The sequence below is a fragment of the Rattus rattus genome, chromosome 1 (genome assembly GCF_011064425.1).
Source record: "Rattus rattus isolate New Zealand chromosome 1, Rrattus_CSIRO_v1, whole genome shotgun sequence".
Classification (NCBI taxonomy): Eukaryota; Metazoa; Chordata; class Mammalia; order Rodentia; family Muridae; genus Rattus; species Rattus rattus.
Window position 1 is genome coordinate 246466154 of NC_046154.1, and position 285520 is coordinate 246751673.

At 51.4% G+C, this 285520-nt stretch overlaps 3 protein-coding genes and 2 pseudogenes across 5 annotated transcripts in view; 2 read left to right on the forward strand and 3 right to left on the reverse strand.

Annotated features, from left to right (window-relative positions):
- The window catches only part of Gpr20 (G protein-coupled receptor 20), a 10106-nt gene extending 7891 nt beyond the window's left edge, over positions 1–2215 (reverse strand). Inside the window, exon 1 of the mRNA XM_032916524.1 lies at positions 2095–2215. Coding sequence (XP_032772415.1) covers positions 2095–2109 — 15 coding nt within the window. The 5' untranslated portion in view covers positions 2110–2215. The remainder of the gene's footprint in view (positions 1–2094) is intronic.
- A 16747-nt stretch (positions 2216–18962) lies between these two features.
- On the forward strand, positions 18963–50552 carry Ptp4a3 (protein tyrosine phosphatase 4A3). 3 transcript variants are annotated; one of them, XM_032916535.1, is made up of 6 exons: positions 18963–19027; positions 44456–45361; positions 47073–47165; positions 48675–48805; positions 49344–49418; positions 50110–50552. In XM_032916535.1, exons 2-6 carry the CDS (start codon positions 45257–45259, stop codon positions 50225–50227), a joined length of 522 nt encoding a protein of 173 aa, XP_032772426.1. In that variant the 5' UTR covers positions 18963–19027; positions 44456–45256; the 3' UTR covers positions 50228–50552. The 3 variants fall into 3 exon arrangements, with proteins under 3 accessions (XP_032772426.1, XP_032772437.1, XP_032772431.1); XM_032916546.1 differs by lacking the exon at positions 18963–19027 and adding an exon at positions 41758–41775; XM_032916540.1 differs by lacking the exon at positions 18963–19027 and adding an exon at positions 43168–43404.
- On the forward strand, positions 23140–23302 carry LOC116890314 (annotated as a pseudogene).
- A 1723-nt stretch (positions 50553–52275) lies between the features above and the next one.
- On the reverse strand, positions 52276–127047 carry LOC116912486 (maestro heat-like repeat family member 5). Its single transcript, XM_032916560.1, has 30 exons — positions 126795–127047; positions 110357–110532; positions 109368–109513; positions 108458–108586; positions 92984–93143; positions 91796–91848; positions 85810–85917; positions 85395–85511; positions 84379–84498; positions 83411–83557; positions 82668–82790; positions 81901–81980; positions 80550–80685; positions 78675–78770; positions 77633–77737; positions 76960–77095; positions 76527–76699; positions 74208–74357; positions 73263–73417; positions 65731–65890; positions 64552–64733; positions 57892–58053; positions 57401–57515; positions 56557–56700; positions 54500–54676; positions 53816–53971; positions 53191–53313; positions 52939–53041; positions 52737–52811; positions 52276–52498 (listed from the first exon to the last, which is right to left on the reverse strand). The coding sequence occupies exons 1-30, from the start codon at positions 126965–126967 to the stop codon at positions 52398–52400; spliced, it is 3981 nt and encodes a 1326-aa protein (XP_032772451.1). The 5' UTR covers positions 126968–127047; the 3' UTR covers positions 52276–52397.
- A 66824-nt stretch (positions 127048–193871) lies between these two features.
- Positions 193872–194724, reverse strand: LOC116889914 (annotated as a pseudogene).
- Positions 194725–285520: the final 90796 nt, after the last annotated feature.

Here is a 285520-nt window from a genome sequence, read left to right on the forward strand (position 1 = left end):
TGGTTGTGAGGGTCCTAGAGAGGCTCATTCTGATGCTCGGTATCACACAATAGGGGCAGAAGTACTAGGTTTGACCTCCGCACTGTCCAGTCTCTGAGTGCACAACAGCCCAAGCCTGTTGCCTGCCCTGTGATGGTTCTCCTCCACTGTGCAGAGCACTGGCTCAGCTGCCTATTGTCCCCTGCAGACTGCAGACAGAGCTGGGAGTTCTGCAGGCGTTAGATCCGTCTCAGGCCCCAGCCCTGGAGTCTTAAGGAATTTAGGCTGAGGTGGTCCCTCCTCATGGAACTCACATCTGGAGTGGAAGCAGGACCAGGAGACCCATCGTAGGGGAAGGCTGACAGACACATTCAAAGCTCCAAGGTAGTCATTGTGTGGCCCAGTACTCTGTGGAAAGCCAGCACAACCTAGGTACACGGTGGTCTTGTCTTTGACTAGTCCTATGGAAGGAGTCAGACATCTTTGGACCTACTTCACCTCCTCAGGGGGCAGGGCTGGAACACTCACCTTCCCTAGTTCATGCTCTGTGCAGCAGTTCCATGGCCAAGCCGTGTCATGTTCACCTGCCTCCCTCTTTTTATTTAGTATCTGGCTGGACTGGAACTAGGGAGGGTGTGGCCTAGGTGGCCAAGGTACTGTGTCAGGACAGCTGTGGAGATCGTACATGAATGATTCTGAAAGACCCCCCCCCTGGAATTGGGCGTAGAGGGACACACCTGCAATCTCAGAATTTGGGAGGAGGAAGTAGGGGGATCACTGTGAGTTTGAGGTCTGTGCAACACAGTGAGCCTGGGCTACAATGACACCAACCAATCAACCAACTAAACCAAACCAAGAACTACAAACAACTCCCTTACCTCCCAAACCCACTGGAGCTGGGTCTGACGCACACGCTCTCTAAAGCTAGCACTTGAAAGCTGACACAGGAAGGAGGATCACTGCAACTTGGAGGTCAGACTAAGCTATGAAGCTTTCCATAGGTTCTAAAGCTAATAAAGAGTTTCCAGGAAGCCTGGGATATAGACTGAGACCCTGTCTCAAAACAGCAAACAGGAAAGACCCCTCTGGCCTTCTGGGGTTACTGATAGCCAGTCCCATCTCACATGACCTAGTGCAGGACTGAAGAAATCCCCTGAAGGCTCCCAGTAAGAAGCACAGATCCCGTCCTTCTCACTGTGCTGGAAAGAAAGTCCTGCTCAGCCATCACACAGCCAGGCAGCCCCTGAGGGAAGGGAAGCCCCTGGCAGCCTGTTGCTGAGGGCAGCACACAGAGGTAGGCAGTGGCAGGGTAACCCCTGCAGGCTATGCATTTCCCTCCACCAGCCTGTCTCAGTCCTGCCTGAGGCTACCCAGCTGCTCCAAGTCTGCCCCGCCAGTCACAGCCACTCTGGCCACCAGCCAGTTCCCAGCCAGCCAGCCCCCTCGGGACCCTGCTGTACTGCCTTTTCACAGGGCAGCAACATCAGGGAAGCTCGTCCCGGAAGCATTGCCTCAGAGGTCCTGTTGTGGGCTGAGCAGAAAATCCAGCATTGGGCTTCAGTTTCCCCACTCCTAAAGAGGTAGAGAAAGGACCCGGGCTAGAGCAGAGGCCTTGAGCCAAGGGTGGGCAGAAATGGTCCCTTGTAGAGAAAGAAGATGCTGCTCCGAGCCTTGTCTCCATCTGGTGCTAGTGGCTAGGGACCCAGAGCTCATCAAATGCTGCTTGGATCACGATTTCCTAGCCCAGTCTGAGGGACCATCCCTCTGCCTTCCTTGACAGGAGAGGAAACCGAGTTAGGTCTCAGCAGCAGATGCGTGGCAAGTGTGTGGTCGATTTCATGAATGAAACCCAGAGTGGGCAAGGTGGGCAAGGGTCACTGGGAGAATAGAAAGCAACCCCATGGGGCAGGGAGGGTGCCCCTTCTGCCCCTCCTCCTCCGAACTCACTCTTCCCATCTCTGCGACTGTCTCTGTGGCAGAGGGCTGTGAACTGGGCTTGCTTCCTGGCACTGTTTCTCTCTCCTTCTCTTCTTCCTAAGTCAACCGACTGGGTAATAAAGGTGCCCTCATCTGTGCATGGGGGTGCAGGAGGTGGCAGTGCCTGGGGGAACTCACCGGCTCTTGCCACATCTTCCTCTGCGATGAACCTGGGCTGTGAAGCTCTAGGTCTGCGACCAACAGACAGTGCCTTCCCAGGGCCTGACGTCAGGCTAGCCAGCTGCTTTTGGACACAGGCAGAGGGGTGGGAGGGATGGGGCGGAGCAGTCTCCCTCCCCACCCCTGCTGGCCTGGCGGCCTGGAGGAGCTGGGGCCAGAGGGAGCCTGGGGTGGGGGTGGGGATGGGGGTGGGGGTGGGGGTCAGAGATACCACACCTCCCCTAGACAGAGGGGTGAGCCACAGCTGTTCAGACCAGGAAGAGTGGAGGGGGGCAGGCTTGGCTTCTGGCCCAATGCTGTGGATTGTCTTAGAGCAGCTTGGCCAGTTTCTGAGAGAAGGAAGATCTGCTGGGTGGGTCCCCCAGCAGCCAGGGGCTCAGGGCATCCAGGCAGGTGCAGTCGGCTGGCAGAAGATGGTCTCTGGGCAGGGCAAGGACTGGATCTCTCTGGGGCTGAGGCTGTTCAGGGCTGTTTGCTCTGCCAGGAGTTCCCTCTAGCCCTCTGCTCCTCATGTCTAACACCCACTTCAATCATGCCGCAGCGTTTCCCTGAGCACCCACGTAGCAGCCATTCTGACATTGCTGATCTAGGAGGAGCTGTGTGCAGGAGAAGGCCCTGGGCCCTCAGAGCTCACACCGGGTGTGATAAAGGGTACAGGAAGAAGTGGGTGCCTAGTGGCAGATCCAGCCAGCCCAGAGGAGAAGTGGGTAGAAGGAGCTGTCACAGGAGGGGGCTGCCTGGATGGGCAGAGGAGGGGAAGCCACCTGGGTAGGGGCAGCTGCATAGTCTGCAGAGCAGAGACCTGGATAGCCCGATGAAGTTGGATGGGAGTGGTCTCTTTCACCCAGAGTCTCAGCAGCCCTTAGGGGCTCCAGTGGTGGGATTGATCCGATGGGAACAGAAGGTTCTAGAAGAGGTGTGTAATCCCTCAGGCTTAGTCCACACCCATCTTAATATCTGTAGAATCTTGTGGTATCTGTTCCACATGGGCAAACTGAGCCTCAGAAGTGCGGAGCCAATGGCTTGCCAGACCACCTCCCTTAGGTCAGCACTGACTTCTGGTCCTGGAGGGAAGGTTTCAGGCTTCTGTTAGGCTGCAGGGCTGTGAGGTAGGGACTCAAAGTCACTTCTGTGGGCAAGGCTGTGATTGGCAGGCAAGAAAAGGGCTAGCAGTTGGAAGAGCTCACATTTCCCAAGCTGGCCAGAGGTGGGTCCAGAAAAGCCATGATCCTTGCTTAGGGATCAGTACCCACCTGTTCCTTCCACACCCAGCCAGTGGCTGAGACTTTCAGTGCCCGGGATGCCTGGCTATAGCCTGGGTGTATGGTTCCTATTCCTGCCCTGTCTCCACGTTGGAACAACACAGGAAGGGGTGTGCTGGCCTTTCCTCCTCAATGCCTTTCCACCTCCAGGAAGCACCTGGGTGGGTCCTGTCCTATCACTTGGCAGGGTATACAAACCCGAGGAAAAGGGTGGCGCTGAGGCTCAGGGGCCAGGGCAGCCCTGAGGCAGAGGTCTGCAGCCTCGGTGGGGCTCTTGGCTGCTGCTGTGCTTACTGGACTTTGAGGCATGGGAAGGTGCACAGGTCATAGGTGACAGGCAAGGTGCATGGGTGGGTGCAGGAGAGGCTAGGGAGGGAGCCGGCTGAGGCATGATGCAACCCCAGGACATTGCTGGGTATCTGGGGCAAAGCAACCATTGCAAGAAGGGGAGAAGACACCTAGCTATCTTTGCCTCCTGGGTGCTGAGCGGGCTTCGAAAGAACTGAGAAGGCTTTAAGGGGTCCCGCCATGATTCGGAGCAAGGTGATCTGAGAGAGAAACTCGAGCTCTCAAGCCTTTGTTTTGGTGGGCTGATACCGACAGGGGACGTTGAGAGACTCTGCTCAACTGCTGGGTCATGTCTTGCCATCTAGAAACATAATCTAGGGGTTCATCATTCAGCAAGAAGTGCAAAATGAAGCTGGGGTGGTGGTGGCACACCCTTTTAACCCCAGCACTCGGGAGGCAGAGGCAGATAGATCTTTGGATTCAAGGCTAGTCTGGTCTACTGAGTTCCAGGGCAGCTAGGGCTATACAGAGAAACCATGTCTCATTAAACAAACAAACAAACAAACAAACAAACAAAGAAAAGAAGAAAGAAAGGAAGAAAGGAAGGAAGAAAGTAAGAAGGAGAGAAAGAAAGAAAGAAAGAAAGAAAGAAAGAAAGAAGGAAAGAAAGAAAGAAAAGAAAGAAAAGAAAGAAAGAGGCAGACAAATGCAGAACGGGGCACCCACAGCGGTATCTGTCAGGCCTGGGCCAGGTGCTAGGCCTTATTCAACATTTAAGCCTTATAAGGAGCTGCTGGATTCTACTCTCAGGGAGGACAAATCAGAGAGGTAAAGTCACCTGTCCAAGGGTACAGAGTTAGAAACAGGGGAACCAGACCTGGAGCTCCCTTCTGTCAAGCTGCCAGTCACAGGTGGAGCCGAAGCCCAGCTTTCTCCATGCAGGCTTCAGAAACAGCTCCAGGCCTGGTCCTGGGCAAAGTGTGGGCTTCTGTTTCTTCCAGCACACTGGGCCTGGGGACTGCATACTACCCTGCGTCGGCTGGACTTCAGCTCCCTTGGTAGAACTGAACCCGGGGTCAAGAGTTGGCCAAACCCCCTGCAGAGCCTGGACTGGCTTTCTATTTCAGACCTGTCTGGCCTCCAACGGCCCCCTGGGATCATGACAGCTGAGTCTGCATGGGACTGCACAGTGGGTCCCAGGAGTGCAGCCGGAGCTGCTCTCTGACCTCTTTGTCCTGCTGTATGTGTGGAGCAGAGAGGCTGCGTGTTGCCCTGGCTCCTTCCTTCAGGGGCAGTAGGGGCTGAGCGGGAGCGGGAGGAGGGATGCTGTTGGGAAAGATGTTCACTTATGGAAGGCTGCTGACAGATCCCTGGGGTTGACAGCAAGACTCAGAGTGGAGTGACTGGGAGGAGGTACCAGTTGATGAGCAGCCAGTCAAGGTGAGCCTGGTAGGGGTTTAGGTCAGAATCCATGTGCTGCCCCTCCCCCCATCGGGATCCTGAATCCAAATTGTGCTTCAGTAAAGAGGTGTGACATCAGCCTGACAGCTTGCCAGCCTCTAACCAGCTCAGGGTGCTCAGGGTCCCTATTTTATTTTGTGTTATGGCCATAGCTTGCTGAGGATCATGGTATATTTGACAAAGGGGCTCCATAGGCCTTGTAGACTTCTACAATGGGCACTATACACATCTTACTGTCCTCCTGGACTTCACACCAGACTCTAAGTTTCAAAGAGAACCAATATTTGTCTTTTTTTGATTGTCTCTCAATTATTTTTAAATTGTGTGTGTGATGCAATGTGTGGTATGTGGTGTGTGTATATGTGTGTGTGTGTGTGTAAGTGGCATGTATGTGGTGTTTATGTAACTGTGGTGTGTATGTGGTGTGAGTATGTGTGTGTGTGTGTGTGGTATACATGTGAGTGTAGTATGTGTGTGTGGTATGGGTATGTGAGTGTTATGTGTGTGTGTGTGTGTGTTTGTGTGGTGTGTATGTGTGCTATGTGGTGTGTGTGTGGTGTGTGTATGTAGTATGTGTATGTGGTGTTTGTATCCCTATGTGTGATGTGTGTGTGTACATGTGTGTGTGTATGTGTGTATGTGTGGGTGTGGTGTGTGTATGCATGACTCTCTCTGATTTTGAGGAAGTATGCATATAAATGCAGTGATTCTCAGAGGATCTACAGAGGGAGGTTTTGGAGGTCCTGGAACTGGAGTTGCATGTGGCGGCGAACTGTCTGGTATGAATGCTGGGCACTGACCTTGGGCCCCCTGAAGAACAGTAGATGCTCTTCACTGCTGAACCACCTCTCCCATGCACATGAGTACAGCAAGTCCTGGAGAAGCAGTTTTCCAGAGGAGGTGATCTGTCTTCTTTCTCCAGACCATGACACAAAGCCTTGCTATGAGTTGTCCCACACTAATGCTCAAAACTGAGGGTGCCCAGATCTCTTTGGATGTGTCTTGGAGTCTGGCCATATCAGCAGCCTTGGCTCTATTTAGTCTCCCCACAGCTACCAGCCATGGATGGACCATCTCTGTCTCTAGGCTTCGTGGGCAGTAGCCTCAGAAGGGCTAACCTGGGTGTCATCAGGGGTCCTTAGTCTTTTTCTAGGTGAGCCAGTCTCTTTTTTCTTCCCTCTTTCCCTTTCCCTTCTCTTCCATGATGCTCAGATGGAAGGGAGGTCTGAGAGCCAGGGTTCAAGTCCAGGCTACAGAGCCTCAGCTGGCTCACTGGGAAAGAGATTAAGGTCCCTCTCTGCCCTGCTGACCTCCAGGGATAATGTAGAGAGAGTCATGGCTCAACCTGTGACAGGTGCTCTTACATGACCAGGGTCATGACTCAGGCTGTGATTGGGATCAAGGCTCCGTGTAAAATCAGAGAGAAGTGTTTGAACAGAGTCAAGACTCAGAGCATAATCAGGATCAGGGCTCAGAATTCTGTCCAGACAAAAGGAGATCAGTGTGACTAAAACCAAGGCTTGGTGTATGAGCATGATCAAGGCTCAGTGTGCAAATACGAGTGAGGCTCAGTATGTGACAGGCTTAGGGTTCAGGGTATAAACGAGACTAGGGCTCAGTGTGTGACCAGAAGTCGAGCTCAGTAGGTAATAAAAGTCAGATCTTAAGCTGTGACCAGAAGCATGGCTCAGACTTTAGCTGGCTACAGTTGTCCATCTATAATCCTGGGGCTTGAAGGGCTGAAGCAGGAGGATTGTTGCAAGTTTGAAGCCTCCCTGGTCTACGCAGATTTCCAGGCCAGCTAGGAATGACCCAGTAAGACCTTGTCTCAAAAAGGAGTGGGGGGTATAGGAATGGCTCTGTAGGTAAAAGTGACCACCATCAAGCCTGAGTATCTAAGTTCAAGTCCTGGGACACACAATTCCTAAAAGTTTTCTTCTTACTTCTATATGTGCACTGTGGTTGTGTGCACCTATGTGCCTGAGCTGGGAACTGGCCAGCCAACCACAAACACAGCAGGATACCAAAGCCAGTCACAGTCCTGTGACTTGCTCAAAGACACCATAGGGGTTAGGAATACATTTACCACAGTAAAAGAAGCCCCTAGGATGATTGAAACAAGGAGAGGATATGAGGGGTTCAGGGACGGGCCTGGCTTAACCCACCAGGCACCCAGGCTCCCGTTGTGTGAAACTAACGATCAGCTTTGGGAGACCTGCCACGCTGTCCTCAGCCACCCGTCCTCCTCCAGGACTCTGAAGAGATGCTGTCACCTTACATTATGGTTTTGTTCAAAGCTGGAGATGAACAGTTACCCTCTGTGACAAGATACAGCATGTTCTGTTCTTTCTAAAGAACAGTCTGAGAATCAATATCTGTCTCTATCTCTCTGTCTGTCTCTGTCTCTGTCTCTCTCTGTCTCTGTCTGTCTCTCTGTCTCTGTGTGTGTGTGTTTGAGTGTGTGTTTTATTTCTTGAGAAAAAGTTTTTGTGTAGCCTTGCCTGCCCTGGAACTTGCTTGTAGATCAAGCTGGACTCAAACTCAAAGATCTGCCTGCTTCTGCCACCTGAGTGGGAGGATTAAAGGCTTTGATGGAAACTTTAATTCCCATTATGTGATGAGGGAATGAGGGCCCCCCAAACTCAGGGCAGTTAGCACCCCTGGCTGGCCCTGGCTAGCCTCACTAATCAATTAGTATCTTGTTTTCATCCAGTTTGCAGAGTTCTCTTCACGCCCTTCAGGTGGCTGTGGGTAGACCAGTACAGCAGGGGAATAGCCCCAGGATTGGGCCCAGAGTCCTGGCTTCTTGTATTCTCCTAACCTAGAGGCATCGGAGTACAAAGAAGGCTTAGTAGATCCCTCACTTACTATGGTTCCTGAAGGAGCTGGGCTCTCAGTTTGGAGTTTTGTACTGGACCTGCTCGAGTGATGCTTCTGGTCAGGGTCATCTGGGGAACCACTGACATATTACCTCTTCCTGCTTGGTGGGACACCTGAAGCCTGCAGGACCTACACCTTATACTTGAGAGCTGCAAGACCAAGGGTCTGGACTGGAAGCCAGGACCTACATCCTACATGCGGCCCCTTTCTCACAGCACACAAAGCACGGCAGATGCCGGGGTGCTGGGATCGAGGAAACCATCCTTGTTAAGGCCTTTGAGTTTGATGGTGATAGTCCCTGTCTGGAGGACTCTGGTCTGATGGAGGAGACAAGAAGAAGGCGACTGGGTTATAGGCACGTGTGGGAAAGCCAGAAGCAGGTTACTTAGCCTTATTCCCCCCTGCACGATGAAGTTAGTAGCACGGGGTGCTGTGCAAGCGGTGTCCCAGAGGCTGGATGCACCTCGAGTCCACACAGGCACAGGGTCCCCATGCTGTATATCTGCAGTTGGAGGGCCACCACATTCTCTCAGGCACCTCGGTCCAGCACAGGTCCCTGGGTCCTAAGTAGAGTTGCTTAGTGTTTTCGGAGAAGCTCCAGGGTGACTCGGACACGCAGATGGAGGTCAGGGAAGGGCAATTTCCGAGCCATACACAGTGATGCTGACCAGAGCGGACCTGGGTTAACTGCCCTTCCCTCCCAGACGCCTGTTTGCAGGAACTGTCAGCATCCTCCAAGTATACAGCATCATTCATTCGCTCACTCATCCATCAGCAACTGTCCTTACGGTTTCTCGATTCTTGTGGATAATTCTTTTTCCTACTGTAAACTTTCCAGGGCTTCAACCCTGACCAGATCTCTTGTCTGTGCCTCATCTGTAGAGCAGGTTTGTTTACAGTCTGCTGACGACTCTCCTCCTGCTACCTTCGGTGTTTACATGGGCACTGCGCTCTCCCAGGAAATCCAAGGACAGGAAGGAGGTGAACAAGGCAGGCCTCCTGAGGTTAGGATCTTGGGGTTTGTCCAGATCTATCTCTGGCTCACAAAGAAGGCCTGGGGTTGGGGTAGGAGCCATTGATGTAGCCCAGGCAGGCTTCTTGGAGGAGGGGGCATGGAACTGGTTATCTGCGAAGATTGATGTGTGAGTCAGTGGGCATGGGGCATCAGGTGCTTCCCAGGTCTGGACGGAAAGCAGACATGCAATGGTTTGACTCTATTGGGTAAATGACATCCCCACTCCAGGCTGTGTGGCCTTGGGCGCACTCCCTCCCTCCCTGTGCCTCTGCTTCATCTTCTCTCTAGGAGTACCTTCGATGCGATGTGTTGTGTTGTCCCCACAGGGCTCGGCTGCAAGAGAAAATATGCTAAAACAGGGATGCATGGTAGCCTTAGGCAGTCTTGGGGGAGAAGGCAAAAGTTCCAATAATCCCTTAGAACTCTGTCTGAAGCAGGCTCTAGCTGGGCTGAGGACATCTCAAGCCAAGCTGTGTCCCTGTTGTGCTTCAAACTGGCTCTGAGAAACATTGTGTAGCATTTGGGCCTGTGTGAGGAGTGTCTGAGATGCTGTATGGCCTGCATGGGGTCCTCTATGCTATGTCACTGCAGCTGGAGGGATAGCTCATTTCCTCAAGCACCTCGGTCCAGCACAGGAACCTGGGGAAAATTGTGCCCAAAGACTTTTGATGCTTGAATCTCCAGGAGAGCAGTCCAATCTGGCTTCCAGCAGGGGAATCTTTGCTTTTGGCCACCAAGTCTCTGTGGCAGAGCTTGGTGACATCTCAGGACATCTGGTGCCAAATTCTGGAATCTGATTTCATCTGCTTCCTCTGAGTCTGAGGACATAGTGGTCTAACCTGAGCTCACTGGGTCCTTGGCTTCTGCTCTGCCCTAGTCCTTCTAACAGTGTCATCCAGGGCAGAAGGTAGGGGGACTTGGATGGCCTTGGGAGCCTGGAGGTTGGTTTTGCACAGAGGCTTCCTGTTTTGCCAGGAGAGAGGAAAGATGGGACAGAACACATGTCAGGCCCTGAGTCTGGGACACAGTGGACACTCAGCTCTAACTTCAGATCCATGGCTAACACACCCCTCCCCAGCCCCTGAAGGTTTCCCCACACTTCGGAGAAAGCCAAGCAAGGCATGTCAGTGTTAGGTTTCAAATCTGGGACAAAGGGCTGAGGTACCTCTTTAACATATCACAGCAGACCTGGCTGACAGGTTCTCTCAGCATCCCGCCGTCCCCGTGTGTTACAAGGTATGGCTGGCAAATCCTACCCCCTAGGCTAAACTTCTCCAGCCCAGAGACTGAGGTGGCCTTCCCCTAGTTGCCCTTCTCTATATAATCCAGCCATTTTGGTTACCTGACCCTTTTTGGTCTACTCTTTACTCTTTTGGCTCCCCCCCCCTCTGCCCTCTTCTCACATGGCCTATCCCATGGTCATGTTCACTCTGGACTCTCCCAGATGTCCTTCCCTCTGATTATGGTCTCCCTTCTCTCTACATTAAGTTAAAACTTCTCCATCGTAATGAGGAGTAGTCATGTCTTTTCTTTTTTATTTCTTTTTTTTATTCAGTCAGGTGGCACGTGAAACCCCATGCCATCTAGGTATCTTGCTAGGGTGCCAACTATGTGGTCCCAACCAACTCTGCCAGCACCCCCCCCCTCTTCATGGCTCTGTACCTTATAGGTGCTATTTCTGTGCCAGCCCTTCCCACCTTCAGTGGTCTGAAGCCTCCTGTGAGTCCTAGGCTAATGTCACCCAGACCTGTGAGTCTGTCACTCTTGGGGACATAGTCCATGGCCCATCAACTCTTGAGAACCATCCTTAGATGGGTGATCAGGCATGTGTGTACCCCAGCTCTGGCGGTGATCCCTTCTCTAAACCAATGGCTGCATGGGTATTCTTGGTGAACAGTGTTTTATGGTTCAGCCTTGTAAGCTAGCAGACCAAGGGGGAGGTCAGTTTGAACCCTCTGATTGATAGGACAGGGCAATCCTAGTTATTAGAAGGCTAAGACAGCAAGACACATGTTTGAAGCTGTGAGATCCTGTCTCAAAAAACTAACCAACCATGACAGACCCAAATCTCATGACATGGATTGCTACTCTCTGGGCTATGTTTTCTGGAAACAAGGACACAGGTTCCCCTAAAAAGGCTCGATGGAAGGAAGTCAGCTGCTCTGTCCGGGGGACAGTGGTGTGACATCAGTGGGGTCCCTTCAGCCTCTACAGCTCTGGAGAGCCATGTGACCCTCTGGTCCTAAGTGCTTACAGGTGCAGAAGGCTGGTGGCTTGAGTCTCCACATTGAGCATCTGGCCTCTCTGAGCTCCTGTCCCCGAGTTCCCCCTGCTGGAGACTCAGGAAATGGGAACAAGGCATAGGTCCCACGCTTCAGCACAGGGAGAGAGAGGCATCTTCAGGTTCCAGAGGTCAGAGATTGAGTTTTGTCTTCTTCTGGATTCTTGTGCCCCTGTCCCAGGGATGAAGCTTCAGTCGTCCTTAGCTTGGACCTCCATGTCTTGAAGTTCCCTGATCTCACTGTCTGCACCCCGGCCCCGCCCCGCCCCGGCCCCGCCCCGCCCCCGAGGCTGACCGCTGTTTTCTCACAGGCCTCCTCCAGGGGGCGCCCATATCCAGTGGGTACTGCTACTAGATAGACTCCTTTGTGGGTACTACAGGCTTCCCAAATCCTGGGTCAATGGACTGTCTGTCCATCTGCCCTCTGGGGAGTCTCGTGTGGATGCCTGAGACATTCTGTGCCACCCCAATCCCCACAGCTTCCAGCTCTACTCCCCAGTCTGTCTGAATGTGGCCCGGATGTCGTATCAGTTTCCTTCGTCTCCTCTACCTTCTGAGGGACCAGGAAAGGGGGTAGAGGGTGGGGTGCAGGACCAAGATCTTGAGGGAACCACGACAGAGGACCATGGCCCAGTCACCAGTCCCTCCTCGTTCCCCCTCCCCTGTATCTTGTTCCTCTTGACTTTTACAGAGGCCTTAATCTAACTTGGTGAGAACAGAAGAGCAACCTAATGCCAAGTTCTGTTTCCCATTTCAACCAAATCACAAACTCCCTGTTATTCTCCACAGAGGACTAGAAACCCCAAGGCAGAAACAGGGCTATTCTGTTCTGGAGTAGATTGGTCTTTGTCCGGCAGCCTAGTCATGGTCTGAAAAGCCCTTAATTAACACGCAGGGTCCTACCACTGCTGAGGCCAAAGGGGGAGAGGTGGCTAGAGGTGCAGGGCCTTGTCCCCTCCCCTCCAGCCATATGGAGGTGCTGCGGGCTGATGCAGGCCTGCTTCAGGTTGCCTTCCACTCACCATCGAGCAAGGGAAAGTCTATTTATGACACTTCCTGGGCCCATAGGTTCAGCCCAGGGCTGGCTGTGCCTGAGGTTGGGGCACACCGGGGACCACCAACTAAGAAGTCGCAGGGATCTCTTTTTTTGTACGTATTTTGTTGTTGTTTTGGTTGAGGTTTTCCCTCCTGGTTTTTATTAGCGGTTACTAATTCACAGAGTGGCGTGTTTCCTCCTGTCATTTACATCTAAGTATCTAAGCCATTTTGATTGTATCTTGTCTTCCTATCACCCACGTCTGCCCCTCTGGATGGGTTCGCTTAACGAGATGGTCTCCACTTTCCTGCAAAAGGGCATATTTGTTCTTTGTCATGGCTGGATAAAGGCCCGCTGTGTATAAACGCCACAGTTCTTTATCCATTCAGCCAAGACTCAGTTATTAACGCCGACGGACAGTAAACAAGGAGGAGCAGGTGCTTCTGTGGTGTGCTAGCTCAGATTCCTCTGTGTATACACCATAGATATGGCATTGGTAGGAGAGAAAGACATAGCTCAGGGAGGCGGGTGGCCTGACCGAAGTCACATGGCTGGGACCTAACACATGGGGAGTTTCCATGTGTGCATTGACATGTAGTGGTGTGCTCTTAGAAGGTTGAAGGCCATAAGGCTTCTGGACCAAGATGGAGAGGTGAGTGAACAAGGTGGAAGGCTAGGGTACCCCATCTTAGCCCCGGATCCATGAGTCTTTAAGGATCTCCTCTGCGGACCCCGTTGACCCCCTCAATTAGCTGGTGGAGTATACTCCAGCTCCCATTGGGGACAGACCTGACCCCACTGACCCTCAGAACCCGGTGCAATTGTCAATTTCCTGTAAGCATCTATCTCCTTCATATTGACTCTAGCACCCATGAGGGCCCAGTGTCCCTCCTAATGGCCACCTGGGGACAGCATGGGTGGGTGGTGCTGACACATAGTATTCTGGTTTCAGTGGCTGGACAGATGGTGGGCAATACTTGAGAACGTGCTGTGCCTGTGGTACATAGAAGGGGAAGAACAGGGTCTCTGGCTGACATCTGGGGTCCTGACACCTAGGACTCCGGATGGGGTCCTGGACTCTGTGGGTGGGGTACAGGGATGTGGCTGGCCAGCTCCTTCATACTTGCCAGTGGCTAAGACTGCCCTGGGAGATTCTAGTGATACAGGAAAAATGGGGGTCCCCTCAGGGTTCTTAGTCCCATTCATAAAATAATGTAGGACAGAAGCTTAAGGACAATTTTATTAGAGTTAAAACGAAACAGTCATTCGGTGGTGGTCACGCCTTTAATCCCAGCACTTGGGAGGTGGTGACAGGAGGATCTATGTGGGTTCCAGGCCGGCCTGGTCTTCAGGGTGAGTTCTAGGACAGCCAGGGCTAAAACTAGGATAAAACTCTGTCTTGAAAAACCAACAAACCAACCAAACAGAAATCTCTCAACAGCAGCTGCAACAACAAAACCCAAACAGGACAAGCAAACTGTGAATCTTGGCAGCTGCTCAGAGCAGGGAAATGGAGGCAAAAGCTATGCAGAGCCCCATGGAGGCTGCCACACAGTGGACAAGCAGCCGCATGGAAGGGAGGGAGAAGAGAGCCCATGATGTTGGGGAAGCTTGGAGTACTGTGAAAGCGGGCTTAGAGAGGAGATAGCAGGACTGGAGAGGGCTGGAGAGATGGCTCAGTGGTTAAGAACACTGACTGTTCTTCCAGAGGTCCTGAGTTCAAATCCCAGCAACCATGGTGGCTCATAGCCATCTGTAATGAGATCTGATGCCCTCTTCTGGTGTGTCTGAAGACAGGAATATATATATATATATATTTGATGAATAAATAAATCTTTAGAAAAAGAAGGAAAGGAGAAGCTATGAATTGTGGCAGACTTACAAAGCCACATCAAGTTATTCTGCGCATCTCTTTAGCACTGTCCAGTGAGCCTGTCCCCTCCCCCGGGGGTAGTCCCTTGGCCAGGTTATTGTATTGATCCCGCCCAGCTGAAATGTTAGGAGGTCTCAACTCAGACCAGAGATTCTACTCTGCTGACCAGGAAGTTTGCATATTGGCCTTTTATTTCTACTTTACTCCTCAGACCTTCCTGGGCTCTCCCCTTGTCTCTCTTTACTGCCTGCTCCAGGCTGGACCCCGGACTCCAGAGAGCTCAGGATCCTTTCTGAGACTGCAGAGACTCTCTGACACTTTGGCCATGCAGTATTCACGACTCTTGGGTAAACGTCTCACTGTTCAGCCTCAGAGGACTGGATCCCTACTAGCCTGGAGCTCGGCAGAGGTTAATAGGCTGGGTCTCAGTGTATACCTAAAGTGGTATGTCCTATGGCCAAAGTGGCCTGTGACTGTACCTCTCTTCACCTTGCCTTCCTGTCCTGAGTGGGTGGTGGTAGGGACCTTGTGTTACCACATTGCCTCTCATTGTCCTCAAAGCCAGCCCAGGAGGCAGGTTGCAAGTGACCTTGAGGAAAGACTGTACCATCGGTTCTCAACCTGTGGGTCATGATCCACTCATGGGGGTTGAATGACCTGTTCACAGGTGTGGCCTAAGACCACTGGAAAACACAAATCTCTACATTCTGATTCAAACAGTAGCACAATTACAGTTATGGAGTAGCAACGAAAATACTTTTAAGGTTGGGTGTCAACACAGCATGAAGAGCTGTATTAAAGGGTCACAGTACTAGGAAGGCTGAGAACCACTGCTCTGCATCCTTTCAGGGATCATGAAGCCACAAGATTCTGAGTCAGAATCATGAAACTGCTCCCTCGGAGGGCAGGGATTGAAGGGCAGTAAAGCCAGAGCCAGAATGGTTGATGTGGTCAACTCTTACCAGATCGACCACAAGGGGGCGCTAACGTGTCACGTCTCACACTAACACTGGGACGAGGCATCATAGAGGGCAGCTTGGTGTCTGGGCATCTTCATGGGCAGGAGCTCTCCTCAGAGGGTACTTACAGGTGTTGGGGTCACCAAATACAGTGGCAGGTGCCAGAAGAGGCCAAGGGAGCAGGAGATTGGATGTGGGGACACACCTGTACCTTCCCCTCAAGGAGGCTCAATTGTTCCTATAGGATGCCCCACTTTTTTTTTTTTTTCTGGATGCTCTGACCACAGGGGACTCTTCTGGGGACTCCCTGCTCTCTGCCTGCTGAGTGTCAGCCTCCTTTCTGGGAGGACAGTCTTGCATTCAGACACCCTTTTTTGCTTATCTGCTGTGTCTAGTGACTGGCAGGCCTCTGCTCTAGACAAGACACCTAGAATGGTCCACTCTGAGGCCTAGGCCCCATATGTTGTTCTAGATGCTCCTAATTGCTGCACCTGAGCTATCTGAGTGGGCTGTCTGGCTCCCACCTATACCCTGAACTGGGCAGCCTGGCACAATGCTCAACAAACGTGTCTGGAGCCGGCAGGCTCTAAGCTTGCAAAGGGAGTTCCTTCTGCCACTCTGCACGAGAGGATGCAAGCAAGCTCTGTTGTCTCCCATCCCTTACCATCTCCTCTCATAGCTTCAGAAGCTCCACTTGGACAGTAGTTACCAGCACCCCACCCAGTCTTGGGAAGGAAAGCATCTTGCCGTGTTGCTAACACTTGCTCGGTCTCAGACTGCATGGGCTCCATGTTTCCTTTCCATGCCAGTGTGACCAACAGAAACCACCGTTTCCTGGTGCTAGCTCATCCATGGGCATCCCAGCTTCTTGCCCAGTCTCCTTGCCTAGTCTTGCCTAGTGTACCTTGACTTACAGGGTACATTGGTCCCTGTATGGTGTGGATGCTCACGAAGCCCTAGAGGGAATTTCCCAGAGGGCTTTGGGACTGCATCTTGGAGGCTGGTCCTCAGACTAGCCAGCCACAGATGATCCACTGCCTCTCTGGTTGGCTATCTCCTTATCGGGATGGGATCCCAAGCCAGAACCAATCTGTTTGGCTACAGACCTCCAGCTAACAACAGAGTTTGGCTGTTTCAGGCTGTTCGGATGTTGTTTAATTGCCGTCATGAATAATCACTGCACAGACAACTGCATCAACACAGGGGTACAGTTACACAACAGGGGGCCCAGGGATGAGCCAGACCAGCATGGTCTCTACAGTTCTTCCTTCACGCTGCCCCAAAGCCTTGCTTCCCTCCCACCATCTCTGTTTCTTGTCAGGGACACTGCTGCCCGCTTGAGACCCCTCCCTAGCAGAGCCTGTGATGAGGCAGTTGGCTTCAGATGAGTTATTATGGCAGAGGAGGGCTCCTAAGTGAGGAAGCCAATACACAGGTGTACTCCTGAGGGTTCCCTGGTTATAAAACTCCAGGGCACATTTTTCCAGAGACAACAGAAGACTGGGGATAGATACCCTAGGGCAGCAGGATAAGAAGCTGGGGTATGTTTCTACTGCTGACTTCCCTGCTGGTGAGAGCTGGCCTGGGGCCATTCCTCTTGTATTTCAGGACTCCCTGCTACAAGAGGTGAGAGGCTCTGTCAGTGAGGGGAAGGCAGTGTTCTTTAGAACGGCCACACCCACTGAGGCTAAGAGGATGGACACGGATAGCTCAGAGCAGGCGTGACAGTGGCTCCTCGTTCTATCTGAACTCCCTCTGACTTTCTTTTTACACAAGCTCTTTGTCTTTTTCGCTCATGTCTGTCCTCAGGAAGGATCCTCGTCATGGATTTACGTTTAAAAAGTGTGTCTTGGGTTGGCAAAACCAAGCAAGTATGGCTAGTGCTGTCTTGTTCGGTCTTCTCCGTGGCCCTAGGGTTCTAATGGTTACCACCACTCTCTCTACAGATGGGAAGACAAGTCAGAGGTTACGTCATGCAGCCCAAGGAGGGGGCTCAAAGGTCACTTCTGTGGCATTGGCCTTGCAACCCCTCCAACCTCCCCCCAACCGGATCCTGTGTCTAGCTCAGCATTTTCCCCGTCGGGGCCCCTCCTTTCTAGCCTTGCTGACGTGGGGCCAGGCCTGATGGCCGGAGGTAGTAGCTTCCTGGAAATCCACTTAGCGTTGACCTCATTCCCTGTCCTCTGAGCTAATCTGCTGATCCTGTTGTCCCTGAAGGCAGGTAGCTCTCGTGCTCCTGATCCAGATAGGTCTAGTGTAGAAGGGAGGATGCTTTCAGGAGGGCTGTGCCTATATTTGCAGCTCTTAGGAGGATGGCTCTGACTCAGCCTCTGCCTTCCTGCAGACCAGCCCCCATCTCACCATCCTCTGTCTAGATTAAGACAGCCTGAGGTTCCCTTTGCCACAGAAACCTCGGGCTCTCCCCTGCTGCCTCCTTCCCCTGCACCTTCTCTCCACTTTGTGTCCCCCGAACTTCTGTCAGGGACTCTATGAAACAGATCTACAGAGTTCCTCCCATGGAAAGAGGCGAACTTCTGGGACTTTGGATTTGATCAAGTGCATGGTTCGACATCTACAAGTGTCTGAAGCACTGGATGGAAACCATCAGGTTGGTGTCTTCTCTTGGCCATTGGCTGCTGGGGCCTGGGTGAGATGGAAATTCTAGGCTTCCAGAGCCTGAGCAGAGGGCAAACCCATGGTTCCCAGTGGAAATGGTGGAATAAAACTCCAGAGGCTTTGGGTAGGCGAGGAAGGAAAGAGTAGAGAAGAAGTAAGGAGGAGGGCACTGTCTAGGTGAGGGGACGTCAATCTGTTTTAAAAATCAACTCACATAGACACACAGCCCTATGATGAGATGGGCTGGGAGCCGCTGAAACAGGTGTGGAATTTACTGACAAGCTGGGAGCATGGCCTTTCTCCTAGGACCTCAGATTGGGGTGTACCCCATTTGCCTTGACCTGTCTGTGGATCTTTGGTGAAATACCCTGAGGTGTGAAGGCAACTGACCTATGGGGGAAGTGCTTTTGGAGAGTGTGAGGTGATAGCAGCTAAGGAGCCAGTTAGGTGGCCTGGGGACAAGGTGACGTCTCTGGCCTTTGACAGCTTCATGGGGTCCTTGCTGGATGTTGCACAGAGAACCCTCACTTTAGCTTTCTGGTGTCTCTCCTGCCACTGAGTGGATGAATGAACGTCTTTGGAAGAGGGAAGACACCAATCTGGATGTTTAATTTGCTAGATTGATGGTGGCTTGGGCACAGGGGCACAGGGGCACAGGGGCACAGGCTTGGTGGGTGTGGCACTTTGAAGGGTTCATCTTGAAGGTTCTGCAGGGTGGGCAGGGCATTCACCAGAGGTAGAAGACAATCAGCCCAAGAGAGCTAGTCTACGAGTCGGTTCACCCAGGAGCCCTTCTTCCAGAATCCGCTTAGCTCAAAATCAACCACAGGTCCCCAGGCTAAATGGTTATTGCTTGCTGGCCCATGAGCCACCCAACTTTTCCTTAGGCAAGGGACTTTAGGAGACCTATGGAGAAGTAGAGGACTCTAGAAGCTCCGATGAGCCTCTGGCCTGGGGTACCTAGTTATGGGGCACAAGAAGTAGACCACTTCGATCTCTAATATTAGAGTCCTCTAAGCCCTCGCGCGCGCGTGTGCGACAGTGTGCACCGGTGCGTTCCCATTGGGTCGTGCCCCCACGTGACCCGGTGCGCGCCCCGAGACGGCGACGCGGAGGCCGCGCCCCTGCGCGCGCACGTCCTGACGGCGCCGAGGCCGCGCCCTGTGCGCGCGCGTGCCGAGCCCTCCGCGTCGTGCCGGCGCCGGCGCCCGGACCGCCAGGTCAGTCTCCACCGCGCCGCTCGGGCGGGGCGCGCAGGGGGCCGTCGGCGGGGGCGCTGCCTCGGGCCGCGCAGGCGGGAACGCGCGCCGGTCTGTGTGTTTGCTCCCGGCGGGGGCCGCGCCCCGCTGCAGCCCCTGCGTGAACCCGGCCGGTGGCTGCCACGTGCAGGGCCGGAGCTGCAGGGAGGCCAGGCGTGGGGACTCAGCCAGCTGTTTTCTCGGTGTGGCGACCAGATCTGATGGGTGAAAGGGGTGACTCCCATTTCTAGGGGTGCGGAAGATTCCTTCAACATCTGCCCTGTTTTCATCTTCCCCAAGATCCCTATCTAGGATTTGGTTCGCCTCAATTCCCTTCTCTGCAGAGCTTGGGGCATAGAACCCCATAGCCTTCCTTGCCTCCCGCATGAATGTCAGTGGGTCACCTTTGAAGGCTGGGCACTAAGTCTTGGGCCCCCAGGGAACGGATTCCTGGCTTAGGCATCCTGGGTTAGGCCAGATGGGACAACACCTCACAGTCCACGGGTCCTGCTATAGCCTGTCCACATGCAGCCGGCATAAGCAGGCGACTCCTAATGGGTCTCTGGTCTCCTGGTAGGGAGCTGCAGGCATAGTTGCACTGGATGTCATACTTAGCCCCAAGGCAGGCAGAGTGACCATCCCTCTGACCCTATCAGTGAGGGGCAGAGTGGATTCTGACCAGTTGTCACAGTGTGCGGTGTCCCATGGGTAAGTGATGTACCCCTCTACTTAGCTGCATGTTCTGGAGGAAACTGCCCAGAATCTTGGTATTGAGGACTCCTTGGGTAGTGCCTATGGACTCAAATCCTCCCAAAAGGTTATTAACCCCATTTCCAGATTACACTGGCACTGAAGACGTGGAGTCAGGTCTAGCCCCTAAGGTCTAGCCTTGTGCTACTTGCAGTGAGGAGAGGGTAGACGACACATGGAGTCTGTGGCCTGCTCTGAGACAGGCTGTGGGTTCCTACCCTTCTTGCACTCTTACTGTGCACTTAAGGATGGAATGCCATGGAAATGTTCCCAAATGTCCCCTTGAGAAGGAGCTAGCCAGCCCCAGATATCTATCAGATCTCTTGGCCAGGCCTCCTGGTATTTGACATGGAGGTGCTGGTGACAGGAGTAGGACCTTGGTGGCCAATGGATAGCACAGGGTAAGCAGCCTGGACATTGGTCATTGTGGATGCCGAGGCAGGAGCCCGCCCGGACCTCTTTCCCTACCATTGTTTCCTGCTGGCATAGAGCTTGGCTGAGGGTGGCCAGCCTCTGTAGTTGGTCAGGCAGAAGGGGAGCTGAAGGAGGACCTCTTCCTCAGACCCGCAGGCAGCTCAGATGGTGGCGGCCAGAAAAATGACTGGAGGACCTCCGGCTGGGGAAGCCGCTCTCACTGACTCAGGCCCTTGGCTAGTTCCTGGGGTGTAAGTGCTGCCAACTTGAGCGCCCGACCTCACTGCTGTAGCGTTAGGATACAGTGCACGGAGCTGGCCTCAGGGGCGGCATAAGTCTCTGATGCCCAGTGGTGACCGTGATGTTCCAGAAGGCACCTCTCTAGGAGGGGGAAGTGGTACCCCATTATATCTGTCCAGGGGCAGAGGCAGTAGCTCTTGGGACCAGAGATGACAGAGCACTGACCCCGATAGCTTTGATGGGATGGTGTGCAATGGTTCTCATGGCAGGCCGTGTGCAGCTCCTGTCTGCGCTGTCCTCCTACAAGAGGTTTCCCAGCACACTCACCTCCATCTTAACCACTCTTACTGTCTCTGCTCCTTCAGGCCTGTGTATATTCCCTGCCCACAGTGGCTTCTTCAGCATCCACATATGTGGCTGTGTGAGGCTGGGCTCAGCCCACCAGAGCTGGCTTCTTTTTTTGTTTTTTCTATACAGGGTTTTTCTCTGTAGCCATGGATGCCCTGGAACTCACTCTGTAGACCAGGCTGGCCTCAAACTCAGAGATCCACCTGTCTAGACATGCGCCCCCACTGTCCTAGTTTCTGATTAATCTAGTCTTGAAGTTTTGTCTCCTGTAAAATTGGGGTGTGGCGTATTTGCTGGGAAGATGGGTATTAAGGATCAATCAATAGGGGACATACATGGCCTTGTTATTCAGGTGCCACCCAGTAGGGGCTCTGGGATCAAGAGGTCTTGCATCTGGGGCACAGCTGTGGTGTGCTGTAGATTGGGCTGGTCTTAGCTTGGCAGTGTATATTTAAAGAGTCTGCCCGGTATCCTCTGGACAAGCTGCAGGGTGTGGAGCACAGAGGGGACTGCTGAGGGCTCTGGGGCCACCAACACTGAAGCTCCAAGCCAGTGTTATATTACAGTGAGTAAGGTAATGACGCATGGATGAGGGGTTAAGGGAGAGGATAGGGTTGTGGGGTTCTGAAGTCTCCATAGGAGTTCACCTGGTTGAGGTCGTGTGTTTCCTATCAAGTACTCCAGAATCTCGCCATAATCATTTTGAGCTGGGCCAAAGCAGTTGGGCCAGACAGACCAGACAAGAAGCAGGCTGCTAGTTTAGTGAGGAAGCTGGCAGCCCTGAGGGGTCTCTGCTGTCGTCATAATGACAGAACTGTGACTCAGGAGCTTTGCTGGCCACCTGGTGTCCCTGTAGCTTGGAGCTCAGCCTGGGAACATTAGCACCAAGGTCTTTTTTTCTAGAACCCTTGAAAGGGACACTAGGGTGACATCGTGTACACAGTTGTTTTCCCTGGGACATTCTTCTTTCTACCCTTCTCTGAAGTTCAGGGCACTGTGCCCCCCCCCCATGCCCACCCTGCTTGTCTCCCACAAGAGGCCCCATGCCTCCCAGATGTCTGTCCCAGATGTGGAGTCTGCTAGAAGAGGCAGAATGATGCTGGGTGGTCTTTCCTGCAGACCACACACCATCCTGCTTCATTGCTGTGGATCTTTTCTGTTCGGCTCAGAGTGAGCTGACTGCCTTGATGTGGAAACTCTGTCTCCTGCATGGCCAGGTGCTGGGAAGCTGCCAGTAAAGGTGGGGGCTCTTTAGTGGTGACCACAGGACCTTTGGACATCTTCCTCCTTGTTTTCACCTAGATTGTGGGGTTATCTTCCCGTCCTACATCTGTGCTGGACCTAAAGGTACAGGAATGTGCCTGGGGCACCCTACTGGTTGAGGACAGCTTTGGCCTAGGGCTAGATAGGCCCAGGCCTACCCTTGTGTGACTATACTGCTTTCTGGGGTGGGTTAGTGGAAGGGTATGGGCTCTCATTGTCTGAGTGGGGACCTCAGGAGCCCGCAGCTCCAAGGTTACCGGGTGTGTACAGTTGAATTCCCAGTGGCCAGTCTGGTTCTCCTTGCCGCATCCCTAGCAGTGTGTGGGTGCCCACAGTGTGGCTGTCCCTGGTGTGCTGGCACACTTATGAGGAGGGTAAAGGTCGTGAGTGCTGGAGAGTGGTCAGCAGGGTTGGGTCACAGGTGGCGGGGCAAGTGGCCCCAGTTTGGCTGGACCAGTTTGGGCATAAACTTCAGTGTCTCTTCGGTTTCATGCTACGGCAACTGTGCAGATGATTGGTTGAGCTACTAAACCAGGGCCCTACTCTTGTCTTGAGACGACTGAGCAGCTGGGGAGTGGGGTGTTTACTGGCTGAGGCTGGTGCCCAGCAGTGGGCTGCCCCTGAGCTCCGCCTTTCCTACTCTAGTGACTATTGTGTACAGTGTAGTTCCTGTTACTTGCCCAGAGACAGTTTTGGGCCACTGTCACCTGGGGAGGCAGACATGATAGCCTGCTTTATGAAGAGGTTCTGAGATTATGTTAGCCAGAATGTGTGGAATGTCTACAGGGTATCTGACTTGTCTTCACACCGTCCTTGGTGGAGTCTCTCAGAGAAGGACCCATCCCCCACAGAGCCTTCTATGAGAGACTCCACAAGGACAGCTCAGCAAGGCTGTCAAACGGCTCTTGGCAGTGATGGCTTTTGGAAGCCACGACCTGGATCTTTGGAGGGATAGGGCTGGAGGTGTTGGTGTAGGTGAAGTGAACCTCAGGGTGGGCGTTTAGAGAGAGGGATCCTTGTGGGGGTGACCTGTCCAGTCTTTCTAGACCACCATTTACCCTTCAAAAGGAAGTGACCAGGTTTTTGCACAATGGCAGTATCATAGCCAATGAGGTCTATCCAAGGCGTGATTATTGCTAATCGAAAACTGAAGGCAGTGACCTTGGGAGGTTCTAGAGCTGGACATTGCTGTCCTCTGCTACTGGGGCCAGAAGGAATCTAGGAAAGGATATTCCAGAAATCAGCCTGGAGTTAGGCATGGCTCCTCCTGCTGTCCTGTCCTTTGTCCCGACTCTGCTTGGTTCTCACCCTTGTTGCTTGCTGCCCCTGCCCCTGTGTGGTCCATGCAGACTTCATAGAGAGGGAGGAGGTCTGCCTGAATAGGTTGCACTGGAGCTCCTGGACAGGGCCAGGTTGAGGCACAGGCAGAGGCTACTGGGTCTTGGCTGAGTGGGCCAGTGATCAGGGTCTGGAAGGTGCAAACCCAGGTTTCCTAGTGGGTGGCTTCAGGTAAGGGTCAGTTTAATGGTCTCTGTACTTGCCCTGGAGATCCAAGGCTGGCCCAGACCCATGACTGTGGATCGGGAAGCATCCCTGGTTGATCATATGGTTTGAGATGCATACCCCAGGAGCCTAACTAACATCCTCCTATGGGCTGGGGAAGCACCAGGCGTGGGGTTGGTTTCCCTGGGCCTCAGAGTGCTGTTTTCTTCTGGAGTCAGCAAGAGCTGTAGAGTACCCTACCAGCACTGAGGGGCTGGAGCAGTATATGGGCAGCAGATTAGGTCATTGGGAGCGAGGCATCTGGAGGAAGGTTCAAATGAGTAAAAGACTGATATGAAAAAAAATTAAAAGAAAAAGGGCTGGAGAGATGGCTCAGTGGTTAAGAGCACTGACTGCTCTTCCGGAGGTCCTGAGTTCAATTCCCAACAACCACATGGTGGTTCACAACCATCTGTAATGAGATCCGATGCTCTCTTCTAGTTTGTACTTGTATACAACAAATAAATCTTTAAAAAAAAACTAAAAAAAGACTGATATGTACCACAGGTCTGATCTAGGAAATCGGAATAAAGGTATTATGGGTCTGGCCGGCCAGCCTGCCACAGTCTCCTTGCCTTCAGGTCTGAGGGGCATGAGAGATGGCCACTTACTGGCTAGAACACTCCCTTTAGCCCTCAGTTTCCCCGCTGTAGTGTCTTGGAGAGCTTCTTATCTTCTGTATTTCTTTTCCCTCTTTGGATCTGTGGGATCCCGTGGAAGCCTGTTCCCTAGGCCTCGGGTTCACCAGACACACCCAAAGCTGGGGCTGGCCCAGAAGAGGAGGTAGGTCAACTGCAGTAGGCAGGCCTGTCCCGTCCCCTTCCCATGGGACCAGGGCTCCCACTGCACTCCGACCGAGCCTTCCTGTGACTCAGGATTCCCGGAAGAAGTTCAGCTGTGTTTGGAGGATACCCTGTCCCAACCAGGATAATGCCCTCCTGCCCCGTCCATCATGGCTTCTGCATTGGCTCAGAGTCACTTGCTGGTCCCTGCTGCCTGTGCCCCAGAGAGGAGGCCTCTTCTTCCTGGCAGCCTCTCTGGCAATGCCCACTGGCTCTAAAACTCTGCGAAGGCAAGCAGTTCCCTCTAATCTCCCAGTTAGGGCAGCCATGAGGCCCCTCCTCCAGGGTCAGCTTTCCTCTGGCTGGCTGCCTAGAAGCCCAACCTATGCTGGGAATTGCATTGCAGGGCTTAGAGGTGCCCAGGACTCCCACTGGTCCCTGCACAGTGATCTCCCTGCTCCTTGCACTGGACTTAGGGAACATAGACATGGTCCTGGATATACCGACCTTGGATGGACCCGCAGTAGACCGGAGGTATAGCATGCAAAGCTGGTGACTGATTCCTGGCTACCTGAGCTGAGCTGCAGCACCTGAACTGCGTGTTAGCAGGCACGCCCCGGACACTGATTTCTCTTGGGCCTGTGACCTGTGGAGGTGCTGCCTGCTGCTGCCTCAATTTCCCTTTCTGTCAGGTGGTCTCGGGGATGGTGTGGACCTGCAGTGGCTTCAGAGCTCACATAGACAGGCGCAACAGTTAAACCCCATTCACTGGTCAGCTTATAGATTTGGCTATGTCTGTTGTAAATGTCCTAAGGAAGAGCTTCCTTGCCTGCTGGCCTTCCCCTTTATGCTCAGCTCTACAAGAACAGGATGCCAACATCACACTTGGACTTTCCCATGGCCTTGACTGTGGGCCTCTGGTCCCTGGGTCTTGAAGGGTTGTTTATTGCCTGTCTCCCTACCCCCATTTATAATACAAGTTCTGGACAGCTAGGGACGTGCGTTTGGGCACTATGTGAAATCTTCTGGTCCCCGTCTGTTTGCCCCAATCCCACGTCATCCCATTGCCACTGTCCTGGCTGCTGTGTGGGGGATGAGGACACAGGCTCTTGGCTTTGTTCTGCCTCCCCAGGCTCCCTGGAAGCGGGCCTGGTCTCCATTAGCTTCGCGGAGTAGAAAAGTAGAGAGAGGGTCTCACACACACAAGAGATAATAATCGCCTTCCTGGAGCGTGTGACTCTGCACCCTGGGGTGGTGCTGCAGACAGGTGGGCTTCTAGGAGGTGGTGGTCAATGGTCTGGAGAGAGGGGCTAGTGGGATGCAGCCCACATCACCCGGGCAAGGCCTTCGCTGAGCCCTTTGGGGTTGGCGGTAGGCACTGGTCCAGGGTACCTCCTTCATTCCCAAGGTAACCTAGGGGTGGCTGCCCTTTACCACCCCATCTCCCCCATTTCTCAGGCAGGAAGCTGTTGTCTGTGGCTGGCTTCCTGCAGGTGGCACCTCCCGGCGGTCGGTGGCAGTGCACAGTGGAAGACAGACTGTTGTTATGCCCTTGCAGAGTGGCCTGACCCAGCTCTCCAGGTCCCTTTGTTTGTGATGAGCCAGAGAAGGCAGCCCCCAGGTGTGTGGGGGAGGAACCCAGCACAGCTGTGGCTTCCAGTTCCCTCAGTGACAGAGAGGTGATTAGCTCATAGGAGGCACTGCTGCTGACTGACGCTGACGCCTGCTGTTGTTTGACTGTGAGGGCCTCAGTTTCCTCCCCTGTCAGGAGGTGTGAAGTCTCTGTTTAGGGACTTTGGGAGTCCTCTGCTAATTCGAGGCAGGCCTCTCCGCTCCCCTGACCGCTTGTCTCCTCCCACTAGCTGTAGTTCCCATGACTGGCCAGTGCAGGAAGCCATCTGGAGGGCTTATTTACCCTCCCTTAGCCTCCCTGGCAGGAAGTCACCGGAAGGGCTGTCCCTAGGGGCCCCTTCAGGCCTGTGAGGACAGCCAGCGGCTTGGGGGTCTGTGCTATGGAGTCCCCAAGTGGAGCAAGGGGGCAGGGAGCCAGGAGAACAGAGCTAGGCAGGGCTGTGAGCTGGGTATGTGGCTGGAGCCATCTGTCCATCTGTCCACGCTCCATCCACCCCTCCCTCACCCAGGGGAGGCCCAGTAGCCCTGATCATAGGACTCAGGCAAAGCCTCTGGGGCTCCATCCCAGGGTGGTCTGCGTGATGTGTGTGGGATCTTGGGAGCAGGAGGGGACGCACATTTCGTAGACCACCAGGTGGAGGCTGGCTGGGGGAGGAGTGATCTAGGGGCAGGAAGCTGAAGAAGGTGCAGGAAGAGGATGTGGCCTTGGGAGGGTGGGGGCCCCTGGGAGTGCGAAGTTTTTCTCAGACGCAGGGCCGGGGGCAGAGGAGAGAGAAGCAGACAGATCACGAGACACAAATGGTATCAGTGGTTTGGGCCCTTCAGACCCCTCTCTGCCCCCTTTGCAGGCCTCTGGCCCGTTCCTCAGAAGTCTTCTCAAAACTCCATATCAGCTCACTAGACTGGCTGGGTAGGCCTAGGGATGGGCTTCTTCTGCCTTACATGCCGAGCATGTCCAGTTGCCCAGGCATTTGTGGCAGCTCCACTGTCCATTGGACCTAAGTGTGATTGACAGGGCCTGGGGACTGTTCCCACGGACACTGCCAGCTGGGCCTGCCCTGCCCCAGGAGGGACCTCGAACCCTGTGGGACCTGTGGCCTGGGTTCTTGGCAGCCTTGTGTCTGTCCTGGCTTCTTGTCTGCCTTGGGGAGTTGGGTGGGCCCTGGGGTCACACAGCTCTGTTCCAGCCAGCTATGGGTAGGTCAAGGTATAGCCTTCTCCTCCTCTTCAGTTTCCCCTCCCCCTCCTCCCTCCCATTTCTGGAAGCTGTGGCTTATGGTACGACTCTGTGCAAACCCCTAGACGTGCTGGGGTTTCCCAGACAAGTATCCTCCAAGTCTGTGCTGTGCTGAAGGAAGTGAACATGAAAACACCAGACTAGGCCAGTCTGGGTGGGAACAGAGGCCATCCCTGGGCACAGTGGTGGCCACTGATTGTCCCAGGAGGGCCCCTGGCAGGTCCAAAGCGTTTGCTGTGTACACTGAGGACATGCTGTCCTGTGATCCAGCTTCATGCAGCCCTGGACTGAGAGTGCTCCACCTCGGCGGCTGGGCCAGGATTGAAAGATGATTGGCTGTCTCTGCCAGAGTGGGGCCAGCCTTAGCTCAGTTCAATAATCTTGCCTTCCCACGAGACACTGAGTGAATCTGAGATAGTGTGGAAGTCCCAGTGGAATGGGCCGAAGTATTTACACCACAGCCAACCCCAAGGGTGGCCAAGGAGCATGGGCATCAAGCGTGGTGGGCCAGGTGTTGGCCTCTGGACCAAGAGTCCGGAGCCCAGGGTAAGGCTGAGTGCACTGTCATGCCCTGGCCTGGCTGGGGCAGGCCACCTTAGATGTGATGCTTTCCTAGGCCCAGTACACCCCACCAAAACCACAGCGTAGGGGATCCTCCCTCTGCTCCCCCTTGTACTGGCAAGAAGAGGGCATTTGGAAGGACAGGATCATTTGGGATCCTAGGACTTGAACTTCTTAGTCTTGAACACAAGACTGGGAACCAACACCCAGAGAATCCACAGGATGTGCCACATAAGCCTTATGAGTGTGGGAGTAGAAGGGTCCTGGTCCTCAAAGATTCTAGAGACAACAATGGAGACCATCAGGCCATATAGGCCAGGGTGGTCTGGAGAGAGTGTGTGTGGTTCCTGGCCAACAGCTAGCTCAGCAGGCCTGTGACCAGTGTCTCCTAGAGAGTCCGGAGGCATCATTCAGGAAGTCTTAGCCAGGCTGGGGCTACATCCTTAAGGATCCTGGAGGGCCTCCAGAGGGAGGCAGCTAGGATAGACATTCACAAGAAGCCCACCTGCCCTGTGCCCTTGACCATGTAGGAATATGCTATGTTCAGAAGTGCCGGTCAGTGTTCCTCCCCCACCAATACCAACCCCCACTGAGCATGGGCTAGACTGGACAGTCACTGCGCAATAAGAGAAAATGCTAGGAACCCTCTTCTCTAAGGTTTAGGAGCTAACACGAGCCGTAGGCTGCCCCAGCTGTTGTGTACAGCCCATGTAGGGAAGAACAGGTCTCTAGTAGTTAGGGAAGGGTGAGTTGAGCGCCTGCGAATCCTGCTGCTACCCAAGTCAGGGCTTGCAGGCTTGTGTTGGTACCCTCGATCCCCCAGCTGCATGCAGACCCTTGGTAACTTGTTCCTGGTAACATAGCTTCCTTGCTTTGTGTCCCCTTATGTAGGTGATTCTGGTTCTTTTTTGTCATGTGCTGCTTCCTCAGGTTGGGAGGGGGCATGGGTGCTCTTGGTGAGGGCATCCTGGGATGCCCTCCTAGGGCGAGTCCCAAGTGGTAACTAACTTTAGATTGTCCCTATCTTTGGTCCAGGCTCTGGGGTAGGGAGGCTTGGTGGGAAGGGTCGAGCCTGCCAGCTGTTCTTCTCTTCGTCATTGGCCACGTGGTCCTGGCCAGGCTCGGTGTCCTGGCTATGTAGTCCTCACCCTGCTCAGATCCCACTGCGCACTTCCTGCATTTGCATACCCGTTGAAACACCCACCGGGTGCAATGTTCAGAATCCATAGACAAGGGCATCCCCTCAGTGGGGAGACAGACAGATCCTGGGTCGGGCAGTGCTGATGGACGGCTCTTAGCCCAGAAGTCCACTGACCTGAGGTCCGGTGATGATGAGGAGACATGGAGAAGCAGAGAGGACCGTTGAGCAGTGCAGAGGCCCAGAGACAGCGCTGCACTGTGCCTAGTGGTTTGCAGACACAGCTGGGGAGGCAGGTGCAGAGGAAGATCAGGGGACTGTCACAGGGTCTGGGGCGCTTCTTCTGGTGTGAGGACAGCTGGAGGACTGAGCAGAGAAGGTTATGCTCTCCTTGTGTGTTGGGGAAGATGGAGGACCTAGGATACACAGCTGGGGCCTCCGGGCTCCAGATGGCCCTGCTCCAGGGGGCCTGGCCCTCAGGCAGGTGGCTCACTAGACCCCCCTCCTTCCAGAGCCGTCCTCTGCCTGGGGCTGTGGGACTGCCTGTGTCCGGGACAGGACTGGATGAAGACCAGAGAACTGCTGGTGCCCATGGTGACTCTGAGTGCTCAGTGCTGACCCAGCTGTCTTTCATTGTAGATGCTCCCTACTTACCTCACAGTGGCCCCTTTGTGGCAGGGTCTTCCTGTGGACACCTACCCTTCACCCTTCCATCAACAATGGCACGTCCCTCATTGTCCTGTGTATCTGACAATCCCACAATAAGCCAACCCTGGGGATGTCTACCCCACTATACAGTTGGGCAAACTCCGTGAAGACCAAGGTAAATAGACAGTGACTATCCCTTCCCGTAGGCCAGTGGTGACTGGCCAAGTCTCCTTTCTCTTTCCCTGCTAACCCAGTGTTCAGGGTCCTTCAGCGAGAGACACTCAGCTGCCCAAATCTCCCAGGAGCCTGCTACTGGTTCTGTTCAAATGAGATCAGTAAACAGCCCCAGGGCTCTCTCTCTCTCTCTCTCTCTCTCTCTCTCTCTCTCTCTCTCTCTCTCTCTCACCCTTGTCAGAGTGTGCTGCAGTTTTTCAAATGCTTAGACAAACATTACCTGTCCTCAGGGGAGTGATCTGGGCTCTCCTGAGGTCCATATGGCCCATGGGGCCCTCCCTTCTCTCCTCCTCTCCCCTTTACCTTGCACCTCTTCAGTACCTACGGCCTGCACCCCTCTTAGCACACTGCCAACATTCCACCAGACCTAGGAAGGGGCTGATCAGGTGCCCCAGGTATAGGCTGAATTCTGTTATCCTGCCCACTTCTCTGCCTGGATTTAGCTCTCGGCTTCCTGGTCCCTCTCAGGGTATCACAGTGCTCTTGGACCCCAGCATCTCACAGCATCCACTTCCCCTACTCCTGTGATGCTCAACACTGTCCCCAACCTGGGCTCAGAATGATCTCAATATCCCTCAGCTGAGGACTAGATAAAACATGGCGTGTTCCTACAGTGGAATATTATTCAGCTATTAAGAGGAAGTGAAGCACCGGCTTGCTCTAAGAGAGATCTTTGAAGAGATGCTTGGGTGGGAAAGGACATCACAATCCTTCCACGAGACATTATCCTTCTATACCAAAAATTCCAGACAGGGCTAGAGGAAGAGTTGAATGCTTGTGGCTGCTCTGTGTGCTGAGGGGAGGTACCCAGAGCTTCACATGAAGCTTACATTTTTAGTTGTTTCTTTATTCAATCACTGGTTGATTAATAGATTGATTGATTAAACTCGCAAGAGTTGGTTTACTTCCTCCTCCAATATGGGTTCCAGGGATTGAGCTCAGGTATTCATACTTGTGTGGCAAGCACTCTCTTGGTTGAACCATCTTCCTGGCCATCATCACCACCACTATCACCACCACCACCACCACCACCACCACCACCACTACCACCACCACCACCACCACCATCACCACCATCACTACCACCACCATCATCATCAGTAGCAACGTAGCAGCAGCATCCTGTGTTATGAATTGTGTTGATTTGAAACTTACCATGTAGCCCAGATTTGCCTTGTACTCATGAAAATCTTCCCACCTCAGCTTCCCAGCAGCCGAGATTATAGCGTTACTACGAGTGGCAAATTGAACCTGCAGGGAGGCTATACCCTTTAAAATGGTTAGCGTGAGTCAGGTTTGGTGCACTCCTGGAATCCCAGAACTTGTGAGCTGGAGGCAGGAGGAATTCAAGGTCAGCCTCAGCTACATAGGGGATTGGAGGCCAACCCATACTAGCGAAGACTTTGCCTCAAAAAAAAAAAAAATGGTGGATTTCACCTTACTAGATTTTCTAGGAGAGGAGACATTGAAGCAGCCTTGCCCAGGGCTTTGGTGACATGTGTTCCCGGGTTTGTGAAAGGACAGAGATGCTCCTGGCTTTGCCTAGTGTGTTAGGATTGGTTACACGGAGTTGGAGCTAGCAACTGAGGTGCTGGGCCTAGGCTGCTGCCCTCCTTCCCCCTGAGGAGCTTTGAGTGATCTCCGTGGGGACCCTGGGACCATGAGGGGAACCTGTTCTTTGTCCTCATAGCCAGTACTTGCTTCTGTGTCTGCCCTGTGGGCCCCCAGAGCCTAGTCATGACAAGAGCAGCTAGGGCCCTTACCCCCAACTCCTGGTCCCCCAGGTGCCTATAGTGTTGCTTCTACAAGTCCGTGCCTGGCTCTGTCCTGGATCTCTGGGAGTCTCTGAGTCTGGCCGACTCGTGAATGGCCCAGCCACAGTAGTGCCAAATAGAACAAAGGTCCCAGCTTACCCGGAGAGCCATTCTCTGGACACTGGGTCCCTCCTACCCTGTGGTCTGCTGTGTCCCGGGCTGGGAATCCCCTGTGCATGGCTTTCTATCTGCCTCAAGCCTGGTGTTGGTGCCTCCTGTCCACCCCTGCTGGGACCCATGGGAGACAACAGGGCAGCCCAGAGAATGTCTGGTGCTTCATGAAGTGCCTGTAGGTCCCTCCCAGCAAACCCAGCCTGTGCTTGGTGCCAGATGCTGGGAGGAATTTCACTTTAATCCTGGGAGTAGGGCAGGTGCTTATGCAGGCCATGTGGCCTGTCTGGGCCCAGGGTTCCCGTCCACCTCCCAACACGCTAAATGACCCACTCTTGTGTGTATGGGAAGTTGACCCTGTTGCCTTGGGCAGGGTGACCAGGCATTTGGACGGGCAGCTGTGAGCCACGGCTGGTGCCTTCTTGTTGCATGTCAAATCTGGGGCATGGAGTGATCTAGTCTGAGGTCGCTGCTGTGGGCCTCTGTATCATTCCACCTTATTTAAAATTGGTGTTAGACACATCTGGAAGGCCTATTGGCTGTCTCTCCCATGTCTCCATGTCTAGAATGGGGTCTCTAGGACATCTTGTAGGAAAGAAGTTACTTAGACTGTCTTCCATCAAACCCAGGAGTACCACGCTGAGTGTGGGTCCTAAGCCCTAGTGGGAACCCGCCCCAAAGTCAAAGCTACAGGGACAGTTCGCAGGGCTTTGGGAAAGGGACATGTCTCTTAGATCCTGGACACTGAGGACAGCTCCAGGCTTCCAGAGCACCCATCTCATCAATGAGCAGACAGAGCACAGAGCAGTAGACGATGCCTGCCACCCAATGTCATACAGCTCACACAAGGGAACCAGCCAGCCAGAGGTCCAAGCTGGTGATTCTCTGTGAAGGCATGGGTTCTACAGCCAGAAGTCAGAGGCTGCTGAGCAAGGGTATGGGGCAGCCACCAGAGAAAGTCCCTTTGTCTGCCACCCCACGGATCTTGCTTGCTTTGTGCTTGAGCTGAGGCTTTAAGGGGTCGGGGAGTCAAAGATGAATGTCAAGTCTTTCTGAGCTGCCTCAGTTTCCTCAAGTGTCTTATGATGTCACAGGGGCTGGCCTGGCCTATGGGAGGGAAGTGATTTGGAGATAAATAAAGCCCAGCAGAGGCTTTGCCAGCGCATGGCCTCCAGGAGTGTGACGTGTGTGTGTGTGTGTGTGTGTGTGTGTGTGTGTGTGTGTGTGTTGATGCATGAGCCTGGTGGCACCAGTCACAGCAGTTGGGCACAGCCAGCAGAGCCCCATGGTCACTTCCTTGTCTCAGGGAGGAGGCCCGCTGCCTTGCCATCCATGTGCCTAGCTTAGGCTTGGCCTGTGAACTAGGGGGTGATGTTCTGAGGTCGTGTGGACAGGGAGGCCTCAGCAGTCTCTTGGCACGTCAAGGATCTATGGCGACCCAGTGTTTTCCACCTGTGTCCTAGGGTTCTCACTTAGCTGGACCCCTGCTGTACCTCACACACTACTTCTTGGGAGGGGGTATCAGGGCTGCGTCTTACCACCAGGCCAGCCCAGAAATAGCTGTGACCCCTGTGGGCAGCCTGGCAATGCTGGAGCATAGCGGCCTACGTGCACCAGGCCAAGTCATCTCACCGTGAAGGCCAGCTATTTTGGACATGGCCTCTTGAGGCCAGGTCAGAGCTCTTTCCCGCGGCTCCTTGGGCCCCTCTGACGTGCATCTGAGGGCCTTGGCATGAAGCCCTGGCTCCCTACGTGATCTCCAGCCCCCACCCCCATCCCACCCCTGCCTGTCTGGCCCCAGAGTTCTGGACTCTGGGCAGGGCTGAGGAGGAATCCCAGGAGGCAGACTCTGGGTGAGGGATGAACTGTCTGAGTCTGCCATGCATTAGTGGGCTTGGTTACTGTAAGGAGAAAACAAACAGGAAGTAATCTCCGGGCTGGTTCTGTGCATGCCTCAGTTTCCTCATCCAGAAAATGGGGTGACGAGTGCCTTCCAGGACTGTCCTGAGGTTTGGGTGTGGTGTATATGACCACCACCCAACACAGAGAGGCTTTGGGGTTCCCTCATCTCATAGGTATGGATAGTGGACCCATAGGGGAGCCATCATGGAGTGGATACAGCTTCTGAGTTGACCGCTGGTTCATCCTGCTTTCAACTGTGAACCAGCTGAGTTGTTGAGTTGCGCACTGAGATGCTTGAGTTTCCGTTGGGCCTCAGCCTCTTACCCTGTGGCCTGGATGTGCGTATTTGTTGCCTGTCAGAGACTTCTGCTATGCTTCCTGCAGAAGCGACCACATACACCCAGGATTCTCTGAGGCCCTGCCATCCTGGAGGACCACAGCTTCCCGGGTATCCTACCCATTGGTCCTGCTATAGAGGCCCAGGCTAGCCTAGCTTCCCACTCACTTCCCAGGTTGGGTGGGAGTGGAGATTGGATCACCCAAGAGCAGAGCTCTCCATCTGTGAGGATGCTGTGTAGGTTTTCAGTGTTGGGGTGGGGCACGAGGAAAGGGCCACATGGCCGGGGGCTGTTGGCCGCATGCTGATGGCCCTGGGGTTTTGACTCCTGGAGACGAGTCTCAAAAGGAAACTGTAGCTGGTTCCTCAAGCAGAGGGGCTGTGGCGCCTTGCAGGCGGGTGCAGAATTGGTGCACCTTGTACCTTCTTGTATCTGGGCCTTTTGGCCAATGTGACGGCTCTGTTCACACTACGGAGTACAGGTTTATGTCTCACCTGGAGGTGGGCCCAGTTCCCCGGGTACCTTGGCTGTGCAGGCAGCCTCAGTGCCTGGTGGACACCAGGCAGAGGCGGTGTTGAGCACCTCACAGTGCAGATTCCACGTCTCCTTGGGACCTCTGATACCTGGACAGACTTATCTGGTAGCTAACAAGGGTAACACGTTCATCTTAGGCCTAGGGACGCACTCAGCTCTCTGAGGCACCAGCCTGCAGTTCTTGTCCCCTCCTAGGGGCTGTGCCTGTTGAAATCCACTGGACGGTTCCTTGTATGACATGGAAGGCAGGGGTCACCTGTAGGACAGATCTCCTCTGGGCCTTTGTTCTTGGTGGGGTCTTTTTGTGAGATTGGAGTCCTACCTCCCTCAGGGGCCATTAGCACCAAATGAGTCCAAGAAACTCTGTGCCCTCTGGGATGCCATCCCCACTCGTTGGCCCTAGGCTTTAGGGTCCTTGCAGCTTGGCTGGCACTGTGGCAGGGGTTGGTACCAGCCTGGATGATGCTAAGGAGGGGAAAGTCAAAACAGAGGAATGAGTCTTATGCTGGGACTGCAGGTCAATCCTTACTCCTCTAACTGGGACCCTGGACCTGCAGAATTCTGTCCCAGCATCTGGTGCGCCAGAATCAGAGACTTATGGTAGCCAGTGTCCATTGGTTGAACTCCGGGCTTCCCAGACAGGGTGGCACTGGGGTTCTAGGACTGTAGAGCTGGGGTGGGTTCCCACCTGCCTACACAGTCTGCCACATGTGGATATGGGTAATCCTCATGTGTGAGTGGACTGCAAGTCTATATACACGATGGCACCATGGAAACCTCTGAGTCCAGTGTTCCATGCAGAACTGAGCTGGGCCTCCTCAGGGAGGGGTGCAGGCCTTCAGGGGGCTCTACCAGTGGACGTGGACTGCAGCGAGGGTGACATTACTTATCGGTGTGAGGCTCTTGGCCATGCAGGGGTGGGCAGAGTGGAAGAGGGGCTGTCAGTTGAGGGTTGGACGACTTGGTAGGCTCTGTACACCCCTAGAGACTCTAATAGGCCCATCTACTGCAGGATACTGAGTTCTCTTTCCTGGCACAGATGTCTGATTGATCACCCCCCTCCCTCCCCAGAAATTCATCTCTGTATGTCCCGTGTGTGCGGGTCCTTGAGTGACACCTGTGTGGAGGCATGTGTGTATGTGTGTCCATGTGTGGAGGTGTGTGTACAGCATTTCTTTGCATTACCGTTTTTGGAACACCATGCTGGTTGAGGAGTGACAAGTGACTGGTCCTGAGAGCCAGGAGCAGCCTGTTTACTCCCTGTTTACGGAGTTTCCGCTTCCTGGGGAATGAATGGGAGTAGAGGTTACTGCTGGGCAGGAGGAAGCAGGGGCGAGACCCTGGGCTGGGCCTTGGTGGGCTGGCTGTGCTGGTCTGGTCCACTCTCCCCTCCTTCTTCCTACTAGAACAGGAGTTCTCGACCTATGTGTTGAGAACCCCTTTCGGGATCAAAGGGCCCTGTCTCAGGGGTCACCTAAGGCCGTCAAAAAACACAGCTATTTACATTATGATTCGTATCAGTAGCAGAATTACAGTTGTGAACTAGTAATGAAAATAATTTTATGGTTGGGGTCACCACAACCTGAGGAGCTGTTAAAGGGTTGAGGCGTTAGGAGGCTGAGAGGAAGCGTGAGTCCCAGCAGGCACTGATGGGACGTAGGGCTCAAGGCCAAACCTAGACTGCTGCCTGCTGGGGATATCTGGCCAGTGGTTTGGGGGCTCCTTTCTTGGAGGGTGGGGTGAGTTGAGGCTCTTCTGGCCTGCATTAACCTCTCTGGGGTTATGATGACCCAACACCCACCCTCCCTGGAGGACTGCCTGTCCCCTGTCCCCTGCTCAGCAGGGAGAACTGTATCAGGCTGTGTGACCCTGGTCTCTGTGTCGATACCCTGGGCTCAATCCTGGGGCTGCTATCGGGGCTCCTTCCTCCACCTCTGACATGGAGGAAGGTGAATAAAATCAGCTGCAAGGGAAGGGTAAGCTCTGAGGACCCAGGTGGTGTCACTAGCCCTGAGTGGGAGGGTCATTGTTTGGGGACAGCGGGCAAGAGGAGCTCATCCCAGAGGGAAGGGTGTCATAGCACTTTCTAAGGGAAGTGGGGAAGGGTGTCTGTCACCTTTGTGGCCAGAGTGGTGTCTTTTTCTGACAAGACCCAAGCTCTGTCTTCCTCTTAGCTCTCTGTCCACCCTGAGGTTCCTGGCCCTTCCTACTGTGGTACCCCTGCTTCAGTGTAGGCCGATCCATGCATCTCCTGTTACTTCCATACCAGCCGTGTCATCAGAGGCACCCTCCCAAATCTGCCGCACAGAAGGACCAGTGAGGTCCAGAGCCTCCCCATCACCTCAGTTAGCCGTATGCTAACACATGGCAGCCTGGCTTGACAAATCCGTTATCACCTTCAGCCTAATGGCTCCTGTGAAGCTCTGGTGAGTCACTTCTCATGCTGGACATAGCTGTATACAAAGTGAGGGTCCCCTGGGCTCTGAGGGGTGGCTGGAGGTGCCATGGCTGGTTGGAGTGGAGTGGACCTCCTGCCATTTCCTTTGGTTGCCCATTGGGTGTAAAGCTTCCGAGGCTATGCAAGTCACACAATGGGAAACGGGAAGGAGGCCTGGGCTAGAACGAGGCAAGCAGGATGCAGGCAGCCCTGCTCCTCTCCCTATCTGTCTGACCACACCATACAGGGAGTCTCAGTCTTGGGTCTCAGCTGGGGTTTGTATGTACATCTGGGGAAACACACGGGCCAGACTGTGAGCTGCCAGCCAGGTAGACACTGGTGTTGGTGCTGATGGAGAGTATGGTTCGTTCCTGCCCTGGGAACTGAGTCTGCCTGAATGCTGCTGTCCCAGTTTCTCTTTTCCATGGTGACATTGTCCAGCCCTTGTTTCCCTGTGCTGTAACTCCCTCCCTAGTATCTCATGCTCTCTGAAACCTCTATCTCTGTGATCTCTGGGAGTCCATTATGTCATTTGCTTCCCAGCCCTAATCCGGTGCAACAACGAGGCATGAAGGGACCCTAGAAGTGCATGGGAGGTAAACGTGACATATGGGACCTGGGAGCTTGGGATGCAGAGTGATCAGTGGCTTCCTGGAGGATGAGGCTCTGGCCTTGGGGGGTGTCGGAGGCATTCTGTGGGAGAGAACAGGGTACCTGGAGGTGTGAATCCTATTTCCCTTCATTTCTTCCACCAAAGGACAGTGCATTCGGTAGGGTACAGGAGCCATGGAAGGTGTGTGAGCTGTGGCAGGTGGGAGACACCATTCAGTCTGCACTTTGAGCCAAACTTTGAGGCCAGTCATGGTGGCTTGACAGATGGACAGGCGTTCAATCCTGGTGCTAATCTGTGCTGGGATGTGAGATGTCAAGCTGCCCTTCCACATGCACACAAGTGACCGTTACCCACTTAACACTTTCCTGGATGTGAAGGGGTCCCTGATGCAGTGGAGATCCCTCAAGCCCCTACTGTTGGCAGGATCAGAAATCATGGGTGTGGTCCTTTGAGGCAGCTGGGTCTCCAGGCAGAGTCCTAAGCCTTCTACAGGTGCTTGGATGTTGTGAGAGAGGGGCCAGATGACAAGGGTGAGAAGTTCTGAGACCTGGGCCCAAACAAAGGGCGGGGTTGAAGGCATATGGCTTTGGGGGACGTCCAGACCCAAGTGGTCCTCTCCTTACTGAATACAGGAGAAGAGGCAGTGCCGTGCTCTGGGTATGAATGCAGCTTGGAGCCTGCTTGTTTCTGGTGACTGTAAGGGAGTTGAGTTTCTGCCTTCATCCTGATTTCTAAGTGAGGAAACCGAGGCACAAAGTTCTTGCTACTCTGTAGGCGAGCTCTCCTTCATGACAGGAACAGGAAGAAAAGATCCAGGAGCTATGGCTGTGGGGCGGTTCGTCGGGGGCATTGGTGGGAAGAACTGAAGAGAGGAAGGTAGGCTGAGCTAGCTGGTTCAGGGTGCCTCAGCCACCAGCAGACAGCCCAGTGAGAGACAGCATTGGGAAAGCACGGCCCAACTCTGCCTGTGGTAGCCTGGAAAACGGAGGTACCCTGAGTTAGGAGTGATGCCTGCCCACAGCACTGGCAGCTCAGCTGTTCTCTCCCATCTTCCCCGTCTCCATCCCGCTCAGCCCTGTGACTGGCATCAGGAGGTACTCAGCCTGTTTACCTCGAGAGTGAGTGAGTGAGTGAGTGAGTGAGTGAGTGAGTGAGTGAGTGAACGCCCAGATTCCCTTCCTCCTAGGAAGGAGTCCTAAGGTCTAGGTTAGTGTAGGGGAAGCCACAGGCTGTGGAAGGCAGGGCTGGGCTCTTGGGAGGTGAAGTACAGTGTAAGAGGAGGAAAGGGGTGCCCTGTCAGCCACAACTGAGGGAAATTCTGGAGTCAGGTCCACCTGATGCCCTTAGAGAGTACGGAGCTTAGGCTGGAGAGATGGCTCAGCTGTTAAGAGCACTGGTTGCTCTTCCAGAGGTCCTGAGTTCAATTCCCAGCAACCACATGGTGGTTCACGACCATCTGTAATGAGATCTGGTCCCCTCTTCTGATGTGCAGGCATACATGCAGGGAGAGTGCCGTGTATATAATATATAAATAAATCTTAAAAAAACCCAAAAGACACGGAACTCAGAGTGGACCTTCAGGGATCAGAGGTCCCAAGTTTTGAGACCTGGTGGACTTCATGCACAATTACTTGGGCCCATTCTGTGCTGCCAGTTGGCAGAAGTGACAGTTACAGTGTTTGGTCTGCACTGGTGCAGGTGGAGCTGATGCCAGGCATGAGGGTGCCCTCAGAGAGCAGGAGCCTGGGTCAGCAGATCACCACTATGCTCCACAGGGCACTGCTCAGGCTGAGCCTTGGTGGGAACAGCAGGTGCCTGCCTCCTGGAAACCCAGGTCTGTTTCCAGGTCACAGCGCATGGCATGCAGGATGCTGGCACCACCTTGGAAGGTGGCTTCCCTCTCTAGCAGTGTGTCCATTTATAGAGGTGGCCTTAAGCTCAGCAGAGGCTAGCACTGGTCCTAGGTGGCAGAGGGCATCAGAGCAAATGTCAATGCAGGTGCCAGGAGTATGTCCCCTCCTTCTTGGGTCACCTTCTCCAGGAATCCTTCCCTGCCTACCCTGTCCTCTAAACTGTCTGCCACCTGGGGCTCTCCTGTGGTCCCTATCCTGTGCATAGTTCCAGATAGTGCTTGAGGGACTAAGTTGGGGAAGCCCCTCAAGGCAAAAGGCAAAGGGGCAGCTGACATAGTGGCTCACAATTGGAAGGCATGGAGCTGCTGTTAGGGTGGCATGGGTGTCCCCTCCTCTGAGGTTCTCCCAGACCTCGAGGGCTGAGGTCTCGTGATAGGTTCTGGATGGCTCCCCAATCTGGATCTCTGCCTAGAACGCCGGGTCATTTGTTCCTTCCATAAACAAGCGGGAGCTTCTTGGTGCCAGGCCTGGGTAGGAGGTGGGGTATGGGCGGAGCTGACTGCTAGGTTCCTCCTCCCTTTAGGGATGCCTTGCCTGGGCTGGGGCACATGGCCAAGGGGGTTAGGGATGGCATGGGGTTAGGGAGCCTGTTTTGTGAGGGGTTGTACCCTTGGAACTATGGGGCACAGGGGTGTAAGAGCTTTGCATGGGTTCCTAGGGACTAATGTGGGTGGAGCCTGCTAGGGTCTCCCCTCCTGACTCCAAAGATGGGTGCTCTGGGAGGGCTCCAAGAAGGCCCTGGATGTGTTATATATAGACTTCTCCGAAAGGCTTGGGGCCCTGCCAGCTCTAGCAGGTGCCCCCAGGCTTAGCTAGAGGCCCCAGCATGCAGGGGGGGGGGTGTCACTTGGAGCCCCGGTTGCAGCCCTGGCTGGTGCAGTATCTCAGAAATTGCTGGGCCTGTCGCTAACAAACCCTTTTTTAGACAACTGGTAGGCTATCAGACATGGTTTGATGTGCTTTTTCCTAGCTACCTGGGACTGGGATCAGCAGGGTCTCTGGGGGTGGGCAAATCTCTAAACATGGTCTAGCCTCCTGGCTGTGTGACTTGGGTGATCTTCTTAACATCTCTGAGTTGCTGGATGCCAGTGCCTTGTAGAGGGTTCAGTGTTTACTGTCAGGATGGGAACTAGTGGAACAGCTGAGGCCGTGGGATTGGTCAGCATCAATGCAGTTACCGTGCTGGGTTTATAGGGTGGTATATTCTGGGGCTCTCAGGTGGCTGCCTGGCTTTCTGGGGATGAGTCAGGATGGGGCTGCAGTGGGATGCTCCAGCCTGGACACCATCAGCCCTACTTAATCTGTGCCGGGCGGGAATGGGGGACAGTAGGCTCTGCTGTGTAGGGCTGGCTAATGAGACTTCTCTTGGGAGAATTAGGAGCATGCCCTTTCCTGGCTTCGGCCCAGCCTTTCAGGGACCATTCCTCTCCCCAGCACCAACTACTGATTGCAGGGCCAGGCCTCTGTCTGGGAGCCGGGCTTGGGCCAGGGTTCCCAGCAAGGCAAAGTCTCTGGGGATTCTGTGAGCCGGAACTCAACAAGCCCAGCTCCAGAAGGCTCCCAGGGCGATGCAGCCACTGGGGCAGGTGTGGACTGACATCTGTCTCCATTCTGGAGCTGGAGAGCACAGGGTTCCTGCCTGGGATGCCCCAGGGCAAAGCCAGGATTCTGCCTGGTCAGTGGAGCCCAGGAGAAGACCCTGCTAAGGGGATGCCCTGGAAGGCTTCAGGAGAGCTGGGTGGGTATCAGTTGCCTTGGAGATGAGCCAGTATCTAGGAGGCTCTCATCTCTTGTATGACTCGAGCGTGCGAAGGTTCAGTGCCTCAGTTTCTTCAGCTGTAGTCTGGTAGTGGTGGCTCTTAAGGTGAAGTGAGGGTTAGTGCTGCTGAGCACACAGTAGCTGCTCAGTGAATGCCTCTGAAGCTGGAGAGCTGGAAGGGTTCCTCCAGGCCGGTGGCTCCTCTGAAGAGGGAGGTCTCCGGCCTAGCAGGATGCAGAGGGGATGGCAGGCGGGTCCGCGGTGGTCCTCTCCCTTCCTCCTTCCTCTTCCTCTACTGGCCGCGCCTTTGTTTGCGTGCTATCTTTAGGCAGCAGGTGCGGGAGCCGCTGTGAGTCGGGTCGCCCGCCGGTCACCGCCCCCCCACGTGACGCCGGGCGCTATAAATAGCTGGGCGGCGGGCGGCGGGCATCCGCCGGAGCCGGCGCCGCTGCGGAGGGCGCGCGCGGGTCCCGGCCCGGCCGGCCGGCGCATGGAGGCGGCCGCACGCCTGCGGGCGCGGGTGAGCCGGGCTGCGGGCGGCGGGGACCCGGCCTCGAGGACGCTCCCGAACCTTAACCCTACTGGGATGGGCCCTGCACGGGATGGCGGCTCCCTGGCGTGCTGGGTGGGAAGCCCCGCTGAGGTCCGGGAGCTGTGTGAGCTCCCCACGCCCTACCACGGGTCCTTGGGGGTCCCTAGCCCATCCAAGGAGCAGTCTTACCTGTCTTGACAGCACAGAGCCCTGAACCCTGTGACCCCTGACTCCCGAGTGTCACACAGGGTCCCATTTAGGTCCCTTCTGAAGCTAGATGCACTCCCACCCCATCACTCGAGGGTGGGGCCTCTGTGAACCTCCGTGTCTTCTTTTTTTTTTTCTGGGGTTCAAGTGTTCTCTGATTACTAGACTCGATGTTGAGAAAACCCGTGTGGCTGGACGGCCGGCGCTGGCCAGGGTCCAGAGAAGTTCCTTCCACGCCCCTCTGGCCCATGTTTTCATCTGGCAAACAGGGACAAAAATGGGTCTTGAAAAACATGCGGGTTCTGGGAGCAGCTGAGGGCTCAGGATACTGCTAGAGGAGACTGGGCAGGGATGGAGAAGGGTCAGTTGGAGAAAGGGCCCGGGCCATAGTAGGACCATAAGCACGATGGGTGGGGAGGATGTGGTGGCTTGACTGAGTGCCTGGACCCACAAGGGGATCTCAGCTTCTGCTCACAACTAGAGCTGCTGGGATAGGGGTGTAGGTAGCCTGTGACCCACAAGCCTTGGGTCAGTCCTTCTAGAATGCAGTAGGGACCTCTAAGGTAGAGGCTCACACCCCGTTCTCTGCAACTCTTGTTTTGCTCTCCGAGCTTCTCAACCCTGTAGAAGTGATGTGTGGAGCCGGGCGTGGTGGCGCATGCCTCTTTAGTCCTAGCACTCGGTAGGCAGAGCCAGGAAAATCTCTGTGAGTTTGAGATCAGCCTGGTCTACAGGGTGCGTTTCAGGCAGCAGGACAGGGACAGAGAAAGACTGTCTCCAAAGCGGGTGAAGGGAGTGATGTGTCAAAGGAGGGGCTCCCTTTGGGGGGGCAGCCACCGTGTGGTTGAGCCTGGGTAGACTCAGGCTTGCTGTGGGCATGCCTTTTTGCCCACACTTAGGGGTGTGGCCCAGGCTGCAGTGAACTGTGCAGGTATGATAAGAGGCAGTCCAGCCTGGTGACACCTACACCTGGACCCCTGCCTCCATCCTCTCAGCCCTGGGGGAGCATTAGAGGTGGTCCAGGCTTCCTTTACCCAGATGTTACAGCCCCACCTCCACCCCTACAGTAGCTGCTAGGTGCATTCAGCTTCCTTGGCTTCCTGGGGCCTTCTTTTCTTCTCTACACACAAGGGCATTGCAGTGTGCACACATGGGACGCCCCTCCCAGGAGGCCCCGGGTGTTTGTGTCATAGCATGAGAGAAGGCTTTCCTTGCTTACACCGGGCTAGTCGTGGCTCTGCATGCACAGGGGTTGAGAACCTGGCCCATTAAAGCAGGCACAGGACTCCTTTTTGCCCTCCTCCAAGGTGCCCCTCCATCTTGGCCCTTCCAGAGGGCGGCAAGGACTGTCTGTGAGCCATAGCACTGACTTGGAGTGGAGTGCTGAGCTGTTCTCAGGGGTAGAAGGTGGTAAGTGAGGACTCTGCGCTATCTGGTACAGCGGAGCCTTGAACAATGGAACCTTTGCCCGAAGCTCGGGACCAGACTCCTGTGCTGGGCTGAGGTTCTGCGGGCCTGGTTTGCTTGGTGGGCAGCTGGAGAAGTGGGTGCTGGGGCACAGGCAGAGAGGTAAGAGGTCTGGGCATAACTCTTCCAGATGGGATCCAGGAGGGACCTTCCTTTCGGAAAGATGAATGCTGGGTGGGGGATGGGCTGCGTCCAGGGGCTCAGGCTCTACTAACTACCGGGTCATAGCCCAAGGGACTGTGGCGCCATCTTGTCCAACCCTCATTGTGTAGATGGGAACCAGGTCCAGAGAGGCCAGTGACATGCCTAAGGTCTCCCAGGCCCTCCAGGGGGTGGCAGGGAGCTGGCGGTTCCTCTGGTTCCTTGCTGCCAGTATATTTGCGGAGGGGAAGGTGGGGTGAGCGGGTTGAGGCTGATGTCCTCCAATAGTGTCCTTCCCCTGGGTCCTGTCAATGGTGTGACTCCCTTCCTGGCCACCTGTGCTGTCACCTCCTTGGCATGAGCCTGGCAGCTGGCTCCTTGGCCTGTGGTCTCTTGCAAGGAGAACGTCTTGTTTACCTCCAGTGCCTGGCAAGTCCCAGTAAGTCGTTGCCGTGGGTAGAGATTGCAGGAAGCCTGAGGGGCAGCGACTAAGGCCACTCACCCCCATTCCTCTGGCCGTACCCACTGTCCCCGTGACCTGCCCTTACAGAACGACCTGAGCTTTACATTGTGCTGTGGCCAGCAGTCCCAAGAGAAGGACCACAGCCCTCACGGGTTGTGAGATGGGGGACCAGGCTCCCTGGCCCGACCTCTGTTGCTGTAGCTGTACTCTGCTTGTGGGGTTCACATGCTCCTGGGGCGAGGCCTGATACCTTCTTCACCCTATCTTGTGGCTGTGTGTGACTCTCCTGTCACCACAGGGGCCTGGGGTAGCCTTGGCAGGAGCTGTCTGTTCTTTTGTGTCTTATGTGTAGAATCTAAGGAACCCATTTCTTCCCCGCCCCTCCCGTAGATTGTGCCTTCTGAAGACCAGGGTGCGATTGATGGAGGAGCCCCAGGAGGGCAGCTCTGACTACTGCCGTTCCCAACATCGTGGGTGCTGCCGCTGAGGAGGCCCGTGCACCTCTGGCCCTCACCATTGCCCTTGCTTCCCAATGGCCTCTGCTGCCAGGCCGGAGGCCAGCACTGCTGCCTGAGCCCGCTGCCCCTCTCCAGGACTCGCCGTTCCCTGATGGGGTAACGTGACAGACCGGACCAGAGGCTGCCTGCCCACCACGGCAGAGTTGGTTGAGTTCAAGTTCATTTTTCCTTTGGTCCTGAGTGCTGGGGCCCAACTCTGACCAAAGGGGACACTCACTTCTCTATCCACCGATGCAGAGAGGGTGTCTCCAGCGACAGCCCCATCGAGGACACTGCTCTGCGGCCAGAGTCACCAACCCCAAGTTCTCGTTGCTCGGTTTTTTTGGTTGTTGTTATTTTTATTTTTGCATCCTCCTAACTACTCCACTCTGAGGGACAGGACCTTGGAGCTGCCCATCTTGCTGCGGGGTGGGGGAGGGGGTGTGTTTGTTTCTTTTTCTTTTCTTTCTTTTTTTTTAGAATTGGGGTTTTTTGGAATCATCCACCACCAGGCAGCTTCCTCTCCCTCTCCCAAGTTATTTGCACAATATTTGTGCGGGGTGTAGGGGCGAGGTTTTAAGAAGTCTTTTCTTTTCGGACAAGCACGGGGATCTCACTGGACTTGGTGTGGGGGCCTGGGGGACCCCCCGTGCAGCCCTTGCTGGCTAGTCCTCTCTGGGTCCCCGGAGGAGGCATGGCCCGCATGAACCGGCCTGCACCTGTGGAGGTGAGCTACCGACACATGCGTTTCCTCATCACCCACAACCCCAGCAATGCCACCCTCAGCACGTTCATCGAGGTGAGTGGGACCTCAGGGCTGGGTGGGCGTCCTGCATGGCTCAGGGTGTGATGGGTACTGATGACCAGCTGGCTTTCCTGGAGGGCTGGCAGCGTTCAGGCTTGGGAGAGTGGACATTGTCTAGGCCGCGGTTGTCCAGACCCTGGGCGACCTCAGCCTCTGCAGAAATCGAGCAAATAAAGAGGCTGACGGGGTTGGGGATTTAGCTCAGTGGTAGAGCGCTTGCCTAGCAATCACAAGGCCCTGAGTTCGGTCCCCAGTTCTGGGGGGGGGAGAGGCCGAGGAGGGAAGGAGACAGGCAGGTGGAAGAGGGGCTGGGAGAGCACCCCATGGTCATTTCAGCCCCTAAGCTCAGGTGTTAGGAAGCCTTAGGGAAAGGAGAGTGACCGTCGCAGTCCGCAGAGGTCAGGCATGGAAGCCCACAGGTGTCTGCTGTCTGTAGTCACCCTCACTTCACCCCTAGATGTGACCGAGTATTTTTTATCCAGCCTGTGGGGGGTTGGGGGGAGGAGTTGTGGCTGTCAGCATGGCCTCCTTGCTGCAGGTCTGGAGCTGCATGCTCTCAGTTCTCTTCTTCTCTGTGGCATGAGCTAAGCCCCATGGGCTTCTGGGTAGACTGCGCAGAGGAGGGCAATGGACACCCTAAGTCAGGGAACTGGGGCCCAGGACACATAGCTGGGTGCTACCCCAGGGAAGACTGCCCCTCTTGCAGTTGAGAACCTTTGTGACAGCAAATGAGGAGCTAGAAAACAGACAGACAGACAGACAGACAGAAAGAAAACAAACCACTGTGAGTGACCAGGTATGTGACCTGCGCTCAGTATGTGACCAAAGTCAAGGCTTCCTATATGACCAGGGCCAGGGCCATATAGTGTATAAGCATCATCAGGGCTCCGGATGTGAGCAGGGTTGGGTCTAAGCCCTGAGCTGGTGGTGGCTTTCTCCCTGACGGACTGCAGCATCCGCATGGTCTCCAAGCTGAACACTCCCTCATTTTTCTTGCACTCTCAGAATAGTTGGGGCTTGGCCTTGCTGCGGCTGTGTTGTTCCCATCACATGGCTGGCCAGGCCGTCATCCCTCACCACTCCCAAAATATCCACTGGGAGCAGGTAGGTGGGGGTTGGCCCTGCTTGTGGCTGTGGGTATAAATACCCCATGTTGGCTGTGAGCTGAGTGAACTTTTCTCTGGAGGAACGGGGCTTCCCCAATGGCATTTGAGTGGTGCCACCCAGCTGGCGCTAAGGTTCCAACTCCTGAGGTCTGCTTGCTGGAGACTCAGAAGGGCCTTGGTGGAGTCCAGCCATGAAGCCACCCTGCTGGGAAACTTTATCTGGAGACCCAGGCTTTGCTGTTAATACCCTTTGTCCTAGTTGCTGCAGAGGTGTGAGGGATGGGGGAGGGGAGGGGTTTGAATCAGAGCGGGTGAGCTGTGCTTTAGTAAACACAGACGTTCCCCTTCCCTTCTTCAGGTGGGGCAGGGACAGCTGACCTTGGAAGTACCAGCAGGCTACCCTGCTAGTCTCTAAGTATCCTAGGCCACCTGTTGATTTATGAAACCTGCTCATCTCAGGGGAAGCAGTATGAGGGGACATAGCTCTCTTTAGGAGTTCCAGAGGGGGTAGGCCTGTGGGGACTCAGCATGGGCAGAGCCCTGGTCTAGAGCCAGTTCTGGATTCTGAACTGCCCCATCTACCCCTCTTTCTACCCCAGGACCTGAAGAAGTATGGGGCTACCACTGTGGTGCGTGTGTGCGAAGTGACCTATGACAAGACCCCTCTGGAGAAGGACGGCATCACTGTTGTGGTGAGGGACATGTGGTTTGGGGCACTGTGGCTGCCCTAAACAAGGTCTGGGCAGGAGACCTGGGACTCTTCCCTGTGAAGCTGGGGCCTCTCCTGCCACCTGACAGATCCTGAGCTATGTATCTGTGCCTGTGCTGGTGTGCGGGACAGATGACTGTGAGGAAGTCATCACCCCTGCACCCATCTTCCCTGACCAGCCCTGAGGGGGAGGTCACACACACTTGGTGCTATTGGTTCTTCGAAGCACTTGGCTCGTCTGTGTTGGAGCCTGTGGGCCCTACCAGGTGCTCCAAGTCCATTGGCAGCCTGTATGTAGCCTCTGTGTGGCTCCTTTTTGGAGCCGTCGAGGCTCGAAGTCAGACATTCTCTTAGACCCCAGCAGAGAGGCGGGAGAGCTCGCCTGGGGGAATGGCATTCCCCTAAAGGTGCTGATCCTCTCACCTGCTGGGTGTATTTGGCACTGTGGGTTGAGGCTTGAGCCCTGACAGACAGCCCTGGAGACCTACAGTACATAGAGCTCTGTTGTACAGGTGAGGTGGGGCTCAGCATGTGCTTGCCTGGCTATGCCTTGCTATGGCTCCCAGGGGCCTCTCTTCAGCCTCTCATGGCCTGCCATGTGGGAGCCCATCTCCTGGCAGCAGTGGGTCCCGGGAGATGCTGTGCAGAGGCCATGGTCCTAGCTGCTGTTTCCTTAGCTTCCTTACCCTGGGGGCTCAGCTAAGGGGAGGAGGAGCAACTTTGTGGAACTGGTCATAGTGCTGGGAGGCCAGAGGAGAGACAGCCATAGGGGCCGCCTCTAGCCTATTGCAGTTTCCTGGAACAAGGCCTCTCTTCCCAGTGCAGAGCTCGGATGAGCCAGGCCTTACGCAGCAGACCCTGGCTGACTGTGCAGAGGCCCTGGCGCCCAGCCCACAGCACCATAGTGACTCTAGTTCACCCCACTGTGGGGACCCTGTGTCAATGGGGTCTCAAATCCACTGCCTATCAGTTTGTAAAGGAAGAAGACCTTGGGCTCTCTCAGGCCTGGGGGAGGGGAGGGAATCCTGTTGAGCCTTCCCTCCTGTGAGGTCCTGCAAGCCAAGGGCCTCCCACACTGTGGTTGTTTAGGGGAATGTGAGCACGAGGCAAAGGTATATCAGCATCTCTCAGTGCAAGGTTGCCCCAGCGGACCTCCTTCCTCTGTCACAGGAGGGATTTGGGTTAGACTCAGGATGGCCACTTAAACTGGAGGCCTCTAGGAGCTTCTGTTTGGAGGCAGAGACCCCAAGGACTGTTTCCCAACATCTAGCTCCTGAAGACCCATGTTGGTTGACCCATGTTGGTTCACCTGTTCGTACCAATAGGTTCAAGATGGTCCCTTCTCCATCTTCCCCACACCAAGCCCCAGCATACCCTGGGCTGGAGCCTTCTCCTTGTGGGCTAGCCTCTGCCTCCCACATGGAAGTCTTAAGGGACAAGGGAAGGAAAACTAACATCCCTAGGGCAAGTCCTCAGGCCTCTTCCTCTGCAGGACTGGCCCTTTGATGATGGGGCGCCCCCTCCTGGCAAGGTGGTAGAGGACTGGCTGAGCCTGCTGAAGGCCAAGTTCTACAATGACCCCGGCAGCTGCGTAGCTGTGCACTGTGTGGCGGGCCTGGGAAGGTGAGTGACAGGTGGGGCTCATGTTGCTGTTGGAGGCTCCGCTTACACCCCTGTAGTCTAACTTTATTGCTTCGTGCATTTGGATGTGGGCTACATCCGCTATACCTAAGGCCCGGGGAGGGCTTCCTGCTCTGATCCAGTCACTGCACCTCATGCAGAAAAAGAGCTGCCACAAAGACATGCTGGTCATCTAGGCCTGACCCCAGCTTGGGAGAGAACAGCTGCTCACACTAGATGGAAATGAACCAGGCAGGAGAGCGTCCCCGGACACTCGGATTGCAGGAGGGCTGGAGGGCGGACTCATTCAGTATGCACATAGTTCTTTTTCTAGGTGCTTAGGCACAGAGAGGTTGTCTGCATCCCTCAGGCTGAACAGGAGGGGCCAGACCTGTCTGGAGTCCGTGCTCTCCAAGGGCAACTGAGGGAATTGGGGGTCAGTTATGCCCTCATGCCCCTTGTCTTTGTCAGGTAGCACGAGGCAGGGGGGTGAGAAAGGGTGCGGAGTCTCAGGGAACTTCAGCTCTGCTTGTTCCCACAGGGCTCCAGTGCTCGTGGCTCTCGCTCTCATCGAGAGTGGGATGAAGTACGAGGATGCCATCCAGTTCATTCGACAGTGAGTAGCCAGTGTGTGGGCGGAGCTTTAGCGCGTGTGGGCGGGGCTTAGGGAATGGGGCGGGTCTTGATAGCTGGGCGGGGCTGAGGCTGTCCCTGTGGCCTTTCCTTGCCCCTCGCCTCTCACTTCTGTAGCCGTTCCTGTGAAGTCCCCTTCTCTACTCTCCCTGGATGCTTCCAGGCCGATATCTCCTTGTGGTATGGTAGCCTTCCTGGAGGACCCCCATCTTCCTGATCTTTCTGGGCAAAGACTGCACAGCTGACACTGTACCCCTAGCCTGTGGCATGTGTGGGACCTATCTATGTGTAGGCACCTCTGTGCTGCCTGAAATAGGCACAGCCATCTCTTGTCTCCCTGGGGCAGTCCCATAATGGCTGTAGTAGTACGGCCTACTGGCTTGCAGGGGTCCGTAGGGGAGCCTGGGCTATGCAGACTGGTGTGCAACCTGAAGAACAGCACTAAACACAGACTCACAGTTCTCTTGTACAGCACTGAGGAGGTGCTGGCTGGCTAGGGAGAGATGCGCTCCCCAGCCTTCACGAAGCCCAGGCCTCCCTGTTTTCCCTGGAGCACCAGCTTAGTCTACTTCCTGTGGGCCTGTCCAGTCAAGGCCTCCAGGGTCTGGAGCTCCCAGGGGCAAGCAAGGGGTCCAAGCCAGACTTCATGACCCAGTGTTTGTCCTTGTCTGCAGGAAGCGCCGTGGGGCCATCAACAGCAAGCAGCTCACCTACCTGGAGAAGTACCGGCCTAAGCAGAGACTGAGATTCAAAGACCCACACACGCACAAGACCAGATGCTGCGTCATGTAGTGCAGGTTCTGGCTCTGTACGCCCTGTACTCCTGTACCTCATTACATCAGTGTCTAAGGAGTCCAACGGCTGTGTGCGTTCCTGCTCTGTCCCCATGTGTGCCCACGGCTGTCTTTCTGAGGCTGTCCCTGGACCTTCTGCCAGTCCTGTCCAACCCCTCCACCCCCTGCCCGGGCCTCTTCCCCCTGGCCTGTGTATTGCAGGTGGGCTTTTTTTAACCACTGGGCCGAGAGCCTCAGCGGCGGCGCGCTCACCCTCACCTTTCTCCAGCACCTTTGTTACCAGGTGCTCTGGACTCTCAAGGCAATAAATCAGGAGCTGTGGATGTGTGTGAAGAGTGATGCAGAGCCGGGAATGGGGTGTGGGTCCTGGGAGGCCATGGTCTCCATCTCTTCCGTCCTAGTGCTGCTGCTGCTGCTGCTGCTGTGCGCCTCCATGGCGCCCTCTGGTGTCCATACAGTGCTCTGCACCCTGCCTTGTTTAAGCTCTTGACACATCAGCACCGAGCCACAGCTTAGACTGGTGACAGTTGAGGTTGAACATGAGGAGGTGAGACTGAATCACCTCTTCAGGTTAGAGCAGGGGTCACTTGCAATGTTCAGTGACCTCCATTCCCCACCTTCATGCGACCAGTGGTTTGGGGTACAGGTAGATCTGAGTGTGGGTGGGCTTGGGTGACGTGGGTCTGCTTAGGACACCCTCATCCTGCTCATAAGTTCTGAGCAGTGGGCTGGCTGGCCCTTCCCTTAGCCGAGTAAAGGGTGGCACGAGGGACAGTGTCAGTGTGGATGTACCGTCTGTCTTACGGCATGGTGGTGACCTTGTGTGTGCTGGAAACTCACTACCCCTGTGGCGTATCTGCACAGAATCACTGTTTTTTTTCTTTCAGTCTGCCATGCAGGCTTGCTTTTTTTTTTTTTTTTTTTTGTTTTTTTTCGGAGCTGGGGACCGAACCCAGGGCCTTGCGCTTCCCTAGGCAAGCGCTCTACCACTGAGCTAAATCCCCAATCCCCCTTTTTTTAAATCTTTAAAAATCTTTTTATTATCTAGTTGATGTATGAGTGCTCTGCTGCATGCACACCCGCATGCCAGAAGAGGGCATCAGATCCCCTTATAGATGGTCTTGAGCCATCATGTGGTTGCTGGGAATTAAACTCAGGACCCCTAGAGGAGCAGCCCGTGTTCCTAACCGCTGAGCCATCTCACCAGCCCCTGCTGCCCAAGTTTTAAGCCCAATGTCACTGTCCCAAGAAGAACACAGTTTAGGGACTTGGACAGACACACAGTGTTGGGGATGCACCCAGCTGAGGGCATGGGGACGTCTACCTAGCAGAGACTTTGTAAGGCCTGGGGGATGTAGTGTGGAGGCTCTTGGGTGGCAGGCACAGAGCCCAGAATGGGAGAGCTAGCTAGAGGGGCCCTTGGTGACGCTGGTGGGGGGCGGGTTCTGAGAATGCCAGGCTGTGAAGAGGTTCTCTAATCTCTGGGCCCACAGAGTCTGCCTGCCATTTCTTAAATAGGGACCGAGGCTGAGGAGGAGGCTCTGCCTGAGAAGGGATATGCCTGTGGGGCTCTCGGGGAGTTAGGTCCACTCTTCTGGATTCTTGTAAATTTAAGAGGCCTCCCAGTGGGCTTTTTTTTGGGGCTGGCAGGTGGGCCCTGCTGGAGAAAGATGCTGCCCTGGGTCGAGAGGCCTGCTCTAAGGCCTCTATAAGGGGATCTGATGCCCTCTTGTGGCCGTTCACTTCCACCGTACAGAGCTCTCATCTCGGGACTGTGGAGACTTTCAGGCCTCTCTCCTTGAGAGGAGGGAGGATGGCCTGCTCAGCTGTGGGCACTATGGCCCAGGCTCCGGTCATGTGGAGTTGATCCTACCCGTGAGCTGTCATTAGCAGAGTCTACCACAGAGCTTCCAGGTTGCCTCTGCCCTGCCTCTCCTCGCCTGTCACCGTCTCATGGAGTCCTGCTAGTATCTTCTCAGGGCTTGGCTTGGCCACTGCAGAGGGCTCGCGGGTGGTAGGCAGGAAGCTGGCAGCCATTCTGATCTTGCTTTTTGTTTTTATTTTGAATCTAGATTTTTCTTTCCAGTGAAAAAATGTACAACCAAGCTCTTAGGACAGGGTAGGGGCAGGGCTGTTCTGGGGGTAGAGGTGGGGAGGATGACTCAAAGTCACTGGTTGGGTCTGGCTGACACCTTCCAAAAGAACAAGAGCTGTCTGGTGGCAAATTCCCGGATGCCGGGTTCTGGGTCTTTTTTGAGGTCTTTAAAAGCTTCAGGAGAGAAAGGACAAGTCAGAGGTGACCCCGGCTTGAGAGTAACCCTCCACTGCCAACTCCAGTTCCATCTAGGCAGGAGGCTAAGAGGCCTCTTTCCATCAGCATGGAGTGCTTTGGTGGGATGGGAGGTTCAGGAGGCCCCGGTCCCTTTCTGTGCCACCCACCATCTGCGACAGGAATGCTGCAGGAAGCTGGGAGGTATGGAGACAGGCCTAAGGTGTGGGCCACTTACTGGAGGACAACAGCTTGATGTCCTTGTCACTTAACATCTGTGACACGGCCTGGGGTTGGTAGCAGGTGGTGTACCCTGTGCAGGATGGAGGGAGAGGCATGGCTGTTGGATGGAGGCTACTCAGCCCCAGGCCTTCGTCCCCACCCCAGTGGGGGGTGGATGAGATGAAATGAGGACCCCACGCCTGGCCCATGCTGCCCACCTATAAAAAGAGCTGCCCAGGTCTTGATGTGGCGGTGATGGCTGTGCAGGTAGTTGATGGCTTGGGACAGGTGAATGCTGAACTCCTCCTGGCTGTGGGTCATCTGGCCAGAGGAGAGCTCGCCTGTCACTGCCATGGGCCTCAGTGACTGTGGACCTTCACCCTGCCAGCCTCACTTCTCTGGGAAGGAGAGTCCATGGGGGTGCAGCTATCTCGGGCCCCCACTACTGACCCTGCACCCTGGTCCCTCACCAGGCAGGTCCAGAGGAAGTGGCGGGCGCTGAGGCCGCTCTCCCAGGCCAGAGTGCAGAACAGGGTGTGCCTTGGCTGCCAACGGAGCAACACAGCACAGCGGTAGAACGTGAACTTGGCCTGCTGCGGAGACAGCCATAGGAGGGGTCACCCACCACTCGTGCGTGACTGAGCCCCCGGGGTTTCCACTCCCCAAGACCACGGCTGCGATTAGCAGCTCAGCAGCTTTCTGTGCTGCTGTCTGGGAAGCTGCTCCCACCCTAGGGTCACAGTGCCCTGTGGAAGACAGGAAGATACCTAGCTCTGTCTGAGCTTTTTGGGGAGCTGGTTGCTACTGTCCCCTCCCCCAGTGTCAGGGACTCCAGAGAGTGGAGCACGGTAAGGCCGGCTGTATTCATGCATCAGCAGGCACACTGTTTGCCCGTACCCCCACCACGCTCTGTTGTAGCTGGTAGATCCACAGATCTGGCTGGCTGAATATGCAGTGCGTGCGAGGGGACCGTGATCTGGAGAGCTCTGCGGGTGGCTTGACCCCCTGCCACTACCCTCTATTCCATCCTCAGGCAACCAGACCTGGTTGCTCTGTCCCTCTGCCAAGATGAAAGGCTTACAGGTTGGCACTGACCGTGACAACAGCTGGACACTGGTCCTTCAGGTGCAGGAGCAAAGGCACCATACTCTGGCATACTTGGGTCCGCAGGCCCCTGAGATTTCTGTCTGCCACCGTTGCCACCAGATCCCCAAACAGTGCCATAGCTGCTGCTCGAACTTTGTCCTGTTCCTATGACACAGGAACTTAGGTTCTAGTACTTCCCAGCTTGGAGCCCCCTTGTTTCCTCAGACTCCTTCAGTAAGGCTCAGAGACCCTGGATAAGGTTGGTTCTCTTCCCTTGGACTCCGAGGAGTATCAGGCTTTCCCTCAGACAAGGCCTCAGGCCATCCTCGAATGGAATCACCCTGTCCCCTGTTGCCCACTGTCACCCTGACCATGAAGGTAGCTGGGTGACTTACTCCCCACATCCTAGTGGAGGGTGCAGTTATTTTGGGCACCTGTCTGAGTGGTCTGTAGTAGGCCAGGACCCGGAGGGGTTGGACAAGCACACTTGGCACTCTTCAGCCATGAAGAGGGCTGAGCACTGCCTGGTGGACACCTGGCTACATGTGGTGCACCTGTGGGCTCACAGCTTGGCAGCTGCCTTAGGGTTCAGCGTCCAGGTGCACTGAGAAGGCAGAAGGCGTTGTGAGGCCCAAGGGAGGTGTGGGGAGGGCCCAGGGAATTAAGCCCAGCCACGCCTGGCTCTATTCTCACGTCATCAAAGAAGTAGCGGGTGTTGATAGCGATGCTGAGAGTCTGTGCACCTGCGCCCTGCATGCCCAGGCGGTGCAGAATGTCCGATACCATGCCCATAATGCCTACCACCACTGCCTCGCTCTTTTGGAAGAAGCCATTGAGGAAGGCTGGCAGCTGACGCTGGAGCAGGCTTTCCTGTGGGGAAAGTCGTGGGTAGTGGGTGGAAGGCACAGGTCTGTCCCCTTCATCTAGCTTCACCTGGGGTACCTGACCTGAGCCTCCGCCCCTGTCTTTCCCTTGAGTCTGAGGTCTAGTCTGTTTGGATGGGGTTGGTGAAAAGATGGGTAGGTGGAAGGATGGATGGATGGGTTGGGTAGGTGTATGGGTAGATGGAGGAGTCCATACATGGAAAGATGTATTTGTGTGTGTGTGTATGTGTGTATATATGCATGTGTATACATGTTTGTATGTGCATATATATATATGTGTATGTATGTATGTGTATATGTATGTGTGTATGTATATATGTATGTATGTGTATATGCATGTATGTGTATATGCATGTATGTGTATATGCATGTATGTGTATATGCATGTATGCATATATGCATGTATGTATGCACGTATATGTATATGTGTATGCATGCATGTATGTGTATATGTATGTATGTGTGTATGCGTATATGTATGTGTATATGTATGTATGTGTGTATGTATGTGTGTATGTATGTGTGTGTGTGTATGTGTATATTTGTATATGTGTGTATGTATATGTATGTATATGTGTATGTATGTGCGCATGTATGTATGTGTATGTATGCATGTGTGTATATGTATGTATGTGTGTATGTATGTGTATATGTGTGTATGTGTGTATGCATGTATATATGTATATATGTATGTGTGTATGCGTGTATGTATGTATGTGTGTGTATGTATGTGTATATATATGTATATGTGTGTATGTATGTATGGAAGAGCACATGTGTAGGTGGGTGGGTTAACAGGTTGGTGAGTTGGTGTTGGTGAGGCTACACTGCCTCCACCCCACCCCATTATTAAGCACCCTCTTTGCTATATGCAGTGCAAGGGCTTTGCTGACTGTGGTCACCCTAATGGTTGGACTTGCCTTAACCATGTGCAGACCTCTACATCTAATGGAACTGGAGTGGAACAGGCTGATGGTCAAGGATGTTTTGGGGCCTCATTAGGATTTTAGTTCTGTGGCATTCTCATGATCACATTTTCTCTGAAGGCCCCACAGCAGCGACAGAAGGGGCTGCATACCTGTCACTCCCTAGGGTAGATGAGTGGACACTTCTCTACTCGTAAGGACACTTTCACCTATCTCAGTATCTTTATTAGATGGAGTTCACTGACTAGCTCATAGGGTCGTGGCCTTAAGAGGGTGCTGCCACTGCTTGTGATGGCTAATGGCAGTGGTTTGAGGGCTGACCATGGCCAGGGCGATGATCATGGCTACCAATGGTCTCATGACCTGCCTACCACACCAAGCAGGTTCAATTTCCATCCCATTCCACAGATGTGAATGCTGAGTGCTAAACAGGCCTTCTCACTAGAGTCTGGGAGGGGGGTTATCCAGGGCCTCAGGTCTTGCTCACTACACGGTACCTGCAGTGAGGGAGGTGTCAGAAACCCCAGAGCCTGAACTTGAGGGGAGTGCAGAACGAGGGAAGGGCAGGTCCCCCAAAGGTACCATTGCAATCTTTCTTGCCCCAAGCTGTCTGTAGGGAGTATGGTTCGCTATGGTGAGCGCATAGGGCTCGAAACTTGAAGGATAAGGGACACATGGCTCTCAAGGGGGTCACTCTGCAGGGTGAAAGGTGCTGTCTGTCTGGCTCCTCGTGGGCCTCTGGAGTTGTGCGGGAGAGTCTGTCCCTTCTTATGAGAAGGAGACCTGTCCCTGGAGAACAGGAGTGCCCTCTTAAAAATATGTCCACTTCTGAAGAGGAGGAAGCTAAGACCCAGGGAGGGAGAGTCAGTGTCCCAAGTGACAGAGCTAAGGTCCCAACCCACCCTTCCTGCCTGGGGCTGCATGTCCCTCTGGCTCTCACCTTCTCCGGGTGGAAGAGTATGTTTCCAAGGCCCTGCAGGCTGGCCACACGGATCTCAGAGCTGGGGTCCTGGAGGCTTTGAGCCAGTACAGTCAGGGCAGCCTGTTTAGAAAGCACCTCCAACAGGGCAGGACTATAGAGGAACTGGGGGCCCCGGAGAGCAAAGTGGCTCAGGCTTGGCACCTTCTCTTGGTTAGCCTATGTCTTTGTTGGGGGCTCTGAGGCTTAGGCCTGTGTAGGGCTTGGGGAAGGATGGTTGGCTAGTCTCCCCAGGGTACCAGGGTTAAAAACCATCTGAAACTTTTCAATGGTCAAACCCTTCTAGGTACGGCTGGTGAAACTGAGGCCTAGAGAGGTTATTTAGCTAGTCTGGAGCCAACTTACACCCTTGGTAGGCTCATGGAACATGAAAACACGGCCCCAGGAAGAGCACCTCATAAATCCTTCTGGTGGAGGGGGAGGAGGCACAAGACCCCTTGCTTGGCTTAGACCCAGGTAGCTGGTACCAGATATAGAAGTGACCTCTCCTTTGCCAGGTTCTAGGGTGGGAGTGGGTGGGGCCCGAGTTATATGTGAGCAGGATGGTGCCACACTTGAATATGGTCCCATGAGTCCATGCCCAAGGCTCATTAACTCTGCTTGGGTCATTGTGGACAGGGAAGGGTGGAGAGACAGGCCCCGGGCTATAGGCTGAGAAGTCTCAGAAGCCCCTGCAGACCTGGAAGGGGTCGGTCTGGGAAGCTATCCCCACAGGATGAGTGAGGTGAGCCATCTTGTCTGGGGGTCAGGCAGGTAGAGGGTGGGACATAGACTACATGGAACCCTTGTTCCCGCCCTGCCTTACCTCAATGAGGAGCAGGATGGCCGTCTTCCTTTCTCGCTCCTGCTGGCTCTGCAGGTTGGGTAGCAAGTAGCCAAGAACTGCCTTGATCTGTGTGCAGTGGTTCTGCACCATGGCCCTGGGGGCAGGGCCTGGTTTGTGGGTACCGCCCACGAGTGTACCTTCTACCACCTCCCAGGCTGGCCAGGTTGTGTCTGTGTTCCTCTCCCATGTGCCAGGCCTGGGCTATGCATGGGGAAGGCAGAGGAGGAGCAGCTAGACCTTGCTCCTGAGGTCCCAGGGCAGGGCGGATCTTGGGGAAAGAGTCTGCACCTGCACTCTCTTTGAGTGTGGCGAGTGCCTCTTGTGTTTCAGGGTGCTGTAAGCACACACGCAGATCCAAGGGATGCTGCCTTTGGGCTGCCCTCGGTGGCCTCAGATGATCCAGAAAGCTCAGTGGTATGGATCGCTGTGGTCCGTATGCCCAGCCTTCCCTTCCCTTGCCCCACTAGTACCTGGCAAGGAGGCCCACGGCCTGTGGATAGGTGTGGATGGAGGTGAAGTATTCCCACGCACTCTGCAGTTCCAGGTGAGCAAAGTCATGCCAGTGTCCTGTGGTGGACAGCAGGCTCTTCAGCGCCTCCAGTGACGTGCTGCAGCCAAGCAGAGAGGCCAGGCTCTACCCAGAGCTGCAAATGCCACCTGAGCCTTCCCCTGCCCAGGGTGAGGAGGGCTGTGCTGGCACAAGGGCAGAGCTGAACACAATTGTCACTAGGACCTGCTTATGAAAGAAAGCATTTAATTAGGGGGTTTGCCATTTCAGAGAGTTAGTGGAGTTCATGGCTGGGAACGTGAACATGGCAGCAGCCAGCAGGCATGGTGCTGGAGCAGTAGCTGAGAGCTTACATCTATGAGAGAGAGAGAGAGAGAGAGAGAGAGAGAGAGAGAGAGAGAGAGAGAGAGAGAGAGAGAGACAGAGACAGAGAGACAGAGAGAGACAGAGACAGAGAGAGACAGAGAGAGAGACAGAGAGAGAGACAGAGAGAGAGAGAACATGCTACTGGAAAGAGCTTGAGATAATGAAACCTCAAAACCCAACCACAATGACACAACTCCTCCAACAAGGTCACACCTCCTAAGCTTTCCCAAACAGTTCTACAACTGGGGACCAAGCATTTAAAATGACTAAGTGCTCTGGGGCCATTCTCATGCAGTCTGCCACAGTGGGAGACTTGGGGGACATGCTTTTTGGAACTGGTAGTCTGAGGCTCCTCTGACCAGTCGCAGGGAACCTGTGAGGGGCCTCAGTGTCTAGTGTTTACCTAACACAAGCAGAAAGTGGGAGAATGCAAGTCCCATGAAGCCCAGGGTGGCCTGGCTCCTTGACTGTCATTCTCATTCTTCTCCCCTAATGGCACAAACACCCGTGACCACAACCAGCAGACCCAGAGAGGGGAAACAAGGGGAGAACGGGGCTGCATGGGTGATGGAGACCTCATACAAGGCCGAGTGAGCATGAAGAGAGACAGACGAATTCTTGGGGGACAGGCTGCAGGAGCAGCTTGTTTAATTGGGAGGTAACAAAGGCTTTTTAAACCTTTGGGGTGTGTAGGGCTCTTGGGATGGGTGTACAGCATTGGTCAGGGGCCGGAGGGCCTAGGATGCCTCATTTGCATAAGGAAGAATTCCATGTGCTTATAAGAGGGGAGGTTTAACCGGGAAGCGACTCCTTCTGGTGTAAGCAAACACGGGGGTGGGGGTGGGGGCACAGGGCTAAGTGTGCAGGACATGCAAGCCAGAGGCAGGGGAGGGAGTCATTATACTTCCTACTGCTCTCGAGACAAGATTTCAGGGGTTGGACAAAACTTGACCCCACTCATACTCCAGACCAGCTCCTTCCGGTTCCATGGTTCCGTGGCCCCACACTTGACCGTTCGCCCTTGACCTGGTTGTTGGGAGTTCATGAAGCTAATGTGTGGGCTTTCTGTGCCTCAGGGCTGTCTAGGAGATCAGCACCATTTCAGGGTAGATTTGCAAAACCGAGTGTCAGAGGCTAAAATTCCATTCTGAAAGACCCTGATGGTGACAACTTAAGGGCCACCTGGCTGAACTCTCTTCCCCGGCTGGCATTAAAAAGCAGTATCTTCTATATCACAGTCACAGCTACAAAGGGGTGACCGATTTCAGAAGGGGGTGGGAGGGTATGTGCTTCATTTTGTGACACTCTGGAATCTTCTGGTCTTGGGGCATCTTGGGCCCATGTGACAGCTTATTCTTTACGGATGATTTGTCCCCATGGCCACAGCATGACTTCAGAAAGATGACCATCAGGCGCTGTTGGGAATCTCTGCCTGGAGATTTCCAGGAGAAAAAATCACAGTCTCCAGAGATCTACAGCTCTCGCTCCCCTGTCCAGAACTCCACATCGACAGGGTGCCATCTCAAGTTCTTGCATCCTTGGAAGCAGCAGAGAGAGCCCCTGGAGGAGACACCCGAGCCATAGGGCGGTGCCCCTGACCATCCAGAAGGTCACACTATCTCTCGTCAGACTCCCTACCGTCCAACATCCCAGTGGTGCCCGGACACAGTGCCACTCTCTACACCTGCTGAGGCTCCTCAGACAGAGGAGACAATGCCTCTGTGCTTCTCGAGAGCTGGCCAGACACCAGCATACACAGCCACAGGCCTCAATGCCTTTCATTTTATTGTTTTTGTTTGCTAAATAATAAATAAATAATATATAGGGTGTGTGTGTGTGCCTGCATGTGAGTCTGTGTGAACGTGGTTATGAGTAGGCTACAATGTGTATGTGGTCAGAGACAACCACAGGGTGCCAGTCCTCACCTCTCACCTTGAGACAGGTTCGTTGCTGTGTCTGTGGACTCACAGGAATCCTCGTGTTTCAGTCTCTCATCTCGCTGTCAGATTTACCGTTTGTGCTAGTGTGTCCAGTAGCAGGATTCAAACTGAGGTCCTTAGGCTTGCCCAATGAGACATTTTTCCCCTAGCCCTTTATCTATTTTCTTTTTAAACTGAGGTAAAGTGCAGTTCTCATTAGCTCAGCGTTATATTAATTTTAATTAAGCATGAGTCAGTGGCAGCGAGCTGCACTGCTATAATAACCTTTACTACCTCCCATCTTCCCAGATGCAGATTCCCACTAAACCCTGACTCCTGCCCCACCCCCGCCACAACCCGAGCCACCGCCGCTTCTGCCTTCCGCTCCTCTAGGGACTTCGCAAGAGTGGAATTCCTTTAACTCTCCCTTTGAGCTTGCGCTGCAGCTGCTGGGATCACAGCGCTGTGCCACCTTGCTCAGCTGCTTTCTGTGTGATGGCTGGCTCATGTCCTTCAGGCTCGTCCACGACGTCCCATGTGTCAGAATTTCCTTTAGTTTGGAGTGTTGTCTGTGATGGGCCATCTTGATTAGATTTATAAGCATCTTAGAAAATTAGAACACGCCTCTAGGTTCTGTGGTTCCTTCTGGTACCCCACCCCTCTCTGCCTCTTGTCCACCAAGAAGTGGGAAACAGCCCCAGTCACACGTTCCTGCTGCCATGATAGTTCAGCTGTGGGCCAAAGTGAAGAGTTCCTTCTTTAAGTTGCTTTCTATGTATTTGAACATAGAAGCGAGAAAGTAACTAATATATTATCCATTGTCTGCATGGGTCACATTCTGTCCGTCTGTCCATCCCCAACTTGGCACATTTCCAGTTCTGGCCACTGTGAGTAGCGTCTGTCAGTAAGCTTCTTAGACTCTCCTGAGGCTCTGCTTTGGATGTTTCTTGTCAGGTGGGGTTGCTGGGCCATGTGGACATTCTCCAGGTATTTCCCTCCTGGAGATACGTTCTCTGTATGTCCCAGGCTGGCCTTCTGACATGACAAGCACATGCCACCACACCTCATGCTACAGTTGGCTTTTCTGAGGTCCACACAGCTGCTCCATCTCACATCTCACTGCCACTGTGCAAGGTTTCGTTCCTCCATGTCGTTACCAAACACCGTGGAAATTTCTTCCTCCTCCATTTTCCTTTTTTTCCCATTTAAATACAAGATCTTGCAATGTAGCTCAGGCTAGCCTCAAGTTCAATGAGGCTAGCCTCGAACTCAGGACCCTCCTGGTTCAGGTGTGGAGTCCAGTGCTGAGATAAGTGTGCCCACACACCTGCCCGCTTCTCTTCTACCACTAGTCTTTGTCCCTCGGCTCAGCAGGGCAAAGGTCAACATCCAGGCTAGGATGAGAGTGAGTTGGAAATAGAGAAAGGACTCCTCTCATGAGTTGGGGTGGAAGTAAGTGGGAAGTCCTCTGAGAGGCAGGGGACAGACACAGCCGAGGTGGTAGAAGTCTCCAGAGCGTGAGTATTTGTGAGCCAGGGTGGACCCACACCTGCCAAAGGCATGCTCTACCCAAAGCCTCACTCTTGAGTATAGGGCCCAGCTCAGCTGAACAGAGCATCAGGAGCCTCCAGTGTCAAGTCTTACCTCCCCTGCCACCCAGTGTTCTGGGTCATTCACCCTGAGGAGCATCTACAGCCACTGATATACTCACCAGTGGCTTCATAGGCCCTCTCTCAGTGCCCCCTTTTTTCTCTTCACAGTGCCAGTCAACCTGGCACAAGGTGTCAGGCCCTACACTGTGGTATATCTCACTGATGCCACCTACCCTTTGAGACTGAAAGAATGCCAACAAACTTCCTACTGTCACCCTGCTCATGTGCCTGCTGGGTGGCCTGCCTATGACTGGGCTCCTTTGGTTGGTCCCTGCCAGGCTGCTTTCCTCTGGGGAGAGAGGCTCAAGTCTTGTTCGGCTTGGGGTAGATATGGGAGCCATACTAGTCAATCAGGGCCTTGAATGCTCCCACTGGTTCAGGAATGGGTATAGGTCTAAATCTGGGTGAATCAGAGCTCAGGCACTCTACCCAGGTATGTTTCAGGGCCTTTGGCTGCTTGGACTACCATTTAGGACCTGTGTGCAGTGTGGCCAGTGAGAACAGGGAGCCGAGGTAGAGAAGGATGCTCCTTGGGCTTTCCATTCACAGGGAAAGCCACCCATGAGCCAAGGAGGGTGGGACCTTCCTGAGGTGTAGAAGTAGACATTCCTGCCTTCTAGAACCTTCCGTCCATAGGGTGGAGACAACAAGCCAGCAAAGGAGCAGGGATATCAGTTGCTAGATGTTGAGGGCTGGGTGCATGGTGGGGTAGGGGCTGAGGCAGGCGCTGCTGTTCATAGGGGTGACTGTGGAGGTCTTGACAGGTGACTCTGAGGTGAGCAGAGTTCTGAGGGCAGCAGGTGTTGGGGGAAGAGAAGCGGGGAGAAGCAGAAGGGAGGAAGCAGCCATCTTTGCAATTCTCCCCGGCTTGCTCTGGGAGGAGAATGTTTTCTTAGCTTATTAGGGAAGATTCATGTATTTTGCATGGTTGATGTGAATAAAAAAGAGATTTTGTACATATTGGAATTCAGAGGCACTGTGAGAAGTGACATTTTTTTTTCCTTCCGTGACATGCCTCAGGGAGAGCTGTTAAAACTGACAAATTGCACGAAGCACATCGTCACAGAGACAAATGAAAAGAGTGAGCCCCAGTGGGTTTTAAAGACTTGCATATTGGATTTTGGGAAATAGGACCAGGCGCCAAGGGGAAGCCCAAGGGAAGCCTACCGTGGCAGGATGGAGTGTCCTTGAAATCCTGCCCACGTGGGGTGAGGAGTGGGCCATTATGCCTATGACATTACATAGAGACAAATCACAGCCCACTCGGGCAGCCACAGCATTGGCTATGGCGAGGGACGGACGGATGGTCATCTGTGGTCCAGCTCACTGCCTCTTGGCTAGAGAGGTGTCAGAGCCACTCTGAGCCTCTGCTGGTCCATGTGTATGCTGTGGGGAGGGAGGGCTATGTCTTGGACCCATCACTAGGAGCACATAGATCAAGGCCAGGTGCCCTGCTGGGCGGTGGTGGTGCACACCTTTAATTCCAGCGCTCAGGAGGCAGAGGCAGGTGGATCGCTGCATTCAAGGCCAGTTTGGTTTACAGAGAAAGTTCTAGAATAGTCAGGGCTACACAGAGACACTCTGCCTTGAAAGGAAAAAAAAACAAAAACAAAAAGAAGGAAAGAAAGAAAAAGGAAAAGAATGTTCTCTGTGCCATAACTGGGTAGCCCTTGCTTAATATGTGTCTATGTGGCCCGGTACCCTCCTAGGGGGACAAAGAAAGCAGACACACACCTGTCTTTGGGACAGTTTGTGCTGGCTGCTATCCTGGACATGGGTGGAATTTGGGATCATGACTATTATGAGATAATTGTCTGTACTGGCTGGTTTTGTGTGTCAACACGACACAAGCCAGATTCATCATAGAGAAAGGAGCCTCAGCTGAGGGAATGCCTCTTTGAGATCCAGCTGTAAGGCATTGTCTCAATTAGTGATCAATGAGGGGAGAGCCCAGCCCATAGTGGGTGGTTCCACTCCTGAGTAGGTGGGCCTGGGTTCTATAAGAAAGCAGGCTGGGCAAACCATGTGAAGCAAACCAGTAAGAAACATCCTTACTTCTTACTTTTGTGCATCAGCTCCAAACTCTAGGTTTCAACCCTGCTTGAGAGGCAGAGGCAGAGGCAGAGGCAGAGGCAGGAGGCAGAGGCGCAGAGGCAGGGGCGGAGGCAGAGGCAGAGGCAGAGGCAGAGGCAGAGGCAGAGGAAGAGGCAGAGGCAGAGGCAGAGGCAGAGGCAGAGGCAGAGGCAGAGGCAGAGGCAGAGGCAGAGGCAGAGGCAGAGGCAGGTGGATTTCTAAGAGTTTGGGGCCAGCCTGGTCTAAAGATTGAGTTCTAGGACAGCCAGGGTTACACAGAAAAACTCTGTCTTGAAAAAAATGTATTTAGACACAGGCAGAGGACAGTTTATGGGATGGTGGAAACTGAGATTAAAGTCTACAGCTTTGAGCTACAGACTACCAACATATCCCAGGGACAGAAAGCTAAGCGAGTAATAAAGAGCGGGCCTGCAGAGCCTCTGACTTTTGACTTCTGACTCCTGATCTGAATCATGATATTCTGCTAAGTTCCTCTGTGTGTGAGTGCACACACTTGTTTCTTGGGCAGGAAGCTAACTTTGTCCTGGGTAGTCATTCCTACTGGTGAGTGTTAAAGCCCGGGTTAGCTGCCTATGAGACCTTGGGGCTCACCTTTGAGGGCTTAGCACTGCTGCCTCCTGGATCTTCTGCCCTTGCTCAGGCTCTGTGGGTTGGCTCAGCTCCAGGATATAGTGCATTTGGGCCAGATGGGCCAGGAACAGCTGGGGAAAGACATCCCGCACGGCTTTCTTGAACTCTCGAGCAAACTGTAGTTCGTGAATTGTGTTCATGGCCTGTTGGAGTTGGGTGAGTATGGATCTGAAGTGCTGGGATTCTGGCCCAGGATGCTTGGTCAAAACCCACACTCTATCACATCCCTCCCTCCCCATTCAGAGGGCCCAAGGACCAAGTCTAAGTGTCCAGGCAGTGCCCCTTAACCTGTGCCAGCTTATGCCACTTGTGTAGTCTCCATTAGAGGCTCTGGACCAAGGCTCGGGCACTAGCAGAGCACTAGGCTCTGCTGATGTGGTGCTCCCCATTAGTGCTCCCCAAATGGTGCTCCCCAGCCTGTGCTCTTTAGCTGATGTTCTATAGCCAGATGTGCTCCCCCAACCCATGATTCCTCAACCTGTGCATCAGCCTGAGCATTTCCTGCATTCTCAGTCTACAGGTCGCTGTCTGTCTGGGGAGGATTTGGGTGTGGGGAGGCAGCTGTGTGCTTTGGGCTATCACTTAGGTACTTTTGGGACCCAGGCTCTGAGAAAATTCTACACGGAGTTTGACACAGCTATTGCCTTGCAAGAGCCTAGCCGAAGAAGACAGGTGTAGACATGGCCACCTTAGCAAGCGGATGTCCTGGCTAGGGTGTGAAAGTGAGGTGTGGGCTAATGGAAAAAACTGGAGAGGGGAGCCTACAGGGACAGTGTTGCTGTCAACAGTATGGCTCCTCTAGAGTCTCTGATGCCTATATAGGGGTCATGGCTTTGAGCCCCAAACTCTAGGCTTCTGTTTGTGCATTGTCAAAGGTCCCTTCCAAGGCTACCTCATTCAGTCTTCTTAGCAGTCCTATGGGCAGACTGAGGACTGTTAAGGGCTCAGCGTTCTGAGCCAAGTCATTGGGGACTGAACCTGGGGGACAAGGTCTGTGAGGTCAGTCTAGGAGCTGGGTTGCCCTATGCCCTTCTCCTCCAGATAGAGAGTGGATTGGGTATCCGTCCCCTTCCCTGAAGTCTGGCGCACTGATCTGGGTGCTCACACAGTTGCCTGCCAGGGATGGGGTCAGAGACTCACAGCCAGTGAACGCAAGTAGGGCTTCTCCTTGGGATATGAACGGCCGTTACCGACACTAGGGGGCAGAGGCCTCTTCTGCAGCCAAGCCAGCAGCACAGTCAGAATCAGGTAGCTTGCAGGCTGTTCTGCTCCTAGGGCCCTCCACAGGCGAAAGGCTTGGCTGTGGATAGAGGGGGTAACTGTAAGTGTGGCACCGTGGCCCAAGCCCGCTTGACTTGGGTAGTGGGCTCTTTGTCTAGGGCCCCAGTGAAGGGCAGCGTGACCCTGGTTTACTTCGCAGGGGGATAGATGCTTGTTCAGATCATGGCCCTGTCCGCATGTGGGCACTGGCCCTGCAGCCATCTGAGGCTCAGGGCAGGGGGGGCAGGTAAGGGCTGTCCCGAAAGGATGTTCTCTGCTTTGCCCTGGTGTTCTCCAGGCTGGAATGCTGGGTGAAAGGGACTTTGTGGGGCAAGACCAGGAAGTTGAGTTGGTCTCATAAATGTCAAGGAAGACCCAAGGGGGTTACCCTTAAGGCCCTGTGGCAATAACCCCAGTCCCCGCTGACACTTGCTAGGTAGGCAGCTACAGTGTGGCCACAGGACGGCTGCATCAAAGAGGCTAGAGTGAGTGAGTCCTCCCTGAGCCTGAGACCCTGCAAGGTAAGAGTTTCTGCTCACTGGGCCTTCGTCCGCCCCCTGCCCCTCGTGTGTTAGGCACTAGCCTTTGAAGGTAACTTCTTTCAGACATACATGGAGACATAATTCTGTGAGACATACATGCAGAATTACAAAAATCCTTGATGTCTCAGGAGTAGCAGCCTAGTGGGCAACATGGATATGTTGGACACTAAGTGCGGAGGGCAGAATGAAGTGGAGGTGGAGAAACCCAGGAGCCAACGGGATGAGCATAGGCTGGATGCGAGCCTGATCACCGACAGCTATCCAAGATGGAGAAGGTCCCAGCAGTGTGATGCTGCTATGGGCAGTTTTATCTCAGGTACAGTGAGAAAGCTACAGGGAAGTGGGCCTGGGAGGGATGGGAGCAGCAAATAAAGGAGAAGGGAGACAGCCAGAACCCACAGACTGACAGAATTGAACAGACACTTCTCAAAAGGAGCAAAACAGGGCCATAGAAGAAGCTGGTAGAAAGACGTGGACTCTAGTGGGAACTAGTGTGTTATCCATTACAGAGCGTGATCCAAGGCGTGACCAGCATAAGCCTTGAGGAGGATGTGTAGAAGCTGAACTCCATACACCACTCTTGGTGGAGTGGAAAAAGGCAGAACTGCTTTGGGAAGTCGTGGCTGTTCTTGGTAGGATTAGGTGGGATGTTGTGGGAAGTCATGGCTGTTCTTGGTAGGATTAGGTGGGATGTTGTGGGAAGTCATGGCTGTTCTTAGTGGGGAGTGGGGGGGTGTTAGGTTGGATATGGCCATACGGCCTTGAACTTTCACCAAGTGCACATGCCCCTGCCTCCCTCAAACCAGAGACAGGATCAAACATATGTAGTTGTCCCATGGTATCAGCAGGAGGCTGGTTTCAGAGTTACCCTTGGGTATGAAGAATCTGTGGATGCCCTATCTGGGCATGGTGACCTATGTCACCGTGTCATTCCAGAACTTGAGAGAATGTCTTTCAAGAATGTGGCTCAGACACAATGACATGCACACACGCACACATGCACGCACACATGCACAGTTCACACAGCAGAGCACTGCCCAGCCAGAAGAACAAAATATGACACATGCTTTAGTATAGAGGAACTTGGAAGGGGTAATACCGAGGGCAGAGTCTAGGCATTGACACAGGGCCATACCAGTTCGTGAGGGGACTTTGAAGGCTCTTTTCTTGTCGGGAAAGAGTCAAGATAGCAAAGTCAATCCCGAACACATTAGCAGTTATAGTACATGCAAACAGAACATGTACTCCAACCAAAGACGATGATTGGCTATGACAAGCTTGATAAAATTCTGTCCGCAGGAGACGGGTCTGGGTGCTGGAGAGATGGCGCCACAGTTAAGAGCCCTTGCTCTTGCAGAGGACCTGGTTTGTGTTCCTAGCACCTACATGGTTCACAACCACCCATTAACTCCCGCTTCGGTGATGGAATGCCCTCTTCTGGACTCCCAGGCACACACACACACACACACACACACACACACACACACACACACACACGTTAAACAAAAATGTAGAAATACAGAAAGTCAAAGCTGCAATAACAACAAAGGGAACTGGTGTGTCTAGACGAGGACTAGAACGGTCTAAGTACTGGGTGGTGTGGACCGCACCAGTGTGCATGCGTGTGAGCGTGTGTATCTGTGTCTGTGTACACACCATTGAGTGCCCAAGGAAGGCCACAAGAAGGTGTCCGATCTCTTGGAGTTGGGGTTAGATGGTTGTAAGCCACACAGTACTGGTGCTGGGTGCCAAATTGTGGTCCTTCAAAAGAACAGTAAGTGCCCAGAAGCACGGAGACATCCCTCGGGGCCCCTCAAGCAGTGAAGTTAAGTAAAAACAGCTAAAGAGGAGAAAGGCAGACTGCACACTTCACTTGACGTGTTTTACGGAAATGCAAGGGGCGGAGCGTAGAGAAGACGTTCTTGGAAAGTCAGAGGGGAGGCTGCTCTGTAGAGGCGAGGTCAATTGCCACCGAGGGGCCACAACTAGAACTCTGTGCGTTGGCTTTGGAATGGAGACATAGAACCCTTTGAGGTCAGGAAGTGTTAGACTTGTGAGGAGACTGAGCAAGGAGAGGAGTGAGTTAGTGATTCTGGGACCACACTGTGTCCTATAGGAATCCTTCCAGATGGGCTGGAGAGAGCGACGCCATAGCCAACAAGAGATCCTTGGAAGAAGGCAGTGCATGGAGCATGAGTTGGTGTCTGCTCACGAAAGGGTGTGGCAGGTACAGGGAAGTAGTTACCTCCTGGGAGATGTTCCTAATGTTGCAGGCAAGAAGGGATTGTGTCCGGCTTTTGGGAAATATTCCTACATATTATAGCAGGGACAGCCAATGGAAAAGCAGGAAAGACACTTGGAGAGTCCCACTGTGTAAGTGAAGAAGGGAGGTGGTTAAGAACTTGTCAGGCAAGCATGAGGACCAGGATTTTGATACCCAGAAACCACGGAGATGCCAGGTAGGTGTGGTGATCCATCTGTAATTCCAGCCTCAGAAGCCTGAGACAGAGCATCCCAGAGTAATCGGCTAATGAGATGAGCTGTGTCAGTGAGCTCCCGGCTTGATTGAGAGACTCTGTTTCAATGAATATGGTGGAAAATCGATTGAAGGTGATCCCTGACCTCAACCTTGGTCATAGAATTTACACCCATCCACGTGCATACACACATTTGTATACACGTACACATAGAAAAATGAGGAAAATGGGAAGACGTTAAGTCAAGCTCAACCATGGAATTAACAGGGAACCTTGTGAGATGACCAGCGCCCACCAAGTCTGCTAAAACTTGGATGACTGACTACAACTCGGGTGCTGAACATCACTGGGGCCACAGAGCAGGAGAGATGCTAGGAGGAGAGCATCCTGTTCCTGGAGCGTGACTCGGCAAGAGCACGCTGGGAAATGCCCTGCACCCTCCACGGAGATGGGACATAGCACAGCTGTCTCTTCCACACACACACACACACACACACAGAGAGAGAGAGAGAGAGAGAGAGAGAGAGAGAGAGAGAGAGAGAGAGAGAGAGAGATGCTCTTGAGTATGTTAAGACACAGATGCACTGTTCATCAAGGTCTCTAGTGGGAAATAATTTAACCGACAGTGGAGCGGAAGCTTGGCATTCACATTAGTGCCACAGATCACTGCAGAGAGACACCATAAAGTTGGAACATGAAGCTAGGGGGAAACAAAGCCAGGCAAGAAGAAAGACATCGGAAGAGTCCAGATTCTACGGCTGTTCACACTTTTAGCACATACTACACCATTGGGATGGGTGTGCTTTTTAGAGCAGGCTTTTCCTGTCTCTTCTGTGGGTCTGGAACTTGCTCTTAGATCTGGCTGTCATCGAACTTGGAGGAGGAAACTCCTGTCTTACCACTCCTAGCGTCCCCCCCCACCCCAGGCAAGGTGGCAATTTGTTTTTGTTTGTTTCTGAGGATTTCTGTACAAAGACTCTCCTTAAAGTTGCAGTCTGCCTATCTCAGCCTCTTGAGTGTTGAGAGTCGAGGTGTCTGTCAGCATATGCAGCAAGGGCACGCAGCTGGTTTTTTAAAGAAAGGTTGTCCATGCTAGGCATCTAATAGGTGATCTCTCCATAGCGTTATGTGCATAGGGAAGAGAAAATCAAAGCAGTAAGTAAACAGATCTCTGCCCTTTAAAAATAGAGAGGGGCCCTTTCTGCTTCAGGACTCTAGTTGGGAGGAGGATGCTCTTCTGGGAATCTGAACCATGAAGCCTATTTTGATGTCCAAACGTCTACCACCAATGTAGCCCCCAAACTGCCTGGCAGTTACAGCAGGAACTTTTATGTTTAAACCCATCACAAAAAACAAAACAAAACAAACAAACAAACAAAATAACAACAACAACAACAACAAAACATCACGAATGACTATGCCTAGGTGACTGGGAAAAGCTAATGTAAATCCAGATAAACTTGGCCATGAGACTCCATTGGTGCTCAGCATACAGATTCTGTAAATGTTATCCTGGAGACATGTGGGGTGGTGAGTTGTGAAAGGTACCCTGATTTCTGGTCAAGACAGGTCGAATCCTTAACAGGGACAGCAGGCGCATTCCCAACATCTCAGATCAGGGTCTTACTAGCTGCAGCCCTCTCCCCCCCCAAACCCCTGTAGAGAGGTTTGAGACAGACCAAGTCACTTAGAGCAATGTTCCAAGCCCCTCCTCCACAGGTTACATGGGCTCAAGACAGATCAGTCCTAGAGACAAGACCACGCCCCCGATTATGTAGATGAGGTGACCCACCCCCCCCCAAAAAAAACTGTATTTAAGATCGTGTTCAGAATTAAAGGTGTGCAAGAATCACTCTGCTGTCTGAGAGCTTCTGTCTTAAGAGTTGTAACACCGCCGCTTGGGGAAAGAGATCTGCTCTTCCAAAATCACCCCCAGAAGCCCTCCTGCACCCCTCGCCAGCTTAGTCCCTCTCCTGCTTGCTAAGCCCCGCCTGAAACGGAGGTGGAACAACACCTGCCCGAGTTCTCTTCCTTTCTCCTGGACCCGCAAACCTAGCCGGACCAGAGATCTCCGTGGAAAACCTCCGGCACAGAGGCCCACAAGGACAGGGCCCGGAACTGAGGAAGGAAGACATAACTTTCGGTAGCGAATGGAACCGTAAATTTCTAGGCATTGGTAAAGGTGCTGCTCATCAAGATTGGCACTTTTCTAGATTCTTCAAAAGACAGCACAGAGCCTGGTGGGAGCAATGCAACTGTGGCCTCATCACTGGGAGTGGAGAGAAAAAAAACCCTCACTAGCCCTAATGGTCAAGCTCCACCTCTCACCTCATGGGTCTGTGACAGAGGCAGATAAGAGACACTTCTGGAGAGTGAACACAGGGTAAGGGAAAGCTCAGATGGGATCAAAATCACCTTCCGTAAGATGAATCCACTTGAAGTCTTAAAATACACCAGAGAGAGAGAGAGAACTCTGGGAGGTCAGAACACCGGCCACAGGGGAGAGAGTTAAACAGCACACCATCTTCAAATAGCATTGGGAATAAAAAGGGAAAAGGAGAAGACAATGGGGGAGGAAGAGAGATGGAAGAAAAATAAAGAAAAGGGAGGAAGGATGAAAGGGAGAAGGCAGAAGAGGGGATGAGACCTGGTGGAGAAAGGGAAGGAGGGAAGAGGAAAGAGGGAAGAAGGAGACATCCCTGTCAAAGAAGAGAAAAGGAGACAAAAGAATTGGAGGACATATGGTGCTGGTGCCTACTACCAAGTCCAGTCTTGTAGATGGCTTAACCCTTGCCATACTGACAGAAGGTGGAGCAATTGAACTCGAAATCCCATGAGATACTCCAACAGCTCCAACAGTAGGAACAAAATGAACAGGGTGGTGATTTGAAAAAGAAAGCCCTCCATAGGCTCATAGATCTAAGTGCTTAGTTATTAGTGAGTGGCACTACTTGAGAAGGATCAGGAGGCGTGGCCTTGTTGGAGGAAGTGTGTCACTGGGGGTGGGCTTTGAGGTTTCAAAAGCCCAAGTCAGGCAGGCCCAGTGTCAATCTCTTTTTGACATATGGATCAGAATGTAGTTCTCAGTTATGTCTCCAGCACTACAGTTACCTGCCACTATGCTCCATGATGATAATTGACTAAACCCCTGTAACTGTAGGTAAGACACCAATTGACTATTTTATAAGAGTTGCCTTGGTCATGGTGTCTCTTCGCAGCAATAGAACAGTGACTTGGACAAACAACTCTAGAGTTACTGCGAAAACCAGAAGGTAGGAGCCAGGAAAGTGAAGATGCCCCGAGGGCGCCAGTACCACAGGAGAATCTTGGACTCACCCACTCCACAGGGAGCAAGTGCTTAGAGACTTGACCACTTGAATATGCTCAAGAAAGGATAGATTGTCAGTACGATCTGTAAAGAACTGACTGAACTCAGGAAGGAATGGCAGGAATAAAACACTGAGTTCAAGGTCAACCTGGCAAGGCCTGTCTCAAAACAGACACATACATACATACATACATACATACATACATACAGAGACTTTCAAGCATGGGAGATGGCTCAGTAGTTTAAAGAGCCTGTTTTGCAAGTGTACAGACCAGAAGCTACACGTATACCAGGTGGGCGTGGCAGCCCATTGGTGAGTCCAGCACTTGGAAGGCAGGGATGGGCTACCCAGAGCAAGCTGGCCACCCTAGCCATGTGTCAGTGAGCTCTGGTTTCAGCTGTAAGACTCTGCTTCCGTGTAAGAGAGAGAGAGAGACTAAGGAAGACTGTGTGTCAACTTCTGGTCTCCACGTGCACACGCACATCTGATACATACATGTGTATTACACACGTAAAAAGGCTGGAAATGAGAACAAAGCTAAAGGGTATTCAAGCAAGGGAAGCATCAAACAAACATTTAATAAGGCATGTCAGCGTGTCAGCGTGTCAGCCGTGTCAGGATAAGGCTGGAGAGTGAGTGGAAGAGGACAGTGGGTCTAGGGGAAGGCCAGGGGGGAGAAACCTGGTCTATCCTCACTGGTCCATTGGCCTGAGAGAAAAGTCAGGACCACCTGAGAGGGCTAAGGTGGCTCTTAGAAGAGTAGGGAAGAAGAAAATGAAGAACAGAGCAAGGCAGAGGGGGCCACGCTGATGGATGGTGAGGCTCTGTGGTTGTGGGGGTCCTGGTAGGAGCACTCAGGAATTAGGGAGCACTTGGATTGGGTTGTGGAGGCTGGGGCAGATGTTTCATGTGGAATGCCAAAGGGGTCATGACTAAGTGAACAGAGGTGCTGGCTCCTGCCTACACCAAGCATTCTGGGCTTCCCGTGGGCCGTGATGGGCGGACAGGAGGTAGAAGCTGCTGCCCTGAGTAATGGGGTCAGTGAGGAGGATACAGCTAGGTACCTGTCCAGGGGCGTGGAAAAGTCTAGGAAGGCAGCCACCAGTTCTGGGATGTGGTTCCGGGCCAGTAGTGTGATGACACGCAGGGCACTGTCCTTGGCTTGGGGCATTTGGATGGCACAGAGGTGTTGGTGGATGGCCTGGCCCATTTTACCAACCTGCTCAGGGGTAGGGAGTAGTGGGAGGTGTCTGATGGGGACCCCACCTACTCTGCACACCTGCCTGAAGCAGACTGAGGCATCTGGAAAAGTTGGACCACTTGCCTCCCACTGGACTCATCCTTCTCATCCCCTAGGACTCATGACTCTCTCTCTCTGCACCTACTGGACCATTCTATTCATCTCCATCTGTATCCTGTTACCCCACCAGACCACAAGCTCTAGAAGCTCAGGTCTGTTTTTCCCTGTCACCTCATTTCTCTATGGTTCAAAGCTGCACTTAACTAATGTACATTTACCTCATGATTCTGCTGTTGCCATCAGGGCCACCAGGACTCTGTGAATCACCCCTGTATCTACTCATCCATCCATCCATCCATCCATCCATCCATCCATCCATCCATCCATCCACCCATCCAACCACCCACTCACCTACCCAACCATCCATCCATCCATCCTTCCATCCATCCATCCATCCATTCACCCATCCACCCACCAATCCATCTACCACCCATCCATCTACCTACCTACCCGCACACCCACCTTCCCATCTATCCATTTTTCTACCCACTCATCTACTCATCCATCCATCTATCCACCTATCCATCTATCCATCATCCATCCATTCACTCACCCACCCATTCACCATCCATCCACTCACCCACCCATCCTGCAATGGGATCCAAGTCTTTATCATGGTCCAGAGAAAAGCACCTACATGCTGCCTACTGCCTAGTCTCCAACTCTGCCCCTCTCCTCCCTGGCCCTGGGTGGGGCCCCAACCCCTCACAGTTGCCAGGCTGTCCCCATGCTCCTGGATGACAAGGAGAAGCAAATCAGCAGCCGCCTGCACCCAGGAAGAACTGGTAGAGCCCAAGCCATCAATGGCTGTCCAGATGAGGTCAGTCAGCTCTGCCATTTCCAGATGATTTGTGATCGCCTGTGAGGGTAGGGAGCCTGTTACCTTGTCACTTCAAACCTTGTGCCTGCCCCAGTCCCTTTACCCTTTTCCTTTGTAATCTCTGGGCATCCACACCTCTTAGCTCTCTATGTGGGCCCAGTATACAACCTCTTCCATCCCTCCCTGCCCCAACCAATGTGTAGGGACAAGAAGGGAGAATATGAGGCCCAGCACTGGGCAGGCACAGGGCTCTTTTCCCCAGTCAGTGTTGGCTTGTTCTTGGATAATTTGTTTCATCCTTTCCTCTTCCCTTCTCGATTCCAATTCATCCATAAAGTATCCTGAGTTCAGGGTGGTGCTGCCCATGATTAGGCCCCACTCCTCCTTATTAGGGTTTTACTCAATGAGAATTAAACTTCAGAGCTGCGGAGGATCTTCCAGATCACCCTGTCTGACCTCTAGCCTTAGATGCCATGGAATAGGGAGAGAATGTGCGGGCCAGGCTGGTGTCGCCAGTCACATTCTCCAGGGTCAGTCTAGTGGTGAGTCTCATGTCTGAATGGAGCTCATGAGCCACTCAGGAAGATGGAAAGGACACTTGAGGAAATAAATGCAAGGTGATTGGTAGGGTTAAGTCCTCCTCCCTATTGCTCTGGAGAATAGAGCTGAGCTAGGTCAATACACAGACAGAACCTTCTACAAAGAATTGGACTACGGCTGTCCAATATAACCACTCATAGCAGTTTAGATCCAGGATAGACTTAAATCTATTAACATTTAAGTTGTTCTCTGGGAGCCCTAGATTCATTTCAGGAGCTCAGTAGCTACATGTGGCCAGGGGCTTCTCTGGTCAGTACAGATGCAGACCACGTTCAACCTTACAAAAAGTTCAAGTGGGAACGGTGGTGAGATCTGCAGAATCCAGAGTGCTGAAGACACCGGAAAGGCAAAGACCCCTGTGATGTTGAGCTTTAATCAAGGCTGTGAGTGGATGTGAGTCAGTGTGGTGGTGATTGTGGTGATGGCGAAGGTGATGTTTAAGGGTGATTGTGACAGTAGTGGGGGTGGTGATGGTGGAGGCAATGGTAATACAATGGCGGTGATGGTGATGACTGACAGTTGGGATACTGATGACAGTGATGGTAGGATTGATGCTAATGGCAGTGGAGGTGATGGTGAGGACACCGGTATTAGTGGTAACAATGGTAGTGGTGATAGCGAATGTCGGTGGTGATGGTGGAGGTATTGGTGGTGGTGGTGGTGATGGTACTGATGGTGGTGGTGGTGGTGATGGGTAGTAGGGATTGTGATGGGAGATGATAAGGATATCGATGGAGGTATGAGTGATGTCAGTGGTGGCCATGATGGTGATGGTGATAAGTTATGGCAAAGCTGATGACAATGACACTGACGATGACGATGACTTCATCGTGCGATTAGCAGGTCCTCCCATCCATGCTGCAGCCCTGCTCTCATCCACACTATCTCTGTCTTTACCCCAGGGGTAGGCAGGGCAGAATGCCTTTCTCCAGGCCCTGAACACTATGCTTCCCGGTCAGTGGCTCATCTCCCCTCTGGCACTTGCTGGACTGGCAGCCAGTGGAACCCATCCCCCCTTGCCTTGCCTCTGCCTCCAGCCCAGGTTCTCTGGTGCAAACTAGGACTAAGTGAGCTTTTTTTTCTTCATGATAGGCAGGTCCACTGAGGTGCTGTCCTCAGGGGTCAGAGATTATGTACTAAACTTCTAAGGAACCTCAGTACTTGGACAGCACTCTAGAGATGCTGAGTTCCAGAGTCCATGGGGTCAGATCAAGTCTTGCTTGGGTACCTCACAGACTTCCTGAACTCACAGGTCTTATGCTGCTTTAGCATGGGCCATCCAGCTAAGGCCAGCCTCTAGATCATAGCCTCAGGATGTGGCTTCTGAGGACAACACAATTCAAACTCAGGTTTGAAAGGGATAGGAGAACTGTAAATGAGAAAATACTCTAGAGAAGGTTGGAAGACCTCGAGAAAGGGATTTGAGGAAATCCACAAAGGATCCCTGACAAGGTATACATGTTCCAGTGAGTGCTGGTGTCCCTCCAACCTGCCCGGCTCTCCCTCAACAGCTTTGGGAAGGATGTGTTTATCACTGCTCACAGATGTGGGTGGCAGTCTGCTCTGGCTATGCACCCGCCCAGGTGAAAAGACTTTAAAGACTTTGACCTGGAGGGCCTGGTTGCTGCTCATGTAGAAGACGCTGTCATCTTTGGATGCCATCCCCTGGGGGATTGGAGGACAACCCTTCTGGTCCCCACTGCTCCATCGGACAGCTCCATCTGCATCAGGCCCGAACAGCTCCCGAGGGCTTTCCCTCTCTACTTCTGGTATTTCTTGGGCTGTTTAGGGTAGGCAGGGATGTGAACAGGGTAGAGTGGGCTGGAGTTACGGGGCAGGGCAGGAGTCCAGCTGGGTCCATTAGTAACTGGTTTCAGGCCTGGGTATTTTGGGGGTTGTGTTAGCAGAAGGTTGGACGGAGTCAAGGCTGGGCTGCGGGTGGACTTGGGGAGAGGTGGAGTTCAGGGATGCTGGTGTGAGTTCACCATACCAGGCTGAGGTGGGGAGGGGCCGGGTGTGCTGTGCTGCTGAGAACACTCACCTTTCTGGTGCATCAGAAGCTGATAGAGATGGCCCAAAGCTTCTAGGCTGACACACTGGATGGTACTATCAGAGTCCTGGCACAGGATCCCCAGCATGGCCACCAGCTGCCCAACCCTTATGAAGTTCTCCTTGGTCTAGGGAGAGAGCATGGCATTGATTGGGGCCTGTCTACAGCATCCCACTGGCTACTCATGCATCCCAGAATGGCCTCCATTGGAGGATCTCTTGTATTGTGTGGTAGGGGTTGGGGTTATGCAAAAATATAAGGACTTGACTCCAAACTATACCTCAAAACAAATGCAGAAAATGTCCAGATGAGTGGTGTGGCCTAGAACAGGTCCTTAGTGTCTTAGGACAGTGAACCTGTAGGAGACTATCTAAATTGTCATTGTCATTCTGATTTCAGCTTTGAACCCAATAAAACTACTAACAAAATAAGTAGCCACTCTGTGGACCACAGTTACATAAGAGAGAGAGAGAGAGAGAGAGAGAGAGAGAGAGAGAGAGAGAGAGAGAGAGAGAGAAAGGATTTATTGCAGGGCAATGGTGGCAAATGTCTTTAATCCCAGCACTTGGGAGGCAGAGGCAGGCGGACCTCTGAGTTTGAGACCAGCCTGGTCTACGGAGTGAGTTGAGGCGGGGAGGTGGGGAGCTGGGGAGGTGGTGCTTACACTTAGGCACTGTTTATGGTTCAGGAATTTGAAGAGTGCTGTGCATCTGTACACAGCCCGTTGTCGCTCATGAGTCTTCTCCGATGTCAGCCAGATATACAGGTGCTGCAGGGTGGGCGCGGTCAGGTGCTTTGCCAGACCTCCAGCAATGGCCATCCCTGCCCACCCCTCAGAGCAAAGCTCTTTGGTTTTTTACCAAGTCCAGATTCAGCATCTCCTGTTCCCTTGTCAATCTGTCCCTACAGCCACCCCTCAGGACTACCTTCTTCCTGGGTAGCAGACACACTCCTTCCCCAATAAGCACTCAGCCTGCTGGATGCCAGGCGGTCCTTTCTAGAACCTTCTGCCATGCACACAAACAGGGATGCACTTGCCTCTGGTAGAGGGTAGACATTGGTTTAGACAGCCGCATGGCTGAGAGGCTGGGTGGTCAGCTGATCGAGACACAGGGTATCTGGAGATTGTGGCCCAGGAATGGGTGCAGAAACATCATGACTTACACTGGTAAAAGCCATTGCTACCTGGGCACATTCCTAGGTGGTACCTAGAGTTGCTCTGGAGCTCCCTTGCCTGTGTTCTCCAGTGGTCCAGGTTACCTCTACTCTGACCTGCTGAGCTTGCTCCTGCCTCTCCCTGGCCCCAGGCTACTCCTGTGGGTCCTTCTCGGGGATGGCTATGGTCTTCACTTAGGGCTCTTTAGTGAGCTTCCATTGGTCCTGACCTCTGGCCTGTCTTCTGGGCCCAGGCCCTCCTCCTAGGCTTTTACTATCTTCTGAGTGGTTTCCCCTTAGTGGGCAGATGAGGTGGTTTGTGGGATCCATGTCCTCGAGGGACATTGAGGCATGGGTACAGGTGGTAGGGGAAGCCATTTCCTCAGCAGGGCAGGTTAACTGATTCTTCCCTGTCCTTTCCAGATACTCTAAACCTCTAGACATGTGAAGCCTACTGGCCAGATCTTGCTTTCTGTGGAATGTCCTCTTTGGGACTCTCAGACCAGAGCTGTGTACTCCTGCCCTGTCCCTCAGCTGCCAGAAACTCTCACCGACAGCAGGAAGTGCAGCTCATTGACTGTGGGGTTCTGCACCATGAGACACTGCAGCATGTGGTCCAGTGCCTCCATGGTCTGGCTGTACAGTCCCTGTGGAAGAGAGGAGGTCAGCCAGGTCCTGTGGGGACGAGGCCCAAAAACTGCTGCAGTGTCCAGTGGCACCCACTCTCTGCATGTGTTCAGGGTGGACTCCCACGGCTGACAAGGGGGCTTGCCACACAGGATCGATACTGGCTAGAAAGGCCTTGGGAACCCACCCATGGCAGCAGGACAATTCAGTCACAGCATGGCTGGCTCCATAGACATGTAGACATGTGACCAGGGCTGTCCTGTCCCAGAACCCCATGGTAAAAGGGATGTTATTACTGAAAGGAATTTTTCATCCCTAAGCTCTTAGCAAATTTTAATTTCATTGTCTACTTAGCATTATTATACTGCAGTACATGTCTGGAAACCAGAGGACAGCTTTTAGCAGTTCTCTCTTACTGTGGATTCTGGGATTAAACTCAGGTCATGGATGTTGAGTGGCAAGCATTTTTATATGAGTACCAGTGAGTAGTCATCTCACTGGTCCTCTTAAAAGTTTTTAAAAAGGGCCTGGATAAACACCTTTCCCTGGTCCTGCAAAAGATATGGTTGATGTGACATCTGGGGTTCTTATAAGGAGCCTCAAAAGTGTTTACCAATGGTATTTTCAGGGAGGAGGGGGGCGGTCACAGAAATGCACAGTCAGACTCTCATGAGGCCATTAGGAACTCTGGCCATCTGCTGACCTGGAGATATGGCTCTGTTTCTTAGGACAACTATCCTCCCCAGGGGTGACAGGTGGCAAGTCCCGAGTGATAGGACACGAGACAGAATGAGTGATGTCAGACGGGAAACTGGATCAATGCCCCCAGCTCCCAGTGTGGACACCCAGACCTTGGTAATGTTTTTTGCAGAGTCAAGGAGTCTTCCAGTCACCAGTTGCTTTGTAAGATGTTGGGACAAACACTACAACTCCCTCTGTCCCAAAGGGCCCATCTGTCCAGACACAGTCTGAACACACAGCTTCATGGATGTATAATACAAACAGGGCCCTTGGGCAGGGTTCAGATCTTGTCATCCTCACTGCTGATTTTTTTCTTCTAAGCTGTGTACCCCTTGCCCCCAAGTCACTTCAGGAAGGTGGGAAGGGTACACAGACAGCCTGGTGCCTTTGCTCCACAAAGTGGAGCTCCCTTCGCAAAGCTGTCCTGTCCTTTGCTACTGACACACCAGGCTGGGACTATGCCTGACAATCTCATGCGCCCTCTGGTGGTAGCCATGAGACATGACAGGTATCTTTTCTGCAAGGCCTGCTAATATTAAAGAGGTGGGCCAGGTGAGTCCTGAAAAGTAGTGACCCAGGCAGGCTCGTAGGTGTGGTGAAACAAAGCCCACCTTAGGGAAGGTGACTCCCTAAGCCACCTTAGCGGGGAAGGAAAATTTCCTGCAATATCAGGGAACCCATCCCTTTGAGAGAGCCATCTCCCCTCTTCTGTGAATTCCTTGGGTTGGCATGGGGCTTGGAGAGAGGGAAGCAAACACAGTGGTGACTTTGCCTATTCTACATGGATCTTGAGCCAGCAAGGGACTAACTGTGCACAGCATTACACACGGAGTTCCTGAGCAGGCACACACCAGGTAAGCCTTAGTAATCTTGGCCCAAATGATGATCATACACCATGTCCTGGGCAGGCAAATGGAGACCCAGAGCCTTTAGGCAACTGCCCAGGGCCTCCACCCCATCCTGCGGAGTGGCCAGCCCTTGTTCTCCATCCAGCCACACACACAGCCCACTGCGCCTGACGTTCTGCTAGAGCCCCTGAGCTTAAGTGCAGGCTGCACCTGGATGTTGGGTTGTTCCAAGAGGAGGCAGGCTTGCTTCTCCAGGGCATCCAGCTGTGGCAGGGCAAGGATGCTTCGGAAGCAGATGGAGAGGAGGCGGGACTTCCTTTCCACATCTATGGGTGGCCTCAGCGCACTGTTGGGAGGGAAAAGGATCCTGGGATTGCCAAGGCAGAGGTTTAGGAGTCTCCTATCCTCTGTTCCTCACAATGCAGCCTTTTGCCGCTCCCACTTCTGCTTTTTAAGACTATTTATTTTTGTTTTACGTACATTGGTGTGTTGACTGCATGTACGAACATGTGAGGGTGTCCGATCCCCTGGAACAGGAGTTACAGACAGTTGTGAGCCGCCATGTGGGTGCTGGAAATTGAGCCCGGGACCTCTGGAAGAGCAGCTAGTGCTCTTAACTGCCGAGTCCTCTCTCCAGCCCCAGCCCTTTGCTTCTTACTGGGATTTGTGCATGCGTTGGCTTCTACTCATCTATCAACTCAAGCACATGCTAGCTAAGGGCCTTCGGAGGTGCTGTTCCTGCAGCCATGTACCTGTAGGACTCACCGACTCATCTGTGAAGGGCTTTGCTTAACAGTCCCCTTTCTGTCAGCCTCAGGCCATGCCCTGGACTCTAGCGGAGCACCAAGCTTATAGGAACAGGCTATGAAGCAATCCTCTACCAACTGTCAATCAGCTTCCTTGACCCGGTGCTGGGGCTCCTACCATGACGATGTTACATTCTACCCGTCCTGCTTCCTCGCCTCAGTCTCTTCCAGCACCTTTCTCAGTTCCGTGTGCTGTGTGAATTCTATCTCAGGGGCATGTTTGGAGAACAGAGGTGTTTGCTGCTGGCTTCCAGCTCTGTCTCCAGAGACCATGCAGGGCCTAGCACCTAGAGATCACCAGTGGCTCTACAGCAGGTAAATAGGAAGTGAAGGCTAGCAGAGGTGAAGCCCCTGGGAAATGCAGACGAGAGTGGATAGCCACCCAATTCCACCTGCCAAAGGCCATGTGGATTGCCTGCTACGGTCTAACCTCCTCCCTGATCTGTGGGTGGAGAGATAAACCAGGTCCTGCATCCCTGGCTTTCTACACCCAGCTTTGCTCCTTTTCCCTGGGGCTTGGCTGGGTCTAGCTGCTTGTCCTCCTCGGGTCTTCCCTACTTGCCTATCTGGGAGAGGGAGTTAACTCTGTGGAGAGGTTGTGCTCAGACTAAATGTTCCAGACCCCTCACTGGCCCCTGTGACCTGCAGCGACTTAGCTGCTCTTTCTTGCAGGGCCTCGATGTCTGACTTCCCTCCACCTTTTCCTGCTAGCAGCCTGGGCAGAGAGTTGGCAGTCGTCCCAGACTGTAACCTACCAGAGGCTGGAGACAATGCGGATGACCTGCTGGCGGATGCTGGTGAGCAGTGTGTCTTGGGGCTCTTTCTCCATCAGTGTCTGTAAGTCCACAGGAGAAGGTGCTAGCGAGCTGACCTCACCTCGGACCCCAAGTCTTAGTCCCACTCCATGCAACCTGGGCGATGCTGCGGCTTAACCCACACTGCAGTGAGATCTGGCCCGCCCTTATAGAGCCAGTGTGGCCTCTGGCACGAGACTGGCCAGGTCTGAGCCTTGGATACTGAGTCCTAACTGCCCGCCCCTGGACTAGCTCCAGGCCGCTCTGCCTCTTGTTTCTTTATAAATCATCCCACTTGCTGCTGGGTCTCAGGCAGGGGACAGGAACCTGTTTTGATCAATGACCCTTTGCTCCCGGCACTACCGCCCAGCTTCTTGCGCATTTCTCATTATCCCAAAGAATCTACCTGGGAACCCAGAATCTGAAGTGATTGGTCTTGGACGTGGGCCAAGAAATTATGCAGAATGCAATGTGTCGGGCTTCCTGAGTCCCAGTGGCATTGCCTGTAATGTGGGCATAGTTGGTCTGCTCAGGGTCCCGGCAAGACCCAGCTAACTCAGGGCATGTGGAGTATTTCCAGATGGGGCTGGGACTGCCCTTGCCCTTTCCCAGGTCTGAGGGAGGAGGTTTCCTGTACCTAGGAAAGCCGATGGTCTGAAAGAGGAAGCTCTACCTAGGAGGGGCTGCCCTGAGGGAAAGGCAGCCGGTGCTCAGGGCCTGGCACGTACCATCAGACACTCGAGGAGCTCACTCGTCTGGGAGAACTCGTAGCTGTGGGCCCCCTCACTTCGGCTGATGGCCCCCAGCAGCATGGAGATGCTCGTAAGGAAGCTTTGTTTCAGGGTCTCATCCTGTGTAGGTCAAGCCCCAGGGCACAGATCAGGCTGAGAGCCCAGGAGCCTGTGGGAGAGAGCAAGAAGCGAGGCCAAAGCCACCATCTTCAGGCACCCTTGGGTCAGGGGCCATGGCAGGGATCACTGGGCTGGGGGCTGGTGGGTAGGGTTTTCTTTAGGAAGGAGCGCATGCTCTTGGTTTAAATGTGTGAATTCTATGAGCCTGGTCAAAATGTGAGGGGCCTGGGAGGGTTTCTGGGGTGTGGTGACTACAGCCTTAATGGGTAAGACTTATCGCTGGCCATTACAACAACCCAGGTCATGGTACTCCTTAGAGAAAGGTATCGCTCTGGCCTCTTAGGATCCAGCCCTCCCCAAGTGAAAAATCCAACATTTGCTTTGTAAGAAGTGGGGGATGGGGTCCTCATTAGACCAGAGAAATTTTCAGGGATAATGAAGGCACCAGGGCAATGCACACACAGCACAGGAGGCTTGGCGGGAGGGCAGGAGAGTTGGGCACAGGCCAAAGACGGCCCTGGGCTTCTCTGACTGCAACTGGGGCAGGGCAGAGCTGGAGTCCTGGCTGTGTCCTGGGGAAGGTGCAGGACTGGGGTGATGGTGAGCGAGGTAACCTGTACCCAGGAGCTAAAGCGGAAGTAGAAGATCATCCTGGATAAGATGTTGTCCACCCATGGCAGGATGTGGCTCTTGGCCCAGGCCGCCATCTGGCCGTAGGAGAGGAGCATGGTGCTGCTGGCCCACTTCCACCGAAGGTCCTTGTTGGTCTGGCTGTGGGGCTGGGAAGGAGTGGACTTGGTGTCGGGTCTTGCCCACAGTCTACTTGGGGAGTGGTGAGAGGGGGTACCCTGATCTCAGCAAGGAGGGGGAGGGGAGTGTCTAGAGGGTCTTTGCTCACCAAATGAGAACTGTGGAAGTGGAATTGGATTTTTAGGGAGATGGGTCCTGGGGATACCAGGACATCAATTGCTCTACTGGAACTGGAAGAGTGGGGGCCTCTCCTGTGATAGCCCTTTCCCTATAGCCCAGCACCCGAATGGGCACACACACACTTATGGGTTAAAGATCATGCTTCTATTCAGACAGACAGTAATGGGCAAAGTGGAATTTCCTGCTTGGGTGCGGCCCAGAGTCACCTCTCCTCTCAGATGTCACCACCATACTAGCACGGTGGTGTTATATAACAGTGACAAGTACCCATGGAGAGTCAGAGGCATGCACTTCAATTCTGCCATTTGCCAGACGTGAAGACCCAGCAGAGCCTTCTCTGGCTTGCAGGGTTAACCATAACAGACCTGCAAGATCACAGAGAGCTCCCCAACCCAGGAATCCCCATGGAAAGGCTCCCAGGCACTGTCTTCTGGGGGAGTCATGTAGGGTGCAGTAAGGTGGCACAGAGTGGAGCCCCCTCCAATGGTCACAAGCAGTTCTCGGGTCACGTGTCTCACCTTTTGGGGTAGATCTTTGCCTCAGTGACAACCATAATCCTGCAGGGGTTGCTATACTTCCCTTCATGCAGTGTGGGATTTGATGTTCACTCCTACTCCCCCAACCCCAGCCTACAACCCCAGGAACCCTGAGTTGATACCTTCAGGGAAAGGTTCTGTAGGCTCCACTTGAGCGGTGTGCTCCGCCCGAACTGTTCTAGGATGGCCCAGGCATCGTCCAAGTGGCGTTCGGCAACCAGCCCCACTGTGAGAGCAATGCCCTGTGGGTAGAGTCCCCGGAGTCTGTGACCTGAAGCCAGTAATTCCCCAGTCCACCAGCAGGGGCAGGAACTCACCCACAATCTAGGACTTGCAGCCCAGAGCCCAGAGCCCAGACACCCAGGAGGTGTCTCTGGTGGAATTGGGGAGGCAAAGAGGCAGAAAGGGAGCTTTTGGGGTTGGTTGTCTCTCGTGCCAGCTCGGCTCTGAGCAGATGTCCTTGGGAGCAGCAGTGAAGATGTCTGAGGTGCAGGAGATGCGATTAGGGCTTAGTTTGTGACTGAGTCAGAGTTCACGCTGTGATCAGCCTTCAGGACATGATCAAGATCAGGGCTTAGTGTAAGGCAAGGATCAGGCCTCAGTGTGTGTTCATGGTCAGGTCTCAGATTGGGAGCAGCACCAGGGCTCAGTGTGGGACCAGGATCAGGGCTCAGATTCTGACTGGAGAACCACTGTTTGAGAGTTATAAGGATGCAGTGTGAGACCAGATTCAGGAGGTCTCCGTGTCAGGAGCAAGGTAGAGAGGCTCAGTGTGTAACCTTCGGGGCTCACTATGGGAGCAGGATTAACAGTCAGTGTGCCCGCTCGATGATCAGGGTTCATTGTGAAACCAGGTAGGGGGCTCACTCTGTGACTAGAAACAAGGCTGAGTATGGACAGGATCAAGGCTCAGTGTGAGATAGGACCACGGTTCAGGATGTGATGAGGATCAGAGCTCTGTGTGATGGAAACCAGCAATCAGTAGGTGACCAGCACAACTCAGTTTATGACCAGTTAGTGTGTGACCGACCGTGACCAAAGCTGTGGTTTGGGTTATGCAGTTAGAGGGTCAGAGGAAACTGGGCCTTTACCTCCCCACCCCCTGCCCTCTTCCCTCCCCCCCCGTTTGGGAACTCACCTCCCTTTGCTTGTCCCACTGGTGAGATGTTTCCAAGAGGGCTTTGAGATGCATCCTCACGGTGGTGCTGTTCTCCTCAGCTTGAAGGATTAGCCCGTAGTAGACAAACAGGAAGGCCTGGTAGGGTTCAACATCCTGTCCTGAGCAGGACCCACCTGACCTGAGCTCTTATGATCAACTTCCCCGGAGTTCCCTGGGTTCCCTCACCCTGAGACCACCCTTCCTATCTTGGCTAAGGATGGTCTCAACCCCAGCCTGTAGTGAGGAAGGGAGGCACTTCTAGTCCAGGCTGAGCCTAGTTCCTTCTCTCTTTAGATGCACCAGTTTTGTTCAAGGGCCCTGCTTGTCCTGGGGCACAACCCATGGGCCTACGTGGTGAACAGGCTGGGGCCCTTGGGAACCGTGAGGGGCCTACCTTCTCTGGGGCATGCTCTTTCTGTGTCTTTCCAGCCTTGGTGATAGCCCACAGCAATTCCTTGGACCATACATCTGTATTCAGGAATGGCACTGACTTTCTGGTCATCTGTGAGCAGGTGAGGCGAGCAGGGCTGGAGGCATTTTCCTAGAGCCTCAAAGCCCTGGCTTCACTATCCCCTGCTCCTCCCTCCTCTATGTTTGTAGCACTTGTGCTTGTTGGGTGGATCTCAGAGATGGGGAGTGCATTTCTCAAGCTGTGTTCAGGATATCTGAAAGCCTGGAGGCTGCAGTGTGGCAGAGTTCAGTCTGTTTCCTAGTGTGCTTCCAGTGCCTGGCGTGGTGCCAGCCGGTGGTAGGCACTTGACTGTTTCTTAACAAAACACGGGATTCTGTAAGGTTCCAGCTTAGCTCGGTAAGATGGCTGAAATGATGTCTAAGAGTCCTTCATTTCCAACGTTCCCAGATGCCGTAAGTTAACGACGAACCTGAGGTTTTTGTTCCCAACATTCTTCTGGTGTTAGGGACACCCCTTCACACCCAACTCTTGGAAATTATTGATAAATGCTCAAAGAAGTTTGCTTAAAACATATAAGCTAAGTTGAAAGATACAGTTGAGAGGGCGATGCCCCCTGGCTTCTCTTTTGGAGTGGTAATGTAGATTCTGTGGCATTGCATGTTGGAAGTATGCCATTTTCTTTTTGATTTTTACAGGTTACAATTAAGGGATCGCCTTGAGATTGTCCTGAAAGAGGCCAGACTTTGGACTTTTCAACAGTGTTGAGACTGTGAAAAGCTATGAAGACGTTTGGAGTTGGGTTAAATGCCTTTTGTTCTGATGTGGTTACAAGCCCGTAGGGACCAGGAATGGAATGTGGTCACTTGAAGGATAATGGCCCCCATAGGCTCATATATTTGAATGCTTGGTTCCTAGTTGGCGGAACTATTTAGGAAGGATTAAGAGGTATTGTAGGAGGTGTGTCCCCGGGGGGTGAGCTTTGATGTTTCAGAAACCTACAACATTTCCAGTTTACTCTCTCTCTGTCTCCTGCTTACAGACTAGATGTAAGCTCTCACTGACTGCCCCAACACCATGCCTGCCTGCCTGCTCCCATGATCCTTACCGAGATAGTCCTGGACCTTCTGATGCTGTGAGCCAGCTCTAATTACATGCTTTCTTTTATAAGTTGCCTTGGTCACAGTGTCTTTTCACAGCAATAGAAGAATAACTATGACAATCCATTTTAAATTGCAAAGGGGAACATATTGATGAAGGAGGCATAAGCTCAACTTGGTTGCTATTGATGAAGTGGAAATTAGAGGCCGAGGCAATGGCTCAGGGGCTAAGGTAGTTTACTGGGCAAGCTTGGGGATCTGAGTCTGAAACCTTAGCACCCACCTTGAAAAACCCCAACCCAGCCCAGCCCAGCCCAGCCCAGCCCAGCCCAGCCCAACCCAACCAACCTAACCCAACCCAACCAGCCCAGCCCAGCCCAACCCACCCCAACCCAAGCCAACCCAAGCCAACCCAGCCCACCCCAACCAACCCAAGCCAACCAAGCCAAGTCAAGCCAACTCAACCCAACCCAACCCAGCCCAGCCCAACCCAACCCAATCAAATCCCATCCCCAATCCCCAACCCAGCTCAACTCAACCCAACCCAACCCAACCCAACCCAGCCCAGCCCAGCCCAGCCCAACTCACCCCAACCCAGCCCAGCCCAACCCAACCCAGCCCAGCCCAGCCCAGCCAAGCCCAGCCCAACCCAACCAACCCAACCCAACCCAACCCAACCCAAGCAACAACAAACAAATCAAGCACTGTTGGATGTGTCTGTAATCCTAGCAATGTGATTATCCTATAATGAATATTTAAAAAAGAAATGGAAATTAATATTTAACTTGGGCCAAGACTGTGTAAAGATTAGATTCATAATATTATTTTCACCAACTGAGGACCACAGACCATTAAGTTGGAATGGAGCTGGGAGGTTTCTATTGCTGCTGCCATAGGGTCTTTGCTTCTGTGTGTGTGTGTGTGTGTGTGTGTGTGTGTGTGTGTGTGTGAATGTGGAGACGCTGGTGGGAACAGGCTTATTATGTGCCACCAGTCTTATCACACCTGACACACAATTATGGTGTGGTATGTACTCCTTGATTATGATAAATGACTCCGTTGCTGGCTTATGCAGCCACACCTTTGATCATTACTTGAGTATATTTCCTGCATATATATACATATACATATACATATATATACATATACATATATATATATATATATATATATATATATATATATTTCTCACTCTACAACAGTGTCAGCAGGCAGTAGCCCCATACAGCTTGTGAGTACCGACTCTTACTTTCATCACGGCCCTGTTTGCACGGCACTGAAAATGCCCAACAGATCTGTAACGGAAAAGAAGTGCTCTTTGGTAGCAGGGTGATTGAATTGACAGCTTTTCGTATGTGTATGTGTGAACATTTTGGCAGCACCAATTAAAAAACAATATTGACACAAATTAAATCCCCAAATACAATTGTTTAAGCAACTAAACTTTTAGGGATTTATCCTAAAGAAGTCCTAAATGAGAGACACTGAGAACCCAAGGGGGAGCGTCTTGTAAGGCAGATGACCGTCCTAGAGTGCCCCCTGTAGGTAGGATTGTTTATGTCATCCCCTAGTCTTACTCTTCTATCCCGGAGATGGATATTGCTCCCATTAGATGGCAGAACCTGCAAAAAGCTTGCTTGTCCTGGCTGGGCCCTGCTCTTGGTCCTTTCCCTTTCCCTGCTTTCTAGGATACAGAACAGATGCCAGTTTGATCCCAGGTTGTGACTCCTGGGATGCCTCCAGGTTACCCAGAAATAGTAGATTGTGTGTGTGTGTGTGTGTGTGTGTGTGTGTAGGGGGTCCTGTCTTCTCACCCAGTCCCTTTTGTCCCTTCAGTGTGATGAGTACCACAGCCTCTTGTCTGCAATGTGAATGCCAAAACTCTGAAAATTAAACATTTTCCTCCCGATATTTCTGTAGTCTCCTCTGTGTGTGGCCCAGTCTGACCCAAGCTGGTGTGGCATGGATTGCAGGGCTTATGCATACCTGTCTTTGCAGCACGGGCAGTGTCAGTGTTTCTGTCTGTGCATGTGCTCTACACTCTGTTCAGAGCATCCAGGGACTATACAGGGCAGGCACCATTTCATTTAGAAAAATCAGAATATTTGAAACTTTGAAGCCTATCTATTCCTAATTGATTTATATATATATATATACATATATATACATATTACATATTATATATATGTAATATATGTATACGTTACATATATGTATATAAATCATATCCGTGTGTATAACACATATATGTATATAACATATATACAACACACACACACACACACACACACACACACACACACACACACACGGGCTGCAGAGATGGCTCAGTGGTTAAGAGCACTGGCTGCCCTTCTAGAGGAACTAGTCTTAGTTCCCAGCACCCACATGGTAGTTCACAACCATGTATAACTCCAGCTCTGGGAGATCCATTGCCCCTTCTGCAGGCACTGCATACACATGTTGCCCAGACATACATGAAGGCAGAACACATATACACACCTTGTCAGTTCTTTCCTTCATGTGGGTCCTGGGATTGAACTCAGGTCATCAGGGTTGGTGTAAGCACCTTTACTCATGGAGCTGTGTTACCGTTTAAAACCTTCAGGCATCGTTAACTTGCAGTGAAGTGCACAGCACAGAGTGCAAGAGATCTGAACACACATTAGAACTGTGGGCTTCATTACCTTCTAGCTCCTGGAATCTGCACAGAGCTCCCGAGACTTGACACCAGCATGACCCTTTCTGATTATAAATTAGTGTTGGCTTTTCTGGAATTGCCTGTATTTAGAGTCCTTCAGTGTGTGCTTTTTTTTTTTTTAAGCTAAGTGAGTATTTCTGAGATCCATCCAACCTGCTGCCTGCATCCAACTTCATTTTATTTTTTTTTAATTTGGAATTTGATTGTTTTTAATTGGTTTGTGTTCGTGAGGCTTCCCCTTGTCTGGCTTCCTAAGGTGGACATCCGGTTGTAGGTTCAGATCTCTCACTGGAGACATTGCTCTGCCAGCCCTACATGAGCTACTCCCTTGGTAGCTGGCAGTACCAATGTCCAGTTTGAGGCTAGAGCAAGGATGGCTGCTGTGCGCTTTCTGTAGGGGCGTGCAGGGTCCACAGAACAACTCCACAGGATTCCTCAGGGCCACAGAACTCCATCGGAGTCCTCCAGGTAGAACTGGGCATTTTCTTTGCTGGAAGCAAAACTCAGGAAAAATCCCGACTTGCCAGATGCTGCCCTGAATAGACAGACCAGACCTTACCTGCTCTTAGTCACTGTCAGCTGACTGGTGACACCTAGTGCCTTAAGATGAAGTGTGATCCAGTCACCTCTCCCCACCCAGGTTTAGAGGTGGATTTCAGACCTGCTTCCTTGTGTCCATTTCCTAGGCAGCTAATGAATAAATTCGTTACTCTTGCAAGCCTGCAGTTCAGTGACTGGCCTGCTTGCTGTGCAGCTGGCAAAATGGGCTTTGCTCCGAACAGGAAGATTCTGTTGCCATTCTCAAGGACTATTGAGGCTGTCTGCTTCTTCTTGTCTCAGTTCTGATAGTCTTCCGTTTTGCAAGGAATCCTTTATTACGGAAAGTGTTTGTGCAGTTGTTAATTAGTCTGTGCTGAAAGAGACATTCCGCCCTTAATCAGTATGGTGATATTTTGTGAGGAACTTGTTTTCCTTTCTTTGTGTTTGCTATGTAGACCAAGCTGGCCTCATACTTAGGGCACTTCTCTTGCACTGAGTGCATTTTTCCTTCTTTCTATTTATCTTGCATTTAGTTTTTTCTCCCTTGGTAGCTTTTAACAATGAAGTTTTAGATCCTCACTAATATTTTAAAAAAGCCTTTTGTACCTCAGGATGTTCAAATATGTTTTCATTAACACATAAAAATATTTTTCTAATTTTCCTTCAGATGTCTTTCTCCTACATTTTACTGAGAAGCGAGTTATTTAATCCCCAAGCATTTGGAATGTTTTCAGATATATTTTTAACACTGACCTCTAGTTTAGCTTTTGGTCATAGAAGTCTTCTGTTTGGTTTTAGTCCTTCTAAATTTATTGGGTGTTGATACACAATGTGTAACAGAGAGAGAGGCAAGTCCTACTTATTGTAGCGAGGATCCCCAATCAGATGACTGTGGCTAGTGATATTTCTGGTCCTCCAGTCCTCAGTGACGTATTTCTTGCAATTCTGTTTCATCTCTCCAACCCCACTCCTGCTTCTCTGCCTGCTGCCTGTCACAATGCTGACCACCAACACTGAGCAGCAGGGCCCCCTTGGGTTCTACACTGGACAAGACCTTCACAACCACCTCTCCCCCATTTCACAGATGAACAAACTAAGCAACAGAGAGGCAAAGGAAGTCAGCCCAGGCCACAGTTGTGAGTAGTTGACATTGGACTGTAAGCCAGTACAAGCCTCTCACTTGGGAGAGGGTCAGAGATGGGCCTGTTGTGGGACTGCTTCTGGGCTTGCCACACCTTCAGTTCACCCAAGCCTGTCTCCCTTCTTCCCAGGTCTTAACTCTGGCCCCTGTGCTTTTTCTAGTCCCCGAAGTTGAGTGGCATGTACTTGTCTGTGTTGAGCATCTACTCTGTACCAAGTGTCTAGAGACCAAGATCAAATCCTGGCTCTCCCAGTGACCGTGGTCAAGCTACCTCCTGCCCTTATGCTTGGTGCTTATCTGTAAGTGGAGCTTCTCTGTCTAACTTCCTGCCGTCCCTATTTCCTCTTCCTCTGACCAATCCCTTCATTTTCTCCACCTTTCCTGTTTCCCTCTTCCTCGAAGGCCACGACAGGGGCTCCCGAGGAAGTTTGCTGTCTCTCATTTGTTGATACCCCTCAGAAATTCTGGGGTGATGGGCTCCCTCTGTACCTGAGAAAGCAGATCTTTCCAGCTCTCTCTGTCTTCTTTCTTGAGAAACTTCTCTGTGGGAAAAGAGGGTAGGCTACAGGCCAGGTCTAGCACACCCACCCCAGACACCATCTGCTCCTGCCCGGTGGGATCCACAGGGATATGGTAGGGCAGCCTCCAGTAGGAACATGAGATGGAATGGCGGTGAGGGTCTAGAGACTGGACCCTTGGTACTGCCTGCGTCCAGTGGTTAGGCTGCTTGCCTTCTTTGGACCTTGCTTTCCATTGGTAAATGGAGGGTTTCTTTGAAGCCTGGCCTTTTGGGATATGCTGTGGTCCCTTCAGGTATAGAAAAGTCAGACTGGGAAGGGATACTTGGTGGGGCTGAAGGCCTTTTAGGAAGATTGGGAATTCTACCATGATGGGAGGGCTTGCTTTGGGGATCCCTCTGCATTGGAAGGGCCCCCTACCCTGCCTGTTAATTTGGAAAAGGGGAAGCTGAGCTAAGTCAGATCCTGCCTGGTCTCAGGCTTGAGCACAAACTTTCCAGAATATCTTTGGAGCCTCCCTTCTTCTTCCTGCCTGACCTTGTTGGCTGTTGACCTGCAGCTCCCAAAGCCTGACTAGATGTGGCCATACTGCCTGCCTCCAATTGGAAACCCTTTAGAGTGGCCTTCCGGCTAGCTGGTCCTGTCACAACCAGCACCTTCCTGATTGGGCAAGATCTAAAGGATAGCACATGCACGTGAAAAGAGTGAATGAATGAAGCAAGCAGAAAGCCCAGGGTACGAGGTAAGGCAACCTCCATGACTCTGGCAATCAAAGTTACTTCTTTGAGCTGGGATTCTCATCTGCCTTGTGTGTCCAAGGGAAAGCAACTCGACAGTCAGTAGAGAGAGGTGTCAGGGCAGAGTGACAATCTCACAGGGTCTGGGCCGACTCCTGAACCAACAACAATGTGACTCTATCAGACTGTATCACAGAGGTCCTTTCCCCTTCATGGGAAGGTCTGTAGAATGGCCAGGGCTACTGAGGGCTTGTGGGGCATGGAGCTCAGAACTGCTGAGGGCTGGTTGGACTGTGGGAGCGTAGGGCTTCAGCCTGTATGACCCATGTGTAACTATAGCCACGGGTAGAGGGTGGTCCCAGAGGCCCTTCACGGTCTCCTTCCATTGCCCGTCCCTTGATCCACCCTATGGCAGCACATACCTTGAAAGAACAGGATGCCCATTACATATAGCAGGCTGCGGTGTGGGAAGACACCCGTCAGAAGCTCCGTCTCCAAGTGCTTGGCTACTGCCGGCCATGAATGCCGACAGAGGGCCAGTAACACATTGCTGGCTGCATCTTGATATATATCATCCAGTTCCTGAGCAGGGGAAGAAAGGTGGTGGTCAAGGGGGTGGGACATATGGACCAGGGCGAGCGTGGGAAGTACCAAGCCGGGCAGCTCCACGTGTATTGCCTTTACCAAGCCATCTTTTGGATAGAAGACAGGCTAAGGGAACCTGAGATGGGCTGTCTCCTGATGCTGGGCTTTCTAGAGCCCACAACACGAGTGCTGTCTTTGTTCCCTAGCCTTTACTCCCACTCTGCTCCTGCCTGGAGCTCCAATCCCTCTTGCTCTAATCAAACCCATGTTTATTTGTAAGTCTGCTTTCAGGACATTCATAGGGCCTCTGGCTAATGTCACCTTTCCCATGGAGCCCAGACAGCTTAGGATGTCAATCACCCCTCCCCTCCCATTCTTTGTCACCATGAATGAGTTTTGAGTAGAGGCCACATTTCCACCTTAAGACCTCAGTCTGGACAGCCAGTGTTTGTAAAACTCCACAGAAGAGTCCAGCCAGGCCCCTATCTACGTGCACGAGGGCCATTCCCAGGCAGCTAGGAGCCACAGCTCAGCTGTGCCTGCAGCTCAGTTAGGTGCCATACAATGCTCTTCTCAGCAAGTGTGCTGTGTTTTGCCAAACCTGCTCCCACCCACTCAGGGTGCTGTTGGGTGGGGTTGGAGAGAGGTGGATCCAGCAGGATATAGCTGCCTGCTCGAATCTGATGGTTTGGCAGCATCAGCCGGGGTAGATGTCTGAGGCCCCTCCCCCTCCTGCTTTCCCTTGTGATGCAGGAAATTGTCCTGTGAAATCAATATACCAATTACAGCTTATTATAGACACAGTTGTGAGGGCCTCTCGTTAACAGACTGGATTGAATCTGATTTTGCGACTTAAAAAAAAACAAACAAAACCCCCCTAAGACCCCCCTAAAACATCACAGAAGTCCCTCATCTAAAACTATATTTAGGAGATTAAAAAGAGGGAGCAACAGTAATCATGTTCTGAAAGCCAGGAACTGAAGGACAAGGGAACTGAAAACCTAGGGCTATGCCAGCAGCAGGGAGCACTGAGATCTGGCCCCTCTCATCACCATCCCCTGCATCTGGAGGGACTGGTGGCCTGGGTATGATGGTGGCAGTGAAAGGGCTGGGAGGACAAGCCATGCCGGGCAGAGCTCTGGATATGACAGGGAGGAAACCATACAACCTTCTACCCAGTAAAACTGAGAAACAACTGACTGGAGAAAGGGAGAGGCTGGACATAGAGGACAACACCAGGTAAAACTCTTTATGGACAATACAGTACTCACTGTGGAAAGTGCAAGGACCTGAAAGCAGGGCATATAGAAAGCAGGACATGTTTGCAATCCTCCTGCTGGGGAGGCAGCAAGGGTGCATCCCTACAATTGGCTGGTGAGGTGCCAGCCTTATGTACTCAGTGAGCTCCAAGTCCCAGTGAGGGACAATGTCTCAAGAAACAATGTCCTCCTGAGGAACGTCACTTGAGGGACCTGTGGCCTCCATGTGCACGGGTGCATGAGCACCATGAATATGTACTCGTGCTAAACAAATCGTGAAAATCGATTGATGCCACCAGAACAAGAAGAGGTGCCCTCCCTGAATGCTAGTAACAGTGCATGCTGTGAGAACACACATCTTTTGTTTTATCCCTGGTTCCTTCCTCCTCGTGCATGGTAGAGCACAAAATCTAGAATTATCTTATCTATTATCTTATCTAATTATCTATGTCCTAGCTTGCTTTCTGTTGCTATGATAAACACCATGACCAAAGCACTTGGGGAGGAAAGGGTTAATTTCACCTTGTAGGTTACAACCTGCCACATAGGATAGGCAGGAGCTTGAAGCAGAAACTGGAAGAATACTGCTTATTGGCTCTCTCCTAGTTCACAGTCAGCTATCTTATTTACATAGCTCAGGCCCAGCTGCCTAGGGAATGGTACTGCCCCAAGTGAGCTAGGCCCTCCTACATTAATTAGCAGTTGTGAAAATGCCCCACAGACAATCAGTCTGATAGAAGCAGCTCCTCGGTTGAGGTTCTCTGGATTCCCAGGTTAACAGCAGGGATGAACCATCACATTCCTCAAGGCAGGCTGCAGACACCCTTGTCTTTCTCTTCCGTTTTGTCTTGGGGCAGATCATAGAGACCTTCAGACCTGCCTTGTCCCATAGTGGGTCATCTGACCTATTTCAGGGAGTTCCTGCCCTATGCCTTGGAGGGAGGAATGTTGCAAACAGCAGCAGGAAGCCCCTGAGCCCTTGAATGCTCCCCCAGACAGGTCATTTCCAGGAAATAGCCTGCACAGGTCAGGGTTCACACATTCCTTGACAGCTCAACCCAGAGAAGTCTCTGGGAATTGGGAGTACCTGGAGAGCGCAGGAATGCTTCCTTCCTTCCCCACACCTCTTTCTATGCACAAGCTTTACAGCCTTCCCCTGAGTTCCCTTAGCTGCTTGAGATAATTAAGTGAAGACTGGGAGGTGGTTGTGGGAATCCAGGTCTGTGGTTGTTGTTTAGGGGAACAGGTATGACAGCTGGGGCTGTGACAGTGTCTAAAGGGGGCAGGTGGCCTGGGGATTGAGCCCAGCCTTCAGAGATGGAGGCCACCAACAGGTAGAGAGTGTCAGAGCCTCCTTGGTTTGGGGGATGCCCTGCTGGTGGCTACAGCCTCAGAGCTGTTGGATGTTGGAGCCAAGCACACACCTCCTCCAAGGTCACAGGCTCCTGCAGCACCTGAGGTGGGAAAGTGAAGATAAGATGTTGGTTTCCCCTAACACCTAGAAGGGGAATGAAAGAGAACGGCTCTGTGAACAAAATCGAGGTCTCCTGAAAATTAGAATTCTGAAGGGGTGACACGTTAGAAGCTGCTGCCTGTGTGTGACTGTGAATGAGAAGTGTCACAGTAACAGGGGTGGGGTGGATTTTATTCCAAAGAGGAAGAGAGAGGAGCAGCAGGACTCCCGAAAGAGGTGACAGAGAAAGACAAGCTGTGCAGGGAACAGAAATAAAACTAAGCCCCAGCCCTGGCTCCCCCGCACCCCTAGACTGAGGTGGGATGGGGTAAAGGCAAAGCCTCATTTACATGTGTTATAAAATTTGAAAAATAAAGATCCGGAGGGGTGCTGGAGGCTGGGGAGATGGCTATGACAGTTAAGACACATCCTGCTCTCTCGGAGGACCCAAGCTCAGTTCCCAGAATTCATGTTGGCAGCTCACAGTCACCTACAGCTTTAGCTTTGCTTTAGGGACCCAAAACCCCTTTCTGGCCTCTTTGGGCACTTGCATACACAGAGAGAGAGAGAGAGAGAGAGAGAGAGAGAGAGAGAGAGAGAGAGAGAGAGAGAGAAGAGAGAGAGAGAGAGAGAGAGAGAGAGAGAGAGACACACACAAGTCTTTAAAATTACTAGTGTGCAGATCTGTACATGTGGGCACACGTGTGTGCATGTGGGGCTCAGGGGACAGTTGTTTTGGGGAGCTGGCTTTTTATCTCACCTCTATGTAGGTGTCAGGAATACAACTCTAGGTTTGCACTGAGCCATCTCAGCAGTTCAAGTTTGTTTATTTTACTTAAAAAGAAAGCTTTTGTATTTTTCACACCCCCCCTTGTCTAGTATTTACAAATTGTTCTTTCCTGTTCAGATTTTCATCTCTTGTTCCTTCCCCTCTTCCTCACCCTCTTTGTTCTTTTTTTGTTGTCTTTTATTTAAGCCCTCTTCTTCCTTTTCCCCTTTCCTGTCCCCTTTTTGCATTTTATGTGAGTACACTGCTGCTGCCTTCAGACACACCAGAAGAGGGCATCAGATCCCATTACAGATGGTTGTGAGTCACCATGTGGTTGCTGGGAATTGAACTCAGGACCTCTGGAAGAGCAACCAGTGCTCTTAACCGCTGAGCCATCTCTCCAGCCCTATTTCGTTCTTTTTTTTTTCTTTCTTTTCTTTTTTCTTGGAGCTGGGGACTGAACCCAGGACCTTGCGCTTGCTAGGCAAGTGCTCTACCACTGAGCTAAATCCCCAACCCTTTCGTTCTTTATATATATAATAATATATTATATATATTTTATTGCTTACCTTAACCATTGTACCTTGACAGCTTACAATATCTCCATAACTTCTGCCATTTTCTTTTCTGCAGTTATCAGTGATGTAGCAGTTAGCTTTAATTGATCTTAATTATGTTTCTTTTTCTGCTCTGGTTTGGTGTTGCTGTTGTCATAGTAGCTTGTTTTCTCTTCTCCGAGTGATGCTTGGGATTTAACCCAAAGAGAAAGGCTGGGAAGACTCCAGAATAAAGTCGCAAGAGGCAAATAGCCCAGTAGATGAGCAAACCACACAGCTCAGGAACATGAGAAACACAAAAAAGTAAGGCATTGTCACTTTACTGCTACAAAAGGCCATGACTCTTCCACTACTAAATCAAAGATATGGGGAGGGTTGACATGTCAGTGTATTAACAAAAAGATACGATGTGACAGTAAAATATATTGAAACAAGTAGATAAAGAAGTAGGAAGCCATGGAAGAACATGGGCAGGAGAGCCAGCAACACTGAGGAGTTCAGTAAGAAAGCTGAATGTTGGAAAACAACCAATAAAACAAGTCAAACAGAAATGCTGGAAATGAAACGCTCAGTATATCAGAGAACGCTGGAAACAAAGGATCACCAATATGGGAGGAATTTAACATGAGGTTGAGATTTTTTTTTCTTTTGAGACAGGGTTTCTCTGTGTAACGGAGCCCTGACTGTCCTGGAATTCACCCTATAGACCAGGCTGGCCTTAAACTCACAAGATCTGGCAGTCTCTGCCTCCTAGTGCTGTAATTAAAGGCATGTGCCCGTCGAAGACATCTTATATTCAGAGACCAATTAAAGAATAAATAAACATGGTCATAAGTTGTAGGAATTCTGAGGGCTAACTACAAAACCAAATATGAGAACCAATGAGTAGGAAAAGGGGCTAGAAATATAGTGGAAAACCCCCCAAAGGAAGGGAAAGAGAGGGCATCTAAGAAACAGGAGCAATTTAGAACCCCAAACAGACATGCCTAGGCAAGAGTCACTCGGTGCAGTCACAGTTAAAAAGCCAGGACTACAGAACAAAGACACAGGGCTGAATATTCAAGAAGAAAATGCGGACTTAAAGTTCAGCTGATCAGAGTGATACCAGACTTCTCAGGGAAGATGCTTCAAACCCTCTTTGAGCTCAGAAGCCATATTTACCAACCTTCTCTTAAAAATTAATGGAGGAATAAAGACTACAGAAATGGAGAAAGAAAGCTGCAGAGTTTTCTCCCAAACAAGTTCCATTGATAGTTTACAGAACATTGATAGTTTACACTCTAGATGTGAGTTGCTGAAGAAATTAAAAAGAAAATCCTAAAAAATCAAAGGAAAATGAAAACAGCTTCCGAGGAATGCAACAAAGTGGCTCTAAAATGAGAGTTCACGGGCAAGTGCTTATATTAATAGCAGCAGCAGCAGCAGCAGCAGCAGCAGCAGCAGCAGCAGCAGCAGCAGCAGCAGCAGCAGCAGCAGCAGCAGCAGCAGCAGCAACAACCACTACTACCAGAAAGAGAAAAAACACAAATAAAAAGGGCAACAATGTATCTCAAACTCTTAGAGAACAAGAGTAAGCTACCAGATGGGATGGATGTGATAAAGAGGAGGAGGAAGCAAGTGACACAGGGACTAGAGAGACAACAGAAAGCCGCTGTGAACTGAGGAGCTGGTTTTCTAAAAAGATACACTATTGCAAACTCTTTGTAGGGAGCACCTGGAATGTTAAACGCGCAGTGTTGTTCCTTCAAGGGAAAGCATGGAAAAGGTTGTAGTCAGCTCAGACGTCTGGGGTAGATATGCTTTCTAGCCTGGTGACCTTTGTACAATCTGTGTGGCAGGAGACTTTCTGGCACCAGCCCCTCCCCCCAGACCCATCTCGTCGGCTTGCATTTGTGAGTTAATCTGTAGACCCTGTCTTTTTCCGCAAGGTGTCAGAGGTACTTTAACAAAGACTTTCAATGTAGTCAGATCTGTCTTGGATTTAGCTTACTTTGTTCCTCAAAGAGATTTAGGTAGCTTTGTTGATCATGTGGGATTTTAGTTGATCAGCACAAAAATAGCTGTTTTTTTTTTTAAATTAACCAGATTGTGCTGTGTTTTAATAACCCCAAAATAAACCACTTGGGGGTCAGACTCCCGAAGTTTGAACAAACACCAGATACTGAGTCCCGCTGAGCTGAAGCCTCCCACAGCTTATTACTCTGCTGCCATGAAGGTTGCAAATACACCTGCAACTCTTATCGAAACAAACCAAGAGCTGGAGAGATGAAACAATTAAAAAGTTGGAGATGAGGTGGGGGCAGCGGGACATTATCACCAATACCAGTGAAACTCAGACAATCGTTAGGGACTACTTTAGAAGACATGGATAAATTCCTAGAAACACATGGCCTGACCAAATTAAATCACGTTGCCAGAAACAACTCCAACAGGTGTAGAATGAGTAGTACAGACGAGACAGTAGTGAGGAGCCTCCCAATGAAGGAATCTCAGATCTGGGTGGGCCTTTAAAGAATTAGCATCAGGACTCCTCAGATCATCCCATACCAAGGAAAGGGAGAATACCAACCTCATTCTACAAAGCCAGTGTTATCCTGAGGTCCAAGTTGGTTACCTTTCACATTGCTGGGACACATGAGGAAGATGACTAACTCAGTGGAAGGTTAGCTCTGGTTCAGTTTGAGAGGGAATGGTCCTCATGGTGGGGAAAGCATGACAGAACTTGTGGGTGGATTCCTTACATCTTGGTGTTAGAAAGCAGAGAGAACTTGAGATAGTGTAGGTCAAGTCTGTAATTTTCAAGGCCTGCTTTTCAGTGGCCCCTTTTCTATAACAAAGCCCCACCTGGTTAAGGTCTCACAACTTCCTAAAACAGAACCATCGTAGAGGGGCCAAGTGTTCAAACACATGAACCAGTGAGGGACATATCACACTTAAACCAAAACAATAGCTAAATCATATAAAGGTATGAACACACACACACACACACACACACACACACACACACACACACACGGAGAAAGAGAAAGAGAGAGGCAGAGACAAAGATACACAGAGGGAGACAGAGACAGAGACAAAGACACACACACACACACACACAGAGAGAGAGAGAGAGAGAGAGAGAAGAGACAGAGAGACAAAATTCCCAAATGAACATAGAAAAATTTTCAATAAAATACTATCAGACACAAATTCAAGAACACATTAATACCATTGTGGTGGTTTGAATGAGAATGGCCTCCGTATTTTTATATATTTGAATGCTTGGTTCTTAGTGGGCTGTTGGTATATTGGCTGGTTTTGTGTGTCAACTTGACACAAGGAGTTATCACTGAGAAAGGAGCCTCAGTTAAGGAAAATGCCTCTATGAGACCCAGCTGTAAGGCAATTTCTCAACTGGTAATCAAGGTGGGAGGGCCCAGCCCATTGTGGGTGGGGCCATCCCTGGGCTGGTGGTCCTGGGTTCTAAGAGAGCATGCTGAGCAAGCCAGGGGAAGCAAGACAGTAAGTAACATCCCTCCATGGCCTCTGCATCAGCTCCTGCCTCCAAGTTCCTGCCTTGTGTGAGTTCCTGTCCTGACTTCCTTTGGTGATGAACAGCAATGTGAAAGTGTAAGCTGAGTAAACCTTTTCCTCCCCAATTTGCTTCTTGGTCATGATGTTTGTGCAGGAATAGAAACCCTGACTAAGACAGTTAGGAAGGATGAGAAGTGTGCCTTTGTTGGATGAGGTTTGTTCTTGTTGGTAAGGGTGTTTTGTTGGTGATGGGCTTTGAGATTTCAAAAGTCAACAGCTCTCTCTCTCTCTCTCTCTCTCTCTCTCTCTCTCTCTCTCCCTGCCACAATGCTCCCTGCCATGATGACAATGGACTGACCCTCAGAAACTGTAAGCCCCTCAATTAAATGCTTTCTTTTATAAGAATTTTCTTGGCCATGGTGTTTCTTCACAGCAACAGTGACTAAGACAGAAGTTGGAACCAGGGAGTAGAGTATTACTGACAGACCTGACCATGCTGTTGTTTGGAGGAAAATGGAAGATTTTGGGACTTTGGACTGGAAAAGTGGATGAACGTATTAAGTGGAGCTTACAGGGCTATAGCAGGAACATGGGAGACAGTGATATTTTGGCAAAGAATGAGGCTGCTTTTCGCCCTTGTCTTTAATGGAAGAGTTCTGGGGTTAATTCCACTGGCAGAGGAGATTTCAAGGCGTTAGCATTGACTGCATCCTGTGTGTCCTGTATGGTTATTAGTGCCCACTTTCAGGCAGATCTACAATGAAAAAGAGCAAACAGGGTAACGAGAAATAGAAAAAGTACAACTTGAGGAGAAAAGGGGCTAAGGAAAGGTAATGACATACTGGGCTGAAGGAGATAAAAAGTATAAAGGAAAGTCTGATGCTACATGGAATAAAAAGAGTGCTAACCTCAGGGCAAGGTCCCACCTAGCTGACCTTTCAGTTTGTGAGAAGGAATTAAAGGAAAGCTTAAGTAGCAAATGAAACCACCATAGAAGGAAAGCTGATACAATGTAACTCGAGGCTCTCAGGTTCCAGCCCCAGCAAGCAGGAGAACTCTGTAACTTTGGCCATGTGGTTCTGGTTTTAGTGTGAAGAATATGGGAAAGGGGCTGTGGAATTTTCCTCTCCAGTTATGGAAAGGAGGGGAAGCCAGGCGTGTGTCAGGGAAGTCTTTGCATGGACACCTGCAGAGGCCATTGTGTGAAGCTTTGAAGGCGAAGCCTGGGTTGTGTTGGAGACCTCAAGATGTTGGAGATGCCAGAACTATGGGGATACTTGCCAAGGAGAGCTGCTGACTGGGCCTGGAACCTGCCCAATAGAGAGAACTGTGTTGCAGGCAACAAAGGTCGAATGGATTGGAGTTCTGAAGAGCCCTTTGACATTGGGCATGGAGATGCAGAGTGGCATTTGCCCAGCTGGGTTTTGGATTTGCTTTGGCCCAGGATCTCCTCACTACGCTCCCTTTTCTCCCGTTTTGGAACTTAATATAGATTCTGTGACATTATATGCTTGAAGTATGTGATCTGCTTTAAAGAGAGTTCTAAGTTAAGAGATTCCCTTGGGTCTCAGAAGAGACTTTGGACTTTAAACAGTGTTGAGACTGTAGTAGATGACGGTGACTTTTGAAGCTGGTCTGAACGAATTTTGCATTATGATGTGACTATAAGCTTACGAGGGCCTGGGAATGGAGTGTGGTGGTTTGGATGAGATTAGCTCCCATAGGTTCATATATTTGCATGCTCGTTCCCAGCTGGGAAGGATTAGGAGAGGTGTCTTTGTTGGAAGAGGTACATTGCAGGGAATGGGCTCTGAGGTTTCAAAAGCCCATTCCAGGATCTCTCTCTCTCTCTCTCTCTCTCTCTCTCTCTCTCTCTCTCTCTCTCTCTCTCTCTCTCTCTCTGCCTCCTGTCTATGGATCAGGATGCAAAGCACTCAGTGCTTCTCCAGAACCATGCCTGCCTTTCTGTCACCATGTTTTCTGTCACGATGGTAACAGACTAGTCCTCTGAATCTGTAAGTAACCCCCCAAATAAATGCTTTCTTTTATAGCAGTTGCCTTGGTCATGGCATCTCTTCACAGAGATAGAACAGTAACCAGAAAAATCATACACCAAAATCAAGTTGGCTTCATTTCAGGGATAGTCTAATATATGGAAATTAATAAAGTGTCTATAGGATAGAAATAGAATGAGGGATGGAAATCACATGACCGTATTATGATCATATGAATAGACGCCGAAAAGGCAACTGATAACATTCACATCTCATAATAAAAACTCTGAAGAAGCCAGGACTAAAAGGACTGTACCTCAACACAACACAGGCCATACATTCAAATACCTCAACACAACACAGGCCATACATTCAAATCTACAGTGAGCGCTCGATAAATGAAGGCAGCTGAGGGCATGTCCCCTGAGATCAAGAAGGAGACAAACATGTCTACTCTTTACCCTTGTATCCGGTATAGAGTTTGAATTTCTCGTGAACGTACAAAGATACAGAAACAAATGACATGAGAAGAACTCAAATTACTTCCGTCCCATTTGCAGATGACGTGATTCTTTCTATACCAGTGCTTCTCAACCTTTCTGATACAGCGACCCTTTAATACGGTTCCTCGTGCTACGGTGACCCCCCCAACCATAAAACTGTTTCACTGCTATTTCATAACTGTGATTTTCCTACTGTTATGGATTGTAATGTAAACATCTGATATGTGATCTCTGTGAGAAAGGGTTGTTCGACCCCCAACAGGGTTGTGACTCACAGGTTGGGAACCACTGCTCTACTAAAACCCCAAAAGGCACCACTAGAGAACTCTTAGATCTGGCAAACACTTAGCAAAGTAGCAGGATACCAAAATGAACATGCGAAACTCAGCGATTTTCTACATCTCAGTAATGCCCTTATATTGATAATACACATGCTAAGAAAGAAAGCAAGAAAATAAATCCGATTTACAATAGCCTTGAAAGCAGCAATGGAGACATAAACGCAACAAAGGAAGCGAGAGACTTGTAGCATCAACACTTTAAAACACTGCCCGAGGGATTTAAAGCAAGCACCAGAAGACAGATCTTTCACTGTTAATGGATTGACGGGATAAATAATATGAAACTGGCTACCTTACCAGAAGCAGTCTATAGATTCAATATGGCCCCATCGAAATGTAATGATGTTCTTCATAGAAAGAGAAAAAAAATTAAATTAATATGGAATCTCAGAAGATGCTGGATACCAAAGAACCCTAAGCAGTGAGAGTCATGGCAGAGGTATTCACACTACACCATGGGGCCACAGTAACAGAGCCAGCGTGGTGCTGACGCATAACCAGACAAACCAACCAATGGGATAGAGTAGAGACTCCCGAAATGAACACACTATAGCCTCTTGATTTACAGCAAATGTGCCAAAAATATTTATGTTGCAGAGAAGAATGGCTTTTAACAAATGGTGTTGGAAAAAAAATCAGATCATCCCACGTGGAAGTCTTAAACTAGATCACTATCTCTCACACCGAATAAAATTCAATTTATGATGGATCAAAGACTTTCACGTAAGACTTGACAACTTGAAACTGACAGAAGGAAAAAATAGAGGAAATACTTCAAGATATAGGCGTTGACACACAAACACAGCTCTTATCTCAAAGGGGATAGAAGATAGTTTATTTTGGAGCCGAGTATGAGTGACCGTAGTCTAGAACACAGATTTAGTCTTCTCTAAATTCCATGTCCCAGGCAGGTGGCATTTCTTATGGACTTTTCATAGTGACAGAACAAAAGAAAGCCATGGTGGAGGTATTTTCCAAATAGAGCAGGGAGAAGGGCTAACGCCAGATGGGCCTCTACTTTAGGCCTTAGCTGCTGATAACATCTTATCCCTTTGGTTGGTGGGAAACTAGGGTTTTGATACATTAATGCATTCTAAAGGGTTTTTTTTTAATCTGCTAGAATATTATGTCTCTTAGTGATGGAGTATTTGTTCTCATGCAGAGGAGGGCAAGGAATGGCTGTTTTAGTAGGCTAAAGATAGCCCACGATAAACTGCAATTAAGCTCTGGGTTTGCACCGTTCTGCCCTCTCCACATGGCTGAAGTCAGTTAATCAGCCTTTGCGGACACAGATTCCTTCCAGGAATTCTCGTTCACATAGGCACAGGCCAGGACTTTCTGAAAGGGACTCTAATAGCTCAGGAAACAATTGCAAGAATTGACAAATGGGATTGCATGAAATTAAGAAGCTTTGGCACAGCAAAGGAAACAATTATCAGGGTGAAAGGTCAGCCCGCAGGATGGGGTGGAAATCGTTGGTAGCTATTCATCTGACAGGGGATTAATATCGGGAGCATTTAAGGAGCTAAGAAAATTAAACACCAAAAGACAATCATCCAATAATGAATGGAGCAGGCAGTTCTCAAAAGAAGCAGTACAAACGGTCAATAAGCGTCTGAAAAAAAGTTCAACATCCTTAGTCCTCTGGGAAAGCCAAGTCAGAACTACATCGAGATTCCCTATCATCCTACAGAGAATGGCTGTGTTATAGTTTGCTTTCATGCTGCTGTGGTGAAACACTCATCGACTGAAATCAATTTAGCGTAGAAACGGGTTTATTTGGCTTGTGGGGGAAGTCAGGGCAGGAACTCGAGCAGGAACTGAAGCAGGAACACTTGGTTTAAGCCTAGCTATCTTTCTGCCTAGGGATGGTACTGCCCATAGTGGGCTGGGCCTTCCTACATCAATTAGCAGTAAAGATACACACTCAGGCTAATCTGGAGGAATTTTCTTTTCCCAGTTGAATCTAGCTCATGACAAGTTAACAATAAAACCTACGTAGCACAGGGTGCCATCGAGAAGATAAACAAGTCCTGGTGAGGATGGTGGTAGGGGGTGAGATTTATGTATGGCCGTTCCTCGAAGAACTAAAAGAAGATGTGTCACATGATCCACCTTTACCACTCCTGGGTCTTAAGTCAACCTACCACAGAGACACGTGCATATCCATGTTTACATGGCCCTGTTTGCAACAGTCAATACATTAATGTATGGACTTAGCCTCGTTCTCTATCAGAAGATGAATGGATAAAGAAGACGCAGTAGAAACACACAGTGGAGTTTTATTCAGACATACAAAGGATGTATGTCTGATTCCACTTCTGCAGGAAAATAGATGTAACAGGAGATCAAGTGAAATAAGCCAGATGGGGAGAGATGGATGTCCTTGTCTTGTCTTATACCTGGAATCTAGATTAAACAATACGTTAAAAAAATGAAAATGGACGGGAGGGGAAGATGATTAGCGGTAGTTGTGCGGGAAGGAAGAACAAGACTGGATAAAAGCAGCATGCACGATGCACGTGTTTTTAGGTGTCGCAGCAAAACCCGTTCTTCTGTACAGTGAGTCGATCCTAATAAAACCAGAACTGTTTTCTCCCAAAAGTTCCAGATGCAGCACTTACAACGCTTGCTGGAAGATTTGGAATGTTGTGAACTTTTAGTCCAGAGAGATGGGATAGGAGGCGAGAAGCTTGGAGAGAGAGAGTTCTGTGTATCAGCATTGGCGCAGAGCAGAGGGACGCTGTCAGCAGCACAGGGCGCTCAGCGGTTTTCCGGAATCAGAGGATTCTGCTGCCAGACCGAGGGCACGTGGCCATGACCGTGGCGCCGTGATTAGACTCAGGGTGGAAGTCTGGAGCATGCAGGGCAAAGCCATGTTGGGCTCTTGGAGGGAAAAAAGGGACATATGATGAATCTGGGCTCAGATGGCTTTGATTTTAAGTTACACCGAAGGCACAAAGACTAGGGGGCAGTGATCTTATTTTAGTCCACGTTGCAAGAGAATGGAGAGTTTCCTAGAAGCTGAGAACTCAAAATTGGACCTTTCAAACGTTCTTGGTGAAGACGCCTCCAGGGAATGTGTGTGTCCTGGACTTTGGACTGTCCGAAGACGATCTCTGCTCTGACAGTGTGAGCCACTGCCACAAGCCCTGTGGTGCAGAGGTGGGGACACATCTGGACGTGTTCAGAGGCGGAAAATGCGGAGCAGCCCTGGCCCCCTTGCCACATCCACATTCAGCTTGCCAAACCCCAGACTCATGTCAGAAAGCCTCAGGCGGGTCCCTGTCCACTCCAGGGAGATGATGCCCCGGGATGACCGGTAGCACTCACCTGTAGGTGTGGTCCCTGTCCTGGGGCATTGCTGAAATAAGCCTGCAGCTGCACCAGCGTGTGCAGCTCTGTTGTTGGCTTGCTGGTTTTCTTTCAGTTTCTTGAGACAAGACCTTACTCTGTAGCTCAGGCTGGCCTGGAACACACTGTGTGGTCCAGGTTGGCCTCAGATTCATGGTGGTTCTCCTGCCTCAGCTTATGTGCTGGTATGACAGACATTCACTGTTAAGAATTGGCTTCTAAAGGGGTTGGGGATTTAGCTCAGTGGTAGAGCGTTTGCCTAGCAAGCTCAAGGCCCTGGGTTCAGTCCTCAGCTCCAGAAAAAAAAAAAAAAAAGAATTGGCTTCTGCTGTGTAGTTCCTTAACGAATCCAGCATACTTCACAATGATGGGGAAAAAAACTTGAAAAAAGGAATTAGGTGGACACAGTCTTTGCTCTCTTTTTCCTCTGCAGTCTACATCAAGGCTGTTCAGACTCCCCTGAAAACCAGGCAGCTCATCAAGTCCGCTCTCTACCCTGTGGACTGGCAAAGTCCTCTAACTATGGGAGCCCCCATCCTCTTTCTGGCATAAGACCCTCTTGGTGGGGTGGGCACACCTCTCCCTGTAATAATAACCACCTGGTAAGCTGGCTGATGTCAGGGCTGTACAAAATACCCAGCAAGCCAAAGTTCTTCCCATCCTGATGGGTGTGAGCATTGTATAGCAGTTAGATTTTAACTCCGCAACCACGGGCCCTGTCCCACCCATGTCATCATTTGGTGGCCTGGGGACCATATCCATCTAGTTACCTGCCATACTCAGAGTTTCTTAGAACCTCTGGCTGCCTCCTGCCCTTGTGTTGGATGGCTTCCCCTGGATGGCATTGTGCTGGGCCACCATTAGGAAGTGGCAGTGAGTATGTTGTTACAAACCTTCTCCTTGTGACATGAACCTTCTGTGTGATATGGACAGAGAAATCAGCCTGTCTCACTTGTAGAAGGCTGTAGCTTGGACTGTGGTACATCTTGGTGACATCACTCTTTTTTTGAAAACCATTCGTGCTGTGTATACAGAGTAGTTCAACACGGGGCTCCCCAGGGTCAGTGGATCTGGAGAAAACCACCTGTCTCAGGCCCCTGGAATGCCCTACAGAATGTTAGGGAACCATTGATATTTCTGGTTCATGCCTAGTTTGGTGGGCTGGGGCAGCTGAGTCCCGAGGTTTTATTTTCATCAAGCAGGGACCCAAGAGGCAGGAGCTGAAGCTGGGTTGGGGTCTGAGGAGTGGGGGAAGCTGGCAAGACTTCTTCCAGATGCTGGTGTGTGGGCATCGGGGAGGAGATGGCCAGGAGGAGACATCCTGAGAAAGGGTAGGGCTGAAGCCAGATGGTTGATTTTGTATATGGGTCTAGCAAGGTCTCACATGAGATGGTTCTGTTGAAGAGGCCATTTCAAGGCCAAGGACATACAGAAAACAGGCGGATGGGAGAGCTCTGAGATACCATATGCACATGGCTTGAACCCCCAGGCGATTGGCTGACTGAAGGGCTTTTGGAAGCCCTCAAGGAACCAGCCTGTGTGCTGGGAGTGGGGCGGTGGCCTACCGTGGACTTGGTCATGTGCTCCAGGGCCAGCTGCATGAAGCACTTTTGCCAGGTCTCCTCCAGGACATTGAGGGTTCCAATGACCGTCACCAGGACCTCGAACAGCCGCAGTCTGTGTCGGCAGGAGATCTGTGGAGGACAGAGGCTAGGTTGAAACCGTGGTGTCTGACAGTGACGGGAGAATATGAAAGGAGGCTGGAGGGAGGCACACATTCACTTGGCAATTCTTAGGGGACACCTGCCACGTGCTAAGCTTGAACCTGGCCCACAGACTCGAGGAGGAAGAAGAGCTCGTCTGTCCTGAGGGAACTGCTGTGGACTTAAAAACTCCCCCTTCAAAGTGAGGTCCTCTCTTCATCAACACTTGGGCAGGTTTTCCTCATCCGTGCACTCATGCATTCAAGCATTCATAAATGAATGCTTCCATCTCCATGTGTACCCAGTACCCACAGTTCCTTCCTTCCCTCCCTGTATCAACCCACCTCTCCATCAGTCACTGTAGCCATCTGCCCACCAATCTCCCCACCCAACCCTATATCCACTATATCCACCCATCCGCCCATCAATCCATCATCCACCCATTTGCCCAACTCCCACCCACCCACGTGTTCACCCACCAGTTTCTACCATTTACTGGTTCTGTGACCTTAGGCAAATCTTCCTCCTCCCCAAGCCACACATAGTTCCTCATCTGTGAGAGTCAAAGCCTCTACCTCATGAGCGTGCTCCGAGCGTGGTGAGATTAAGTGGGCACATTTCCCTCCCTCCCGCCTTAGCCTACTGGCATGGAAGGACATTGAAATTTTGCCAGAATGATGGAACTTCCCTATGTAAGATTCAGGGTTTGAGTCTCGAGTGGAATCCAGTGCTCCCCTATCCTCCCCATGCCCCAGGGGCCTAGCAACACCACCTCTGGGTTGTCTTTGAAGTAGTCATGGATGGTTTCCATCACCAGGTTGGGGCACCTCTGAGCCATCCTCTTTATCTTCTTGGTGAGGTACTTGGTTTGGAGAAGGTCTGAGGTGCCTATGTCTCGGAGCATCTTGAAGCAGATGGCTAAAGATGACAAGAAGGATGTGAGGGTGACAGGCCTTTGGGAGGTCATGTTGTGGCAGAGGGTTGGGTGGGGAAGGAGGGGCAGGCATATAGCGAGAGTGAGAGTTGGACTCACTGGGTGAGAGTCGTCTGGTAGTCTTGCTTTCTAAGTGGTCCTTCATGGGGCTTAAGGTGGGACACATTCTCATCCGCATATTCTAAGGTGGGACACATTCTCATCCGCATATTCTTCTTCTCTTATTGATATTTCCCTCTGTCCACCCACCCACCCATCAATTCCTCCTGATTCCTATATATCCAGCGATCTATCTCTTCATCTCATGCCTGTTCATTTCATATTTATTTAACCATCCATTTACCCAGGTACTCCAAAATCCACCCACTCCTACACCCAGCTAACTACTACCTATTAATACATATTTCGATCCATTCAGCCATTATATCCACCCATATCATCATAAATCCACTCAAAAATCATCTCTATCCTTCCATACACAAATTCCTTGATTTTTTTCAACTGTCTATCTAGTCACCTGATACCCTTTGGCACTGGAATGAAGAAGAAGAAAGCTCCAGAAGGGAGGCTCATGTCTACGCTGAAGTTCTGAGGTGTAAATGCTGTGGTTGGAGAGGAGGTGTGGCCAAGAGGAGGAGATGGCATTTTTAAGATTTATTTTGTTGGTGCTTCAGGAGGCAAGAACAAGCCAGGGGGCTCACAGATGGCTGTGCGTGTCCGCAGCCTTTGTGATACACCGAGTCCTAGAGAGGAGCTCCTTCTACCCATCCTCAGGACCACTTCCGGTGGAAGGACTGGGTGGGACCTGTTGCCCAGGCTACCCTCACCTGAGTTGTAGGCTTCCTCCATAAATAGCTCGTGTTCCAGGGAAGTTTGGTTGCTTTTGGATCTGCACAGCAGGAAGGTGGTAGGGTGGGACTCTTGGCCCCAGGAGGCATAGTCTGGCCGTTCCTGGGTACACGTCGATGACTCCTTCGTAGAAACAGAAACGTGGGAGAAGATTCTGAAATGGAGCAAGTTCTGCGTGTGAACATCGTGTGCACTCATCTACACGTGGTCATGTGCAGGGCGTGGTTTACTCTGGATCGGGCTCTGCCATGTCCCTCCATGTGTCTGTCCTTCTGTTTAGTGGTCTGGTGAGCCTGAAATATGTGTGTGTGTGTGTGTGTGTGTGTGTGTGTGTGTGTGTGTGTGTGTGTGTGTGTGTGCTTACCTTGAGGCTCTAGGACACCGTTGAATTAAGTCAAAGCTTCTTAGACCGGGTCTGAACCCACACAGGGTCATGTAACTAACTGCGTGTTGGAGCCTCAAAATTTTGATAACAGTAAAGTATTTCTGAAGGCGCAACAGCACCAAAACCAAACTCAAAATCAAACACACTGTGAATTGGGGATATTTCTGAAAGTGTTTGCCTGAGCGGCATCGTGTGAGCTCACCATAGCCTACATCCTGAACACACCACCCACACATTCTGCCCTGCACACAGCATCATGGAAAATGAACTTTGAATAGTTTCCTGCCAGCATTACCCAGCATGGAAGCATCAAATTGGCGTAACTTTGGATTATATTGTGTTAGACAAACAAGCACATCCATCTCATTAGTAACTAATTTGCTTTCATCTTTAATAAATGGTAAGATCCTACCTACCAAATAATTGATTAAGAGAAAATGCTTTGTGGTTTTATGATCAGCCAGTGTTTGACTTGCATGCCTGTTGTATATACCTGTCTTAGGGAATGTTTGGCTTGTATGCCTGTTATATACACTTATATCCCTGGGGTCTTGTAAAAGTTTCTCAGGCAAAAGATTCCTTATGAGTAGAGAAGTTTAAGGTCTGGAGTAGGCAGCCTGGTCCAGCAGGGAGACAGACAGACAGACAGACACACTAACAGTCCAGAAGGGCTCAGGGTTGCTCATTCCAGTGCGCCCTCTCTCTCTCTCTCTCTCTCTCTCTCTCTCTCATCAACTTGCTTGGATAACCAAAGTTTCAGAGCATCGTAGGTAATATTCTGCCTACCCAGGTATCCCCTGAGGGGGTCTCCGTGTACATGGGCAGATCTGCAGGAGCAGTAGTGGTAAGAACACAGATGATACAGGGCTTTATGCTTTGGAAAAGTGTGCAAAGTATCTCCCTAGACTGGCAGTTACCATAAAGGGCTTGAAGAAAAGGCCCTTTGGCTTTGGATGTTGCCCAAGTCTAGTTCCTCTGTGCCTCTATATTGGCTTCTGTTCCCTGCTTCACGACTGCCATCTGCTAGTTCATACGTAATTCTCAGTTCCACACGTTTCCTACGCGGGGGGCCTGTTCTAGGGTAGGTGAGGAGGATAACCATGCCTGCAGACTAAACATGATCACGAGGCATATTATAAAAGAGCCATCATGAGTGTTTTAAAAGACAGCCGTCACGATTATACCAGAAGGTAGCAGTCGCTAATGTTTTATTTATTCATTGTTTCACATGAGACACTTGTCATACCGTGTCTCTGATCCCTGCCACCGATGCATCCATGATGGAGCCACCAGGACCAGATTTCCTTCTTGCCTTATGAAATCAGAAATTGGCAGAAGATGACCGTGGTCATCAGTAGACAACATCAATACAGGACAATGATCCCAGAGAAATGTAAGTCTCCAGGGCGAGCATCAGGTTGTGAAACCTGGTTGCTGAGATACAACCCAGTTCCCAGTGGAGGCCAGGAAAGCCTGTGGTGTTGGTGAGCTGCTGACGTGGAGGTGGCAGTGTGGGGAGATCTCGGTGGTCAGTGTCCCCTTCAACCCCATCTTCATCTGACTTTGGTGTGTGAAGGATTAGGAGCAGAGGAAACAAGCTTCAGAGCTGACTCAGGGCTAGGAAGCATTCATTCCTTTCCTATCTCCATAATGAAGTCTTTAAGGACTCACATCGAATACAGGGAAAAATCTACCCAAGCAAGGATGCTCTTGCTCTCCCTGTCAAAGCTCTAAAACGCAAGGCTCAGAGAGACCAGCTATTTTAACAGTCCATATTCCAGGCAGAGCTGAAGAATCTTCATGGGTGCAGGAACAGCATCATATGAGCAAGGCGTAGTTCATGGTTACTGGCAGTCACTGGAAATTTGCCAGAAATGCAACATAGCAAGAAACAATCCACAAAGAGAAGATAATTAATGGACCATAATCAATATGGAAGGTCACGTACACCCAACGTTAGGGAGGCTGAGGTGAGAGGACGTCTCAGCAAGATTGGTCTACATAGCAAATTCTGGACTAGCCAGGACTACGGTGGGCAATCCTGTCACAAACAAACAGATGCATACCAATGCAGGAGTCACAAAAATCAGTGGATGGACAAGGTCGCCGAAACAGTTATGTTCAACATGGTAGAATGATAAGGCTGCCAAGGAAAGAAAGGGGAGAAATAGAAAGGGTAGGAATCATGCTTCAAATGGAGACTCCAGCGCGAGGCCCCAACAGCAGACTGCACACCTCGGAAGGAGAAACTGGCAAAGAGCAAAGATCTGGGAATGAAAACACAAGCAGACTAGGCAAGGCGGGGCAGAGTTTTCAAGCTGTGGGGGCGACTCGCAGTCTCTAATACTTTCTGAGTCTGATAAAGACTACAGATCAGGACACTCAGTGAGCCTCGAGCAAAGAGACACACAGAACACACCAAATGACACGGGGGGGTGGTCTGCCACCTGAAAAACCCACCAGGCAGCAGTGTCCCTGTTAGAACGACACAAAACACAAGACCAGAAAGAGGTGGGGATGGGGTGAGGACCTCAGCCGTCTGGAAGACTCTATCCAAGAAAATATCTTTGAAACCTTCAGGTGAGATATGGCATTTTTTTTAATAATGCGTCCCTCCACCCATGAATCCATCCCCAGAGACCCAGACCACAGACAGTGTTAGAGGAGCTCCCCTCAACCCCCCACCCAGAGGTAGGAGACTGACAGATCCATGTATGGAAATAGCAGAATAAAGAACACCAGAGAGGCTAAATATGCAACTGATTCGAAAAGGTCTCTCTGCTTGTTTAAAATATTTACTGTGAAACAATGCATTGTGGGCTTGTAGCACACGCAGAATTAAAAGATATAACATCGGTGTGAGATCGGGGAGAGTCTTAATGATGTGTTGACAGCTCTGGCACGGTAAGTGGTGGGGTGCAGCTCAAAGGCCGTATTGCGCACTATAAATACCTAAGCGATGACAAAGGAGGGCATCAACACAAAGTCAGAACTGCAAAACGACAATAACAGACACAGGTCAGGAACACCAAGTTACGTCAGCAGTCACACGGAATGCGAGTGATTCAAACGCTGCCATCTAGCAGCAAAGACTGCCAAAACGTGGGAGGAAAGACCGGAGTCTGTGTTTCCTGCACGGACTGTATCCGTGCTGCGAGTGGCAGGCCTCCGCTGTAATCCATATTCACAAGGCTGAGGCAGGGGAATTATGAATTCATGGTTAGCCTGGGCTACATAGTGAGATCCTGTCTTAAAAACAAAACGACAGACAGGTGCCAGAGAGACGGCTCAGACGTTAAGAGCACTTGTTCCTGCAGAAGAGCTAGGCTGCATTCCTAGAACTGACATGTTTCAGGGGTACCGTCTTCTGAACTCTGTGGGGACCAGGCATCCATGCAGTGCACAGACAAAACACTCATACACATAAAATAAACAAATTTCCAGGGACTAGGGATCCCATCTGTAAAAATAAAACAGCATATTAAACTTAAGGGAAGAAAACAGCAAGAACCAGAGGGTTGGCGAGGTGGCTGAGCACTGAGGACATTTTAATCAGGCTGGATGACTTGAGATCAATCCCCAAGACCCACAGGGTGGAAGGAGAGAGTTAATCAGAAATCAGATACAAACAAAATAAAGAAATAGTAGCAAGCCCAGGTGGGGAGGATCTGGAAAGATTTAGGGGAGGGGAAAGATTATTACCAAAATATGCTGTACGAACAAAATTTTCAAAATAAAAATGAACTCCTTCCTCCCAAACAAACAGAAAACTGACAAAGCCCGGTACTGGTTCTTTGAAAAGTCAAATTCATTGACAAGTCCCTTGTGGGATTATTGGAGCAAAAAAAAATCAAAAAGGAGAAGATGCAAATGATCAGTTTTAAATAGAGTGGTGCCTAACTATACACCTTATAGGTGTTTGTAGGGCGATAAAGGAATAGAATGCATAACTTTACTCAAGCCAGGACGACAACAGATTGGACAGACGCGTAAGGCCAGAAAACGCCAACACTTATTCTAGAGGCAAATAACAAGCTCATGTATGATAAAAATTATTTTATATTGAAACATCCTACAGTGAACACTTCAGGCCCACCAGCTCCTTACTTTTGACAGAGCACTTGGAGAAATAATACTGACATTTATCTGGAAAACAGAAGAAATAACACAGTCCAACTCATCCTGTGAGATACCCAAGCCTGCTCTTTCCATGTCTTCTTCCTGACAGGGTCGCACTGTTCAGTCCTGGCAGCCCTGGGACCTGGAATTCACAAGATCCAGCTGCTCTGCTTCTTCTTTTTTTTTTTTTTAAAGATTTATTCATTTATTATATATAAGTACACTGTAGCTGTCTTCAGACACACCAGAAGAGGGCATCAGTTCCCATTACAGATGGTTGTGAGCCACCATGTGGTTGCTGGGAATTGAACTCAGGACCTCTGGAAGAGTAGTCGGGTGCTCTTAACCGCTGAGCCATCTCTCCAGCCCCTGCCTCTGCTTCTTATGTTCTGGGATTAAAGTTGTGCATCACAACACCTGATCATTGGTGGACTTGCAAAAAAGGAAAGCACAGGCTCATACACTTCCTCTAGGGACACAAACTCTCTTAAAAACAGGGAATTCCTCACCTGTCATCTCCAGGTAGGGCTCCTCTTGAAAATGTAAGGAAATCAACATAACTTCCCAGATCCACAGACTAAAGAACAAAGTCACAATCAACAGACACAGAGACCGTGTTTGAAAAATGCAACAACGAAATCACAATAGAAATGGAATTAGAGGCACTCTCTCAAATGGCCCTCAAGAACATAACCCGCCCCTAGCTCCTAACCCTTCCCCCAGATCCTCTCACATTTAACCATGAAAGACATACTCTGTTCCTTCCCAATCAAGGATGAGGCAAGGGCATCTTCATGACATCCATTAAACTGTGGGGATGGTACTGCCCACAGTGGGCAGGGTCAATTAACAAGATAATTTCCCAACAAAGACATTTCTTCGGAGGCTGGAATTACAGGCAGGCTGCCATGACTACCCAGCATACCCATGGGTTTCTGAAGATCCAAATCCCAGTCCTCATGGTTTCTAGACAAGTGCTCCAACCATCGAGCAACTTCCCCAGACCAGGGCAACTGAGTTTTGACAAATATGCCAAAGCAATTCCAACAAGACAGGCAGGCCGGATATGCCAGCATATTGCACACAGTGAAACACTCGGACACACACTCACAAAGCAACCCCGACATATATTTTAAACACATGCGTAAATAACCTAAAACAGCATGGAGTTAACAGGGAGGGTCCCAGACAGATCAAGAACTCTGAGCCAAACCCATACACAGACAACTGAACCAAACAGGCAAAACAGTTCATGGGACAGCCACCTGTAGAGAGAAGCAGATGACAGAGCAGCGGCTGGACGAAGCCATATTGTCTTTCTGAAAAACAGACCCCCCCCAAAAAAAAACCCAAAACAAACCAAAGACATGGTAGGGGAAGCTCAGGGCATCTCAAAAATAATATTGGAAGACCAAATACATCAAAAGCTGTGGGCACGTGAAAGCAGGAAGTCCCTGCAACGCTGGGGTGGGGATATTACAATCTCAGCACTTGGGGGAAAAGTTTGGGTGAAGCTGAAGGCACAGTGGGCATGTAACTTAGGCATCCCAGCTGTGTGTCTTCACTCCTGTGAAGAATTCCTGCACCAACGTTTAATAGTGTCTGACTTATAACAGCTGAAACCGCAAAGCGTGCAAATGCTCTTTCTAAAAACACCATAGTGCACCCCCCCCCAGAAACCCGGTAAAAACAGACCAATAATGACACGGACATCAGAAATACAGTATGACACGTGAAAGAAGCCAGACACCAAGGCTACACTCCATGTTGTTTTTGACATCACGGAAAAGGTAACCTTGGTTGGTGCCCCTGGGCTGAGTGTGGCCGAGAGCTTACTCACTACAAGGCTGTGGGGGAAAATGTTTGGGGACTGAATTTCTTTTTTGTGGTCTAGGACATAATCAAACTGGTAAATTCTATTATATGTAAGACTATACAGGAAATCGGCAAAAACAAACAAAACCCAGAGAGCAAAAGGGAGCCCATCCTGTTGGATCTTATTTCATCCTGCTTCCTGCTCATTCCACTCTAGTCCAGTGAGTTCTGGCTGTTTCTAAACCCCCAGGCAAGCTGCAACCTCAGGACATTTGCACTAGCTGCTCCCTTCTATCTGGAGGTCACCCTACTCCCTATCTCTGCTTTTCTGGTTCCTCGTTTTTAAAATTTAAATGACTTTGTGTATATACATACATGTACACACACACACACACACACACACACACACACACACACACACACAATGTGTGCCTTCAGAGGCCAGAAAAAGGCATCAGATTTCCTGGCTCTGGAGTTACAGAAGATATGAGTCCCCTGACATGGGTGGTTGAGAGTCAGACTTTTTAAGAGCAGAGTATACACTCTTAAATGCTGAACCATCTCTCTAGCTCCTAGCTGCTCATTTCTTTCAAGTCTTACTTAGGTGTCATCTTGACAAACTTATCTGAAACTTCAGCCTGACCCTCACTCTACATAATTTTCTACCACTTCTCAGCTTGTAAGCTATACCTGACAGTATTCTACCAATTCTCATCTTCAAGGCAACCCCAGCCCCTCTGAATCTTTCGATGGAGCCCTGGAATAGCCTTCAGAGTATTAACCCAGCTAGCATGCATGCTGTCTGAGAGTACTCCAGTAGACGGCTTGTGTGCCTCCTACTTTTCCATCTGGATCTAGCAGGATATTCTTGTGTGAGATTGTTTCCTAGATCCTGGGGACAGGTTTGGGGAAAAACTGTTCTAAAGTTGGGCAAGGAGGGAACAGCAGGCACCTGACCAGAGGGGAGGCCTTGGCTGTGGAGCAGGCTGCTCCCCTGCTATGAATAGGCTTCACTCCTTGCTCTAGGGCTCAGGTGAAAAGCTTCACTACATCATGTATCCTTGGAGGTTGAACCTTCCAAATGATTGAGGTTAAGATGGGTCCTGAGGATGGGGCCCAAGCACAGGGTTGGTGTCTTCACAGGAGGATATTCCATGTGAATGCTCAGCTGGAGGGTGGCTGTCAGTGAGCCAGGAACTGGCTCTCTTCAGAAGTCATCTGAAACTGTAGGGGACAAGTATGGTGGGTGAAGCCCAGTCCTTGGTACACTGTACAAAGTTGACTGTGTCCTCATAAAGCTGGCATCTGGGAGCTGGGCCCCGTGCATAGAGCAAAGTTTGTCAGCAACTATTACTCTCAACTCCTCTCATGGGGATCACATTGCAGTGAGGTGAGACACAGGGGGAAGTGACCACCTAAGGGGGCTCTGGACATTGTAGGCAAGAGCAAGAGATAGGGGACCATGTGCCAGAGGAAGAAGTCAACTTAAAACAGCAGACCCAGAAGGCTAGGCTGAGGCTGTGGCCTGTGGGTAAAGCTACCCAGTAGGTGCCTCATTTGTGTGCATATGCAGATTACTTATGCGTGTATGCATGTATATATATTTACACATATGTGTGTATATACCCATGTATGTGTATATATACATATGTGTACTTGCATGCATGTGCATATATGTGTGTGTATATATATATATGTATATATATGGTACATATATTTGTATGTATATGTGTGTGGGTATGCATGTACATGTGTGTGTGTGTGTGTGTGTGTGTGTGTGTGTGTGTGTGTGAACAGCAGTGTCTCCTCTAGGTCAAGTCTGTAAAAACACAAGCTATTGTGCCTTTCCCACTCTGCCCTGAAGAAGCTGACACAGAAGTAGGCAGCAGCCCATCCCTGTCTGTCCAGCTGTCCATTTGCTGGCTCATACTATGTGGTGACCCTTGCCCATCTTCATCTCTGGGCCTCATGAGAAGTTTCTGTTCTCTCCTCTCCTGGTAAGGGTAGAGCTTGTGGTCGAGCTCCATCACGCCTCCCATCACACTGAGGGTAGCAATAGCATGGAACCCACCCCAAGTTCCCTTAGTCTGCTCTTGGAGATGATACCGCTAGACACTGGCCAGCATGGCTGTCCTAGGATGTACCCTCTGGGATGTGTTTTGCTGCCCTGGAAAGGGAAAAAGCCAGGTGCCTGTGGGCTGGGTGGCCTCTGGCTCTCCCATGTCTTCCAGGGCTGAACTGACCTGGGGTTGCGGGACATGGCTGATGAGGTCCTATCAATTGAGGTGCGGCTGTGTGACCTGTCAGAATGCTGCCCATCCATGTTGAGATTCAGAGCAGGACACCCACAGATCCCAGTTACTAGCACTGTCCTGGGCACTGTCCCTTCTCTGGTGCCTTGACTGGCCCTGACCTCACCCTGAGGTCATAATGGCTCCAGTGTCCAGAGCACCCTCTAGAGACAGTGTTATGGTGCCAGCACTCTCTGAGGATTGTAGGCTGGGGATGCGTGCTCAGGTCTGCACATGCATTGAGGATATGTGTTCCCAGTAAGGCTTCATGTCTGTCTCTTGGTCCCTCAAGCCCCCGACATTCTGTTACTTGTGGATGAGTGGACCATCTATTACAGGAGTCCAAGACCCTGTGGTGATAGCAGGGCCTAGATGGGGGCTGTGACTCTGACTGCTCTTTAAGGGCTCCAGATGAAGACATGAGATGCTATGCTGTCCTGTCTGGGTGCTAGAGCATCTTGGTTCTGGTGCCAAATGGTGGCCACCATCCCAGTCTAACAATAGTCTGTGAGAGATGGTGACAATGCCAGTCCTGGCTGATGATGCTGGATGTCATAGTGCCTGGCCTTGGACATTCCTGGCAGGAAGCCAGGCCTCAAGGCCGGGCAGTGCAGCTGTCAGTTGGGGATGTTAGGCTGAGGACCTGGGGAGTAGTGAGGGAAAGCCTGTGTAGACACCAGGAAGGTTTGCGGTCTGCTCTTGTGGAACTGTGAAGACAAGTCTCAGGGCTGGGGCACCTGAGGAAGATGGAGGGAAGAGCCAGGTGTGACCCATCAGGTGTCGGGCTCACCACAGAGCTGAATCCCACCCTGACATCATGTGAGATTGTATGGAGGACATCTGCAAAGGCCACTAGTCTGGGGAAGTCTGGAGGCTGGGGCCTGGCTCGTCACAGCTGAGGCTCTGGAGACGGAGGGCTGCTTGGCTCCAGTCTGCTATAAGCAGCTTTGACGCTGAGCTGCAGTCCCCATGACGGCTCCAGCTCGGTTTCCCTGCCTTGGAGGAAAGGCGGGGGCTGGTAACCAAGTGAACGAGGCCAAAGGGTACTGTCTGCAGCCAGAAGGAAAAGAGACCCTTAGCTGACTTAGAGTTGGTTCGCACCTTGACCTTGTCAGTCCGGACTTCCTGATGCTCATGGAGCCCTCAGGCCACGCGATCTGAGGGCAGCGTTGGACAGGTTCGTTTAGGGGGAGCTGACACCTCCTTACCTATCCCATGAGGCAGGTCACAACATAGCTGGTACTGTGGCTTCTGTGAATGTGTGTGGGGCTCCTAGGACCCTGAAAACCATTTTTTTCCTAGAGCCTTTCACCAACAGTGTGTGGGAGCCAGCCCAGTGGGCTCTGAGTGATTCCTGAATTTTTAGGAATTCTGTGTGTTGCTTGTTAAATAAAGCCGCAGGAAGCTTAAACAGATTACCTCAAGTCTCCATACGTATTCCTTCCTGGGTTTGCAGCTATGTTACTGTCCTTACGCTAAGACCAGTTCTTAGCTGTGTACTATACCTGTGTGGGTAGGAATGATGACTTTGCATGAGCCACAAGCTTCCATGGTATTCATGAGAACCTGAATTCAGCAGTGATCCTGGCTATGCCGAGCTTGTATTGGTCAGCTTGTGAGCACCACCAAACATCTGCCAGACATAGGTGCCCTGTCAAGTGGGGGTCATCCCTTCCTCATGCCACCCAGAGGTCAGATGTGCCCACTGTCCTGGTCTGGGATGAAATTCAGAGGGAGCCAGACACTGGTCACACAGCTGTCGGTGTTAGAAGCAGGATGCAAACTCAGGCCTTTAAACAAGTCCAGTGTGGGGACGAGGCCTCCCGGCTATCTGTCATCCTCTTCCTAGGGTACTAGCCTCTCAATCTTGCCTCAATGTGTCACCTGTCCTCCTCCATGCAGCCAGTAGGTGGCGCTGTGGTCACAGACAGGATTGTGATCAGAGGGCTATGGCTGGGGGGAGGATGAGGAGGGGATGTGAAGGCTGGACTCCACTGAGCTGCCACCCTGTCCTGGAGCCTCCGTAGTGAGCTGTTTCCTTATAGCACCCTCTCCATCTTAGGGCCAGCAGTGGGGTGTTATGGGCTGGGAGTCCAGCATCTTATCTCCTCAGGAAGTCACGGGTAGTTTTCTCTTGGATTTCAATATCAAACCTTTGCATACTGGCTCTCCTAGCAGAGGGGCCTGACCCACTTCAGGGGAGCCCCTGACTTCTCTCAGGTCCATCCTCTGCCTTCCCCAGCCCTCAGTGTTTCAGTGATGCAGGTTATTTTTTTCTTTTTCTTTTTCTTGCAACTTGGGAACCCTGGAATTTGAGCCCCTTTCCTAAGGAAACGCAGTGCACCTTCCTAGCTCTTCCTGGCCTCTGAGAAGCCAGACTTGGTTTCTGAGTTCTAGAGCTGCAGATCCTTGAACTGTGCTGGGCCCAGTGGGTGAAGGACGGAGGAGCGGCCAGACATGGGTCTGTTCCCTTCTTCTCAGCAGCACAGCGCAGTCCCTTTGACCAACTCACACCCTCTGGAGACATCCACCTCGGGCTGGGAATGAACTGCAAGACCTTTTTGAGAAAATCTAGGGGACAGGGGGTTTGACATTGGTCTCCCTGGATGTGAAACCAAAAGCACAGGGGAAGAAGATGGAGACAGATGGAGAAGGCAGTGTCCAAGCGAAAAACTTCAGCAAAACACAGGAAACAGTAAAACGAAAGGCAGCCTTCCCCCACCCTCCACACATGCCCCCGCCAGGGGAAGGTGTTGGCAATCATCTCTCTAATGTATGATAAGGTGTTACGGCCAAACAGAGAAAGAAGATGCTCACGTCATCAACAGAGAAACCCCAATGAAAGCAGGGCAGGGCTAGGGTGACATTCTCCAGAGTGGACAGACACCTGACCAGCAGGTGCATCAGAGCCTCCCAGGGCAAGCTGCCAGTTCTTACCTGTCAGGACAGACTACCAAAAGGCAAGACTCAGGGAAGTGGGGGAGGGGACCGCTGCTGCCTCGTGGGTGAAGTGTGACAGGGTACAGCCAGTAAAGAAAACAGTATGGAGGTTCCTCAGAAAATTAAACATAGCAGTGCCATATGATCTAGTAATCGCCCTCCTGGGCACGCATCCAAAACCATCGAGATTAGGATCTCAGGACGTGTCTGTCACTCCTGGTTTGCAGCCACCACCGCAAGGCCAGGGTGTGGGAGCGGCCTGTGTCCATTATGGCTGACTGGATAGGGGCACATGACAAGGCACCCAGGGGATACCATCCAGCCTTTAACAAGAAGGAAAGCTGATGTCTTGCATGTGCCCCACTCCCCACACACCGAAGACACTGTGTTAAGTGAAAAAAGCCACCATGACCGGCAATATGGCCAGTCTCATTCCTACCACAGGGTTGACTCCTAGTCACGGGGAGCGGTAGCTGGCAGGGCTGGGGAAGGATGAGGGGCACTGGTCCAAGACTTTGGGAGATGGACAGGGTGGCACATTGATGTAGCACTGAGGTGTAAGCTTATGTGCATGGGACACAGAACTAAATAAAGCTCTATTGAGGTGGAGTGTCATGGGTGGCCAGGAAACAGCATTCCCTAAGAGTCAGGGAAGTCAGGGGAGCAATAGCCTGGCTGTGGCTGTTTGGGGACTGGGAGGGACTTCAGTCCTTTCACTATGACTGAATGGAATTGAAAGGGGGTGGTCTTGGTACGAGTCACTTAGAGCAAGACAAGCGCCTTACCAGGATGAATGAGGCCACAGAAGTCAAGGGAGGGACTAATTCACACAGGTGACTTCCCTTGATGGCTCTGTGGGCTCAGAGATACAGAGAAGACCAGAAGGGCTCCTTGGAAGGGGACAGAGAGTGGTACCTGAAAGACAAGAGGGTGTTTGCCCTGCAGAGGAGAGCAATGCGGGAGATAGCAGGAGATGTGAAAATGCAGATGTGGGTGGTGGTGGTAGGGGATGATGGATAGGCTACTCTTCCATGAAGCTGCCCCATTCTTCCACTGCAGCATTGCTGTATCAGTCAGCGTGGCTGTGTAACAAATAGCACCCCCAACAGTGAACTTGCAACAGTGATGGTTGGAGGTTGGGTCTTCTCTCTTCCAGGCCCCAAATCCAACTACAAGCATGGACATTCACTTCTTCTCTTGGCTCCTGGTCCTCCCTATAGCCTAGAGGCATGTATGGAAGGGAGTGATACCTTCCAGCCTCTTTCAGGGCTTATGACTAGCTCCTGGACCATGAGTGCTAGGGTGGTACCACAGGGAGGCTATGCCACAGTGCTCAGTTCTCCTGACTTCAGGGAGCCCTGCTACTCACAGCAGTTCCTGCTGGAGATTCTTACCTTTTCAGCCCCACATCCTTGATTCCTCTGCTGGAGCCATGGGAGTGGGGGTGGGGGAAGAGCACAAGTCCACAGAGCTTCCTGAAGCAGGAGCATTGTTTGGCTCAAGTCTGGGCTCTACTAGAGTTGTTGAAGCTAGGGGCTGATGATGGAGCTCCTGGGCTCTGGAAACACTCCTGCAGTGCCCCTGGCAGGGTAGTGTGGCTGAGGGGAATCAAGTTCTCACGAGCCCTGTGGGCATGGACTGGCATGTGAATACCACACTGATCCGAGACGAGACAGGATATGAAGGTACCTTCCGACTCTCATGAACCCTGCCCCATCCCCCTTCCAGATGGGGCCCCTTTAAACGCAAGGTTCTGTCTTCCAGAAGGACCCTCTCAGTCTCCTGGGCAGCCACGTAAACAGAAGTGGGACCCTAGCTTCTGACATGGCTTCCCCTTGTTCTGGGGACCTCAGCCCCACTGGTCTGGCCCCGCCCCCTGTCACCACTCCAGGTGAGACACATGGGGAAGATGTCTGATGAGAATGTATTGGGGGTGGGTTCTGAGAATGTGGGAACAAGGAGCAGCACTCCAGCTGTCTTCTAGAAAGTGGGGGTGGGGCTCAGGCAGTGGAGGACATCAGTCTTCTCCTCCGAGTTCCTTCCTGCACCCATCCTTTGCCCTGAGAGCCCTCCTTGGGGAGAGCAGACAGGGCCTTCTTTGTTCTGGCCACACCTCCTTAAAACCCTCTAAGTCCCTAGCCCTCCACCCCAGTGGGGACACTACCCTCTCTGTTCACTGTTTTCCTATCATCCTGCTGACTTCTCCCTTTCCCGCGGCTCAGGCCTCTGGATTCGTCTACTTCGAGCTCGGTTAAGGTCTGGTCAGCATGGTGACTACAGCTCCCCTATATCCATTATAGAATTCTTCTCTGTTCTGCTCCCTTGAGGAAGCTCCTGTCCTACTTGGGGGAAACACACCCTCTGTTTTTAGCCATCTCCCTGCTTTGTCTTGCTTCCCACCTGGCCAGGAATCTCTTTCTCCTGTCCTTGCTTGGCACCTCCCACCCCCCAGTGCCACCCCTCCATTGTCTGTGTCCTTTGGGCTGGAAGAACCAGGTCTTCACCTTCCTTTCTTAGCAGCTGCCTGAAGGGCGCCTCCATCAGGCCAGGGCGCTGACTACTCTCTTGGTTACCTGGTCTCTCTCCTAGCAACAACCAGGTGCCTTCTCTCTGTGCCCCAGCTGCTGGCTGTGAACCTCCCTCCCCATGACATTGAAACCGTCACAGGACTCAGGTACTTGCCCCCACACACTGGGCCCTGACTCTGTCCACCTTACCCACTTCCGGCCAAGGCCAGCTGCCCACCCTTCTCTCTGATGCAGCCACACCCAAGCCACCCTCTGCCTCAGCCATTACCACAGAGGTGGGAGGCTCTCTCAACTTCACTTCCCTTGTAGCAACTGCCCAATTTCTCTGCTCCTCATTTATAACAAAGCTCTGCCGGAAGGTTACTTATCCTTGCTGCCTCCAAATCTTTCTCTCCCATTTTGCTCTTGGACCTGCTCTAATCGGGCTTAATTTCTGTATTTCCCTGAAGCAACTCAGGTCAAGGTCACTGATGTCCTCCGTGATGCTAAATCCGAGGCCAGTTCTCAGGCCTCATTTGATGTGACCCACTGGTAGCACGTGACTCAGCCCTATCTGCTTCCAGAGTCTCCCACACTCCTCCTATATCGCTGCCTTCTCTTTGGTCTCTTCACTGGCTTCTCTCTCTGACCTGGCAAGGACAGATGGCCCCAGGCTTTGCTCTGGATCTCTTCTCCCCTCCCCTCCCCTCCCTCCCTCCCCCTCTCCTCTCCTCTTCTCTCCTCTCCTGCACTCCCCTCCCCCCTCTATTTCTCTCTACCTCCTCCCTTCCTCCTCCCCTCCCTCCTCAGGTGATTGTGTCCACTCTTTTGGCTCTAAATCCCATTTCTCCAAGTCTGTCTCCAGCCAGCTGTGCTCTCCATGGGCCCATCTGAAGGCTACAACCCAACCCGTTCCAAATCAAACTCTCCATTCTCAGGCCTTGGTTGCTTCTCTTTTAGCTTTGCCTTTCTCTAGCAAGTGGTAGCCCGCATTTTCCCTCCTCCACAGAGCTCCCACTCCACGTCTCCACACTAACTTTAAGACATCTTCAGAAGCAGGGCTCTTCTCCCTGCTGTCCTGGCCCCAGCGGCTTCACCCGGACCAGAGGCAGCTGCTATGTTACTAGTGTCCCTGCTGCTCTCCCTACTGTACCTCTATAAGTATACTCACCTGGTACAATGGTGGCCTGATAAAACCACCCTGTCCATGCCCAGGGCTGTGATGGAGTCACTGTCTCCTCTCCCGGGACCCACTGCAGTCCTCACTTCTCCAAAACTTGTCTCTACCAGCCCCTCAGAGAACTTCCTGTGCTCCCTTCTGTGGCTGCACCCCGCCCTGGTACTGAGCAGTATGACAGGACTTCCAAGGCAGCCAGGGAGGCAGGATAGGCTGCGGGGGATAGGGGCAGGGATGTCATTGGCCCTCTGAGCTGTAGACTGAGGGTGTGGCCCTGCAGGTCCTGCCTGTGCATCTCAAACCATCTGCAGACCTGTCTCTCCCCACTGGGCTAGGTGGGTCACCTCCAGTTCATCTCTCCTGGCATAACACCCCGCATCCTGCCCAAGGTTCTGACTCAAGAAGGCATTTGTTTATCTACGAAGGTGGAAGAACGGGCTCTGCTGTCTGGCCCATGGCTACAAACAGTACCTAGCCCAGAGCCCGACTGCGCACAGCAGGAGCTCAGTAAGTGCACTATGTGAGAAAGATAACAGAGGCTCCTGGGCATGCGTGTGGCACTCTGTGGGTTTACTGTAGCCCTCCCGCATGACTTTCCTCTCCTTAGGCCTTTGCCTGTAGCAAAAATGGGATGTTGACCCCCATTGCATTGTGGGAACCCACATATTTTCCAGTCTGAGACTGAGACTGGCCTCCGTCCTGTCCTGGGGACCAGCATCTGGGGACCAGCATCTGCGGTCCTGCCAGGTTCCTGTAACCCCATATCTCCACCTGAGAGCTCCACTCTCCTTACCCTTACTTCCTCCTCACGGTAACCGAGCTGAAGACCCACACCACCAGGCCCACAGTCTGATGTATCCACAGTAGTTAGCGTGGCTTTTGTTCAGTGACTCAGACGTGTCCTGACCCAACTGCTGCTTGCCGCCACCTGCTGGGTGAATCCTACTATCCTGGGCTTCCTGGCTAACTAGCCTCCTCCCCATCTTGAACTTTCCGCCCAGCGGTCTGACTTTTCCATACTTTTAGGACCTTGCAGGCCTCCACAGTCTGCTCTCAGGAAAGTGGATAGCTTTCCCTTTGGAGGGAGAGGTGACAAGGAGGCAGGAGAGGGGTCAGGGATGGAGGCAGGCCCCCTTTCGGTGTTGAGATAGAGCCCAGTTCTCACTCCCCAGTGGCCCTCACCTGGTTCTTTTGGCCGAGTGGCCTCTCCTTCCATGTCCCCCAGCCTCCTCACTCCGGGGACAAGCGTGGGACACCCCCTGCTGACTGTCGCGCCCGCCGCAGGTCCGGCTGCGCCCCCTGCGCCGCGCTTCCCTGACATTTACGGCGGCGACGCGCAGCTCTGGGAGGCGCATTTCCGTGGCATCGGGCGCGCCTACCGCGCTTTGGGCAAAGAGGACGACTTCGCTATCCGCGTGCTCACCGAGGACTTCACGCTGCCTTTCCCGTTCTCCTGGCCGCCAGGCCCGGACCCAGCCACTGGGCCGCTCTTCTACGACCCGCGGGACCGCGCGGGCTTCGACTTCCTGCTGCGCGGCCCCGGCGCACCGCCCCCCGCGCTACTGCGACCCCTGCACGCCACGGCGCAGGCAGCCGAGCGCAAGCGGCGCCTGGAGCGCCTGGCGCTGAGCTACGCGGGCGCTGGTCGGCCACCCGGCTTGGTGCTGCTGGCGCCCGCCGCCGCCTTCCCTTCTGAAGCTGGCCGTCCTTCTTGGCGCACCCTCGCCCGCGACAGCGAATAAAGCCTCTGCCTCTCTGGTCCCCGCGTCGGGCCTCTTCCTGCACCGTGCGCCAGGGAAGCCGGGGAGGGGGCACGGGACACCATGCCTGCACGATCTCAACTGCCTAGTGAGTCTGAGAGTCAGGTAGAAAAGGTGACCCTGGCAGGCTGTTAGAATGAGATGATCCCGGGGAAAGGTGGGAGGTCAGGTCTCCACCTCCCAGCTGTCTGTCTTGCTCAGCACCAGGATGGGAAGTTACTGGACCTCACTTGGTGTGGACTGCCTGGCCTCCAAGGAGTAGCTGGATGCTGACCATCCTTGTGCCTCAGCGTCTCTGGTTTCTATGGCAGCCGCTAAGGATGCACAGGGGTAGAGTGTAAGCAGCGGGGAACGCATGTGAGAGGCAGTGTCAGGAAGGAGTTCTGACAGTCTCCAGCCTGCCTTCCTCTCTGTCCCCTCCCAGAAGAATGGTGTCTACTTCTCCCTTGAAAATCTGAGAAAATTTCATTTGAGGCAGACGTCTGTGTCGACAGTAGGTGGGCAGCAAGGAGGGACTGCCTGGCTCTGGTGACTTCTCTACATCGTGTGATATCAAGCAGTAAGGCCGACTGGCCTTTAGTGAAAGGACGGGGCTCTGTCCTGCTTGGGGGTTTTGGGCTCCTGGCGTAGAGAGGCTGGTGGGCTGGAGGCCCGTTCCCACACAAGAGCCTCTGGACTCAGAGATGTTGCTTCTGTTTTTGTTTGTTTCTTCTAATACAGGAGTTATTTATAATTTCCTAGTGCTGGGAGAAAAAAAAATCCAAGTCTTGGCAGAACAACTTAGATGGAATGTTCACTTTAGGGGATGTGTTGGAGAAGCAGGGACAGGAGGAGGAAGAAAAAGCGGGAGGAGGAGGAGGAGGAAGAGGAGGGAGAAGAGAAGAAGAGCATGAGGTGGGCACAGCACAGCACCAAAGACAACTTAGTGCTACAGAAGAGGGGATCTCTTCCTCCTCCCCCACTGCACTGGCTGGGAACTCTGACTTCTGCTTAGGGCTTCTTCCCACCTTCAAGATCTTCTCTTCAACTGTACAGAGATGCCCAACAGCATCGTCATGACGATGTTTGATTCCTAATGAGACAGCATCCATCTTGACTGTGTGCTAGCGTTTGTCTGTCCGTACGGTCTATTAGCTGTTTAGGCTCCTTAAAAAGCAGCCCTTAGATATTTAGTTATCCCCCCAAACACAGGCAGGGTGTCAAGGAAGCCAGCCGAGCCAAGAAGGGGGATGGAGGTGAGGCAGAGCGCTCTGCGGGCAACTGGAGGCCAGCCTCCTCAGGCCCTGCAAAACCCCAAACAAACAACCCCTCTCCCCACTCCCCAGCCATTTTGGGGCATTCCTCAAAGCCACTCTCCCAGGGACAGGAAGCTCACTGCCTCTTCATTGGGAGAAGTCCTCCAGGACACTAAGTCCCCTAGGTCAGCTTGCCCTGAGGGGATGGACCATGAGCCTCCTCTCTCAGCAGTGATGGGCTCATTTTATGATTACAGCATAATAATGAAAAATTGTGGGGGGGCGCGGTTTGGGCCTTTTGTGTTTTTAACCTCACCTTTCTAGAAATTTCCAAGTAGTTTTCAAAGGCATGTGGTTGGTTGAGAGCTCAGAGGCAGACCTCCATAGTCCAATGTGGGACTATAGGGCACCAAGACTCCCGAATGAGTTATCAAATAGGAAGTTAAACATCGCAAGGAGATGGCATGAGAAATAGCATAGCAGTACAAACTCTATTTCAAGCAGCGTGTGAAAGCCTCTTGGAGGGGGTGGCACTTGAGCTAAGAAAGGGAAAGGAAGAGCCTGCCTTGTAGGTAGGGAAGGAAGCTGAAGGCAGAGATCTTGTAGGCAAAGGCTAGGCAATTCCAGGGAGAGGCAGCAAGGGTCAAAGGGTGCAACAGGAGTTCTGCCAGGCTAAGGAGACCAAGCTCAAGTGAGCTTGAACCACAGGAGGGGTTGAGTGATCAGGTTATTGGAATAACCGGTAACACAAGCTTCAGGGAAGGTTTGCTTCCTGGGCTCAGGGCTGTCAGGGAAGCCCTGCTCCCCCAGCTTGCTGGTCGTGCCCTCAAATTGGCCTTCCCACCACATTTGCTAGCTCAACTGACACTGTGTACTCTCGCCATCTCCCTGGCCACAGGACACTGGCTTCTGAGAGCTGTTTAGAAGCTGCAGGAACTCAAATGTGGCCCCAGGGCGAATGCGTTCCCATGTTCCAGGCAGTGTCCCACACCAGTTGACATTAGTCTGCACCAACCAAGTGAGTTCCTTTATCAAGAAGGTAGGGAAATATTGGGCATGCCTCTCAGTCATGCTCCCAAGGACAGGATGCCAGGCACTTAATCACTGCCTCTCTAGAGGCCTATCTACAATGAGAGAGGTCAGAAAGGGTGATGGGAGCTGAGCCACAGCCAAGAAGTTCAAGGGTGTGGCCCCATGGCCAGCTTCTGCTAAATCTCCACCTTCCCCTCCGCTCCCAGGGAACATTCTGTCCCAGGGTCCCTACCATTTGTGGAAAGCCTGGCCAGATGTCTGCATGCATCAAGTTACCTTGAGTCTGAAAAGGCAGATTCTGCTTCTAGGAGCTCGTGGATGAGGGCATGGTGGTAGGAAGGCCTACCTGACCTCATCCTCCTCAGCCTCCTTACACAGTTGGGGGCAGTCCCAGAGCTGTTTATGCTATGGCCCCTGGCATAACTTTCCTTGTGCTTCATCTTTGGAACTCTTGGTCCCTCCTCTGTATCACTGACGCTGCCTCCAGCTGTCTGCCGTCCAAGTCTCAGGATGCCTGGATCATAAATATATGAGGCATGTCCTAGTTTCATTTCTGCTGCTGTGATAAAATACTGTGACACCCCCTCCTCCCAAAGGCAACTTAGGGGAGAAAGGGTTTATTCAGCGAACAATTCTAGGTTACAGTCCATCATCCTAGGGAGTCAAGGCAGGAACTTGTTACATTGTATCCATAGTCAAGAGCAGAAAGACTGCCTGTTTGCTTGAGCCCAGCTCAGTCCTCCACTCTTAATACAGTCATGCCCCCTGCCTAGGGAATGGAGCTGCCTACAGTGGGCTGAGTTTTCCACATCAATGAACCTAACTCAGACAACCCTTCCCCATACCAGACAAGTCACAGACTGATACAATGTAGACAACCTGTTGCTGTGACCTTCTTCCCAGGTGATTTCAGCCTGTGTCAAGTTGGCAAAACTAACCATCATAGGGCCTCAAACAAGGCCAGGGATAGTAGCATATGCCTTTAATTCTAGCACTTAGAGACAGAGGTGGCTGAGTTCTGTGAGTACAAGGTTAGCCTGGTTTACATAGTGAGTTCCAGGCTAGTTAGGGCTTTGTAGTGATACTATGTCTCAAACAAACAAGCAAATAAACATCTGGAAAACCAAAGGAGCCTTCAAATTATCTTCAGAAGTTGGAGGGAAAACATTTCTTCTAGGGTTGCCTTGGGTGGTGGGATTTCACCCTCATCTTTCAAGGAGCTGGGGTGCTAAGCCAAGACCCGTCCTGGGTAAGCCGCTCCCGTATGCTACCATACCTTAAGGGCTTGCCAGTCCTGTGCTCCAAGTATAGTGGTGTCTCCCAGGGCCCCTCATCCTCTTGGGAGCCTGAGCTGCCTGCTGTTTATTTGGCTCGGCCTCAGGATGCACCACCAAATGAGAGGGAGATCTGACACCCGGATGAAGCACCCATCTTGCCATGGTAGGGTTTCTGTCCGGTGCACACATGGCACAGCTGCATACAGCAGGTGCTCAAAGTTAGTATCCAGAGCAATCACATGATCTGAGATATCACCTTGGTGAGCCAAGGCGGAGCGTCCTGGGGCCCTTACCATTCTGGGAATGGAAGAAAAGGGGAGGCGAGTCCAGGATACAGATGGAGAATTAAGAGGCTGGGTCCCTTTCACCTTACAGCTGTTCCAGGTAACTCCATGCCTTGCTGTATTCAAACACTGGGACATGCTTTGAGTCCCAAGCTGCTTGGAATAGAGGTAGGACCCATCTCCCCAGGTTTTCTCAAGACCAGATTCTGAGGAGCAGTGAGGATGTTTAATTAATTGCAATTACAGTCTTCAAAGGAAGCCCTGAGTTGGAAGTTGTTCCTAATTACTGTGTTATGATGTCGGCCGGCTCCCTGAATTGATTGTGTTAGACTTTCCAATGGAGGTGTAATTGAGTTGCTGTGAAGGACCTACTTTACGTCCCTCCCCTGTAGATAAAGGCTGTGTTCAGCAAAGGCAGGGAGTTGGGATGGCTACGAGAGTGGGATGGGGAAAGACACTGATGCCTGGATAAAAACCTCAATGCCAAGGCTATTGTGATGGTCAGTTGGGCTCTATGTGGTCACCTTTGCATGTTACTGAGTGTCCTAGTTAAATCTACTGTCAATTCTGGGTGTGGCTGCTCCTCCTGGGCTATAACACAGGTCGGGGTTAGTAGGTGACCATTGACAGCAACTGAAATTGGGGCACCATGACCTTTCCACTAGTGGGCCAAAGCACATGGAAACCCGTTGGCCAGAGGAGCACATGGAAACCGTTTCTTGTCTGTCTTGATGATTTAAAGTATTTGCACCTGGGTTGTCCATAGTCTGGGTCCTGGGGCTGACTAGAGTTAGAACCCTGTGGAGAGAACAAGAACTACACCTCAGAGCTGTGAGGTGGTTTCCTGGCAGCGTGCCATATACAGTGAGGATACTCTAGCTACAGGGCTCATCCTGGGCTGAGACATGACAGCTGGGTTGCTGCATGCAAGACCCTGCCACACCCCCAGGCTCATATGGGAAGGTTTTTTGTTTAACTTCCTTTCTCGGTGCCTCAGTTTCCTCTTCTGTAAATCTAAGGATGGGAAGGTGTGAGCAGGTAAGTTTCGATCCGTCAGCCTCCTCAGGGAGAATCCAGGCTCCTCCTAGAGGGGGCTCTACCTCTCTGCAGCCAGTCACAGGCCCTAGTGGGTGGAGTCTGAGCAGAGTCGAGGTACAGACAGGCCTGCTATAGGAAACTCAGGAAGGGGTGGCATGGGGATGGACGCTGACCACTGGGATCTAGAGACGGTGACAGAAGTAAGCTGTGTTCTCCCTAAGGAAGTGAGGCACTCAGGCCTGCGGAATGGGGATGAAACCTACCAATGAGATGAATTGATGGATGTGTGTCCCTAAGCCTGAGGGGTACCACCCCAAAGGGAACACTGAGGTCATGGGAGCTAAGGACATCCAACTCTGTGCCCAGTGTACACACACACACACACACACACACACACACACACACACACACACACACACACGAGCTAAAGACATCCAACTCTGTGTATAGTATACACACATGTGGGGGGGGCTGAGGGGGAGGGGACGAGAGAGAGGGAGAGGGAGGTCAGTTTTTGTAGTGAGTGAAAAACGTATCTAGATGGCTTGTTAAGTAAAGCAGGGGAGGAAAATGCAAGGTTGCAGATCTGGAAACTGGAAGGATGCCTCACTCTGAGACCAGACTCAGATGGGAAAGTGAGGGTCACTTCAGTGTGATGGTGGGGCAGGGGCTGGTCTGGATTGTCACATCATGTGGAGGAGGGAGATGGGGCCAGCAGAGGTTACCTGAAGGCAAGAACAGTTGGCTCACATGTGACTTCCTGATGCCCACAGGTGGCTCTGTGGTCATTACCATGCTTGGGATGGGGGTGGGGAGGCTAGGCTAGAGAAGCAGCTGGGGCTCAGCTTTGGAGGAATTCTAGGGTATTCTGGGGAATCTGAGCCCTGGGAGGGAGGAAGGCACAGGCTGCTGAGTGCTGTACCTGTCCTCTAATCCCTGCTCTCTGCAGGCTTCTCACCAGGGACATGGATGGGCAAACAGGAGTCTCTGGGTCTCCTCTCTTCAGAGCTGTTCCTTGCAGTTTGCCCAAATTCAAGCCCAAATAGTTGGGCTGTTGCTGGGGTGATGAGTGCTCCCTGGCCCCCTAATTACTTAGTACTAATGAGCCCTAAAATTCAATTAAGAGAAGGAGCTGACAAGCCTGTGTCTTTTCTCTCTCTGAGCCTTGGTAGAGGAGCAGGAACCTCAGGGAGGATGGGACAAATGAGATGGGTGACGAGGCATTTGGAGTGCAGATGTGCACAGCTGTGGGCCCCAAGAGACTGGGGTGAATGGATTATCCCGGAATGGCAGGAGGGCCTGACAAGACGAGAGATAGATAGCCCTAGCCCTCATGGTTGCTCCACAGCTCAGGTTGTGGAAACTGAGGCATACAGCAAAGACAAGAAGAGTGTCTGGCACCAACTTTGGGGTTCCAAAGCCCTGGGCAAATGAGTCCCTGAGTCTTGTTCGTCATGGGAAGTGAAATGACCATAGTGTAGATCAAAGGAAACTGTAAGGGGAAAACTGACTTTCCCCAAGGACTGGAAGACTCTCCAGCCATGCAGGACTAAGATCTGTCTGCGTGTTCAGTGTGTGTGTCCGTGACAGGAAGAGCCAGGCTGGCTTCTGACCCCAGCCTTGCTATTTCACCATGCCTTCTGCCCAGTTCCAGGCCCAGAGCACCTTCAAGGGTCGGGGAGTCCCCACAGTGCCCCTGCTGGGGCTCAGCACCGGGCCAAGGCCATGAATATACCAGCACTGCCCACCCCTCCTGTAGAGCTTCCTCCAGGCTGCAGTGGACCTCCACATTAATCACTGCTAATTGCTAGTGGGAGTCATTCTTGTCAAGAGCCATTATTCCCGGGAATAAAGAGAAATAAAAGACGCCTCCTTTCAGGAAGGCGGCTTGGCCGAGGAGGAACAATGCCAGGCCTGAAGGAGGTCCCCTGGCCCAGCCCACTTCCAGGGGTTTCCAAAATGCATGTGACAAACTCAGGCTCCTGGCTTTGGCTGAATGCAGGGAGAAACAGAACATTCATCTTGCTCTCACATTTTCTAAAGTTGTTGTGAGTTTCCTTGAAACCCTGAGGGCTTTTTTTTCTTCTTTTCTTTTTTTGGCATCTACAGCTGGGAATAAGTTGACACTTTCTGCTTATTGCTGGGGGCTGGTGGGAGGAGGGAACATCTGCTTGCCAGCCCATGGTCCCAGATCCCCTCCTCTGGCCAACATCTACTCGTCTTTGGGGTCTCTAGAGCTGGTGCCAGGGTCATAGTCTAGGTAGTCAGTGGGGACAGTGGAGTGGCACAGGCTGGTTTTACATGTATGATCCTGTGGGCTTACTCCCCTCCAAGGACCCAGAAAACAGATAGGGGACAGGGATTCTTCATGTTGTCCTTTTAAGAACTTTCCTATACTTATATTGCATTGGAGTATCTCTTGAATTAGTTTTTAAGTGGGATTTTGACTGGTATTTTCTTACACAGTATCATGTCTGATGCCATTCAATACTGATTGAAGCCATACGCATGGGGAACATGAGACATGAGCATGATACACACACACACACACACACACACACACACACACTGATGCTCTAGGTGTGTCTGTGTTTGCTTGTGCCATACATATGAAAACATGTGTGCACATGCATAAATGTATGCATTTGTTCTTGCTGGCATGCATGTGCACTGCTGTTTGCTCGTGTCATGAACATGTGTACATATGCACATGTGTTCAAGTGTCTTTGCTAATATGCATTCACTGGGCCATACCATGCATGTGTATATCTATGTATGTGAAATATGTGTGTAATATATTCATGTGTGCTTGTGTCTCTGGGCTCCCACTTGTGCTATTTTCTGTGTGAGTAACAGGAAGGCCTTTGTGGTTCTGGATTCATGCTGTCTCATACTGTCATAGTAGCTCGGTGAACTGTATGTTGAGGAGAGACTGAGGCAATGAGCAGAGGACTGGTCCCATCTCTGGATTGAGGACTGACCCAGAGGATGCAGCCTGGGATTCCTGGTTTTCAGCCTTGACCTGGACTTCACAGGGAGGCACAGAGTTGGCAGGCCACAGTAGTCAACAGTCAGGACACGCCACTCTGCGGCTCCTCTGGTCTCATGATCTCTCAGGTGTCTCTTCCCTTCTTGTAGATCCACCTCAAGTACCTTACTCATTCCTCCCTCTGCCGAGGTCCGTCACTGGAAGGTCGTCAGTTGTGTCTAAATCCAACACCTCCTGACACTCCACTAGGTTATGGCTTTATTTCTAGGACCGCTCCAGAATCCCCTTGGCTCTATTCGGAATTCTTATGTTCATTGTACACTTTGCAAAACACCTCCACATGTGTCTGTTTGGCCTTTTAACTGAGGTGTGGGCTTCCACACCACACCTCTATTACCTTAATGATGGTGGCGGACATTCTGAGGGCGGACATCTTTATTTCTGGCTACATAGACTGGCGAGGCTCCCATCTCCTTCCTCTTTAGAGAGAGTCTGGACCCACGTCAGAAGGATCCATGCTCAAGATCTGTACATCCTCTTCCAGTTGGCAACTGGGGCAAACATCTCCTGGTCCAGCCTTGCATCCTCACCTGTAAATCAGGATGCAGTGGGGATGAGGTGGGCAGGAGGGCGAGGTTGCAGAGGAGAGCCCAGAGCAGCTGGCTGGGGTCGGGAACAGATAAAGCCAGGAATCTCCGTGTCGCCAAGCATGCTGGGCCACCTCCACCAGCTTCAGAGTCTCAGTGAAGGACCAGATGGTGTTTTGAGCATTTTAATAAGAGCTATTTGCAGTGTTGCTGCTGTTTAAAAAAAAAAAGCCTGCTTAATGAGCGAACGCACGTTGGTAGCGAGTTAAAGGCACTCGGATGTTTTAAATATTATGTACGTTGTGTCGTGTTAACAAACCTGATTTTTAATTACACCTTCTCCTGCTGTCTGGCTGGGCTGGGCTGGGGAAAGGGAGAGAGACAACCAGACAACAGTGTGGTTGGCCATTAGAAGTAATAGGGTTTTTTTGGGGGGTGGAGGGGGGTCTCCTCATGTTGCCTTGATGGTGTAGACTCTGAAGCTGAGTAGTGCTGAGGTGGGATGAGTTGGTTCCCTCTTGTTAAGATTCATTTCCTAGCTGTGGCCTGACTCCTGATTCTGTATGTTAAACCCAATCTTGGCCATGTACTGAGCTCTAATCCCTGCTTATAGGTTGAGCCTTGACCTATAACCTGCTGAGCACTGACCCTGGCCTTGGGTTGAGCTGCGGCATCAACTATAGGCTGAGGGATGATATTGGGCACTCTCTGAATGTGGGCACTCTGTCTTGTTTACAAACAGTCCAGGTCCTGGTCTGACCTCTGACCTTGGTGGAACGGAACTTTGGTCACATCGGATATGTACCAAGACCTCAGTGTTCTCTGGTAGTGTCTCTCATGAAGGTAAACATGGTAGGTGGGACATTCAGGGAAGACCTATGTGCTCAGGAATGATGTGGAGTAGGTAGGCTAGGCAGGGCTGCGCCGGGACCCCTGGCAGGTGACATTCAAGTCATTATCTGAGATGTGTCGATGACCCTTCCTCTGTTCAGTCCACAGCCGCTCACAGCTCCATGGATTGCGGCCTCACCTAGTGGGTTACCTGCCAGGGAGGAGCATGGGACTAGCTGTTGCCTGGTCACTTGGAGGAAGGGCATCACCGCAGGGATCCTTTCTGGCCGGGTCCAGGGAGATAATGTCTGTGTTTGGCTTGGTGCTGGAGGATGGTCACTGCAGGGAAGATGGTGTCCAACTGGGGCTGGCGGAGGGTCTCCACTGTTGGGATCTGCCACTTTTATTTTGTGGCAATAAAGAGCACTCCGAATTCATGAAAACGTTATGCAAATGACATATTTTAGTGTCATATTTATGAGCTTTTGCCCAAAGAAAAGCTGCTTTAATTGGTGCAATTGACTCTTTAACAAGTCCCCTTTTCACATTTTAGAAACAGTGACACCTTTCTGAATAGGGACTCAGCTGGAATCCCAAGGGTTTTCCTGAGCTCACTCCCCAGGCACCTGAATCAGCAGGGCCTGGCTGAGCAGACTCCCAGGTGGCCTGCCTAGCCACGCCCCTCAAGGTGCCGTCTTCCAGCAAACCTCCTGACCTAATAGCCAAGGATGCTGTTGCACAACTGTGGAGCTGCTGTATTTCTCCCTTGTTGATGAACCTTCAGTGGTTTGCAGGGTTCCGAGGAGGAAGCTGCCATCTGGGCTTCTGAGTTCTTTCTCCAGCCTCCCCAAGTCTCCTTTCTCCCTCCATGGAATCTCTTTCTGGTTCTGATGGGGTGCTTGGTAACTGTTGGACGAGTGCATGAGCGAATGGTGGCTCCCTTGGTCATTCCCCTGGTATGCTGAGATTAGATTCTGGCAGCCTAAAGGTTTCCAAAGATCCTTCAGGGGTTCATGCAATCATATTGTTGGAGAAGGCTCACTGCGTCTCCCATGACCCTCCCCTTTTAGTGTGGGGAGATTTCACCCCATCCAACCCTTTTCTACTTTGAGGTGTTTCATTTTACTCTCCCCCGCCCCTGCCAGGGATCAACCAACCCTCTTCTGTCTTTACCCAAAGGTTCCTGGAGACCTTTGGATCTTAGGTTAGACACAGTACCAGAACCATTCTATTTTTATGTCTTGGGAATAACCAATAGCTGCCTCCGTTTCCACATAGTATTCATGGGAACAGCACCACTGATGTCTCCCTGTCCCAAGTTCTGGTTAGCTCTGGCATACGGCGCTCATACAGTGCAGCCCAGGACCCTTGTGAGGTCTTTTCTCTCTGGCTAGTGCACATACAACATGGTTTGAATGCCAGCCCGGTTCTGGCAGCTTCATGCTCTGGGCTCCTCTGGACCTGCCTTTCTCTGTGTCCACACTGGATGCCACCTGCCCTGTGGTCTAAGCAGGAACAAGGGCAGGTGAAGTTGCCAGGGCAGGAGGGAGATCAAAGTGCTGGCCCGGAGTGGTGCCTCAGGCAGGCGGCACGTCCTCAGCCACTCACACTTGCAAACATCCGACACACCAAAAGCAGTCCGATTCACTTACAGCCGCTTTTGAAGATGCATGGAAAAAAATAGATTTTACAAAATCCTGACCTTGAGTCTGGATCTGTGGGGCAGTCTCCTGTCTCAAAGCAGGTCCCAGCCATTCCACTCCCTGAGGCCTCCTTCTATTGGTGCAAGCCAAGTAGGCTGACACATTCCAGCCCCTTTCCCAGCTTCCTGAAGCACAGGGGCACTGCTGTCCCCCCTCCCCCCAAGGGAGGAGGTCCTCAGAGATCTCTCGTCTCCTTGAGTGACAAGCAATCAGTAGTGGTCTTTCCTGAAGGAATGGGATTGTCTTGCACACTGCTTCTTCCTCAGCTCTTCCACTGCCATGGGCTCTCCTGGGTCCAAAAATCGGGATCAGAGCCTGGTAATACTGTGTCCAAGAGACACCACGGCCACCGCTATTCTGTCGGTGCTGCTGGGAAAGTTCTCTCTGGGCCTAGGTATATGCAGAGTGCTGGGTACCAGTGCCTGCTGGAAGGAACGGTTTCTCAGTGAACCTCAAGAAAGAGGTCCCCTTTTTGCTCTGTAGGGGAAGCTGAGGCTACGGAGAGCCTGACGCTCTAAGGTCACACTGTAAGCAGCTGGCCCCCCAGGCTTCTACAGAGAAACATGTTGAGTGACACTCATCTGGGGCTGGCAACCTGGCCATTATCGTGTCACCTGCTTTCTCACTGCGTGACGCTGGAGGGAGGACTGGCTGTGCGCATCAGAAGAGCTGCGACTGGAGATAGTATGGTAGAATTTGGTGTTCTCTGGGTTCTTCCTGTGACCTTGCTCCCTTCTGACTGCCTGGCTATTCCAGATGGCTCTGGAGCTGAAATCTGGCTTTGAAGATGCCTCTTTCCTCCTGCCAGGATGGGACAGGGCACGCCAGGGTTCATTCACTCTGTGTGTCTGGAGCTGTCTAGACAAAGCTCTCAGACGCCCAACGCGCACAAAAATAGCAGCTGGGTGCTAGCTCCATCCCTGCTGGGAACAGATGCTGCCTCAAGGGGGCGGCAGGCAGCCAGCAGCGGGAGGGGCTGGTTTGGGGCCTGGAGTTCTCTAGCTGCAGGCCTAAGCACTGTGGGCTAGGTACTGCTGGCCATGGCATTGACTCAGGCAGTAGGAGGAAGGACAGGGGCTGAGACTGGGAGGCAGGAACCCGTCCCAGGTGCTGCACCTCTGTCCCTAGGGCCTTCTAAAGGCCTTACCTGGCAGGTGTATGTTCCCTTCCTTAGGTAAGGAAACCCGGGGAGTGAGATCAAGAGTCCACCAGGTTCCGTGGACAGTGAGACAGTGGGACTGGGTTGCCTGAAGTCACGGTCAAGGGGAGGGCACACTGCCCTTGGTAGGGTGGGGAGCAGACACTTCAGTAATTTACTCATTCGTTCACTGGTTACCTTACTGGGGCTGAATTCTCACCTGGACTTGCCCTGGCTCGCTGGGTACTGAGGACTCCGCTGAGTCCATCTCAGGGACTCAGTTTGCTCATGTGTGGAATGGAGAGATGGCGGTTAGCGGGCCTCTCCCTTGTGAGCTTAGCTGACTCACACATGGTAGCTCCTCAGCCTAGGTGATTGTTACATTGGAGCAGCTTGGAATGGAGACCAGTAAGGCTACCCTGTCTCTCTTTTTGGTTCCTTCCCATCCCTGCCTGTTCCCAGCGTAGGCGGCCTGATGTGGAGCCAGGAGGCTCAGACAGCTTCTTGACTCCATCAAGCTAGTCTCTTAGGGACTCAGTTTCCCCATCTGTAAAGCAGGAGGCTGATAGGTCCCATATCTCCAAAGGGTGATATGAAAGGTGACCATAGAACTCTGGGGACAGGAGGGCCTAGCACATACACGTTCCCAGGGATGGGCTGTATCATCATGGTGAGAGTCATCTGGGTACCATGTCAGACTGGACCCAGGGAGCCAGTGGTGGGTCTTCATCCGAACCTCAGGTCTAGTGGTGTAAGGCCAGTGTCCTGGCTAGTCTAGGGGTTCGGGGCTGGATGGTCGATGACTGTATGACCTGAGCTGGGATTGAGGCACACTTTAGACTCTAATTAGTCACCCCCTCTTGCTTCTGGTTGACTTCCTGGTGCTCTGGGGACTGGGAAATCCTTCTATCCACTCATCCTGGTAACCACCTGATTGGTCCAGAGGTCTGTAGGCGGGGCTTCCACTCAGTGACCCACTTGGAAGGACAGTGTTCTTACCTTACCAGGTGCAGTGCTGAGTTGGGGAGGAGCAGCATGCAGCGACTGGGAACGAGGCTGCCCTGGCTCAACTCTGCTTCCTCCTATAGAGTGAGGCAGGGACAGTGGGTATCACTCCTCTGTTGATGTCTTGCTACAGCTCCATGAGAGGAAATTGGTAGCACTCAGGCACCCCTAGACAACCCCAGGTGTCTGAAGGCCCTTCTTTGTTCTCAGCCAGGTCTAAGTGTAAGCCGGCCCCAGAAGCTTTTCCTCTTGGATAGTTCCTGCGGATTTCCCGGGAGCTCTGTTGGGCACTTGAGAGCAGTAGGTTGGATTCTGGAAACTTTTGGAGCTCAGGGTTCACTGGAGGTAGGGTAGGTTGGGAGCCTGAAGTCAGAGCAACAACTATGGGATTGAAGGAGACGAGATCACGCCCCACTGCTGGGAAGTAGAATATTTGAAGACACGGAGGCTCCAAAGTGCATTTCACAAATGGGGAAGCTGAGATCAGGAGTGGCGAGGCAGAGGTTATAGCCCGGACACTGGGTTGCTGTGGGCGGGGTGTGCCCAGGAACCTCACAGAGGCGCCTTGCAGCTTTCATTGTTGGTCAGATGGAAACCCCTTTGCCCATGGCTTGGGACCCTGCAGTCCCAGTCCCAGGGTCTTTCCCACCCCATGCCAGATTCTTGGGAAAGTCTTCTTGTTTGCATCACATCCTGACACCGAGTGCAGAACAAATGGTCCATGGCCACTGAGTGAGTGGCTGCCAGTGAGATGCACGAGTTGCTAAGCTGTCAGCTCGGAATTTGGGGTTTCTTTGGGCTGGTTAGTAAATGGTGTCTTACCCTGCCTATGCTGCTAATTGAACACAGCCCTGCCTCTCAGAGCCAGATGCGGGGAGTCTGTTAGTCCTACCCAGTACCAGGTGTCCCCTCGGAGGGAAGCAATTGCACGCATCTGCTGCCTCCTTGCTGGTTGCTGAGGAGCCATGGATGGTGTTAGATTAGGGTGCGAGGTAGCCTTCTGGGAACACTGGGTATGTTCTGGTCCCAGCCAGATTGTGAGGTTCATGTGAAGGTTCTAAGAGTTGAGAGGGGTCACCAGGGAGAATGAGCAGAGGGCTGCTCACCAAGGTGGCTTGGCTCTGCACAAGTAGTCAAAGCTGTCCCTTTGTCTGAAGGGACTGTGGATGTGAGAGCCGTGGACAAAGGAGCGGTGCGTCTCCCATTGGTTGGTCTCCCCCAACATGTTCTGACCAGGAAGGAGAGGGTCAAGGGCTCTGAGTCCTGACCACAGTCACCTAGTTCTGGGTGGAGTGAATAGAATGGTGTGAACTTAGGTCGTCAGGGCCCCAAGCTTAAACATGCTACATGGATAGAGACTTATGGAGATACAAGCGCGAGCGTGCACACACACACACACACACACACACACACACACACACAGAGTAATATATGTACAAAATGAACACACAACAACACATACAGACACACTCACCTCACACTCATACTCACCCAGACACATGTGTACATACCTCACAAACATACACATGGGTGCACATACCTATGAGAGCCCAAGTGTGCCTGGCAATAGGCCTAGGAGGTCTTGCCCCTGGCTGCCCACCTTGTGACAGACAATGGTCAGAGGATCTGCCTAGGCTCAGGCACTCATTGGAGTACTTCTCACTGGCTCCGTATTCCCTGCAGAGTGGGAGAGTCATTGCTACAGAAGAAAGTGGCATGCTTCAGGGCAGACAGAGCAGGAGTGTCCCCGTGGACACCTAGATCATGACATCCAGTCCTGTTCCAAGGCCTGCCCCCTTCTGCCAGCCAGCATCTGTTCTGCCTTGGGGTGGAATGGTGAGCCCACGCTGGGACCCACTTCCTGCCACATGGTACCTTAGTTTTCTTTGGTCTGTGAAACGGCAGATTCCCATCCCACTATGGTTTGACGAGCTGTGTGACAAATGTCACAGAAGGAAGTCCAATAGCCTCCTACTGTCTCTGTCACCACCTTAAAGCTTAGTCTCAAAATCCAGTTCCAGCCTAAGGGACCAGTCATTCAGGGTCCAGCGTAGAAATCCGAGGCACGCACTTTACTGTGCACTTTCCCTCTCTGGGTATGAGAACCTCTCCTTGCTTACCCTCCCTCTAGGAGGTGGGCAGAGGAGAGGCATTCTCTACCTGACCATCGCTGTCCACTGGGTAGTGTCCTTTAACCTTCTGTATGACTGCAGACTCAAACAGAAACAAGCCCTACCCCTTCCATGCACCCAATACACCACAGGTTCATCAACCATTCCTGTCACGCTGGCACAAAGCTCCAGTCCAGTACTCAGTCCAGCACTCACACCAGCACAGTGCTGCAGACACGGGGCAGACCCTTGGTCTCTCCTTCATGTGAGCACAGTGAAGCAGACCTGACCCCATGCCCTCTACGGCAGGGTTTCTCTGCTGTTATCTGTTCCGTTATATCTTGTCCCCGTGGCGCCTTCCTGTGTTGGGTGCATTAGAAGCAAATGTCACCCCTCATGGTTGGTACCCCTCCATGGCTTTGCAGCTCCCCCATGATGGCATCGCAGGGCTGGTTGCAGATGGAACAATGTAGACAGACCAGTCGAGGAGCTGGGCCTGCACAGGCCCTGTGGCCCCTCACACTAGACTGCCTTTATCCTGTCCCTTCCTTTGTCATTAGCTAGCTCCGTGCTGGCAAGGGATGCCATTTGGAAGCAAATGTCCCCCAGTGTCCTTTAGGAAGTCACCACATTTGGAAAGAACCAGAGTTTGTACCCGGACGTGGACACTGTTCTGTGCCGGAGGCCAAGTGCCAAAAACATACATTTCTAATTAAAATAGGAATTAATCCTCTCCCCAACTACCTGCTATCTGCAGTTGGGTGAGCACAAGTCTTATTCTTCTAATTAATGTTATCACTGGTAGCATTATTTACATAAGCAGATAGGATTTACGCAGGCGTGTGGGAGCTGACGGGGAACTTAATTTTTTTGAAGTTAAAAACAATTAATTACCCTGACCATCCTTCTTTCAGTCTAATCACAGATGTACAGACCCTTTATTCACCCCCCGCCTCAGCCCATAGTGATGCCTTCCTTAATACACTGGACACTCATTTTAAATGAGGGCCACGGAGCATACGGAGGGGAGTGACAGCCAAGGCCTGGAAGGCCTAACACACGTGGTCTACTTTTGCCTGGTGTGGAGGGTTTTTTTTTTTTTTTTTTGTTGTTGCCCAGTTAAATAGATTCTAAACACCACATTAAGATCTCAAAAAGCTCCTGTCAGATAAATAAATCATACTAAGTGCTCTGGCATTCAGCCGTGTGTCGGGAGGTCTGAGGCTCTGTGGGAGTTGAGGTGTTATGCCCTTAGGGGCTGCCTTGAGTGGTCTTTGCCAAGGTGTTCCTGGCCCGTCTAAATGCCATCCACTCTGGAAATTTTTCCCCTAGCTTTGTGTCTGGGTCCTGTAGTCACTGTCCTGTAATGCCAGCTCTTCCTGGGGTATGGATGTGATTTTTATTTTCTTCCCCTGCCGGACTGTACATTCCTTTGAGAGTCTCAGTGACCGTGGCCCAGTCTGCTCCCCACACAGCATACCAAAGTGCCTGGTAACTGTCGGCCAGGCTTGTGAATGTATGACCTGATCTCCTTTGTCCTGTGGTAAACAGAAGAGTGCCCCAGGTTGGCTGAACACTGAATGCAGTGCTCAAGCTTCAGTTCCCAACCCCTGTGGTAAGTTCTGGTGCCTCAGAGCTGGGTGGGGCTGCTGGCTACCTGGGGCCTCTCTGACTCGATTCCCTTCATCTTCCGCCAGAGTAGATACCGCATCCCGCCTGCCAGCCTGAAATGGCCTCACCATACACCTTTGGATGACACAGTTCTGGGGGCTGGGTAGTGGACTAGAAGCCATGTGGAGAAGGGACAAGGACAGAGAGTGGAATTCTGAGGCGCTACCCCCACCCTGCCACCCCCACGAAGGGAACAGATGCACCATCTCAAAGAGTTTCCTCCTCCAAAGAGACTCTAGTGTGCTTTTCCCCTTCTTGAATGAGGGAAAGAATGAGGCTGAGTGGAGAGCAATTACCCAAATTGAGGCGGAAATCTGCCATGAAAGGCAACAAAATGAGGATCAGGCAGGAAGTGCCCGTCTCCTGGCCCCAGCCTCTTTTGGAGCGTTCCTGCCCAGCCAAGGGCACCGTCTTTGGTACCCAGTGTTAGCCCCGGATGGCTGGGTCTGAGGAGTGAAGCAATCAGGCCTGCTCAGGTGTACACACATCCCTTGGACCCTCTGTCCCGGGGCCCGTGGAAACCCAGGCACAGCACACTGTGTGGAAACCCCTTAAAGCCTTGTGCTGTGTGTGGCCCTTCCTTTTCAAAGCTACAGGGATTGGGAGTGGGCAGGTTCCTCTGTGGGTGGAAGGAAGCTAGGCATTGGGCATGGGCTTCCTTCCTTCCAGGCCTCCTTTCTAGAGATGTTTACAGGGTGAGACTGCACGCTAGCTCTGTTCTTTGGTTCTGGGCTGACCAAAAGCTGCTGCTTGAGTTAGAGGGTAGAGTACTGCCATCCTCATACCATACCAAACCTAATTTACCCCAGTGCTCCAGAAGCATTCATCAGAATTCTGCCCCAGAGACGGAAGGACAAGCATCAACACCACGTTATACAGAGTCAATCTGTCTTCGTTCTTATTAACGTGACACAAATCTAGACACACCTGGGAAGAGGGGATCTCTATTGAGGAACTCACTCCATCAGATTGGGGAGCTCACTCCATCAGATTGGCTTGTGTACATGTCGGTGGGATGTTTTTCTGATTACTGATTGATGTGGTAGGACCAACCACACTGTAGGCATTACCATCCCTGGGCAGGTGGGTCTGGGTTGTACAAGCTGAACAGGCCTTGGGTACAAGCTGGTACTCCTGATGTCTCTGCTTCAGTTCCTGCCTCCAGATTTCTTTCTGACTTGAGTTCCGGCTGTGGCTTCCCTCCAAGATGGACTGTAACATACAAGGTGAAATAAGTGAAGCCTGTCCTCACTCAGTTGCTTTTGGTCATTATCACAGAGACAGAGAAAACAAGCCAGGACCCTCACCCCAACCCCCAGCCCATGGCCAGGGCCCTCTGGAGCTGCTTTTCCACACAGCTTGCTATGTTGTGGGAGCCTGGGGGAGACCAGAGACCTAACCTCTAACTTCTAGCTCTTGAACCTCTGGGGCATCAAGGTGGCCTCAGGGTTTCTGTGTCCTGAGACCCCTGCCCATGTCGGCTTGCCTGTGCTTTGTGAAGGTGAGGCATGTTTCTAAAGCCTTGCCTCCTCACTTGTAGACCAGACAGGGTGACGGCATTGGTGTTGTCCTTGTGTTGGGTGACCTGACTTTTGTGTTCTAGATTCTAGAGCATCAGAGTTGTAGGCTGAGGTACTTATTGATGGTGGAGAGATTCTCCCCGGAGCAGATCTTCTAGTAGGAACGACCTCATCCTCTCAACATCTTCCTGTCATCTTGTATAAACACAACCTAGTGACCAAGGACCATACTTTGATCTGAACCGCCTACTTACGCAGACCTCTTGCCTTACCTACCCCCTCAGCTCTTTAGACCTAAACCTCAGGACAGGCTTGTATTCCCTGGGCCCCTCTGTTCCTCTTCCTAACATCTGACTTCTCGCCTTTTACCATCCCTTATATCTTTCATTGACAACATTGGACTGGTGGTCAGGCTTAGCCTTTGGGGTAGCCAGAGCTGGGCTTTTGCCCTCATGTTTGACTGTTACTCAGATATCAGCAGTCCTGAAGGTCACTGAGGACAAACCCCTTCCCTTGTAATCTGAAGCATCTAAAACCAGGAGCTGCAGGACTTTGATTGCAAGGATCTGAGTTGAATCTCTGGCCTTGTGTGGAGATAGGATATTTTAAACTGCCCAAAAGATCGGATGATTGCCATCTGGCAGAGGCTGTCAGATAAAGACCAATGTCCCCCTCCCTTCAGAGTTAATCCAAATGGGGTTGTCAATCACCAGGGTGGGAAAATGCCCCTCCAGCAGCTGCCTCAAGTCTAGAGACCTCAAGAAAATAGTATAACGTCTTTGTAAACGTATAAGCCGGCACCAGTGGTTCTTCTAGTAATGTCCGCTCCGTCTTTGCGTGTGTTTCTCTCTGTAGTGACCCTGTTGGCCACGACCCACTCTCACCCTTGAGAATATTCTATTTTACCTTGGAATAAGGCCTGTCTTCTGAACCACACTCGGTATGTTTTATGATGGAGATCACAAGGACTGGACCAGGGAGCTGAGGGGAGTGCAGAGCAAAGTCTTCCTAATGTTAAAAATGCTCACAGTTCTACTGTGGGGAGCAGGGCTGCTAACAGCGTCCTGTGGTCACACAGCAGCAAACTGGTCTTGATCCTGCAGCCTCAGTCCCAAGTTCTTCCTTCAAGGGAGCTGGGAGCTGAGAGGAAAACCAGGCTTCTGACTGCAACTGAGCCTCTGAAGGAACCTAGGGTTCACAAACAGAAATTTATTCTATAAAGGCCAGGCTGGCCTTGAATTTGAAGCCCTTCCATTTTTACCTCCTAGCCTCTGGGATTTCAGGGAATAGTCAAGGAAACTGTGTGTCACACAGCAGAGACAGCTAACACAGGCTCCAGTGCCCTGCCCCCTTCTCATCCCCACCTTGGCTGCTTTTCTTGTGGGGAACAAAGAAAAGGTTGTGTTCACGGACTGTCTCTTCACCTGCAGACTAAACAGACAGACTGGTGGTGAGGCTGTCCTTACACTGGGACAGCTGGGTTAGGCGGGGGAAAGTGAGAAGGCTGCCCGACCTTCCAGAGGGTTCTGTGTCCCACCTCTGGCTCCAGCTGTGCCCTCCTCTGTATCTTCCCGAAGAAGAGCTCCACTTTGATCTGCCACTCAACTCCAGATCGGCTTGAGGGGGTTTAATGGCTATGGAGTGCCCTCCTCACGAACCTAACTATCTATGGAATGGCATGCGATAGAAGATGCTGGGTTTACAGAGTTTGTGGGTGGAGGTCTGACAAGGAGAACGCTTTAAGGATGTGACTCACCATGGCTTTAGGTTGAGATCTTCCACTCTTTGGTCCACACCTGTGTGTTCATTTAGGACAGGGCCTGGCCCAGCCAACGTTTGTTTGACAGTGACTGGTGGGCCAGATGCCTGCCTCTGAAACTAAAGAAAACCTCTTCTTTTGTGGGAAGGTGTCGGGGCTGTGGAAATAAGTACTGAGCAGCTTTGAGGCATGGATGAATTTGGGCCACAGTGTCTGATCCTTCAAACGTGGCTCTGTGCCACGGGTGAGGGCCCTCTGCAGAATGGAAAAACGGGACTCCAGTAGAAGGGTCTCTCCCCTAGGCTCCTAGATGGGCTGTTTTTGGCTGCTGCTCTATAACCAGCCTGAGTTACAGGTGCAGTAGTCAGCAATATGAGGCCAGGCTGCAGGAATAAACGTGCCCAGCCCTAGGGATAACATAACACAAGTCTCTTGCTAAGATACAAGCTGGTATCTAGGTCCACTTGGCATTTTGACAAAATACCACAGACCAGGAGCTCCATAAACAACAGACATTCGTTCCCCAGTTCTGGAGGCTGGAAGCCCTCGGTCGGCTGATGGCTGTTTTCTGACCGTTGGATGGTGCCATAAACTGTGAAAGGGTATGTCGTTTCTTCATTCCAGACATGGCATTTAAGGTGACGAAAATACCTCAGAGGGGTTTTCAGCTTCGGAACAGGCCTTCTGCTCCGTCTTGCGTTGGGCAGTGTCAGAGGCCTGCCATGGGACCATGTGTTGCTGAGGATGGATGAATAGGAGAATGCCAAGAAATGGATCTGACGCTCCTGCTCCTTCCCGTTGGACCGTATGGAAGCTGGGACTTCAGAGCCTGTTCTGACCCAGCTGCACCGAGTCCATCTGTAGAGGGTAGCACAATGCAACGCCAGCCCTCGCTTCAATTTAGCATTTACTTCTTGTTCATGCTGGATGCTCCAGGGTGGGGACATGGGGACGTAGTAGGAGCTCTGCTAGGCAGAATCACTTGTCTGGAGGGAACAATAAACAATAGACATCCTAATTCTGGATGCTGCTGTGTCTTAGAAAATAAACAGGGATGGCAGACTCAGTGACCTGCTCTTTGGGGTCTCCGTGGCCTCCACTGAATGTGCCAGGAGAATGCGGGGGCATGATCTGTTGCCTGCCTGTGTCCCAGGGTAGGGAATGTGAGGATGGGAGTGGGTGGGGCTCCACAATAGAGCCGCCATCATCCTCAGAAAGTGACATCTGAAGGAGGCAGCCTGGAGCTCACTTAGCATTTGACTGTCACACTGAGTGTCCCCAGGGGCAGTAGTAGCTGCATTTGCAGTGACATGCCACCTGGCACAGGTTGCTGTGGGACCTGCAGGCAGGATTTCAGAGCTAAACGCAGCTGCTGAGTTAACAACGATAAGGCTCTGTCCTCTCTTCCTAAGCAGAGACCCCACTGGGGATGCAGGGGGATGAGAGACTAGGGAGAGTCCACGGGGTGGGGACGGGGTAGGGAGCTTGGCCTTTCCTCCCTCTCGGAGCCCTGAAGCAGTCTACAGATGCTGGCTGAGGGTCAATACCCCCGACTCCTTACCCTGGCAGTATCCCCCAGTCTTCCAATGTGACACTCTATGACTCTTCCTCATGCTGGTCAGCAGTATTTCATATCCTGCTTCACACCCAGGATGCCCCTTTGGAGTCCATGGGAGTGGTCCACACTGCATCTCCATGGGAGTAGAGACCTAGACATGCAGAAACCCACACTTTACCCCCACATTTCCACAGCTCTGGGGGGGCTAGTGCTGTCTTTTGTGGGGGAGTGCCCATAGATAATGGGATTAATTCCTGCGAGAGTCCTGCCTCTCTGAGGGGGAGTCCAGGATGTTCGGCTCCTTTCGTTGCTAGTTACAGAGTGGTGAGTGTCACCCCAAACCACAGGGTCCTCCTCACCGGTTAGTGTGACTAGGCATTAGGCAGACTCTGCATCCTTGCAGCGCTCAGTAGGTCGGGGGAGGGGTATATGGAGAGTTAGTTTCATGCAGCAGTAGCTTCGGTTCTAGTGGAAATAACTTACATCCTTACATCGCATCAGTCGCTCCGCATACCTGGCCTCTGTATTACAAGTCAGATTTCTATCGCAAGGACCAAATACCTCACAGAGACAGATTATGGGAGGGAGGATTTAGTTCGGTTAATGGTTTCAGTTCGTGGACCTCAGCAAGGAGAGTATGGCGGTGGTAGACTCAGAGTAGGCTGGCAGCAGAGAGACACAAGCTGAGGCCAGGGCCAAGTAATGCCCTCAAAGACACATCCTGCTGACCCATCCTGCCCGGGCCCCTCTGTTTACCTTCTGTCACCACCCAAATGGTCCATGCATACTTGGATTCACCAACAGATTAAACCAGAGCCTTCTCAAGCACTCAAAGATGCCCGGAGGTGTGCTTCCTAACCTTCTAGCTTTTCTCATTTCAGTCAAGACCCGAACTAATCATCACACTGAGCAATGGTAAAGGCCTACACATGACCATGTGGTGTGGTGCACCATTGACCTTGGGACCCCTTTCTACTGGGGCTAAATATGGAGGAAATCAAGGATCCGTGTGGAAAGATTTAGGTCTTCCTTGGCCAAAGGAAGAACCCTGCAGGCTGTCCTCCCTCAGAGGCATAGGCTGAGGAATGGGCCAGGCCTCACCAGCTCCATCTGCCTCTTTTCTTCTGGTGGAGGCAGCTGGGATTAAGGGCAGGCATGGCTCAGGGTTCTCTATCTCTCTGCATCAGCTCTGGGAGGCGGAGCTATCCATGCTCCCTGGGCTGAGTCCCTGTAAGCTGGGAACAGCTCTCACCTCCCCTGGGCATTCTCTCCTTGTACCACACGTTTTACATGTCTTTCTGAGGTGGGGCTGGGATATGGGTCCCTGGGAAGCTTCCTCATTTGGGTCCTAGGCTGACTTCTAGTCTGTGCTGGTTACTACGGCTTCCACCACAGAATGCAGGCTCCGTGAAGACACCTTCTTCTGTAGGTCCAGAGATCTACACGGCCTGTGTTCCCTTCATTGTGGCTTCTCATAATGGCTCATTTAGGTAGACAAAATCTAGATTCTGGTGTGTGTGTGTGTGTGTGTGTGTGTGTGTGTGTGTGTGTGTGTGTGTGTGTGTGTGTGTGTGTGTGTGTTGTAGGGGGATGGCGGCGGGCTTTATAGAATCTGTCTGTTGTTCAAGCACTGAGTGATGTCATGGAACTGGGCATTCTGTCCTTCCTGTTACTCCATGCTGATCAGCCTTCTTAAGGAAGTCTGCATGGCTTAGCTCTAGGTTCTCGAGGGAATACCCTCGTCAGCAGGATGAGCTGGATGAGTCAGTGGGAGGCAAATGGTAGGCATGGCCTGGAGCAGGACACACCTGGCCAGAAATATCTCCACTGATGCCAGGAGCGAGAGCAAGGGTGAGGACAGCTTACTGAGCTGGGACATTGCACAGCAGGTGCTGGGAACTCTGGGGACTTTTAGCCTCTGCCCAGGTCTGAGTAAGCCCATATACCATAGGTGTGCAGCACAGGCACATGGATAGCATATGCCCTCTCTGTGTGCTGGGCACATCCTGTCCAATGGGGATACTGCCCAGCACCCATTCCATACCCTTTCTGCCAGGACTCAGCTCCTCCCCCACAACAGCCTCCCACTTCTCCAGAATGGGAGTCCTGTCCTCCCCACACTGGCTGGACTCTCCCGGGCTCTGTTTCCACATCCATTTCTTCTCAGTGCCGAAGTGGACTAAGTGGGTTGCCGAGTTGAATTTCCCATGGACTTGGTCCCCTACTTAACCTCATCTCATTTTGATCAGGACACAGAATTGCTTCATGTGTTTGCTTTGCTCCAGGCCAACCCTGCACACAATTACTCAGAACAAATGGACGGCGGAGGCAAAGAGCATGGCTAACAAGGCATCTTCTACTCCCACGTCCTCCTCCCTGCTGCATTCCCTGAGTCTCTCCTCCTTGACCACTGCTCCCGTGACAAGTGTGCTCAGGGACAGAAGGGACACCAGCTCAGACCACGATGCCCCAGGAGTACCCACAGGGAGAGATTCTTCAGAAGGTCCTTGGGGGTTTGGAGGTTTGCGCAGTGGATGGAGTGGCAGCTCCTGTGGAGGAGACTCTGGCCACTCAATAAACACCCCCTATCCTCTGAGGTACTGTGTCCTTTCTGTGGCCTCAGCTTCCTGTGCTTGAACTTGTTCAGTCTGGCCTGGCCTGACACGGGTTCACGGGCCCAGGCTCTTAGTATCCGTGTTCGAAATTAAAAAAAAGAAAGAAAGAATTTACTGTTTTCAGCAGCAATCACACCAATGAAGCTGCAGTCCTGTGACCTCTTCACCCCGTCCTAGCTCTCATGGGTAACTAAGAAGGAAGGACGTTCATTCAAGGAGCTGGAAAGGTCAAAGCCAGGCAGCTACATCATGGTGGTGTGGGGAGGGAGCATAGGGGGTCTTGTGCAGCTGTTCCTCAGGGCAGAGAAGTGGGTGAGCTGGGGGAGAAGACTGGCTTGCTCCCACTCCAGCTGCCCCCATAGCAAAGTCTGTCTCTAGGCTTGCCTCCCAGCCCTGCATACAGAGAAACCGAGATCCCAATGCCTGAGCGTCTGGGAACCACCAGCCAGCGAACAGTATGTGTTTGAATGTGGGTGTTGAGTCAGCACACATCACCCAGAGCCATGAGCACAGAAGGGTACCAGGTAAGGACATGGTCAAGGTCAGTGTGTTCTGAAGCCCTGTGGGAGCCACAGCCAGGCAAGAGAGAGCAGGTGAGTGGGCTGTGCACTAAATCATCCCTAAAAGCAACAGCTACCTATCCTCCTGTCCCCCGAAGCCCTCTAGGGAGGCCCTCGGGTGTCACGGGTCTATGGTTGGCCCTCTTTGCTTCCTCCAGTCCTGCAAGTCTGGCCCCTGGCATGTGATGCTTCCTCGTAGTTTTGGCTCACCTCACCCAGCCCTCTTCCCTTCATGTCTGTGTCTAGTTTCGTTTCCTCTGAGGACACTCATCATATTCTCCACCCCTGTTCAGCAGGAGAGCAGCACAGAGCTCATGACCTTGGAGGCATCTGGAGGCTCTATGTCTAAAGTCAGGCCTCGTTCATAAGCCCTAACCAACGCATCTTTCAGCCTGGTGCAGGGTAGGCCGCAAAGATCCATGCACTGAAGCAGGTCTTAAGCCTCCTGGTTATCTGGGGCCATTGCAAGCAAGAACAGTGTCCATGGGCTGCTCTGTTGCCGGAGGCAACCACTGCTGGCACTTCCTCCTGAATGTGGATTGGAGGGGCATGGCAGGCAGGTTATGGGAGAGCAGAGGGAGGGCCCCCTCTTTGCTATTATCGTCTTCTTGCCTTTGAGGGACTCCTTGTCTCATCCTTGGGATCCTGTCATCCTAGAGGGGAGGGTTCCTGGCTGAGCACTGTCCTGTGCAGTCACTGCTCCTCCCGGATCCTCCATGAGACTGCCTAAGGAGATCAGCTCTCTTGCTGTTTTAGGAAATATTTTTATACATTGTTCGTTTATTGTTGGCATTCCAAGAACAGTCAAAGAAGATAAATGTCCCATCCCCATACACGACCCACAGGCTGCTAGCTTCTCTTTGCTGCAACGTCAGTCCAAACTCCCAGCCAGCATCCGTAGTGGGTCTGGGGGTGGTGTAAAATTCAACCCACGCAGGAACAAGAGGCATCAGGTGCAGGAGGCAGATAAACCCCTGAAACCAGATGTGACTGTGCCTTGCCAATGAGTCCTAAGCCCTAGGAGGCTGGGCTTTGGCATCGTATGTCTGTGGTGTTCTGACTGACTGCCACACATGGCTGTGACGCTCTGGACAGATGATGTGCTTAACCTCAGACCGGAGATAGCTCACGCCGTGAATAGACAGCTAGTAGTTCAATGTGTTCTCCGTGTCCCTGTTAGTTCTGTTTTTACGTGGTCACTGTTGATCTTGGCACCTCTTCTTTCCAGTGGGTTGCAAATGTTTTAGGGTTTCCAGAGAGCAGCAGGATGAATAGGCAAATGGATGTGAAGATAGACAGAGACGGATGACAGATAGATGAATGGGTAGAAATGGGAGGTGATAGATGGACAGATAGGTGGCTAAGGATGATAAGGAGGAAGATGACAGATGGTTGGATAGGGAGATTGATGTTGGATACACGCATAGGGAGATGATGATAGATGGATGAAGAGATAAGAGACAGTAGGCAAATGGATGGAGAGAAAGAGATAGATAGTACATGGATAGAGAGAGGGCTAGATGACAAGCAAGTAGACAGAGGGACAGATAGCAGGTGCACAGACAGGGGTATGCATGTTAGCTGGACAGACAGAGGGATGGATGACAGGACCACAGAGAGATGGATGGTAGGCAGACAGAGGAATGAATGGCAGGTAAACAGTGAATCCAGTCAGAAGGAATTATGACACAGGAAGGCAGTCAGGGAGGGCTTCGTGGTAGTGGCTGCCTTTGAGCTGAGTCTTAGTAAGGTAAAGGGTTGGGTAGGCTGAGAGATAGCAAGAGGCCACTCCTGAGCTGAGAGGACAGAGGAACACGATTACGTGTCCACAACCACACCCCTGGCCTGCAGGTTCTCTTAGTCATTCTCCAGCATCCATTTCCACACAGAGGAATCCTAGGCTTGGAGAGTTCAGGTCTTCATCAGAGTCAGTCAGCATGAGAGGAGCTGGCTATGCTCATCCTCAGGACTCTACTCCCAAAAGGCTGGTCCTCTGTCTTTTCGGCCCTGGCTCCCTGCCATGACCACTTTCTTTCCTGGAGCTGCCCTTGATGAATCCATCGGCTCATGATGAATCCAGTGGAGAACTGGGGCTCCCAGGGGCAGGGGACCTTAGGACATATCTCTAGTCTCAGGGACCTGGGATTGCTACCTGTGGAGCTGTTTTTCCCCGGTCTGTCCTGCCCGATCAGCTCAACTCCTGCTGGGTTCCTGTTACTCACTTTCTGTCACTGAGATAAACAACTCAAAAGGAGGAGGTTTGGTTGGGCTCAGGAGGGCTCACTCTGCCTGAATATGTGGCTCTGTTGCTTTGGACCCTTGGGAAGGCACCATGGGGTGTGGTGATGGAGGAGTGGCTCACCTCATGGTAGCCAGGGGACAGAGAGAAAGAGGTCCCAATATCCCAGTTAAGTGCATGCCCCCAGCGACCACTTTCTCCCATCAGGCCCTCCTTTGAATGCTTCTATCACCTTCTATTGTCTCACCAGCTGGGGACCAAGCCTTCAACACATAGGTAGCACAAGCCTTCCAGGCCAATCCCCAGCAGCTCTGTTGTTCTCCTGTAGCAGTGTTGACCACTGTTTGAATGAACAGGCTGCTTGGTGACTGGCCACTGCTGCCTTGCCCTTCATGGCCTTTCACTGTGCTCCATTTGGAAATGTTAGCAGAGGAGTTTGATAGGAGGTAAAAGTGTTACGATGCTCTGGTCTGCAGGAAAAACAGAAGCGTCTTCCAGTTGAGAATCTTGAACCAGAGCAGGCTGCCCGGGGTGGACACAGAAGGCATTTGCTATTATATCCTGTGTTAGCTCCATGTTGTAGGCGTAACTCTCTCCCACATCTGGTTGATCAGACCAGCATGCTTTAGGAGGGAGCTTGGAAGAGGGTGGGGAGGGGAAGGGAAATGGGAGGAGGTCCCTTGTGAGTGACCCATGACGATGACAGTTGTATCCTCAAAGTCTGTGTCCATGTCCAGCTCTGACCAGAGCCTGATCGAAGGCCATGCATTGCCTTTCCACAGAGGATCACCTACTCTACAGCTCATTTCAAGTGTGGAAATTGAGTTCAGGGAGGTGAGCGACTAGCTTGTGGTCACAGCCACATCCAAAGATGGTTGGTCTGAAATTGGCATGGCCTCAAAAAGATTCTTCCTTGCCCCATTCCTATGGAGGAGAGTGAGGCCCCTGGCCCCATGGAAATCAGGGCGGCTCAGAGATTGTACCCATATCTAACTGTAAAGAAATAACATGGAGTAGACTCTGAAGCCTGGAGGATGGGACAGGTTATGCTCATGCTTGATCATGCACACACATGTGTGCAAGTAATTATAACTCCCCTCCCCAGTTTCTTGATCCCTTCCTCCTCCAGCTTCCTCTGTGGACCGTCCCCAACTAGGGAGGGGTCTGAATGCAGACTCCTTGAGGAAGAGATTACTTCCTGTATTCATCCTGGGCCAGGATAATCATAAACTCATAGGTGCCCCACTGACTCCCATACATAGGAGAATTTGAGACAACCTCTTCTTGGATTAATCCATGCCACCCTGTACCTGACAGAAGTTCTTTGCCTAGATGTCCTGTACCCTCCCTTTCATGAGGAATCCAATCTCATGGTCTCAATCTGGTCACTTTCATCACGACATGATTGACTCGGCTCCTGTTGTCACCAGCACCACCCTCTGCCCACTTATGAAGGTCTGGATGCATGTGTACAGATATGCACATTACACCCATGCATGGATGCAATGCACATACAGCATACCCAAACAGATGCAAGTACATTTCCATATAACACACAAACCACACACACACAGACCCCAGGACACACATGAACATAGGTGCACAATGCCTGCACATGCAACACATAGAGGAGATACACCCAAATGTAGGTACACATGCATACATATGGACTCTGATACACAGGGACACAGATGTACAAACATGACACACGTATGTATATACATGCATGGAAGCACATGTATGCACACACACTACACAGACAAGATTACATACATGGACCCAGCCACATGCATATATATATATATATATATATATATATATATATATATATATATATATATATATATATATATATATAACACAGAAACTCTGGCACACACATGCAGATGCATGCAGACACACATGCAAACTAAGACATATACATCTCTGCGTGGGCCATGGCTGATGGGCCTGGAATGGCTAGAGGTTACTGATTACTCATGGGCAGTCAATGCTGTCCCTCCCAGTGGGACAGGGAAGCCTTTACAAGTTTTTTTTTTTGGGGGGGGGACACCTTTGGCATTTCCTATACCCTTGCTTAATCATTAAACATCTCCCTTGGCAAAGGCAAGTCGCTTGTCTCATTGGCTATGAAGAACTTGTGAGGCAGGTCCTCCTGCCTCTGCCTGGGTGCCCTTCCCATGGCCCTGGACGCTGGGCCCTCTCCAAGCCCAGGCTAGTGCAGGCTGGCAGCTGATGTGTTTATTTGCCTGGCGGCATGGTGGGCGGGAAGGCGCGAAGGTAATTGGTACATTTTGTAAGCAATCATCTCCTGGCACCTTCTGCCGCAGCGTGTGGGTCGCCTGATCCCGTTAATCACGCCTGGAGGCCTGGGGCCCCCACCAACTGACGGCCTCATTTCTCTCTCCTGGAAGGATGGGCTGCACTGCTTCCTAATGGCACTATCTGTTATCCCCGGACAGTCCTTTCTGCCGTACCGTACAGGAGCCAGGCTTGCGGAGAGGGTGGCAAGCAGACTTGGTGCCTGTCCAGATCCTGTGTCATGCCAGGCCTGGCAGGGTGCCACAGGTCTGTGGCTAACCCTCCACAATGTGCTGTGCATATTTCTCCTGTGAAGAAAGGGCTGGAGATGCTGGTGCCCTGTGAGGTCATAGTGCAGAACTGGTGGGCTCTATCTGCGTCCCCTGAATATAGCATTCATGGCCAGGACCAGCTATAGAATCTGGAAGCCTACAGCAAAACACGAGTGATTTTAAGAGGGCATTAAACCAGCCACTGGCCACAAGAATTTTACCTCACAACAGCACAGACCACACACATATGAAGCTGCCTGCTTGTGTGTTCTGACACGTGTATATATACAGACACATGTGGCATCAGACAGTGACTCAGACTTAGATGTTTCTTACCCAGAAGCCATGGCAACACCTCTCTCTGCTCCCAGTCACCTTATTTTTGTGAGGGGATCCAGGATATGGTTCAACACCAAGACTGCAATGAAGCCCAGTGGGAGATCCAGCTGCTGCTGACAGGAGATGTGTCTATCTCTGTTACTGATGCTGTGGTTAAGTATGGAAATGATGGCCATGTATGGGAAACACAGGAGGAGCAAATTAATCTGCAGATGATGCACATGGGGCCCAAACTGTGACTAATTTCTGAATCATCCCACTGCATAAACAGATACATATATAGCAGATAATATGCACTGTGGTGTGACAGGTACCTACTCTAGCTACCTACTCATCTGATGATTGATCCACCCATTGGTCCAATCAGATTCTTTATTCTAAGCATCCATCCATCCATCCATCCATCCATCCATCCATCCATTCATCCATCTATCCACCCATCCATCTACCCATTCGTCTGTCCATCCACCCATCCACCCATCCACTCATCCATGTTCTACTCACTATTCGCCCTCATCATTCAATATACCCATCCATTATCTACTCATCTGCTCATCCATTGATTGATCCACCCATCCACTCATCACCCTCATCCATCCATCTCTCCATCCCATGTCTCCACCCATCCACCTATCATCTACTCATCCATTCACCTACCTGCCCAACCATCCTCCTATCACCCACCCATCCATTCATCATTCATCAACTACAAATCTGTCTGTCTGCCTATCTATCTATCTATCTATCTATCTATCTATCTATCTATCTATCTATCCATTCATCCTTCTATTCATCTATTCATCCTCAAATGAATGCACTCATTCATATATTATGTCTGTTCACTCACCATCCACTCATCCACCCATATAACCATCATCCATCCATCCATCCATCCATCCATCCATCCATCCATTCCCTGTTTATTTCATCAGTTCTTTCATTTGTCCATTGAAACATCTGTCTATCTATTCATTTGCCCCTCTACATACCTACCTACTCATCTACTTACTTCATCAATCTACCCATCCACTCTTCAATCTGTCCACTCACTAATAAGCTTACCCAGTCACCAAACTCTCATCCCTCAGTAAGCATTCACCATGGTGGCCTTTTGTGCCAATGTTGCAGTCAGGAATAAACAATTCCCATGGGCCTATCCTGAAGCCTATGCAGCTAGGTAAACCATGCGCTCTACCATTCCATGGCTCTGTGCTGCAGTCAGCTGAGGCATGTGGGGTGCTGAAAGAGAGGGAACCATTGTCTGGGACGAGGGAGGAATCTACTGACTGCTTGGGCAAACTGCCACTCTCTGTGCAACTTAGCTTCTTCAATTATAAGATAGTGGTAGTCATGATACCTTCTCTCCCAGGATAGCAGTGGGGGCATTGAAAGAGTTAACTCAAATCAAGTATTTAAAATGGTGCTGGGCATATTGTGAGAGCATGCTATGTTAGCATGAGACACACATGTAACTCCTAAATTTATCTTTTACATTTAAAAATATTTCAGCTTGATTGGAGGGTCTGTCTCACCCCAGCCAAGAATCTAGTTAAGGAAACAAGGTTGGGGGACATTCGCCATAAAGGATACACTCAGAGATCTTCTGGGGACAGACAATGAGCCAAACTCCCCTAATCACTGGTTGAAAAACACGTAGCCTGCTATAGTTTCTAGAATGTTCTTTTGAACACTGGGTTTGGAATACGTCCTTCTCTTCCTCATGGGCCAACTGGGCTAAATATAAATCTTGGAAACCTAACACTGATGGAGTAGTGGTGGGTGCAGGAGACAGTCCTTGGGGAGCTGGAGCAGAAACTGTTCAGGGAGACCGGCTGAGGAGAGCAAGAAGGACTCTCCTGAAGAGGAAAGGCATGGACAGGAGGCCATGGCTACCAGAGATTGGAAGTTATCTTGGGCTCATCCTCAGGGAGGAAAAAGGTAGCACTTTAGCTATAACACTGTTGGGACAGAATGCCCGAAAGGAACAATTCAAGGGAGGAAAGATTCACTGGCTCAGGATCTCAGTGCTATCATGGAAGTACAAGCATGAGGCAGAGGCTGTTCGTATCATGAAGACCAGGAATGAGCAAGAGCCCAGGACCAGGATCTGGGTATAGCTTTCTAATACTTGCCATGAGTGGCCTACTTCTCTCAGCTAGGTTCTACCTCCTAAAATTTCCAGAACCTTTCAAAATAGCATCACTAGATGGGTACCAAATCCCCCATCTGGTACCCATCAGATGGTGGGAGTCACTTCAGGTTCAAATGATAATGGCTGGATTTGGATCCGAAGTGGGTAGAATTACGGGGAGGAGGAAAGTACCGGTGACTATGTGTCTGCCCTCTCTAAGACCCGGTGTGTAAACGTGTGCTCCTCAGCCTTGGAAGCCATGCCTGGCACCAGCAAACTTCAGTTTAGAGCTCTCTGTCCGAAGGAAAACTGATTTCTGAACTAATATTTCTTATAGTACCATGGGGGTCTTGGGACTTCACTGTGCTCAGTTGTGGAGTGCTTTGGGACCTTGAATGCTTCACGAGGAATCTCTTGACTTGAGATACCTTGTGCACTAAGAACTCCTGGTGTCTCAGCCTGGATGTTGTTCTTGAGGGAGCACAAGTCCCTTTGGTGTTGGTTGTGCCAGTGACATGCTGAGTACTGCTGCAGAACTTGGGTTTGTTGCTGGTGTCCATTCTCAGCATCCGACAAGAACGTAGAGTCTGGGGCTTGAGCTGAAGTGCTGTCTCCTTCACTCATGGATGTGTGACTTCTGGAGTGTTTCTCCCTGAGCTTCAACTTCCTCTCTATGCCCTGGGGAATCTCTATGTCTGATGGGAGTTGACCCATCACTCACATGTGAATGTGAGAACATGAACATGTAGCATCCGCTAAGCTCTGGCATCTACTTGGCTGAACCAGTGGAGGATCCGGCACCATCTTTCTGAGCTTGCTCTGGCTGAGCACTGAGGCCAGGCCTGAGGTCTGCCTTGTTCTTTTCCTAATAGCTGAGGTCCTGGACTCCTCTTTGGGGATCTGAAAGTAAATGCAACCTGCCTGTCTCTGTGCAGAAGAACAAGGCTTTGCAAGATCAAACAGTGAAACTCTGACACCATCTCAAAAGGATATTGATTTCAGAGATGCAGACAGGCTTGGGGAGGCTCTCCTCAACCCACACCCCTGGGAGATGAAAGCTGGCCCGGTCATCACTGTTGTGTTCCGGCTTGTCCCTTTCATCCCTATGAAGGGACCAGACTCTGCTGAGAGGTCCAGTTATCATGAGAACCAAGCCTTGAGCTCCAGGAATGAAGTGGGGCAGGCCTCTTCCTCGAAGTAGCTGTGTGGTAGGAGGGGGCCTTTATTATTCAGCACTGCTACGAGATGAGTCTCTGTGTCTAGCTACACTCCCTAAAGAATTGGGAGTTGATAGGGTAGCAGAGATGAAAGGCAGGGGTGGCCTGAAGATGCCACAGGGAGCATGGAGAGAGACAGAGCATCCCAAGGCTTCTCAAAGGTATCCCCTGACCTTGCCACCCAACTCTTTGGTCATCATGTGGGTCTGGCTGTCACACTTTCACGGTCTCTGCCTAGGAAGTAATGGAAGATCCATGGGGGCATGCCTAGTAGAACGGTAGAAGGAGGCTTCCCTTGGTTTTTGTGGAGACACACCTAGTGTGGTCCTAGTTACACTCCAAAGAGACCCAGGCTCTGTGTCCCAGTGCACCCCACCTGAACTTGTTCAGTTCTCTTCCCCCTCCAGGCAAGCCAACTGGACTCATGGTCTAGGCAGCCACACAGGAGACCTTGCTTGCTCTTTGCCTCTCTGAATCCCTGGTTTGCCTCTGTGTGTTCTAGAAGCCCTGAGTCTTGATCTCTGCTGAGTACCAAGCAAGTTCAGTTAAGAGTGAAAGTCAGACTCGGTACGGACAAGGTTGAGTATGAAGCCAAGACATTGTTTTGCTCAGTGTGTGCTGTGTACCCAGCCTGGTTTCCCCAACAGCACCAGGAGGACCTGGCCCTTCTGCTGCCCTCTGCTGGGTGGCTTGGGCCAGGGTCATCCTGACCCATGGCTTTCTCCTCTAGTTAGCAGCATGGATCCACCCCCCAAATGCTGTTCAGATCACTATAAAAATACCCTGTGGAAGACTTCTTTTGCAAGCATTGAAAGTGACTATCAGTGGTTGGAATGGGGATGGAAGGGACATAGGGACCTTGCCTTTTCTCCTTTTTCTTGACCTCCACCGGTGGTCCTGAACTTGCTCCATTCTGGAGTCTGGCTGTGTAGAGCATGGCTTCCGACAGGCCTGTACAGAGGAGATATCTTGGAGGGCAGGCTGTCTGGGTGACTTGGCAGCTTTGGCAAGAATGAGACCCATGGGAAGACAGAGAAATACGGTCATTCCTCTTAACAACCATGTGGCGGGAGCTAGGGGCATCAAACACACAGGACGTTTATACCCACTAATAAAGCAGAGGTTGTAATTCTCTCCCCCATTCCCTGCAGAACCTGGGGACCAGAGTGCCCTCTGAGTCACCTCTGGAAGGAATGATTCTTCTGTGTTCCTGAGGCCCATGGGCACAGTGGTGGTGACCATGATGATCAGTGGCCTCAAGGCTGGGTGCTGATGTAGGGAGGGACTATAGGAGGCCCTACGAGAACAAGCAACCTGACTGGTATGTATGGGGCAAACCTTGAGATAGGACCTCTAGCTAGCTGGGTCCTAGAAGAGGGGGCCTAGCATTCTGGGAGCCCCAGATGGAAAGATCTTACCCTGCAGCTGTTTCCCACTCTGAGCCTCTCTCTGCCTTTGAGCCTGCACGTAGACCTTTCCATCTTCCCCTAACACCTTCCTGGTGGGAGTTGTAGGGGTCCTACTGCACAGGTGTCCTGGGAGCTGGTGTCACCTGCAGTGTGGGGAGAATGTGCATCTGCAGTGGTGTAGCAACTGCTATCACATGGCTCTGACATGAGAACACACTATGTCTGCTCCAAGAGGAGCTGTGGTTGCCAAGCTCATCCCCATCTTTATGAACTAGTCTTGTCTCAGTGACATCTAGGGGGATTCCACTTTCTAGGATCCTGGAGTTGAATCATCTAGAGTCCCCAAGGCTCATGCCCTCTGTCCTGAGGGATGGTCCTTTTGTTACTTTGTGGGTCCTGGAGGACCTCAGGGAGAGCCAGTACAGGGTGGGAGGTGGTACAAAGCCTTGAACCTAAGCTAAGTCATTGAAATGGCCAGGCATGGTAAAGCAGGGAGACAGAGGGCTTCAAGACCTGGATCTCCTGAGGGACAAAAGGGGCCTCAAATAGAACACTCTAAACTCTGCTTGTCAAGTGGAGGGAGAAATGAGTTAGATGTATAGATCCTGACCTGCATGGAATTGTTGGGTCAGGATACTCAGGAGGTATTGGTCTGCCCAGAATCCACTGTAAGTCAGTACATGGGGGTCTCAATCCACATTGCAGGGAGTAGAGGCAGATAGTCTGGCTATTCCTAGGTTCTTGCCTCTGGGGATGCAGATAATCTGGCTAGTCCTAGGTTCTTGCCTCTGGGGACAGGATGCTCCCTTGAGCTCAGCCTCCAGAAAAGAGGCAACTGGTAGAGGTGTCTGACTTTCATCTCTCACTCACAGCCTACTTGCAATTCTTTCTCAAGCCTAGGCTGGCTTTTCCAGCTTGGTCCATTCCTGAGAGTGTTCAAAGTAGGGCTGGAGTGGGCTGGGGTCAAGTGATGGTGACCTTGAGGCTTTCTTGCTCAGCGATGGAGGTCTACCGCCTCATGTTGGTGCGGAAACTGGAACCAGGCCAAGATACTGCTAAGGCATCCAGGTCATGGCCCAGTGGTGACCAGCAGCCAATCGTGCCTCTTTATAGAGGCTTTTCTACTTTCCGTAGAAAGTCTCCGTGGCTGACAAGACCACAAACCTTAGAAAATCTGCAGGGTTGTAGAGGGAGAGGGGATATGAGCTGGCTGGGGGAAATGTCCAGTCCATCTAGGACCCCAGGACTTTCTGAAGTAGCTGTGTATCAACCCCACACCTGGGATTCAGGCCAAGTATGAAGAAGATGGAGACCCAGAAGCAAAATAATACTGTACCCCAGGGCCCATAGGAGTCGGGGGGCTGGCACTGGGGCAGGAACTTGCTCCTTAGTGTACTGTGGTCTAAATTAGAACTCACAGTACAGGCCTGGTTATGAATATCAATAAAATCCTGCTCTTATGAGTGCTGGTAGCTGCTCTACTTGTGTTCTAGGCCTTACACTCTGGCAGAGCTGGGGACCCAGGCTCCTCTTCATAGAGGAAGTGGCTTCACTGCCAGAGGGAATGGATTGCTTAGGACTGCCCTGCTTGGAGAGCTTAGCCTTCTTAACAGGGCCCAGCCTTCCTCTTCATGTGCCCAGGGAGTGGTCAGTGGGGATGTATAGTCTTTTGGAAACAGTGATTCTCTCATTTACAGATGGGGAAACTGAGGGCCCATGAACTTACATAGTGACTACCAGTCACATAATTGTAAGCATCAGAGACTAGGTCCTCAGTAATACACATAAACATAGTAGGTGGTCACTGTGTTATCCCAGACTCCCCTCCCGTCCCTTCTTGGTTACTAGCTCCCAGTCCCCTGCCTTAGCTGTTTCTGGTGACCTTGTTTCTCCATGGACCAGGGCTCTTCTACTGCAAACACAATGCTCGGATCAGAGCTCATCCCTGACCAAGAAGCTCTGTGATGAGAAAATCATGTCCCTTGCAGCCTCTGGAAGGCTGGGGCTGCAGGTTTTACACATTGGAGCTGACCAGGCTCACGGAAGTAGAATATCACAGGTCCCACCCCTTCATCTGTACACATAACATCTACATCTGCATGCAAGGACTCACAGGAAGTAGGGGACATACCCTATCCTTTATAGAGAGGAGAAATGGTCTTAGCCCAGAGGGGGATGTCCTGTGATGGGGGATGCATCTCATTTGGGTTCATAGGAGCCTAGAGGGCAGGCTGAATGTGCAGACTAACTGGGAGAGGGGTATTGAGAACTTTGCTGGGAACAGAAGGCTATTTATGTAGGTCATAGTGAAAAACCTGTGTAACCATGGTGAGGTACCAACCAATGCTACAGGCTGAACCAACCAGGGGACATGCCAGAGGAAGGAGGTATCATCCAGTGGAGGGCAGCAAGTGGCCTTGAAGTCCAGGAAGCTTGGAGGTCTTGGCTCTGCTACCCTCTACCCCCAGCTCCAACAGCCTCTCTCTTGCACAGGTGACACCATGGTGTTTTCTAGGCCAAGGCCTTTGTACATAGGCAGAAGGTAACATTGGTACACAGTCCCAGAGGCCTCCTCGACCTGTCCTTGTCTCCTAGATCCTGAAGTCTCCTTCCAAGACCTCAGCTCACGGGTTTAGATGTGGGTCTGACTACGTGAGGTGCCTGCATCACAGGGACACGGGTGACATCCCTGTCTAGCCATCATTGTGCATCTGATGGTATAACAGGTGGTGTCAGTGAGGTTCTGTGTGTTCATGGCACTGGTACCTAGGCCCGGGCAACCTGTTTTTTTTCCACCTGTTCTGCCTGTGAGCTTCATGGTCAAAAACAGTGACTGAATAGGGTCATAGTACTAAATGAAGATACTGGCCTAGCTGAACAGTGTCATGGGGGACTTGAACCTGGGTCACTGACAGCAGATGCCACATTGTTTTGGGATAGGTGCTAAAGTCCTCATGTTAGGGTACTGTAGACTCTTCTTTTTTTTTTTTTCTCGGAGCTGGGGACCGAACCCAGGGCCTTGCGCTTGCTAGGCAAGCGCTCTACCACTGAGCTAAATCCCCAACCCCGGTACTGTAGACTCTTACATGGGACCTTGAACTCCACAGACCCTGGCCTACGCTTTCCTATTTTAATCGACTGGCCAGTCAACTGAAGCAGCTCGAGGCCCCTCAGTTAAGTTCTGTGGGGCCTACACCGAGCAGCACAAATCTGTTTTTCCAGCCACAGGCAGCTGTGCCCCTTGGGCTTCATCTCTGCTCCTGCCAGTGTTGACCCCGAGCGAGCGCCTGCAGGAGCTGTGCTCCCCTCGGAGGAGAGCAGTGGTTCTGGGCTCCCTCCAGGAGGCAGCCCCTTGAGAGGAGACTGGCTCCTGCTGGCTTCCAAACCCGACACACTTGCCCGGAGTTGTGGGAGGCAGATGGAAGTTGACAAGCTGAATAAATTAGGGTGCGATTACTTTTTAGCAGACGTCATCTGAAACAGCTTGAGGCCCGTTAGTTAAGCACGCCAGGCTGCATGTGCAGAGGGGAGGGTAGCCAGTTCTCTTCGTCTGCAGAAGGTTCTGGATGGTGCTGCAGGGTTCAGCCTGCAGGCCTAGGCCCTCCCATTTCTGGGGACCATGGTTAGGAGGAGCCTGAAGCTTACTGTCCACATTCTATTTTCTGTGGGAGCCCTGGGCAGGGAGTGTCCCTTGTTCGAAGCAGTTGTCTGGCAGGCTCAGCCTGCTGTGATGATGGTTTGGAGACTCCAGAATTCTGAGAGCCAGAGCTTGTCTGTTCATTCAGGAGTTATTTATGAGAGCTTAGTGGGCCAGAGGCAATGGTGCGCCTGGATTTAGCAGTGCACTAGAGCCAGAAATCTGCCACTTGCACCACATCCAAGCTAAGGGTGATTCATACCTCAGGTGATAGGGTTCAGTCGCGTGCTTCCCGGGTGCCCTCCAGAAGAAGACACTGCAAACGTGATCGTGCTGGTGACCTCTCTCTGGCTGAGTGTGAGGGCACTGGTTTACAGACACAGAAGCTGGACATGGAGGGCATGTGGCTCACCCAGGGCCACTCAGGGTAGGCATTTGCATAGTGGTGGTTCGACTCCATCTCCCCAATCCCCAGCCTAGGGGTGGGAAGCTGGTAAGACACACAAGGCTTTGGCCCCTGGAGTAATGAACACCAGATAGGCGGAGCCCTGGGACAGGCTTCGGCTGGCCTGGCTTGCACTGGCTTGTGGCTGCCAGGGTGGTCATTTTGAAGGTGGTGGCCTCTGAGCTGAGACCACACTAAGGAGGAAGTAGGAAGTTAGCTGCAGTAGAGGAGTAAGGGGAAGTATAGGGAAGAGGTGTGGAGAATCAAGGACCTGTCCAACGAGAGGAAGGGCTACCCCTAAACCCCAACCGCCCATGGCAACATGGATTGTCTGGATTCTTGGTGGACTTACACTAGTCAGCTTCAGAACTTCCAAATATCTCAGCACTCTGACCTCCACTGGGTCTCACTGCCTCTACCCCAAAACCTCCCTGTGCCTCTGTGGAAATTACATCTCTTCCTGTCCTGGTTCCCTGCCTACCCAGCCCGTAGTCACCTCCTCCAGGAGCTTGAGGGATAGTTCAAGGCATGGTTGGTGTGCCTTTCCTCTAACACCTCTCCTGGAAAGCCTTCTTTCACTGGAAGAGTCCTTTCAAAACTACATTGGTGGGGGCTGGAGAGATGGCTCAGTGGTTGAGAGCACTGGCTGCTCTTCCAGAGGTCCTGAGTTCAATTCCCAGCAACCACATGGTGGCTCAAAGCCATCTGTAATGGGATCCGATGCTCTCTTCTGGTGTTTTGGAAGACAGCTACAGTGTACTCATGTACATAAAAACAAACAAACAAACAAACAAAAACAAACAAAAAACCAACTATACTGTCACTGAGGCTGTGAGAGTGGGGATTGACCCCTTTGAAGCTCCAAAGGACAAAATACCCTTAAGTTGGCTGTGTGGCCTAATACAGGATCCAGCATGAGCATTGGGCAACGAGCCACAATTTTTAAGAGCTCACTGTGCACCCAGTGCTTCTCTGGATGCTTCTTACAGCAGCACCCGTTGTCCTCCTCTGTCTCCAAGGAAGTGCCCCAGAGAGTCTATGAGGCTCTCTGAGGTCATGCAGTGAGAAAGTAGAGAAAAAGCAGGTTTTGAACCCAGGTACCTGCTGGGCCCACGCCTCTCCTCTCCTCATCTCGTGACTGAGTCTCAGTGAGTTGGGCTAAGTTAGGTAGGTGGGTTTCAGTGTCTGGACCCCGGCAGAAAGGTCTGGGCTGAAGTAGAGAATTCCATAGGTAGAGCCAACGGAACAGCCCCTAAGTCCTCAAAGACAGGAGGAGGGGGAGCACATGCCCCATCCCTGGGTAATCTGCAGATCCCTAGATTGTCTCAAGGACAAGGACCAGAGAGCAAGGAGCCTTCTGGGATCCAGTTGGGTCCTTAGGCCAGGACTCAGCATGCCACCTCTATGTTGTGACCACATGGTTTGCTTCTCCTCCCTTGGTGGGGCAGTGTGCACTGGCGAAGGGTTGTGAGAGCCATAGTGGGTTTCTGGAGAGTCACAATTATTTGAACTAATCAGGAAGGGAGGAAATGGGTCATCAGTGTTGGGAGTACCTTCTCCTTCCCAGGGACCCCATGGGTCCACTGTCGGTCGACTGTGAAGGTAGTGCATGGGGTCCCGATGCAGGGTGAGTTGAAGTTTGGCCCCTCAGAGGCGTAGTATACAGAGGATGTTGACTTTTGCAGACACCTAGGAGGAGGTGTGGGCACCAAGGTCTGGTAGTCATCACACTTTGAGGCTCATTCTGGTCACAGACTGAGCTGAGATGCCCTTATACACTGAGCACCTATGCTGGTCATGGGCTAAGCCTTCAGCTTTGCTGAGGCATGACAGTGGTCACTGACCAATTGCAGCTCCTGAAACCATGCTGAGCCCCAATTCTGGGTCATATACCAAGCCCTGATCCTGGCCACCGATTGAACTCTGACCTTAGTCATGGACAGAGTCTTGATCTTATCTATCGTCCCATGACCCTGAGGACCTCACAGACATGACACTGCATTCCAGACAATTCTTTGACCCAGGACTGGGCCATGAGTCCCCAGGGACTAAGCAGGAAGTAAGTGAGGGCCATGTATCCAGGACAAGCTGTGATGGCCCTCAGTGCTGAGACCCTCCTCGAGGGTCAGCAGGAACACATAGCTTAGTCGGGGTGGCTATGTGACTGTGGGTTCAGTGGGCCCGAGTCTCAGAGGACGTCAGTGTGAGAAGGCTCTGTGGGCCAACCTCCTGCATTGGGCTCCCCATCTCAGTCATTGATCAAGAAAGTGCCCTAAAGACTTGACTACAGGCCATTCTTTAAAAATCAAAACTTCTAATTGATTCTCTGTGAATTTCACGTGTCTTACACCCCAATCCCACTCTTCTCCCCACTCCTCCATATCTGTCCACTTCCCTTGCAACCTCCCTGCCAAAAGAAAACAAAAGTTAAAAATAATTAAAAAAATAAGAAAAACCTTATCCTGGAAACTACGGTGTGTTACGGTGTGTCACACAGTATATCCTTTTGCCCAAACAGCTTTACTTGCAAATGTTCATCACAGTGAGTCATTGGTGCGTTTCCAGGCTCCTGGCTTCTGCTACACTATCAATACTGGATCCTTTGTATCATGACTCCTGTTACTGCCCTGTGTTATAGAGATCCTGTGGCTTTGGTTTTGCACGATGGCCCCTTCGTGTGTTCCAGCAGTTCACAGATGGGGTAGATGCTGGGGTGGGGAACTCAAAGCCTTGGGTCTGGCCTGGATGGTAGCTGATCTGGTCAGTTTTCCAGCTCTCCTGTGCCAGTGCCACCAGGGTCAGCTTCCCAGCTTTGCACAGGCCAGGGCCAGGGCCAGCTCTCTTGCCTGTGGTAGCTAGCAAGGGGCAGAAATGGCTCACTTATGCCATGGGGCCAGCTCTCCAGCACTGTGCTGGTAGGCCCGGTTTCCCAAGTGCTGCAGCCAGTGAGGGGCAGGGCCTGCTCACCACTCTCTCACCATCAATTAAGAATGCTCATTTCCAGGATATGTCTAGGTTTGTATTCAGAGGACAAAAATCTGCCACAGTGTGTGTGTGTGTGTGTGTGTGTGTGTGTGGGCGGGGGGGGAATGGTGCATGAATGTGCGAGTTTGCAGATTTGCATGTTGGCACACACACACACACACACACACGCACGCACACACACACACGGGGAGAGAGAGAGAGAGAGAGAGAGAGAGAGAGAGAGAGAGAGAGAGAGAGAGAGAGAGAACTCGGAGCAGGGTGTCTTCCTCTATTGCTTTCCACCTTTGTGGTCCGATTCTTTCACTGAATGAGGAACTTTCAGTTCAGGCCAGGCTGGTCGGCCAGTGTGCTCTTCAGATCTGCCTGTTACAGACCGTGCCCAGACTTTTTGTCTCATTAAAAAAAATGTAATTTTCACCAGACATAGTTCTGGGGACATGGATGTAAACAAGAAGATGTGATGTCCTCACAGGTTTTCTCTCTCCTCCCCTTCCCCTCCCCTTCCGTTCCTCCTCCTCCTCCTCCTCCTCCTCCCTCCTCCTCCTCCTCCTCCCTCCTCCTCCCTCCTCCTCCTCCTTCCTTCTCCTCCTCTCCTCCTCCTCCTCCTCTTCTCCTCCTCCTCTCCCCTCCTCCTCCCCCTCCTCCTCCTCCCTCTTCCTCCTCCTCCCTCCTCTTCCTCCTCTTCCTCCCCTCCCTTCTTCCTCCTCTCTTCCTCCTCTTCCCTCCTCCTCCTCTTCCTCCTCCTCCTCTCTCCTCTTCCTCCTCCTCCTCCCCTCCCCCTCCTCCTCTTCTTCCTCCCTCTTTCTCCTCCTCCTCCTCTTCCTCCTCTTTCTTCCTCCTCCTCTTCTCCTCCTCTTCCTCCTCTTCTCCTCTTCTTCCTCCTCTTCCTCCTCTTCTTCCTCCCTTCCTCCTCCTCCTCCCCCTCCTCCTCTTCCTCCTCCTCCTCCCCTCCTCCCCCTCCTCCTCCCTCTTCTTCTTCTTCTTCTTCTTCTTCTCCTTCTCCTTCTCCTTCTCCTTCTCCTTCTCCTTCTCCTTCTCCTTCTCCTTCTCCTTCTCCTTCTCCTTCTCCTTCTCCTTCTCCTTCTCCTTCCTCCTTCTCCTTCTCCTTCTCCTTCTCCTTCTCCTTCTCCTTCTCCTTCTCCTTCTCCTTCTCCTTCTCCTTCTCCTTCTCCTTCTTCTTCTCCTTCAGCTGCTCCTCGTGCCTTCTCCTTCTTCTTCTTCTTCTTCTTCTTCTTCTTCTTCTTCTTCTTCTTCTTCTTCTTCTTCTTCTTCTTCTTCTTCTTCTTCTTCTTCTTCTTCTTCTTCCTCTTCTTCTTCTTCTTCTTCTTCTTGTGACTTGACTATTCATTCATCAAACTCGTGTTCCTGTTTGAGGCCCTATGCTGTATGACTGCTGAAGGTAGACTCCGGCCATGTTGTTTCTCACTTCCCTACCTATGGTCCTGAGTCCACAGTATGACCCTCCTTCCTGTGCAGGCTTCTCAGAGCTTGTCTGTTGAGGTGAACTGAGCATAGGAGGCTGGATCACTCCTGGGGAGGCCCTGGAACTGGCCACACTGTGAGACTGGGACTCTGTTTTCATTTTTTTCCTAAACCCAGAATCATGGATGGAGGCTGGCCTGGTGCTCCTGGATCCCCTCACTCTCCCCTCCCCAGCCTTCTGCGCCTGTTGCAATGATGACTTGTGACTCACCTCTGTGGTTAGACTTCAGTGCCACAGAGCTATTCTGGGTGGCTCGGATGGGTTTGACAATGACGCTCTGTGATCCCATTATTTTATTCTATGATCCCGGCACCTTATCCCACTATTATCCTTCGTGAGTCAATGACGATTCTCAGGTTCTTTGGAGAAGGCTGGGAAGCTGGGGAGGGAGAGTAAAGGAAGTGGTTGGGACCATTCCTGAGGGTCGTGGTGGCCCTGCACTGAAGGTCCCAGGAGAAGGCAAAGTTGGGGTGCTGTCTCTCTTCTTCTGCCTCCCCCCCTTTCCTTTCCCCATAGTCTTTCTTCATTTTGCTGGGAACTCTGAAAGCTTCCGCTCTAGGAAAATTATGGGGAGTGGAGATGCTCAGGCCTGGTGGACAGAGGGAGAAAGAACAGGCTGAGTTATCCTGAGCTGGTTTTGCTGAATTATCTATCTGGAGCCCACGGCTTTTCTCCAGGGATCACTGGCTCCCTCTGCAGAATTACCTCCAGTCATCTTCTCTCTGGTTACTGACAGCAGTGCCCAGCGGAGAACTGGCTGGAGTTTCCAAAGTGGTTCAGACCCAGATCTTGTAAATGATATATCTTGTCCCTCAGAGTTGTAGCCCACCCAACCCCATCCCCTCAGGGTGCATGGGTAAGTAACCGTGGCTGCCTTCCCTTCTTCCAGTGGAGATCTGACCTAGCCTAATAGCCCACTCTGTAGGAGGACATCTCCAATTCACTTGTCACTTGTGACCTTGACTGCTGGCCTCGGTGGACCCCTGAGACCCACACTGACCCGTGGGCCAGGTGGCAGTGGAGCTGTAGCCTATAGTCCTGTTCCATCCTTTGTCCTTACATGTCTTCTCCCCAAGCCCTCCCCAATCATGGGTAGAAACAGCCATATTTAGGAAATGGACCTATGACACCTTAAACCATAAATGTCCCCAGGAATTGGAGCGAGGGAAAGCCACGCTGGGAGTGGTGGCTCTGTTGCCTTTCTAGGCCACTCCCAGGGTCACGTAGGGTGCTAATGCAACAGCTCTCCTACCTGTTAAGCCTGGGTGACGGTGATGGGGGAACTGAGGGTAGGGAGGGAGAGGGGGTCAGATGCGTGACATGGGGGTGTGGCAAGAGAGGGAAACAGGTGAGTAACCTGGGGGTCAGGTGAGATGGGAAACATGTGACTGGTGGTAGGAGACACTGGAGTTGATGTGAGTCTCTGCTTTTACGAGTCCGGGAGGCTTCGTAGCCTGAAGCACGGTAATCAGGCGGGTGCCGGCTGCTGGCTGCCCCTAAGAGCCATTGATATGTGGAGAGGGAAAATGACAGACTCAGGCTATGAGTCATCAGTTCAAGCACATCTCCAGGGATCGGACCCCTTGGGGCTCTGGGAGAGAAACCTATTTTCTGCAGATGAGCAGGACTGAGCTAGTGTCGGTATTGTTGGCAGTCGGGTTCTCAGGGAGCAGTCTGTCTGCATCAGACAGGGCCCGCAGGGAAAAGATGGGTCCTGTTACTGGAGGCACGGAGGAACCCTAAGCTCGATTTCCTAGGATGGGACTCTGCCACCAGCTAAGGCATCTTCCAGCTGCCCAGCAGAACCAGGGCAGGCAGAGCTCAGAACAGTGGGCCTCAGCTCTGTCTTCTGTGGAGGATGGGGAGGTGGCGGCCACCTGCCCGACAGCTACACTGATTGACATCTGTGGGTGCAAGGTGAGGTGGCAGAGGGCCAAGCGTGGGATAATGAAGCATTGTCCAGTTGGAGGTGCTGTGTTCTGGTGATGGAGGAAATCTCATCCAGAGACTGGCAGATCGAGCTCTGGATCCTGGGTTAGCCTCAGAAGCTTTTGGTACACTGTAGGGGAGGTGATAATAACACAGAAAACCCCAGAAAAAGGGATCAAGAGGTTGAGGAATGAGCTGGCCATGATGTTGCCATTGCCTAGGTCCTGACACCCACTGCTACTCGTTAGGGGTTAAGGGCTACCTGGAGGAGCCCTGTGGAATAGCGGAGCATGGTAGCTCTTTGGCATAGGGAAAAGCAGAGTGACGTGTTCCAGGTTATAGGGGCTGGGATGGCACGTCTCTGCAGGAGCGAAGTAAGAGTTTTTGCTACAGATGGCCAGGTGGGGTGATGGCCACACCCAGAGTACCTTAGTGCCCAGGGCAGGATAACCGGGCATCCAATTAGATATTCACGGATTTATATTACCTAATGGAGCAGAATGCCTGCCGCTGGACCTCATCAAGTTCTTAGGTCCAGAGCCCATCTAGGTGAGTTGTAGTGGGGTCCTCAGGACAAAGGACACTGATGCAAGGTCCCACCCTTTCTCCAGGGGACAAGCGCTATTTAATGGGAGCCCACAGATATAACATGCATTGATTATAGAGTCAGACAGCGCAGACACTTGGGGGTCTAAGGCCCTATCCTGGCCAGTTGTAGTGTAGGCCTTACAGGCATCAGTTTCTAGTGGGCTCTGGCCTTCGTCCGGTTGGCAGTGGACCTGCTGAATGCCTGTATGCCTGTAGGTGGTCTTTCTCTGTGTTCTGACTACACGTGGCAATGGGCTTCTTGTGGAAGAGCTGGGGGTCAACTCTTGGGCTTCCCAGCCTGGGAGAAGCTGCCGTTTGCCTCGATAATTCTGGTACCAATCTTGTCATGACTGTATCCACCTCACCGCGTGCATGGCGTGTTCTTATTCATCTCTTTCTGGTCTCAGTGAGTCTTCAGAGCAGGACCTCAGAAGCTTGCTAGGTACAGTGTGGTGTTCTGCACAGTACCGAGGGTCTTGGAGGTACAGGAGGTGCTGGAGAGCCTCTTCTGTCCTTCAACCCTGTGAAGGTTTGAGTAAGAAGAGTCCCCGTAGGCTCATATATTGGAATGCTGGGTCATGCTGGAGTGGCACTACCTGAGAGGGATTATTAGGAGGTGTGGCCTTGTTGGAGGAACTGTGTCACTGGGGGTGGACTTTGGGGTTTCAATAGCTCAAGTCAGTCCCAGTGTCTCTCTCTTTCTTCCTGCTTCCGGTGGATCCAGATATAGAACTCTCAGCCACTTCTCCAGAACCATATCTGCCTGTGTGCCACTGTGCTCCCACCATAATAGTGGACTGAACTTCTGACACTGTAGGCAAGCCCCAATTAAATGTTCTTTTCAGGGGGTAAGAGTTGCCTTGGTCATGGTGTCTCTTCATAGCACTAGAACACTGACTAAGAGAACTCCCAACTTCATGCTGACGCCCCCACCCCAGCCCTGCACTCTCTCTTCTCTGTCCCAGGCAAGACAGCCTTAGGTTTGGTATGAGCACGATGGCACAGTGGCCAGATACTGTTCTTCTTGCTTTCAGCCACTTGGTTATGCTGACTCAGAGCCTGGGCAAACCAGGTCTGTCTTTATCATTCACCTCTCAGAACTCTCGTTGGACTGAGCCTTGTTTGGCGTCTTAGTGCAAGACGAAGTATGGGGATATGTGCGGGCACCTCAGGCCTCCCTTGTCCTGTGGTCCTCCGATGCTGTCATTGAGCTGAGTAGCTTTCATCGTGGGAGCCAGCTGAGACTCTGGGGCTCAGGCCTGGACAGCCCTTGCTCCAGTGTCTTGTTGCTGGTTTCTAAATCCTGCTCTGCCCAACATTGCATCGAAGATCCTCCTCTTGCCTGTGGATAGCACCTTCAGAGTCCTATGCACTGGCTATGAAGTTAACCGCTTGACCAGGAAGTGCCTTTGTTTGTTCACTGGGGATGTGCCAGTTTGACAGTGGCCATGTTTGAAGGACAGCTGCCCCTGTGGATGGATGTGGAACATGAGCGTTATGGCTTGTGCCTGTTGCCATGGGGTAGGCAGGGTGCTGTTCCTTTCAGGCATTGGCCAAGGGGCCTTGTTTGTCCAGCCTGGACTTCAAGGAACACACAGGTTAGTGGGGTGTCCCAGATTGATCCTAGAAAGACCAGAAGTGCTGAGGTCCTGGTGAGAAAGGGCAGTCCAGTGCTGGTCTGCATCCTGAGGACGACTCTCTTGTATCAGGTGCCTGGCAGGAATTTGTGGGAATTCGGTACAGTGGAAAAGGGTGCTGTGGATGATGGGCTACTACAAAGTCAAGGGCTTCAGCTACAAAGTACTGGCAGCAGTGGACAGTAGACATGAAGCCTCTCTACTGCAGGACAAGACCCTGGAGGCACTGAGGACGAATCAGTAAGATGCCCTGCCCCGTGGAGCTCACATCCAGAATGTGTGTGCGTTTGTTACTTTTCTAATGCTGGGATCAAACACAACTAAGGCAATTTATGGAAGAAAGAGCTCATTTGAACTTTTTAGCTCAACCTGGTAGAGAGTCAGCAGGCATGCAGGAAGGCACGGTGGCTGGAGTAGCAAGCGGAGGTCTCACATCTTGAGCCACAGGCATGAAGACAGAGAATGAATTGGGAGAAGGCAAAGGCCTTAGACAATCAATGCCCACCCTCAGTGACATACTTCCCCCAGCAGGACCATACCTTCTAAGCATCCCCAAAAAGCACCACCAACCGGGGACCAAGTGTTCAAATGTTCAAGATTATGAGGATAACTTATTCAAACCCACCGTAGTACATGACCATATACAGCACATTTCTTAACTATGGCCTACGGAAAGCCGGAGGTGGGAGAGACAGAAAGTGGACGATGGACGATGTGGAGAATACAGAACTTGGGGTTGAGTGCAGAGTTCAGGAGGTGTCCAATGGGAGATTTGGACAGAAATAAGAATGAAGTGCCAGAGGGGACCATATGGGGACTTGGGTATCTCCAGTGGCCTGGACATGTGTGGTTCACAGAGCCTCAGGCTGCAGAGCAGAATTGCTACAGCACTATATATACCGCAGCACCTCTCTGGGTCCCTCAAAGGGCAGGTTGGGGTTTCTACACATTTCTCTAGAGACCAAGGAACCCAATACCCTTACACAGACTCGTCCCTAAACCTTAACCTCATGCCTCAGTTTCTCCACTTATGCTCAGGGGCCAGGTGCTTAGCACTGCAATCCAGGCTGATCTCCCGCGGTTGTCTGAGCCTGCGGGCAATCTCAGGGACAGCAGCTCTCTCCCTTGACTCCAATAATCTAGATTCATCATTCCTCCACTCTCTGGTGACATTTAATCCATGCAGGACTGGCAGAGGCTTTATTTTTGGAGCTGCCTTTGATTGGGGAGGGATTGCTCACGGGGTCCCCGGGGAGAAGATTTAAGAGTAAATGTCATTGTTTTTTGAGAAGGCCTGGGGTGGCCCTGCACAGATGTTCACCCTGTCCAGAAGAGTACTGGGCTTGTGTGTCTGGCTCTCTGCCAGAATACAGCCTTTCTCCCTCTGTAAGGAGGCAGCTTGCTGGGCTCCTTGTGTAGGCCATAGAGTTTTCTGCCCATCTCTGGACATGGGAGGCTCATGGGCAAGTTCATTAGTCCATTCTCTCCTACTGCCTCTGTTTCTTCACTTAGATGTTGTGCAAGGTCAGGTGACATGGGATGCCTGGCCCAGTGTCTTCATGGCTGTGTGGGTGGAGCTGACCCTGGAGAGGAAGGACAGGCAGCCCCCTTGCCTTCCTGCAGCTGATCTGGGGGAGGTGTTATTTGCATACGATTTGCATGAATATGTATGCAGATTTCACAAGACTCTAGCTCCAGGCATTTAAGAAAATTCCGACAGACAGATCTGGGCATTGCGCCCATGATTGTCCTGGACCTGAGGGGTTCTGTCAAGCACTGTCCTGCAAGTTATGTCCTCCATGTTTTCCCACCTGCTTCCCTTTGTAGCATAAGGAAGGTTAAGACAGTGCTCATGGACCCTGAATGGGTACAGTAGCTGTGTTTCCATGGGGTGCCCAGTGTGCCAGGAAGGGGCTCCTGGGCCCCAGATCAAGGTTCTTGAAGTGCCCTGTCTGGGCAAACCTCTTCTGGGTCCCTAGGAGAGTGAAAGATGGGCTTTTCATTCAGGGTACAACTGCCCACTGTTTCTGCACCCCCTTGAGATGCCAGTTAAATGTAGATCCCAGGAGCTAGCCCCATGTACTGCCTCTACCATCTCTCCTTAGGACTTCCAAATACCTCTCACATTTCATATTGTTAAGGTGACCTCATTCTCCAGCTGCAGGCCCAGAGTGGCTCTTTCTAACCTTAGAGAAGACAAGCCTTTTTCTTGGCAGCCCTAGGACCCTTGAAACATGGCTGCCTTGTACCCCTGTTCTATCTGCAGCCCGGTTCCTACCTTTGCATGCTCTGTTCTCACTGGCTGCTGTGCTGTCCCATCTCCAGCTTCCCTACCAGTGGGTCAGACTGGGTAGCAATGGGTTTCCTCACACTGTTCCTATGCTGTATGGGGACACTGGCCAGAACCCGGCTTCACTCGATCCTCGTCTCCCCCAGGAGTGGACACTTCTCAGGGCACATAGCACATGCTCACTGAATGAACGGATGATAATGCGCTTTTCTGACCCCTGGGCCCTCAGTGGGAGAGGATATAGAAGAGCCAGCCCCAAATTCCACACCGAGACAGGCAATGACTACAGTGTATGTGTGTGGGGGGGTGGTACTTTGCCAACTCAGCATGGGGACTTTTGCTTCCATAAACTGGGTCTTGCAACAATTTTAAGACATCCTGAGGGCTGGAGAGATGGCTCAGCGGTTAAGAGCACTGTCTGCTCTTCCAGAGGTCCTGAGTTCAATTTCCAGCAACCACACGGTGGCTCACAACCATCTGTAATGGGATCTGATGCCCTCTTCTGGTGTGTCTGAAGACAGCTGCAGTGTACTCATAAATAAAAATAAATAAATCTTAAAAAAAAAAGAATATGTTGTAAAAAGAAAAAAGACATCCTGAGTACGGACAACTCAGTGCTGTCCCCCTGCAGGGGTCTGCTGCTCTCCAGCCCACCCAGCTTTCATTACAGGCTATTCCTTAGTGCGGGTGCATCCAAGCTGAATCTGAAAGGGAGCCCACACCTTCCTGTGGGCTTCCAGGAAAGCACTTCCCTGCAAGGTGGTTGGGGAGAGCTGGCTCCGGAGTCTCCTGAGCTGCTGGTGTTCAGGTTGGGGCTTAGGAGAGACAGCTTCGGTTTGGGTGGGTTCAGCCACTACAGTATGATTCGTGGGAACGTTCACACTGCTGCTTCCTCTGGACGATGTCCTTGTCCCTGCTGCCATCGTCTCCTTGGAGTCAGCCTCCAAGGTCAAATGTGCAGATCCTCCAGCAGGGTATGGGGAGCAGAAAATGGTACATCAAGACTCAGGACTCATGGCTGTGTGGCCTTAAGAGAGCCTTTCGCCATCTCTGAGTCCTATGCAACACCGGCCAGTAGGAAAAAGCATCTACCATAGGCTGGAATCCAGGACACAGGCAGGGCGGCAGGCTGTGGGATCCTTGTGGTCACCCCTCAGCTTTGCCCTCGTACTATGTGTTCAAGGTCAGTCCTGTTGACAGCAGCTCCCCGGTGCACATATGAGCAGGGTAGCCATTTCAATAAAACTTTATTTATAAAACAAGCTGTGGTCCGGGTTCCACTCACATGCCACAGGTTGCTGCTCCTCTGTGCTGCTCCAGCTCAGCAGGTCACCTTTCCCAGTGAGAGCTCGTTTCTTTTCATGTGCAAACTCAGCACCAGGCCAGGAAGGTCGACTGCTTGGAGTAGGTATGTCTGCAAAGCCTTGAAATTTGGGTGCTATCTGGAGGCAGGTGGAGGAGGGACCAGAGGAGATGTCTATCCTAAAGGCAGAGAGGAGGGGCTACTGTTTGTAAACTTCATAGGGAATGGCTGTCAAAGTCCCCAAACTGTGATGAATGCCCCCTGTGCTCTTGGCTCTGGCCCACATGCTTCTGAGTGATGGTGATTTATGATGGTTGAGATTTTCCTTAAGCAAGTGGTTTTCAGAGAGAAAGGAAAGGTCATAGCAAGTTAGGCCTAACATATCTTATCTTGTTCTGCGCCAGCTGGCAATTCCCTCTGAATGCTGTGGAGCCCATGGAGGGGTTCAGCACTGGATTGAACATTACTATCAAATAAACAGACGCCGGTATAAGGGAGACATATACCTGGCTGGGAGGACATGCTATTGTTCCGAGCGTTTGTGCATGGAGGGTAGCCCAGAACGGTGATGTGAAAAGGCCGGCTCTCCTCGCAGAAGGAGCCTGGGAAGGCAGAAACGAGGCAGGAGGGGAGGGCAGTGCTTCCCTTTGTATACAGATGCTGGATGGCGGTCTCTGACACATATGGCAGGAGTGAGCAAGTCTGCCTCTGCAACCTAGGGCTGTGTGTCTCTCGAGCAGTTTGTTCTGTCTCCGGGATTTGAATGCCCCAGCTACACTGACTCTCCTTGGTCATCTAAGTACCTTCTGTATCGCTTCTTTTGCCTGTTATTGATTGGTCTTATCTGGATGGATCCTAGAACACACCTGTGGGTTCTTCACATTTCTGTTAGATGGGAAAGAGGGTGTGTGTGTGTGTGTGTGTGTGTGTGTGCGCGTGCGCGCGCGCGCGTGCACTCACGAGTGTGTAAAGTGAGGCACACCAGGGTGACTGGAGGAAGCAGTTACCTTCCCTACATCTTCTCCCCAGAGCATAGGCTGCATCCATATGCAGGATTCAGATGGGTGTGCAAGTGGAGGACTCCATGTCATGAACGGGTCCTGTGTCACTGTTAAATAGTCTAAAGGAGAAAGTGGGCATGGTTAGGAGGGGGAAAGGATCTGTCCCTTGTCATTCACACAAGCCTCCTGAAAGTGCCCCGGGGGTGGGTGGGAGGCTTGACATCCCCTTGCAGGGAGCCCAGGGTACTTGTCAGAAGGACCACTGATGGATCTGGGAAGTTCTTACTGGCCAGCCATGCTTGCTTGTCTAAGTAGCAAGGAAAGAGTGAGGCTTTGGGCTTGCAGGACCCCTGGGCTAACTTTTGCCTGGGGGTCCCCTGCTACTTTTAGCCAGGTCCCCCAAGGCAACAGAGAACCCTGACACATCTGTCCTGGTTCCTTGCAGAGCCTCCCTGATACCCAAGAAGCATGTCCAGCTGGACTTTATAGCATGAGCTTTCCCTAGAGTATGACTAGGTGTAGGTGCGGCTACAGTGGGGATGCTGGGACTAGATAGACCTAGATTATGGTGACAGTAAGTCCAACAGCTGATGGCCTTCTAAGAAAGAAGCATGGGTGCACAGAGGAGAGGATGTGTGTAGACACGGCTGAAGTTGAAGGGATGCAGCTACAAGCCAACAACCTTTGAAGTACGGGGACCTTTGACCTTTGACCTCAAACACCCATAATGGATTTTAACCTTGACTCTCACCTCGTGAGCTGTATGTCCTTGGACAAGTGTATTAACTTCTCTGAACTTCAGAAAGGTACCTGTGCTGGACATGCTCCCCATCCCCTACTTCTGACTTCTTCTTGTGGGAAGGGAATCAACATTTCAACCACCCATTTTCCCATTGGTTGAGGGATGAAGTCAGGTGGGTCTTTAAATTGTGAGAGTTTGCCTCACCCTGGGATATTTATGATTGGTTCTCAACGTGGAAACTCTCAGGTGCATCACCAGCTTTCTGTGACTGTAGCAAAATACCCGAGACCGTCAATTTATGAAGCTAGCGGTTTATTTCAGCTCAGTTTCTGAATTTCCATTCCATGATTGGGTGGACTCATGCATACACTCATGATGAGGACACACATCATGGAATGAAACCACCCACCTCATAGCTTGCTAAGAAACAAAAGAGAAAGACTACCAGGCTTCCTACAGTTCTCTTAGAGAGCACACCCCAGTGGGACTTTTTCCCTTAAATTCATCCACCAGGCTACCCCATCTCTCAAAGGACCTACCCCAAACAGCACCACACTCGGGACCCAGCCCTCTACACATGGCCTCCAGAGACATTGCCAGACCCAAGCTAGCTGGGTTGTGATGGTGTTTCACCTAGTGTCTGTCATTCCATAGCTGTGACAACAACCCAAGTGAAACACTATTGGAGACTGAAAGGCTCCTTGTGGGTGGTACAACTCCATGGACCGAATACAAAGGAGAAGTGAGCTGAGCACCAGCATGCCTCTCTCTCTGTTCCCTGACTGAACCCAACATGCTCAGCTGCTTCATGATCCTGCCGTCATTCTTTCCCCATCATGAGAAACTGTCTATACCCACGAGTGTAAGCCAGAGCAAGCCCTTTCTTCTTTGAGTGACTTCTGTGGGATGGAAGGTAACTAATATGGCTCTTTGGTCCCCAGGGTCTTCTCCTGCTAGGCTCTCACTATGAGGAGCTAAGTGTGTTGCTGGGGAAGGTGTTCCCCTCCAACCCCTCACTGAAGCAGAGCCAGTTTAAACCCTGGCTAAGGGCTACCTCTTACCCTGGGTACCCCCAACCCACACACCCATTCATCTGAGAGGATACCTTTAATCTCTCTCTGCAAAGACTGGAGCCCAAGCCTTGGCTTGTGTCCCTCTGTCCCTTCCTCTCCCACACTGGGGACAAGCTGCACACAGCCCTCTAGGTCTTGCGGTGAGTGGGTGTGTCATTCCTTAGAACACAGTGCGGAGGGCATCTCTACCTCCTGGCCTTCCCTGGTTCTGACTTGGTTCCCGTTCCCTTCTCTTTCCTCCCCACCAACCAGTCTGTCCTCCCACAAGCACCAATGCCCTCTGAGGGCTTGAACTGGCCATTTGCCCACGGGAAGCTGAACATGGTCCTGTTCTCAGAGTCTGGGTAGAAGCGTTCAGTGGCGGCTGCTCCAAAGGAGGATGTACTATGAATGTATGCAGAAAGTGCTTCTTTCCGTGGCTGCCCCCAGACCATCCTGGTGCCTGTGGTGGGTTTAGTTTGGAGTGAAATGAACTTGAGATGATTCATGGCATCTCAGAAGGGGGCCAGAGCAGGGGCAGCCACACGGGATGCTGGCTGTGTGGAATGATGGATGAGGGGGCAGGCTGGGGAGCTATGCCCATGGGCAACAATGCCAAGTGAAGGGGCCCTACCCCAGCCTGTGGCATGTACACCATGGGGCAGGGTCACTGCTAGTTGGCATATATTGGCCACAGAGGAAGTGGAGACTCCTGGGAGTTGGGAACTGAATAAAAATGTTGGCTAACTCCTGACACCTTGCTCTGTCTGAGGCACAGGGTTGGCTGCCTGGGTGACTGGGCCAGAGGGTGTTGGGTGTTCACAGAATGGTCTATTGTGCACTGGCCCTGTATTGGCAGGCACAGGCTGATTGACAGGCCTTGGATATCATTTCTTCATGGAAGGGAGGGGTGTAGGTTGCTGCAGTTGGCCACAGTTAACGAGCAGAGCAGAAATGAGTCCCTCAAGTTTTACCTGAAGCCACAGGCCACTGTATTCCAAGGAGCTTTCTCTAGAGGAAGTGCAGACCATTTCTTCCTACCTCTGGAGGCTCCAGGCATTCTGTGATTGTGGTTGTGACCCTTCAGTCTCTGTTTCTGTTCTCACGTGGCCTCTCCTTTCTCTCCTTTCTGTTTCTTTCCTATGGATTGGGACATACGTCATTGAAAGCACTCCCCCAGGTAACCCAGCAAGGCCTCTGGTTAACAACATCTTTAATTAGGCCTTGTAAGGTCCAGGGACTCAGAATACACCATCGCTTCTCTGAGGTGCTGTCCAGACCTCAGGCCATAGGGACACAAGTTTTGGGCACACCTTCATTCCTTCTCACAGTGGTGAGTAGGGAGAAGCCTAGGGGCCAGGGCCTGGGTTGTGGGTAATCTGTGTTCTGAGGTTGTGTGGAGACCCAGGGCTGGGCAGGGTCTGGGCAGGGGCTGAAGAGGAAGCCGTGTGGGCTATGGTGTAAGAAGGACAGTGGGAAGAGTGGCTGGGGAAGGGAAGGGGAAAACGATTGGGTCTTTGAGCAGCTACCTCGGGCACACACTGCCCAGCAATGCCTCATGCAAGAATAGTAGAGGACAGCGATGTCTTCCACAGCTGGCCATGTCTGCCCACTTTTTATTATTTCTATTATTTGCTTGTGTTTTGTTCCGGGAAGCTGAAGGTGAGTGGCTAAGCACAGAGAGCAAGAGCTGTGGCCATCACCGATGTCACGTTATGGTGGAACTGGCTGTACAGAAAGTCCTATTCCTGCCCTGGCCCTCCAGAGGAAGAGAAGCTATGACTTTATGGCCATTCATGTTGTTCTCTGTGTGAGAACACCCTGTAGAGTCCTGTTTGGGAGGCTCAGGCCTTGGGGACCCTTGGGATGGGGACTTTAGGGAGAGTATGTGGTTATTGGGGAAAGAAGAGCCTCTTGATCTATGCCTGGCCCATCTCAGGAAGCAAGAAGTAGGCTCAGAAGACACAGGGATGCTGGGCCTTGATGGACCCTTGTGAGTGTGGGGGTGCTCTGGTGACAGGGCAGACTGCCATTGCAGTGTGCAAAGAGTGAAGAGCAAGGGGTGTCACCATGACTAAGGCTCAGTGGAGGATCAGGATGCTATACGGGCAGAACCTCTGCCTCCGGAAGACCCAAGGAATGGAGAAGAAACTCAGGGCAGCCAGCAACCAAGGATCTAGCCAGCCACCAGGAGCCTGCTCTGGTGGTGAGCACCTGTACCCTGGAAGCCTGGCTGCTCCGACCAAGCCCTGGGCAGCTGGAGTCACAGACATGGGCCTCCTCGTGCCAAGACGTATCCCCTCTGTACAGGGGGAGATTGGGTGTCAAAGGGACGTGTACAGGTTTCATGCCCACGCAGCACCCAGAACGCTGTGGTGGAAAACCTGGAGTCTCTGGGCAGGCAGTGTTAAGAGAGCTTTGGGGGTCAGGGTAGGCACAGTAGCTCTGGGATCTTTGAGACAAGTGGTGACCCGGAGGGGGAGCGTTTGGAGGCAAGCAAGGGAGTGTGCTGTGTCAGGCTTGCTTCTGTGGGGTGGAGGGTGGGGTAGCCTGTCCACCCTTGTTCCTTCCCTTGCCTTGCAGCTGCAGAGCTGGAATCCACCTGGAACTTGTGTCTGCTCATCTGGTTTTACTGCAGTGAGTGCCCAGGCCCAGAGATACTCTGCTGGCCTTGGGAGACACTGTCTCTTTGTCCCTTTGTCATGGTAACTGCAACAGAGCTCCAATCTGAGGTAGATGACAGATCGGCTTCTAGACCTGCCTTTCTGTGTTACCTTGGCTCTCCTTGCTAGCACCAGGTGAGCATGGCTACAATGCCCAGGATCAGCTCTGTGATCCTCTCATCCCTGGTGGCTCCTACTCATCTGCTGTGCCTCCACTGCCAGGTGATGGAGGATGAGCGAAAGTGTGCTTGTTGGTTTTCTAGATGTTTCTTAATTTCGATGTTCATTGCCTTCCTGCTGGGAGGTCATCGGCATCATGGCAAGAATGGGGCAGAGATGACCTCACTGGAGACTCCGGAATCTTCCAGGATCATGTTTGCTGATGCTTTCATCTAAGAGATGTGATCATAACTGAGCTCAAGTGCCTTGGGCCTCTCTCATGTTGCTTGGTATGCTTACAGGTATGCTTCAGGTATGCTTACAGGTATGTTGCTTCAGTATGCTTACAGGTATGCTTCAGGTAGGAGAGCTCCTGGGCCTGATCTGACTCTCTTTTTCTCCCTGTTCAGGCTAAGTGGCTCTGAGGAAAGCCAAGGCACTGAGAGGCAAGGCTGACTGCTGAACGCTGCTATAGCACCCACACAGATCTCCCGTCTCCCAGCACCTGACTGAATCCCAGAATTGAGGAGGAGCCTGGGAGATTATCTGGTCCAACTACCTTTCTGCCAAGGAGACACTTTGGCACAGTGAGACTGGGGCTCCGAGAGGACAGGGAGACAGCTTTGTGTCCTTGGCTGACTGTGTCCTAGCCAGGTCTGGCACGAACCTGTGAACCAACTCCTTCTAGCCACCTCTTACCCATGCATCTACCTGGCAAAGTTATAGCCCCTTTCCAAGGCTGTCACTATGTCCTATCTATCTGTGCCAGTGGCCCTTTTCTGCATAGCTGCCAGCCCAACACTGGGGTGCAGGGGCAATTGTCAAGCTGACAGCTCTTGGGAAAGACAAAGGAGGGAATTCCATAGAATGTGGGAGTCTCTGGCTCAAGGTATGTGCTTGGAGGGGTGTGTGCTTTGGCATCCTGGATTCCAATGGGCCAGGGATCAGCAGGATGAGGACAAGCCCGAGCCTCTTGGCTCTACTCTGTCCTTCCCAGTCTGCTCCTGTCCCCACGTGGCCATAAGAATGGTCCATCTTGCAGAGGAGGACTTGGTTGCCCATCTCCTTAAGTCATGCCTGTCTTCCTAGGGAATTTAGGCCAGTGTGCGCCTGGTTGAGAGGGGCTAGGGTCTGTGAATGGTGGTCTGCCGGTGGCCAAGGTCCCAATTCTGGAGGGGAACAGGAGGCAGCTGAGTGATCCTGGTGGCCTTTCATTTGCCCATTTTAGTTGAGACCAGAGAGCAGGATTGCCTCCCCATAAAAGTCTCTAAGTGAAGCCACTGTATACTGGAGAATTAAGTTAAAAGCAGTAGATATTGGTGTTTTCAAAAAATAGCATTTAGTAGGAGCTGGGAGATACTTTGCTTAGTACCCCCCTTTCCTTTTTTCTTTTTCTTTTTTGGTGTATTTTATTGATTTCTGCTCTGAAATAGTGCTTTCAACGTTTTAAAATAGAATTCTAGGCGAAGGCGTCCCAGGCTTGGGATTTAAGTGGAAATTGACATGGCTCTTCATATATTCTCCTTAAAAACAAGGCACTCAGGAGCGATTCCCCAGGCTGGTCAGGTACCTCCTCCTCCCGACTCTGTCTGCAACCCCCACCGAGGCTTTCTGTTTAAACGGAATGGGGAAAATGGCTGTGGCTGCCTCAAAAGCCTGTTGTGATTTATGGTTCGTTTCTCTGTTGCTGAATGTGGTGGGTGAGGGCCTGCGTCATCCAGCCGAGGGGCTACCCTGCTTTCCTGCACTGAGGCCCTTCCTCTTCGGCCTCCTCCCACTGCTAGAACTTGCTAGGTGCCCAAAGGGCTCTGATTCTCTAGAAACCTTGACCAAGTTCTCGGGCCTTGAGGGAATATATTAGATACTCTTTACAGAACAGAATACTGGATAGAGACAGTGTAAGGGAGGAGGATTGGTTTTGGCTTACAGTTTGAGAGAACACAGTCTACCATGGTGAAGATCTAACAGTGGGAGACATTCACAGCCACGGTGGCAGGGCTATGTGACTGCTCACATCTCAGCAGACTAGGGAGCAGAAAACCCAGGTCAAAAGTGGGACTGGCTTATGACCCTGAAGGCCACCCTTTATGGTTCTACAGTCCAATGAGCTAGGCCCCACCTTCTAAAGCAGCAATTCTCAATCTGTGGGTTGATACCCTTTTGAGTCATAAGAGTCACCTAAGACCATTGAAAAGCACAGATATTTACATTATGATTCCAAACAGTAGCAAAACTCCAGTTATGGGGTAGCGACGAAAGTAATTTTATGGTTGGGGAGTCCTCACAACACGAGGAACTGTATGAAAAAGTTATAAGAGCATCAGCAAGACTGAGAACCACTGTTTTAAAGGGTCCACAACGTCTTCAAACAGCACCACCTGTTGGTCACTAAGTATTCTTCAAAGCACACAAACTCTGGAGCGTTCACGTTCAACCCATAAATGGGAGAGCTGACCTAGAACAGTGGCTGGGGCCCTGGCTGGCTCAGGTGGTAGTAAAGAACTACCTGAACGGGTGCTCTGCTCCACAGGCTGAAAATCCAACCTTTACATGATAATGTGAGGAGGCGCATTGGGCAGGTGAGGGTAGAGCCGAGATGAGAACCCTCTATGGGAGACTTCATACAGACTCTCACCCTCACTCTATTACTGCTTGAGGACATAGCCAGAGGATTGGCTATTGAGCCCAAAGGTGGTCCCTAGCAGACCCAGAGTCAATATACACCTAGTCTTGGATTCCCAGCCTCCAGAGCTGTGAGCAGTGCATTCCTGCTGCTTGTCACCCCAAGGCTGCCTCTAAGTGACAGGACAGACTAGAGGCAAGAGGATTTAGAGGGATCAGCCTGGAGGTAGAGGGTCCTGAATGTGTGGTGAGGCTGAGGAGTTGGATGCTACTCTCTATTCCTGGAGATGCCTGTGGCTCTGGTCTCCACCCTCAAAGCACCTCATTGCCAAGGCCCGGGGACATCTCTCTTAACCCACCAGGACTGTGGGTTGAGTCTCAAGACTGGATTTTAGGGGATAGCATTGGAAATCTTCAGGCAATTTGTCCCCTCTTCTCTGCCCTTGTACTACAGAGACTTCAGGGCTGGTCACCATGTCCAGTGTCCAAAGGGGCCAGAGGTGGTCAGGTGGCCCTGTGCTAAAACTGTGTCACTATACTTTCCTGGTCTCCAGGGTACCTGTTGCTGAGCTCTTTGTGGGAGGAGAGCCTAGTGAGCCCTGTAACCGCCATTGGTGTTGAGTGTCCTCTGAGCTGATGGAGAAGATTGTGTTGTCCTTGTGTTTCTCTGTTCAGCTCATCAGGAACTCCAGGTGGCTGTAGGTACTACCTTCCCATAGGGAAGGGGGCCAGCCTTTAACATGCACATGAACTCTTGTCCTTGGAGCCTCGAGGCAGGCACTCAGGGATGTCTTAGCCAGGGTTTCTAGTACTGTGATAAAACACCACGACCAAGAGCAACTTGGGAAGTGTTTATTCCAACTAACAGTTTTTGTATCATGAGCGTCACCGAGGGAAGTCAGGAATGGAATCTGGAGACAGGAGCCGACACTGAGGCTGAGGGGAATGCTGCCACAGCCTGCTTTTGTATAGCACCTAGACTACCAGCACAGAGGTGGCACTACCCACAGTGAGCTGGGCCCTCTCACGTCAATTACCCATCAAGAAAATGTACCACTGACTTGCCTGCAGGCCAGTCTGGTGGGTCCATTTCTCAACTGAGGTTTCCTCTTCTAAAATGACTCTGCTTATGACAAGTTGACCTAAAGTAGCCATCACAGATGGGGAAGGTGGGGTGTACCAACAGGAGGGGTGTCTGGCATTAAGGAGTATTGACTGTGTACAGAAGTATCTGTGCAGTGTAGGACAATATCACACACACACACACACACAGGCACTTGACTTGGGAAGGCCCACTAGGATATGGGCAGCTCAGGGCTGAGTCTTGTGCTGACCCCTGCTTACCACAGCTCTCTGTGATCCCAGCTGTCTCTTCTGTGCCATCTGTCCTGAGATGGGAAACCACCAGATGTCAGCATGGTGGTCCCTCTCATCACTGACAGCACCTGGCCGAGTGGCAGATGGCTACTAGGCCAGAGGCTGAGATGGTAAAATCCAGGCATTGGCCAGCCCTGACAGCCATGTGGGGGGTATGGCTGTGTCACCTCAAATTCAGGGCTAGCTCTATGGATGGGTGAACCTCCAGCAGGTGGCAAGTTGAATGTCTTTTACTGCAGGAGCATGCCTTTCTAGATGGTGTTCAGGACTGCCCCCTTTGGATGCTGATGCTGGTGTCTAGGTTGCTGGGGCACTGGTGAAGTCACACGGAACAAACTGGTGGCTCAAATATGAGCCTAGGCCTGCTGACCTGGACCTGGGTTCCCTTGGCCTCTATGGTGTCTGTCCCCATGGGCACAGAATTTCTATTGGAGTTAGTATATGGGTGGGAAGCTGAGGGAAGACGGGAATCACTCAGCCCCCTCTGCACGACCCTTCAGTGTGGGCTGGGACACACTGCCTTCACCCTACAGTGTGGGCTGGGACCACACCTGCTAAGCTCTAACACCCTACCCCTGCCTGCTCTTGACTCCTCCCTGGCTTTTGTTGTGATAGTTTTCAAACCTTCAGTGACTCTCCAGTGCCAAGGAACCCAGAGCTGGCCCTCTAGATTGGGACTGGGGTCTTGCAGTCCACATGGTCTGGCCCATAGGCCTTCAGTTTCTCAGTCATAGCCACTGTCCAGTTGTGCTCCTTCTACTAGGTCATCGTCTTTCAGGTTATTGGCTACTCCACAGGCATCCCAGGGCCCTCTGGTGTTTTGCAACTGTATTCCCACAGAAGGGAGGGACATTCTACCCCTCCAGGTACACCGCCTACTGTTTGACTGCAAGTCCTATCAACCCAACTCCTTTCTGGCCAGTAATAAGGCAAGAAACACCTGCAGTAGTGTTCAGAGGAGGGTCCCAGGGGCCACTTTCCTTCTGTCCAGCTCAGAGCTTCTACCTTTGCCACCTGGAGCTCAATACTGCAGTGGGCCCTTCCACTGCATCCATCCACTAGATCTCATCCACCAGGCCCCAACCTCCAGACTTTGTCCTCCAGACCCTGTCCAGCAGACCCCACTCACCAGGCCCTCATTCAGAAGATTACACCAGGCCCCATCCACCAGACTCTACCCAATAGACTCCATTATCCAGATCCTGTCCACTAGACCTTGTCCACCAAACTCTGTCCACCAGACCCTGTCCAGTAGACCCCACCCACCAGGCCCTCATTCTCTAGACCCTTTACTTCTCAGCTTTGTCTTGAACTATTTGTGGTCCTCTGCTTCCGGTATAGCTGGTTTTCATGGCTTCCCTTACATGGCCCTTTCAGCCCTGTAGCTCAGGGCACCAGGCCTCCTAAGAAAGAATACAAGAAGACTGAGGGTCAGGAGAGAGAGAGCATGCTGGGAGGAAGTAGAGAAGGGTGTGGATGCTGAGGGTTAGGAAGGCCCAGGGAGGGAGGAGAGAATTCTAGTGGTTCAGGCCCTGCAGGTCTTCTTAGGCCTTCCTGTGGACAGGAAGTGTGGCCTGCCCTTACCGGCTCCCCCCAACCCCCCTTCATCAGTTCTTGTTCCTCCAGCCCTCAGTGCTGCGGGACAAGAGTGATCATCCTGTTAGCTGTGACCGTGGATTTGAGCTGATGTCAAGGAGAGTTTTGTCCTGCAGTGTGAATCCTGTTGGTTCCTCCTGTTTTTAATTCAGAGCTCCTGCTGCCTCATCTCCACAGGGCTCCCTCTCCCTAGCTGAGAGCCTGGTGAGGGTGTGGTCTCAAGGTTGGGCCAGGCTGGAGTATTTCTGGGCAATTCCTTGGGGAGAGGGGGCAGGTTGCAAGGGAGCCTGAGTTCCTGGGACTCCTTTCTTTAGCATGAGGGGCCGGTGGCATGTTATACCCCCACGAGGGACTACATAGGAAGCTACAGAATTCCATGAGTGACAGTGTCACTTGCCCTGCACTCACTGGCACTGCAGCAGTGTGGCCAGCCTTCCAGTGTAAGGGGACCTTGTTTTCAATTCATCCATTAACACAGGGCAAATTTGTGTAATTGTGAATTTTAAATATGGAAAAGGTTCATGATGTTTCCAAAGATATGGTGTGAGCAGAGCCCTCGAGGGTCCTGGATGCTGGCCTGTGCTACCTCAGTCCTGGAAAGCTCAGGTGACATTGTGGCCTCACTATCTTCCTGGGCGGACTCCAGCCCTCTAGAAGCCAGAAGCTGGGATTGAAGGCCTCAGCTGTGACATCCACAGGCAGCCTTGACTGCCATCTCTTTTCTACCTTGGAGTCTGGGACACTTCTCCCCTCCCTGCCCTTGGGAACTGGTCATTCGGAGATGCTCCTAGTCAGTGTTCTGCCTTCATGGGACTTCATGAGAGCAGTGTTTGCTCTCACAGGACAGTCCCAGGAAGCTGAATGACTCTCCTTGTATCCTGGGCTCAAAGGATGCCTTGGTGATGAAAGGTGAGGCCGGGTGTCAGGGAGCTCAACGTCCTGCTCCGCAGGCTTGGGTAGAGGGAAGGAACTAAAGGGCTGGGAATTATTATATGGCGACATAAAGCAAACAGTATCTGTAAGCCGGTATGCTGATTCCTTTTCTGCCTCTGTGATAAAAACCATGGCCAAGCCACCTTATAAAGAGTTTATTTTGGCTGTAGTTCCAGAGGGATATCAGTCCATCATGGCAGGGAGGCATAGCAACAAGCAGTAGGCATGGCACCACAAGCAGGGAGCCCAGAGCTCGCCCATCTTCACATGTAAGCAGGAAACAGAGTGACCTGAGAGTGTGTGAGGCTGTATGATCTCCAAGGCTGCCCCCTGGTGACACACACTTCCTCCAGCAAGACTGCACCACCTCGACCTCCTCAAACTGCAGTATCAACCAGGAACCAACCTCATCCAAACCTCCACATTCCACTCTATGGCTTTATGATATGGCTCCTATAGCCATAGTCTCGTGGTCATATCATAATGCAGGATGAATTTAGTTCCCCATTTAAAATGCACTTAAAGGTCTCCATAGTCTACCACATTCTCAACGCCAACACTGTTCATAGGCCCAAAGTTCCTTTTGAGTCTGAAGGCAATTTCTTAACTGTAACCTTCTGTAAAATAAAATATCAATACTTCCAATATTTCAGGACGCAGAAGATACATTATCATTCCAAAGGCAGAGGAGCGGGCCATAGTGAGGGAATGGTGGACCAAGTAAGACAAGAACTGAGCAAACACCGAGTCCTGTAGCTCTGTGTCTGACGTCAGAAAGCTTAGATGGCTCTGCCCTTCCAGCCTCGCTGCCTGAAGCACACAGCTCTCCCATGGGCTGATTCTACTTGTATGTAGCTCTTGTCGGCTGACGTCCCACAGCTCTGGCATCCCCAGTATCTTGGGGTCTTCACCGCAGCTTTGTTTTTATAGCTCCATACAATGGCCTCTCAGCTTTTTACCTACCAGGGACATTGCCTATGGGAAGGGCTGATGCAGGAGACAGGTGTTTGTGGCATCCAGAACTGGATGATTCTGTCCCTGGCTATAGGAGTCTACTGCCAGCACTGGGTGATGTGAAGATGGGGGACTCTGGTTTCGAGGAGCTGGCTGCAGGGTGCTTAGATACGTGGGTGGATTGCAAAGGGAGCTGGGCACCCAGTCATGGTACCAACTCTCAGTACAGAAGGTGTTCCCGGGAAGGCCACATGTGGAAGTCACTTGCTACCTGGACTTCCCTCTTCATCCATGTGAGGACATGGCCCCAAGAGTCGCTTCCTAGCCTGAGGTGTCACCATGTACATGAATCAGTGTTTGCTTTTTGTGTGGTTTTTTGTTTTTGTTTTTGTTTTGTATTGTTTTGCTACTGACCTCTCTGGAAGTCTGTCATCTTCAGTAGGACAGCCTGACTCTGGGAGGGGTCAGACTGGACTGGAGCCCAGTCCTTATACTTGATATTCCCTGGAACAGTCAGACTGGGATGGCTGGAGCTGCCAGAAGCCCTGGCTGGCTCCTTATCTGCCTGAATCTCCATCATATGGAACACAGCAGAGACACATAGGCTTCCAGGCCACTATTCTGCCCTCTTTGACCCACAGGAAACAGGAGGTTTTGATGTGGAACTTGAAAATATAAACTTGGAAAGTAACAGGGGGACCCTTGCTTCACCCTGACCTGAGAACTCTGTGGGCAATAGCGTAATCAAATGCCACTGGTGTTTTCAACCCTGAGAAGAGATGGAAAAATCAGAGAAAATAAAGGTTGGGATGGTGGCTCATTGGAAGAATGCTTGCCTAGCATGTATGAGGGCCCGGGTTCTATCCCCAGCAGCGCATAAAACAGATACAGTGGTGCACATGGTAATCGCAGCACTGAGGCAGGAGAATCAGAAGTCTGAGGTTGTGCTTAGCTACCCAGCAAGTTTGAGGTCAACTTGGGATATGTAAACAGCCAAGAATTAGAAAATATTTTAAGCAGTGCAGTCCTACATCAACAGAGAAACAGTTTCCTCTAATGTGCATGCACCTTTGACTGAGGTCGATGGGTGAGAGGACATATAGCTGGATCCATACCTTGCATGTAGGGAGTGACTCCAATATTTGGGAGCACGAGGCCATGGTGGCTCAGATGAAGGGAGAAGGTGGGAGTCTCTCCTCATGCTGCAGAATGGGAAACCAGAGAGACTTGCATGAGGCTGTTGACTTTCTCATTCTGGCAATGGCTAGATGTCACATACTGTTTCCTTGGCTTTCTGGGTCACTTGGCTTTATGACAGTTTCCACCTCCTCAGGTTGTCATGAGGAGGCCACAGTCTGGGCCCTGGACCAGGAACTCAGTTTCCTCCTGCTGCAAAGTTGTGCCGTACCTTTATGACCTTCTCCCAGCCACTGTCCTGTTGGCACTGTGGTCTCACAGGGACTGCCCACCCTCACACCGTACTTAGCTTAGAAGCATTCCTGGGTGCACAGGATGGAGACAATCCACTCGGACAGTGTCATCCTGTTCCCAGACCCCTCCCTGCTGTCACCTGTCATCGTGGTCACCACACCAGTGCCTGTGGTCCCGGCCATCTCAAGTGACTTTGTCCTCTTATCTCATTTAATCCTCTCTGACTACAGGTGTATAGTTTTTCTAAATAAGCAGGAAAAATCACTTCCTGGACAGCAATCTTGCTACCAACCCCATCATGAGAGAGAGGCTGCACAGAGCTGCTCAGGAGTATCTCAGGCTGTCCAAAGAGAAGCTCTCTGGAGACAACTCCAGGAACACACCCAAAGGCCCTCAACCTTCTGGCTCTGGTTATTTGAAACCACAGAGAGCTTCTCATGCATCCCCTAAGTTCAGCTGCTTCCCATGTCAGCCTAGGCCATGTACTCCTTTTGATTAAAACACTCCATTCCCAAGGGTGATGACACAAAGATCCCTGGGCCTCATCCTTCCCTCCTTCCTCCAAATGTTCAGGGATTTTGAACTTGATCTGCTTGCAAAGCTACAGTCTGGGGTCCTTGTATTCCTCAGTGTAGCTTGGGCTAAAGAGGTCTGGTGCTTCCTTTTATTTCTGCCAAGGAAAAAGTAGCCTTGTAGAATCTTCCTTGGACACTTTGCAGTGGTTCCCAGTGTTGACTCGAGGATGGTTCCACTCCTTCATGTGTGCTGGAGGACACCATGGCAGCAAGCATCCAGGCCATGTGGTGCTTAGCTCATGTCATGAGTGCTATGTGTTGAACACTTGCTGCCTCCTAACTTGGACCTGGGATGATGTGGGCTGCAGTTGGCAAGTCTTTGTTGCTGCCACACAGAGCCTAGGAAAGGGGCCAGTGCGGAGGTGAGCATCATTGGACCCATGAATCCAGCTGTGTCTGAGTCACAAGTCCACATTAACCATGACTGAGTCACACGTCCACATTGACAGCGCCTGAGTCACATGTTCACATGCACAGCACTTAGACCCCTGTGGGCCAGGCTCTCTGTCTCTTGCAATCAAGTTAACACCAACATTCTTTTTTTTTTTCTTGTCTCAATTTATTTGTAAAAACAGCATAGGACACCGGTCATCTGCAAATAGAGTGTAGGTGGGTGTGTCACAGCAGCCCATCTGTCTTCACACTGGCAGGAGCCTTTTCTTTGGGGCCTTCACAGGGGCCTGGGCACCCTTGGGAGCCTGGGCTGGAGCTTTGGCCTCTGCCTTAGCTGGAGCTTTGGCCTCTGCCTTGGTTTGAACCTTGGGCTTTGGTTGGCAGAGCCTACGACCCTTGGCGATGTAGCTTCGAGTCTTCTTCCCAAGCTTGGATGAGCCATGAAAGCCAGACGGCTGAGTTTGTGGCTGGGGCCCTTTGGCATCTTGGGCTTGACGGCCTGAGGCTTCACAAGGGCCGTGATGGCCTCTGCTCGTGCACTCACGGCCTTGGCATTGCTGGCCTGCATCTTCTTCAGGCCTTTCTTGTTGTGCTTCTTAGAAAAGCGCATGTTCCTCAGGAACTTGGGATCAACCCCCTTAAGAGATTTGTATCTTTGTGACCAGGGTTTCTTGATGCCATTTCTGTGCCATTTGCGGGACTGGTTGTGTGTGGTGTGGTTCTTGGACTTGGCCATATCCGCATGGTAAGCCATGGCTCTGGCAGCGCCTGAGACCCTAACACCAACATTCTGCTGAGCAATCACTTTTCCACATAACTCTTGTCCCCCCCTCACATCTGTCCTCTGAAAGTTGAACTGCAGTGCTGGCTCACCTGTAGGACTGACCAGGGTGGAGGTGAGGCGAGGCTTAGCGATGAATTCAGTAAAAATGCCTTGGTAGTGTTAGCCTTTGCTTCCTTCTGACATGGTGTGTGTGTGTGTGAGAGGGGGAGAGAGAGAGAGAGAGAGAGAGAGAGAGAGAGAGAGAGAGAGAGAGAGAGGAAGGGGGAGAGGGAGAGGGAGAAGGAGAGGGAGAGGGAGAGGGAGAACAAACATGGGCAGGTGGACATACACACACAGGTGCGTATTCATGTGGAGACCAGAGGTTGAGCCCAGGAGTCACCTTCTATTGCTCTCCAGTTTATTTGAGGCCGAGCTCATTGATTGAACTAGATTGGCTGGCCACTAAGCTCCAGAGAAACCTGCCTGGTTTTGCTTCCCCAGTACTGGAATTATAGATACGTGCTGCAATAGCCACCTTCTTACACGGATGACAGGGATCAAGATCCAGGCCCCGGTGCTTACACAGCAAGCACTTTACTGACGACCATTTCTCCAGCCCCACATTTAGGTTCTTAAGGCTGTCCTTGATGGTGATTTATGCATTCACTCATCCTTGCAGAGGGCTCCCAGGGCGCTCCAGCTGCCTTGCGCTCAGCCGTGCCTCCTTGTGCCTCCATCTGCCCTTTCTCCTCACCCTCATTGCCTTGGGGTCTCCCGAACTCTTCAGAGGCTGGTACTTGCCTTGTCCTGCAGGCCTATGTCAGTTTCCAAGAGGCTCTTCCCTGTGTTCCTACGTGGCTTTCAGTACAGGAGTGTGGTGACTCTGCTCTCCCGGTCCCCTCCCTGTGCTGTGCTCTTCACATAGACCTGGATTCTTCCTGCTGGCCCTGCACTGAGAGCTCCCTCATCTCCAGGTCAAGGTACAGAAGGAACATCTGAGTGACAAGAGATGAACAAAGGGGTGTGTACAGCCCCATCCACAACGGGCCTCTCAGGACTGTAGCACCTACTCTGTAGCCATTGGACTCTGCTCTCGCTCTTAATCTTGGCCCCTTTGGGTTCCGGTGCTGCCTCACCCACATCCATGTGAATCCTAGAGCAATGTCAGGTTCCCTCTAACAAAGAAGTGGCTGGCTCTGTCCCCGGGTCTGAGGGGTATAGTGGCTTCCCTGTTCCTCGGCCTGAGCCTATGCAAGTTGTGAGTATGATTTGGTTTTGTGCATCTGGGATGGGGCACAGATTTTCTGAGAAGCTGCCTTGAAATCAGCAGCTGAAATCCAGGTGAAGGTAAGAAGTAGGGGGTGGGGAATAGGTTTGGGTTTTAGGGCAGTGCGGATGAGTGGTAGACGCCACTCTCCAGTAAACACTGGTGGTCTGAGGGCAGTGGAGGCTGCCCTACAAACAGATGGCTACCCAGCCTGGGTTGAGAGGCCGAAACGCGTGCTGTTGTCCTGTCACATGGGAGAGGGTCAGGGCCACCTTAGTAGTTACCATGGAACCACAGAGGGACCAGAAGCATCATCCAAGGGGCAGTCAGGGGTGACAGAGGACAGGTCCCACGAGGAGGTTGCTGAGTGGACTTGTCGATGATGCCGCCTCTGGTAGAAGTTATCCCAGGTGACATTGCCTCTCTCATCAACGCCCACGGAAAAAGAGAAAGGGAGAAAGAAAAAGCTGCATGTCTTTGAGAGACTTGCTGAAGGCAAGGGCACAGGGTGCGAGGCTGGCAGCCGCTGGTGGGTGGTGTGCGTCACTGTTGCCAGGAGAGTTGATTCATTCCAGGGGAGCCCTGGGAACAGCTGCCTTCAGGGCAGGGGACTTATGTCCTCCTGGGGTGACATGGATTGGGGCCCCCTCTGGGAGCTGCTTCTTTGTCTGGGAAATGGAGAGGATTCTAAGGAGTCATGCTAATGCCTCAGGCAGTCTTTGGAACAAAGATGCACCTCCCTACCATGACACACCTGCCACTCTGGTCCTTGGTTCTCCACTGGGAGTAGCAACATCTTCCCTCAAGGAGCAGGAGGATGTGTAGAAAGGGCCAGGAGACCACAGAGAGCCAGTCCTATTTGACCTTGAGCAGGCCAATCCATCTCTGAGCTGAAGTGACCTTTTGCAAAGATGCTGGCACGGGCTGGGAAGCATAGGGGGAAAGGCAGGGTGGAAGAGAGGCTTCTGGGAGGCCTGGCATCCAGCCCTCTGGGAGCTTAGGTGGCAGGAATGGGGGTGTAATGACTACAGGTGACTCATAGCCATAGAAGAAGCAGGTGTCTCTGGAGGTCTTTATAGGCCCTGGTGGATCACTTGCCCCCATTCCTCTGACTGGCTCAAGTATGGCTGTGAGCGGTTTCATCCCCACTGCTGATTTTTTTAGGGAACCACAGCCTGACCTCACTGAAGGAAACTCTAACCATTATCATTGGCTCAAACCAAGGCCTGTCCCAAAGCCTTTGTTGGCAGCTCTTTAGAAACAGACCAGGGGGCAAACATTCCAGGCTGCTGACTAGGTAGGACGGCTGTCACCGCTCTTACAGAGGTCTTAGAGTTCATTTTTTAGACTCATCTACAGTGAAAGATCATGAGACTTTTCCCCATGGCATAAGGCCTGTCTCTATTGGCCTCTTGGGCACAGCTGGGTCTGTTTTTGGGTATGAGCTGGGGTTAGGATCATCACCCTTGAGATTGCCGGAAACATTTAGGCAAGCACCCGGCCCACTGCTACCACCGCCCCAAGAGGGTAGTCAGGGTGAAGCCATAACAGCAGTTCATCCTGGCCAGTAGGGGGCGTTGTCTGAGGGAGGAAGCCATCTTCATGCCATTCTCTGCCTGCTCAACTGTTTCCCTCCCTCAGGTGGTGCTCCCAATTGGCGCTCATTTCTCCCTCTGTCTCCAGCGTCTTATTAAGCTGTGGACAGAAGTGATGTTCTCAGATACAGGGGGATTCAGCTCACCAAGATCCAACTCCACCTGCTACCCTGTGCCATCTGGAAACCAGGCCTCTGAGAGGGAGCAGGGAAGATGAGAGGTATTAATTTCCTTTGGTTTGGGTTCTAATTGTCTGGAGAAACGTCCTATGTGCTAACGGTAATTTATTTTCACTTAGGGCCAGTTATACTAATTCATATCCACTTTAAGTATTAAAATAGTGATTCTGTGAATCAGATAATGAAAACTATTAAGGCAAGCAAGAGAGGCAAGAGTGAACCACAGGGCAGCAGGAGATAGATAGTATCCTGGAGCAAGTGGGGCACCCTCTCCTCCATGTGCTCTGCTGAGGAGGACTTCATGCCACTTTCCACAGGATAGTGGATCAGCAGTCACTGCTCAGAGTCCGCAGCTCAGAGCATAGCTCTGCAGGCCAAGCCAGGTAGACTTTGGGGACATGACAGATGAGCTCTCTTCTTCCTGTCACTCATTATGTGCTCAACACACCCTGAGTGGTCCTTGGCTGTGGACCTGGTCCTCTATTGGGCAAAGGAGGTAGGGTGGGCATGATCATTGAGGGCATCTGCAGGAAGGTGAAGGGTGGTCCTGTCACAGCCTGGATTCTGCAGGTGGTTGAGTGAAGAGCCCAGTGTGGAGAAAAGGAGCTGTGAGTATCTCCTGGGCCTGGCCATACCACTGCCTTCTAGTCACCTGTGATTAACAAGACATTGTTTAAGAAGAGAGGCTATAGGTGACTCCCCTCTGTGGCTCCTGCCACCTCTGGTGAGTCTCCCCACTTCAGAGTGCTACTGTCTCACTGTGACTCCTCCTGGGTTTCTAGAATCTATGATCAGGATAGATACTGGATCCTGCTCTGAGCTTTGTCTGTGCCTGCCAACCCATCGGGAATTCTCTGTGACCAGCACCAACACCCAGAGAGATGGAATGCTGACTTGTGCACCTCAGGGAGAACTACTGTATAGTTTTCATCGCATGAACTATACTTTATTGGCTAAAGCAAAGGGCTGCGAGTCTTGGATAGACAAAGGGCCCAGGCCGTGCTGAGCGTGGTGGAGGAGCAGAGAGTCTTAGTTTGTCTTTATGATGTGATGAAACATCATGGCCAAAAGCAACTTGGGGAGGAAAGGGTTTCTTTCATTCACAGTTCTATATAACAGTTCACCCTCAAAAGCAGTGAGGGACTCAAGCAGGGCAGGAATCTGGAGGCAGGAACTGATGTAGAGGCCATGGAGGGATGCAGCTTACTGGCTTGGTTTTTATGGCTTGCTCAGCCTGCTTTCTTATAGAACTCTGTACAACCAACCCAGGTGGTACCACCCACAATGGTCTGGGCTCTTCCCCGTCAATCACGAATTAAAAATCCATACAGCTGATCTAAAGGAAGTATTTTCTCAACTGAGGCCCCCTCCTTTGAGACAATCCTAGCTTGTGACAAGTTGACATAGAATTAGCCAGCACACCCTTGCAGACCTCATCCAGGAACCCAGGGCAGAAAGAGCTGATAAGTGTTAAGTCTGTCCACGCTCACCAGACCCATCTGCCATGAAGGATCGAGGGAGAAAACGAGTGGATGCCTGAAGCATGACAATCAGTAAGGACTCCATCACCTCTGTAGAAGTGTCAGTACCCTTGGATCTGGGACTATGCAGCTGACTCACACAGCTCTAATGTTGAAGATACCCTGGCTGGCACCTGCCCCAGGATCTCCAGGCCACCTGCCAATCCAAGAGCTAAAACAGGGCTACAACCCACATAGCCTACTCTTCCCTATCCAGGGCTAGGAATTCCTTCAAGCTCTGAGGCTATCCCTGAGCCTAGAAGATGCAGTCTTCGCCTCCCCCCCCCCCACCTTCGACCAACTCAGGAAGCTCGATTTCTCCAAAGCAGACAAAAAAGATAAGCGGAGAAAGATTAAGAGGCGAGAATACAGGAGACTAGTTTGGTGGGCTTCCTTTGCTGAAATCTGAAGAGGTTTGCTGGCTGTATGCTGTCCCCTCCATCTGTGCTGTTTGCATGAGGCATGTCACTTTTCTGGATCTTGATGACCTTAGTGGCCACAATAGTCCTCCCCTGAGTAGTCACACCCACACTGGGCAGCCTCCTCCAGAGCTCCAGTCCTTGGTGGTTATGGGGGTGGTTGGAGCAGTGCCCCCATTTACAGCACTGACTCATGAGCTGTTGACAGGTGAGTCACAGGGAAGGAGGGTGGCAGGGCTTCCAGGCTTGCAGCCTGTTAACTGACAGCATACCTCACCGGAGAGGAGGCAGGCCTGGCAGTTACCTGGCCCATGTGCTCACTCCATGTTTCCAGACTGTATCCAGACTATCTAGACCCTACTCCTCCCCTAGGCTGGTTAGATCTATGGGCCAGGGGAGTTCTGAGCTCTGGAGACTCTCTGGTCACAGTAACTTATGACACAGAGATGGATAGAGTAAGGTCTAGAGAAGATCATGGCAGTCTATGATGTAGGTGCTAGGGCTGCAGACCCTCTTGCTCCTGAGATTAAATGCCATGACAAAGAAGAGCGTATGGGAGGAGTTTGTGCTCATGGTTTCATAGACGTAAGAGTTTATCATGGCAGAGAAGCATAGCAGCAAGCAGCAGGCATGGCGTCAAGAGCAGGGAGAAAATTGAGGGGGAATTCTTAAGTGAAAGAACAAAGTAGAGAGAGTGAACTAAGAAGAGTAGAGAGAATCGGAGGGTGGCATGTATCATTCAAACCATCACAGTTGCCATTGAGGGTCATGTCAGTGTGACAGCAGAGCCTAGGGAGAGGAAGGAAAGGTCAAAAATATGGTACCTATACCCTGGTAAGTCTGGGAGAGTGGCAGGTCTCTAAGGGTGAGTCTTCACCCTCTTTCTCCTCCTCCTTCCTAAGCTGGTTCCCCATTATCATGATGGCCAGGATCTAGCAAGATGCTTTCTCAAGCTACAGTTGTGTATAGAGTCAGACAGACAATTTGGGAGTGTGGGGGTTGTGGAGGTGAATGGATGGAGAAATGAGGGATGGGTGGTGGGGAGACAGGTAGATAGGTGGATGGGTAGTAGGTGGACAATTGGTTGGATGGATGGCTGAGTGAGTACGTAGCATCTGGTTTGTGGATAGGCTGATGTGTTGGTGGGTGTGTAGATGGGTAGATGTATGGATGAGTAGATGTGTGGATGGGTAGATGTGTGGATGTGTGGATGGTAGATGTGTGGATGTAGATGTGTGGACGGGTGGATAGATGGGTGGATGTGGACGGGTGGATGGGTGGATGTATGCATGGGTAGATGTGTGGATGAGTAGATGTGTGGATGTGTGGATGTATGGATGGGTAATGTGTGGATGTGTAGATGGGTAGATGTGTGGATGAATAGATGTGTGGGTGTGTGGATGAATAGATGTGTGGATGGGTAGATGTGTGGATGGATGTGTGGATGGGTGGATGGGTGGATTGGTAGATGTGTAGATGGGTGGATGTGTGGATGTGTGCATGTGTGGATGGGTGGATGTGTGAATATGTGGATGGGTGGATGGGTAGATGGGTGGATTGGTAGATGTGTAGATGTGTAGAAATGTGGATGTGTGGAGGGGTGGATGTGTAGATGGGTGGAAGTGTGGAAGTGTGGATGTGTGGATAGGTGGATGGGAGGATGTGTGGATGGGTGGATGTATGGAATGGTAGATGGTGTGCAGATTAGGCAGGTGGCCTGTGGATGGATGGGTCAATAGGTGTGTAGCATATGGTTAAACAGGTGAATGAATGGGTAGATGTAAAGATGTATAGACAAGTGGATGGATGGGTGGTAGAGGGTGGATGGGGAATGGATGGGTGGATGAATATGAATAGGCAAGAAATGAACACACAGGGATGCAGACAGAAAATGAGATAGAAGTATATAGATGCGTAGATGGCAGGGAGGAAGAAGGGTGGTTGGGTGCATAGGGGAGCACAAGAGTGGAAGAAGGAGTGAGTGAGTAGACCAGTGACAGGACAGATGGTATGCGGAAGGGAAGATGGATGATGTGTGTGTAGGTGAATAAACGGGCCTGGGGTGAGGGGATACATGGGTGCGACCTTTCTAGTAATGCCACTCCTAGAACATTCCTCACAGCAAGAGCATGGTAGAAGCCCTGAGCTTAGCTTTTACCTACCGTTGTGATCTCGGGCATCCTGCTTACACTCCTGACCTTCAGTTCTTCACCTACAAAACAATGTAAGCTATCCTCTGACCTCTCATGGACGCTTGGAGAAAGGGCTGCCGGCTTCTGCCCCATCTGCCACTTCCCCTCCTCTTGGGCAAGGGCCACTTTCTCATCTCTGGTACACTTCTGTCACAGGACTTTCTCAGGGATGGTTTCTCAGCTGACCATGGCTGACAGACTGGCAGGTGGCCTGCTGTGGTACCTTCTGGATGGGACCTGTCTGTGCCAGCCTCCTGGCTAGGTGCCAGCTAGGTCTCAGGCTGTCATTTCAGCACCGCAAGGGGTTGTCGGCCAGTGTGACCTCTCTAGCTGAGGACACAGCCACCCCCTGGCCCAAGGCAGATGCCACCTGGCAGTGTGGTCAGGGGTATGCTAACGTTGGCACCGCTGATAATATTTTTGAGAACAAAGTGTCAATATTCATCAGGCAACTCCATAGAATGTTTCCTTAATCAACCCATCAATAGGCAGAGGAAAAGCTGAATGGCCATGAACAGCAAGAAAAGGGAGGGGGATGCTGACGTCCTTTCACAGTGACCACAGGACAACACCAGTAAAGGGATACCTGCGGTTTTGAGCACATGTGAAGGGGACATTACAATGATCCTGGAGATCTGAGCTATTCTGGTTAGAGTCCCTCCTTGGCTCTACTTCCTGAAGGTTGAATGTCCTCAGGAATGTCCTCTTGTGTGACCAGGGAGGCCATGATCTGCCTCTAAGGCAGCTTGGAGAATAGAAAGAAGGGCACCTTCCAAAGCTGGACATGGTGCCTGATAAGTGGTTGTTGGATGGAACCCATGTCCTTTCCAACTGAGCAACCCTTAGCTCTTCCTGTTGTAGGGATAGAACCTGGTGGGGTATCAGAACTCAGCCTTGTTTGAAGGGCTCTGGTTTCTTCTTGGTCTTAGAGACCCAGTGCAGTGTGGACTATTCCAGTGAACCATCACAGATGGGAGACCAATGTGTCTGACTTCAGGATCCCCACCCCTGTTGGGACCATGATTTTCTGGTAATCACATATTGAGGGACTTACCTCAGTAAGATTTTCTGGTCCTTTCTGCCCTGGCTCCCATATTGAGCCCCACAGAGTGGAAGCCCTGTGGTCTGTCCCTCTTCTCTGGCAAGCACCATGTACCGAGTCCTTGGTTCATTTAGTGCTCATGGTCCTAGACCATGATTGTGGTTCAAGCCACAGAGTACAACCACAGCCTTACTGAGGCTGAGGATGAGGCTCTGTGAGAAGGAAGTGTGCCTGAGTTCCAGAGCAGGGAAGGTACATTTGTGTGACACCTTGCCAGGCACAGATGCCTGGAGGGTAGTAGTGATGAGGCTTGACCCAAGGACTGTCTGTGGCTGCCTCTCTCCATACTGGACCCTGTGCCCAGCCACCTTCAGAGTCCTGGCTCTGTCTTGGACATTTTGAGCTTGTTTTCCCTTCTGGATCTTAGAGTCCCGTTCTGTAACATAAGAATGGCTGTATGTATAGTCACTGCTAGGGGCTATGGGCTTGGCTCTAGTCTGGTGGCTCAGGTGAGATTTGCAGCACCATTCACAACTGGGCTATGAGGTGTGGGATATGTAACCAATCAGAGGTTAGTAGGGAGTGGGAGAATCAACTGAGTGCATACTGGGGAGCTGAGGGACTCTGAACCATTCAGACTATGTGGGAGGCAGAACATGAGACCCTGGACAGTTGAGGTGTCCTATGCCTGCATATCCTAGTATACCAGCCTCTGCTCTTGCTCAGTCAGACCGCTCAGCCTGGAGTTTCGGGGAATTCTGTCCTGAGGCAGAGTCAGGGACCCCACACGGCAGAGGAGCTTTTAAGGCCCCAGGTCCCTTATTCGTTGAGGCTGTGTAGCCCAGTAGTGCCAGCCAGCCGTGCATGAAGGGACTTGATGAACCTCAGTTTTCCCTGTGACTTCAAGGAACACTGTTTGCTGGGAAAGTGGGTAGAGGCTCCTAGGACACACTGCCAATGGCTGGCTCCTTGGGGTGACTCTCGTTTTCTTAGGCATCCGGGTTTGCACTGAGGGAGTAGCTGGGCTCAGATAAGTCGTTTCCTGTTTTGGGCCTGGCTGACTGAATGGAATTCCCTTTCCAAGACTGTCATTGTGCTGGGTAACCTGGCTAGCAGCCAGCCTCTGGGGGGCAGTGGTGGTCCAGCTTCCTCCCTGCAACCAGGGCTCTGCCCAAGGCCCAGCTTCTAAGGCCCAACTGTCTACCATAGGAAGTGAGCACTAGGTGGGCTGAGGGGTGGCAGGATGGTGGGGGCAAGGGCAGCTGGCATCCACTAAGCCCCAGCCACACACCACAGCTGTCCTTGGTCTTACGATTTGCTCTGTCTCTGGAGTCCGTGCCCAGCCCTGGTCCCCATCAGAGCTGGTTGAATACCACCCCCCCCATGTCTCCACCTCCCTCTTCTGCCTGGGCATGGCACACCACGCTTGGGGGATGCTGAGAAGCATTACCCTGATAGGTTAGACTAGCGAGGAACTGCTTTTGGTCTCAAGGAACGTTAATGATGAGACAGCAATGTTGGCAATTAGAGAGGGCCTGGCAGGGGCCACCCTGTGGGTTGTCACTGCACTCTGTGTCTTGAGCAAAGGGCCTAGGACCATGAGCCCTACATGAACCAAGGACTCCTCTCTATCCATAGCAGAGGTAGTTGATGGGGGGGGGGGCGTGCAGAACCAGAGTGATACTTTGGGAATACTCCATACTGGACATGTCTTCAGTGCCTGTAGCCCCTCAGTATAGAGTCCCTAAGGTGGGGCCTCTGGGGACTCGGGATGAATGTTGGGAGTCAGTACACATATTGCCATGCTTAGTGTCAGGGCTATGGGCCTTCCTGGGTTATGGGATGGCCTTTACTGTGGAGGGTTGACTTCCCTCAGAGGTTGCCATAATTGATTGAAAAACAACTATAACACCTCAAGTCATGGTGAATAATTAAGGGACGGTAGGTGCCTAGTCACTGGATCAAAGAAGCCAGATGCCTAGAGAATTACCAGTCTTGCTGTGACCAGAGTAGATGGTGTGAAGGAGGGTCAGCTTTGAGCCAGGGCTGGTATTCACTTCCAGGGCCATCTGTCCATACACGCGGTGTCCATCAATGTCGTGGGACATGTTTCGTTGTCACCAGTGGGTTGGAAGGTGGTGCTGGCATCCTGTAGGTCCAGGCCAGCGATGTTACTGAGCCTGGCAAGTATGGCCCTGTCTTGGAGAGTTGCCTTCCCTAAGAGGGAGCCATGACTGGATGAAAAACAAGGGTGTAAGAGGACGTCAAGTCACGGTGAGTCATGGCCACCATCCTCTCTGGGAAGTGTGACTCTGCCAGGTCAGGCTGACAAGGGGCCTGTGATGACAGGGCATTGCGGGCTGGGGACCAGAGAACCAAGGCAGAGGCTGGGCCTGCAGCAGAGCGGGCAGGTGAGGAGGATGAGGCAGCAGGGTCAGAGTGGCTGATGGGTTCCACAGATTTTCTTGCCGGGGTGGGTGTCTTAGGGGCTAGGGGTCCTCGCATCTTATACATGGGAAACTGGGCTGAGATAACAAACCCCTAAGCTCTGTTCCCTGGCAATGAAGGCCACTTGGACCTGCGTTCAGAACGCATGGCTAAGATACGTGTTTGACTGGCTTCAGCCACAGCTGGTGCTAAGAAAGCAGTGGAGAGATGGCAGAAACCCTTGGTTTCCAGAAACCTCTACCTGCTTCATTCACAAGGGACAACACACGTGTTTAAAGGATTAGCTCCGATGAGAGTCACTCAGGAAAAATACCTGCTGCCCTCTGCCTCCCAGAATCCATCAAGAAATCAAATCCTCAGATGTCGGAAGCAGTGGCCTCCACAATACCCGGTGTCTGGGGACACTGAGACTCTAAGCGTAAGTCAGGTAGGCAGCTGGCTGCTGCCATCATCCTATGTGTTGAGATGTATTGGCCTCTGCATATCTGACATTGAGAGTCACCCCTCCGAGCCCCTTTAGAGCTCTTGCCTGGGCAGGGCATAGGGTTAGAAGGAGATGGACTGAAGGCCTGTGGGCTTCTCTCCACGGGACTGGCCTCTGAGACAGTGAGCATAAACGTTGCCAGATCATCGGGCTCTGGACTCCCATAATGCCTCTCTAGCTGGAGTCCATGGGTTAAAGGAACAACAGCCAGCTTGGTTCCTGGGTGTCAGCCTCTGTCCATAGTAGACTGAGTGTCAGGGGTACAGCTGTGGGGCTGGGAGATGGCTCAGCCGTTAAAGGGTAGGCTCACAATCAAAAATATAAAAGGTACAGCTGTGGTTATCACCCTCGAAGTGGACACTGTAGCCAGGGTCCGTGGAGGGGGGACGACAGGCACTGAGAAGCTCCTCGTACTCAGGACGTCCCATATGGACTTTGACATGGCCTATGAAGGAGGCTCAGACAGGCGACTGATGTGCTCCTGGCCCACAAGGCTGTGACTGGAGGGCGACAGGCTCCAGGAGTTCTTCGTTTATCCTGTGCGTTTGTGACTCTACTGAGGCCGGGAACTGGGAACAAGAAACGGACCCATGCCCTTATGGTTGACTATGTGGCTGGGCGGGGAGGGTGAGGCAAATAAACCCGAGGGAATAACTGAGATGTTTGATCCCAGTTCAGGGGGGACTTGAGGTGGGGAGCATAGATTGTGTGGCCTGGGAGGACCACTTGAAGGAGGACACCAGGAAGTGAAGACTCAGAGAATAGTCAGGTGTCAGAGGCTGGGGACAAGTTCCTGGGGGGGTGGGGTGGGGAGGAGGAGGAGGAGGAGGAGGAGGAGGAGGGGAGGAGGAGGAGAGAGAGAGAGAGAGAGAGAGAGAGAGAACCCTAATCCAAGGACATGGTCACATCTGACAGTGTTTTGCAGTGGGGTCTTTTTCCTTTGGATCTACCTCTGTGTGGAAGTTGAGGATGGGTGTGAGCTAACATCTCTGGGGGCCATGACATTGCTGGGACCTCCACCTGAGGTGTCCAAAGGACAGACACATGGCTCAGACCAATATTCCTGGAGCCCAGGGAAGCTGTGGAAGAAAGGAGGACTCAGGTCACTCGGACAGAAGGGAATGTGTGGGTCCTTCTCTACCCTCTGTCCCAGGAGGTGTATGTGTGGGGCTTGAATGGTAGTCAGCAACAGGTGCTGAGAGTTGGGCTGGGTGTCTGGAAAATTCCAAGTGCGGCTGTGTTTTTGAAATCACTTTGGGGCCTTCCTTCTTCTAAAATGGATTCTGCAAAGGCCAGGTGTCATCTTCTGAAATTCTGGCTAGTGGAGGCTGGGTCTCCTGCAGCTCTATCCAGTTCCGCTATGCCGTTCCATGTCTCCAGAATGCGTTTCCCCCCACCCCCACTGTGGGTTTCTTTCTTCTTTTTAACTTTCCATTTTCTGCGTGCAACTCCATGTCCCGCCACCTCTCTCATCTGATTACAGCAGTCACTTCTAAGCTCAAATATACTACAGTCGAGGCAAGAAGGAAAAGACCAAAAAAGAAAGGAAGGAAGAAAAAAGGCATAAAAAAAACACCGGGACAAAAACTCCATTCCCAGGCGTGGGAGGCTCCCTTATCTCCTGGCCACAGTCAGCAGGGCTGCGTGTGCTTAATAACCAGCAGATCTTGTCCTTTGCGGAGAACATGACAGCCTTTCAGGCAGCAAAGCCTGTGAGGTAGGATGCACAGCCTGCCCCTCCTTTCAGGTCTCCTCCTGTGGTTGAGTGGAGCTGAGCGAGGGGCTGCTGGCAGCCAAGGCAAGTTTGGGTTCTATCACCACAGTCTGACTGCTCCGGACATAGCAGGGGATAGAAACCCTTGTCTTGGGCACAGATCAAGCATGGAAGAGAGGACTCCCAGGACCAATTTACAGATGGAAAAACTGAGGCCCAGAGAGATTTCTTTTGGGAGCATCCATAGTGGAGGGTAAGGCCCTCGGAGGAGGATAGGGCTGAATCCAAGGGCTAAGGTTTCAGATTTGTCCTTACATGTCCCACCATCCAGGTCACTGGTGATCTTAAGGATTAGAAGGGAGGGACCCAGTCCGAGGACACACAGAAGGAGGATCTGAAGGAGGAGTGATGCCTGTGCTGAGTCAGCAATCATTGTCCTATCCTCTTCCAGTCAAGCAACCTGTGGCTCAATTCTGCTTCACTTTGGGTCCGTGCTCTCAGAATGCTGTCCCACAAGGGCCATGACTCCGTCTCTCCAAGCCTAGTGGTGTCATCTGAGCTTGAGAACCAGGACTTGAAAGCTCAATTGGCGATGGAGGGTCTTTTAAGAATGAACCCCAAGTTGGAAACTCCCCTATGTGGGGTAAAGTGCAGGACAGTGTTTTGGTGCAAAGACAGAGGCAGCAAATGGAGACCTGGGGTGGTGGCACCTGGGGTCACATTGGGAAGGGCATGGCCACTCTTTCCCAGATGGGTGACTTGATAGAAGAGGTCATGTGTGCCCGCTAGCGTAGCAATGTTCTGAAAATTCCCATCACCTACCAGCTTCAGCCTGCTGATCCAGTCTCTATGAATCCAATCATGGCTCTGTTCCTGAGGGGTCTGTGGTGCCATGGTTTGAAACTGCTCCATAGGCTCATGCTTTGAGTATGTATCCCCCATTACTGGGTTATTTTGAAGGCTGCGAGCCCTTAGGAGGTACAGTCTGGCCGGTTGAAGTGGGCCACAGGGGTTTGAAGGTTGCCTTGGTCTCTGGTTCTTGCCAAAGCTCTCTGCTTCCTGTCTACTGCTACATGGGCAGCCACAGGATGCCCCAACAACCATGGCTGGACTCATTCCTGATCACCATGCCTTTCTCATCAGGGCTAACTGAGATTCCCCTGAAGCCATAAACCAAGGCAAGCCTGTCCTTCCTTAAGCCGCTTCTGCTCGTGGTTTTGCTCATACCGGGCCAAGCAATTGATATGGAATGTCGACACCAGCTGGACTTGGCCACAGGGTTCTCTTGCCTTCGTAACTGAATTGGGGGGGGATGCTGATGTGTTTGGAGGCCTGTGCTCCTTAGGCTCTGGGATCTAGGAGGGCTTAGGAACCACAGTGATGAGTGCTCGGAAGACCAGGATAATGGTGGGAATGTAGATAGAAAAGACTGCTTGTGGGGTTTCGGGGGAGCCAAAACTGTTGTGCCTGTTTATCCCAAAAGACCAGCCAGGAGCCAACTCTGACGTAATCACACTAGGGTCTCTTTACTACAAGACTGAGCTTGGGCCACACCACCGTCTCTGACGCGGCAGAGTGGGAGGGTAAAGCCCCGAGCTCTCAGAGGGACAAGGTTTTATAGGGAATGGTAAGCAAGTGGGGGAGGGGAGTTCTAGACTGGCACACATCTGATGGGGGGGGGGTGGCCATTACAGAATTTTGCTGTCCTTTAACATAAATGGCTGGTGCTGGGAGCCAAACCATAAAGTTTACTTTTGCTTTCCTCCTGATCGGTGGTTGTTAGAGAGTGGAATGCCAGGGGCAGGCTTGTAACCTGGAAACTGGTGCTAGACACTGGTTTGCTAGTTAACTGGAGTTCAACCTTAGGTCAGGTTCTCTAAGACGGAGTCTGAACCAAAGGTCTGGTCTCTCAGAACTATACTGGGATGGTCTATAGGTTACTCATGCTACATTCTGGTCAAGATCCCAGCTATACTGCACTGTTAAATTTGAGTGAAGTTGAATTAAAAAGGAATGGGCTAATTTGTCTGGCAGAAGAAGTTTCAGGATAACATAACACTCAGGTCATGGCCTGGTTAATGTTGGCATCCTTTAGCCAGACAAGAAGACTCTGGAGGGGAAAGTGAAGCAGAGTTTCAGTCTCAGGAGCCAGGACCTGGCTTGTGTGGCCTGGGTAGGAGAGAATGCAGGTTGAGCATCTGAGCTCGTGAGCTGCCTTTGACCATGGCAATCCTAGTCTCTGAGCCTCAGGTCTTTAACAGGTAAAGGTAACAGCTCCATGCTCTCTCAGAGCTGAAGAGCTAGAGCAGAGGTCTCTATCACTATGGTCGGTGCTCTCACAAAGACAACCCTTACAGTCCCCTGATCTTAAGGGTGAGACATGGACACTACAGTTTCATGGCTGCTTAGGAAGGGTTTTCCATACATGGAGTATCAGGTGATGTGATCCATGTCACTTTCTCTGTGTGAAGAAATTCTCATCTTCACACTGCTCACGTCTCCAGTGTTCCTGTTGACCAGCTTCAGGTGGCAAGCTGCATGTCCTATCCTGTCTGAGAAAGTGAGGAGGTGTGGACTTGAGATGACTTTAGAATGTCTGCAAAGTGGCAGAGGCCTCAGTCTAGGACAAAGTTGATCTTAGGATCAACTGAGGACTGGTGGCCAAGGGACCATGTCCCCCCGGCCCCTCCTCATCCCACTGGTCATGCTAACTGTCTTCCTTGCCTGCGGAAGATGCCAACCAGAGCTCTCTGATCCCCCCAGGGTCATTGGACCCAAGTGTTCAGGAATTTTCTGGAAAGTGGCTTTCTTGGGTCCTGAACATTGGTTCTGTCCCTTCATGGGCTCCATTATCATGAATACCATTCTTGGTGGGTATTGTCTGCTTTGAGGATGAGATTACAGGTTTTGGAGTGACTGAGTGCCTTGCCCAAACTTCCTGCTAACCACCTGGGTGGACTCTTTCTGCTCTGATGTAGGTACCATGGTGTCTTGCGTACCTCCCGCTGGATCACTTTCAAATATGACTGATTCATCAGCACCGCTCAATAGAACGATTTTAATAGCCACAAGGGATCTTCCCAACATAAACTCAAGCAGAAAAAATTGCAGTGTACCTTATTCTAGTTACCATGCTGGCCAACATTTCCTGTGGCCTGTCTTGAGTCCCTGTGCCAAGCAAGACACTGCATTTTGTCCCGCTGCTCAGCACTTGGGAACAAATCCCAGGCTTTGGTGTGTATATGTCTGTCCATCTCTGTATGCATCCTTACAATGGGCTGCGAAAAGCTTCAGTGGCTTGTAAGCACCCTGAGAGAGCATAGGATCCAAAGTCCCCATCCCGAGGGCTCATAGCTTTTCAGAAAGTTAGTGTCTCAGACCGAACTAAACGGTAAACATCGGCATCCAGTTCTACTGTCCACCAGTTCCCATTCGGCTTTTCCTCTCTGTTCAGCTAGTGTTGTAGCATCGGAGTGACTATGTCATGCCCACTATCTGCTCTGCCCTGATGGGGTCCTTTGCTGCCCTCTTCTGAGCTGGAGGCTGTGCCTTAGAACTCCTGCGTGAACAGATGTTGGGTTCTCCCAGCATGAGATCCTTGGGTTGGATATCCTCTCTCATGGGTTGTTGTAGACAGCAGTGCCTCATGTCTATATGCACATATCCACTGGAGCTTGCCTGTTGGTATGAGCATTATGTTATCCACCAAGAGATGCTGCTGTGAGAAACTGAGAGCTGCACACCAACCTCCCTCAGCCTCCCTATGGAGCTGCCTGGTGCCCCAGTCACTACCGTTCTTCTGGGTCTTCAGCGTGAGCAAGTGCACGGCCACACATAGAGCTGTCTAGATCGGTTTCTTTCTAAAACAAATTGGGCCCCATTGGATGTACTGATCTGCACTACACTGAGCTCACTTAAAGTTATAAATTATGGGCATTTTCCACATCAGTGCACAGGGAGCCGCTCATTTTTTATCCATAAACACTTTGGAGATTATCCCTGAAAGATGCGGCCTCTTAAAAATGTACAACTGCTCCTCCTGTCCCGCTGTCCCTGAGGAAGAATGACACCTTCTTGGTATCACCCGTGGCCTCCCATTTGTCCGATCCTAGCATATATTACTTTGCTGAATTGTTTTCAAAATGAGATTTGTACTGAATGGAGTGGTCCCTCTGAACAGGCCCATAGCAGCCCCTCCATCTCCCTCTGCCTCTGTCTTCTCTGCTTACCGTTTGTGGAGGGGCAGACCTGTCTCTACAGGGCGGATCTGGTCGTTGCTTGTGCCTCAGTGGGAAGGAAGGGAGAAGCTAGAACTGCAGCCCCATGAACGGCACCACAAGGGCAGAGGTTTAGGGTGATATTAGAAGGCTTTTAACTCCGGGAGAGAGGTGGAGTCCAGTAACTGAACAGGAACCTGGAATTTAATATTGGCCACTTGAGGTGGCCTCTCCTTCTCTCAAGCGGGCCTCTCAGGCTTGCCTAAGCTGGAGTGGTGGCTTGAATGAAAATGGCCCCCATAGACTCACAGGGAGTGGCATTATTGTAGGTGTGGCCTTGCTGAAGGAAGTTTGTCACTGGGGGTGGGCTTTGAGGTTTCAGAAGCTCAAGTCAGACCCAATCTCTCCCTCTTCTTGCTGCCTGCTGGTCTGGATGTAGAACTCTCAGCTAACACTCAGGCACCATGTCTGCCTGTGTGCTGCCACATGACAACAATGGCCTAAACTTCTGAACTGTAAGCCAGTCCAAATTAAATGGTTTCCTTTATAAGAGTTGCTGTGGTCATGGTGTCTCTTCACAGCAATAGAAACCTTAAGACAGCTGGCTAGGATGAAATAATTTGAATGCATGTCAGGCTCTGAGCAGCCTGTAAGTGGGCTGCAGCACAGAGAAGGAAAGAGCTCTGCCCAAGGTCACACAGCATGTTTCTGGTAGTCAAGCTTTATGTCTAAGGATGCTTCCTGTCATTTTTTTTTCGTGCCCCCTGAGCTTGGGAAAACATACCTTGCATCAGATTTGCTAATCTGCAGGCCCTCCTCATTTAAACCAAAGGGACACACTTCCACTCTAGAAGGTAGATCCAGTAAAGACCTCATAACTCAACCCCTGACCCACCCTTTTAGCCTTGGTTACTCTTGATGTCTATATTCCCTAGAACTCAGTGCTTATCATGACCCTAGAGGCATTGGGAGCTCCTGAGCCTTTGTAAGGGCATCATTCTTCTAAATCCTAGCCTGAAAGCTCCGATGTACCCTACAAAGCCCTGCTGAGTCAATGCCTCCCTCTGACCAGTCCCTCTGACCCTCTTCTTCCTTGGCATGGCCAATGATAGTCCCCAGGTCAGAGACTGTAATATATATATATTAATAATATATAATATATTAATATATATAATAATAATATATATATGTATATTAGCATGGTTATAGGTTGTATCAGTTGCCTTGAGCCTCAGTTTCCCTAATCTGAAATGAACATGGGAACAAGAGCAATAAAGTCATACAGAGGTGACATGACTATGGAATGGGTTCATCATGCTTGGAGAATACTTGTGCAATGAAGGTGGGCGATAATGACCATAATAATTGGGATCGCTGTTACATTGTTACCCTGGACCAGGGCACCCAGGGGCAGCAGCGATTCCTTCCTTCCCATTGTGACTTGGGGATCATCCATGCCAAGGCTGAGGCTCCTCCTGCTCTCTACATCAGCAGCCTAAGGGACTAGTAAGCAATGGCCGATGGGAGGCACAGCTGAGAACTCTGGGTGTCTCAGAATGGTCTGCAGAGAACAGGCTTTCCCCATGCAGCTGGGGAGCCCACTGGAGGTTCAAGCATTCTGGGGTAAACAAAGTAGCCTGTAGGCCCCCTGGCCTGTCAGCTGGCACGCAGAGGAGCCTCTGGGAGCCCCATGGGACTCGCTTGTCTTCCACACCTGCAGCTCGCTCGCTGGTGTGTACAAACACCCCCATTACGCCTGATTACAAGCCATTAGAGTAATTAGGGTGGCCCTCCACCCCCCGGGGCTGGGAGCCAGCTGTGCTGGGGTCTGGGGCAGAATAGCAAGCAGCTTCCTCACAGGCAGGCTTGGGGCAGCTGGCGCTAGGGGGCTTGGGAGGCAGGTCCTCTTGGGCTCAGGTATCCTGTTCTCTGTGCACACCCCATGGTAAGCAGGGGCTCACATGGTGGGCAGTTCTTTCTCCTGCTGTCCCCAGAAAGCTGTCTCTGCTGCCTTTGCATTTGCTTTCTTGCCCTGTACCCTGCACTCGAAGGCTGCCTGGGGTCAGGACTCCTTTGCTGGGAGCTCCATGACCAGCCTCTGCCCACTAGATGCCAGCAGTACCCTCTGTCCATGTTATACCAACCAGAACACTTCCAGACATTACCAAGTGTCCCCTGGGGCAGCCTCTACCCCTCTGAGAGCCTGCTGGGATCTCAGATCCTGATTTGTCATTCTGCCAGAGAGCTGCCACATTCTTCTGCTTTATCTGGTCTGTCAGTGCTGTAGCTCTTTCCTCCCTCCTCCCTGCCCTCCCTCTTCCCTCTTCTCCCCCTCCTCCCTCTCCTCCCCACCTCCTCTTTTATCCACCCTTAGAAGTCTTTCAAGCCCGAGTGCTTATTCACCTCTGGCCTGTCACCCCCAGGGATGCCCAAGTCAGACAGACCTCACGTTGTCACTGCTCTGACCCTCCATGCAGAGCTGGCAGCCCCATCCTGCTGGACTTAAAAAAGCCATTTGAGGTACACACTTGCCCAGGGGAAAAGAAAAGAGGCCGATAGTGTTTGTTCTGGGACTTGGGAGTGCGGGGGTGCCTCAGAGCTCGGCCAGAGATGTCCTCACTACAGCCTTGCTCATTTTTTGTAACCTGCTCACAGCCTGGCCCAGACCCATACCTTTAATTGGCTCATTTCACCTATTTTATGACAATAACGTTTGCAATTCCTAGTTGACTGCAGTCGGGATGCTTTTATAGGGCTGGGGTACCATGGTGGCTCTGGTCGGGAGACAGCTAGGGTGCAGCTGCCCCAGCTTGCTCATGTGGAGACTGGAACTTGGTCAGAACTGATAAAACATTGGTGGCATGTCTGCTTGGCTCTTTATTACTTGATCTCCCTGCATATGTGACATGGTGTGACATTGCCGTAAGAAGTGTTGGCTGGTCCCAAAGATGGTCCATCCTTTGGGTTGTCCTGGGTGAGGGAATCAAAGGGATTTGGAACCTTGAAGGATAAAGCAGGGAAACCCCAGAACACTGGATCATTGGCCCCATTGTCCTCCCTCCCTTGGGTCAGGTTTGGCTCTGTGACTGTTTTGGTACTTGAATGTGACCAACTATATGCTAACAATTTCCTTCCATGAAGCCCTGTGTGTACCTCTGGAATATTCCATGTGTAAATACTCCCATCATGCTGATTTCTAGCTGCTAGCATGATGTTCTGGTACTAAGATCTGTTGAGAGACCTTGCTTGGCCAGAGGAATGCTGTGAGCATGTCCGAAGCACAGAACTGATCCCCCAGGAGGGCTGTGCAGGTCCTGCTTTAGGACCCACCACCTTGGGACAAGCTCAGCCTAGGCTGTTGGTAGATATCACCACCATGCATATGGACCAGGGTATTCTAGCCAAGGCCATTCTGGGCCAATCCCCGACAACTCTGAGCAGAAGAGCTGGCCTTTCTCCGTTCGTAGTAGGCATGTGATAATCAAGCAAACCTTGGGGAGACCATAGCGAAGCATGGACCCCTCACCTCTGAGCTCATTGTTCAATTCTATGGTTTGAAGCAATTGTATTTTTTAAATCATAGATTCATTTTATTATTTTAAATAATGTGTATGAGTGTGTGTCTTCATGTGGATAAATACATACGAGAGCTAGGGCTAGAAGAGGCCAGAGGTGTTGGACCCTCCTGGAGTGGGAGTTACAGGTGGTTGTGGGCCATCCAACATGGGTGCTGGGGATAGAACTTGGGTCCTCTGCAAGAGCAACACAGTTCTTAACTGCTGAGCCATCTTTCCAGTCCCAACATTGTTTTATTAAGATTATTCTAAGAAATTCTTCATTGAGGGTAATAGGTAGCTGACACAAAGTGGTTTCTGTGTTCCCCTTCAGCTGGGAGACATCATATGAATTGTTGATGAGTTTGTGTGTTGAGTCTTTTCTGACTGATGTTTCATGTTCTTTGACCTATACACATGCACAGACACACAGACACACAGACACCCAGACACACACACACACACACACACACACACACACACACAAACACACAGACACAAGTACACATGAATAGACATAAAAACACACATACACACAGACGGATACACAGACACATAAACACAGATACAGACACAGACACAGACACAGACACACAGACATGTAGACCCAGACACACACAGAAACATACACACACACTAGCACACACAGACACACATAAACAGACATGCAACACACACAGATACACACACAGATACATACACATAAACTAGCACACTCAGGCACATGTAGACAAATATGCAAAACACACACATACACATACACACAGATACACACACAGACATGCACAGAGACATACATATACAAACACATAGACACAAAGAGACATGAACATACACAGACACACAGATACAAACACACGCAGACACAGACAGAAAGACAGACAGACAGACACAGACACACAGACACACAGACACACACACACACATACACACACAGAAACACATAGACACAAGTACACACGAATAGACATAAAAACACACATACACACAGACATACCCACTGACACATAAACATACACAGACGGATACACAGACACATAAACACAGATACAGACACAGGCACAGACACACAGACATGTAGACCCAGACACACACAGAAACATACACATACACTAGCACACACAGACACACATAAACAGACATGCAACACACACAGATACACACACAGATACATACACATAAACTAGCACACTCAGGCACATGTAGACAAATATGCAAAACACACACATACACATACACACAGATACACACACAGACATGCACAGAGACATACATACACAAACACATAGACACAAAGACAGAGACATGAACACACACAGACACACAGATACAAACACACGCAGACACAGACAGACAGACAGACAGACAGACACACACACACACACACACACACAAGCACGTTCCACCACCTCTGGCACTCAGATTAATAAATAAGATAAGTCTATAAAAATTTAAGAACTTAAAATGACTTTGAAGTTTGCAGACTGATTTAGCACAGCATGGGGCTTGTCACCCAGCAGGGCTGAGCCAGAGCTCAGGGCTTTCCTTCTATATGAGCAAGGTGCACACTTACCTTTGTAGAAGCTACCGTGCTTCTGTATTTTCTGTACAGCAAGAGCCATGTGCTTTGTGTGCCCAGAGAGAGGAAGAGAGGACAAAGATGGAGATGAAGGCCACTTGACACAGCCTAGGTGGAGCCACTGATGACAGGAGAAGCCTCCAAGTGCCTTGGGAGGTATAGAAGCCATGCTGAGCCGAGAGTCCCCCACGGACCGTGCAACGCAGTCATCAGCTTCACTTGTAGCTTTAGCTGCTGATGGATCTGTCACATGAGATCACAACGCTGATCACTTCTGCTTAACAAAAGCATGTTAAGTGTGTGTGTGTGTGTATGTGTGTGTGTGGTGTGTGTGTCTGTGCATGTGTATAGGTCAAAGAACATAAAACATCAGTCAGAAAAGACTCAACACACAAACTCATCAACAATTCATATGATGTCTCTCAGCTGAAGGGGCAACACAGAAACCACTTTGTGTCAGCTACCTATTACCCTCAATGAAGAATTTCTTAGAATAATTTGAGAATGGTCCTCATGCCATCGTCTGCTCCTACACCATCCACTCAGTGTGGCAGGGACCCTGGCTTTACTTCCGGCCGTGCCAATAGCCTGGGTGCAGGGCAGGGCAGACAGACCTAGTGCAACCCCACCCCCGGATGCAGCTGAGTTCCGCATTTGCGTCGTTGCTGTCTGGGATCTGGGGCAGATCTGGTCTTTCACCTCTCACCCAGTTCATCTCATAGAACTCACAAGGTTCATCAGAGCAGAGGCCAGACAGTCTGTTTTGCAGACAAGGACATGGAGGTGACTTCTTGCCTCCTGCTGGGTGGTGTCGCTTAGTACCCAGGTCCACACATGGTTGAATACCACGTCTCATCCTAAAACACTGCCTCCAGCTTCCATCCTATCTTGGGCTGTGCAGGTTAACTCCTGAGCTGTACACCTCTCAGCTTCCTGTACCCAGTAGTACTGGGGCATTGTGGTCTCTGACTCTTCCTGGCCTTTGAGCTTGGGGTGAGGGTGACTGCAGAATGGTTACTCTCTGGCTGAGGGATCTCAGAGAGCTGAGTGTGATGACGGCCGCCCAGCAAGTGGGCTCTACTATCCCAAGGGAGGCCCTGATTCTCCCTTCTCCACTCCTGCTTAAGGCGTTTTGGAATGGCTGGGTCTTGGCAAAGGGAAGAGGAAGCTCCAGGTACGTGGCTTTCACAAGCTCCTTCAAGGCATCCCCTCGCTGCCCTCCTTTTGTTTGCTGGGAAGAAGGCAGGGACCGGTTATTAAAACTGTTCATCAAAGGAGAATACAAAGGCAGAGGAGCAGTTGGGGCCGGGACAGGACAGAGCACTGCAGTCTGTGTAGAGGTGTCTCCTCGAGGCCAAATAAAGACAGGACGGGAGGGTTTCTTTCCACATCCTGTGGCTTGCTGATGTCCTGAGTAACCAAGATAATGAACAGTCATGCAACTCACCCAACCTGGCCTCCAGGGTTTGCCTGGTAATCCCATTGCCTCTGTGGCAGGGAGTAATGTTCTTATTCAGCAGACGAGGCATGGGAAATTCAGAGAGGCCAGTGAGATTGTCTCTAGTCATGTGGCAAGCAGGAGGCATCATGATCCTATGAGGCAAGTGATATGTATCACTTTGGTGAGTGTCCCCAGCACCCAGCCTGGCAGAGCTCAAACCAACCATGTCTAAGACCCTGGCAAGCTCCATGGGCTGTGATGGTCCTGTCACAAAGCTCTCCTGGTTAGAACTTTGAGCCACCCCCAGGCTCATGTGTTGATCCATTGGTCCCCAGGAGGTGGTAGTGAACACTTTAGTAGGTGGGGCCTGGCTACAACAGGCCTAGATTCCTGGACAGTTTTTGAAATATATCTGTTTGGTTTTGTTTCCGTGAAACAGGTTTTCTCTGTGTAGCTCTGGAACTCGCTGTATAGACAAGTCTGGCCTCGAGCTCACAGAGGTCTGCCTGCCTCTGCCTCCTGACGGATTGAAGGTGTCTTTCTGTTTGTTCTCTGCCTCCTCTTCAATACCAGTCAACGCCGTGTGAGTAGCCTCCGCAGCCATTTCCTTCTGCTGTGATGCTTTGCCTAATCTCAGACTGGAGGCAACAGACCCCCCAACCTTGGATTGAGACATGTGCAACGGCAAGCCACGATAAACCATCCTACCGTCAAGTTGAATCACTTAGGTATTAGTCATAGCAACGAGTCTGACTAAAACGGGTACCAAACCACCCTGTAGTAGGAGGTCCATGAAGCCTTCCAGAGGTGGTTTCTGCCAGAGCAGGTTTGAGGGTTCATTCAAGTGGTGACTAAGGAAGGCAGTGGCATCAAATTCCAAGGAACATGTCAAATACATAAAAGCAAAGCGTGAGCATCAAAACTAATGACACCAATGTTGGTCAATGACATCATCAGCAATATCACTGACATCAGCAGCATTGTCAGTGATGTCATCAGCAATGTTAATGATACTCTCATCAAAAACATCCACATCATGGCCAATCAACATCAATGACATCACCATGACCAGCATCAATGACACTATCATTGTCAGTGACCCCACCGCAGCCACATCAATGACATCATCAATGACACCATCATCATCAATGATATCATCTGCAACACCAGTGACACCGTCATCAGCAACATCGTGATAAATGGCATCACCTTCCACCATGTCAGTGTCAATGACTCGTTCTCATTAACAACACGTCGACATCAGTGGCATCAGCACCAGCCATGACATGGTTTCCCTGGTGGCAAGACCTGAGCTAGCTACTGTCTGCTCCTCCAGGGTCTTTTAGGCATGGATGGACACTGGATTGCTCCATCTTGTCGGCACAGGCTTGTGAGTTTACGCCATGCTATCATCATTCCTGACACACAGATTAGGGCTCCAGAGTTCCACAGGGTCAGATTTCATTGCCTAGTTCACAGGGTGGGTCAGAGGTTCAATCCAAGCAGTGGGTTTTGATGCCTTCAATATCTTACACACTCTCAGGGTTTCCTATACATCCCATCTCTGTGCACACAGCCAGTATAATGGATGAACACTGGGGAGTCAACCAGCGGACAATAACCATGATATCTTTCCCACCCCAGGCCTCACCAAGATGTGTGCCCACTTATTCTCCAGTAGACAGAGCTTCCAGGAAGAGAACACAAAGCCTCACCCTGCATCAACCCCATATCTGCTGGATGTGGTTCAGTGACCAGGCATCCTGCTCTGCTCTTACAGCATCAATCTGCTCACCACTCCGGTTTGCTCCAGAGTAAAGCAGAGCTGCCCTTCCCTGCCCCCCAACCACTTCCATAGCCTGCCTTGGAGGCAGCCTCTGTCCATGGTGGGGAGGTGTCCTGCTGACTCAGTCCCATAACAGACTAGCACTCGGGCGTTGTGAACGTTTGTTGTGCTGCTGCGAACAGGACCCTCTGAAAGAGTGACAGGAGACAGAGTGGAGGACTTCTTAGCACATGGGGAGAGAGCAGAGTTTCTTAGCACACGAGGAGCTATCGATTTCATTGATCATCTACAAAGAGCCAGCTTTTTGTTTCTAATCGATTTCCATTGCTTTCTGTTTTTAACGTCATCGATTTCAGCGTTTGTTTCCCCTCTTCTGCACACTATGGGTGTTTGACTCCTCTTCTTTTAGGCTCTTGAGGTAGGAAATTTGATTATTGACTTGTGATGCTTCCGCTTGTCCAAGGCAAGCATTTAGTGCTGTAAGAGTCCCTCAGAGCATCGCTTTTACTGTCCCACACGTCTTGATGTGCTGTCTCTTCAGTTTTATTTGGTTCAGCGTCTTTTTAAAAATCCCCCGAGACTTCCTTTTTGACTGATGGGTTAAGTAGTTTCCAAGTGTTTGGAGGCTTTTCTGTTGGCTTGTAGTTATCAACCTCCAACTGCAGTGGATTGGGCAGAGAACGCTCTGATGCTGACCATCTCTCATTCGATGAGGGCTCTATTCTGGCCCAGGACATTCCTTGTCTGGTATTTTTGTTTCTAAATGGTTCTTACAAGAAACGTGGGCTTTGCTGTCCTTGCATGGTGGACCACTGTGAATACCATTGGACTCTCCTGGGCTTTGGTGTTGCCGGTGTTTCATAATTGTGTCTCGACTTATCTGACTGTTGATAGACTAATATTGAAGCATCTGCCTATAATTGTGGATCACACTGTTTTGTTTTCACTCCTGTGTTCTCAGTGTCTTGCGTCTGTGTTGTTTGGTGTCTGTACATTTAGCACGTTTTATCTCTTGGGAGGACTGACATTTTATCATTGGAGTCTCACTCCCTCTCCGTCATCCTTTTTCAGAGGTTAATGTAAACAACTGTACTTTCTGTGGACTAATGCTTCATATTTTTAAAGTCCTTTCACTTTCAACGCACCTGCACCATCACATCTGAAGTGATTTTCCTGTATCAGCTCTTGGTTGGCCCGTTTCTCCATTCCATTCTTGCAACTCACCTGGTGTTTTTAGGAAATAAAAATAATCAATAAAAAACCCTATCAAATATCAATTTCAATTTTGAGGCGAAGTCTCAAAATGTAGCCCGGGTTGGCTATAAGCTCATGAACACCCCCCCCCCCACCTCACTCCCGGAGTGCTGTAGTTGCAGGTATGTGCCACTAGGCTGGGCTAATGTAACTCCTATGTCAGGACTGCCATGTTGGCTTTGTGTTCCGTTCACCCTTTCTGTGTTCCCTTCTCTCTTCCTGTGGGCCCACTGAAGATCCCATCTTTTGGTCTGCCTAGGTTATTCTGATAAGAACTCTCATTTTAGTACCCACACTAGACCTTGTACACACGTAGTTTTCCGTAGTCTGTGGACGTCACTGTTATCGGCTTGAGTGACTATAAGCAAGCTCCTTTTCTGCTAGTTTACCTCCCCCTTACTATGGTAGAGGAAATTTTCCGTGCACTGAACTAGCATCTCAACAGGACTCTGGGTACTGCACATAGGAAACACAAGAAGGAAAAGCTGTTGATCCAGCTGCCATCCCCTTTCTTATCTGCCTCCTTCAGTCCTTCCTTCTTGATGTCCAGCTGTTGCTTCTTCTACTGAATATTCCAGTATTAAACATTGTTTTAATTACACTATATTTGCATGTTTGTGTGTGTGTATACATGCACGAGTGCACATGTATGTGCATGCGTGTACATGCCATGGCACATGCATGGGCATCAGAGAACAATTGAAGGAAAGGGTTCTTGGCTTCCACCGCGTGGGTCCCAGGGATTGTACTCAAATTATTGGGCTTAGCCACGGGTGTCTTCACCACTGAGCCATCTCCTGGCGCCACTCTTTCCTTTCTGTTTAGAGGTTCTGTTAGCCATTCCTTGAGGGTAGGGTCGCTAGTGACAAATTCTCTTCACTTTCCTTCTCCCGAGAATGTCTTCATTGCCTTTCTTTCCTTCAGGATATATGATGCTGGGTGAGATATTTTTTTCCTTGAAAAATATTGTCCTTTCCTTCTAACGGTATCTGAGATTTGCGATGAGCGCGTCCCTGTCACCCTGCTTGTTTCTCTCTGTAGATAAGTTTCTGCTCTTCCCTGTCCCCTCTCCCTTCATGTTTTGTTTCCTGGAGCTTGGTTGCGATATTCATTTGTGTGTAGTTCTTTGGATGCCCTCTGCTTGGGACCCACACACTGTCTCAAATCTGTATGTTTATGAATGTATGCATTGCCGAATTTAGGATGTTTTTGGCCACTATTTCTTCAACTACACTCTTGTAACTGCCTCCCTCCTTGTGTCCCCCCCTCCCTTCTCAAATCCATCTCTCTTCCTCCCTCCCTCCCTCCCTCCCTCCCTCCCTCCCTCCTTCCCTCAACTCCTCCATCCCTCCTTCATCTCCTCCCTCCCTCCATCTTGCCCTCCTTCAAGGACTCTGAGGATGAGACTAATTCCTGATGCTCCGCTCCTCTCAGCCTAGCGATCCTCACTGTGTTAGTCAGGTAGGGTGAACCCCACCTTTGTATCTTTAACTTCAGAGCATCCTCTCTTGTCTCTGCACTCTGCTGTGCAGTCATGCACTGAGCTTTGAATTTCTGGCCGCTGTAGTTTTGTTACTGGGGAAAAACCTAAATAAACCAAGCTTCACTTTCTCTTAAGTGACTTACAGATCTCTAAGATGAGAAGTCTCACCTGGGCAGTGCAGTATGGAGCTTCCCCTTGTTTGTCCCTGGAAGTTGTGATAACAGCTGCCTTAGGTGACTCTGCATGGACCTGAGGATACCATCGCTGAAAACGCCGAGTCTTATTTGACCTGCAGCTAACAGGCGGGGATGCTCAGTATCTGTCTTTGTAGCCTGTTTGTCCCCTTCCCTGGTTAACCTTTGCATCAGATCTTACCTGACTCTGGGTTGAACACCAAGAGATGCTTTGTTGGGAGCTGTGATGCAGGCTGAATTTGGTCCCTCTTCAAGGTTAAAGACACACATTATCCACCACAACCAGAAACTTTAGATGTTGAAAGGAGTGAGGAGAGTTCCAGAAGGCTCTACTTTCCTCAGAAAAGGAATGCATCTCCATTCATTAGCCCATATCCCTCTCTCACTATCCCTGTCCTCTGTGCCTGTCACAACTATGGATGGGGCAGACTGACCGATGACCAATGCTCTTTTCCTTATCCCCTCTTACCTCTCCCACTCCCTCCAAGTCTCCCTCCTGTTTTCACGTCTTATTTAAAGAGACCCCTGTGCTTTAATTAGGGTGGCATATGTGAGCATGGGAGTGGAGTTATTTACTGGAGCATGGGCAGCTTACCAGTGGCTGCCCCTCTAAAGAAAATGACTCCCCCTTCCCGAGAGGTGACTGACCGCCAATAGTTCTTCAGCTCGGAGTGAGCCAATGGTTGACGACTTATGGACTCAATTTTGTGTGGGTTTTATGCAGCTATCCTCTGTGTGCAGGGGATGTTAGGCAAGTGCTCTCTCACCCCATCCCTTACCTGTGTTTTTCCAGCCTTCTCATGTATCTTTTCATGCACTGTTTGCATCCAAGGGCCTACATTCCTGCCATTCACTTTACAGGAGCCTGTTGGGCTTAGGGTACATGCTAAATCATGAATGACCTCTTTACTAGCTGCCGTCTGGCACAAAGCTGGAATGGTGCCCCAGTCCGTACGGCAGCTGGTCTGATGGAGGCCAGCCCTTCTGCAGGATGCACTTTGGCAGCAGTGGGGCAGGTGGTTGCCTTCTCTGGAACGGAAAGATGCCTGTGGAGCACATTATCGCACAGGAATGCAGACCCTGGGCTGTGAGTCCAAATGGGGCCGTTCTGTGAAACTTCTCAGCGCTAGGCTGCCAGCTCTGAGAGAGAATAACTTGCATCTTAACATCCTGTTTACCAGGACGTTAATGGCTCCAGTGGACAGGCTCGTCAGCAGTTTTCCTCCATGTCCTCAGTCCTTTAGGTACCATCTCCGTTCTTTATTTGATGTTTTCTGCAGTCAGTGCTTATTACCTTAATAACCATAAAAGTGTTATTTTTATATTTTTAAAGCGATTCCTCTGTACTTAGTACTAAAGGTGGTACCTCATCTCCAGAACGCCCCCAACTCACCCTGCAGGAAGGAAGATTGTCTATGACATTTCTTTCTTTCTTTTTTTTTTTTTAAATTGAAAATAAAATACCATATTTTATTGAATTTTGTGTGGTGGTCTGTCTGTCTGTCTGTTTGGTTTGATGTCAGTTTTTTTTTAAATCTTTTTTTAATTTTAAAACTTTTATTGGATTTTTTAATTTACATTTTAAATGTTATCCCCTTTCCTAGTTTCCCCTCCAGAAATCCGATATCCCATCCCACCTCTGTCTGCTTCTGTGAGGGTATGCCTTCACCCACCCACTCCCTCCCACCTCCCCGCTCTGACATTCACCTACACTGGGGCATCGACCCTTGACAGGACCAAGGGCCGCTCCTCCCATTGATGCCTGACAAGGCCTCCACTGCTACATATGTGGATGTAGGTCTATGACATTTCTTGAGCCGTTCTTAGTCACCCAGTTGGGTGTGTTCAGTAGACAGTTTCACTTTTTTGATTGATGCTTCCGACTCCCCCCTCGCCCCACCCCATTTCTGTGGTCCTGGGATCAAGCCCAGTGGCTTAAGCTTGGCAAATGAATGCTCTGCCACTGAACCCCACCCCAGCCTCTGTATTTGACTTCCCATGGGTTGCCTATGTCTCTAGGCCTGGATCCCATGTGATTTCTCTTATGAGGATATAAGTTATTGGATTCAGATGCTCCCTAGACCCAAGATGGCTTCATTTCAATGCCTTTTAACTCTTCTATGAAAATATCTGTTCTGGGATTCTGTTTGAATATGGATCTGGGGGACATTGCTCACCACAAGTTTCTGGTGACATATGATACACACACACACACACACACACACACACACACACACACACACACACACACACACAATCCTTTTCCTCCTCTCCTGGAGAGTGGCTGCCCTATGGCCAGAGGGATCCTTATGAAATGAGAAGTCAATGCCTCTGCCCTGCCTGGGGCCAGTGAGGAGAGCAGCTGGGCAGTCCTGCCTGTCCTGAGACCAGAGCTGTGCACCAAGAGTGACCAAGGTTTGTTTAGAGCAGTGCCTCTAAACCTATGGGTCATGACCCTTTTGGGGGACGAATGATCCTTTCACAGGGGTTGCATATCAGATATCCTGCATATCACATATTTACATTATGATTCGTAACAGTAGCAAAATTATAGTCCTAAAGTAGCAACAAAAATGATTTTATGGTGGGGGGGTCATCACAACATGAGGAACTGTCTTGAAGGGTCGCAACAACAGGAAGATTGAGAACTGCATGTTTAGACAGTTCTGATAAGCTGCTCTGGTGGACTGGGCACTTCAGCTGTGGCCTGCTTTGCCTCAGCCTGGCTCCATAGCACAGAAGGGTCTAATTTACTGCCTGTAATGCAGATATCAAGATGTCTTCTGTCCATACATAAGAACCCTGAAACTGGTGGTCTGAGAGACAGAATCCCTCTCTGTATTACTGTTGAAGGGATGGAGGCCCAGGTTGGGGAAGTGTTGGCCTCAGGTCATGCTTTGTGGTGAGTGCAGGATCTGGGGCCCATCCTGGCCTTTCCCTACCTTCTCCTGGCACAACTCTTGTGGGCACTGGGATCTGGCTATCTTGCCCCAAGGCTTCGTTGTTCTGGGGGGTGTCCCTAGCCTGGAGGGACACTGTGAGGCATATCAGCTCCTAAGTGTGACTCTCAGTAGGCTGAGTACAGGCGGGGACAAGGCAGGGAAGGAAGTAGGGGGACATGACGCTTTCAGCCTCAGCCTTGATGGGAACAGCTGGTGAAGGAGACATTACTGTGGCCATCACGGGATGAAATTCAGGGTTGGTAATTGTCCACTCGCAGCAGGAAGGAAGTGCTAATGTCATTGTTATTGGAGAGCCAGCCAAGAGCACAGCTCGTTTGCTCCCTGAGCCAACATGGCTGTTCTTCCCATGAGTCATCTTGCTCCTCGAGCAGCAGGTTTTCAGCTCTGAAATGTTCAGATTGCACTGCTTCTCCTGAGGTTTGTGGACCCGTGTGTCAATCGGGGGGGACCCTCTTACAGGTGCTCTGCCACCCTAGAGTATCTAGCGACACCTGCTCCTCTCTCGCTGCACAGTGGGGAAGCAGAACCAGAGAAGCCTGGAGACTTCCTATGGCCACACAGTTAGAAAAGACAAGGCCCAGACAAGAACACAGGGCAGACTGGGTCAGGGTCTGAGGGGCTCATTCACTCACCCACTTTCATTCACTTACTGCCTCAATCAATCACACACTCATTCACTGATGAACTCAATCACTTAGCCATCAACTCATTCATTCATTCACCCTGCCACTCATTCACTTACCCATTCACTCACGTATCCATTCGCTGACTCATCTACTTTCTCACACTGGGCCAGTTCATCATTTGCTCATTGATCTATCCGCACACCTTCTGCGTCTACCCTGGGCTGAGTGTGAAGGTATGCACATATGTTGTACTTGTTCTATTGCCAGTGACACTGGACAAATTGACAGTAGAAAAGCTCTCCCCCTAGATACACCTAGGTCTCTTGGGACCCCAAAGCTGAATGTCCCCAGCTACATATGGCACCAGCAGCGAGGGCAGACAGGGATAGAGGCAGTCCGGACAAAGAAGGGAAGAGGGCCTGTCTTGGACAGCTGCATTTGTGTATTTGTACTGCAGCCCTCAGTCTCTCCACTCAGTGTGCTGGGAGCCACTCGGCGAGCCAACATGTGAAATGTGCGCCCCTTCCTTCCCGTGTTCTGGTCACTGTGCCGTGTTCTGGTCACTGTGCGGTTGTTAGCGTGGCCAGAGATGTTCTTGAATGACCACAAGAACTTGTTACCTGGGGCCATTGGACTGTCCTCAGGGCTTTTGCCCTTTAGGTGTCAGGCACCTCTGGTGACTTTGCCAGCTTCTGACGTGCTGCTTTCCCTTAATTAGTTGATATCATTCCCTGTGAGTTAGAACAAATGTTTCTGGTAGCAGTTTTAGATAGAAACAGAAGTTTTAAAGACAACACAGTGCTCCCAGAAACCTCCACTTTTCTCTCGCTCTGTGGCTATGGTGCGTGGGCCAGAATCACTGACACTCACTGTCAACTCACTTCATCTTCCACTCCATTTTCTGTGCTTGCAGCAGATTCCTGCTGGGTCTCAGGATGAGGCTCTTCTGGAATTTGCCCAGTCATTAGGTCTCTCGTAGAACTTCAGTCTGTCAGGTGTCTCGGGGAGGAATAGTTAGAGGCTCAGAACCTCCTCCTGTTCCTATGACCTACCCCTGGGGATGCTGACTTTAGTCACCAGGCTCAGGGGATGGTTGTCAGGTATCTCTGCTGAGGCATCCTCCCCATCCATTTTCTGCACCGTATGTTGGGAAGACATCATATGCATGGTCCATACTTGAGGAATGGGAGGCATGCATTATGTCATAAAATAAAAAAAGTCTATATGAAAGATCTAGAATTTTCCAGAACAAAGTTATTCTATCCATCTACACACATACTTTTCCATCAATTCCATCCATCGTCTATCCATTTATCTATCCATTCATTCATCCATCTATCCATCCACCCATCCATCAATCCATCCTTCATCCACCCACTCATCCACCCACCATCCATCCATTTATCTACCCATCAACCCACCCACCCATCCACCCATCTACCCTTCCCTCCATCTACCCATCCACCCATCTATCAATTAATCTATCCATTCATTCATCCATTTATTCACCCACCCACTCACCCATTCTCTATCCATCTATCCATCCGTTCATCCATCTGCCTATCCATCCATCCGTTCATCCATCTGCATCCATCCATCCATCCATCTACCCGTCCATTTATCTATCCATTCTTCTTGCCATCCGCCCATGCATCCATGTAGCCATTCAAACATTTTATCACTGTGGACCCCATACTTCTCTTTTGGAGTTGGGCAATGACCACTCCAGCACAACTCATTTACAAGGCACTCAGAATGTTCAGATTCTGGCACAGGGAGCGTCTTTCAGTGACTCCCGTGAGCTCCTGATGGGCTCTATCGCACTCAGCTCTCCTACATTCTGGCAATGTGGTGCCTCAGGCTCAGCTTGTGTGCCTCTTACCCCAGCTCATTCCCAGCTACATCCCAAGGGGCCTTAGGCCTTTCATTGGAGATGGTTCAGAAAAATAAGACTTGAGTGCTGGGCTGCTTGCTGAGGCAGAGGTGGCATGGTTGTTGGGCATTCCGACCCTCAGGTCCAGGAGGTGGAGGTGTGCACTCGTCTGTGTAACATCCAGACCTTTCTTTCCCCATCCATCTGAGGTTTCTCCACTTCAGTTCATTATAACATGGAATATTCCAACCCCTCCTTGTTTGTCTTTGACCTCCCTCACCAGTAAGCAGATACCTAGCTCTCCGTCCCATGGGTCAGCTCTGGGGTGTATGCAGGAGCAGTGGTGCAGCTGACCCACCTGCACAGTGGCAGTGCTGTGTCAGCTGGAGCTGGTGTGTGTACTGTGGTGGTGGAGCACTGTGCGCGCACACACAGTTTCTCTTGCCTTTTGCCTCCAGACTCTACTTGCCTCAGAAGTACTTAGGTCAGCACTTTTGCTTGCTGTGGTGGGTTTTTGATCATGGTCTGTTTAGTTCAAAGCCCAAAGGAAGTAAAGAGAAGAAGAAGAAAAAAAGCAGCTTGAATCACCCAGCGTCTCAGCTCCCAGGGGCCCCTCTCTATGCTGCTGGGCAGGCATTCATCTTCCACCTGCCTATCCCAGACTGAACCCGGAGTCGGCCTCATCTTGCTTGTTAAATGACATTTGCTTACTCTGAACAGCCTTTCCACAGCTCATCAGGAGTGCTGTGCCTGCTGCAGAGTCATTAGGAGAGGCCCTGGTACTCCATGAGCAGAAGTGGAGGGTGATACTCCTCCAGGAGCTCTGAGTCCAGAGTGTAGAGACAGCCTGCATGGGGTGTCCCACGTGGGAAGGTAAAGTGGTGGCTGTGACAGTCCTTTGAGAATGGGTCTTGTGACAGTGTCTGAGCTGACCAGGAGAGCAGATGGATCTTCTCAGGGAAGTAAGCTTGGATGATGATCAGGAGGAGATAAAGGGAGAGGACATAGCTGAGTTGGTTAAATGTTTGCTAGGCAAGCATGGGGAATGCGTCAGATCCTCAGAACTCATATACATATCTGGGTGCGATAGTGGTGCTTTGAAACCCCAGCGCTGTTCCCAGCAGAAACAGGTGGATCCATGGGGTTTATGGGCAAGCCAGTCTAGCTTAACCTGTGACTTTCAGGCCCTGTCTCAAAAAAAAAAAAAAAGTGAGCACTATCTAGGACACCTGAGATTATCTTTGGCCGTCATCCCCACCTACACACATGTGTACCCTTGGGAAATCCTGCTGCTAAGGTCAAAGTCTGACATTACCAGAAAGCCCTGAACTCTGCAAATGGCTGACTCCATTATCAATAGGGCTTCCTCTTCTCTGGGAAATCCTGGTACCCTCATTGACTACATAAGGAATGTCACATAGTCCTGCTTTGAGATTCCTGGAGTGCCACCCCATGCTAATGAGGTATCTCAGTAGCCTTAGCCTTCATCCACTGACCTTTGCCCACTCTGGATATTCTCACCCCCTTCCCCAAAACTACATAACCCTTGGTTCACTCTAATAAAGTGTATGCATATAAACCCACCCTGAATAAGTCGTATACTCACAAGCCAAGATCATCTCAGAGAGCCACTTCATTGAAGATCATGAGAGAAGGCCTTCTCTCTCCCTGACCACCCAGCACTTGATCTCAGCTGGACTAGGATCCTACCTGTTCCTGCCTCTGCTTTGTCCTTCCAGCTTTGTGTGCAGTGGCTTCTGGACACCCTGAGAGGGAGAAAACAGAGGACGTGGAACCATACTACACATGTACCTTCAGACAGTGCATCTGTCTGTACACACACTAACATGCACACACACACATGTGCATCTATATATACATACACTGACATGCAACACACATGTGCATCTGTACACACACATTAACATGTACACACATGTACATATGAAATACACATGTGCATCTGTATACACACATTGACATGCACCCCCACACATGTGCAACTGTATGCACACACATGTGCATATGTGTGCACACACTAACATGCACATACATGTTTGCATCTGTATACACACACACTAATATACGCCTACACATGTGCATCTGTATATAAATATACTAACAAGCACATACACATTTGCATCTATATACACACACACTAACATGCACACACATGTGCATCTGTACACACACATTAACATGTACACACATTACATATGTACACACAAACTAGCATGCACACACAAGTGCATCTGTATACACACATTGACATGCAGCCCCATACATGTGCAACTGTATGCACACACACATGTGCATATGTATGCGCACACTAACATGCACATACATGTTTGCATCTGTATACACACACACTAATATGCACCTACACATATGCATCTGGTATATAAACATACTAACAAGCATATACACACTTGCATCCATATACACACACTAACATGCACATACATGTACATCTGTACACACACACACTAACATGCACATGCACATGTGCATCTGTACATACACAGTAGCATGCAATGTGCACCTGTATACACATACATTGACATGTACACACATAGAAAAAGATGAAGAAAGAAGAAAGAAAATGAGAGAAAAGGGAACCAGGCAGAGGGCATACCGGAAGAGAAAGGGCATAAACTCCATGTGTGGGATGCTGGAGAGGGATACTGGAAAGCATGTTAAACAGCCCATGGTAGCTGAGTCCATGGGAGCTATGGAGGGGCTTTGAGCAGAGGAAGGCCACACTCAGACATATGCCTTGGGGAGGAAAGGATGAAAGGCTCAATATCTGTGCGGGAGCTTAGGAAAGTGCAGAACTCCTGTAGAAGACTGGCTGGTGTAGCTGATGTGGTTCTGGTAGTGATCCCACCCATGAGACTTCATGTTGCCCAGACCTGACCAGGAAATCCCTAAAGCTCTTCTTGCCTCAGGATCTCACACCGCCTGCCTCTTCCTGTGTCCAGTCAGCTCTCAGCTCAGGGCTCCCATACCTACTCTGGGACAGAGTTCTGCCCTTCTTCTCCTTGTTCTTTGCAGCCTCGCCCCAGACTCTGCTTCTGCGCATCTGTGTACACGCACACTAACATGCGCACACACATGCATATCCCCACCTCCCTCCCTGGCACCACTATGGGGCTGGGCTCCATGCTCTCAGGGATGTAGATGAAGTAACTTCTTGCTACAAGCATCCCCAGCACAGAGATGGAAAGCACACATAGGGCTCTGGGTCGGGTCTCTGAGCAGGAGCTGTTGGGATGAATTAGCTGGGAGGCACCTTTATTGTGCAGTGGGAAATCCTGATGTTATAGTTAAAGCTCAGAGAAGAAAACAGGTCTTTGCCGTGGCCCCGTCTCCAGGTCCTTTTGCCAGAAGCCATGAAAATGCTTCAGGCCTCTGCTGTCTGGTGGCTCTTTGTTCTGTCATACTCACTGGCTTTTATGGGTGCAGAGAGGGCTCAAGCTCTGAGGATGAGGGAAGCCACGTAGTGCTATAAGCTGCATCCAGGACAGTTGCAGAGGGGAGCATGGCTCATAGATGAAGGGAAGCCCACCTGGTCCACTTAGGTCACCTGTGTTGTATGTGGACCAGCTTCCAGGACCAGTGTGTGTTCCCATAGAGCTGGACACATCAGGGGAGCAAAGAGACTGACACTATGGGGGATGACCCTATGCATGAGCTCCAAGGGGCCCCACCCAGACCCTGAGGAAGAGCCACACTCAGGGGCATATATCCCCATAGGCTTCTGTGCAGTCAGAGCCAGTCCTCCAGGGCACATCTGTGGGCGGTTTTATCCATTCATTCAGAAAGCTAATATCATAGTGATAGGCCCTTCCCTGGCAGGGCCACATTAAGAGCAAGACCTGTTGCTCTGGAGTTCTTGGGCTAGCGGTCACTTAAACACCTCATTCAGCCGCTCGCAGCACTCAGCATCCATCGATGGATACAGCCACAATGCATTACTGAATCCACACGACCACTGCTTTATGCAGTGTACGCTCCTTTTCTTGGATCCATGAACCTTTCGCGGCTGCACACTTGCTTTTGCTGACCCGCACCCGTCACACTTTGAGACTGAGGCCCTCGAAGCAGGTGTTGTCTTTTCTTTGAGATGCTAGGTTCAGGCCCGGGTGGCAGGACATGCTGGGGGCCAGGGCACATACCTATGTTCCTTGAACCTCACCTGGTGTTTTTCTATATGGCCAATCTTCCGTATTCACTGGTCTGTTCAGCTTGTTACACAGGGATGAAGGTGCGAGCTCGGTTTTACAGTCTGTCTTCTACTTCCTAGGTAGTGTGTCCTGGGAAGACCCCATGTATATTAAGGGTTGGAATCTAAGTCATGGGGACCAGATGACACTGATTGATGTCAACATCTTAAAGGTAAAAGAGTTTGGTGTGTGCAGGGAGGCCAGTGAGCCAAGGTGGACGGCTCTGTGGCCTCTCCATGTGGGCTGGAAGGTGAAGCAGGTTGCGATGTGCGCATCGCTGCACCCAGCCTGTCCTCTGAGACTCACATCCACATCCATATCCACGTGGAATTCCACACAGGCACCCATGAGTGTTTTCCGTAGGGAGGCAGGAGAAGTCCTCTAAGCCAGTGAAAGGCTCCTGTCTCTTTCCAGCCATGCACAGGACATCTGTCCCTGGCTGAAGAATGATAAGAAGCACACATAGAACAGAGAGTGGGGGAGGGTAACTTTCAGAAATATCCTCCTGGAAGCGCCAACAGAAAGACGCGATGAAGCTTCCAGAATAGGTAACTGCGTCTTTCCCTACAGACAGCCACCCTCTGACGCAGGAGCCTACACATTACAGAACAACCTCTCTGGAGGGCAGGGCCCAGGCTGCAGGTGGCTAAGACCATGACACCACGCTGCCTAAGGGACAGACTCCTGGAGGTGCCCTGAGCTCCGCTGTGCTGGGAACCTTCTTCCCTGAACAATGGGACTCAAGAGGCAAGGGTTGTGGTGGCAGCTCCTGGCAAAGTGCAACAACTTCTTGTATCCACTGGTGCTGTTGAGAGTGAGTTACAGCTCAGTCCAGGGCTGGGCCATGGGTGGGATGGCAAGGACTGTTATTACCAAATGCCCTGCACGATTAACTAGGAAATTAATAGGCTACAGCTCCCTCTGCACTTGGTGAGCAGCTTGCAATCCCACAAATGTGTTGGAGTACAAGTGCTGAGTAATGGTTTGGCTCCACCCCCGTCCATCAGCTGCCCAAGACCTATGGGCCTTTGCAGAAAGCCTTCTCCAGTGCCTGAAATGTGTTCCAGATGCCAGAAACTGGCTTTGGGAACCACTTATTGCATCAACGGGCTGGACCTGGGCATCAGGATGGTCTCAGTCAGTTTCTGTTCTGGGCTTCTTGGTGCCCTCACCTGGGCTATTTTTTGTTTTGTTTTGTTTTTTGTTCATTCTTTTTGTCTTGTTTTTTGCTTTTGTTTTTCATTTTTGCAAGGGAGGAATGCTGTACCCACCTGCCAGCAGCCTGGGTATTGTGAAGGTATGGTGGGGCAGGGGTTCCTGGTTTTTGCCTCTGCTCTTACCATTGGAGAGTGCAGCTTTGTCCCCAGTCCTGTGGGAGGATTGTCCCTAAACTGCACGCCTAACTCCTAGCACTTCTTGTCCTACACCCGGGACCAAGCTACAGTTGGCCTCTGGTCATTCAGATCATCATGCTCTGACCTGGCTGAGACTATGGAGGGAGCAGCTTCCTCTCCAGCTTGGACAGGGTGTAGGCAGAGGTACAATCTCTTCAGCTGGGGTTGGGTGTGGGCTCAGTCTCCCTGCTGGGGTCTGCTCCATGGCGGGTGTGCAAAAGCTGTCCCTCTCCTGCTAATACTCAGCCCACTGCAACCCTCCCACGCCCACCGTGGAACTGAATTCCATCTGGATTAGCGTTAAGTATATTAAAAAAAATAGGGACCCAGAAAAGTGAGAATTAAGTAGAATTTAATATTCATCCCGCCTCGGGAGAGAGCAGCTTTCCTAAGTTTAGAACTAATACAAGGAATCAGGAGAGAAAATATGGACAGGCTTGGCCGCGTCGGAATGAAAATCTTCTGCATGTCAGATGAAACTGCCAAAGCCAAAGGCCCTTGCTGCGTAGCCTGGAAAAGACATCAGCGGCAAGTGTGACAGGAGAGGCTTAATTTCTTTATTAAAGAAAGAGCTCCTCGACTTTCTCTGAGGATGTGGGAGAGCACACGAGTCTGCGGGGCTGAGGCTGTTAGAGGGGAAGGTCACTAAGGGACGGTCCTCACCAGTGCCCTAAGACAGGCAGAGTTTGAGGTGGCAGGACTAACAGTGCTTTGCCATTCATTCATTCATTCATTCATTCATTCATTCATTCCATTCATATACTTACCACTTTATTTACCTATTTATTATTTGTAAATTATTACTTACACTTTTGTTTTTAAATGTGTATGTTTTGGATGCACACGTGTCAATGTTCCATGTGTGTGCTTGATGCCTGTGGAGGTCAAAAGATAAGTTGGATCCCCCGGAATTGGAGCTATAGACAGTTGTGAGCTGCCATGTGGGTATGGGGAATTGAACCCTCATTCTCTGGAAGACTAGCCAGTGTTCTTAACATCCCTCCGGCCTCAATGTGTTTTTTTTTTTTTTTTAATGTGGATTTTCTTCAATGAGTATGATTTGCTTTTGAGACAGGAAGGAAAATATAAGCAGTATGTGTTCAATAGTAGTGTTCAGTCTGTGGCCCATAATTATTGTCATCCTAACTGCCGTGGTCATCTCAAGCTGCACAGCAGGCAGTATGTGCTCATTTAACCGTTTGCACACACCCCCGTTTCCATGGCTGCATTTGCTACTGATCTCATTTTCAAGATAAGAAAACTGAGGTTCAACGGAGCTAAGATTAAGGGCGGGATACTAATGAATTTGGTGGGTTATGATGTGTTCACGTGAGGCTTTGGCTCCAAACTCTTCAGAACAGGCACTCTGCCGTCTCATGCTCCACTGTTGCCTGGACCAGCCCTGAGCGTGTGGGGGGAGGCTGAGGGAACCTTTGTCACTCAGGAAGGGCAGTGCACCCCTGCTCCCATTGCTTTATTTTCTCTTCCCGGTAAAACAGAAAAGCAACAAGCAAACAAGGCTGCTGAAAACCTGGAAGGCGGTGTGGGCACCGAGAAGATGTCACTCCCAGGCAGGAGGAGCCACCTGTGAAGTTGCCCACGTTTGTGATATGAAAACGAGGCTGAGGTGTTCTTGGACTAATTGAGGAAGGATCCTTGAACTCAGCATAAGTTGGGGAAAATAAGAGAAAGGACAAAAGCATTGAGAGGCAGCTGGCACATCCTCCAGGATGGCCTGTGCTGCTCCAAGCAAATTCTCAATCTGGAGAGGTGAGTCCTCAGACAAGCTACCCAAAGTCCTTGAAAGGCTTCCAACAGAATCACACTAGAGGATGAAAGCCCCAGGAGAGAGAGCCTCGTGGTGGTGAGATTGGTGCCCCGATTTCAGGCTGAGTTCTCTTCCCGCTCCCTTGAGCTTTGTGGAGATATCTCAGCCTGTCTGTGGGTATGGGTTTGGAGAAATTGAAGATGTGGACGGAGCACAGCGGGTGGTTCTGACAAAAGGGACCAGTGGTGGGTGGGGTAGCACCAGCTGTGTTCTGGATCACAAGATGACAACCTGGAGGCAGTATCTGCAGTGCCAAGCCCCAGAGGAAGGCTTCGGATGCTGCCAGGTGAAGGTGCACAGGCCTCTGAGAAGATCTGCAAGCGATTCGGCTGCCAAGGTTCAGGGTGCCCACAGAGAGCAGAGATGGCTGTGGAGTGCGCAGGCCTCTGAGAAGGTCTGCAAGCGATTCGGCTGCCAAGGTTCAGGGTGCCCACAGAGAGCAGAGATGGCTGTGGAGGTGTACGGAGGAAATTCGGATGCCAATGGCCCAATGGGGCAGTAGTACTTGGGTCACCAACCTCCAGGACATGGTCAAATCCTCTCGAAGGAGATTCTACAAATGTTAGTGTCTTGGGAGCTAAAGTGAGATCTAAAAACTGAGCAATACTCAGCCAGGGAGAGACGCAGCAGCTGTCAATGAGAGAATGAAGAGGCTTCTTCAAAAGGAGCCATTACTCTCTCCATTCTCAAAGTGAGAAAACCAAGGGACAGAGGAGATTCACAGCCCGTGCCCCATAGCCTGACCTGTCAAGGCAAGGTTCTCAATATGACTCAATGGAAGGATGCCAAGAGAGGGCAGGAGGGTGGGTTCCTCTTCTCCCAAGGCTTAGGGCTCAAGCTTCTCTGGGTGGCTGTGCTGTTCCTCTTGGGACTCGAGCTTCTCTAGGTGGCCCTGCTGCTCCTCTTAGGACTCAACTTTCTCCAGGTCGTCCTGCGGCTCCTCTTTAGGTCTTGACCTCAGGACTTGGAAATGACATGAGGTTAAGCTTGAACACGTTTGGGATGGGGTCCATGTCCAGCTTCTACATACACAAATGCTCTTTGAGAAGCCAAGTACCCTTCTCCTGGTGAACATTGGGTAGGACGCTCGCCTGACCATAGGCAAATTTAACGCAAGTCACCCTTCAAAGTTCAACTCAACTCAATTCGTCTCACTCACCCCAGATTCTCACAGTCCCCTCTCTCCAGCTCATCCCACACCCCCAACTGAATTTCTGGTCATTTCCCATGTAATTTTCAATTCAAAACAAATAGCACCAATTTAGTTTATCTTAATTCTGTTCTATTTGGTCCCTCCTGTTCAATCCTGTTTCTTTTCTTTAATGGGACTAACTTCAGTTCCTTCAAATTCATTTCAATTGCCTCCATACCGGAATCTTGTCTTTTAACCCAATCTTTGCCATCAACTTAACTCACTCAAATTTTCTCTTCTATACAAGCTGACTGATGCCCCACTGGGCCAGCAGTTTGATGCCCCTACTGTAGCACAATGATCTCATTCTGCTCCCCAGGTCTGAGTTTCTGTACCCCATGGGGCTCCATTCTCCTTGACTCGAAGCAACATTCTTCGGAAAAGAAACACCGTTCACACATATGCTGGCCACAGCAGAGCTATGCACACTTGTCACTTACTGTTTTTCTCAGGACAGTGCCAAGAGAGAAACAGCTATCTGTGCCAATGATCACTATTTCCATGGTAGACAAAGGAAACAGACAAAGTCCATGCCTTGATGGAGCCTTGGTGGAAACAGGCGCATGCCTTGAACTTGGGCTATTGATGGCAAAGCTCTTGTTTGACATTTACTCAAAAAATTACCCTTGTCTATAATGTTGCTCAATGATGTTGTGATGCTAGAATGTCCTAGGGATTGGGCATCTGTGGCCCAGTGAAGAAAGTTACAGGTCACATGCGAGGCACTGGGGTGTGGCACAGAAACAATGGGTAAGGCTGGTGAGTGAGGTGCTGCCTTCCCTGGGCATCAAAGATGGACCTTCACCTGGGGCCAGGTACTTGCCTAAGCCTGAAGCACCATACTTTTGTCTATGTTTGCTGTGGACAGCAGTGAACTGTACACCACCATTTCAGCTGTAGACATTGCTTCAATGAGCATCCTCTGTCCTCTCCATATTCTGGCTCAGTTGGTTGGTAACATCCAGCTGGGTGCCATTGCTCCAGCCACCATAGAGATAGCTTCCTAGTCCTGTCACTGACTTGTGCTATGCAGGTTCTGCCTGTTGTGCTCGTTGTTGCATTTTTGCCTTCTTAGACGAGCTTTGGCCTTCAAGAAGCAGCAGGGCTTTGACAACTAGGCTAAGAGGATCATCCAAGAAGTGGGAACAAGAGCTTAAGCACAAGTGAAATTAGGGCAATGCAAATCAGGGGCCTAGGTAGCCAAAGAGCTCGAAGACATCTAATTTGCTTACAGGAGATCCATAGTGGGTTTATATGGCCACCTCTTTTTCTTTTTTGTGTATGTGTACCTGTGTGTTTATGTTCGTATAATATATATGCCTGTATCAGTTCACTTGTATATATGTTCATGTGATATGGAGGTCAGAGGTCAACCTTGAATGTTATTCCACAGGAATCATCCATCTTGCTTTTTGAAACATGGTTCTTACCTTGGCATGGAGATCTCTAAGAAGGCTAAGCTGTCCAGCCAGCAACTCCTAGGGATCTACTTGTTTCTACCTCCCCAGTGAGGAGATTTTAAACAGGTGCTGTCATGCCTGCTTTCCATATGGTTTCTGGGAGATCAAAGTGAGGTTCTAATGCTTGCAAGCCCTTGGTCAATTGATGTATCTTCCTAGCTCTCTACCTCTTTTATTTTCCACCCAAACTATTTGGTGTAGTCTCTGTCACAGTATGGAGAAATTGGGACTTCAGCACCAAGTGTCTGTGGACAGCTCCCTGGAAGGCTTGGTTGTCTCCCGCCACCCCCAAGTCCCTCTATGTCAGCTGCAATACCAAGTCCCATCTACATGATGACTAATCTGGCCTGGTACAGCCAGGTCCTTCCTAAGAAGTGGCAGATATGCAGATATGTCTCTCCTGGAAGACAGATCAATCTGTCTACTGAGATGGAAAGGTGGCTACGTCTCACACTGAAGGACAAGCCAAGGTCCAGAGGCAGAACTTTGTGCTTTGACTAGCCTAGTCTGGAGTGGGTGATTCTCTTCACCAAGAGCAATAGGCAATGAACAGGGCCAAGCAAGGATCAGCCACTCATATCACAAGGACGTGATTACAGTTGAAAGAACAAGGGATTCCCCAGCAGCACCCGAGGCAGAATTCGAACACAGGTCTTGCACCCTCCTCCTCAGCTATAGAGCAGTCCTGAGGGTAGGTACTCAGCCTTCTCCTACACCCTGCTCAGTACCAAGATTGCAAGGAACACTTTGAGGGCTCTTCTTTCCCTTCTTCTGCCCTTCATAATCCAGCTCTACTCTTACCTGAGTATTGACCCCAGTGTTGTCTCAGGCATCAGGCTTCCTGACTCCCAAACCATGAGCATAGCTGACACACTGCATACATCTCCTACCCACTCAGCCCTCACACTGTCAGGGAAAATGAGAAACAGTCTACTGGGCTAGCTGAATAGATATGGTGGCTGCTGAGAGCTCTCTAAACAAAGCCAGGCCCCTGGGTTTGGTCCCCTCAAAAAAAAAAAAAAAAAAAAAAGAAAAGAAAAACTCTCTCTCTCTCTCTCTCTCTCTCTCTCTGTGTGTGTGTGTGTGTGTGTGTGTGTGTGTGTGTGTGTGTGTGCTTCCCTGCTTAATGAGATGTCCTGAATAATAGGACTTTCTGGCCTGTGTTAGTCTTTTTGCCCCTCAGCATCTGGTTCCCACCTGCAAATTGTGAGATCGAAGCCAGAATGTGGTGCTTGGCGGCCTCTCATTACGTCGTGAGAAGCTGAGTCTCCTATGGCTCGTCATGGAGCAGAAGAGAGTCATAGTCCTGGAATGGGTCTCCTGACACACACACACACACACACACACACACACACACACACAGGAGAGAGAGAGAGAGAGAGAGAGAGAGAGAGAGAGAGAGAGAGAGAGAGATCTGGGAATGAGTTTGCCTCTCTTAACTTCTGTCTCTCCAGCTGGGAAGTGCATACTCAGAGAGGTCAGCCTTGCCTCCCACAAGTAGCATCTCTAACAACCCCACTGATCTCTTTGCTCAAAGCACAGGATGTGAGCAGTCCCCCTGAGAGCTCACCAGGTTGAACTCTGATAGAAGTTCAAGGCACTCAGACTGCCTGCATGCCTCAGGATGGCTTTAGGAGGCCAAGAGTTTTGCGGAACTGCAGAGGCAGGAACTAAAGAACAAGAGAGGGCCTGTGGCTCCCTGAGTTGCCCAGCAGGTATGGGGTCTACCTGTGGCAAACCTTACTTGATCTGCTCCTCTAGCTTGGGGCCTTCTGTAACCTTTTCTCACCCACCTTGTGGGTTTCGGGGAGTCAGTCACAGGACCGTTCCACCTGGATGTCAGGAAGGACTGTGTCTTTGATCATTGCCTGTCAGCCAACAAGTTGGGCAGTGCCGTGTGTGTGTGTGTGTGTGTGTGTGTGTGTGTGTGTGGTGACTAGTTAGAGATCTGTTCCTAGTCCTGCTCTCCCAGGATCCTTCCCCCTTCTCCAGACCATTCTTACAGTCCCCAAGGCTCTCTGCACAGCCTCATAATGTAAATAGGGCAGACAGAGTGGCATGTTGAGGCCAGAGAGCCCGTCCCTTGCCAGCCCGAGTGCCCGTGTGTGCAAGAGTGACAGAGATAATTTCCCAAACACCATCTGAGCCTGGTGAATGTTGATGAGGACGGTGGCTTTTTAAATTTTAAATTAGAAATGACAATTTTCCCCCCTGCCAAAATAAAGATGAGAAACCAACTGAATCTGGTTCTGGAGGGGGCTGGAGCCGGAGAAAACATGTTTGCCAGGTTCTGTGTTGAACAAACAGACAGGGAGCCCGGGGCACCCATGGAGGGCAGCCTTGGGTTCATGTCGGGCTCTCACTGTAGCCACAAACAGCCCACAATCATGGCGGCAGAGGGCTGGGGCTTAGGGTCCCGTGCTGTGTGCCAGAAGCAGGCTGCAGCTGGAGGCTAGTGATTCTCCTCTTTGGAAGGAGACTGGCTCCTTTCCCACTCACGGGTGTGAGGGTGCTGGCAAGCATTGCGGGCCACACTGGACTCCCGAGATGCTGCTTCTGACCATTCCATCAGCTTTGTTACATGGGTACCACTCAAAAGTGAGGCCCAAGCCTGTCCCCCGGCAATGCTGGTGCACTTTCAGAGGCAGGAATGGGACTACTGGGGAAAGAGCGCCTGTGAGGTGGGAGAGATGACTGACTGCCTCTGCTCTTAACCCTGTAGTGTTCTTCTCAGCTCTGGGGGTTCTGAGCTCATGGCAGCTCTTGCTCCCACACTATCTTCAGGACGTTGCTAAACAATGCCTTCCCTCAGCATCTACCAGAGAGTTTTTCAGTATTGTCCCTTCATTGTACAGTTGGGGAAACTGAGGCCCAGGAAAGAAGAGGTTGGTGTTGGCTTAGGGTCTGCGGGACCAGAAGCCCTGCTCAGGTCCCCCTCTCCCAAGCTTCAGTTTGATTCATGCATGCAAAGAGCCCCAGATCTCTCCCCCACTGCAGACCCCAGCAGATGTAAGTGCTCTGGCTGTGGCAGCCTCTTTCTGGCTGTCCCATTTTAGAGCTTCCCTGTCAAGCCAAACTTTTCTCTGTGACTGGCCACACCCCATTGCTTCCTGCCATTCCTTGGAACATGCTTTAATTTGCCTTATCTCCACTCACTTCACACCCTTGCAAAATGGAACAAGGAAGTGCAGCTCGAGAACACCTAGGTGACTCCAGCCCTGCCTTCCTGTGAGATGTTCTTGGCTTTCTTCTCCAGCTTGCTCCTGTATGGCTACACTTGGGGAGTTCCCTCCCCACTCTGTCCTTCTGTGATCTCCTGGCTCCAGGTCTCCACTGCTCTGCCCTTTTCTTGCTTCTGCAGAGTGGGGTCCTGGCTTGTTTGAAGCAGAGCCTTTGTGACCTTGGTGATGTACATGGAGCAGGGGTGAAGTTCAGGTTCCCTGAAGGCTGAGGACGCTCCTGCAGTGCTTGGTCACCTCTCAGCATGGCCTGGACCACATATGACACTACGCTGCCCCTGCTAGGCTAAGACCAGGAGGCGTCAAGGCTGGAGGGTCCCCCAAATTCCCCTTCAGACCCATTAAAGGGATCTTCAACTATGTCTGTGGCCTCCTTCCGGAGTCCTGGACTCTATCCTGTCTTCAAGGCAATTGACACGGAAGATTTTGCTGAGGGAGCCGAGAGCTGTTCTTTGAATGGTGAAGTTATGTAGATGGAGGCAGGTGAGTGGCTGTAGGGACGAGACTGGGTGAGGCTGGGCATCAGTGGAGGGCAGCCTGGTTCTGTGGTTTTCCTACTCACTATGACGTTGGCTCATAGAGTACATGTGTGGGGAGCTGTGTAGGAGCGTGTGCGCAGAGAACACAAGCACAGAGAAACTATGCATACAGACACATATAGACACACAAGTACATTGTACATGTGGACACACATGGATACATGCTATACATCTAAACACACACAGACACTATGCATATAGACACATACATAGATACATACTGCAGACTTTGCATATAGGCATATATAAGTTTATGCTACATGTATAGACATAAATAGGTACTATGCAGAAAGACACACATAAATGCTCCATATATAGATACACATAAACATATATATACACTGTGTATACAGACACATACATAGTTGCATACATATATACTATGCACTTATATACATATTAGATATACACATATATATTAGGTATATTAACACACATATGCACATACATATATAGTAACCATATAGAAACATACCTAGAGATACATACACATGTATACTGGCACAGATACACAGACATACACAGACACACACACACATATTTATACAAACATACAAGAAGCTCATATGTATACAAACAGACATGTATAGAGTCATTTGTGTACATACACAGGCACATGTGTATACCGATTCACATGTACATAGATATACATACATATAGACAGGCCTACACAGACATATATGCACATGGACACAGGTATATGTATACACTTAGGCTCACACCACACAGATGCACATAGACATATACACAAGTCTGGTGAAAAGCACAGGGGCCTGTGGTCTGCACTGCAGTGGGTTTGGGTCTGCTGTGTGCTGAGGCCGGAGAGAGCCAGGAGGATACTGAGTGACAGAATTTTCTTTTGTATAATTGTCACCACTTTTTGAATTCATGTATCGCACAGTAAAAGTCTGACTGTTTTGGTGGGACTCAGGGAGAGGCAGCAGAGGGAACTATAAGCTGGGGGAGGGTTGGAGAGAACAAGGGACTAGACAGGAAGAAGTGAGGATGTGGGGGGGCAAAGCTCCTCTGCTGTTGTCTCACGAGGTGGTGGTCTGCCCCAGGTTGGGAGGGGTGCTGTGTAGCCAGGTTGCGTTGCTAGTGATGTCAGAGTGGGCGTCTGCAACATTCACAGGCAGAACCCTGATATCCATGCTGTACTCTGGGTCCAGAGTACACCCCTCTTCCTGGTGAGCCTGGTGTAGCCCCTACGAGAAATTGAGCCAGCACCACCTTTCTTTGTCTAGTTGGTCTTTATAGAAGAGGCAGCTGGAGGACAAGTGTTGGGGGAGGCTATGGTGGAAACACTCTCTGCTATAACTTCCCTCCAAAGGGTCCAGTGCTCTGTGGAAAGGGGTATGTAGAGAAAGATAATACCCCATCTCCTCATTTGGTATACAGTCTTCCATTTCCTCAAGTGCCCCAGCCTGGCCTCACCTCTCTGGACCTCTGGAGCCCTTTCCTGGGGGCTCTGACCTGCAGAGAACCCCATCACCTCAGGGCAGACTCCAGGCCATGTGGGTTGCCTGACAACTCCTGTCAGGCTCCATATGCCTCTTCAACCTGTGCAAGGCCACTACCAGGCCTAGTGGGAAGCTCTCAGCCCTGGCATGGAGGACAATCCCCTTCTCATTTTCTTTATTAGGCTGTTCTGGAGTCCTTTATTAGGCCCAGCCTCTTCTGCCCAAGGATAGGCACTGGATTGTGTCTTAGTCAGTGTTCTATTGCTGTGAAGCGACACCGTGTCCACAGAAAAGTCTTTTTTAAAAATACTTTATTTTTATTTTATTACATTGGTGTTTTGCCTACATGTATGTCTGTGTGAGGGTAGCAGATCCTTTGGAACCAAAGTCACAGATAGTTGTGAGCTGCCATGCGGGTACTGGGAGTTGGACTGGGGTCCTTTGGAAGAACAGCCAGTGCTCTTAACTGCTGAGCCATCTCTCTAGTCCCCCCACCACAGCAACTCTTATAAAGGAAAACGTCTAACTGGGGCTGGCTTAGAGTTCAGAAGTTTAGGCCATTATTGCTGCAGGAAGAGTGGCAGCACACAAGTAGACATGGTGCTAGAGAGGTAGCTGAGACTTCTACATCCAGATCAGCAGGCACAGGAAGGGAGAAAGACTGGCGCTGGTTTGAGCATTTGAAACTCCAAACCCCACCCCCGGTGACACACTTCCTCCAACAAGGCCACACCTCCTAATCCCTGTCAAGAAGCACCACTCCCTCACAACTACACATTCAAGTATAGGAGCCTATGGGGGCCATTCTTATTCAAACCACCACACATATACCCTACCTATTCTCCCTGCAACCTTCCAGCAGCCTTGGACCAGCTGCCCTCTAGTAGAGAAGTAGCAACCCTTCACGTGGACAACATCCTCATTCTGGCTCCCCTTGAAGGAACAGAACTTGGTGACAGGTGATAAAACAGTCAGTGACATTAATGCAGGAAGTTCAGGATCCCCCCGATCATAACTGTTTGTCCAAAGGTGTCTTGGAAAGAATCTTAGGAGAAGGTCAGAGGCTGATCAAGGGCGGGTGTTGGGGTGGATGTGAGTAGCCAATCATCTGGCTAGGTGTGCAGCCCAAGAGTGAGAACGGGTGGTAGTGCCAGTGCAGCAGGGAGGGATAGAGATGTCAGTCAGAGCTGACCGAGATAAGACTGGTGACAGCTTGGCCTGGCCCTGTCCTCCATGCCCTGAGATCTTGGCTTGACAGCTACACTCCTTGAGGGAATTCAGGGCTGATAGAAAGACCCGTTGAACCCACTGCTAGGTTCCCTTCCTCTGCTTGGACTCCAAGAAAAAAAGACTCAGAAATTAGGGTCCAGATTCAATTAATTTGTCATTTGTGGGGCTCAGAGTAGTGCTGAGCCCCCTTCCTCTCCTCACCTACAAAATTTGTGGAAGGTCAGACTCTAAGGGACCACGAGCCATTAATTATAGCCAGGCCCATGGGACCCACAGACCATAGCAGCTGGCCATCAAATGTATACCAGAGGCTTAGGGTGGGCCATAGTTTACACCTCCCCTCCCTGTTGTAGCCAGGGTGGAGCAGCTGATGTCCATCTCCCCCAACCACAGCCCGGGGAGAGAAGAAAGGCCCATTTAATAGAGGAAGGTAGGAGCCAGGTTAAGCCTCAGCTGCAGCCTCAAATGGAAATCTCCCATGAGCAGCAGAGGCTCAGGACCAGCTTAGAGGAATTTGCTGAAGCTTAGACAGGAGCTGGATAAGGAGGATGTGGGAGAGCCAGGTCTATCCCTGTGTCTCTGCCTAAGTATTAGCACAAGGGGCCTGGCCTCAGTCACTTGCTCTGGAGAAGAGGTGACCAGTCCCTTGCTGGGTGGCTCAAACAGGAACCTAACCTCCAACCCTTGGCTCCCAAATGTCCCAGGAGAACAAAGAGAAAAATGTAGGGGATGGAGCCCCACAGGTTTGTAAGCTGGGCCCCGATTCTTATTATGCACAGACCGTTGATCCTGCTCCAGGCTGAACCCTGATCCTGGGCGCACTGGACTTGATCTTGAAACTTGATCACAAGCTTATTCCTGACACTGGTTATTGTCTTAGTTTTCTGTTGCTGCAATAAAATAGCACGGCCAAACAAACAAACAAACCCTACTCCCACCTGGTGCTGTACTGCTGTGATGGGGAGGAATGGGTTTATTTGGCTTAAACTCCCATATCATGGTTTATCATTAAAGCAAGTCAGGGCAGGAGCTCAAAACAGAGCAGGAACCTGGAGGGAGAATTTGATGCAGAGGCCATGTTGGAGGTCTACTTACTGGCTTGCTCAGCCTGCTTTGTTATAGAACCCAGGACCACCAGCTTAGAGGTGGCCTGCCCACCTCAATCACTAGTTAAGAAAATGCTGGATCCTATGGAAGCATCTCTTACTTGAGGCTCCCTGTTCTCAGATGACTATATCTTGTGTCAAGTTGACAGAAAAACTACCCAGCACAGCAACTTATAAAAGAGATTAATTGGGTTTACAGCTTCAGAAGTTAGAGTCCATGGTATGGAGAAAAGACATGGAGACAGGAACAGCTAAGAGCTAAGAGAGGGGTAGGGGTAAGGGTAGGGGAGAGAGAGACACAGAGAGAGAGAGACAGAGAGAGAGAGAGGGACAGGGGAGGGGGAGAGAGGAGAGGGGAGAGGGGGAGAGGGGAGGGAGGGGGAGAGGAGGGAGAGGAGGGGGAGGGGGAGGGGAGGAGGAGGGGAGAGGAGAGAGAGAGAGAGAGAGAGAGAGAGAGAGAGAGAGAGAGAGAGAGGCTTAAGTCTTTGAAACCCCTCAAAACCTACCCCAATGGTACACTTTCTCCAACAAAGCCATACCTCCTAATTCTTCTCAAACATTTATACCATCTGGGTCCATGCATTTAAACACACCATGGAGGCCAGTCTCATTCAAAACAACACAGTTTAATATTGAGCCTCAACTCTGGTCACTAAATGAGTCTGATCCTGGTCATACACTGAGCCCTGGGCATAATCACAGCACGACCCTGATCCTGGTTACACATCGAGCCCTGTTCTTACACACACACACTGAGCCTGACCATGCTCACAGATGACCCCTGATTCTGGTCACACTCTGATCCCTGCCTGTGCCCTCACACTGAGCACACTGAGTCTGAACCTGGTCAGCTCCAGTCCAGCGCTCTCCAGCCTGGAAGCTGGGGCTCTCTGTGTAGTTAAGGTTGGCTAAGTTGCCTTTCCTTGCCTTTGGGACTCTGGTCAGAGCACACCACTTCCTCTGGGAGAACGGGCTCCTCGTACACAGGGTCTGTGCATTCGGGTTCATGTTGCTGGCTGGAAACCAGATACCAAAGCAGGAAGTTGAGAAGACCGAGGAGTTCCCTTCAGAGCCTTCCACACATGGTCCTGCCTCCCTGAGAGGCAGACCAATGACCCACTTTATAGACAAGGAAGCTGAGGTCATAATTCTCTGCTTAGGACATACACGGGGCCTCTGGACTGTACCACCAACGCTTACCACTCAGCTGGCTCCTAATGAGCGTCCAGGCCTTTGCCAAAGTGACTTGGTGATGTTCCCATCCTGGCCTGACGTTGCACATACATAGTAGGTGGGTGGACACATGTCTCCCTCTGCACCTGCAGATGTGTCTTTTTATAGGTATTTGCTAGGGAAGAGAGACCCTTCTGCCTTACCTTTGTTCCCCCGGATCCTCTTGAGAGCCACTTCAGTGTCTAGGATGGACCTTAGTTATCACACACACTTGAGCAACCATGATCTTTCCCTGGCTTCTTCCCAGGTCTTCCAGGTCCCAGGGGCCCAGCCAGTAAGCAGAAAGCAAGATATTTTATGGTCCTGGGTCTCAGCCAGCAGGGAGCCAGTAAGAGATGTAGGGTGCCAACATGCTGGTCTCAGCATGCATCAGTTCCCCCCACATAAATATGCAGCCTTTAAAATTTAATAAAAAACATACCAATTATAAAAGCTATTTACCCAGTCAGATCAATCACAGGCCATGGCGTGTTTATGTCTGAACACCTGATTTCAGCTCATAAGTCACTTTTATGCTCTCCTTAGGAGTTAACAACCCCAATAAGCACTTCAAGTGATGGCACCTATCTACCAGGCCTGACTCAGTCCTTGGGGCAGTCCTGTCCCCAGGCCCATTTCATTTGGAAACTCAGGAGCTCAGGACTGGGACTAGAGCTTTGCAGCCTTGGCTTCCTGTCCTGGCAGGCAGGAATCAGTTCTCACCCTCTCCAGGAAGGGTTCTACATTACTGACTTTTCTCCTCATTGTGACCAAATACCTGTGAAGAAGCAACATAAGAGAGGGTGACTATGTTTTAGCTCACAGTTCGGGGGATAAGGCTCACCACGGTGGAGAAGGTTCTATGCTGTGGCAGCAGGAAGATGAGGGCGCTAACTCACATCTGGGAGGGCAGGGAGAGCGGGATGAGGGAGATGAATGCAGGCACTCAGCTAGCTTCCTCCCCATTTTTTTTCAGCTTGGGATCCTCTCTGGTAGGATGGCCCACCCCCTCCTCAGTTAAAGGATGCTCATAGACACCAAAAAGTGTTTCCTAGGGTGTTTAAATCCAGTCTGACTGACAACCCAGATGAACCATTACATCCCTGTGCACCCTGGTTATCCTCTCTTCCTGAGCACTAACTAGCAAGAGAAAAGTGAGTTTATTTTATGCTTTTCAGCACACATAGGGCCACTGTTCAGACCTGTTGTAGTGGGAAGATCCCAAAGAGACAAGAACTCCTACTCTTTCCTGGTACCAGAGACCTGGCTGAGGTTAGGATGAAGGTAGGTGGCCTCCAGGACATAGGCAGTTAAATAACCGAGCTTCCTGTTAATTAGGGTCAAGGTGACAGCAGGGACAATTTGGGGTTGAGACTACAGTGGCTATGGAACATACGACATGGCAGGAGGGGTTCACTGTTTCCCAATCTGTTCCCAACATTTGCCTGGTTGGCGGCCTTGGGCAGGTTTCCATTTCCTTACATGTGCAAGGAGTGTGAATTGGCATGAGTGTGACTGAGTCAGCGTGGGACTGTGTCTCAGTACACATCTGTAACGGGTGTCCCCTCTGTCCCCACTTTCATGAATGGCATCAATTGTGGGGGACAGTTTGGCTTAGAAATGCATAGACTCCGATCGTCCGTACTCCTGGGTTTGAGATCCAACTCTGTCACTCAGTGTGATGCTGGACACATCACTTCGTTTCATTATGCCTCAGGCTCTCTAGGGAGACTCAGGTACCACAGCAAGCGTCTGTGAAGGTTAGATATGCATCCTAGAACGGGTATATGAGAGATGGAGCTGAAGCAACCATACTGAGCTACAACGCAAAGTTCACGGCGTGGGATAAAGCGAGCAAACTAGCATGGAAGAAAGTACTATCTATGGCTGATAAGCTTTAAACCCTTCCAAAATGTGGGGCAGTTAACACCTGTTCTGTGTAGGTACAACACAGAAACTGTGTCTGTTGTGACCTGCCAATGTCACTGTGCACGTGGTGGGCAGTGCCTGTGTGCTATTCGCCATGTCACTAACAGGAGACATGGAACAGCTCCCCAAGGAGAGACTGAGACACAGGGTGTAGGCTGTGTGCCATGATGCCTGCCACAGGGCAGGATTCACAATGGCTCCGTGAATTCACCATTGCCTGCCTGCTGTGTGTCATGATCAGGTAGGCAATTTGCAAATTTTCCTCTATTCAACCCTTCTAATATCATGTTGTTGTTTTTTTTCCCCTCAGGAAACTTCGTAAACATTTCCTTGCTTCTCCTTGTGAAGCTGCTAGACTCAGTGGCAGGACCCAGAGTCAAATCAGAAGAGGCATAAATGAACGGAAGCTCCTTCTTCCTTCTTAAAGGGCCTGGGCTAGCTCAGCAGACATGGCCTAGTAGTTCTGCTGCACAGGGGCTGCAGGACCTTAGCTCCTTTGGTGTTGGTGCAACAAACATGGCTTCCATTCCCAAAGTTTCTTCACAGAGCAGACCCCAGCACAGACCTCCTGGGCCACACGTGGAGAAGAGCATGTGAGAATGGCAACTGAATGTTTATGGGGGCTCCTCAACCAACTCTCCACAGTCTGCTACAGTCATCGGCCAGATTCATTCCCTTTCGGCTATCCCTGTGCAAGGAAAGCAGGAATATACAGGCTTTGGCTGAATGTGCTCCTGTTAAACGATGTCTTCAAAGGAGGATGGCGATCAGAGGAGACCCAAACACCTCAGACTCTCCAGGGCTTTACCAGGGAGTTTGAAGTTTTACCAGGGAGCTTCTGCTTAGCTTAAAGCTGCAGTTCTTAATTTCCAAGACTAGGATTGGAAGGAACATGTGATTCTGTCGATAGAATGCTTGCCTAGCATTAGCAGAGCCATCCCCAGCACTGCAACCCTGTAATCCCAGCACTTGGGAGGCAGAGACAGAAGGATCAGAAGTTCAAGGTCACCCTTGACTGTGCAGGGAGTCCTGGGTCAGCCTGGGATAGACGAGACTATGTCTCAAACAAATGACAAAACCCAAAACCCAAACCAAACCAACCAAATCACTCACAAACGAAAGAGTTTGCTGGCCATGTGAGCTGAGTGAGTCTTTGTCCTAGCGTGGGCGTGGCCTGCATTTCGTGCAGCAAGGGAGGTTGCTATGGATCATATATAAAATGCCGGAGGACCATGCATTTGAATGCTGGTTCCTTAGCTGGTCTCGCTGTTTTCATTGGCTGTGGAAACTCAAGGAAGTAGAGTCTGTCTGTCCTGCTTCTGGTGTAGAGATGTGCGTTGTGACTAAGCCTTCCACTGTTGTGATCCTGACTTTCCATTGTGACAGGCTGTCATATCAAATCATGGGGCAAAACACACCTTTTTTTTTCCCTGTGACAAAAGTTACTAATGCCTTGGGTTTAGGGGAGGCAAGCAATCCTTAGTTAGGAACCTCTGATTTAAAGCAAAATTGGAGGTCTGATGTCTGCAGAAGCAAGGTCCCCAGGGATGGTCAGTTCATGTCTCAGGATCTGTCTTAGGAGCCAACATCTGTCCACTCTCCAACAGCAGAGGTGGTCCAGGTCACAGCACCTCTCACAGACTAGGAGCTGAAAGCAGACAGCTCCCTTTTGAGTACCAGGTGGGTCCCTGATTTGGTCTTGTCAAGACCCGGCCCAGAATCTGGAAATCTGGAAACCTGGAACCGAAGGAATCAGAGGATCAAGACTTAAAGGGGAGAGGAAAGGGCGAGCGAGATGGCTCAGCAGGTAAAGGTGCTTGCTGCCAAGCCTGATCATGTGAGCTTAATCTCCAAAATCCATGTAGGGGAGGAGAGAACTGACTTCTCCAAGTTGTCCTGAGACCTCGACATGTGAATCATGGTGTATGTGCCCTCACCCTTACATACACATACAGCGAACAGATAAAATGAAATAAAAAAATAAAAATTGAAAAAAAAAAAAACAACCCAGAGGCAGTTTACAGTCAGAAGTTATGGAGGGAAAGAATGCAGTACAGGAAAACTGTCACGTGACAAGCTGTTCTCACAAGGAGGGGACAGCTGCCAGCAAAGGCATTCTAAGGGTTGATAGCTTTAGCGTGTAACGAGTTTATAAGAACTCCCAAGTAACACCCACAACCCCAAATCGATTGCTGGCCCAAGTACATGGCGACCCAGCCCACAGGAACCACAAATGTAATTAGGAAACTAACATGGAGACACACCTTCCCTCACTGGCAATAAAGATACACATTTGGACAAAGCACCGAGTCTCAGGCACATGCAGGAAGAGGCATTAACGTGTGGAGATGGCTGACATGTGTGGCAGGGCTGTGAGCTGTGAGCTCACGATGGTGTTGGGGGAGGGCAGAGACCCCCCCTCCCCCCAGGGGCAAGCAGACAATTGTCAACCCACGTCACACGTGCGGAGATGCTCCCTGAGGCCAGTGAGATAATTGCGGGGATGCTGTCCCGGGAAAGCAATCTGAAATACAAAAAATATATATTTGTAACAAAATAATTAGAACCAGCCTAAGTGTTTGAACGTGGGGGAATGTTTAAGTAAACGGTGGTCTACCCACTTGAGAGGATATTGCAGCCATTAAAAAATAACGTTTGCAAGGAGTGTGCAAAGGGACGCTCCAAGGAGTGAAAAGCAGGATCCTAATAGGTAATACAACACGATCCAATTCCAGCCATGCAGAATAAAGACATCACACCATATTAAAAAAAGGCAATGAAACAACGCGCATTAAAAATAATGGAAGGCCCTGGCTTCGGCATTGGCCTCGGCTGTCATTGCCTGGTGGGTGTAGGCACAGCTTTCTTTGTTTTATTTACTCTTATTTCCCACATCTCTCTGTACCTGGATTGCTTTGCACTGCCAGACAGACATATTTCGCAAAAGCCTCGCAAAGCGCAGAGGGTTTGTGGTGAGTGATTGGTGCACGACCCTGGACTGCACCGCGGTTAGTAAGCTGTGAAAACTAAATGACAGAGGAGAAGTCAGGCTTTCTGACAGCATCCCGCCTCTGTGTTCTCCCAGCCAGGGACCCTCATCAGGTATGTGGTTGGAGATAGGTGTGAACATGCCTAGTAAATTCATGCAGGCAAGAAGGTGTTGGCCCCCGGGGACCCTGCTTGCGTTCACAGGGGTACATGCTGAACTGTAGACACACGCTGTAAGGTTGACAGATACATGTGCGAAGGTATCTCTCCTGGGAACCAACTGGGGCTACAGCTAGATTTCACATTAACGGCACAGCAGCTATTCTGAGTGTTAGTCTCTGACTGTCACATATGCGGGGTCATTAGAAGTCCCCTTTGCGCCTCTGGTCCCAGCTTAATTACTGGTCGTGTCCTGGTTTGGGTGAGAAGTCACAGGGTTGTCCTGTCCTTGCCTTCTGAAGGAGTGTTTACATGCTCCATGGTGGCTGGCCTCAGGAGTGCCTGGGTCTTCCATTTGGTACTTATGATTTAGGAAGGACACAAGGCTACTTAGAGAATCATGGTCTGTTGTGAACGTCTTGGACAACGCAAGGGCCATCAGGAGATCGTGGGACAGGCCAAGTTTCCTCAGAATGTTGCATCTAAGATCATGACTCTGCATATGTGATCCATGGCCTGCTAGGAGCTAAGTTCTTGACAGCAATCTCAGGCATGTGGCTTGGGCAGGTACATAAATCCTGCCACTTGATCAAACCCAACCAGCCCTTCAGAGCTGGCTGGATGTAGCCATATTGCTAGCACCCAACTGCCAATGGTTGGAGGATGCTGGGGTAGCCAGTCACATGTGTTGTATGTTGACTGGTTTTTGTCTCTGAGGCAAACTAGTTGAACGAATCACCCTGAAGGAGGAAAGACTTATTTGGGCTTATGGTTTCAATCAATAGACAGCAGGCGTGGTTTTTTCATGGTAAGGCAGAGTGTCATGGTCAAGGCAGAGTGTATCTAAGGAAAGCTGTAAACTTTATGCTGGCCATGAAGTAGAGGGTGAGAGAATAGGGTACCTGGAAGAACAAGACACCACTCCAGGGCATACCCCAGTGAGCTACAACTTCCAGCCAGACCCACCTCTCCCTCAATAATGTCACCCCCAAAATATAGTCATCAAGAGATTAACACATTGAGGTCAGAACCCCTCACAGTCTAAATCTGTTCACCACCAAAGTCCCATTGGCTGTCAACCAAGCTGTTAACATGTGAGCCTACCTGGACATTTCAGATTCAAACCACCATGGGTGGTCCCTGATTCTGAACCAGGAAATCCCCTGTTCCCCTAAACTTTGTCCTTAGCTGGGTTCTTGCTATGATCCCAAGTCCTTATGGGAATTTTTCTACCTATAATTGAATCTTCTGTACAAAGTCACCTGCTTTGGGAAGAGGCATGACTTGCAATGGTCCGACACCACCATGAGGCAGGTTCTCTAATTGAAGTGGTAATCTGTGGTCTGGACACATCTTAGGGAAGCCATGGGCATCTATACCGAACAGGGTGCTGCTGCTTCCCTGCCTTTCCCTCTAGGGTGGGTCTAAATAGTAGTGATGACAGACACAGGAGCCTGGGAGTCCCTCCGCACTTGGCCGGCTTTAAGACCATGCAACAGTGGGTTACCCTATTCCTGCCCTACCCATGTGGAGATCAAAGGCCACATTAAAGTGTCAGAAGCCCTAAGTAAGGCTCATTCCTACCTACGATGTAGTAGCTGTGGGACCTTAGTCACACATCCCGCGTGCTGGAGCCTTAAATAGTCCACTGTCAAGTGGGGTCACAGTCTCAACACCCCGGGCCATCACAGGGATCCTGACGTTAGAGTGAAGATCAGGGATCTCAAGTCCGGGGGAGCAGCTTACTCATGCTGAAAGCAGGACCTTCCCAGGGACAGGAGTGGCTGCTCACCTCACCTCTGGGTCTGTTTTCTGGGGCAGGGAGCCACCTTGCTTGGCTACCTTCTCTTATTACTTCCTAGCATCTTCTACATACTTTAAAAACATTTTATTATTTGTTTTAATGTCACGAGCGCTCTGTATGCATGTACACTTGCATGCCAGAAGAGGGTATCAGATCCCTATGGTCATGAGCCACCATGTGGTTGCTGGGAATTGAACTCAGAACCTCTGGAAGAGCAGCCAATGCTCTTGACCACTGAGCCATCTCTCCAGTCCCCCTTTTCTTATATATTTTTTAAAAAAATTATTTCTTACATATATTTTAAAAAATATTTCTTTTATTTTTTTGAAATTAAAATATAATTACGTCATTCCCCCCTCCCTTTCCTCCTATCCTCCTCTTCACTTTTTTTTCTTTCAAGTTCATGGTCTCAGTAAGTGTTACATGCATATGTATGCGTATGCATACATAATTGCACATATACATACATATTCCTAAGTATAGAAATACAGCCTGCCTAGTGTACATAGTTGTAGACTCTAATGTTACTAGTATGTATGTTTTTAGGAACGACCATTTGGAACTTTATAACCAACTCTTCTCTGGGAAAGACCACTCCCACGTGGTATTCCTTTGTTGCCTGTGTGTCTTTGTGTAAGGTTGTGCCCTAGCATCCTTTCAAGGAGAAAGCTGTGCGGATGGAACAGCCACAGCTCAGCCCTGACCTCTTCAGAGGGTCCCCATCCGTAGTGAGCCCTCCTTGTTCATGTGGGACTTAGCTGCCAGCTGCGAGGGCAAGGGTTCCTGGGGCTTGCCCTGACTCTGAGATGGAGGCATCATTGCCAAGGCCCAGGTGAGGGACTGCTGAGGTTGACTGTGTCTAGCGCTCTGGCCCGGAGACTGGAACCATGGGCAGGGCTCTGTTTAGCAAGCAAAGACGTTGTCTCTGCTTCCTGGCTCATGATGCGTGGCTCACAGGAGGATCAGAAGTGCTTTTTTAACCTCAGCTGAACTTGGAGTGAAAGAGAAATCCTGGAGGCGTCTTTAGATATGTATGTCAGAGACCGACATCCAGGGAGGCACTCGGAGGCTTCTGTTTTGGCTGTAGCAGGCTGGTTGCTGGTCTACATGGAAAGCACATCTCTGGGTAATGAGAAACTCACAGTGGTTCTCTCGATTTCTTGTTCCACAGGATGATCTAGGAAGCCATGTTATCTCCACTAGAAATGCTTCTTTCTATGTTAACTTAGGTCTGCATTGCTCTCAGCTATGGATTAAACTTGAGCAGTGGTGTAGCCGCCGTGTCTTAGGAGTGTGCTCCATGTTCAGGACCAGCTAACTGGAAGCCAAGGAGATTGTTCTTGCCCATGGGTGGGTCTCATTCATCTAGTGGAAGGCCATGGGAGCAGGATGGGTTTCTCTGAGGCTTATGTCTTCCCACTGCAGGATCAGCTCCCACCTGCCTGACTTGCCTTGAAGATCTCAGACTTGCTGGTCCCATGATCCTGTGGACCACCTGCTTGGGACAAATGTTTTCAGTGAACAAATGTGTCCTGGTGTTGACATCTCTGGAGAGACTGGGCTGCTGCAGCCTGCAGACTTGATGGTTACAACTCCATGCAGTTATAACTGTGTAGAAGGCTCCCATAGTCAGGCCTGGGGGCAGCCACTTCTATGGCCTTTTACACTCAGTGAGTGAACCAGGTGACGTGGCCACTTAGGGAGGCTGGGAATGTAGCAGAGCCATGTGCACAGACAGAGAGGGCATCGGAGGAGGAGGAGCATGAGAAATTCCACTCAGTGCAGTACCCAGTTCTTACTTTGCCACTCACAGTCAGGAGCCATTGGGGCTTGGCTGATGTGCAGGCTGCAGTGAGGGCAGTATGGAGTGGCCTGCTTTTAAAGGAAGGCTCTCTGGGCTCAGGAGAGGCAGCTCTTCTAAGAAGGACCCTTTAGCTCTGCTCAAAGTCTCACTGGCTGGGCTTTAAGCAACCGTGAATTTTCTGTATATCTCTTTCAGGCTTCCAAACCTACAGGTAACCCATGCAAGGGAAGACATCTGGAAGGAATGTCCTATACAGGGATGGAGAAGGCCATCTTGAAGTTCTAGGTTTCATAGGGACTTTGGTACTGGTCAGCCTCGTGGTCAGTTTCTGCTCCAGGCTGGAGGTGGGGGTTGGGAGATGAATATTGAGTGCAGTCGAGCCAGGGCTGGAAACCCCTTTCTCACCAGAACACGAACCTGCTCAAGGTAGATGCCAGGGACATTTTGAGGGCTCATTCCTTCCTTGCCACTGCAGGTAGGGAAACTGAAAAGGAGGGGAGAAGAGGAAGAAAGGGGTGGGAGTAGTGGGGAGAGGGGGGTGGTGCTGGACAGCAGCAGAGGGGCAGGCTAGCTTGGGGCTTGGGGCTTCAGGGAATGGTGGAGCAAGCTGGAGGCAAAAATGAGACAGTCTAGTGGCCTGTTCCTCTTCGTGCAAACCCCTCTACCCTGCACCTATCTCATGATATTCAGAGTCTTATGCACCCATAGAACCCCGAGGGGATTTCTGAGCACCCAAGCTGGGCAAGGAAAGACTGGTTGCTGTGACCTCCCACCCCATGGCCTACCCTTCACGACCACTTCGTCCTTCATGTGGAGAATGAACCCAGGGCATGGCCAGGACTTCAGGGAGCCTGCTCCAGCCCAGAGGACTCTCCTCCAGAGTTCAATTAGGGTAGAGAGGCAGTAGGGGCTTGCCTTCGCTCTGGAATGAGAGTCCCATTCTCTCTGTAGCCAGGGTCTTTCTGCCCAGGCCCCTGAGGGCCACTGGAACCTCTGAGACATGTCACCTTAGACTCAGGTCTCCCAGTGCTTGTCAAGCTGTTGGAATAGACTAGAAGAGTATCATCCTCAAGTCCTCTACTAGATCCTGCTTCACAGGGATGGGATTGCTGGGCATGGCTGTGCCCACTGTGACACACATGCCACACACGTTTGTCAAGCTTCTTCACAGTGCAGGAAGGACAGGGCTCCAAGGCCATCTCCTCATGCGTACCAGGGCAGGCATGCTGCCTACAGTGCTGGGGCCTAGGAAAAGATGAGGCCAGGGAAAATACAGTTGCTCTGGGCAATAGAGAACCTGGCTCTAGGGAAGACACCATCACGGAGCAGGATGGTCGCCCCTGGATCCCTCAGCAAAAGAAGGAGCTGGTGCATGGTGTAAGAGCAGCCACAGGGGCTACTATGGCAGGAGACAGTTCCTGGAGCATAAGGTCTTGATCCATCTGAGGTTCCAAGGAAGAACAAGAAGTACTCAGCCTGGGCTCCTGCACTGGGCCAGAGACGGCTGTCTATTCACAGTGTCAACGGTCCACTGGGTACAGGTGGGACCCTCACAGGTTCTGCATCCCATCTTGAGGCTTAGCACCTAACCAAGTAATGCTGGAAAGAACCAGAGCTCCAGACACTGCTTTGATGTCTGCGTGGACCCTGGTCTAGGACCACATTCAACTGTGCAGGATCTGTGTGTCCTTGTGAGTCTCCAGAGGCAGTGCAAAGCATTTATCCAAACTAGAGGGAAACAGCCCCTGACAGGCCAGGCAATGTGAAACCTCCACCCCACCCCAAAACAAAACAAAACCAAACAAAACAGGGGCCACCTCTGCTTTTGTCACTGGCAGATAGTTTAAAGCTGTTTCTGATTTACTCCCCTGTCTTAGCTTGTTGGCGGGCCACTTTCTTTTACTTCCCAGAGGGCCTACACCACGCTTCTAAAATGTCTCTGGGGCATTGTTTACACCTACACAGGACTCTGAGCACTGTTCTGGGTCCCTTGAATTAGGCAAGCAAGTCCCCTGTGCTCTTCCACCTCTTGTCTTCGTGGTCGTCCTCTGGTCCTGCAGGAGCTCTCATAGCCAAGAGCCATTGCTTGCTCTGTCCTCTGACTCTCTAGGTCCTCTGTCCTGACATCGCAGGAGGGTTTGCACCCTGCACAATTCCAGCTACACCAGACCTACATTAAAGTACCCAGAACCATGGGAACATTTTAGCTGTAAAGTCCACGGACAACAGGGGTCCCCTCCCTCCTTCCCTCCCTCCTTCCCTCCCTCCTTCCCTTCCTTCCCTTCCACCATCCGCCCATCCTTTCTTCCCTCTCTTCTTCCCTTCCTCCATTCATCCTTCCTTCCCTCTTCCTCCCTCCCTCTCCTCCTCCCTCCCTCCTCCACCCCCACCTCCTTTTGCTATTCCTTCTCTCTGCTCTCTCCCCCTGCCACCTTCATATTCCCTGACATATTCTAGCAATTTCTTCAGTATTTGCAAAAGAAAGGAGGGCTGTGTTTAGGGGTGTGCTTCAGAGGAAGGTCTTCCTGACGCTGGCAGCACCCTGTGGCTAGGTGCCACTGGTTTTAGGGGCATGGCATTTCTGCTCTGCCTCCCTCTCAGCCCCATGCGGCAGCAGCCCAGGGTGACAAAGGAAATCCACCTGCAAAGTGAGGGGGTGGCAGGCAGTCCCCAGGCCTCCCAGCCCTGAAAGCTCTTCTATTTATAACACCAGCCCCACGTCGGCAGTTGCTATTCAACTCAGGGGAAACTGCGAAATAGAATCCTGTAACAGAATTTATTCTTCCCGGTCCTCTTATGAAATCTCACCTAGAACACGATCTCTGAGTCCAGAGACATATCAGCGTCTCCTTACCGCTGGCCCACCAGGACTTGTCACCTTCTGAGGTTGGCAAGGATGGGCCACCATTGGTGGTGTAGAGATCTATAGTTGCTCATCTTTAAGAAAGCAAAAGAATGCTGGGATCCAGGGCATGGTTGGACCACTCAGTGGACTCTGTGGCATTATAGGGGAAGGTAGGTGGACTGGAGCTGGGCATTGCCATGAAGTTAACCTTTAGGATGAACCAGGGTGAGCCTGGGGCAGTGGTGTTCAGGGGACCTGCTTGTCTTTTCTTAGGGGCATTCCTCTTCCTTCCCAAGAGACTGTCCCCTGGCTCCTGGCTCCTGGGCACCTTGGGTGCCCTTTCTTTCCCCCCGGAATCTTCTTTAGCCCTCCCTGTCCTCAGCCCATCATGCTGATCATACCCCAAGCCTTTTGCATCTATTTGGGGTTGTGCTTTACTGGCCCTTCAACAAGTGTCTGTTAGCAGACCACACAAGTTGCTCCCAGAGCTCGGACCTTGGCCTGAGGTTAACCTTAGCCACAGTGGACTCAGGCTGAGCAGGTCTTGACATTGCTATAGTTGTGGGGCTTGTACTGACAATATAACCACTGAACCTTCTCTTCTCTGACAGCCCTCCGGGGCCCCCTGGAGCAGAGCCAGCCTTAAATGCAGACAATGGAGGCAGCCAGCTACCCACACAGCCTGCGACACAGCAGTATTTTTAGAACAACTTTCCCTCTGTTTCTCTTTGTAGGAACGAGGTGTGTGGACAACCAGGCTCCTCTCTGCGTACTTCCTTGACGCACCACCACCCACTACAGGCTCCCAGGCACTAAGAGTGCCTAATCCCACTCTACCAGGGACACATAAATATAGAGGGCTCCTTGCCATGACTGTAGGGTCAGTTTGCAGCCCCAGAGGTTTCTAACTCCACAGTCCAGTCCTTAGATCCAGGGAACTGGATCACATCCTCTCCTGAACACATAATATCTATTGTCTCTATTGACATAGCCTGCTGCCCTGAAACCAGCATAGCCTTCAGAAAGAAGACAGTGTCGGCCATGATGTTCAGAGTGGTGTAGCTTTTCAAGACCCTGGGCAGGGTACCAAAGGCTTTGATGGAGGTCCCATGTCCATGAATACAGAGTAGCATCAAAGGAGTTTTAAGAGTGCCTGTCTTTGGGGTCTACCAGGGCTTTGGGCACACTGGAGTCCTCTCTCAAGACACGGGTTATTTATTTATTTATTTATTTATTTATTTATTTATTTATTTATTTATTTATAGACAGAGTTTCATGAAGTTTTCCATAACAGCCTTGAACTTGCAATCTTCCTGTGCCATAAAGGCCCCGCTCCTTTTCTTTTGTCTGGACAGAGTTTCTTCTGTGCCGAGCTTTCCCAGATTCCATCCTAATGACACTGGCAATGGTAAGAGTAACAGTGACGATGCCCCTAGGCAGGGAGGGCTGGGGACGGCTGTGGTCCGTCATGTCAGACTCCCTGGAGAGCTTAGCGTGTATTATAAAGTGACTGAGATTGGCAGCACCTTGACTTCCTTGATGGTAATGAGGCTGCTCAGGCTGCCCTTGGGAACCCAACAGGGGCCCTGAGGGCTGGGTTGTCAGGGGAAGGTGGTTCCTCGTGGTCATCCTCTTCTCTGGCCCTCCTCTTGGACAACCACTTCTTCATCAGTGCTCAGATTGCAGGACTGGAGCATTACAGACTATTGCATGGATCTGCCATTCTTTGAGCACATAAGGGGTGACTTATACGTGCACAAGGCCTTGGAAGGTCTTGTCTGCTCTTGGTGGGAACCGTCCTCTTCCCACCAAACTGCTGCTCCGTTCCAAGTCCAGTCCCCCCCTTTTTTTTTTTTTTTTTTTCGGAGCTGGGGACTGAACCCAGGGCCTTGCGCTTCCTAGGCAAGCGCTCTACCACTGAGCTAAATCCCCAACCCCCAGTCCCCTTTTGGCCTCAGCCCTCATGTCCACACAGTCACAGACTAAGTATCTCCAGAATCCCCAACAGGGCCGGTTACTGGGTCCCATGGACAGCAAGAAACCTGAGACTTCTACCTCGAAGATAGTAATGAAGGCAGAGAGACCAGAGGGAAAGACCAGGCACATAAGGAGGAGGCTGCTCTCCCTTGAGGCTGCTGGAGTCTTCTGAAGTCAGGATCTCCGGAATGACACATTTGTGAAAATTATGACCCAATTAGGCAGCGATAACCGCTGTCTATGACCGTCTCATACGTAATCATTGGTAATTTCACTTGGAGATAAAGGCTGACTGATGGGGGGCTGTATGTGGAGGGAGAAGGAGGGGGCACAGCTCTCTATTTCAGGCCTTTGGGGACCCACCGGTGAGTCAGGTATCAGCCTCCAGTGACACTGGCACCGTGGCTCCTGAGTCATGCCTTTTGTTAACGATGCTTGGTTGGCTGGAAAGAGTGATCCAAAACATCCTTCGACTTCATCGCTTTCTCTGTGTCACCCTAGTTTCTACAGGAGGTACCATGGGGTCTCCCTAAGAAGTCAGGCAGGCATGTGTTCATCATTCCATGGGTCAGGTCTGTCCCTGGTTATGGTGTCCCCGATCCATATAGTGCACAGTATACATCTGCATTCCTTAGCCTTTTTGTTCCTTTTCCCGCACTGGGCTTTTGCACCTTAACTTCACTCCACCTCTGCCAGCTATTCCTTCTCCAAACTCTCTGACCCACCTGACACTTGGCAGTCCAGGTCAGTGCTTGGTGTCCACTTTGGCCGTCTCCCTTATCAGGTAAGACATACCCAGGATCCTGCAGGCCAGGACCTCAGTCCTTCCTTCACCTACCACTGCCAACATAATGCCACTTCTTACCTGTATTCACAAGACTAGTGGGGGTCAGGTGATTAAGCCCTGCCCCCATGACGAACCTGATCCTCCTGAGGCTGAGGGTCTGACTGTCTTCTATTCTCTACACTGCTATCTGGTGCAAGCTGACTGGAGACTGGGTCCCACAGGCTCTGACTACCAACAAGACTTCCTCTCCTTACCTGTCATTTCCATTCCTACGGGCTTCTTGTGTGGTCTCCCTGGGACTATAAGGCCAGTCTTTGACATCCCCAATTCCTCCTAGGATTCCTCTGAAACTCCAGGCACTTGTAGTGAACTGGGCTGGGTCAGAACCTCATGTCTGCCTTTGCTCCTAAGCCCAGGAGAGGAATGCAGATGGCTTGTATGGCTCTCTTGTTCCTCACAGCTTACGTTAACATTATCCATCCTTTTGACCGGACATCGGATTCAGGACATCAGATTCAGGATTTAGCCCTAGGAGGCCTGGAACTCTGTAAGCAGAAGTGTGGCCATGATCCTGGGGGAAATGGGGATAGTTCCCCAATGTATAGGCTTGTATGGATGGAGTCACCACCCTGCCTTACAGAAGCCAGTGAGCTGTAGACCTGTGGCCGGCTGAATCCTCATCTGGAGGAGTGGAGACAGCCAGCATGGCCCAGTATCCTGGGAGCCTCCGATTGGGAGACAGCCATGGCTGTGATGACCCACCCACAGTAGCATTTCTCTCTGCCTCGTCAGCCCTCTAAGGCAGTGCAGCATAGCAGACAGGATTCTGGGCTCTGTGGAAAAGATTCAGTTCTTCTAGTTCCCTAAACAGCCTGGCTCTATGGTAATGAGTGTGTAAGGCTGGATCAGTGACCAGACCTTCATACACACAGCCGTTTGGTGGATATTGGTTGAGTCATTTGCTCATACCTGCTCTCACGTAGCCCAGGCTGGCCTTGTGTGTGTTGTGTATTCAAGGGTGACCTTACTCCTCATCCTCCTACCTCCATCATCGGAGTGCCATGGTTACAGGTATGTGCCATCACTTGTGGTTTCTGGGATGTTGAGGCTCAAACCCATTGCTTTGTAAATGCTAAACGAACACCTAAGACATAGCCTTAGCCACTTCCCACTGTTTTCTCTATGTGCTTCCTTCCCAGGCCATATAGGCAGGCAGTCTTCTCTCTCAGACCATCTCCAAGGCCCTCCTACCTCCACGAAAGGCTTTCCAGCACCCATACAAACATCCAAGACTCTTTGAGGTATCCATTGGGGGTTGCTTTCCTTCTTGGGATGGCAGATGCTGCTCTGGGTAGTGGTCTAGGGTCTCTCACAGAGCTCTCATCCCACTCCAGGCCTGTGGCTGCTCCAGGCTGAACCTTTCTGCCCTGGCCTGCTTAGAGAATGGACCAGTGAGAGATGGCTATGCTGATGCTGGCCAGGGGTGGAGGAGGAGGGAAGATTAATTGGTTCTCATTAGCCTAGGAGTCAATTTGCAGACATTCGGTAAGAGCCCCTGTAAAGAAAGCTGTTGACAAATTGGAGTAGATTCAAACCAAACAGCGAGGCCCTTGAGGGACTGAGTAAGGCCTGGAGAGCAACGAGCGACAAGCGGTAGCTCATGGTCGATTGGATCTCACATAGGCCTCTATTGTGGGCATGAGGCTTACTTGCCTCAGCCCCATAGTGATATCTGGCCCTTCCAGTGCAGCACTGCCTCTGTCAGGACCCAGGCCTCTCTCTTCTGGTTTCCTGTCTCTTCATCCATTAGCTAGGCATCCTCAGGCCGAAAGGGCTTCTGGGTAAGAGCAGACAGTCCCATCTGTTTCTGGATTCAGCTGCTGCAACCCTGGATCCTGGGCGAGCCTCTTGTCTCTGCACACCTATTGCAGTGTGTGTAGCTAGTTAACACATGGCGGCAAACCAGAGGAAAACAGGCGAGGGGTTCCAACCCACAAACCCCTCTGAGCACACTGCTCTGTCCAAAGGCTAGGGAACTAGTGAGGCTTGTCTGAACCCTGAGCTGGGTTTTGAGGAGTAGATAGTAGTTTCCTTGATGCTAATTCCGGGTGGAGGGAACAGCACTGGACCAGGCACAGGGAAGCAGGTGTAGTAAGTGATGGGGTGCTGGGTTGATGTGAGAGAGAGTTTAGGTTTGGTGTGGCCTGGGAGTCTCTCTCCCACTGCTCAGAGTAGCAGGTGAGTGCCTGGGCATCCCGGTGGCCTGCCAATTCCCCAGGGCTTCCGGCCAGCCCCACCCTGCGGAGCTGTCTGGCCTGGTGTGAAAATGAAGATTGATCATGGCGGAAAGGCAGCCTGGCCGCAGAGCCAGCCGGGAGTTGCAGAAACACCGGGCTTCATTATTATTTTAAGTGTTACTCAGCTGCTCTATTGAATTCTCCAAGTCAGGAAAAATTCTGGCGAGATAAGAAGTTGACATTTTCAGACGCAGCAGCGAGAACTGTGCAGGCGGCGAGGACAGCGCGAAGCGCCTGCTTGGCATGAGAATGTCCCAGCCCACTGCAACCACCCACAGTCACACAGGCGCATGCACAGGCATGCTGACTCAGGACAAGGGAACCCGGCCAACCGGGGGTGGGGGCAGAGGGGAGGAAAAGGGGGGAGGCTGCTTCTGAGAAAAACCACTGGAGACCTCTCCTTCCCTCTACCTTCCCTTACCCTGCCCGCCTCTCTGCCTTCTTCTGCTGAGTACCTACTATGTGCCGGGCTGCGGTGCACACTAGCTCAGCGTAGGGCTCTTTCAGAGTTACGGTGAAGACCGTAAGCTGTCACCGTGGAGCAGTGTGCACGTGAACAAGGTCAAGTAGAGCCCAGGGGAGGAGCTAGCTGAGAGTCCTTCCGGGCCTGACTCCTGGATGCCTCTGAGGTTACTGGCCTGGAGCGAAGCAGGTATTGAGTTTATGTTCAGTGTCTGTTTGTTAAACCCAGGATCACAGTACACATGAGAAGGAAACAGACAGCTCTTTCTGGGGAGCTACATAGGAATTTCTGTACTGACCTTAAGGGACTTAGGACTATAGAGTTTTCTGAAGGGAAAATATCTCATTGTCTTCTGTGAAGGCCATGGCTGGGGGCAAAGGACTTGATGAGATGGCCCAGTCAATATGGCCAAAGGACAGAGGAAGAGACAGCGGTAAGAAGTGGAGGCCAAGGTCCCAGCCATATCCTCGGATGGGTCTGAATGTGAGTCCTCCGTGAAAGAATGACAAGATTTTAGACACACACAAGATTGTCCCAGTCCTGTGGTGGGAAGGTCCTGAGGCCATCTCACCTGCACATGAACTCCAGGAAATTATTGTCCCAGAATGGGCTGAGTGTAGATCATTGTCTTAGGGTCACCACCTGCCCCTGTGGCCCCCACCTTCACACAGGCACACTTAGGGGTGCAGACAAACAAGTGCAGGTGCATCCACACAGACATACTCATGAGCAAGCCTGCAGGGGCTGGTCCCTCTTCATCCTTCCAGGCTTCACAGGACAGAGCTGTCTGCACGCCTGGGCTTCACCTCTCCTCTGTAAACCCATATGTAACAGTTGTGTCTGGAACGCTTCTCAAAGGCCCGTCCGTATACTAACTTAGTCATAGCCAGTGACATTGGAGGGCTGAACCTTTCGGAGGTGGGGCATGGTGGAAGGAGGTTAAGTCACTGGCGCCCCCTTGAAGAAAGTATGGAGAACCTACCCCCTCTCTCAACTTCCCTGCTCCTAAGAGGTAAACAGGCCTTCTCTGCCACCATGATACACTATGCTGCCATAGACCCCAAAGCGACAGGGCCTGGTGACCACGGGCTGGAATCTCTGAAACTGAGAGGCAAAGCTTTTCTTCCTCTCTGCTCTTTACCTCAGGTGTTTGGTCTTAGCCACAGAGAACTGACAAGAACACAGGCCTCTCACAATGTGTGCCACCCCTCCCCCTTGCCCCTGTGAAAAGCCTTGTATTTGTAGCTCAGGGGCAGGGGCTTGACCACAAGACCAAGCCCAGTGGGCAGGCTCTTCAGAGACATGGTCTGGGGACCAGTTGTGTCCTGTCAGGTCTGAGGTAGTCTTGGCAACTGCCAGCTGAAGTACACCTCCCTGTTAAGGATGGTGCGAATCTCTCTTTATTCGGTAGGAACTGCTAAGCACATCTGCTCGGCACTAATAACAGCCCGGGCCACAGTGTCTCTTTCCAGTAGCCTCAGGGATTCCCTCCATATGTGTCTGGAGTACCCTGCCCTGTGTCTGTGTACACTGGACTCTCAACAAGGAGTGTCCGACCAACAGCTCACAGTACAGGCCTCAGATGCTATCTCCCTTCTCCTACCATGCTGTGGCTTGCTCTTAAAAACTTCTCCTGTATCTCTGCCCAACCTTCAGCTCCTTGGGCTCAATCTAACCATTCCTTAGCCCATCGGTGTAGAGCTTGCCTACTTCTTCAGCCAATGAGAAAGCATTCCTGGCGTCTCTCTGGCCCTCCTTCCTCCCAGAGCCTCTGGTTGCAGATCTCCAAACCCAGCCCTGAGGCCCTCAGACTCTCACCTCTACTCTCCTTGCTAGTTGTTGACTCCCTGTCTGCCTCTCTCATTTGGTGGACTCCATGAAGTAGGGAACTCGGCCACTCAGTCATGTGTTCAAGTTACTTTTGAAGGTAGCCCATCTTCCCTCAGCTATTGGCTCACTACAGGAGCTCACAGTAGGGGAAGAGGAGAGCTTACTTCTGATTTGTCGATAGAAATCCTCTTAAACCCATGAGATAGACAAAACTACCAAGTTTCAGGGAAATCACGGACTTCAGACTGCTCAAGCCCAGAACTGGGATCCATATTGAAACACCTGGCACAGGTTTAAGTAGGCAGGACTCAGTCCTATCTCTTGAGGGTCAGCAGATGAGGCCATGCTCAGCCAAGTGCAGGAGGAAGAAAGAGTCAACCCAGGAAGCCTGCATGGAGGGGACAGGTGTGGACCTTGCTGGCGCATGGGATGTCGGGGAGGCACAAGAGCTGTGTTAGTGTCATGGTTCTTCTGTGTTAGGGGCCAGGCATGATCTGGAGAAAGAAAAAAGCACACAGGGTGTTGTCCAGTCCTCAGTGCCTAATTACATAGATGAGTCAGACGCCTTAGAGGGGAGAGGCACCTGAACACTGGATTTAGAAAGGAATGGTTTTTGTTTCTTTGCTTTTTGTTTCTTGTTTTGGTATAGTTTTTGTGTTAACAAGAAGGAGCTACTTTTTAAAAAAATAAGTCTTTAAAAATGTTTCTTATTCCATTTCTGTTGCTGTCAGTACTACATCACATGTGTGTGTGTGTCTATCTGTGTGTCTGTTTCTCTGCCTCTGTCTGTGTGTCTGTCTCTCTCTCTGTGTGTGTCTGTCTCTCTGTCTCTCTCTCTCTGTGTCTGTCTGTCTTTTTGTCTCTGTCTCTGTGTGTGTGTCTGTTTCTGTGTGTCTGCCTGTCTGTCTCTGTGTTTATGTCTGGCTGTGTCTCTCTCTCTGTCTCTGTCTCTCTGTCTTTCTGTCTCTCTGTCTCTCTGTGTCTGTCTGTGTCTCTGTCTGTCTCTGTCTCTCTCTCTCTCTCTCTCTGTCTCTGTGTGTGTGTGTGTGTGTGCTGATTGTGGTGTGTGCTGGGGGTTTCCATTTCAGAGTCATGGGAGCTGGGGCTCGAGTCCTACAGCTGTTATGGCTGTGGGTTGCTGTGTCCCCTTTAGTTCCCTCAGGAAGAGTATGAATGGATATTTCTTAGTGGGGCTGGGGTTCTGGGTGGCTCAGTGGCAGCTCTGCTGAGTGGGTAGACATGACCTATGGAGAAGCAAGGAGCTGCTCCCGTCCAGGTGTATGGGGAGGGGCAATGGGGAGAGGCAGAATAGAACATGAGGAGGGTGTGCACACGGTCCTGAGCCCCGTACACCCCGGGCCTCCCCTGGCTTCCCAGCCCTGTCTGCTGGAATCTACTAGCCCATGCGGGTTTGGTCTATGCCGCTGAAGGCTGAAGAAAAGGATGAGGCGGTGTTCCAGCAGGGCGGAGAACGGAGAGTGGGGAGGCTCCCTCCTGCTGCTGATGGCTCTGGAGATAGTCTCCCCCGGAAATTGATAGCACAGCACTCAGGGACTTTAATATCATGGCTCCATGGGGACGCTGCAGAGTCTGCCGTTGCTAAGCGGCCTGGCATCTGCAGTGTGGGTGTGGGAGGAACCGACTCACCCGTCCATCTGCCCTTCCTTACGCAGCACACTCAGTCATTCACTGACTCATTCATCCATTCCTCCCTACACACACACACACACACACACACACACACACACACACACACACGAGTCAGAGATTCATTCACTTAGCTATCTACCTGTCCCTTTCTTTACACACTTCTTCCTGTGCCAACCTACCCAGCTATTTTATCATCTGACATCCGTAAGCATTTGCTCTGGGCCAGGTCATGTTTCTGGGAGACAATGGTGATGACTTATACGTGTTGTCATCTGCAAGGATCTTGGAAGGCCAGTAAGGAAATGCTACTGCAGTGGGTGATGATGATGACGGTGATGGTGATGATGGTGGAACAATGGTGATGGTGGTGATGATGAGGATGAGTGTGATGGAGTGGACGGTGATGATGGTGATGGTGATGCTAATGGTACCATGGTGGTGATAGTGATGAGGTAGTGATAATGGTGATAAACATGATGGGGTGATGGTAATAATGGTGGTGGTGATGATGATGGTGGCGGTGATGGTGATGGTGGTGGTGGTGATGGTGGTGATGGTGATGGTGGTGGTGATGGTGGTAATGGTGGTGGTGGTGGTGGTGGTGAAGAGTGGAAGGACTAGTCACTTGATATGGTGAATAGTTGATGTAATTCTGGAAGACTACATGATCCATTACTGGAGGTCTACAAGCCAGTGTCACACGTGACTAGCCTACGGATTTAGACTTCAGCACTCCATGCCACCAGCCTAGGAGCTGGGCTTGCTCTAGAATATTGACACAGTATGTAATTGAGGGGCTTGCATGAAGCAGGGCACATGTCCAGGAAAGGTTAGTGGATAGTCACATGTCGGAGAGGTCTGAGGAGAGGTCCGAGGAGCTGCCTGAAAAGGAGCCAGGGGTCTAGTAGGAGTCAGCATGTGGCCTGGGGAAACTTATCAGTCATCAGGGTGGAGAGAGGCCAGATCATGCCATATGACGGGATGCAGGTACGACTAGCAGCTTTAAGGTCAGTGAACGGTCCGTGCAGGGACGGCACAGACAGGTAGGCGCGAAGAGACGGTGACCTGCTCAGATCTGACAAGCACGCTGCACAGGTGGGTCTGCTACCTCAGTGGACTAGCGACCCTGCCTGCTCAGAAGTGCTGCTCGATGGTGGTTGAGAGTCTGGGCTCCATCCCTGCTGGCTCAGGCCTGACTGGAGCACTCTTGGCCCAGTGCTCAGCCCTTCACCCAGCTTCAGCCATCGTGGGCTGCTCTGTCAAAGCTTCATCCTGCCCCCCCACCCCCCAGGGTCGTGGGCTTCCCAGGGTTGGATGTTCTGAGAGGCCGACTGAGTCACAGGCACAGACAGAGTACTGAGGACCCCGTGCAGCTCTTGCCTCACCCAGGAGCCTGTGGGTGGCCTGGGAGAGGCTGTTCTCTTGGGTTCACCTAGTCCTGGACAGCAAAGCTGGGGAGACGCACTGAGAACCAGCATGACTCCCCAAACAGAGGGGATATTGACGTAGCTATTTTTAGTCTTATTAAAATAAGTCTGCTTTGCTCCTTTCTCTGCTCCTCTCTCCGGCTCAATCTTCCTTTCCAGATTGAATGTGTGTGTCCAGGCCAAGGCGCCAGGGGAGCTGAGCTGCAATCAAAATGTTAATAAGCCACTGATTGTGCCTTGGATGCCTCCTCCCCCCATTCCTCTGCCTTCCCCAGATGTTGTGGGGTCTTCGTGAGCCCTGGGAAGCTGCACACGTGTTTGGAAAACGAGACCTTGGCATCACGCTGCATGCACAGAGCTCTGGAGAGCTCAAGAGCAAGGGACCGGCTGTGCTGTGGATCCTCGCTGTGTCCCAAGTCCCCCCCTAATCTCCCCATGGAGACCAGGGCAGGCACAGAGCCAAGAAACCAGTGTCCGTGGTGTTGGATCCACCAGCCCAGAACCAGCGTCTCTCTCATACAAGCACTATCACAGGGATGGGCAGTCTCATGTCTGAGATGGAGGATATGGGGTCTGCCAGGGGACAACCACTGTGAGGGGGGACAGCATCCTCAGGAACAAGACGGCAGGCCTGTTTCTCTGAATTGTGCCATTTGGCACAGTGACAGTCTCTGATAAGGGCAGGGGAGCATCTCCTATCATCTGTGTAGCCAGTTAATGTGTTTCTACAGAACTCGAGCCAGGAATGAACTAGGAAGGGTCTTGGGAGAAAAAGCATACATTAAGTCAGCCTTGGGGCTTTGTGGCAGAGTGACAGGGGATATCCCAAAAACCCATAGGAAGAGCCATAAACTTATGTAGCATGGGAGAGACACACTGTGGAGAATGGGAATGGTCTGTGCAAAGGCCCTGTGGTCGGGAGTGTGGCAGACATGAAGGAACATAAAATCAGGAAAGTTAACAGAGCTAGCTGGAAGTGAGGTCATGACAGTCATAGTGAGACCTCAGAGGGCCTAGGGCTGGCCTAGCAGAGTCCTGCAGATGTATAGCATGGGAGGAATGGGCATAGGGATCTGTAGACAGCAGGCGGCAGGTATATAGAGGTGACAGGCCATGTGGCAGCCTGGTGATGATAGTAGACTGAGGACAGGGCAATCGGGAGGGACTTAACAGTGAGGGGACTGCAAGCCGGAGACTAGATATCACTACTGCCAGGGGTCAATAGGCTGACAGGTTTAGCTGGGGGAACTGGGAAGAGCAGGGTCTGTGTCCCCAGAGGGGTACCTGGGGCTGGTTGAAGCCTTTTAAGTTTGTTGTGCTGTGTCCCACACTGCCCGCAGCTGCACACTGCTGATTATCACCCAACGTCTCACAAGAAACATCTTCCACATTCTCACCAATAACGTGGACCCACCATGGCAGTGTGAGGCTGCCTGGGCCTCTGATACTGGATCATGAATAAGTTCAGTAACTGAGGGAGAATTAGGGCATGCGGGGCTGGGGTCCTGAGGAGGAAGCCTTGGAGACCCCTTCCTTCCTGTCTCTCTTCCCACAGTCTCTGTGTGATAAAGGAGAGGTTAGATGTGATCTGTGTATGGCCATGCAGCCCACAAGACCCAGCCCAGGAGAGCAACAGCTGATGGTTGGAGCACAGCAGGAGCCAAAGCCGAGGTTGCAACCCTGACCTTTATTCACACAGGACATGTGATCACTGTTGTAGGAAAAGCAGGTGTGCTAGAGGCTTCCCCTCGAAGCCTGGCTCTGGCTTTTCCATGTCTGTCTTCTGTCTTCTGTCTCTCCCTGAGTGGCATTCCTTCTGGGGATGGTGGCTGGAGGGCCATCTTAGGACCTGGCTGACATCGCTTGCATACATCTGTGCCATGAGAAGCTAGACAGCTCCCTGGCATCATTTCTTCTCCATGGCTCTGGGGTCTGGGAACGAAGGAGCAACTTCTGCTTGATGCACCATGGTCTTTGGATATTGTACATAAGTGGCCCTCAATGCTGTCTGTCCCCTGCACTACAGGCTAGCCTTGTCTACTGCTCTCCAGAGCAGAGACTATACTCGAGGGCAGGGATACGGTGGGTGGGGAGGATCCTGCAAGTGCATGCATGTGAGAGAAGGGTCTCTTGACTCTGACCTGTCCATGGCCAACACAAGGAGGTACTGGGCATGAGATTCATGGGCAACAGCAGCTGGCTCTAGGGGGACCTAGAGAGCAGATTCCAGAATCAGAGCTGGCTACCCACTGAGGTGCCCGCACATGCCAAGGACGCCAACTCCCTCTTAGCATCCTGTACTGTGGTTCCAGGAGGAGATAGGACTAGCCTAGACACTGGATGGTGTGAGCTGGCGGGGAGCAACAGTGGGTTGAGGTAGGTCTCAGGTTCCTATGGTGTCACCCTTCCCAGGCCCTAAGTCAGGAGCCTTGTACTTCCATTTGATGGTCCTGGAGAACTTGACCTCATGGTGAGTCCCAGCTTGTCTCCGTAGACACAGCTGAAGGGTACCTTTTCCAGGAACAACCATGCAGAGTATGTGGGAAACACACCCTCAGCCCTGTTTCCCACTCCATAGTGCTAACTACTGCTCGATGCCTCCAGCATGGCTTTTGGGAACATGGTCACATCCTACATGACGCTCACTGCCCTGATGTGGCAGGCTGACTTGGGTCGGCAGCGAGGCATCTTCAATCTTCAATCTTCAATCTCTTAGGACCCCATCAGTGAGGTGGCTGGACCCTAAGGGTGCTGTGAGTCTTGTTAGGGGTTGATCCTATCGGAAAAGCTGCTCCTGGCTGTGGACCCTGAGGAGTGGTCTCTGGCAGAGAACGACTTGTCCTCCTGACTCCATAGGACCTTGGGCTGTCATCATGGGTACCCTGGGTGAGGAGTATTGGCAGATCCTCCTAGAGAACTCCCCAATCCCTAGAGTCCGGATGGTGCTTTGTTTACCCAGGTTTGATCCCCAGTCCCTGAAAGGATTCTGGAAGAGGCAATTGCATATCTGTTAAGGCCCCAAAGGAGGGCAGCTTCACATTGAAGACCTCTCTTGCTGGTCCAGCTGGTTGAGATGTTCCCAGGTGACCTTGGCTTACAACTCTTCCATACCCAACCCTCAGGCATGCTTCGGTTACCCAGTGTACAGTGGCTCAGGGTCTGACTGTTATGTAGCAAGCCATGAATTCATCTGGTACAAGTCAGGCCTCATGCTCCTCAGATCCCTTCTCATGGGTTATCTATGGCCTTGGCTCTCCTCTCCTTCTCCAGAGACCTATGCATACTTTTAGGGGGTCATTTTTCTGCCATCCATCCCTGAGGTTGGCAGGTTCTGCCCTCTGCTCCTAGGATCCTCCACTAAAGCCCTTACTTAGGGAGCTACTTGGCTCCAACTGTCTCCTGGTTAGGGTTTGCTGCCCCACACAAGGCCTTCTGGCCACCATTGGCTCCCTACACCTTCCCGCTGGAAAGACTCCTCCCCTGCACAGCCTGTGCTGCCTGCTCCCGAGGGTGGGAAATTCTATACTGCCCTGGGATAGCCCAGCCTAGAACTGTGCTTGGCACACAGCGGGCATGGATGTGGGGGTGTGCAGCAGACAGCCCGTGAGGCTTCTCCTCTCTTGTGGCTTTCTGGTGTCTTAGCCATGGCAGAACTGGAATAGATGATCGTGAACAGAGGGCAGAAGCCAGACCCAGAAGCAGGATGGAAAACAATATTTTCCAAACCAGGTACTCAGGGGCTCAGAATGGTTAAGGGGCTAGCACAAGAAAGCAGAGACCAGGTGAGGCTGGCCCTCATCCCAGGACTGGTCCTGCTACTCCTCCACTCCTGACTTATGCAGGCAACTGTTTTATTTCTATGTCTGTCTCTCCATACAAGATGGCCTGGGTGATTCTAGAAAAGATCTTCCTTAGATCACAGATACAATCACTGGGTCTGGTGCCAGGCTTTTGGCTTGTCTGACCCTCTCCAGTTAATGAAGCTGTTCATGGGGGAGGAGGATCTGCGCCTTGTCAATGTACCAGTGTACCAATGTTACATATGTACCCATTCTCACCCATTGAGCATCTGCTGTATGCATGTCTCCGAGGACAGGTCCCACATTGCTGAGACGTCTGGGGTGCTCTGCAGGTCAGGAGCTCTTTCAAGGTGGAGAACAGACCCCTTTCACCCCACCTCCCACCCACCCCAACACCCCGAGACAAGGTCTTCATGCATAGTGGGGACCCTGGAAGTCACCCTATAACTACACAGAATCGAAAGGAAATGCTCAGTTCTTTCAGCCCAGGCGTTTCCATGGAGACTGTTCCAGCACTGCCCCTCCTCCCTCCAGCCTCCAGGGAAGAACGAGGGGTCTTCCCTGAACGACACAGGGGGTTCTGCAAGTAGCTCACGAGACTGCTATTTTGTGAAATCTGTATGACTCTTTGAGGCCCCGAATTACTGAGGGAGCAACGTACCCCTGTGTGTGAGCTCAGAGATGCTTCAGCAGCAATTGGAAACTTCCTCATTGCCCTTCGAGTCTAGCTACCTTCCCAAGGGACTAGAAATGACTGAGACATTGGGATCACCTAGAGGGGACCCCACAGCCTTAGTGGTAATAAGGTGACTTAGGGAAGCTGGCTTAGCCCATAGTCCAGAAACCATGTGGATAACTTCTGATGGTGGACAGGCTGACCAGGGCATGAACCCTGAGCTTGTCAAAGGCTGGCTGTCCCTGTACTTCGACCTTTCATAATGACCAAGGCTGACCTGCAGCTCCCAAACTCCTGACACCATACCTCGAGTGTGCTAACACATATCTCTGTGTGTATATCATGTGAATTTGTAAACATGCCTGCACATGCATGTGCAGGAGCAAACCGAATGCAGCTATGACCCAGTTGCTTGGAAACTCCTCTTGTTTGCAAAGTGGGATGCTTCTGCTTTGTCATGTCTCTGGAGCCTAAGTCGGTACGGTCACCGAAGGCGTCCTCTGATTTGGTGTGTCCTGGACACAGAGCTCTCACACTGAGCATGCTAGCATGACAGATGGACACTGCATCCCCGGAGCCCAGGTTTGGGGGACGGTGCATCTGAACTCTTCCTACTTCATGATTTCTGACCTAATTATCAAGGTCTCAGTGGCGGGGCTCCCAGGAGGAATGCTGACAAGTCAGGACTGGTCCACTGCTGGGGGAGTGTGTGTGCAGGGGGCAGGGGCAGGGGCAAGGTCAGGACAGTACAAGGCCAGCCCCTGACCCTGCCTTGCTCATTACCCATCCCCATTTAAGCCTGTCTCTTCCTCCACTCCAGATCCAATCATCCAGAGGTCAGCTCACTCCTGTCAGCTAACTGTTGCTCGTAACCCACCAGGATGCCAGGTATCCTCCAGGAAAGGTCCAGGCTGGTCCCTTCTTCTCCCTGTAGCAGCTTGTTGGGGACAGGGAGACCCTCCCACAGTGCTCAGCCCTTAGTCGTGTCGTTGGTGTTCCTTGGAAGAGGGGTGGCTACCTACTCGGTGGATTCTCCAAGCAGCCCCACCTGCTGTGGGTAGAGGATGTTGAAGGATGGGAGGAACACTTCAATTAAAAAGTGTGCGTTATTCTGTCACCTGGTGGGACACGTTTCTCTGGGTGTTGGACGTTGCACACTCAGTGTGTGCCTCTGTGCTCTGAGTAAGCCATGGTCCCGTGTCAAGACCTCCCCACCTGCAAACTGAAGAGGGGTCAGCTGCGTGGTGACTCCCAGTCCCTGGGACACCGTGGCTCTGGGATCCCGGTTGCCAGGGGCAGCTGTCTCTTTCCAAATGTCAGCACGGATATTAAAGCGCTCTGGAACGGCATGTCATGCTGTCATTTATTAGTTCTCCAACAATTTAATAAGGAGAGGGCTTGGGGAGGTGCGTGCTTCTGGCCCCGTTTATCCCACAAATTAACCGCCACATCTTCACTAAGCTCTTTGAGTAAGAGAGTTTTCTCAGTAGGCGAGGGGCACATTTCCTTGGCTGGGTGGCCAGGATGGTGGAGGTGACAAAACTACATTGACCAGTGAGAGCTGGTCACCGAGCCTTGGGCAGCCTTGTCCCATCCCCTCCCTGAAAGGAACTGTGAAGTCACATGCCGGGCAGAAGATGAGATCTGAAGAGCCCAGTTACTTAACGCAGACCTCAGAGGGTGCTGGATACTCCAGTAACCACCCTGGTGGCCACCCCAGCATGTCATGCATCCAAGGACACATTGAGTAGAGGCTTAATGTAAGCGATGTGAAGGAGGTCACATATCTCTGAACAAGTTACTTTACCTGTCTGGGCCTCGGTCTCCCTGATTAAAAAGATTCCAAAACCTGTTCCCTGCCTATGACCCACACACGCATAAGTTCCCCTCACAAGGTCAGTGCTCTGGGACGTGGTATTCTGCTCAGTCTTCCTTCCATGACAGGACTTTCTTCACGTAAGTTGCTGGAGTCCAGGGTCTGGATGAGCCTCGGGGCCATTGTCTTGTACTGAGAAGGGACTTTCTGGGATTCAGGATAGAGAATCAGCCTCGTTGAAGGGAGCAGAAGGCAGTAATGCTGATGGCTCTTTCTAGAAGTCCTGTCTAGAGGGAGACATTCCAAATTCTGGGGGACCTCGGTGGTGTCTAACACTGGTTTGTCCTGGGCCTGGATCACAGCTACTGCCTGTACCAGGGATCTTTCTGCATCCTCATCTGGAGTTGATGGCTTCTTACACAGCATGATTAGTTGCTTTGGGTCATTTCTGAAGCAGAGGTCTGAGCTCTGGTTTTCTGGATGCTCAGTGGAGTTGGGTCCGTGGAGCAGTAGGTAGACATTTACCTGGAGGCTGGGATTTGTTCTTGACCTCAGGGTATATTCCTGGGCACTGGTTCCTTTAGGCAGGGTACGTAGGCCCCTCTGTCCTCCATGTAAATCTGGGAACTCACTTGGGTTCCAAACAAAAGGACATGGAACCGTGGTTACAGCTTGTGACTGTGTAAGAGCTCCCAAGCTGCCCGAGCCTCTGCCTCAGTTTCCCTTCTGTCTTCCTGTGGCTGGAACCCGGGGCCCTGCTGTGATTTCACTGATGACTGAGACTCCTTATATCTGGCCTTCAGCCTGTAACACTGTCATGTCTTTCCTTTCCCAGGGTAACCGCTGTGGGGACTCAGCAGGGTCAAGGGCATGGTGGCTCTGCCCCAATTCCCAATAGATAATCTAGGAATCAATGGCAAGAATGAACTTGATCCCAGGTGTGGGACTCTCTAGGGCATCCCTTGCTATTGCACTAATGCTGATGATATCTTCTGGGATACTGGGGTCCTGGGGCCCACGTGAGTCTATCTCCCAGCACCCGGGCACTGGGAAATGTCTCACAAACATCTCTTCCCCAGATTAAGCTTAAAGCTGACCTCCCGAGCAGCCCTGGAGGTCCCCACCGACCCTTAGAGACCCACGGAGCAGCAGTTGTCCCTCCCAGATGTGCCTGGCCAGCTGTGAGTCCATCTGCTCATGCTGCCTCACTGGATTTATTTCTTATGCTTCTCCCACAGAGCCGCAGCCCAGGGAGCAGCCACATCTGCAGGGAACTTAAGTCCCTTCTACTTTCCACTTGGGATTCTCGCAGCCCCCTTGCCCTTCCAGCCACCCAGATGGGAGTTTCTGCTCCCCTGAGGTCTCCCATCTCCTCTTGGGGCCTTCTCCTTCATGGCCTTTTGAGTGACATACCCTCCATCCCCAGCTTGGGTCAGATTCACTCACCGGACTCAGGGTGGAGAGGCAGGGTTAGTTTTAAGCATTGTCTGGCAGTATTTCATGCATTTCCCTCCTCCTGGTATTGTGGTGTCCTTGGCCTTGTTCACAGATGTTACCCAAAGGTTAACTAGACACTCCTCGTCCATTTGGGACTCCACTCTGATCATCATGCCTGCAACTCCAGGCTTGTTCTCTGTCAATAAGCAGAAGGCTGGAGATGTCCTTGGCTGTCTGTTCTGCCAGAAGCCATTTAGAAGGAGATAAAGAACTGGGAATATTTTGAATACCCCTTGGAAGAAAGGCAGACTGCCATGGTAATGTGCAATTCTTGACTACAGAGCCATAGAGGACGGCAGTCTAGTCCCTGCATGATGTGGTCTCTCTGAGCCTAGTTCGCCATGAGGAAGCCAAGGATGCCTCAGGGGCACAGAGAGAGGCACATGCTGGCTATTCCAATCTCTAGCACACACGTTCTGATAGAGCCTTACTTCATAGAGATAGAGACCTAGTTCTCCAAAGGTACAGCTGGCTGGTCCAGGTCCACATGCTATGTCAAGAGGAACCACCTCACCTCTTGACCCTAACTCTGTGTTCTTGGCTGTTGGTGGCCCTACATATGGGGTGGGGGAGGACAAGTAGTTCAGGAGATGGTGGGGCCGGATGGGCACTACGTCCAGACAGCAGACATCAGCCCCTCTTTGGCACAGCCGTGTAATTTTCTGTCACCTGCTTTGCTCCTGAACTCTCCTGCATCTCCCCCAGGGATGCACCATTGCAGAGAACCCCTCTTTCAGCTTGGAGATTGACACAGTTGGATTCTATTTCTGCTTGTCCACATATGCACACGAGCAGGCGACATTGTGGCAGAGCCACAAAGATAGGAGCTCACATCAAAGGACCCTGGTTATGTGTTCCAGGAGATGGCATGGGCCAAATCTCTTCACATGAGGGACATCTTTTTGTCTTCAGCGTTCTGTGGCCTTTTCTGTCACGGGTGGGACTCGAAGGCATCAGGGAGGGGCTCTGAACATCCTTCAAATGCAAGGAGGCTGGTACAGGCAGAAACATTCAGATGTTCTGTGAGGTGGTCCTCAAATGAGGTGGGGTGGGAGTGGCGGGTGGTGCATTGAGAAGCCTTCTGGCCTTCAAGTCACACGGCTCATTCGTAAGGTTCTTGGGGGGTACAAGGCTATGCCCCAATTTTACAGTGACAATCTTACTTCCTAATTGACTTTGGGAGGTTGGGTATGTATGTTGGTCAGGAGTAGGTTTGAGCAGCCATAAGCTTCAGACAGAGAAGGTGAACTGATGCTCGCAAGAGCTCCAGTCGATGAAAACCAGGTGGGTGCACCTGCTGTTCCCTATCCTTCAGGGTCTGCCTCTTCTGGCCTGTCCCTGTCCCATTGCAATACCGTGTCTGGCTCACAGGGGGCGCTGAGGCCCCGCGGCTGGCTTTCCACCTGCTCAAACCCAGAAAAATGCTACTTGTGATATGGAAGGGCCGGGGCTGTGTTTTTCCAATCAATAGAAGACGCTCAGTCCCCCAGTTGTCGCTTCCAAAGTCTTCACACATCTGCATCTGAAGGGCTCCAAATGCAGCCTTTTCCTGTCGGGAGAAAAAGCAGAAGGAGAAAGGGAGATTTTTGCCTGACAGATTAGAAAATTTTCCACTTCCCAGCATTTGAACAAAGTATTTGTGCTTCTTGTGCCAATTACCCAGGCTGTGAAAGAGGAGCCGGGAAGGTGCGGGCTCAGCCGGGTGCTGGATAGGATCATTCCTCGGAGGACCTGCAGGTGTCAGTGGGTGGATGGGGCCCCAGCAGGCCCACAGTGGCCTGGGCCAGCCTTGCCTCCCCTCACGTTTGACCTTGGGAATAAGACTGAGTGCTGGGGAACTGTGATTTTTGGCAGTGAAATGACTTGCCATGGTTTCTTTTCAGGGTACTGGGAAGGTCAAAGCGCTTTATCTACAACACGGGGCGCCTGCAGATAAACTGTATTAATAGCTTGGTAGTAATTTTCAGTTTTCAAAGTGTTTTTTGAAGTCAGAGACAGTATGATTTCCTACTCAGCTTCTGTAAGAGTAAGCTGCACCCCAGGGGCAGTACAGGGGTGAAGATTCTCAATGGACACTGGGCTGTGGTTGCTCTGGTCCTGTTCCAAGATCCGCCCCTGTCCTTGGCATCCATTCTTGGTCCGTAGAGGTCTGTGCTGGGTCTGGGTGTAGGTGTGGAGGAAGCAGTTTGCGGGGCACTGGGCTCTGCCTCAGGTCTCTGGGTACCCGGAAGAAACTGGTTGAGGACAAAACTCCTCCTGCAGGGTTGCAGTGAAGTGCCAGGCTGGGTGTAGTCCCAGAACTCGGGTCTGCTGGGTTACCCAACGCAATATGTAGAAATGAGTGGTCACTGCAAGCAAGGGCCTGGGTCTTGGGGTAGCTTTCTCTTGGCCTAGATTTTAGGGCAGGGCCCTCTGGGATTGCTCAGTCTCCCACACTCATGACAGAGCTTTTGGTAATCTGGCCTCTGTCCAGATCTTTTTCTCTCTAGCTCCGTCTAGGTACAGTCCTCAAGGTTTTACCCTGCTACCTTCTTCCCGGCTGGGACATCATGAAGGTTTGTTATGTGTATACAAAGTGGTCTCAACCTTTCAGCAGCTGCCAGCCCTGCCTCCCTGAACCTCTGCCACCATTGTTCCTTCTGGGAACAAAAGCCATCCTCCTCCTTGGACTTCCTGCCCACTCTCCCTCTGATTCGATTTCTGGCTGTACAAAGCTCATTGTTTGGAACAAGGATCAAGGTGGACACTCCCTTGCATTGTTGCAAAACCCTTGGTGTATCTGCACACCTGGCCCAACGTGCCCGGTCCACCTGCTTGCTCCATTGTGTTCATTTTCCCTGCATGCCTCGGTGTGGATGGTCTCATTAACTATTGCTGGCTGATGGAGTGAGTTGGCCTTTGGGCAGGGTCTCCAGCTATGAGGGAGGAACCCTCAAATGGAGATTGTGGGGGTCTGAGTAGGAAGATAGTGGTGAAGCTGTGTCTTCTGTCAGGACCAGGGGAAGGGCCACAGTGAAGGCTCCAGGGTGCTGGCAGGATTCAGTGCCTAGGTTTCATTCTCTGGATCATGATGGCCTGCAAGGGCAATAACCTTGGCTCTGGGATGGGTCTCTGTTGTAAGCAGGGTACTAGGCGCAAGCCTCCCTCCGGGTGGATTTGTGTGCGAAGCTCCAAGGAGTGGGTGGGAGTAAACGGGGCAGGAAGCTAGGGAGTAGACTGGTTCTCAGCATCCACGAGAGGCTCTGATCTGCTTTTGGTAACTTCCTTAGGATCCCTGGCAGGAGTGAGGCTGGAGACAGGAAGCCAAGACAAGGCTGAGGTGGTGGCAGAAGAAATGGGGTGCTTTGGGGGGCAGATTCTAAGGTGCTCTGATCTCCTGGAGGGATGGGTAGTCATGCAATCTCATCCCCCTTCAGCCCTTGCACACTGGGCAGAATCAACTTCCAATGGGCCCATCAGGGGCAAGGTGGGGTGACAACAGGACAAAGACTATATCTGCACCCCTCATACAGTAGGCCTTGGCACATTCAGGTGACAAGTCTTTTTCTTTGTGAGTCCAAGTCCTGCTTTGAGTGACAGTCAGAGAAGTGTAGGTTTCAGGGTGATAAAGTGAACCCCAGGACTCTCTCTTAGCATTCAAAGGACTGCCTGCCCTCACTGCCCTGCCCTGCCCATCACTGTAGCCAAAGCTCTCCTCACCAGAGCAGTGCTCAGGCTCACACAATATGACTACCGGAGGAGTCTCTGGCCTGAAACAGATCCCTGGGACAAACCCATGTCTTTCAAGGTGACTCCCTGTGTGGCAGTCGGACCCAGGAACTGAGGTACTCAGAGGCTTGAGAATTCACATCGTGTGTGTGTGTGTGTGTGTGTGTGTGTGTGTGTGTGTGTGTGTGTGTGTATCTGCACAAAGCACCAGCACACTATCCTTGGACTTGAGTCTGTCAAGCTGTGAAGAGAGGACACAGATGTCAGCTCATCACCAGATTCACAGCAGAGCAGGCACAGGTATGGCGAATGCTCTGGCTTCATCGCCTGCTGTCAGCTACCCTCACTCTTCCGGTGACTCTGTCCTGGAACATTCTCTCTGTTTCTCTGCTCTGTCCCTGACTCTCCCTTGCCTCTTTATCCTTTACCTGTCTGGTGGCAAAGGCCTGCAAGTTTCTTTGTTCATCTCCCCCTCCCCCTCCAGGGGATGAGGGACACTACACGTGACCTTGGAGTAGACCCTCCCATCTTCTGGCCTCACCAACTTCCCCGGTGAGACTTAATCTCTTTGTTGTCCATCAGTGCTTCTCCTCCCTCTTCCTCCCCTTTTCTTCCTTCCTCCTCCCCTTCCTTCCTCTACTCCTCCTCCAGCTCCAGGCTCCGCATTTCCTCTGTTTCCTTCAGGGAATGACTCACACATTTGCCTCCCACCTGCACCACCAGCTACCCAAACCTTTATTGGCAGGGGTCGAGCTAGAGCGGATTTCAGCCTTCAGAGGCCTCAGGGCTGTGGCAGGCAGTGGGCGGTGCCCCCGTGGGCAGCATGTTCCTCCCTACCGCCCTGCCTGCTCCTGGCCCTTCTAGAAGATGTGTGGCTCTCATTGGGTTCATGGAGGGAGTCCAAATTCTTTTCCTGAGCCTCACTTTCGGCTTGACCTTAGACTGGCACTTTTTCCTTCCTGCATCCCTCTCTTCCTTAGCAAGATGCTCCAGGCCTGAGCTGGACACTCTTGGATGACCTTTCTTCACACCACACCCCTTTACCCATGGTATGGACAGGGGGTGGGACTCTGTAGCGGTGGCTCTGTTCCTTCAGGGCCTGGCCAGTGTGAGAGCTATTTGGTGTTTGATGCCCACTGGTTCCCCTCCTCCCTCTAGCTCCGGAGAGTAGAAGATATTAAGCCTTCGAAGACACGTGACCCAGGATTCAGCCAATCACGATATCACATTCCAACATTCATAGGGATTGGGTGAGAGATGGTCACGTGACCCAGGGACAGCCAATGATTGGCAAGGAGCGTTGCTAGGTCTGAGGGGTGGGGAGGGCAAAGATGCTGCTTCTTTTTGTTGTAGCTCCTGCCCCTTCCCAGCACCCCAGGCAAAGCAAGAGCATAACCCCTCATCTTCCCTAACGTGGAAACAGGCGGAAAAGATTCTGTTCTCGCCACTGATAGTTCAGTGTCTGTGGCCACACAGCAGTAACTTCTTTGATCTATTATCTCATTTAAGCCCCACAGTGACTGTGTGCAGGGTACATTTCCTTTTTCCATCTGTCAGATCCCAGGCACAGCTCATTCAGATCCTATGTGAAGCCCCCCCTGATGTCAGCCCTGGAACCCCAAACCAAAAGCTCAGGCTTTGGGATGCACTCTTGGCAGCTTACGGACTCTGCACCCGCTGGTAGGCAAAGCAGCCTTACGGGCTGAACAGCTTCCTCATGACACCTGGGAACTGCTATGTGCTTGAATCCAGGCTTAGGCCTGTGCATGCACTAGGGTGGCTCTGTGCAGAGGGTCTGTGGAACACTGCCTGTGGTGTGGGTTTGGCGGGTTAGGTGGCTGGAGCCCTTCTCTTCACTTTCAGTCTCCAGCAGCCCATGTATAGTAGTTGCTCAAGAAACAGTGACTGTTGAAAGCCAAGAGCAAGAACTAAAGGGTGTGATAAATGTATGACTCTAGTACCATCCATCCTCTGTTGGTCGTGAAGGTTACTGGGAGGAAACTGATCCTCCATTTTGTAGAGCTTCCCCAGACTGAATTCTGGGATTCTGGATTCCCTTTCTACCTGAGCGAGGAAAGGCTTACCTGCTCATATCCAAGTGGATGATGGACTCTTCATACTTCCAGCCTCTGGTGTGTCAAAAGCACCATGTGCTATCTGTGTAGAGCTTGAAACCCACCTGCTGATGGAAAGCTGCGGAATGAAGCCTGGGACTCAGACCACCAAGGTGTCCCCTCTTCTCCACTCACCTTAGTGCCAGGAAAGGCCGGTGGGCAGCTCTAGGCAGAATGGCAGCAGACAGGTTAAATGTCTAGAGACAGGATGGGCCAGCCAGAGAGAGGAGGGCCAGTACTGGCCAGAAGGACCATTGCTGTGTTGGGAACAAGAAGCAGGCCTTCCCACCAAAAAGAACATGGGGTACCAGAGGTGAGGAGTACAGAGACCCCTGAGGGCAAGAACTCTGCAGCAGACTTCTAGGTGGGGACAGCCTTGACTGAGTCAAGGCCATTGAGGACAAGGTTAGAGTCTGGAGAACACAGCCTTTGTTGTCCAGGCCGGCTTGACTTTTAAGCACCGTGGACAGCAACCACATGGTCCGTATTCATTCTTCCCCATGTTGGGGCAGGGGAAGACACAAGGATGGATTAGAGGCACAGCTCCAGGCTGGGGGTGGCTGCAGCCTGGCCTCCCGGAGACCATGGTTCAGCTGACTGAATTCAGGTGGCTCTGTGGAGAGAAGAACTAGTCTTAAACATGGAACCAGATCTTTTCTGCCTCTGGTTTCTTTCGTTTTGGGCTGATGGTCTTTCTTTAGCTCAATCAGGGCACCACCTTAGGACTCGGTTTCCCATCTGTTCACCTAGGAACCTGGCCCCGTGCCTTCCCAGCCCTCTTGGGTCCCTCCCTGCCCTGGCAGGAGTCTCAGAGCTAGAATAAATCCCCAAGGACCATGCTGCTCTGAGCAGTCACTGTTACCCTTACCCGGGAGGAAAGATGCAGCACCCTCCCTTACAACCACTGCATTATGGTCCTCATTCAATTCTAACATCATTAACAAGCTCACTGTGGATCTTGCTGAGGCCTGTGCCGAGGGATGGTGGAGAGGCCAGGTAGGGGAGGTGGTGTTGGACAGTCTCCTTGGGGAAGCAAACTGGGATGATTTACATATTTATGAGATCATTTTCATCAGGCCCAACTCCCTGTGTACTAAGGAATGTCACCTCATATTTTAAGCTTGGATCTGGGTTCTCAGACTGACAGCTCAAACTTCCATTTGACCTCCCGGGAGTCTAGAGAAGGCAACAGCACAGAACTGGGCTTCCCATCCCACATCTGCAAGGAACAGTTGTGTGAGGAAGGCAATGAGGCTGGGAGGGACACTTGCCCCTGAGTCTCAGGTTTTTATACATGAAATAAGGATACTTGTGTGGTGTCCAGCCACCAACCCAAAGCCAATGATGAGGTCATCATTATTATTGTAGGTGCATGGTATTCATGTCTTTGTTTTTAAAAAATATTTATATGAGTACACTGTCACTCTCTTCAGACACACCAAAGGAGGGCATTGGATCCCATTACAGATGGTTGTGAGCCACCACGCAGTTGCTGGGAATTGAACTCAGGACCTCTAGAAGAGCAGTCAGTGCTTTTAATCAATGAGCCATCTCTCCAGCCCCGGTATTCTTGTCTTTGTATGAAGCTTCTCCCCTGGGGTAGAGAAGGCCCGTAGCTTGCTTCTCAATCCAAAGAAACTATCAGAGTGAAGAGTTGTCTTACACAGGCAGCGATGGCATCAATAACAACTTGATTTGTGATGACCAGTTTATAGAAGCCCGACACTGTAGAGTGAGATTTTGTAAGCAGCAGCCAGGAGGGAACACAGTTCCAGTGAAGGGGAGAAACCATGTCTGTGTCATGCCTCAACCAAGTAGGTGTACTTGCTCTTCTCAAACCCCAGCAGGAGCCCTACTCATAACCCACATCCTAGCAGTAGCTAGCTCTAACTATTTGTTGACTTTGGAGCCCTGGCCAGGATCGACCTCTGCATTTTGGTATCTGGAGAAGACAAGGATCTGAGAAGACAAGAGGCAAGAGACCATGCCTTACTCCAACCTTCAGGAGTCTGGGGTCTCTGTGGATAGGCTGATACGTCTGACTAAACTCTCTCTCCTGGAGATTTCTATGGAGGGATACATCTACATCTGAGTTATCCACCAGTTCTGCTGACCATAACTGGCTACACATCCTTGAATGGGTCCCATGAGATGAGGGGCCAATGCTCAAAGTTATTTTTCCTACAAATATCCACCTGTGGCCTAAGGCTTCTGTGTGGGCCACACAGAACTAGAAACAGAGCAAAACCAAGCAGGTCTGCTCGCTCTTGATGTCTGGAGTCAGAGCTTTCCAAGAATACTAAAAATAACCTTTAAAAATAGTGCCAGGGAAAGATGCATCTTGCTGGGCTGGGGCTTGGAGGAGCCAGAGGCCCTGCCCGTCAGAGACTGCACCATCTGTCCACGGGCTCTGCTACAGGGCATGGACTTTCCCAACCCATCTCTATTTTTAATGTGTTAATCTACAGATCTGAGACGTTGC

Coding starts and splice junctions, on each gene's coding strand:
- Ptp4a3 (XM_032916535.1), top strand. CDS start 45,257: ATGGCCCGCATGAACCGGCCTGCACCTGTGGAGGTGAGCTACCGACAC. Junction 48,806..49,343: donor TGTGTGGCGGGCCTGGGAAG/GTGAGTGACAGG, acceptor TTGTTCCCACAG/GGCTCCAGTGCTCGTGGCTC. Junction 49,419..50,109: donor GCCATCCAGTTCATTCGACA/GTGAGTAGCCAG, acceptor CCTTGTCTGCAG/GAAGCGCCGTGGGGCCATCA.
- LOC116912486 (XM_032916560.1), bottom strand. CDS start 126,967: ATGCGCCTCCCAGAGCTGCGCGTCGCCGCCGTAAATGTCAGGGAAGCG. Junction 78,771..80,549: donor TGGAACAACCCAACATCCAG/GTGCAGCCTGCA, acceptor TCTCTTCCACAG/GGACTGTACAGCCAGACCAT. Junction 76,700..76,959: donor GCTTCTGATGCACCAGAAAG/GTGAGTGTTCTC, acceptor TACCCTAAACAG/CCCAAGAAATACCAGAAGTA.